Source organism: Panthera tigris, chromosome F3, assembly GCF_018350195.1.
Source record: "Panthera tigris isolate Pti1 chromosome F3, P.tigris_Pti1_mat1.1, whole genome shotgun sequence".
NCBI classification, from domain to species: domain Eukaryota; kingdom Metazoa; phylum Chordata; class Mammalia; order Carnivora; family Felidae; genus Panthera; species Panthera tigris.
The window spans coordinates 5,385,118-5,673,475 of NC_056678.1; the positions used below are offsets into that span (position 1 = coordinate 5,385,118).

General features: G+C 44.1%; 3 protein-coding genes, 2 long non-coding RNA genes and 1 other non-coding gene across 9 annotated transcripts; 3 read left to right on the forward strand and 3 right to left on the reverse strand.

Moving 5' to 3' along the window:
• Positions 1–15,255: 15,255 nt before the first annotated feature.
• On the reverse strand, positions 15,256–145,754 carry EFCAB2 (EF-hand calcium binding domain 2). 2 transcript variants are annotated; one of them, XM_042975601.1, is made up of 7 exons: positions 145,635–145,754; positions 83,201–83,285; positions 41,747–41,819; positions 21,795–21,874; positions 20,597–20,639; positions 20,432–20,498; positions 15,256–15,859 (listed from the first exon to the last, which is right to left on the reverse strand). In XM_042975601.1, exons 1-7 carry the CDS (start codon positions 145,663–145,665, stop codon positions 15,744–15,746), a joined length of 495 nt encoding a protein of 164 aa, XP_042831535.1. In that variant the 5' UTR covers positions 145,666–145,754; the 3' UTR covers positions 15,256–15,743. The 2 variants fall into 2 exon arrangements, with proteins under 2 accessions (XP_042831535.1, XP_042831536.1); XM_042975602.1 differs by lacking the exon at positions 41,747–41,819 and having other exon boundaries at positions 83,206–83,285.
• TRNAR-UCG lies at positions 21,498–21,582 on the forward strand. Its single transcript is given in 2 exon segments — positions 21,498–21,534; positions 21,546–21,582. It is a non-coding gene; the product is annotated as a tRNA-Arg (tRNA).
• On the forward strand, positions 29,594–67,355 carry LOC122235749. 2 transcript variants are annotated; one of them, XR_006213781.1, is made up of 5 exons: positions 29,594–29,669; positions 39,785–39,836; positions 43,608–43,804; positions 44,504–44,630; positions 67,141–67,355. It is a non-coding gene; the product is annotated as an uncharacterized LOC122235749 (long non-coding RNA). The 2 variants fall into 2 exon arrangements; XR_006213780.1 differs by lacking the exon at positions 67,141–67,355 and adding an exon at positions 48,217–49,017.
• Positions 145,755–218,326: 72,572 nt separating the features above from the next.
• LOC122236033 lies at positions 218,327–226,273 on the reverse strand. Its single transcript, XR_006214243.1, has 3 exons — positions 225,340–226,273; positions 221,639–221,773; positions 218,327–218,424 (listed from the first exon to the last, which is right to left on the reverse strand). It is a non-coding gene; the product is annotated as an uncharacterized LOC122236033 (long non-coding RNA).
• An 89-nt stretch (positions 226,274–226,362) lies between these two features.
• On the forward strand, positions 226,363–236,548 carry HNRNPU (heterogeneous nuclear ribonucleoprotein U). Of its 2 annotated transcripts, none has more exons than XM_042977056.1 (14): positions 226,363–227,293; positions 228,169–228,280; positions 228,366–228,439; positions 230,499–230,638; positions 231,225–231,324; positions 231,709–231,821; positions 232,162–232,425; positions 232,708–232,827; positions 233,252–233,380; positions 233,473–233,641; positions 233,889–234,143; positions 234,644–234,828; positions 235,192–235,263; positions 235,689–236,548. In XM_042977056.1, exons 1-14 carry the CDS (start codon positions 226,603–226,605, stop codon positions 235,740–235,742), a joined length of 2,478 nt encoding a protein of 825 aa, XP_042832990.1. In that variant the 5' UTR covers positions 226,363–226,602; the 3' UTR covers positions 235,743–236,548. The 2 variants fall into 2 exon arrangements, with proteins under 2 accessions (XP_042832990.1, XP_042832991.1); XM_042977057.1 differs by having other exon boundaries at positions 226,363–227,236.
• An 8,991-nt stretch (positions 236,549–245,539) lies between these two features.
• On the reverse strand, positions 245,540–253,215 carry LOC102969426 (cytochrome c oxidase assembly protein COX20, mitochondrial). The gene is made up of 4 exons (XM_042977058.1): positions 253,144–253,215; positions 246,613–246,727; positions 246,454–246,517; positions 245,540–245,786 (listed from the first exon to the last, which is right to left on the reverse strand). Exons 1-4 carry the CDS (start codon positions 253,183–253,185, stop codon positions 245,609–245,611), a joined length of 399 nt encoding a protein of 132 aa, XP_042832992.1. The 5' UTR covers positions 253,186–253,215; the 3' UTR covers positions 245,540–245,608.
• Positions 253,216–288,358: the final 35,143 nt, after the last annotated feature.

Consider the following 288,358-nt stretch of genomic DNA (forward strand, 5'->3'; position numbering starts at 1 on the left):
GCACATGCTCTCTCAAAATAAATAAAATAAACCGTAAAATAAATAAATAGATCACCCAAAGAGGTGATCAGTGCCTTGCAAAGGCAGCTCCAGAATAATGTAAGCTTGGCTGTTCTCCAGCTGTTAGTTCTTCTGGTCACCCTCCCCATCAAAACACCCCTCTCATTTCCAATGTCCCCCAAAAGACTGAGTCAGTTGGTCATTGTCCCTGGTTCTGCATATTCAGTCTCCTGCCTCTCCTGCCCTTTACCCTGTCCTATCCCCGAACCACCCTCCCTCTTTTTTTTTAATTTTTAAAATTTAAAAAATTTTTTAAATTTATTTTTGAAACAGAGAGACACAGTGAGCAGGGGAGGGACAGAGAGACAGGGAGACACAGAATCCGAAGCAGGCTCCAGGCTCTGGGCTGTCAGCCCAGAGCCTGACGCGGGGCTCAAACTCACAGACCGCGAGATCATGACCTGAGCCAAAGTCGGACGCTCAACCAACTGAGCCACCCAGGCGCACCCCGCCCCCCACATTCCCTCTTAAGTCCATGTTTATAGAATTCAGACAGGGATGTGCTTCTTTCATTACCTTCTTTCCGGCTTCCAGAAGCAGCCCCTTGTCCTCGTCCCACTTTTTCTTCCACGGATCCAGCTCTGGCACAGCTTGCTGCGAGCTGAGTCCTGTTCAGAGACCTCCTGACTCGGGCCCCACCCCCTGAACTACAGGGAACGACACCCACGAGCCCCCTCACATTCTAGACAGAGTGCAAGAATAGCAATTCCAGCTCTCTCCAAGTGCCCACCGGGTCCTTCCCCTGCAGGGAAGGTGAATCTGACCGGCCACACAAGGGGAAAGGTGTTGAGCTTGGCTCTTATCACCTTTTACCCCTGTTTTAAAAAGTCTGTATGGGGCCTGCCTCTCCTATATTTTTGTTAGCGTTGTTGTACCAACAAGCGGGAAATCAAGACAAGTAATAAATCCTCTTGCCACTGGGATTTAAAAGTCAGTTACTGCGGCGCCTGGGTGGCTCAGTCAGTTAAGCGTCCACCTTCAGCTCAGGTCACAATCTCGTGGTTTGTGAGTTCGAGCCCCGCGTTGGGCTCTGTGCTGTCAGAGTGGAGCCTGCTTCGGATCTTCTGTCCCCCTCTCTCTCTGCCCCTGTCCTGCTCGTGCACTCTCTCTCTCTCAGAAATAAATAAACTTAAAAAAACTATTAAAAATAAATAAAAATAAAAAAATAGAAGTCAGTTACTATATTGATTATAACGATGTGTTCAGAGGTTCTACATACACGGCCTCCCAGAGAATCCTGTCTGGATTTGAGAAATCAGAGGCCCACGCTTGGGCCTCACGTCCCAGTGGCGTTCTCCGATCCAGCTTCTAGCGTCAGGAGATTAACTAAGCTGCTCACAAACCATCCTGAAGGTTCTCTGATCCCCATTTCACCAGAGGGTTTGTGTCTGTGCACTACTGTGTAGAACCACGATGGAAAGCAGGTATCTGGACCCACAAATCTCTAACACCAACCAAACCTTTCTTGCGCTTCTTTCTGCCTAATCACACAGCACAAGGAAAGACCCAGTGTTGGCCCCGATCTCAGGTCACCAAGGATGGACAACACATCATTAAAAACCAAATACTGTATGAAACGAGCCTAAAACATCTCATCCCCCGTACCCAGGAAGCTCTCAGAAGCCAACCTGAAGAGACTCCCACTAAGCAAAGATGGGGTACTGGAGCATCAGTACGAGTAACGACGACGGATGGAAACATACCAAACACACGGAAGTTTCTGACAATGCTAAAAAGCAAACAAAAACTCATTGGTCACCATTAGAGAACGCAAGGATAGAAGCGGATTCACCATTTTGCAACCCCTCGTGTACGGATAAACTTAGCGCTCAACGCCAACAGCACTGACGTCCAGACGGACAACCAGGTATCACACATTCCCCAATGAAAGGACACAACGCTTATAAAGTCATCTTGCACCACCCAGAAAATCAAACCCAAATTTGATCAAGCCTAGATCCAACTGCCAAATTATGGGTCAGAGAGGACAGAGGGACACGCTCATATCTCATGGGGATGCGGCCAGCGAAATCCAGCCCGTGGGAAAGTCTATCGGACAAACGACGCCGTTTCTTCAATAATTATGTGTCAGGGCGGGGCGGGGGGAAGAAAGGTTGGAGACAAAAATCATATGTTAAAGGGAACTTAAAAAAAAAATCAACTAATCGCACACACTACAACCAATCATATTGGACTTCTAACTCAAACTGTGTTTTTTTTAAAGCCTCTCATTACATTTATGGGAAAATTGATCATCTGAACATTGGCCGGATATAGGGTAACATTAAGCAATTATTATTTTCATCATATTATGGTTATGTTTTTCAATAAGAATCTTTATCTTTATTTTTTTAATGTTTATTTTTGAGAGCGAGCGAGAGAGGGAGACACAGAATCCCAAGCAGGCTCCAGGCTCCGAGCTATCAGCCCAGAGCCTGACACGGGGCTCAAACTCACGGACTGGAGATCATGACCCGAGCAGACTGAGCCACCCAGGCGCCCCAGAATCTTTGTCTTTTAAATATGCTGAAAATATCATGGATGAGATGAAATGGTGTCTTGGAGTTGTCTGAGAATAACGAGGGAGAGGTGTACCTGAAGACAGATGGGATGGGACCTGAGTTGACAGCCGCTGAGGAAGGAGGTGTGTGTGTGTGGGGGGGGGGGGGTTCACTGTACTTTGCCCGCTAACTCTTCATAATAAAGCATTTTACAAAAACATATATATTGTAGTCCGGCAGAATAACTTATAGAGTTATTACTGTGCTATTCTTATTCTTATTATTCTTCCTGCTGTTGAAAGAGAAAAACTTAAAAAGTAATTCCGTCTCTCCTCCTCACCACCCACCCCTTCATGGGGGGCACGCTGGGCTTTGAGTCCCAGAGAACCGGGGCTTCCTTTGCAAACAGGGCAGAAGCAAAATGCCTTTGCTTTCAAAAGCCTTCCCACAAACAAGCAAAGAGCTGAAGTGTCCGGTGAGAGCAGGTGGGGTCCCTGGGCCTGGGCAGTGGGAAGGCAGGGGAGCCACACCTGTGGCCCCCCGCAGAGAAGGGCCTGCTTCTAACATCAGGGGTGAGTGGGGTGGGGTCTCTGCTCCCGGCTGGTGGGAAAACTAGTAAACCGAGAGCTCTTCGTAACATGATCGGACAGGAGGGGCTTGGGGGCAGACTCGATTTAGAAAAACAAAGTCATGGGGCGCCTGGGTGGCTCAGTCGGTTGAGCAGCCAACTTCGTCTCAGGTCATGATCTCACGGTTTGTGAGTTCAAGCCCCACGTTGGGCTCCGTGCTGTGAGCCCGGAGCCTGCTTCAGATTCTGTCTCCTTCTCTCTCTACCCCTCCCCTGCACATGCTCTCTCTCTCTCTCTCTCTCTCTCAAAAGTAAATAAACATTTAAAAAAATTATTAGCATTTTGGGCATGTTTTCAGTTTTCTAGATTGAGCCCCTATACGTTCTAACAAAGCCCCCGACAGGGCTAGGTAGGCCCTGATTAATCTTGACTCCCTTCCACTCTGGGCTGAAGATCATGAGAGTTTAAAAGAAATTGGGAAGTCATGGGCATCGTGACAGGTCCCTTGCAATGTGGTCAGAGGGGATATTCTTGGATTGCACACGCAAGTAAAAAGTTTGGAGCTGTCTCCAACACCTGCAGTGTTTTCTAAGCCGGGGGGGGGGTCCAAATTGTCTCTGGGAATCTGAAAGGCCATTGACGAGAAAGAACTGGGTGAGGGTCTAGACAGACAGAGGCCCTCACTGGTACTTGGTGACTGGGGACACAGCAGGATCCGGGATCTTCCCGCTACCATGTTTCCTACCCATCGCCCTCTTTAGGTGATCCCACCCAATGCCACGGCTTTGACTGTCACCAGAACACTGACCATTCCACTCCCAGCTCCTGCCGTGGGCTCTGGGCTTGGACAGCCAACCCGGGTGTTTAGTTGGCTTCTCCGTGTTGCCATTGTCCCCCACCACACTCTCCATTCCTCGCCATCTGTCTCCTTCTCCATTCACATCTAATCCTTCAGGAAATCCTTTTGGTTCACGTTCCACATGGATGGATGCCAACCACTTCTCACCCCATCTGCCACTGTCACCCTGGTCTGAGAGGCCATACTCCATGCAACAGGCCACTGATCGGTTCTACGCCATTCCGTGGCTTCTCTTCGCATTTAGCAAATAACCGAAGTCCCTTCCCAGCCTACACAGCCCTTCGTGTTCTGGACCTGCCTACCTCCCCATCCCCAACTCCTGCTTCCCTCTCTTCGCCCAGGCTACCACGGCCTCAGCGGTCTCCTTGCTGCTTCTCCAGGCCGCCAAACCCTGGGAACGTGCTGTCCTCTCTGCGGGGAATGCTCTTCCCTGATGCTCCCTCATTTCTTTCAGGTCACTGTTCCAATGTCACCTCCTTGGAGAAGACATCCCGTATCACCCTGGCTGGAATGGTGTCCCAACACTCTCTTAATTACCCTTATCTTGCTTCTTCTCCACGGGGCTTTTCCCCGTGTGACATATACATCTATTGACTCATTGCTGTCTCCGCAACGAGAAGCCAAGTTCCGAAAGGGCAGGGACTTGGTTTTGTTCACCGGGGCAGTTCCAAGCACAGAGTGGCACTAAATAAATGTTTGTTGAATGAAGTTAAAACATGTATGCCCTTTTTTCATAAAATTCGTGAGGTCACTCGTTGAGGAAAATAGCCTTCCTTATGCCCGGAAACCCTACAAGCATCTGAACTCAACTTCATCATATAGTTCTAAAAGATCTACTATATAAGAAAACATTTGTATTCGTCACTCAACAGATGTTTACTGAGCACTTTGTAGTGACAGATACCGCTTATCAAGTCCTGCGCGGGCACCCCTTAATGCTCAGAGCAACCCTACAAGATAGATGTGAAGACCGCCATTTTATAGCTGTGCAACCGAGGTAGAGACATATCAAATGACCTCTCTCAGGTCACGTATTCTGCACCTGGCACAGGTGACATCCCCAAAGCAGATCCATTCTTTCTCCCAAGCCATGCTGTATAGCTATTTTAGCATGTGCTTCAAGCCATCTCTTTCCAGAACATTCTCCCCCACCCAGTACTGGCAGCAACACCACTAACAGGGGCACAGAAACCTCTTGTGGTTCATCCTGTCACTTCCTCTATGAAGCCCTCTGTGAGTCCCCCAGGCAGAGCTGGCTGCTTTCTGCTTGGATCCCCAAACACCTTGCTATCGCTGCTAAACACCTACTGCGTGGTGTAATGGCTTGTCGTGACATCTCTCCCATAAGACTGAGCTCTGTCGAAGGCAAGGACTGGGTCTCATTCATTTCGGCATCACTGGTGCCCAGAATGGAGTCTGGCATGTACTGGGGATTCAGTCGATGTTGACCGCGCGAGCAAACGAACTGCACCGGGAAACGCGTTTACATCTCAAGAACTCGCTCTGACTTTGGTGATCACTCTTCACTTCTTATTTGCATGTTTATTCCCCAGGCTCCTATTTGTTTCCTTGGGTATTTGTGACACTTCCGGCCAACTGTTCTGTGTGACGGTGGCTCGTTCTCACTCATCACCTCCTCCACGCGATGAGCGTCTAGAGGGAAAGCGTACCTCTGGAATCTGGACTCTGCCTTGGGCTCTATTTCGCAGCAGGCAGCAGGATTGTCGTTTCTGTCTGACAGGAAACAGTCTGTGAGGGCTCCGATTTGGTGCCTCCTGGAGCTAATCCAACGGAATCCTCCAATATACATTGTCCCGGGCCTTTAGAGAGTTCAAGTAATCAATGGAATGCAAATACTTAAAAAATCAAGAGATGCCATTTTTTGCCTATCAAATTGGCAAAGTTAAAAAAGCTGAGGGTTTCTCTAGAATAGCTTGAAAACACATTATTAACAATAGGCTTATAAATAAGTCCCCAGCTCTTTAAAAAGTTGACTCAACCAGGGGCGCCTGGGTGGCTCAGTCGGCTAAGCATCCAACTTCGGCTCAGGTCATGATCCCATAGTTCGTGGATTCGAGCCCCGCGTCGGGCTCTGTGCTGACATCTCAGAGCCTGGAGCCTGCTTCAGATTCTCTGTCTCCTTCTCTCTCTCTGTCTCTCTCTGTCTCTCTCTCTCTCTCTCTGCCCCTTCCCCCACTGGTACTCTGTCTCTAAAATAAAGAAACATCAAAAAATAAAAAATAAAGGGGCGCCTGGGTGGCTCAGTCGGTTGAGCTTCCGACTTCAGCTCAGGTCATGATCTCACAGTTTGTGAGTTCAAGCCCCGCATTGGGCTCTGTGCTGACAGCTCAGAGCCCGGAGCCTGCTTCAGAGTCTGTGTCTCCCTCTCTCTCTGACCCTCCCCTGTTCATGCTCTGTCTCTCTCTGTCCCAAAGATAAATAAACATTAAAAAGAATTTTTTAAAATAAATAAATAATTGATTGATTAATTTGAAAAATAAAAAATAAAAAAATAAAGTTGACTCAACCATTCCGCTTCTAGGAATGTATTCTAAGCAAATAATTAAGATTTAACTACCCGGATATTCATAACAATTTATCGTGATAGAGCAAAACTGAAAATTATCTAAATGACCAGGAATAAGAAACTAGTTAAATACATTACAATAGATCCCAACAATGACATACTACTCAATGATTAAATTTCTATTTTAGGTAAATACACACTAACAGCAAAATTGTTCATGGTGTATTAAAGTGCAGATTACAGGGGCGCCTGGGTGGCTCAGTCGGTTAAGTGTCCGACTTTGGCTCAGGTCATGATCTCACGGTCTGTGGATACTATGAGCACCTCTGCCTTCCTGTGAATCCCCTTTCACTTCGGTGAAGCAGCCTTGTTTCTGTCCTCACAGTCTAGGACCCTGACCAATCGACTCCATAGTGACGTTCTGAAGATGTTACATAAAGATACATAGTCTTGGGCTTTCTCTTCTTTTTTGCGTACTCGTATTTTCCGATTTCTTTTTACTAGCCATGCACTGCTTTGGAAATACTCGGACAACTTTCAGAGCATTTTACGTTTTACTTTGTTTACCCTTTCCTCTGGAGATTCTCAAAATTAGAATTAGCTCTGACCATGCACAATATGGATGGACACTAGCATGGTCACGGGGTCCACATGTCAGGAGTCACGTGTCAGGAAGGAAGGCAGGTGTCCTAAGGGTAGCACGGGGGTGCCTTGGCCCCCATACACACTCTCACCCTTTACTAAGCACGTGGGTGCCCAGTCAAGTGGGGGATTCACAGATGTTATCTGGTTTTAACAAAACTAGCCTCCTTAAACTGATAAGAGGCTTAAAAAGTTTCCCACAAAGTGACCGGGAATTGAATACAGCACTGGCACTGCAAGCGGAAGGGAAGCGAGCGTCAAGAAAATGGCGGAGCTCTTGGTCAGCTGACTTACGAGGTCTCCTCCGATTTCGTGAAGAGTAACTAAAAAATACTGGAAATTACCAAGAAGACTAGTTGGCAAATCGAGTCATCTTTACTCTCCCTAACAATGAACTCTGCCCCTGTGAACATCATGCCTTGAACTGGTAACTGGGTTCCGAATGGAGTCACCACAGCGGGCAAGATATTTAAAACCTAAGCATTCAGAACACACACACACACACACACACACACACACACACACACAAAATCCTGACTTTTTTTTTAGCCATACTGAAGTCAGGTAATACTCGATCCATACTTCCATAAATTTCATAAACATAGTCATAAATGGCTCAAAGTGGCTTTCAAGATTTCTTACTGAGTAGCTAAAGACTAACAAGGAAGTACCCGGATCTATCTGCCACTCTGCACAGCCGCTCATATAAAACTGTGTCTGGATCTTCACAGAGGGCTATTTTATCTTACCTCCTTCTCCAAAGAACTAGAATTGGCCTCAAATGTTCCACCGCATCAATTTTTTAAATAACAATAAAACATTGTTTCCTCAAGTGAATTAGAGAGCTTTCTCCAGTAAGTGAGGTGAATAATTTATGCCACTTTAAAAGCACTGTGACTGAGAGCAATTTTGCAAAAAAGGAGAAAGATCCAGCAATCCCACTTCTGGGTATTTACCCGGATTCATTCATGGCAGCATGATTTACAGTAGCCAAGATGTGAAAGCGACCCAAACACCCACCAATGGACGAATGGATACACAAAATGTGGTCAGTATCTACGATGGAGTATTATTCGGCCTTTAAAAGAAAGGAAATCCTCACCCCTGCGACAACGTGGATGAACCTTGAGGACACTATGCCAAGTGAAACATCCCAGTCACAAAAAGACAAATACAGTACAATTTGACTTACACGCAGTATTTAACTCACAGTAGTCAACCTCACAGAAACAAAGTAGAATGGTATTCATGGCGGGGGGGGGGGGGGAGAGGGGAGTTGTTTCATGGGTACAGCATTTCAGATGTGCAAGATGAAAAAGTTCTGAAGATCTAATTCACAAGAACATAAATATACTCACTATTGAACTGTACATTTGACAACGGTTAAGATGGCAAATTTTATACTGTTTTTTTATTTTACTGCAGTTTTTTTTAAAAAAAAAGATAAAGCACTGCCTAAAACCTCCAATTCGGGGCGCCTGAGGGGCTCAGGCGGTTAAGCATCCGGCTCCTAATTTCAGCTCAGGTCATGGTCTCATGGCTCGTGGGTTTGAGCCCCGAGTTATAGGCTCCGAGCTGTCATCACGGAGCCTGCTTGGGATTCTCTGTCTCCCTCTCTCTCCGCCCCTCCCTCACTCCCGTGCATGTGCGCTCTCTCTCAAAAATAAATACATAAAACGTTTTTAAAAACCCTCCTGATTTCTCGATCTACACTTAAGAGCTTGTAATCAATAGCACCAAGATAGCAAACCTCCTGATCTCCTTCTACCAGTAGTACCTGAGATGGATCACTGCCTTTAGCCCCCAGATTAAATACATTATCACCTATGACTTTCCCACCCTCTCTGATTGTCCCTACCCAGGCAGCTGGCCTCTCTTCCCCCCTCTCCCCTCTCTGATCCCTTCCTTCCCCCTTCCTCTCCCCCTTCTCCCCTTCTCCCTCCCCACCTCTCCCGTCCTCCTTCTCCCTTCTCCTATTTTCCTCCTTCCCTTCCTCCCTCCCTGGCTGGTTTCCTATAAATAAGATTTGTGTCACACCTCACACCCCTTAAAGAATTTTCTTTCGTTATCTCATTTGATTTTCCCACCAGCCCCATAAGGTAGGGGTTCTTTCCACCTTACCAATTAAGACGCAGAGACTCAGCAGTATTGAACGTCTGCACCCGCTGCCTAATCAGTCAGAGGCAGAGCCCCCTCCAAGCCCCACCCCTGCACCACAGCACGCCCAGATTCCGTTCTCGGGCTCTGGAGTGGGGCTCGGGAGCCCGAATGTCTACCGGGCACCCCTCCCAGGTGTCCCGATGCAGGAGATCGCGGACCACACTTATGGAAACACGAAGCTACCGCGCCCGGCACGAGGTGGGGCTCGCGTGACCAGCAGGCCGTCTGCTTGTTAACGTGCCCAGAGGACACAAGGCAGTGACGCTCATCTTCCACGAGGAAGTGGCTGTATGGGCGAGGCGTGCGCTTCCCCGGAAGCCGGAAGGGAGAAAGATCTACACGGACTCGGCCCCCCCCCCCCCCCCCCCCCCCCCCCCCCCCCCCCCCCCCCCCGCCACGGAAAAGAATCCTCCAGGCACTTGGATGCCTGGGAAGCCAGGGGAAGCAGAATCAGGCTCTTTCTTTGTGGTTCACACCGGAGGCCGAGGGCCACGGGGGTGAGAGAGGTGCCTGCGGACGAAGACAACCCTCCCCTTTGTAAACAGGCCACACTGATGCCACAACTAGAAGACGAAACCGGCTTTCTGGGTTGCGCTCTACGGGGGCCTCCGAAAAACAACGTCTGTGCTAAAGATAAATGGACCGCATTCCCCAGGGCCAACTCTTGTGACTACCCAAGGGACCGAATCTCCTCGAGACGGGGTGGGAAGTCGGCCGCCAGTCAGAACTTCCGAAGGAATTCCAGAAGGGGGTCCCCGGCCCCGAGGGAGCTTCCGGGAGGGAGCGCGCCTCCCCAGGAGGACAACGTGGCACCGTCTGCTCATGAACAGCATCGGGGCGAACTCACCAAACTGTGCTTCTGTGGCACCGGGGTCGCCCGGGGCCACAGGCTCCTGGAAGAGAAGGCTGAGCTGCCCGCGCGCTCCGGACAAGTCCCTGCCTGGGCCCCCGCGCTGGGCACCAGGACACGCTTGAACGCGACACGCTGGTGCGGGCCGCTGCCGCCGAATGATGTGGCCCTGGGTGCGCTTCCTCCTTACAGGGCATTTCACGCCCCTGCCACGCCGCGGCGCGGCCACAGCCTGTCGCCATCGCGGGCAGCCTGGGGGTTGACGCTCTCGGGGCCACCGCCCCCCCTCCCTCACGCGGCCCCGCCCTGGCCCACGGGCACGAGGCTCGTCCTCCTCTCCGGGTGGTGATTCTCACACGCACCGCAAAGCGAGCGCCACATCCGTTCCCCACTCGGGTGTTGCCCCGGCCGTTAGCACGCCTCGGTGGTTATCGTTTCCAAAACCTTCCAGCAGGAAGGATTCCTCACCATCATTTTTATGTGCTATTGTTTTTAGGTTTATTTTGAAAGAGCGCGAGAGAGAGTGCACGTGTGAGCAGGTGAGGAGCAGAGAGAAAGGGAGAGAGAGAATCCCAAGCAGGCTCGGCACTGGCGGGGCAGAGCCCGACGTGGGGCTCGATCTCGCGAACCGTGAGATCGTGACCTGAGCCGGGATCAAGAGCCAGACGCTTAACGGACGGAGCCACCAGGCGCCCCTGATGCGCTATTTGTGAACAGGATGACCACATTTCGATGGTCTCAACTGGCATGCTGCTAAGAGAGGGCTCTAGTGGCAGTTATGTCCATACAACAGGGACCGGTGGGAACCCCCCGGGGTGAACCAGGACAGATGGCCACCCTCCCGTCGAAGACACGGTTGGAAGAGGTCACGTGACATAAAACACGAACAAGTAACAGCTCATCGTAGAAAGCCCCGAGGTTTTCGGGTTATTTGTTACCACAACACAACGTGGCGAACACTGACGAATACAACCCTCAGAGCTGTGTAGCCTTGTTACCACCGCTGTGAAATGGGGGTAACGCAACAGTACCCCTTATCCGCGGGGGATGCGCGGGTCAGGGGAGCTGATAGGTGGAGGGCACGGTGAATAGTGCACAGATGTTAGCTGGAATAACGCGGAGAGCAGACGAACGCCCTAAGAACGCACTGGAGTTCAATGTCAAGCAGACTGGATTACGACTGGGAAGCAAGCCAGTCCCCCCTCCCTCCGGCCACACTCGTGCTGCCCTGTAGAGGTTCGGGGGCCCTGCCCCTCTGCCGCAGTCTGTTAGCCGCTCCCGTATCTGTGCCGAACACGTGGACTCCACAGACCATCCCCATGCCTGCTTTCCTGCGGAGTCCCCCACTGCCTTGCCCTTTGGTTCCTTCCATCTCGGATGACAGGACCTTAACCCTGAGTCAGCCGAGCAACCCACCATTTCTGCTCCTGAGCCCGGGTCACTGAACACAATCCTCCAGGATTTCCTGAAAATCCTCACCTGGGCTCTCTGTCAATGCAAGCTCCTAACCTACTACCTTCCTCTCCATTCAAGAATGAAACAGGCCTTCCTGGGTGGCTCCGGCGGTTAAGCATCCAACTTCCGCTCAGGTCATGATCTCGCGGTTGGTGAGTTCGAGCCCCACGTAGGGCTCCGTGCTGACAGCTCGGACAGGAGCCTGGAGCCTGCTGCGGATTCTCTCTACCCGTCATGAGCCCCTTGGAGCTCATGCTCTCTCTCTCAAAAATAAAATAAATATTAAAAAAAAAAAAGTAAGAATTAAACAGAGGCCATTGGGTAGGAACTGTCTATGCCGGTTCCTTGTTCCAACCCACCCCAAAACAATCTTTTTTTTTTTTTTTTTCTTGCTCTGGAACCTGGATCCGCCTACTTCCTTAGGGTCTTTGACTTCTCTCCTATCCTCAGCCCTTTGAGTACACACACGCCTGCATGTGTCCCCTCTTCCGAAAATAACTCCCTCAACCTGCTCTCCTTCTCCTGCCCCGTCCTCACGATCCACCTTCTCACAGCCCTCTGGTCCCCAACCCACCCGACGCTGCCCCTGTCACTTCGCCAAATCTGCTCCCGCAGAGGCCACCCGCGAACGCTGTTGCTACCACTGGTACACATTTTTCCATCTTTATTTAATCTTTTTGTCAGTTTATTTTTTATTTTGAGAGAGAGAGAACCAGCAGGGAGGGGCGGGGGGCGGGGGACAGAGGATCTGAAGCAGGCTCTGTGCTGACAGCAGAGAGCCCAATGCGGGGCTCAAACTCACGAACTGTGAGGTCCTGACCCGGGCCGAAGTCAGAGCTTAACCGACTGAGCCGCGCAGGCGCCCCTGCATTCTCCATCTTTAACTTCCCTGCCCTCACTACAGCCTTGAGATCCTTGCGATCCTCTCCCACTTGGCTTCCTGACGCTTCTCTCCTGCTTTCCCCCCTCAGGCTTCTCCTGCCCAGTCTCTCGTGGGCCCCTCCTCCCCTGCCCTCCCTTAAGTGCTGACCTTCCCCTTGGGCTTTGACCCTCTTCCCTTCCGAAATCCAAGTCTCTTGCCAGATTTTCCTCTTACTGATCCAACTGGTTGTTGGATGTACTCGCTCCTCAAGCCCTAGACGTCCACCGCCAAACTCGCCATTTTGCCCACCAACCCTGACTTGCTTCCTGGATTTCCTAGCTGAATTCGTGGCTCTACGATCTGCCCGCTGTCCAAGTCAGAAACCTGGGACTCCGGCCAGACTATTCCCAACCTATGTCCTTCCACCAGCCACGTCGTTTACCAGCTGGTCTCTCTGCTTCTTTCTAGTCTCGACTCCCCCGGATCTATTTTCCATGCTATTTACAAATGCTCTTTCTCGATGATCATCAGAAAAAGTCGAAATTCTAACACTAAAACCCTAACTGCACGCCTAACCCGATATCCTTAAGGATACAGCCCCCGTCTACCGCCCCAACTTCATCTCTCATCATGTTCCCCCAAATCCACGCCAAACACACTACACCACCTTAAGTTCCCAGATTGCTTCATGTTTCATGACACCCCCAGGGTTTTTGCACTCACTGGTCCCCTCTGGAAATACCCCGTGTCCTGCCACCAGCTCAGTAAACCACTTGTCTTTACCGTAGGTGTTACCTACTCTGGGACGCCTTCTCTGCTCACCAGACCCTCTCCTCTCCCGGAAACTCACCCACCAGGCTGAGTGAGCTACCCCTCTTTTACATTTCCATAGCCCCCTGAATGTGCCCCAGCCTGAAATGTGGTTGTTGACTGACTTGCAGATCTCCTCCACTAAACAGGGACCTCGATCGGTTGGGGACCTCGATTAGTTAGGGACCTCAATCAGTTGGGGACCTCGATCGGTTAGAGACCTCGATCAGTTAGGGACTTCAATCAGTTGGGGACCTCGATCCGTTGGGGACCTCGATCGGTTGGGGACCTCGATTAGTTAGGGACAGCGCCACCTTGCCCCTCTAGTTCCTAACACACCAAGAATACTCAGTAAATGTTTCATGAATGAATGGACAAATAGTGACAGTTTCTTGGGTAGCAGCCCCTCTCTTGCATGCCTAAGAGGAAGAATCAATCATAAGCAACATCAAATGTTTATGTGTGTGTGTGTGTGTATACACACACGTAGGGGTGAAGCATCTTTAAATAGAGATCACTGTGGGGGGCGCCTGAGTGGCTCAGTCTGTTGAGCATCCGACTTTGGCTCAGGTCATGATCTCATGGTTCGTGGGTTCAAACTCTGTCAGTGCAGAGCCCGCTTTGGATCCTCTGTCTCCCTCTCTCTCCGCCCCTCCCCCGCTCGCACTCTCTCTCAAAAATAGATAAGAAACATTAATTAAAAAATAAAAAATAGGGGCGCCTGGGCGGCTTGGTCAGTTAAGCATCTGACTTCAGCTCAGGTCATGATCTCGGTTTGAGCCCCGCATCAGGCTCTATGTGGACAGCTCAGAGCCTGGAACCTGCTTCGGATTCTGTGTCTCCCTTTCTCTCTGCCTCTCTCTCTCTCTCTCTCTCTCTCTCTCTCTCTCAAAAATAAACATTAAAAAAACAAAAATTTGCATGGATGGAACTAGAGGGTATTATGCTAAGCGAAATTAGAGAAAAACAAATACCATATGACTTCACTCATTTGAGGACTTTAAGAGACAAAACAGATGAACATAAGGGAAGGGAAGCAAAAATAATATAAAAACAGGGAGGGGGACAAAACATAAGAGACTCTTAAATATGGAGAACAAACTGAGGGTTACTGGAGGGGTTGTGGGAGGGGGGCTGGGCTAAATGGGTCAGGGGCACTAAGGAATCTACTCCTGAAATCACTGTTGCACTACATGCTAACTAATTTGGATGTAAATTTAAAAAATTATAAACATTTTTAAAATCATAATAAACATGTTTTAAATAATAATAAAAATTTTAAAAATAAAAAAATAAAAAAATACAGAGAGATCCCTGTGTGTGTAATGCATGCACATGAAAGGCTAGACAGGTCATGGGAGACTATTCATTTTCCTTAACCTTATTTCCCCCTTTGCTTGTAAGTTCCTGGGCCTTTCTCCATCATGATTCCTTGTGTTCAGATAACTTTATTCTGCTCTTTCAACAGCTATACCTCCTGCACACCACAGAATTTCTCAATATTCTCACTCAGTAGTCAGGACAATACTCTCACGGCAGCTATTATGAACAGGTAAGAACTCTAAAGACAGAAGAGAATTGCCACTTCCTCGCATTATCAATTTCCATTCAGTCTTCTTTTTTTAATTTTTTTTTAACATTTATTCATTTTTGAGAGACAGAGAAAGCATGAGCAGGGGAGGGGGAGAGAGAGAGACAGAGTGAGAGTGGGGAGGGGCAGAAAGCGAGGGAGACACAGAATCCGAAGCAGGCTCCAGGCTTCGAGCTGTCCGCACAGAGCCCGACACGGGGCTTGAACCTGCGAGCCTCAAAATCATGACCTGAGCCGAAGTGGGACGTTTAACCGACTGAGCCACCCAAGCGCCCCTCCATTCAGTTTTCTCCTCTCTACATTCAATTACCTCAACTCCTTTAGCTGGGTTAATATCACCTCAAATGAGACTTATAATCGACACTCATAAGCAATTAATTGTCAATATTTATTTCAATCACGCCCCTTCCACGTTCAGATGCCGAAGCATTAGTCGTTTGTGGCTTTCCCCATGCTACTACTCATTTTCAGTTTGTGCTCATTCTGCCCCATTCCAAGATCCTTCTATGCCAAACCTGGGGTCATTCTGGTCATTCTTCATTTTTTCAGCTTAATTAATTTGAAGGTCACCTGAGTTTTATTGCGGGAAATTAACAACAATCCACGGATAATGTTAAAACGTTTTAAGAACAAGCTTTAAGATAATTAGCAATTTGCCATTCCATAAGGCTAGACCACACCAAATAAATCTGTGTTTTACAGCGTAATGATCATCTTTAAAGAACAAAGTGTCTTGAAATAGTTGTTACTGGGCATTAATTAGCGTATACAGGAATTATAAGATAAAACGCGAAATTCACAAGGACAAGCCATTTTTAAAATCAGCCTCTCAGTTAGAAATTAAGTCTTCAAGGCACTTAACTTTCATCTATCACCATCATTGCTATATAGTCCTTGTAATGAACTGAATTCGATTCTGGATCAATTGCAGCAGACAACATTTCTTCCATTTCCTCCTGAGAGAAAGGCTCACCTGGGAAGGACAAGAAGGGAAATTCATCATTTACGATCCTCTGATCTTTTGCTTTCTCTTTCCGCCGACGAGCTTAATTGCCACGGAGCCCCCCAGGTCCCCGCCGTGTCGCTGGTTCCTCTCCCTGGGGCCCCGGAGCCAGCACATCATGACCGTCCAGACACTCAAAGAGCAGGCAGTTGTACCCCTGGCCGACTTGGGACTTAGTCTGCCTTGCAGACATCATAGCTCAAGCGACCTATAACATCGATCACTCCAGCCAGAACAGCAGGAGAACATTAAGACCCCCCTGAATAAGGTTGCTTATTTATTTAAATTAAAACTATTGGAATTGCCTTCACCCGAAGGCTCACTTTTCTAGGGAGTCTAATCATTATATTGAGCAAGGCTGTGACGAAGGGATTAAACGGTCGCGATGCAAAGTTGCTGAAGAGCCGCTGACAGAGACGTGAAGTCTCTGAATACTCCCTGACCAGCTCGGCCAGCTTCGTGATGCCAGCTGAACCCACGGACAGATGCCACTCATCCTCCGGGTCAAAACGGTCCTCTCTGTTATAGTCTGGCCCAGCGTTGCTGTCATACGAAACCAAAAGTTGCACAGAGAATCTGTGGATTTTGCTGGATCCAGGTAACAGCTGAGGGTCATCTTGGACCCTGATGCCACCAAGATGAGAAGCAAACTCAGGAGGAACGCCGGAAAGGTTGCCAACTACTTAAGAAAGAACTTTGTCCTGATATTAAGCAAAAATACAGAAACATCCAAATCGCCACTTTCCCCCCAAAAGACGCTTCTCTGAGCCGGTGAGTTACTAAGGCCTGTGGATCACTTATCTTCCGAGTTTTTCACCTGCCACGACACACGATGTTTTCCAGGTCGGAATTCAGCTAAAACCACAGAAATCACTCAAGTGGGGATCGTGAGGACAATGATAACAGACTATCGAACAAGGGCAATGTGTCGAGTTCTCGAAACCGTACTTACATCCTGAGAAAAGACAGAACGCTTATACAGCCTAACATCTTTCTTACACCTGATTAAATGGAAACTCCACTGCCAACGAACTCCGATGGGCACCGTGGAGGTCCTGCACAGAGCACTGGTAACAACCACGTGTTGAGACGCACGAAGTTAACCTCCCAAGCGCCTCACAAGACGAAAGGATGGCTGCCCCACTTACAGAAGAGGAACCGGCACACAGAGACGCGAGGCCACCGCCCCGGCCAATGAGTGGCAGAGCTGGGATCTGGATGCCGTAGTCCAGCTCAAGGCCCATGACCTCGAGGGCTACACTCGACCGCTCAGAACACGACGCTGTTCACAGTACAATCCAGAAGGCAGTCACACCGCTTCCGTGGGCAAGGAAGGAGGTACACAGTGTTTGATTAAGGATAAGAACGGAATAGCTTAATGATTAAAAGCACAATCTTGTGGGGGCGCCTGGGTGGCTCAGTTGGTTAAGCGTCTGACTCTTGATTTCAGTTCAGGTCATGATCTCATGTGAGATCATGCCCTGCATCAGGCTCTATGCTGACAGCGTGCAGCCTGCTTAGGATTCTCTCTCTCTCTCTCTCTCTCTCTCTCTCTCTCTCTCTCTGTCTCTCAATGAATAAATAAACATTTTTTTTTTAAAGCACAATCTTGGGAGGCAGACTACCTGGGTTCAAATGCTTAGCTGTCTCATTAACTTTAAGATCCTGGGCGAATCACTTAAGCTCTCTGTGTCTCAGTTTTCCTCCCTGCGAAATGGAGAAGATAATCACGGCAGCCATCTAATGCGGTTGTTATGAGGACTCAACATGTTATCATCTAACTAACACTTAGAACATTCTGGCACACAGGTGGCAACATGTATTTGTTGAAACAAAGTTTTGGAGACCTTCCCTGCTGCTAAATACTGTCTGACACCATCACATGCCTGGACGTCTTTCAGGAATTTGGTTCGCTGTGGCTTATCATGTGTTTCATATGACATCCCGGGCAGCCAGAATGCAGCTTCCCAACCTAATAGTCTGTGGATGTTGTGAAACATCCCCTTATCTCTGTGTCTGAGGCAGTCTGCTTCTGATATCTCGGTGTCAGTCAACAGCATTCCCGTGACACCCATCATCCGAGTCAAGGCCCTGTTACTCCTGCCTCAGCTCCCACCTTTGTTCCCTACGTGCTGTTACTCATCGAGACCCACGGATCCTGCTGTAAACAGGCCTACTGTACCTCTCTCTCTTTTTTTTTTCAGTTTATTTATTTTTGAGAGAGAGAGAGAGAGAGAGAGAGTGCCCGTGAGTGGGGGAGGGGCATAGAGACGACACAGAAGATCCGAAGCAGGCTCTGTGATGACAGCACAGAACCCAACGCGGGGCTCGAACTCAAGAACCGTGAGATCATGACCTGAGCAGAAGTCGGACTCTTAACCGACTGAGCCACCTGGGGGGCCCCCTGTACCCATCTTTCCTTTCCATTCCGCCTGCTGGCTCCAGACTAACCTCGCTAGGGCACCTTCCCAAAGCCGCAGTAGCCTCCTGACCGGTCTCTTACTCGTCCAACAAACTGCCAGCACCAGACTGGTCTTCCAACAATCCCTCCTGCCCCGTAAGGACCATCTGGTCAACACCCCGCGATGCTCCTGTGGTGCCCACAGGGTGAGTCCTGAGCCCTGAGCCCAGGCCTCAACAGGCTAGCCCACAGATCTACCCAGGCTTGTCTCCTGCTGTTGGCCAGCAAGGCCCCCAGGCGCTCTCCCCTCACAGTCTCCATGATACGGAGATATTACGCTCACTTCCGCCTCCCCACCTCTGTTCACACTATGATGTCAGTACCTATCTCTCTCCATCGGGCCCCTTCACGAATCCTTCTTTCATCTGCTCATTCATTTATTTTTTATTTTTTTTTAATGTTTATTTATTATGGAGAGACAGAGAGACACAGAGCATGAGCAGGGGAGGGGTAGAGAGAGGGGGAGACACAGAATCCGAAGCGGCCTCCAGGCTCCGAGCTGTCGGCACAGAGCCCGACTCAGGGCTCGAACTCACCAACCGTGAGATCATGACCCGAGCCCAAATCAGTTGCTTAACCCACTGAGCCACCCAGGCGCCCCTGCTCATTCCTTTAATAATTCAACCCACATTTGTTGAGACTTACTGTGGTGGGGGGGGGGTGGAGGGGGCTGTAATGCATAAGACTTTACTCTTGCTTTCAGGGCACCTGGGTGGCTCAGTCTGTTGAGCATCTGACCTTGGCTCAGATCTCCCAGTTTGTGAGTTTGAGCCCCGAGTCGGGCTCTGTGCTGACGGCTCAGGGCCTGGAACCTGCTTCAGATTCCGTGGCTGCCTCTCTCCCTGCCTCTCCCCCGCTCATGCTCTGTCTCTCTCTCTCTCTCTCTAAGATAGATAAACATTTAAAAAAATTCTTTTTGAAGATATTTGTTACAGTGTCACAAGAGTGCTTGGTGGCAGCCGTGACAGCCAAGTCATTCTTGTCCTCGTTGCCCGTAGCCTCACCTCGTGGTGGGTCAGGTCAGCATGGCCCAACCAGCTGTGCCGGTGGACAATCTTGGTCTCCAGTCCTCACAGTCACTTGCACTTTTGGTTCTGTCTCTAGTGATGGCAACTGTGCATCATGCGGGACCCAACCCACAAACCAGCGAACGGAACAAAGGAGACAGAACCCTAACCTCATATGGGAGGAAGGAACGTGACCCAGATGGGCACGGTTTCAGGAGACTGACCATCAGGCCACAGAAGTCCAAGGAAGACGAACTTACACATCCGCCTGAGCAGAGAGTGCCTCAAGAAAACAGTGTTATGGATAACCGGGCATGTGTAGGTCAAGGTCAAAGCAAATACAGAACGCCGCCAGCATAAAGAACTGGAAGTTTCCGTGTGAATTCTGTTCAATTGAGTCTGTATTATCTATAAGTTCATCAACTAAAAAGCTCTTTGAAAAGGAATTTTACCATAACCTAATTCAAATCTTCAATCTAGTCACAGGCACTGATTTATAGTGGTTGATAGTTCATGTTTTCCAAGGGCATAGCTTTTATTCTGAAAATACTTTAAGTGAATAGAGTGCCTTCAATTTGTAGAAGTTTCATTATACGTTACAAAATCCTATACAGCAACTATCACTCTCCCCTTAACCCACCCTTCGTCCTCTTATCCCCACAAAACAGAACCCATTCCAAAACCAAAATAACAGGAGTAGTCAATAACTCTTTGAACCAGAATGATTGATTTAAAAGCATCTCCTACGGGCGCCTGGATGACTCAGTCAGTTGAGCATCCGACTTTGGCTCAGGTCGTGATCTCGCAGTTCGTGGGTTCAAGCCCCGCGTCGGGCTCTGTGCTGACAGCTCAGAGCTTGGAGCCTGCTTCGGATTCTGGGTCTCCCTCTCTCTCTGCCCCTCCCCTGCTCACACATTCTCTCTCTCTCTCTCTCTCTCTCTCTCTCTCTCAAAAATAAACATTAAAAAAATTTTAATAATAAAAGCATCCCCTAGAATTTTTCCATAATTGTTGTTAAATTATTCATCACTTAAATAAGTCACAGTTTAAAAAGAAGTAATAAATCACTCTTACCTTCTTCAGTCATATATTTGATCAGTTCTTCCTTCAAAAGAAACCCACGTTTAGATGGATCTAATACCTAAAAGAAAAGGTGGATATTGTATGTTTGGTTTGGTGAATAAATTCGATATGATGAATTTTTCACATAAATACATATAAAACCTGGAGCTTACACACCTCAAACGCTCGAAGAAGGATATCCTCTGGAATTGGTCTGTATCTAATTATGCAGTAAAGGGAGCAAATGTCACAGTATTTAGCTCAGTCTCTACACAATAAACGATCACATAGAACAAAATAAAAGCTGCTCATATACAAGGAAAATAGTACTTCCCTCACTGGAACAGTTTTGGATTTCGAGATATGAAAGTCGAAAGCGCTTCACACCCAAAGAAAATATTTAGTTCAAAATCACGTGATGTTATCTATTCATCTTTTTCATCATGATAAAAATCCACTTCTCGGGAAATAAACTTTCTACAGTAAACCAACTGTGGTCAGCTAATGCTACACGGTCTTTAGAAGAGTAATTAGGGTTAAGTCTCAGTGATGATTCAAAACAGAAGATAATAAATCTGTTGTTGGTTTATGCTTTTGGTAGCCTTTTGCCTCTGTAATTACACTTTGCTTATCAGATTAGCACAAACATCGTTGATATTTCTAAGCATATGCCAAATGGCCGTTCAGAATGCAGTGACTGGGGTGCCTGGATGGATCAAGTGTCCACTCAAGTGTCCACTCAAGTGGAGTCAAGTGTCCAGCTCTTGGTTTCGGCTCAGGTCATGATCTCACGGTTTGTGAGTTCGAGGCCTGCATCGGGCTCCATGCTGTCAGTGCCGAGCCTGCTTGGGATTCAATCTCCCTCCCTCTCTCTCTGGTCCTCCCCTACTTGTCTCTCTCTCTCTCTCTCTCTCTCTCTCTCTCCCCTCCCCCCCCCCACCTTTTTCTTTCTCTCTCTCTCAAAATAAATAAATTAACTTAAAAAAAATAATTAAAAAAAAATTATAGTGAAAAGTCAGAAGGAAGCTATCCCAGGATAAACACTGGTTGGTTGAATAAAATATACAAAATGAGGGGCGCCTGGGTGGCTCAGTCGGTTGAGCGTCCGACTTCGGCTCAGGTCATGATCGTACAGTTCGTGGGTTCGAGCCCCACCTCGGGCTCTGTGTTGACCTCTTGCTCAGAGCCTGGAGCCTGCTTCAGATTCTGTGTCTCTTTCCCTCTCTGCCCCTCCCCCGCTCACGCTTTGTCTCTGTTTCTCAAAAATAAATATAAAAAAAAATTTTTTTAAAGAATATACAAAGTGAAAAAGCCAAGTGTTTTTCAATTAAGATAATTCTAATCACTACCTCCACAACTGCATGTACCTTCTTACCTTCTTTCCAGGAGTACTTCAGTCATCACTGGAAGAAATTTTTCAAATCGAATGTATCCAGTGGGTTCTTCTTCCTCTACCTAAACATTCCATAATGAATAGCCATGTAAAAAAGAAAAGAAAAGAAAAAATAATAGCCATGTATTACTTCAGCAAGTGTACTGAGCAACTCCTTTTCCAAGCACTGTGCCAAGTGCTAGGGATTTGATAATGAGCATACTTGGGTATGGTCCCTGCTCGTAGAGCTTACATTCATTAGTGGAGACCCATATTAATCAAAAAACAACAGAGCTGAGTGTCTAATTATAAACATAATGAAGTGAAGGAGAATGGGTCTATTAGAGCATAGAGCAAAGGGCAGTTGTAGGTCAGATCAGGAAAGGCACTCACGAGGAAATCACACTGGAGCGGACTTATAAAGGGTGAGTAGAAGGTACTTAGACAAAGCCAGCAGAGACGAGACTCCACGTAGAGGAAACGGGATGCACTAAGACCCCGTGGAAGCCAGGAGGCTGAAGGGGGCGGTGCTCGGGAGCAAGATGGAGGAGCAAGAGGGAGAGACAGGAACCGGAGCTTGCTGGGTCTTACCGTCCATGAAAGTGCCTCTGGTTGTCATCCTAAGACCAACGGGAGATCCCCGAAGGCCTCGTAGGTGTGTGTGTGTGTGTAAATGATCACACCGGTTGGGGGCAAGGCGGCTTCTGCCGTGGGCTCAGCAGCTGTGACAGAGCTTGGACTAGAGTGGTGGCCATGACAAAGAAGTGGATGGTCTCAAGAAAGATTTAAGAAGTAAAAGCAATAGGGCAGAGCTGCGTCTATTATGCGCAGAGATGAGAACCAAGAGAGGAGTCAAGGACTCTGACTTGCAGAGACGGGATGCAGTGATGCTCTCCCCTGTGATGAGGAACACCGGAGAAGGGCCCCGATTAGGGGACCAATCATGTCTCAAGGACCAGAGTACATATCAAATCACCATAATATTTACTAAATGCCCACATGGTCAATGGCACTCTGTTATACCACTGCTAAATAAAACACTACACCCGAGGAAGAGAAATTTGGGTACCTGGCACTGTTAAATGAGAATGAGAGACTCCCACCCATAGGTTCAACGTCAACGGTGTGGCCGAACAAAACACTATTGATCTTAACTCTCATGTCAGGCTATTTACGAGGAGCTGTAAATTTTCCACTCCTTTTCAAAAGTCCTATGAAAAGGCTCATAGATCCCAATTCAACACAGGACCTTTTAACAGATTCATTCTTTGAACAAAAAATAAGAAATCTATAGGTTGCTGCTAAGTGGAACACACTGTGGTCCCGATGACAACTATTTTTTAATGTTTATACTAGAAGCTCAGAGGCTCACCTGGTATGAGCGCAGCCCTCGGACTCCACTATCAACAGAAAACGTCACCCATCTCATGACACAATGATACTCCGGACTCTCTGAGCCCGTCAACACGTGAACAATTGTCTCAGCAGCTGCCTCTCGGTACAAGGCGAGATTTTGCAAACTAATGTTCATCTGGCTCCGATGTGCTTGAGTAGCACTGTGACTCCCCACCCCGGGAGCCTCTTAAAAATCAAATGTCGATCTCATGAGACTACCTTTGGAGGGATAATTTTTAAATTAAAATGGCGAGTTTCTATGCTGATCACTTTACCAATTTGCTCCAGAAGCCGGGGCGATCAATGGCTTGCCTCCCTCTCTCCGCATCCCCCACAAATAAGTCACCGTAGAGCAAACAGTCTCGACCTTGAAAGATCAAAACTCCTCTGTATTTTATGAGCATCCTCATCAATCTACAAATGGTCCGTAGGCTCTCCAAAGCTCAGCTCTATAGCTCACCCTGTCCACCACGTGAGAATTCACAACACATAGCATGTGCCCCGTAAGGCTCTCCTGGCTCCCACACGATTTCCCTGATCCCCCTGGGGGCTCGCAACGCTGGGGCGAAAACTGCAATCATTCTGGTCCGATCTATCTGTGAGAGCCAAAACTGCACAAAAACAGCAAGTTAAAGCAGATCTCCAGCAAACCAGGATGGCAGGAGATGCATACATTTTTTCTTTTAAGACGGATAATGAATAAACAGAGGACTTATGGTTACAAAGTAAGAAGAAAAATAAAGAAGTCCGCCTTCAACTTGGGCAGAATGTGAAAATCTTTCTATGACCCAACACTGTCCTCTAGAGGCCACATCTCATCCATTCTTTTGTACACAAAGATGCAGGAGCAATGGCATAAAAACGATGCAATTAAATAATTCTTTTTTTTTAATGTTTTATTTATTTTTGAGAGAGAGAGACAGAGCAGAAGCAAGGGAGGGGTGAAGAGAGGGGGAGACACAGAATCCGAAGTGGGCTCCAGGCTCCGAGCTGCCAGCACAGAGCCCAACGCGGGGCTCGAACCCACGAACAGGGGGATCATGACCTGAGCTGAAGTCAGACGCTCAACTGACTGAGCCACTTGGGTGCCCCAATTATATGATAATTCTAAATGAATAGTATTAATAAACTGTTTTGGACTAAAAACTATTTTGTATTAGAGAAGGGTTTTTAGCATTTAAAACAACTTTTTTATTTTAGAATAGTTTTAGATTTAGAGCAAAGCTGTGAAGATAGTACACGGTTCCCATATACCCCCACCCATTTTCCCCTATTGTTAATCCTTCCATTTCCATGGCACAATGCTAGTTGGCTCATTGTCACAATTAATGAAGTGATATTAATACATCAGTATTCAGTAAACTCTATGCTTTATTTGGATTCCATTCATTTTTCTATAAGTCATTTTTATTTGTTTTTAATTTTTTAAATGTGTACTTATTTTTGAGAGAGAGAGAGAGAGAGAGAGAGAGAGCATGAGTGGGGGAGGGGCAAAGAGAGACGGGGATGGGGCTCGAACTCACGAACCGTGAGATCATGACCTGAGCCAAAGTTGGATGCTCAACCGACGGAGCCACCCCAGGTGCCCCTAAAAGTCATTTTGAAAATATGGTATATTTTTCTATCATAAAGAAGAAACCAGAAGAGAAGGGAGGAATCTGGAAATACGAACGGGGAGAGGGAAGGCTAAGATGTGGTTCTGTTATTTCTGGTGTAGGACAAGCTAGTTAATGTTATGAGGCCACAAGTAAGATAGGACAAAAATACTATGTTCTAGAAATGTTATGCGATAATGGCTCAATGGTTATTTAGACCCACATACTAAAACGCCATTAAGATTTAATAGAAATAGCGGTGCTTGGGTGGCTCAGTTGGTTAAGCATCCAACTTCGGCTCAGGTCATGATCTCACAGTTTGTGTTTCAAGCCCTGCATCAGACTCTGTGCTGACAGCTCAGAGCCCGGAGCCTGCTTTAGATTCTGTGTCTCCCTCTCTCTCTGCCCCTCCCCTGCTCATGCTCTGTCTGTCTCTCTCTCTGAAAAATAAATAAAAACATTAAAAAAAAGATTTAATAGAAATATATCAAATATCGAATTATATACGTGTGGGGGGAGGTGTAGAAGGAGGATATATCCACAGATATAGAGACAGAGAGAATTACTTGTGGGTTGAGTTGTGTCCTCCCCAAATTCCTATGTTGGAGTCCTAATGCCCATACCTCAGAATGTGATTTATGTGGAGAGAGGGTATTTACAGAGGTGATCAAGTTAAAATGACCGGTGTCCTTATAAAAAGGGGAAATTTAAACAGAAAAACATGCACACAGGGAGAATGCCATGTGAACCTGAAGACCGCTATCTCCAAGCCACAGAGAAAGGCCTGGAATAGATCCTTCCCTCACAGACCAAAAGGAAACAACCCAGCCCATGCCTTGACTTTGTACGTCTAGCCCGCAGGACTGTCAGATAATAAATTCCTGTTGTCTAAGTTTGTGGTACTCTATCACAGTAACCCTACCAAACACACACACACACACACACACACACACACACACACACACACACACTCTAAGTATGCATGATACATTGTAACCCAAAGACTTTGAATCCCTATCAAGCTTAAGTTCCTATACTTACCAACTGGAAATTAACAAAGCAGGTATTCGAAATTCAGAACTGATTTTACAGAGCTGATACGGAGAAAATAACACAGCCCAGACCTACTTTCTCCAAGAGAAAACTCAATTAACTGACTTATGGGGCCCCCAGTTGGCTCAGGCAGTGAAGCATCCGACTTTGGTTCAGGTCATGATCTCACAGTCCTTGAGTTCCAGCCCTGCTTGGGGCTCTGTGCTGACAGCTCAGAGCCTGGAGCCTGCTTCGGATTCTGTGTCTCCCTCTCTCTCTGCCCCTCCCCTGCTCATGCTCTGTCTCTCTCTGTCTCAGAAATAAATAAACATAAAAAAATTTAAATCAATTACCTGACTTATAATGAAGTGAACTCAAGAAAGACTCCCATGTTAGAGCAGACGTGTTGGGAAAAACTAGGAATTCATTGCCATTTCTTCATTCAACCAAAGTCATACTGGGAAAACACTTCTCTTTGTATTGGGAAGTTTCTTTAAAAAAATAGATGTTGCCTTTCTCACGGAAAAATATCAACATATTCACCATGTTAGACCAAGGATAGTTTAAAATATTCTGACCAACACACCCCTTCACGTCCTCGCCTGTAACAGGGCAAGTGGCCGGTTTATCTCACACAGTTGCTGTGAAGTTTACATGAGATATGAGGTGTTCTGTGAACTGTGAACCTCTCTTTTTTTAAAATTTAATTAAATTAATTTATTTATTGAGTCGGGGGGTCAGAGAGAGAGGGGGAGAGAGAGAATCCCAAGCAGGCTCTGCAAGGTCAGTGCAGAGCCCAATGCGGGGCTCGAACCCACGAACCAGGAGATCGTGACCTGAGCCGAAACCAAGACTCGGACGCCCAACCGACTGAGCCACCCAGGTGCCCCAACCGTGAGTCTCTTGTTATGAGTATGATGATTTCTATCAAGAGGGCACGCACATCTGGTTCTGTATCGTGCAATGACATCTTCTAAAAGAATCCATGTCTGGTGCTGAAATCTCAAGCACCCCCTCCCGGCCCCACCAAACAGACCTAACTTGTTCATACGGGAGTCTGGTCCTGCCTTCCACCTGTAGATGCCACAGGGTGTGTGGTGAGAACGTACTCCATTGCTAGGCATACCTAGTGCCTTGTGCCCGGCCCCGGCCCCCGCCTAGAGGACAGGGCGTGCGTTCCCCCTCTGCTGTCTCCCTCTGTGCCTCTGTGGGCTGACTGGCAGGACAGGGGGAGAGTAACAGCCAGCCACCAAACACGTCCCTCCTCTTCAAAAGACAAAAAGAAAGCAAACAAACACATCATGTTACCGCCGACAGGGATGAGGCAAAGTCCGGTACAATCTGGTTTGTTTCAGCTACGAGGAGGGCTAATGTACGGAAAAGGAGGTCACAACCGGCAAGCGGCCTGGGCAGCATTTGTGAATGAAGACGTAATAAACCCCTTTGTAGGAAGATCCCCCCACTACCACCACACCTGCAGACACCCCAGTCTCTCTGCACCCTCTCCCCGGCATGAAGAAGTCTCAGTAAATATGGATGGTGTGGGATTTTTATAAACATCGCCATGTATCTCAGTCTCGAAGAATGAGGCAAATACGGTTTCTCACTCCACTTTGGCCAAAGTCAATTGTCTTCATGTATTTCGCTCCTGCAGAAAGCCGGACACAGGGAGGTGAAGTGCCCACCTTGTCCATAATTCGGTCAGGTGCTTTGATGGGACCACAGCCCAGAGTTCTCTGCCCCCGGAGTGAAATCATCTTTATTCCCACAGTGAAATCATCAGGCCATCCCTTTTCTCATTAAAGCATTATTTATTTTAATGCTGAACTCACTGAGTAGGTGCAATAAAACACACAGTGAAAATTCATTTCTCCCCAGTGACACAACACTCAGTCAATAAATTGAACGATTTCATGCTTCACAAAAGCAAGATAATATCAGTAGTTAATATGGTTTATAAAGCACCTACATTTCACCTAGTTCCAGGTCACCAAAGAAGATATATGTACCATTTTTTAACTCTTTGTGGTTAAAAAATAAAAACAAAAACCATGATTTATTTCAAGTTAGGCTCCAAATATCACATATCCAAATTCTGATACAAATCATGACTCAAAGCAAAAAAAGAAAAAAGTACAATTTAGAAAGTATTTCTCTACCTTGGATGGAATATTTTATTAACAAAAATTCATTGGCATTTGCCAAAAAAAAATCTTTACGAATGAAAAATCTTAAAGCCACCTACTTTAGGGGCTCCTGGGTGGCTCAGTCGGTTGAGCGTTCGACTTCGGCTCAGGTCATGATCTCACGGCTCACGAGTTTGAGTCTCATGTCTCACTCTGTGCTGACAGCGCAGAGCCTGGAGCCTGCTTCAGATTCTTTGTCTCCCTCTCTCTTTGCCCTTCCCCTGCTCATTCTCTGTCTCTGTCTCTCTCTCAAAAACAAACATTTAAAAAAATATAATAAAAAGCCACCTACTTAAGAAAATTTATTTACTCCAAAACAGTCCAGAGACTATTGTACAAAAATCAGGATATGTGTTTGGGTTATAAATTATTTATTAAGGTAAGTATCCAAAAAAAGTTGGAATGAACCAACCATCAGAGATGCTAAGAATCGTCAGGTAGCTAAGCCAGATCATTATGTTCCCTTCCAACTGAGTGTTTCTAGAACTTGAGGTTATGCAGGCATCAGTGGCTATCAATTTCCCCATTTTATCCTCTTGTAGGGGGGGAGGTGTGAAGGGGTTCCAGCTAAACTAACAGTACTACAAGAATACAGTCATGTTAAAAACAGGCATACGAAAATAATATGGAAGGAAGTGCACTACGATATTACAATGATTATATTACGGTGATGGATTATTGGAAAGGATTTTTCTCCATTTCTTTAAAAATTTTCTACAATGTATTACTTATTTTATCACAATAAACATTGAAATAAAAACTTTTATTAGTCTCTTGTTATGGTTGGTTTATATAAAATTATGAAATTATTTATTTATATTACATATTTGTGTAAGAGACGGAAAACGACACTTACTGACCGATTTCTCTGGGTTTTGTTTCCTGCTATTGACCGCTGCTTTCATACTATTTACTGTTGTTCTTCTAGCTACAGATAAGTGATAATCTCAGTGTATTCTTTGTGCAACACAATCCTCTCAACACCCCACTCCCCTCCCCCACTGCCATTTACCTATTTTCATTCAGAAATCATGGCTGGTAGCCATTTCTAGATAATCTCCGAAGTACCTCTCGGTCTACAAATCTTTACCTCCGGCATCTAACATTAGCACAAATTAGAGCAGATCTACTTCCTTCTCCCACCTCCTCCAATGCCAAGGTGTTGAGGAAAAACAACAGATAACAATATTTCACGTCACCAGCTACTTCAAAATCAGAACATAATTATTCCCACCCGTTCCCAATCTCTGACACAGTTGGATTCCAAACGATGTGACATCTCAGGGCTCATCTGGAAACGAGAATGATGTAGTTAAGGTCCAGGCTGATGGAAATCCCCACTGGAATTTTTGTGGATTATGCAGATTTTACTCTACTAACGAGACAGCCATTTCTGAAGTTTCAAAGAAAATATTTCTGAGGATACTTAACCAATTAAAAATAATGAGAAACCGTGATTTGGGACCTCTGGGGCTTGTGGTACGTCTGGTACGGTAAGGTATTTTTCGGCCAAGATGAAAAATGCAGGAAATGACTCAGTAGAATCATTACATTGTTGTAACTGGTTACTAGGGAATATTTGACACATTGACATCATAAAGGCTTCTCACCACTATTAATTTAACATTAAATCACTGACCACAGAAAATGCACTGAACATTCATTTATGGGTGAGTTTCTTCATTTAGCAAAATGAAGAGGACTGAGTACAATCTCGAATATTTTAATGCCTATGTATTTACATTTTCGATGTTCACAAATTTAAATGGTTTGAAACTATCCCGAGCCCAATTAGGATGGGGTTTCTTCAGTTGTCTTGTGTCTCTGTATGCCTGACACCCGGCACGTAGTAAATGCTTGATAATTATTTGTCGAATGAACGATGACCCGTTCACAGGAGTTTTTAATTACTTTTACTTCCCGTAAACTTGGAATTTTTGAGCACATGAATCAGACCTATAGTAAGTATCTCTGCGGTGCTTTGTAAGCCTAATTTCCACAATTGCTACTATTCTGATAATAGGTCTTACAAGTAGAGTCTAGAAAGTATTAGAGGCAGAAGAGAAGGTGTCAGAAACACAATTATAACCAGACTATTGCTCAGGCCCACAGCAAACAGGAGAGCAGTTTCTTGAACCAGTACATGTCGGGCTTTGTTCTACATGCTAAGGATGCAATGGTGTACGAGGCATAAGCTTTGCGCCTTCAAGCAGTTTCTATCACAAAAGCGAGAGACAGACACATAAATAGAGAACTTCAGATCGTGTCGAATACTACTGACAAAACACAAAGGCTTGTATCATCAAGTCAGATTCACCAGAATCTGAGGTCTTACCTAGTATCAAACTTCCAAGGACAGAGATTCACAAGGCACAGGTAAAACATGGGGCAGTTCAGGATGGCAGCATCATCTGCGAGATGCTTTCTTTCTTGCCACATTAGGACTCACTCTGGTCCAGATCTAAAACATAAGGTCTCTAAGTGCTGTGGGTACTTGGAAGAAGAGCACCCCAGAGCAGGGGTGAGAGCAAGAACAAAGACCTTGAATAGAAGCATGTAGGACATAGTCGAAAACAGCAAGGAAGCCAGCATGTGACCAAGGGCAATGGCAGGAAGTGACAGACCTGATCCCTTAGGGCCTTGTAAGCTGTGCTAAGAAAAGTACTTTGGACTTTTTTCCTAAGTGACTTGGGGACCTCAGAAGAGGGGTTCTGAGCAGAGGAGTGGAGCACTCTGACTGACCTAACCTTGTTAACATCATCCTTCTTGACTGTAGTGTGAAGAGTAGACAGCAGGGGACCAAGCGCGGGAGCAGAGAGTTCAAAGGCCGCCATGGTTCTTCAGGGAGATTGGGACAGTGGCTTGGACCAAGGTGATGGGTATAGAAGTGGTAAGAAGGGGTCAGTGTATCATCTGAAGGCAGAATTTGTTGGTACAGTGTAAGGTGGATCTTTGTAAAGTCTAATTTCAAAAAAAAAAAAAAAACTTTAAAGTCTAATTTCACAATCTCTGTTTTCTACCTTGTGAGTTTCGTCCAGCTGCATTTATTATAATTGCTAATATCCTTATCTTGTGCCTTCTATGCACCCTGATTTTTCTATGCTTCTTTTTTAGTTATTTTCCACATTCTTTGGACTGACTGAAACGCCCTTGAATTCGTTTATCCTCTTTATCAATTTGGAAGTGATACGTTCAACTTCTATTCTTTTTGTAGTTACCTTTAATATTTAAACACGCTTCCTTAATACAATCTAAAGTGTGTATTATATCATACATGCTATAATTGCTCAGTGTTCTAATTCTCACATTTAGCAAACCTCTTTTTCAAAGATTATTTAAGGATATCTCATTTAGATTTATTTTCATTTTCTCTGGATTATTACTGCTGCTTTCTGCTGAATGACTAATCAAATATCAGTGGAAGTCTGGGTTAAGAAGGCAGAGTGCACACACGCATGTAACTTCAGTCCCTCTCGAACCTCGTTAAAATTGCAGTAAAGGAATATATTTTTTAAACAATCACAAACCTTAGACAGGTAGACTAGGAGAGCATACAACAGCAATAAAATTTTGGAAGCTGGAAAGCAGATGGACGAGTAACAATGACCTAACAGACCCAGAAAACTGAACTCCAGCAGTAGGCCAAGAATTCTCAAAGAGCGGAGTTAAGGCAGAAGATTTTGGTATGAGAATCCTGGGCTCACCTCTCATCCCATGGATACAAATTGGTAACACCCACGTCAGTTGTATATAATCCAGAAAATGACTCAAACACTGGCAGCACAGATTCTCCACAGCTAAATGTAGAAAAAAGGCTACATCAAAGAAGGGAGGAAGGGGCAGAGATACAACTGGGAGCCTAACAGACATGCAGGACTGTCCGAGACTGTCCAGGGGAGGGAGGGATGCTAGAGACACAGAGAGGGAAGAGGAGAAGACCCCATGCCACGTACCCAGGCACAAGGGACTCACACAGGGAAGACAACCCCTCCCCCATCCCCACCCCCACCCCCCAACAATATCTGGCTTTGAAAGCCAGAGAGACCTAACTTCGAAAGTTCTTACAATCAGTGGGGCTTAATACCTGGAACTTTAAAAATCAGCAGGCTTGGCTCTAGGAGAGCCAGAGGGCAAGAGAAAGCTGGGTCTTCCCCCTTAAGGAGACACCACAACAAACAGCCCCTCTGACATACACCATAGAAGCAGCAGTTTGAAAAACACAGGGGTACACGGGAGGGAGATTTTTTTTTTTAATTCCAGTACAGTCGACATACAATGTTATATTAGTTTCAGGTGTACAATATAGCGATTCAACAGTTCTATATATCACTCAGTGCTCATCATGATAAATGTACTCTTAATCTCCATTACCTATTTCACCCATTCCCCCCCCCCCCCCACCTCCTCTCTGGTAACCACCTCTTTGTTCTCTACAGTTAAGACTCTTTTTTGGTCTGTCTCTTTTTTTCTTTGTTCTTCTGTTTTGTTTCTTAAATTCCACATCAGAGTGAAATCATGTGGTATTTATTTGTATTTCTCCGATTGACCTATTTCACTTAGCATTATATTCTCTAGATACATCCATGTTGTTGCAAATGGCAAGATTACATTCTTTCTATGGCTGAGTAGTATTCCATTATATACATACCACAGCTTCTTTATCCATTTATCTATCGATGGACACTTGGGTTGTTGCCATAATTTGGCTATTGTTAAGTAATGCTGCAATAAACATAGAGGTGCATATGCCTTTTTGAATAAATGTTTTCATATTCTTTGGCTAAATACCCAGTAGTGGAATTAATGGATCATATGGTAGTTTTATTTTTAATTTTTTGAGGAACCTCCGTACTGTTCTCCCCTGTGATTGCACCAGCTTGCATTCCCACCAACAGTGAACGAGGGTTTCTTCTCCACATCCTCACCAAACTTGTTGTTTCTTTTGTTTTTGATTTTAGCTATCCTGACATGTGTGAGGTGATATCTCATTGTTTGGATTTGCATTTCCTTGATAGTAATACAATAATCCAGTTTAAAAATGGGCAGCAGACATGAACAGACATTTTTCCAAAGAAGACATCCAGAAGGCCAACAGACACATCAAAGAAATGAAAATGGGATGTTCTCAAAATATCTGTTAAATCCATCTGCCCCGATGTGTCATTCAAAGTCACTGTCTCCTTATTGATTTCTGTTTGGATGATCTGTCCATTGATGTAAACAGTGCATTAAAGTCCCCTACTATTGTTGTATTACCATTGATTAGTTCCTTTCTGTTAGTAGCTGCTTTATGTATTTGGGTGCTTCCATGTTGGTGCCTAAATATTTACAATTGTTAGACCTTCTTGTTGGATTGTCTCCTTTATGATTATATGGTGTCCTTCTTTGTCCCTTGTTACAGTCTTTGTTTTAAAGTCGATTTTGTCCTTTATATAACTATTGCTACCTTGGCTTTCTTTTCACTTCCATTTGCGTGATAAATGTTTTTCCCTTTCCTTTAAATCTGCAGGTGTCTTTAGGTCTGAAATGGGTCACTTGTAGACAGCATATAGATGAGTCATGTTTTTTTACCCATTCCTTCACCCTATGTCTTTTGATTGGGGCATTTAGTCCATTTACGTTCAAAGTAATTATTGATAGGTATGTATTTATTGCCATTTTGTTACTTGTTTTCCGGTTGTTTTTGTAGTTCGTCTCTGTTCCTTTCTTCTCTCATGGTTTGCTGGCTTTCTTTAGTGATATACTTAGATTTCTTTCTCTTTATTTTTTGCATATCTATTACAGGTTTTTGATTTGTGGTTGCCATTAGTATTATATATAGCAGTCTATATTAAGTTGATGGTCACTTAAGTTTGAACCCATTCTTCACTCTTCTCCCCCCACTCCACATTTTATGCATATGGTGTCATACCTTACATCTTTTATTTTGTGAATCGCTTGACTGACTTTTACAGATACATTTAATGTTACTGCTTTTGTGCTTCCTACCTTTCTTATTCCTACTTATGGTCTTCCCTTTCCACTCAAAAAGTCCCTTTTAAATTTCTTATCAGGCTGACTTAATGGATATGAATTTCTTTAACTTTTGTTTGTCTGGGAAACTCTTAATCTCTTCTTCTATTCTGAATGAGAGCATTGCTGAATAGAGTAGTCTTGGCTGCAGAATTTTTTTTCTTTCAGCACTTTGGATATATCATGACACTCCCTTCTGGCCTGCAAAGTTTCTGCTGAAAAATCAGCTAATAACCTTATGAGGTTTCCCCTGTATGTTACTGCATTCTTTTCTCTTGCTGCTTTTAAATTTTTATCTTGATCACTACTTTTTGCCATCTTAATTACTATGTATTTTGGTATGGACATCTTTGGGTTGACTTTGTTGGGGGTTCTCTGTGGTTCCTGGATCTGGATTTCTCTTTCCTTCTCTAGATTCAGGAAGTTTTCAGCTATTATTTCTTCAAATAAATTTTCTATTCCTTTTTCTCTCTCTCCTCCTTCTGGGATCCCTATAATGTCAATGTTACTACACTTGATGGTGTCACTGAGTTCACTTAGTCTATTTTCATTTTGCATTTGTCCTTCTCTCTCCTGTTCAGCTTGATTGCTGTCCATTACTCTGTCCTACAGGTCACAGATCCATTCTTCTGTTTTCTCTAGTCTACTATCTATTCTCTCTTGTGGGTGTATTTTTCATTTCATTCATTGAGTTATTCGTCCCTGATTGGTTCTTTTTTATGTTTTCTATCTCTTCCTTGAGGGTCTCACTGAGGTCCTCCACTCTTTCTTCAAGTTCAGTGAGTATCGTTATGATTTTTATTTTTTTATTTTATTTTATTCAATTTGATTCGATTCGATTTTATTTTATTTATTTAGAGAGAGAGAGAGCATGTGCAAGCAGGGGAGGGGCAGAGAGAAGGAGAAAGAGAGAATCCCAAGCAGTGGGATTCACACACTAACAGTGTGGAGCCTGATGCAGGGCGCAAACTCATGACCTGAGCCAAAACCAAGAGTCAGATGCGTAAGTGACTGAGCCACCCAGGCACCCCCTGATTGGGCAAATCCTTTTAATATTAAGATAATCATTGTTTATTGTGTTTGTTTGTTTTTTTGTGTGGTTCATGCTTTTTATGTCTTATCTAAGAAATGTTTGGCTAACCCAATATCACAGGGTTTTCTCTCTTCTTCTAGCAATGTATAGTTTTAGCTCATCTATTCAGGTCTATGATCCACTTCAAGTTAACCTTTGTATGGAGTAAAAAGAGTGACAAACTTTGTGTTCTTTCTATTCAGATACCCATTTGCTCCTGCACTATTTATTGAAGTGATCATCCTTTCTTCATGGAATTACTTTGGCACCTTTGTCAGAGATGTATAGTTCTATTTCTGGATCCTCTGGTTTGTCCCATTGGTCTATATGTCTTTCAGTCCACAAATATCACACTGTCATGATTACTGTAGTTTTGCAGTGAATCTTGCAATCAGGTAGTGAAAGTCCACCCACCCTTGCCCTACACTTTCAAAATTATTTTGTTTATTCTAGGTCCTTTGCTTTTCCATTCAAATTTCAGAATCAACTTATAAATGTCTTTAAAAACAAAAGCCTGCTATGATTTTGAACACATACTGAATTCATCAAAGAACTGCCATCTTAACGATGTTGTTTTGCAATCCATGAACATGTATATGTATCCTTTTAAATCTTAGTTAATTTCTCTTTATAGTGTTTGCTGTTTTTAGTGTATAAGTCTTGCCTATATTTTGTTAGATGTATTGACTCTTCTATTCTAATGCTTTTTTAAATGGAGTTGTTTACTTGATTTCATTTTTCTTACCATTGATTTCTAATTATACAATTATGGGAATGCAAGCTGGTGTAGCCTCTCTGGAAAACAGTATGGAGCTTCCTAAAAAAATTAAAAATAGAACTACCCTACGACCCAGCAATTGCACTACTACGCATTTATCCACAGGATACAGGTGTGCTGTTTCGAAGGGACACATGCACCCCCATGTTTATAGCAGCACTATCGACAACAGCCAAAGTATGTAAAGAGCCCAAATGTCCATCGATGGATGAATGGATAAGGAAGAGGTGGTATATATATATAATGGAGTATTACTCGGCAATCAAAAAGAATGAAATCTTGCCATTTGCAACTACGTGGATGGAACTGGAGGGTATTAAGCTAAGTGAAATTAGTCAGAGAAAGGCAAATATCATATGACTTCACTCATATGAGGACTTTAAGAGACAAAATAGATGAACATAAGGGAAGGGAAACAAAAATAATATAAAAACAGGGAGGGGGATAAAACATAAGAGACTCTTAAATATGGAAAACAGAGAGAGGGTTACTGGAGGGGTTGTGGGAGGGGGGAATGGGCTAAATGGGTAAGGGGCATTAAGGAATCTACTCCTGAAATCATTGTTGCACTATATGCTAACTAATTTGGATGTAAATTTAAAAAAAATAAAATAAAATAAATAAAGAAGACATCTGGAAAAAAAAAGAAATACAATTAATTTTTCATGTTGACCATGTAGCTTATGATCTGGCTAAAGTCACACATTCTAGTGGCTTTTTGGTGACTCTCTTAGGATTTTCTCCATGAAAAATCATGTTGTCTGACATAGAAATAGTTTCACTTCTATTATTTTTATAATAATATTAAATATACTATATTAAATATTATAAAAATATATAAATATAGAAAATAATATAAATATAAAATAGTCTTTTATTATTTCTTCTTACCTTGTTGCACTAGCTAGGACTTCAAGTACAATGATGAATAGGAGTGATAAACACAGGCATCCATGCCTTGTTCACGATTTTAGGTAGAAAACACTGAGTGTCATCTTAGCCTTGAGTTTTCACAGCTGCCCTTGGCCAGATTGACAAGTTTCCTTTTATTCTTAGTTTGCTGAGTATTGTTATCTTCAGTGGGTATTGAATTTTTTCAAATGCTTTTTATATATTTATTGAAATGATCATATGATTTATCGACTTTGTTCTCTTAACGTAGTAGATTACATTGATTCATGTTAAGCCAACCTTAAATTCCTGAGATAAACTCCACCTGCTCATGATGTATTATCCTTTATACGATATTGTTGAAATTGACTTGGTAAAATCATAGTAAGGGCTTTTTACATCTATGTTAACAAGATCTGTAGTTTTCCTTTTTTTTTGTAATACAATTGTCTGGTTTGAATATCACAGTAATACTAGCCTGGAAAGTGTTACCTCCTGTAATGTTTTCAGAAAGAATTTTGAGTAGAATTGGTACTATTTCTTCCATAAATGTTTGAAAAAAAATTCACTAGAGAAGCCATCTGAACTTCTAGTTTTCTTTATGGGAAAGTTTTTAATTATAAATTTAATTTTCATAACTGATAGGGGGCTACCCAAATTCTCCGCTTTTTCTTGGGTCAGTGTTGGTCATTTGTGTCTCTTGGAGAGCATGTCAATTTCATCTAAGTTGCTGCATTTAGTGGCATAAGGCTGTCTCTTATTAACGTTTTCAAATGCCTGAAGGATAATGAAAAACCCTTCTTTAATCTAGATGTTGGTAATTTGTCTTGATTGTCTGAGCTACAAGTTTATCAGTTTTATTTGAAAAGACTAGTATTTTGCGTTCAGGGATTTTCTCTGTCCATTTTCTAGTACACGGATTTCTGCTCTTCACAATTTTTCTCCTTCTCTATATATTGGGTTTATGTTGCTCTTCTTTTCCTAGCTTCCTAAGATGAGAATTTAGATCGTTAATTTTAGGTCTTTTTACTTTTCCAATGTGAACATTTAGAGTTGTAAACTGGCCTCCAAGCACTACTTTCCCTGAATCCCACAACGTTTGACGTGTTGCATTTTCATCAACGTTCAGGGCAAAATGCTTTCTCACTCCCCTTGTGATTTCTTCTTTGATTCATGAATCGTTTTAGAAGTATGTTGCTTCATTTCAAATATTTGAGGACTTCCTAGTTATCTTATTCTCAATTGATCTCTGGCTTCATTCCATTTTTTAAATCAGAGAACATATCCTGTATGATTTCGATTTTTTAAAATGTACTGAGGTTTGTTTTATGGTCCAGCACTTAATACATCCTATTGAACATTCCATGGCCACTTGGAAAGAACATGTATTGTAGGTGTAGTGTCCTATAAATATCAGTTAGGCCAGAGTGGTTAATGGTGGTGTTGAGATTATCTCCATCTTTGCTGATATTTTATGTAGTTGCTCTATCAATTACTTGAGAAGCTTGTTAAAATCTCCATCTATGGAACACAGACATTTATGATTTTTAATACCTTCCTGACGAATTGACCTTTTAGAAAAAATCACTGTACAGTGTAATAATCTTATCAACATAGGTGTTATTTTCCAAACATCTCGTAGTTCTCCCTTCTAATTACTTTAAATTCTCCACAATTCCACTGGAGTTTGAACTTTGAAGGCTGTAGACCTCTCCACGCCCTTCCCGCTGGTATTGAGAGGCCACCATGTCCCCCCCAACCCCCACCCCCGGCCCCAGCTCTCACACAGAAGAGCCTGGAAGCCTCTAACTCCATAGTAAAGGAAGAATGGTTTAATAACCTGTATGTCAATAAAATTTATATTAACCCTTCTTACGGCTGTTGGGTTTTGTGATATTCCAAGCGGGTACAGATTATTTGGGGCAAGTTGCTAATTGTAGAATATGAAGTAGAGGGATCAATGCTGAGTGATTTTTAAATGATCTATTTCAAGAGAGACATTAGCTCTCCTATCGCTCCTCAGGAAGTGAGGGGCTGAGAGTATGTATCTACACTGAAATTTAAGTAAATGGCAGCTAGAGAACTGAACATAGATTTTGATGCGGGTTTTTGTTTGTTTTTGAGAGAGAGAGGAAGGGAGGGAGGGAGGGACAAGCGGGGGGAGGGGAAGAGTGAGAGGGAGAACCCCACGCAGGCTCCACGCCTAGCATGCAGCCTAATGCAGGGCTCGATCTGAAGACCATGAGATCATGACCTGAGCCAAAGTCAAGAGGCAGATGCTTAACCAACTGAGCCACCCAGGTGCCCTTCGATGTGTAGAATTTTAGAGCATTGTCACATGATTGTATTTTTTTACATTATTGCATTTTAAAGCAAATGAAGCAGATATAGTTTAGTTTCTGAAACCATTACAGAGCATTTATCAATACAACATTCATCCATCCTTATTCACCTACTATTTGGAGCTTTGTTTTTTTTTTTTTAACGTATTTGATACCTACAAATATCTATGTGCTTTTTTTTCCCCCTCAGTTATTTGGGAAACTTCAAAAAGGGTAGTCACACCCAAAGCTTCTTAAGCATCTTGCTATAATTTAATCTGAACAAACTGTTGCGCACAAATACAGAAAAACATATGTAGGGCTTAGATAGCATATTGCTATAATTCTTAAGCTTCTTAAGCATCTTGCTATAATTTAATCTGAACAAACTGTTGCGCACAAATACAGAAAAACATATGTAGGGCTTAGATCGCACAGTGATCCCTCTTGGTCCAACTGTTCGAAACGTGTAATTTTCAAAGGCTGTGTCAATGTACCTAAGCAAAGGACAAATACAAAAGAAAATGCTGGGGCCTGAGCATCTACTGTGATTAACTGTGAAACCCACGGGGTCATTTCGGTAGAGAGCCACCTACAGAGCAAGCCAACCCAAATATACACTGAGTGCCCACCAGGGAACAGCTGATTCCTTGCAGCGATCAGAATGAATCCTCATAAAGACACTTGGCTATTGTTGCGTTCTTTTCGCAGATGTGGGACCAGGCTTGGAAAGAGGACGCTGCTCAGCCAAGGCCACACAGCTGTAAGTGGTAGCTCTGGGGTTTGCAAGTAGACTTCCTGACACTATTCGTGGTGTCTGTTCCACTTTGCCAGAAAAACTTACAGATCAAGAGTTGGCAAACTTTCCCTGGAAAGGGCCCGACAGTAAATATTTTAAGCTCTGCAAACCATATGGTCTCTGTCGCGAGGACTGAACCTCCACTCTTGCAGTGAGAAAACAGCCACAGACAATATGTAAATAAACGAGTTTAGCTGTGTCCCGATAAAACTTCATTTACAATAAGAGGAGGTGGGCTGGATTTGGCCCAGGGGTTGGGATTGGCGGACCCCCGCTACAGATTGAAACGTACAAACCAACCATCAAGGAATCAGGCTCTAAAGGTTCCGCTTTTCTATCTTTCCAGGGCCATTTTTCATTACCGCTGTGCTTACTCTACTGAATTGTACGCAATCATTACGATTTCACTGTAAATTCATCCTCCAGTCCCTCTCTGCTCCACAATGCCAACTTTCCTTTCCCTAGCACAGATTCTCGCTTTGTCGATAAACACTGTCAAGCAGCGATCAACACCTTATTTTTAAAAATGAGGACCCACTTGGGAAAAATAAGTTGTTTTTTTTTTCCTCTGAGTAAAAATAGTTTCACCGGGTCCCCAAATGGAAAACCAGCGTAAAGATTTTGTGCTGTACTGAATATTTTTAAATGCTAATGAAAAACTGGTACTGCCCTTTAGTTACCAAGATGCCAAGAGGTGGGTATCAGAGTTACCTTCCTGATCTTCCGTTCCTTAACTTTATATAGTGCGTTAGGATTCAAATGCGTTATTTCATTTGTCTTTGAAGTACCGATTATCATGGACAAACTGAAAGGGATGCGCCCGGGGCCGGTGCTGTGCTGGGCACATGAAATAAGGAAATCAACAAAATCATGCTTCCTTGCCTGTCTCCTGTTTCCTCCTACCTGGAGACCCACACACCCACAAAAGCAGTTCTGGAAAGGTTCTTCTCGTGGTGGGGGCCCAGGGAGCTCGGTTCCCCGCAGGCCCCTGCTTTGTTGGACTGAAAGCTGCATGTGGAAGTTAGAGCAGATCCTTTGCTGGAAAACCAAACAGGGCAGGAAGCTCTCTGGTCTTGGGCCACTCACCACTGCTTTACGGGATAACTCTCTCCAGGGACTCATCTACACGGTTGCAAATAACCATTTTTCAAATTCTTAGACTCTTTGGTCAATGTCAAGTTAGTTCTTATTATTGTGTTTACTACTTGCTCGGAAAGTTGGTTTTATTTCCCCCAAATAAATATAAATTTCTTCCAGTCTCTGTTTCCACTTCTATCCCCTCTGAAGTGACATTATTCAGTATATTTACCTTTCCAGTGCCAATATCCTCTCTGCATATAGTCAGTCCCCTGTGTCTGTCTGCTGGCCTTTCTTCAACTAAGTTTAAAGAGTATAAATAAGGGGTGCCTGGGGGGCTCAGTTGGTTAAGCATCTGACTTCGGCTCAGGTCATGATCTCCCAGTTTGTGGGTTTGAGCCTCGAGTCAGGCTCTGCGCTGACGGCTCGGAGCCTGGAGCCTGCTTCAGATTCTGTGTGTGTCTCTCTCTCTGCCCCTGCCCGCTTGTGCATGTGCACTCTCTCTCTCTCCGTCTCAAAAATAAATAAATAAACATTAAAAAAAAAAGTGTATAAACAATATAAAGTGGGCTCCTCACTTGAGCCATCATGTTACTCAGTCAAAGCCATTTGTTCCAGATCTGCTATTAATTTGTTCAGACCCTGTTGGCTGGCTGATCCGTAAAGCTGCCCGAATGTTTCCACCAAGCACCCTCATTAGTTTAGAACACGCTTAGCTGCAGGGAAGGGTTTTTAGGCACCAGGAATGGACGAAGCAGGGAGCCCGTGGCACGCAGCCTTGCCCCAGGTCTGCTTACCTCCGCGATCAGGTCATGGAGCTCTCCTTCGCTCGGGCAGCACCCTAGCGACCTGATAATTGTTCCGATCTCTCTGCGGAAAAAGTGGTCAACAGTTTTAGAACATAAACTTTGGAAAGCAAGCGCTGTGCTTCTCCAAACAAGGTCAGGGCAGATGTAGCACCGAGGTCACTCAATTAAGTTCTACCTCGTGAGGACAGCAGATACTTTTCCGGGGGAAGGAAAAGGCAGACAAATGAACCAAAGGGAGAAGAAAGAAGTGTTTGCGTGGATTAGCCCGAGCCCAAATCAGAACATTCTAGAAAATGAAAACAGGGGAGGGGGCAAGAAAAAGAAGTGTCAGGCACTCACTAGCTGATTTTAAGTTAATTAGCTGTTTCAAACCTCAGTTTCTGCATCTGTAAAATGGGGACAATAATATCTCGCTCAGAGGTTTGTGTTAAAGTCCACATTAGTGGCAAAATACTGAAAAGCGTGGCCCCTAGTGTCAGATTGTCAGGGTTCAGATCTGAGCTCTATCACGTGCTAGGCTGCACAGGTTAATCTCTGGGTTTAGAAGCCTACCTGGTGGTTAAAACCTAGTGACTTCGTGCAAATACTTAGAAAGGGGCGGGGAACACCCTAAGAGTAAAATAATACGAACTATCATAATATAAAGCATAGTTCTTGCTTTATACTATGCAAGATTTATTGAATGGCATACACTCAATAAATATTAGTTATGTCCCTGCCCTCCCCATAATGATGTAATTCAATTCAGCAAATAACCTAAGAAAAGTATAAATTCTATTCGGTACTCCCTAGATGTGAAGAGAAGGGGATTTAGAATAGATTATTAAAGATTTCCACTTAAAATTATTAAAATTAAAGATGCAATATTTGAATGTTAACTTAATTTCACAAATATGCACTTGAATAGAATTTTTAAATATTTATTTATTTATTTTGAGAAAGAGAGTGAGAGAGGGAGAGCGTGAGCAAGGAGAGGGACAGAGGCAGGGAGAGACAATCCCAAGCAGGCTCCGAGCTGTCAGCACAGAGCCTGATGTGGGGCTCAATCCCAGGACACTGGGATCATGACCTGAGCCCAAATCAAGAGTCAGATGCTTAACCAACTGAGCCACCTAGGCACCCCACTTGACTAGAATATTTAATTTTTTTTACCATTCTGGGTAATAATGGTGTTATACTTACTCCCTATTTTACTGAGAAAACTTTTTTTTTTAAGTTTATTTATTTATTTAGAGAGAGAGGGAGGGAGGGAGAGAGGGAGGGGCAGAGAATCCCAAGCAGGCTCCACTGTCAGTGGAGAGCCCCATGCGGTCATTAGATCATGACCTGAGCCAAAACCACGAGTTGGATGTTTAACCGACTGAGTCCCCCAGACGCCCTGTGAAAACATTAAAAAAATTTTTTTTAATGTTTTTATTTATTTTTGAGATGGAGAGAGACAGAACATGAGCAGGGGAGGGGCAGAGAGAGAAGGAAACCCAGAATCTGAAGCAGGCTCCAGGCTCTGAGCTGTCAGCACAGAGCCTGACGTGGGGCTTGAACTCACGGACCGTGAGGTCGTGACCTGAGCTGAAGTCGGACGCTCAACTGACTGAGCCACCCTGGCACCCCTGAGAAAACAGTTTAAATTAGAATGTTAGGCTTCTTCACTTACAGAGGCTGCGGGATGAGCAGCGAGGGAAAATCAAAAGTCTTTAACTGCGGAAGACGGGATTCTTAATTTTCATTTACTGATTTTCCTTTGTAACAAACACGGCCCACTATACACGCCACGTCTTCCTGTGGACTACGTTTCACACCGGCCGGAGTACCTCAGTCTGTAAACTTCTGCATTGCTTTTCCCGCCCAGGTCCCTCGTGAAGGCAGGATCTAAACATGATGGTGTGCATAGAAACTGAAGCATTTTACAAGACTATACTTTCGAGAAGTCCCTAAAGATGTGCCGTGAATCTGGCTAACACCGAACTAGTAAACATATCGTTGTAACATCAGACTGGCTGCTGTATACATTAGACCAAAGAGAGGCAGGGACAAAAACATGATTTGGTAAGTATTCACAGATTTAGCCCTTCCATAACCTTCCGGGCCTTTTGCTATGTGCATCAGGAAACCGAAACTCCAGGGGCGCCTGGGTGGCTCAGTTGGTTGAGCATCTGACTTCAGCTCAGGTCATGATCTCGTGGTTTGTGAGTTCGAGCCCCGCGTCGGGCTCTGTGCTGACAGCTCAGAGCCTGAAGCCTACTTCAGAATCTGTCTCCCTCTCTCTCTGCCCTTCCCCCACTTATGCTCTGTCTCTGAAATAAACATTAAAAAAAAAATTAAAAATACATAAATAAATAAAACATTAAAAAGAAAGAAAAGAAAAGAAAACTGAAGACACTCCAGAATCAGAGGGACCTGAAGAAAAGCTGGTTACCCTACACCAGAGGCAGGGGTGGGGGTAGGGGGTGGAGAGGGGACCTGGAACCGCCTGCGGGCAGGCGTGTAGGACAGCGGCCCTTTCGTCCGTCTGGCTACTGAGCACTGCGCAGGTGGCTAGCCCAAACAAAAACAGGCTGTAAGTGTAAAATACAGATTTCAAAAACTGAGCACACACACACAAAAAAATGTAAAATATCTCATCGATCATTTTTAAATTGACACATGTTGAAATGACAATATTTTAGACATATTGGGTTGACTAACAATTACTAAAATTAATTTCACCTGTTTCTCTTTTGCCTTTTGTTTCCTTGTGGCTACTAGAACATTTTAAATTATCAGTCCAATACTCCCTATTTCTGGAAACGGCTAGGAAGAGCCATCATCACGAGTCAGACATTGAGAGGTACACAGAAAGAGAGAGAGAATCACCTTGCGCCGTGTCAGCAAGGTAATTGTTCTCCCTCGTGCCTCTCTGAGAAACGTTAACCAGGTGTTTGTTTGTTTTTTAATTTTTTAATTTATTTTTTGAGTCTGTCTGCAGAGAGCCCGAGCGGGGCTCGAACTCACGAACCGTGAGACCATGACCTGAGCCAAAATCAAGAGTCAGACGCTTAACCGAGTGAGCCCCCCCAGGTGCCCCTGAACCAGGTTGCAACGAGCCCTTGGTCGCTACCAGCCCCCACGACACAGGAAGGGCTATTAGGTGGCGGGCCGGGCGGCATCCAGCCCCAGACACGACGCACAGGAGGGCCTGAGCGGGAGGAAGGTGTGGGCCGGAGACACAGCTCTGGCAGCGAAGCCGTGGGCTCTGACGGGAGTGTGCTGGCAGGAAGACACCAGCCAGGGGTCCAGGAGGAACTCTCTAGAGGGCCCGCGCTGACCCAGCGGTACGAGGAAGAGGCCCGCGTTAGCCACGGAGGAGAGGAGCCAGAGGGGAGGCGCGAACTCCGCACAGGGCCGCGTCCAGGGAGCTGAGGAAAGACGTGGGGAAAGCGAGCCTCATCTCAGTGTCCCATGCTGCGGAGAGCATGGGTTGAGGGAAGGAAGATCAGTTGTGATATTTGAGGAGGGAAGGCGCCGTCGAAATCAGACTGCACGGCGTCCAGGAGGATGGGTCCGGGGAGCGAAGGGGAGGAAGTGATGTCTGGGGAGGGGGGCAGAGGCGTGGGGCCAGGGAAGATTCTGTAAGAAACGTAAGACCGGAGGGAGGTGGGCACTCACGAACGCGGATGGGCAGGGGCCAGCGCGGAGAGGGATGGAGAGACCAGGGCTCGCGAGGGGGTGCTCCTGGGGAGGTGGGAGCACTCAGGGGGCACACGGCTGGCCCGGGGCCTGCCACCCGCAGGCTCCGTGTCAGAAGGGCAGGTCCTTCCTTCCCGCCTGGAAAGGTCTTCTCTACCCCTCTGGCTCCCCTTTGAAGAACCGATCACCATGTCTCCTCCTCTGAGTGAATCCAGCCAGGACGACCCACTTTGCCCACGGAAAACAGCTCGTCTGATGCCCTCCAGCCATGCAGGCGCTACTTTTCTCCAGCCCTGAAGCACGGAGCCTGACTCCGCTAAGGGGAAAGGGCAAAGCTTCTCGGGCCGATGAGTCCACAGCGGCCTGAAGAACAATACAACTCAAGAACTCACCCCGAAGCCCTACAAACTGGCCCGCGAGCTGTGGGCAGCGGCGAATTCACCGAGCATTCGTGCTCCTTTGCTGCCGTCAACCAGTCAGACCTGCCGTTTCCTGTCCTGGATTCTGGGCCCCTGAACCTTCCATCCTGCCTGCTCTATTAATCCCTAACCCTGAGCAACTCCCCGGTTTCCTTCCTCTACTCCGGCAAAGCACTGCGGGAAGAAAAGACCTAACACAAAGATCACGGGCTGCTGCAGATTCACGCCGCCCAACATCCAGCGTCCCGCATGCCGCCTAACCCCCTTGCTTTCGCTTCCTGCTGCTTCCCTAGCAAACTGCCCCCCAAACAGCTATTCTGAATCATCTCCAGCCTCACGCTCAAAACCACAGGTATGCCCAATCTCAGCGGAAGACCCCACAGGCCTGTCACCTGCGTCCCCCCCCATGCGAACCGGGCACTGCTGACCCGCCAACTGCCCGCTCGGCCAGCCCAGGCCGCACAGCTACGCGCCGCAGCCTGGGTAGAGGCAGCTCACGGCTCTGAAGGCGGCAGAGTCCAAGGCTCTGTCAGACTCCGGGCCTGGTGAGAACCCTGCTTCCGGCTTGTGGATGACCGCCTTTCTCCGTATCCTCCCATGGCCGACAGCGAGCGAGCTCTGGGTCTCCCTCTTCTTTCAAGGGCCCCAATCCATCGCGGGGACCCCACCCCCGTGACCTCATCTAGACTTAATCACTTCCCAAAGGCCCACCACCTCCAAACACCATCACGTGGCGGGGGGGGGGGGGCAAGGCTCCATCATATGAATTCGGGAGGGACACACATCCGATGGTGGGCGCCCCCACTACAGGCCTGGCCCCTATACCGCCTTCCAAGTGTGTACAAGCCTCCCCTCCTCTCCCTCTCAGCCTCCGAGGAACTCAAAGTGCCCTTCCTTAATAAAGCTCACCCCTCTCCATTTTCCTGAGTTCCAGGCTGGGCTCCTTTTTTCCCCCCAGCAAGTATACACATTATTCAGTGCTCATCTCGGTGTGCGTAGTCTTAACCCCCTCGGTCTCGGCTCTTTTTCTGGACACACTTGCCTCCCGCTCAACATCTTCATTCAGCCCTTTACTAGTGGCTTCCTCTTTTGCCCTGAGATATTCACGTAACTTCCCTCTCTTAAGACACTTCTAACAGGTGCCTTACCGCCTCCAACTACTCTCCCTCCGCTTCCTTTGCTAGCACAGCCCTTGTTCTAAGTCGCTCATCTTGGGGGCGCCTGGGTGGCTCAGTGGGTTAAGCATCTGACTCTGTTTTCGGCTCAGGTCGCGATCTCACGGTTTGTGAGCTGGAGCCCCGCGTCGGGTTCTGCACTGACAGCATGGAGCCTGCTTGGGATTCTCTCTCCCTCCCTCCCTCCCTCTGCTTCTCCCTTGCTCTCCCGCACACTCTCTCTCTCTGTCTCTTTTAAAATATATAAATAAACCTTACAATGAATGAATCAGTCATCTTGTAGCTGTCAGGACACCACCCACCATTCACTGTGGACCTGCCGGCCTAGCTCTTGGCCACATGCTCAGTCTGTCCTGTCTTAGCCTCTCCACCCCTCTCTTCCTCCCACGGTCCCTCAACTGCCCCCTGCCTGGACCCCTGGTTGCAGGATGACCTCACTGTTCAAAGTGTTACAGGGGCCTAAGAGAAGAAACCCACCACTCGGATCTGGGCAGAGAGAAGCCTGCCACTTGGATCTGGACAGAGAAAGGCCCACGGCTCAATCGGGGACAGGAGAGAGCCCCGCCGCTCGGATCTGGACAGGAGAGAGGCCCGCCGCTCAGATCTGGCCGGAGAGAGGCCCACCGGTCATCACAGCACCGGCACCTGCAGGGAGAGAGGGACAGAAAGCCCGTGCAGGGCGGCAGCAGTGGGGGACCGGAGTGGCAGGCAAGGGGAACACAGGGTTAAGGCGGCCGCTCTGGAGAGGCACGCGCAGCTTCTGGCCAGAAGCTGAATTCAGTGCAGCCACCGGTCCCGCGGTCCCCACGGACGCCTTGACCCCCCGCGACAGTCCCATGGGGTGTGCGCCTTGTCCTCTCCATTTCACAGACCAGGAGATGATCCCGAGATGTTCAATAACTTACCAGGGCCACAAATAGCTGCGCATTCTAGCCGCCCCCCACCCCCCCAGAGCAGGGGGCCGGGGCTGCGGGCCCAACCAGGGGGCAGGACAGCGACACAGGAGACTGACCGGCCTTCCGGATGGGAGCCGTCACCTCCTCTGGGACTTGGAGAAGGAGACCCCGCAGCCCACTCCCTCCCCTCCACCACCTGCGGGCTGCAAGGGGAGTGGTAACCGCGCACAGGGTTTCACCAGCGGGCCGGGCTCTGTTGTCAACTGCTCTAAATCCTCTTACCCGCTTCCTCCCCACGGCAGCCCTGCGAGGACGACCCACCAAAACCAGGCCACAGAAAGATTGGGTAACTTCCCCAGCACCCTGGGAAGTAGTGGCTGGGATCCCGACACACACAGGCTGGAATCCACACGCCTCAGCCCGGCACACCGCCACCTCTCATAAACCTGATCCAGTATGTCACGAGACGGAGGGAACCTGGGGACTGTGACAAGGCGCCTCCAAAGAAGAGTGGAGGTTCCATCCCACGGGAACCTTGAAGACAGATCCAGGGCGCCAAACAGACGACCCAAGGGACAGAGTTGGCCCTCAGATAAGGTTTTGCTCAGCGCAGTGTTGGTTCATAACATCCATGTCTTCAGGAGTGCCCCAGACTGTGTCCCTCGCACATGCACATCACAGGCCTGGTCCCTTGGGAACCAGGGTCTATCACTCCTGGAAAATAGCAATTTTGTACGGTAGGAATTTACCTGCAAGAAGCGGGGGAATGAGCCAGTGACCTCTGAAAGTTTTCTCCCCAGGGGCTCTGATTCTAAGATTATACTTACACACACACACACACACACACACACACACACCGGTGGCTTATGTAAGTGAATATTCTTGCTCTTAGAAGATACACACTGGAGGATTTCAGGGGAAAGGTCACAGCGTCTACAGCTCACTCTCAAATAGTCCAGCAAAATAAAATAATAAAACGTATAAATACGTAGATCGTGTAAATGTAGTGTGTGTGTGCATCATAAAAGAGAGGGAACACGGGCAAAAGCAAATGCGCCAGAATGTTAATAATTGGTGCATCTAGGGGACCGTACACAAGAATTCCTTCCATGCGCCACTCTTACTATTTGTCTAGACGTGTTAAGTTTTTTAAATAGAAAGTGTTCTTGAAAGAAAATAATAACAAGAGGTGGGTGCCTGGCTGGCTCAGTCGGAGCATTCCACTCTTGATCTTGGGTCGTGAGTTCGAGCCCCACGTCGGGCATGGAGATTAGTAAAAAGTAAACTTAAAAAGGAAACACAAGATAAGGACCTTTCATTCTCAGGCAGGAAAACCAAAGTAGTAAGAAATAACAACAGAAATCCTGCCTCATATAAACTATCTGCAAAACAATTTACTTTTTTGTGTTATACTATATTTATCATGTTTGGCTTAAAAAGTTGATTATTGGGACGCCTGGGCGGCTCCGTCGGTTAAGCGTCCAACTCTTGATCTTGGCTCAGGTCACGATCTCACGTTCATGAGATCAAGCCCCATGTCAGGTTCTGTGCTGACAGCGCAGAGCCTGCTTGGGATTCTCTCTCTTTCTGCTCTTCCCCTGCTTGCGTTCTTTCCTCTCTCTCTCTCTCAAAATAAATAAATAATTTTTTAAAAAGTTGATCACTAACGATGTCTTAGTTTACAGGAAAATACATTAGTGACAACATTCTTCAATTTCACAACAAAATCAGTTACAATATTCTTAACTCAGTACTTAAGCATTTAAAAAAAAAACCTGGGGGCACCTGCCTGGCTCACTTCATAGAGCATGTGACTCGTGATCTCAGGGTTGAGTTCAAGCCCCATGCTGGGTGTACAGATTACTTTAAAATGGAAAACCCGATAGACTCCACCAAAAGTCTACTAGAACTGATACATGAATTCAGCAAGGTCTCAGGATACAAAATCAATGTACAGAAATCAGTTGCATTCTTATACACTCATAATGAAGCAACAGAAAGACAAATAAAGAAACTGATCCCATTCACAATTGCACCAAGAAGCATAAAATACCTAGGAATAAATCTAACCAAAGATGTAACAGATCTGTATGCTGAAAACCATAGAAAGCTTATGAAGGAAATTGAAGAAGATACAAAGAAATGGCAAAACATTCCATGCTCATTGATTGGAAGAAGAGATCTTGTTAAAATGTCAATACTACCCAAAGCTATCTACACATTCAACGCAATCCCAATCAATTGCACCAGCATTCTTCTCGAAGCTAGAACAAGCAATCCTAAAATTCCTATGGAACCACAAAAGACCCCAAAGTAATAATATTGAAGAAGAAAACCAAAGCGGGAGGTATCACAATCCCAGACTTTAGCCTCTACTACAAAGCTGTCATCATCAAGACAGCATGGTATTGGCACAAAAACAGACACATAGACCAAGGGAATAGAATAGAGACTCCAGAATTGGACCCACAAAAGTATGGCCAACTAATCTCTGACAAAGCAGGAAAGAATATCCAATAGAAAAAAGACAGTCTCGTTAACAAATGGTGCTGGGAGAACTGGACAGCAACATGCAGAAGGATGAAACTAGACCACTTTCTTATGCCGTTCACAAAAATAAACTCAAAATGGATAAAGGACCTCAATGTGAGACAGGAAACCATCAAAACCCTAGAGGAGAAAGCAGGGAAAAACCTCTCTGTCCTCAGCCGCAGCAATTTCTTACATGACACATCTCCAAAGGCAAGGGAATTAAAAGCAAAAATGAACTATTGGGACCTCATGAAGATAAAAAGCTTCTGCACTGCAAAGGAAACAAGCAACAAAACTAAAAGGCAACCAACGGAATGGGAAAAGATATTTGCAAATGACATATCAGACAAAGGGCTAGTATCCAAAATCTATAAAGAACTCATCAAACTCCACACCCGAAAAACAAATAATCCAGTGAAGAAATGGGCAGAAAACATGAACAGACACTTCTCTAAAGAAGACATCCAGATGGCCAACAGGCACATGAAAAGATGCTCAACGTCACTCCTCATCAGGGAAATACAAATCAAAACCACACTCAGATACCACCTCACACCAGTCAGGGTGGCTAAAATGAACAAATCAGGAGACTACAGATGCTGGCGAGGATGCAGAGAAACGGGAGCCCTCTTGCACTGCTGGTGGGAATGCAAGCTGGTGCAACCACTCTGGAAAACAGTGTGGAGGTTCCTCAAAAAATTAAAAATAGACCTACCCTATGACCCAGCAGTAGCACTGCTAGGAATTTACCCAAGGGATACAGGAGTACCGATGCATAGGGGCACTTGTACCCCAATGTTTATAGCAGCACTTTCAACAACAGCCAAAGTATGGAAAGAGCCTAAATGTCCATCAGCTGATGAATGGGTAAAGAAATTGTGGTTTATATACACAATGGAATACTATGTGGCGATGAGAAAGAATGAAATATGGCCTTTTGTAGCAACGTGGATGGAACTGGAGAGTGTTATGCTAAGTGAAATAAGTCCTACAGAGAAAGACAGATACCGTATGTTTTCACTCTTATGTGGATCCTGAGAAACTTAACAGAAACCCATGGGGGAGGGGAAGGAAAAAAAAAAAAAGAGGTTAGAGAGGGAGGGAACCAAACCATAAGACACTCTTAAAAACTGAGAACAAACTGAGGGTTGATGGGGGGTGGGAGGGAGGGGAGGGTGGGTGATGGGTAGTGAGGAGGACACCTTTTGGGATGAGCACTGGGTGTTGTATGGAAACCAATTTGACAATAAACTTCATATATTGAAAAAAAAAACAACTGAGAACAAGCTGAGGGTTGATGGGGGTGGGAGGGAGGGGAGGGTGGGTGATGGGTATTGAGGAGGGCACCTGTTGGGATGAGCACTGGGTGTTGTATGGAAACCAATTTGACAATAAATTTCATATTAAAAAAATCAAATCAAATCAAAATCAAAATCAAATCAAAAACTTGGCAGCACTGGATAGATCTAAGACATTGTGTTTCACGAAGCACAAGTTGCCAAGAGGCTGGCTATCGGTCTACTGTTCCTTGCAGGTAAAAGTACCTGAAGAAGACGGAGCCCCCCAGTGAGGAAGGCAGCACCGTGAACTGCTCCTTGTGGGCACAGGACCAGAGCAGTTTCTCTGCAGGACTCTTCACCGAGCACAGGGCTCAGGCTCGCTACAGATGGGACAGCACCTGCCAGCCACAGTCAGATCCACTCTGGCCCAAGAAGGCAGCTCCCTGCACGGGCGCCCCTCCAGCCTGGATCAGCAGGGGGAAGGCAGAGGGTGTTTAAGTACTACTAACCCTTTCTCCTCCGATGTGTTCTTTCTTCAAATGACAATGCATTAGGTGAATTTATTTCAAGAGGCCTCCCGCGTTCCCTGAGAGGAGAGGGGAGGGGAGAGAGGTGGGGAGGAGAGGAGCAGGAAATAGAGAGGCAAAGATGCCTCTTGTTCTAACTCGTCCCGGAATACAAGGCCAGAGGCACAGAAGACCGGACGATCCCGAGAGCTCTGCTTACTTAACGATTCTGCTGCCAATAACACGGGACTGCAGCCAAAGCAGTCAGGTGGGCTTCCAGAACCCCAGATGCCCGGGAGGAGGCTGGGGTCCTGGCCATCAAGGAGGAAACCATGTAACTCACAGTTCAGCCTCAGGAGCAGAGAGGCTCCTAAAAGTGAGTGAAGAAAAACGGGGGAAAAAAAGAGAGAAGGGCAAAAAAGAGCAGAGGCCAGAGAAACATCAGGCCATGAATTTCTGAGAAAGAGACAGAGGTCTAGAAAGGAGGAGAACCGAAAAAGAAAGAGCAAGAAAACACTGAAGGAGATGAGATTATAGCTTTTGGAGACAAGGAACAGAAATTCCCAAGCTTAATGGCGAAAATGAAAGACAGAAGTTCAGAAAGAAGAAATGACAAAGATACCAGACAACTGGAAAGTTGAGCAAAACTGTGAAATAAAGTGGTACAGTTACATACAACATTAAGGCTGATCAACCCACTTTACTTGCACGAACCGGGACTGTGAATCAAGCAAAACGATTGAGAATTATTGTAAAGTATCTTTTAAGACTACTCGTAACATTAGTCGATCGTTAAAGTCTTTTACGGTTATTAAAGTACCTTTTAAAGCAACTATTTAGGAACTTACTGAAGTCAATGTAGTAAAATAAAACTAAAATCGTTTTGTTTTTTGTTTTTTCTTTAATTTTTTTTAACCTTTATTTATTTTTGAGACAGATAGAGACAGAGCATGAATGGGGAGGGGCAGAGAGAGAGGGAGACAGAGAATCGGAAGCAGGCTCCAGGCTCTGAGCCGTCAGCCCAGAGCCCGACGCGGGGCTCAAACTCACTGACCGCGAGATCGTGACCTGAGCTGGAGTCGGACGCTTAACCGACTGAGCCACCCAGGCGCCCCTAAAATCGTTTTTGAATTTTAATAATCTCTTCCAAAGTCTTTTTGTCAGGCTTTTAGAAGAGAGTCCAGAGAAACGGCGCAAACGCATGTGCGTACAATGGGGAGTGTGCTGTTTTCAACTGGTTCCTCAAGAGGGAAAAGCCCTGACTGGAAGCATCTGCATTTCCACGGTGTCAACACAGCCATCTGGGCCAATTTTGAGCTGCCAGAGTGAAGTCACCGGGGGGAGGAGGTGGGAAGAGATGTTCCCGGTGTCCCCAGCACATCACCGCACGGCACCCCAGCACACGTACACGAGACAGATTTGCAACAACGTGGATGGAACTAGAGTGCATTATGCTGGGCGAAATAAGTCAATCAGAGAAAGAAAGATATCATAGGATTTCACTCACATGTGGAATTTAAGAAACACAACAGATGAACATAGGGCAAGGGCAGGAAAAAATAAGATAAAAACAGACAGGGAGGCAAACCATCCGAGACTCCTAAATACAGAGAACAAACTGGGAGATGCTGGAGGGGAGGTGGGTGGGGGGATGGGCCTTAAGGAGGGCACTTGTTGGGATGAGCACTGGGTGTTGTATGTGAGCCATCAATCACTGGGTTCTACTCCTGAAACCAATACTACACCGTATGCTAACTAACTTGAAATGGGAAAAAAAAAAAAAGCGTAAGTAAGAGTCAAATGTGATGGTACTGCAATTAGGAAGTGGCCACTTTTGAGTCTTTATTACCTTTTCGTTGTTAATAAGCACCTTCATTTTCGCATTTTATAAGAACAGCCTGGAAAAGTACACAGGGCTTCACAAGTCTGGGTGACGCCCTCATGCAGGGGCCGTGCTAATCTCTGCGCCTTTCCAAACTGGGTGTCAGTGCCACCCCAGGGAGCACCTTTGTTTTTTTCAATATAATTTCCTTGTAAGTTTGTGTAATTGACTTGTTCCAAAATGAGTGTGTAGCAGCCCTTGCAGGGTTCCTGGAAACCTAACCATCATCTCTGTGAGTCAGCACTGGACCCGATGTTTCTAGACAGGTTCATCCTCTGAACGAACGAGGGCCCCCTCACTGAGTGTTCGACCGTGTTTCTGAAACAGAAATTCGGTATGTTTATTGTAAAAAAAAAAAAAAAATCTGTTTTTCCTTTGGAAAATGTTTTTCTTTCTTTTAAATCAATTTCGTGGGGTTTTCCTTTTTCTTAATCGAGGACCCCTGACTTTTGGCAGCATTTTCCAAGAAAATGAAAATCAACATTCACATAAAGTCTTTAAAAATCTGCAGGGCCATTTCATCCGCTTTGGCAGAGGAGACATTGCTGTGTGTGTCGATAAGAAGTAGGAACCAACTCCAGAAGCCTTTATGGTTAAATACTACGAATTTGTTTCTGTACTTGCACTATATATAATGCGTAGACGTGGGGACAAAATCGTTTCAGAACATACGAGTCACAGGAACGTTGCCCAAAAGTGGCACCGTTTAGGTTATACACAGCCTGTGTGACCAGGGCCTGGCTGGTCCTGGCAGGCGTCCAGTGGGTGCAGTACCACGTTCCTGACACAAGGTGGAGCCAGTGCCACGGAGCTAGGCCCTTGGCGAGTCTTCCGCGTAAGGGCAGGCTAAGGTCAAAATCGTTCAAAGTGAAGACCCCGTTCGGGACAATTGACACAATGCTAAGGGACAAAAGATAAGCAAAATATTTTACCTCCTGTACGGAATAGCGGATATTCGGCGACGTATAAGAGAATGCGGAAAGCGATTCAAAAATTTCTAAGAAGGAACAGAGCGGGATTCGAAAATGATTTCCATTTACTTCGTAAATATTTGCCAAACACGACTGTGTGCCAGGGACTGTTCTCGGTAGAACAGCCGGTAGAAGGAAGACCCTGCCCTCGCACTGGGCGTCTTTCACAGATTGATCTTCTTTTGCAAAGCCGTGAAATGAAACCGAAATAATGGCTAAACCTCCTTATTCAGCACAACTGCTCTATTAAAAAAAAAAAAAAAAAAAAAGGCTTACTTTTCCAGAGGCCCCTCTAGTCAAGTGAGGATCGTTTTCCCACTGCTAAAATGTGCTTTCCAAAAACCTCTGGGCTCTAACCGGTTACAGTATTATTTCTCGTATAGTCCTATGTGCTAGAGGTTCCAGCCCCCAAGTGAAGGACTCGGGGTCCCCTGTGTATCACAGAAAAAAACCTCTACCAAATATTGGACGGTCTAGATAATAAATGACTCAACGGCACCTCTGTTTTTACCGTGGGTGCTGTGGTTACTGTCATGAACCAGATAGACAAGGATCACCACCTCTGTCATTATTATCCTCAGTGCATTAGCCGGCTGGGGTGGCCATAACAGAACACCACGCCTGGGGGGCTTAAGCACCCCCCAGGTGTTTTATTTGCTCACAGCTCTAGAGGCAGGAAGCCCAGGATCAAGACGGCGGCACGGCGGGTTTCTTCTGAGGCCTCTCTCCCCGGCTTGTGGACGGCCACCTTCTCCCCGTGTCCTCACACTGTCTTCTTGCGTGCGTGCATCCCTCGTGTCTCGGTGGGCCCAAATTTCTTCTTCTGACTCGGTCAGATTTGGGCCTGCCCTCATGCACTCATTTTATCTCCTTCACCTCTTTAGAGAGGTGATTATCTCCAAATAAGGTTACATTCTGAGATGCTGGGCATCGAGGATGTGACTTCTGGCTGGGGGGACTCATCTTGGCCCCTGACAATAACGATAACGACTATTACGCTCCAACCACCCTTTTCTGGCCGCCATCTCTTGCCGGGACCACGGCCGTCGCCCTCATCTAGCCACCGCCTCTGCTCTCACCAGCCACCTCCATCCACTCTCTCAGCAACCAGAACAATCTTTTAAAAATGAAAATTAGGGGCACCTGGGTGGCTGAGTCGGTTAAGCGTCCGACTCTGGCTCAGGTCACGATCTCACCGTTCATGAGTTCGAGCCCCGCATCGGGCTCTGTGCGGACAGTTCAGAGCCCGGCGCCTGCTTCGGATTCTGTCTCCTCTCTCTCTGCCCCTCCTCCACTCATGCTCTACCTCTCTCTCTCTCTCTCTCTCTCTCAAAAATAAACATTAAAAATTTTTAATAAATAAATAAAGATGAAAATTATACCACGCAGTTCTCCTGCTTAAAATCCCCAGGAGCTTCCCACTGCACTGATAATGCCTGTGAGGGCTCAGCATAATTGGGGCCTGGCCACCCCCTGACAGGTCTCACACCCTGGTCTCCAGCTGCCTGCCTCACAGCCACACCGTCCTCTGTTTTTCTCTAACACACTAGACCCCTGCCCCTTCGGAGGACCTTTTAATTTGCCCTCCCCCAGTTTTTCACATGGCTGGCTCCTTCGAATCTTAAATATCCTTTTTTTAATGTTTATTTTTATTTTTGAGAGAGACGGAGAAAGAGAGAGTAGGGGAGGAGCGGAGAGAGAGGGGGACAGAGGATCAGAAGCAGGCTCTGCACTGACAGCAGCAAGCCGGATGTGGGGCTCAAACTCATGAACAGTGAGATCACGACATGAGACAAAGTCGGATGCTCAACCGAGAGCCACCCAGAAGCCCCTCGAATCTTAAAGATCTTAACTCGAAAATGACCTCCAGAGAAATTTTCCCTGACAGAGATCTACACTGTTTCCGTTTCACCCCACCTCACTAACCCCTCATTTGCTAACACATCACCCTCTTTTACCTTCCCTAGAGCATTTCGTAACATCACCCTGTTTTATGTACTATATTTATAGCACTTTTTACTGAAATCTTGTTACTTATATATTCTGTCTCTTCCTCTAAAATGTAAGCTCCGTGTGGGCAGAGGCCCCTCCCTGCTACATCCCAATACCTCGAAGGATCTCACACATAACAAGGACTCAGTATATATCTGTTAAATAGTACATGAATTTGTAGAACACTTTACAGTTTGAAAAATACCTTTCAATCAAAGAGAACTTTCATATTTATTCATTCATCTAATTCTCCCACCAATCTATATTATGGGATTTTTTTTTTTAAGTTTACTTATTTGAGAGAGCATGCTCATGTCGGTGGGGGAAGAACAGAGAGAGATGGGAGAATCCCAAGCAGGCTCCACGCTATCAGTGCAGAGCCCAACACGGGGCTCAAATCCATGAACCATGAGATCGGGACCTGAGCAGATCAAGAGCTGGACGCCCAACCAACTGAGCCATCCGGGCACCCCTCAATCCATATTATAATCCCCATTTTAAAAATAAGGACTCACCCTACAGGAACGTAACTAGTATGGAGCAAAATTGGAAGCTGGTTCCATTCTCTGATTCCTGAGATTCTGTCTCTCAGGAGTCTCCGCAATAACATTTTCTTAGAACCAATCACGGTGGCTAATGCGATTTGAGGTGAAAAATAGTGGTAGAGAAAAAGACCCGGAAGTGGAACAGAACCACAGCGCCTTTTGCATATCTCTCATAGATGTTTTGGTTGTAACAAGGGCTTAATAAACCTTTATTAGATTAATTAACTAAAACATCTTCCACTGCTGTGAAAGATCTAAATGATCCCAAGATGAACACTGACCAAATGGTTGCTCGCCGTCCAAACAAAACAGACAAAAAGCTCACTGTCCTAGAGTTTCCTTTTTAAAAAATAACACTGAGACACCATTCGGCAAATGTGATGGTAATCATTTGTTACACGTCAATTCAATCAATGAATGTGAAAATTAGTGGGCAAAGTTTGAAGAGAAAGGATATTTTGAAGTCTCTCCCCCCCCAAGATATTTATGAGTTCCAAAGGGAAAAATAATAACTTCACGGTGGTAAACCTAGCAGACACTTCCTCAAGCAAGCGAACAAGGTGAGCATCACCAGCAATGACACGGCCACATCAAGTACCCGCTGCCGTGATGCTCTGAGAAGAATACAAAATCACTCCCTGGTATTCCTGCCAAAAAACGCATTACCTCGATCTGTGCGGGGGGGAGAAAGCGTCTGACAAGCCCAAACTGAGGAGCATTCTACAAAATCACTGAGCAGGACTTTTCAAAAGTAACAAGAAAGGCGGGGAAACTGTCACAGGTTGCAGGACTGAAGACACTAGACAACTAAGTGCAAGGATTGTGTGTCGGATCCTGGAAAAGTTATTTTAAAATAATAACATGCCTTTTTCTCTGTGGTTAAAAACTGGAGATTTCTTTTAAAAATCAGATGTTTTTAAAGAGGTACCACTTTCATACCTCGGAGATATTAGCCATTTGCAACGTAACATTTTCTCGGTCGTTTATCTCTTGATTTTTAAAATTTTTTTTTCTTGAAATTTTTTTCTGCTGTGGCTGAGCATGTCAATCTTTTCACTTTAGAATTCCAAGTTCATAAAGGAATTCACCTATACATTTTTTTAACACTTAAAAAGATCTTCCATTTTATGCTTGGATTTTTGTTGCATATAGACTTTATCTTGGTATACAACTTGAAGTACAGATCTAATTTCATACTGTTTCGAATGGCTATTATATAGTTGTTGAGTCTACCTTTTCCCCACCTATTGGAGAAGTCACCCGTATCATAAATGAACTCTCTGTATGAATATTTCCGGATTTCCTGTTCTATTTCATTGTCTGTTATGCCACACTCCACTCGTTGTAAAAGACTTGTAATGTTTTACTATCAAATAAAGCTAAACTCACCTCCATTCTTTTCTTTATCAGCAATTTCTTGGCTACTCTTGCTTATTTGTTTTCCATGTGAACATGAAATTCACTTGCATAGCTCCAGAAAAGTTCTATTGGTATTTCAACTGTGGCTGTGTTGAATTTGTAAGTTGAACTCACCTTTAGGAGTGCAAGTCTTCCTATCCAAAACACATGGTACGTCTTTCCATTTGTTCAAGTCTATTTTTAGATCTTTCAGGTTTTCCAAAGGTAGCATTTCTAATTTTTTTTTGTTATGTCTCTAAACTTCAGCTTTTTTGTTGCTCTTGTAGATGGGTCTTATCTTCCATGGTATCACCTAACTGGTCGTTGTATAGTTGAAGGCTCTGGAGTTTTGTGTATTGGTTTGATTTCCTACTGCTTTATTGGAGTTTTTTTTTTTCCCATAGTAGTTTTTCCACTGGTTCTCTCGGGTTTTCTAGATAGTTCATAATTTCTAGATATTTCATAATAAAGTTTAGCTTTATTTGATAGTAAAACATTACAAGTCCTTTACAATGAATGGAGTGTGGCATAACAGACAATGAAATAGAAGAGAAAATCCAGAAATATTCACAGAGAGTTCATTTATGATACGGGTGACTTCCCCAATAGGTGAGGAAAAGATAGACTCAAATAGAGACAGTTCTTCTCTCTTCTATCTTTCCCACCTTCTACCATTTCGTGTCCAATATTTATGTTTCCATTACAACTTGCCTAATTGCGCTGGCTAAAGCCTCTAATGTTAAATAATAATGGCAGATATGGATATTCTTGTTTTTGTTCCTGACTTAACAGAAATGTTGATTGTGCTCCCTCGTTAAGAAAGAAACTGGATTTTAGGCTGAGATACACAGATTTCATGTTACGATACACGGATTTCTGGATCGACTTTACTGAGTGTGATTTTAGGTGTCAACCTGATTGGGCTTAAGGGATGCCCATATAGCCGGCAAAATATTATTTCTGGGTTGTGTCTGTAAGGTTGTCTCCAAGAGATTAGCATTTGAATGGTAGACTGAGTACAGAAGATTGCCCTCACCAATGTAGGCGGACATCATCTAATCTGTCGGGAGCCTGAGTAGAAAGAGAAGGCAGAAAGGGCAGAAAAAGGGCCTATTTGCTATATTTCCTTGAACTGAGATATCCCTCTCTCCCGCCCTTGGACACTGGTGCTCTTGCTGCTTGGCCTTTGGACTCAGACGGAATCACATCACTGACCTTCCTGACTCTCTAACTTACATACAATAGTCACAGGACTTCCTGGTCTCCGTAATTACATGAGCCAATACCTGTAATGAATCTCCTCCCCGCCCCCACCCCGCTCTACACACAAATATAGATATACAGATATAGACGTAGGTATAGATGATACAGACATGTCCTGTTCTGTTTCTCTGCGGAACTCCGACATATTGAATCTTTAAAATTATGAGCATGCAGAATTCTGCCCAATGCCTCTTATGTGTCTGTAGAGATGATCCTGTGATATTTCCTCTCAGACCTATTAATATCATTAAATGTAGGGGTGCCTGGGTGGCTCAGTCGGTTAAGCGTCTGTCTCTTGGTTTCAGCTCGGGTCACGATCTCATGGTTCATGAGTTCAAGCCCCGCATCAGGCTGATGGTGCAGAACCTATTTGGGATTCTCTCTCTCTCCCTTTCTCTCTGCCCCTCCCATGCCTGCCTCTCTCTCTCTCTCTCTCTCAAAATAAATAAACTTTAAAAAATAATGAAATGTATGAATACACTTCCGAACATAATACTATTCTTTCACTCCTGGAATAAATCCCATTTTGCCTTATTGTGCATTTCATTGCTTAGCATTTCCCTTATACTCTTTGTATAGATATTCATAAGATTGTTCTCTAGGAATTTTTCATTAAGTTTTTGCTATCAGTATTATACTTACTTCAGAAAAAGAATTTGGAAGTTTTCCTTCTTTTCTTATTTTCTGGAAGAAATTAAGTACCATTGGTACAAAAGTGTTTTTCAGGTTGGATGGAATTCTCCCGTGAAAGCATGTGGATTGAAGCCTTTTGGTGAGAGAGCGCTTTGAAAACTTGCCTATTGATTCTACAGAAATTGGTATGTTTAGATTTTTTACCTTTACTGGGTGCCATTTTTTGTTAATTTGTTTTGCTTCACTTTTTTTTGTCCATTAACTTTTTGGAACGTGGCTTTTAGTAAATTCACAATGGTAAGCAGCCATTACCACTATCTAATCCTAGACCATTTCCCAGAGAGGATCCCATACCTGCCAGCGGTCCCTTCTCATTCCCTCTCCCCTCACCTCCTCGTGATCACTATCTACTACCCAAGTTGTCTTTCACTTGGCGTAATGTCTCCCGGGGAAACCCACATTGTCACATGTATCGGTACTTCATTCCTTGTTGTGGGTGAAGAATATTCCATTGTGTGGACCCACCACGTTTTGTTCATCCATTCATCGCTTGATGGACAGCTGAGTTTCTCCTTTTTGGCTATTAGGAGTAATGCTGCTGTTAACATTCATGTGCAAGCTTTTCTGTGAACGTGTTTTTTTCATTTCTCTTGGGTATATGCCTAGGGATGAAATGCCTGGGTCCTACGGTAACTGTGTTTACCTTCTTGGGGAACGACAAAAGTTCCCTGACGTGGCTGCACCATTTCACGTTCCCACCAGCAGAGTATGGGGGTTCTAATTTCTCCACATCCTCACTGACATTCGTTATTTTACATGAAGGGGAATTAATAGCCATCCTAGTGGATCTGAAGTAGTATTTCTTTACGGTTTTGATTTGTATTCCCCCTTAACAACGAATGATGTGTGGCATATTTTCACGTGCGTATTGGCCATTAAATATGTTCTTTGGAGAAATGTGTATTCGAATCCTTTACCCACTTTTTCATTGGGTTATTTGTATTTTTATTATTGAGTTGTAAGAGTTCTGTGCACATTCTGGATGCTGATACATGATTTGCACATATTTTCTCCCCTTCCGTGGCAGACTTTTTGTTTTCATTATGGTATCCATTGAAGCGCTAAAGTTTCTAATTTTGATTTAGTCCAATGTACTTATCTTCCTCCTTCTGTTGCTTTGCTTTGTGTGTCATATCTAAGAAGCCACCGCCCCATCCTGGGTCACAAAGACTTAACACCTATGTTTTCTTCTAGAGTTTTACAGTTTCAGGTCCTCAGTGTAGGTCTCTTATCTACTTTGAGTTATTTCTTATATATGGTACGTGGCAAGGGTCCAAACTTCACTTATTTGCATGGAAATATCCAGTTGTCCCAGCACCATTTGTTGCAAAGACTATTCTTTCTCCATTGGATTGACTTGCCAACTTTGCAGAAGATCAATTGACCATAAATGTAAAGATTCATTCCCCAACCCTCAACTCCATTCCACTGATGTACATGTGTAGCCTCACGCCATTATGTCAGTATCACAGGTCTTGATTACTGTAGCTTTGTGTAAATTTTGAAATTGGGAAGGGTGAGTTCAACTTTGTTCTTCTTTTTTGAGATTATCTGTGGCTATTCTAAGTCCCTTGCAATTCCATATAAACTTAAAAAAAAAATTTTAATGTTTATTTATTTTTGAGAGAGACAGAGACAGAATGTGAGTGGGTTAGGGAGAGAGAGAGAAAGAGAGAGAGAGAGAGACAGAATCTGAAGCAGGCTCCAGGCTCTGAGCTGTCAGCACAGAGCCTGATGCGGGGCTCGAACTCACGAACCACGAGATCATGACTTGAGCTGAAGTCATACGCTCAACCGATTGAGCCACCCAGGTGCCCCTATTTTTTTTATTTTATTTTTTAATGTTTATTTATTTTTGGGAGGCAATTCCATATAAACTTTAGGACCAGCTTGTTGATTACTGAAAAAAAAACGTGAAAGGCAGCTGGGATTTTGATAGGGATTATATTGAATCAGTTGATCGATTTGGGGAGTACTGCCAGCTTAACAATAGTTAAGTGTGTCCAAACCAGGTATACAAGTTCCAACAAACGATATTCTACTAGAAAGTTGCCCTTTACAGCTAGATTTTCAGATTTGCTTGCATAGAGTTGTACAAACGACTCTCATGATATCTTTAAATTTCCCATTTCGATTGTTATTTCAGCCCAGACATTTGTGCCTTTTTGTGCTTTCTCAAAACAAACAAACAAACAAAAAACTGCCAGGGACTTTTCTTATTTTAACCTTTTACAAAGAACCAGCCCTTCATTTTATTCATTAGTTCCTACCATTTCCCTTTTCCAGCCCCATCATGCTTTATCGTCACCAAGCCCTCCCTTCTGCTTTCTCTCATTTTGCACTTTTCCTCCAGCTTTTTGAGTCATATATTCTATCCATTTTCTTATGCTTTTATTTTCCTTGATCTAGGCATTCATGGTTGTACCTCATGATTCTTATTTGGTTGTACCTCATGGATTCTAATGTCATTTCCATTTTCCTATCTCATTTCCATTATAGTTACTTTCCAGACGTTTTTGATGTCATTGTCCTAAAATTTCCCCTTTGACCTAAGAGTTGTTACAGGCTCTTAACAATTTTTCCAGGTTGAGCCCCAGACTTGGATAGGGATGAGATTTTCCAGAAAAGGACCTACAGGGAAAAGAGGGATGGGGATGGACCTAAAAGGAGCTCAGAAGGAAGAATCGGAGGTGTTGGATAAAAACAATAGGTGAACTTGGGGAAAACAAGGGAAGAGACAACCAGTGACCTCAGGAGACACCGTTTGAATGGGAATGGGTTTGGGGATAGAAGTCAAATTACAAAGTGTACATGAAGAATGAACAGGATGAAGGTTATCAATGAAAGCAAACCCTTTTTCTCATTAAGATTCTTAGCTGTGAAGAGAAAGACAAGGATAGGGCATTAGCTGGGGGTTTATTGGGTAGAAATGTTTTTTGTTGTTCGCTATTTGTGTTTTGGTTTATAGGAAAGGCATCTTTAGAGTGGGATATTTTGGAATGACACTGAAGCCTTTCCATCCAACTCAAGGCACCCTTCCCCCAACCAAGGCGGCTAGCACATTCCACGTTCACTGCCTCAGGGAAAAGATTACTCAGCACAACATAGAGATCAGGGTGAATCCAAGGAAAGGTTACTTATCCAAAGGGCTCATTACTTGAGACTGTGTGGCTAGGCCCTCATTCTCTCCATGTCTGCTCCTGTGCTGGCCTCCATGTTTCTGCCTGGCATCAGGCTATGGGTTCCGGAGAGCCAAGGGTCTTGTGAGGTAGGAGAGCCCTCGAGGTCAGCTCTATGCTGCTCTTCTGTATGCAGTCCTGGGCTATCTGGGTTATGGGGCGGCTCTGTAAAGGCCACCACCACATACACACACACACACACACACAGACACACACACACACTGTTAGCCATTTTTCCCCCAAGCTCTAGTTAAGATTCCTGGGAGCCGGGTTTGGGAATTCCTTTTGCCCCATATCCTTGTTTGTACCTATTACTGAAAGAATGTATGCCACGTTCTTCAAGTTCCTGTTCAAGTCTTTGCTCATTTCACTGTGTGGGCTTTTTTTTTTTTTTTTTTTTTTTTTTTTTTTTTTTTTTAAGAAGCTCCCAGGTAATTCTAGGTCTAGCGCACCCAGAGCTAGAAACCACTGATCTAGTCCACATGTCAACCTATCTACCATCCTCAAGTTCTTTTTCTAAAAGCCCAAATCTGTTACCTCTCTGCATTTATGGACTTCTGCTGCCTACATAACAAAATCCAGGCTCCGTAGGGCACAATTAAGACCATTCACTGAATGGCCGAAATCCACCTTTATAATATTTATTTCCTAACAACTCCACAAACCAGTACCTCTGGTCATAGGACTGCTAATAGGACTGACACTGTAGGGGCACCTGGGTGGCTCAGTTGGTTGACTGTCCAACTTCAGCTCAGGTATGAGCTCACAATTTGTGAGTTCAAGCCCCACATAGGGCTCGCTGCTGTCAGAGCAGAGCCCGCTTTGGATCCTCTGTCTCCCTCTCTCTCTGCCCCTCCTCCGCTTGCGCTCTGTCAAAAAGAAAATAAAACATTTTAAAAAAGGAAAAATATTAGTGACACTGTATATGGACCAAAGACAATGCTGTACACATTGCAGAGTCCAAATGTTAAATACATTTTGTCTTCAGTAAATTTTTATTTTATTTATTTAAAAAAATTTTTTTAAGGTTTTATTTATTTTTGAGACAGAGAGAGACAGAGCATGAGCAGGGGAGGGGCAGAGAGAGAGGGAGACACAGAATCCGAAGCAGGCTCCAGGCTCCAGGCTCCGAGCTGTCAGCACAGAGCCCGACGCAGGGCTCGAACTCACGGACAGTGAGATCATGACCCGAGCCGAAGTTGGACGCTCAACCGACTGAGCCACCCAGGCGCCCCTTCAGTAAGTTCTTAAACATAGGAGAGACGAGAAATAGAAGCCCTTAGTTAGAAGGAAAAATACTTTTAGAGTTGGGAGAGCAAAGGAAAGATGGCCAAAATGAGCTCTCAGGGAAAGGCTGGAAACTATCACAAAACGCACTGGTACTTTTCAGGGGGAAAAAAAATAGACATTTGGGTATCACTTCTCAGTAATTCAGAAAATGAAACCGAAGAAGGCTACAGGTCAGGAGCTGGGGTAGCCACCGTGCCTTTAAATTAACCAGAAGCTGACTTGAATTACAGCACTTGCAGCCTGGCTCCTGGCCTGGTTTCATCACTGCATTATGCAGTGACACTTCCAAACGCTCGTTTCTGAGTCCTGCAAAGACACAAACAATGAATTCCCATGCTCCTTGGGACCCTGCTAATGTAACCCAATCTCCTTTCACAGCCACTTGAATAGCACCCGGCACAGTCCTGTCTCTCTCACCTCCCCCAGGGAAAGGACAGATTTAGACACCTCTTACTATCTCTACAGATGAAACGGATGAAGTTTCCACCACTCCCTCCATCCAGAATTTGTCGAACACGGAATCCCACCGCCACAACTGACCGTGGTGGACACCGAGTCACTGGCCCTGTGTACAATACGGAACCACTGGCTACTGATCGCCTCCTGCCCTTCTCGCTCCTCTCCCCTCCCCACTCAATCTGGGGCCATTTCAAACAACTCCCAGACTTTCTTACGCAACCACAGATGTATCTGATCGCCACAGCCTGCGATTTGCAGGGTAAGTCGCGAAGGAGGACATTTTTCACGTCACGCCTGACGGCGGTAGCAAAACAATGGGGGCTCTTCCTCTATTTCCCATCAGCCTCTTCAACCAACTTCAGCCTCGGACACAGCTCCCTAAGATACCTAGGCGCCCCAAATCCTTCCTTGGGTTCCTGTGGAGAAAGTTCCATAAGGCAACTCTGTGAGGATAACAGTCACCCCTACAACCAACTCCACCATCCAGGGGCTTAACACAACGCTTATGGAGGTGGCTTATACCAAAGCCAAAATGAGTTTTCTTGATCGAAGAACGGCTTTACCCCAAAGAATCGTTCAGGGACGCTGCTGCTTCCACCTTGTGGCTCCATCACCTTCAACGCATGGCTTCCAATGTCACTCTATTGCACACATCAAGCCAGAAGGAGAGAAAACACGAAGGGCCACGCACGGGAGGTTTTTAAAGATCAGGCAGAACTTCCGGTACATTCCACTGGCCGCAACCCAGCCAGGCGGTCTACCTAGACTGCACTTCCGAGCCTCCCGCCACCTTCCCAGTAGGGTGGGAAGTCTAGCTTAGCTGTGTGCTCAGGAAGGCAGGAATACAATTAGCCTGCCCGGTCTCTACCAGTCAAGCACCATGGCAGGAAATCGCTAGCATTACCAGGGAGGACTCCTGGCCTGGAATTGGGTTGAAATGGCCCAATTTTAGGTTTCTACCACCTCATCAGGGTTGGGGGGGAGCTCTACCGGATAGGGAGTAATCCATAGTCCCGGTGAGAGGTCCCTCATGTGTAGGGAGTGGCGCTTTGTGCCCCTAGACCCGCCTTGCGAGGCACGGCTGCCTTCACCAGAGACGGCTACACAACCAAATACGGCTACACAACCAAATACGGCATCTCTCCACAGGCCCCAACAGAAACGCTAGGACACTGTCTGTCATCAGAGCCCCGCTCCATCACTATTTTATTTTATTTTTCTCTTATCGTATTTTAGTTCCTATGTGAAGGAGAACAGGTTGAGGCTGCAGGACTATGAAGCTGGAAGCCACAGAGGGTACACACCCAGAGGCCCCAGGAAGTACACTCCCCAAGACCACCAATCCTCAGCCCCCAGCTCCTGATTTTTAAGGTGAACAAAATTCACACCTGATCTGGGGCTCCTGGGTGGCTCAGTCGGTTGAGCCTCCGACTTCGGCTCGCGTCATGATTTCCCGGTTCGTGAGTTCGAGTCCCGCGTTGGGCTCTGTGCTGTCAGCGCGGAGCCTGGAGCCTGCTTTGGGTCCTCTGTCCCCCACTCTCACTGCCCCTTCCCTGCTCACTCGTTCTCAAAAATAAACATTTAAAAAAAAATTGTAAGAAAAAAATCACATCTGATCTAGACAATACAATAAATACGACAGACAGATATCTATAATCCAGAGTCAACCAAAGTCAGCCTCCAAAGTTACCAAAGACAGGAAAAGGGTGTTCTTTATCACAACAGCAAATTAAGTGCCCTGGACAGGATAGTCCCAATCTAAGAGCTATACGTCTGTCACGTGGTATTCTATTAATCAACTCCCATCTATGAAGCCTGGGGTATGGTTTACTAGGACATCTAGGACCCCCCCCCCCACCTTTCTGATGCCATCCAATAGACTAAAACTTAGCACATGTGTGTACTTAGACTAAGAGTAAACTGGAAAGCTACGTCCATTCTGGACTCCTGAATGCTACTGACAGGCCACAAAAATCAACTTCATCACGGGCTTGGTCCCATCCCAAGGGAACTGTACCGTCCTATGAAAGTGCACAACCATTTGAGTGAAAAGGGGGGTAATAAGACAACATACATGCATAGCCTTGTATACGTACCATAGGATATTTCTGGAGTGATCCCAAGAAATTAGCTCTAATTGTCACTAATACTTTGGAGGGGTCCTGGACGGCTGGTGGAAGGGAGTTAGCCAGACTTTTCTCTGGACTGTTGTTCTCTTTGAATTTTGAGCCATGGAAATATATTATTTTAAAAATGTATCTTTCATCTCAATCCCCCTTCCTGATTACTCCCTTCACACCCTGTCACCAAGATCCACTATTCTCTCTCAAATCTTTCTTCCCCCTTAACATCTTTGAATCTTTGGCAAACTCCTCTTCAGTCACAGTGAGGGTGGCCTTCTTAGTCTGTTCTGGCTGCCAAAACAAAATGCCATCAACTGAGTGCTTATAAACAACAAACATTTATTTCTCATAGTTCTGGAGGCTGGCAAGTCCAAGGTCCTGGGGCAGGCAGACTTGGTGTGGTGAGAACCTGCTCCCTAGATAGCGTCTTTTTTGCTGTAAACTTACTTGGTAGAAGGGATGGGCTAGCTCCCTGGTCTCTTTCGTGAGCGTGTTAATCTCACCCACAAGGGCTCCACCCTGATGACCTAATATCTCTCAAAGGCCAACTCCCAATACTATCACACTGGGGGTTAGGATTTCAACATATGATATAGGGGGATTCAGACCATAGCCGTTTCTTTTTTTTTTTCCTATTTTTTTTTTTTAACATTTATTTATTTTTGAAAGACAGAGAAAGAGAGAGAGCACCAGTTGTGGAGGGGCAGAGAGAGAGGGAGACACAGAATCTGAAGCAGGCTCCAGGCTCCAGGCTCCGAGCTGTCAGCGCAGAGCCCGACGCAGGGCTCAAACCCACAAACCATGAGATCATGACCTGAGCTGAAGTCAGATGCTTAACCGACGGAGCCACCCAGGCGCCCCAGACCATAGCAACTTTTTATTCATCCCCCCGGGCCCTTGCCATTCTAATATCAGAATTTAATTATGCAGATTGAGACACCTTATCTCCCAACAAGAAAAAAAACAAAGTCTTCCTCTTCAGAAAAGGTAAGAAAGAAGATCTCGGGCTTCCAGGATTTACTTTTTGGCATTCCAGGAAAGGGCTACAGTCTTTGAACAATTCCACGTCAATAATTTTAGCCCTGACACAACAATAGCATCATATTATGAGCAACCCAAGTTTCCAAAATTAGGAGATACATTAAATTATGATACAGCTATACATCCCAAGGTGTTTGTCTTAAAGCCATTTTTAACAATGACGGTATAAACTTTTAAGATGTCATTCAAGTACAAAGTATTTGACTATAAGGCAAACATTTGAAACATGAAAGAACTGGGGCTCCTGGGTCGCTCAGTTGGTTAAGCGTCCAACTTCAGCTCAGGTCATGATCTTGTGACTCAAGAGTTCGAGCCCTGCATGGAGCTCTCTGCTGTCACCGCAGAGTCTGCTTCAGATCTTCTGTCTCCCCCCTGCCCCCCTCCCCGTGTCTGTCCCTCCCCACCTCATGCTCTCTCTCTCTCTAAACATTTTAAAAAATAAACATTAAAGAACTTGCAAAAATACCCAAGAGCCCTTTTTGCAAAAGAAACTGACAAGAGAACCCAGACCACAGAAATAAATCAAATATGAGAAGGGAAGGGAAATGGGGGTCAGCAGTAATTCCATTCAAATAGAGAAAAAATATACTAAAAAAATTAACACAAAACCAAGTATGAATATTGTACCTTGTCAGCGTAAGCATAATAATATGCCGCAGATAAATTGGGGAACTGAGGGTGAAAAAATGGAAGAAATTTTAAAAGTGCTAACGTCCACATTCTCCACAGGAGGGAGTCAACTGACACTCTGTATGTGAAATAAGTAGTTTTTTAAAAACACATATACCCTCTTAAGGTTTTCCTCATTATCTTCTCTGAAGTGAAAATAAATAATGTCTCTCCTGGCCAGCAAATATTTGAGAGTCCACAACTTCTTCAATTTAAGTTTATTTTTTTCCTTTCTTAATTCAAGTAAAATTAAATTAATACTTTTTGTTTTTTAAAAGCATGGTTATTATGATCTTATTTTTATAGGCTAGTCTCTTCCCTCATGTATTTAATAAATGTATGTATATTGGGCAACTGCTATGTGCCAAGCACAGTCCAAGGTGCTGAAATACATCAGTGAACAGAACAGACAGAGAAGGTCCTGCCCTCATGGAGATTAGATTCTAGATTATTTTCTTCCATACGTTTTCTTTTTCCTTTCTTCCCATTCCTCCTACTTCCTTTCTTATTAACTCCCCATTTATCCTATTATATGAATAAAAAGAGGTCTAGAGCTACATTTGTCTAACATTAACAACTGTTATTTGGGAGGTAAGGTTTGGGATGATTTTTAAATTTGTTTTAATTAAAAAAATTATTTTTCATGTTTACTTAATTTTTTTGAGAGAGAGAGAGAGAGGGAGAGAGAGAGAGAGAGAGAGCATGAGAGGGAGGAGGGGCAGAGAGAGAGACAGACACAGAATCCGAAGCAGGATCCAGGCTCTGAGCTGTCAGCTACAGAGCCCGAGGCAGGGCTCAGACCCACAAACCGTGAGATCATGACCTGAGCCGAAGTCAGGCACTTAACCGATTGAGCCACCCAGATGCCCCAATTTTTTATTTTTGGAATTTTTTTTTATGTTTACTTTTGACAGAGAGAGAGAGAGAGAGAGAGCACGAGCGCGAGAGGGCAGACAGAGAGGAAGACACAAAATCCAAAGCAGGCTCCAGGCTCCGAGCTGTCAGCACAGAGCCTGATGTGGGGCTCAAAGCCACAAACTGAGAGATCGTGATCTGAGACAAAGCCGGACGTTTAAACGACTGAGCCACTCAGGCACCCCTGGGATGAGATTTTAAAACTTCGAGTGATTATTTAATCGCAGTTCATCAAAAGGACTATTAGAAGCAAACCGAAATTTCACAAAGCAACCGGAAAGTGAGATGGTGAAAAGCCAAGGTATACACCACTCTTGAAACAAATATGCGTTTTTATTGTGAAATGCATTGTGAAATATTACAGAAAAAAGGACACACAAAAATATAACAGCCATGCATCCAATACCAAGATTTAACCTTTTGCCACATTTGCTTCCGATTTTTTCGCTAACAATAAAACACGGCAGGAACAGCTGAAGTCCCGCTCTCCATCCCTTCCGCCTCTGTCTTCAGATGCAACCACCATTCTGAGGATAATATTTCTCGTTCCCATGCACAGCATTGTATTCACACACCACAGATGCTGCTGTTCTTTTGTATATTTAACATTTACGTATGTTAGCAGGTTTGCTTCTTTTTGTAATTTTTGTGACGCAACATTCGTTGTTGAAATTGATCCAAGCTGTCCACGTGGTCTAGGTCATCACTCATTTCATTCACGTGTGTGGACTATGCAAGAACAGACCCAGTTTTTAAAATTATGGATCCAACAATCCCATTCCTCTTTAATACTGTGTTTTCCCATCGCACAAACACAGGCCCACTGACCTGCGCAGTTTCTCCAAAGCTCTTTGAGTCGTTTCAAGCTTTCTCAGATAATAATTGTTTAGGGAAACTGTCCCTGCAATCTCTCTGTATTGCTCACCCTTTTTACTACCCTTTTTACTACATGATTAAATGTATTGTGAAATCTTGTATCAACTTATCTTCAAAAATAGTATTAAATACAAAGAAGTAGAAATAATATTCACGGTACCTCCAATCTTCTTAGGAAAAGTTATCTCTAATCCATCACAAAAAGATTCTTATTACCTACTTCTTATTGAATTTTAGACAAGCTCTAATACACTCAAAGTTCCTGCCAACTGCTTAAGAAACTCAAGTCTCCTTATCAGTGAAACAGATGAACACTGGGTGTTGTGTGCCTCAGAGACTCATGCTGAGTTGGGATGGAAACGCCAAAAAGGAGACTCGGTGCATTAGCAAGAGGACACCCGGGGGGCCGCTGGACTACAAAAAGTTTGCCCAAAGACTACGAAAACAAGAAAATATTAGAAAAAAATCTCCTACAGAAGAAGCAGGAATAAAGTAAACACAGAATAGTCTCAAATACCAATAATGTCACTCTGCAAAGGCACAGAAACATAGGAATGGCACAGATGGGTGTGGTTGGGAAGCGGGACGACCAGCACTTTTATTCCAGGATTGGACCCTTGTCATCTTGGCACACCAAATTCTCCAGGATCAGACCACTCTGGAGTTGGTTAGAATGGAGTGTTAAAAACATATATAACTTGATCTGATCTTAAACACCTTTCAAAATTCATTCATGATTTTTCATTTGTTACTCTTAACACTCTCGGGGCTTAAGTGAAACAGGCATGAGGAAAATAAATAAAAAGAGGGTGGCACATAAAAAAAACAATGATAGTAATCAAAACCATGATACTGGCACAAAAACAAACACAGAGATCAATAGGACAGGATAGAGAGACAGGAATATACAATGGAGAAAAGACAGTCTTTTCAATAAATTCCATTCAGAAAACTAGACAGCTACATGCAAAAAAGATGAAACTGGGCCACTTTCTTACACTCTACACTAAAACAAACAAACAAAAAAAAAACAAAACAAAAAAAAAACACCTCAAAATGGATCTAAATGTAAGATCTGAAACCATAAAACTCCCAGAGGAAAACATGCAGTAATCTCTTGGACATTGCCCTTAACATTCTTCTAGATATGTCTCCTCTGGCAAGGAAAACAAAAGTTTATTCTTATTAACTACTGGGACTACACCAAAATAAGAAGCTTTTGAATGGTGAAGGAAACCATCAACAAAACAGAAAGGCAACATACCAAATGGGAGAAGATATTTGCAAATGATATATCCTATGAGGGATTAGTATCCAAAATACATAAAGAACTTATATAGCTCAACACCACAAAAAAAAAAAAAAAAAAAAAAAAAAAAAGATAATCCACTTAAAACAGGCAGAGGACCTGAATAGACACTTTTCCCAAAGACATCCAGATGGCCAACAGACACATGAAAAGGTGTCCAACATCACTTATCATCAGGGACATGCAAATCAAAACCACGATGAGATATCACCTCACACCTGTCATAATAGTTAGTCTCAAAATGACAAAACAATGACAAGTGTTGGCAAAGAAGTGGATAAAAGAGAACCCTCATGCACTGTTGGTAGGAATGTAAATTGGTGCAACCTCTGTGGAAAACAGTAATGGAGGTTCCTCAAAAAATTAAAAACAGAAATGCCATATGATCCAGCAATTTCACTACTGGGTATTTATCCAAAGAAAACAAAGATACTAATTCAAAAAGATATATGCATCTCCATATTTATTGCAGCATTACTTATAATAGCCAAGATACAGAAGCAGCCCAAGTGTCCATCAATGGATGAATGGATAGAGAAGATGTCACACACACACACACACACACACACACACACACACACACACACACACAGGAACATTTCTTAGCCATAAAAAAGAATGAAATCTTGCCATTTGCAACAACATGGATGGACCTGGAGGGTATTATGCCAAGTGAGGTGAGTCAGACAGAGAAAGATAAACACCATACGATTTCACTTACATGTGGAATCTAAAAAGCAAAACAAATGAACAACCAACAAAACACAAACAGATTCTTAAATGCAGAGAACAAACTGCTGGTTGCCAGAGGGAGGTGGGGAGGGAGGGTGGATAAAACAGGAAGGAGATTAAGACGTACAAAGAGATGAAAGGTATAGCACTGGGAATATAGTCAGTAATATTACAATAAAGTAAAAAAAAAAAAAAAATTCAATGATACAGCCAGCAACTGACTCTACTGACTTGTAGTATACCTTTATTCTGTTAGACTCAAAAATGAAAGAAAACTGATTACAAAAGAACTAGATTTGTTTGTGATTCAGATTTGAATGACATTCAAATTAAATTCATCAGCTACATGGAAAAATTAATTAGCTTCTTTACTTTAAAGGCATTCCTTGTGGGATGTTATTTTTTACTATACTAGCTTCATTCCGGCCAACTTAAATTTATTCTATGAAGACTACTCTGATGACTTTGTTTCCAAAAACCAAATCCATACTGGTGTGTAATTTACCTTTTTTTTTTTTTTTAATTTCTGAACACCAGAAAGTAAAAATAGTCAAAAGACAGATGGCATACAGTTCACACTCTATGGCTAGGATCTTTCATATATAAAAAAAATTTTCAATAAAAAAATGGGAAAGGACATGAACTGCCAGTTCAAGCAAAAGGAAATACAAACCACTTTTAGACATACAGAGAGAGGTCCATAATTAGAGAAATGAAAATTAACACTGAGTTTCTATCCTTTACGTATCACATTAGCGAAAATCCTAAAGTCTGATGATTAAACTTTGTCTAAGAGAGAGTAAGGAAACAGGCATACTCATAAAATAAAGTGAAAAAGGGGCACCTGAGTGGCTCAGTCAGTTAAGTGTCCGACCGGCTCAGGTCATGATCTCGCAGTTCATGAGCTTGAGCCCTGCGTCAGGCCCTGTGCTGACAGCTAGGAACCTGGAGCCTGCTTCGGATTCTGTCTCTCTCTCTCTGCCCCTCCCCTGCTATTACTCTGTCTCTCTCTCTCAAGAATAAACAAACATTAAAAAAAGTTTTAAAGAAAGTGAAAGAATACATTGTCAATATAGCAACAGCTAGCAAAAATATTCATGCACTTTAATATATTTTCAAGAATTTAACTAAAGAAAAATTCTCACTTTTGCAAAATAACATGCAAAGTAAGCTATTCTCCACAACATGGACTGTCATAACAAGAGTCTGAGGATGCCTGGCTGGCTCAGTCAGTGAAGTGTCCAACTCTTGATTTTGGCTCAGATCAGGATTTCACAATTCATGAGTTTGAGCCCTGCATCAGACTCCATGCTGACAGTGAGAAGCCTGCTTGGGATTCTCTCTCTCTCTCTGCTCCTCCCCTGATCATGTGCATGCACATATGCTGTCTCTCTCTCTCTCTCTCTGCGTCTCTCTCTCTCTCTCTCATTAAAAATAAATAAACACACTTAAAAAAAAAATAACAAGAGCCTGGAAACAACCCAAATAACCACTGATAGGAAATTAATTCAGTATATTATGGTTCATCCATACAACGAAATGAGGAAGCTCTTACGTACTAATAAGAATAATCACAAAGATATGATAAGTGAAAAAAGCAAAGTACAGAACAGTTTTAGTCTCTCACCACTTACATTAAAAATACACATCCTGCGACGCCGGGGGCTCAGTCGGTTAAGCTTCCGACTCTTGTTTGGCTCAAGTCATGATCTCATGGTTCATGGGTTCAAGCCCCACATTGAGCTCTGGGCTCTGTGCTGACAGCATGGAGCCTGTTTGGGATTCTCTCTCTCCCTCTCTCTTTGCCCCTCCCCCACTGGCTTGCTCTCTCTCTCTCAAAATAAGCAAACATTTAAAAAAAAAATACACATCCTATAACTCAACATCAAAAAAAACACAAACAAAAACAGTACGATTTAAAAATGGGCAAAGGGCTTAAATGGATATTTCTCCAGAGAAGAGGTACAAATAACCAATGAGCACAAGAAGATATGCTCAACATCATTAATCATTAGGAAAATGCAAATCCAAATCACAAGATACCACTTTAGACCCATTGTGATAAAAAGGAAAAACAGAATAACAAATGTTGGCAAGGACATAGAGAACTTGGAACCCTTGTGCTTTGCTGGTAGAAATGTAAAATGATGCAGCTGTTGTGGAAATCGGTGTGGTGGTTTCCTAAAATATTAAACATAGAATTACTACATCATCTAGCAACTCTCCTGCTGGGTGTTCATCCAAAAGAACTGAAAGCAGGGACTTGAACAAATATTTGTTCAGCGATGTTCATAGCAACATTGAGCAAAAAAGCCAAAAGGTGGAAACAACCCAAATGTCTATGAACAGAGGAATGGATAACTAAAACGTGGTGTATATGCACAGGAGAGTATTATTCAGCCTTAAAAAGGTTATGAAATTTGGGGTGCCTGGGTGACTCAGTCGGTTGAGCATCCGACTTCAGCTCAGGTCATGATCTCGCAGTCTGTGGGTTCAAGCCCCACGTCGGGCTCTGTGCTGACAACTCAGAGCCTGGAGCCTGCTTCTGATTCTGTGTCTCCCTCTCTCTCTGCTCCTCCCCCTCTCATGCTCTGTCTCTCTCACTCTCAAAAAATGAATAAATGTTAAAAAAATGTTTAAATAAAAAAAAAACGTGATGAAATTCTGACACATGTCACAAGGATAAACCTCAAAGATGGTATGCCAGAAGAAATAAACCAGACACAAAAGGGCAAATGTTGTATGACTTTGCTTATATGGCATCCCAAGAACAGTCAAGCTCATAGAGACAGAAAGTAGACGAGTGGCCGCCGGGAGCTAGCGAGAGGGGGAGTGCGGAGTTATTGTTTCAAGGGGTACAGAGTTCCAGTTTGAGAAGATAAGGTTCTGGAGATGCATGGCAGGCATGTGAATGTACTTAAAGCCAATAAATTGTACTTAAAAATGGTTAAAATGTTAAATTTCATGTTATGTACACTTACCACATTAAAACACACACACACACACACACGTATTTGCATGGACTGACTCTGGAAAAAAACTTGTAACAATCTTGCTTTAATAAGAGGAACTGGGGCACCTGGGTGGCTCAGCGGGTTGAGCGTCTGGCTCTGGATTTCAGCTCAGGTCATGATCTCACGGTTGACTTCCAGCCCTTCCTCAGGCTCCGCACTGATGGTGCAGAGCCTGCTTGGGATTCTCTCTCTCTCTTCCTGTCTCTCTGTTGCTCACTCTCTCTCAAAATAGTTAAATAAACTTTAAAAATAAAATAAAACATGGGACACTTGGGTGGTTCAGTCGGCTGAGCATCTGACTTCGGCTCAGGTCACAATCTCACCGTTTGTGGTTTGGGCCCCGCGTCGGGCTCTGTGCTGATGGCTCGGAGCCTGGAGCCTGCTTCCGATTCTGTGTCTCCCTCTCTCTCTGCCCCTCCCCTGCTCACACTCTGTCTCACTCTCTCTCTCTCTCTCTCAAAAATAAATAAACATTAAAAAAACTTTTTTTAATAAAATAAAACAAAATAAATATAGCCGGAGTTAGAGGTAGAAAGACGTGCCTGTACTATTCTTTGTACCTTTTGAATTTTATCCCTTGTCTGTATCTCATCTACACAAAAATTTGGTTCTCAATCAGTCTTACTGATTGAAATCTGAACACAGAACAGGAAAATGTACTTAAGTCACAATGTATCACGCTCTATGTTTTATATGAGGCAAAATTAAAATGGTCCCAATTAATGATATTAAAAATCTGCCTCAATGGTTTTCAAGGTGCCAACTTTCAAAAACTAATCAGGAAAATGAACTTCAGAACTTAAAAACTCAACACACAATGCACAGAAATAAGTAAAACAATTCTTATGAGAGGTTTGTTATGTATAATCGCTAATCCAGAGCAAACAGAGGAAAAACTACTTTAAATTATTTACTTCAATAATACAAAGTATAATACTACTAATTATATTGTCCTAAAGTATAATACTACTACTAAAGTTACTACTAATAATATAATACTATTAATAATAGCTAGTTTGTTCTGAGCTAATATCGTTCTAAGAGCTTTAAAAAATGACCACTGACAACATTGGTTCTCAAATTTTTTGGTTTCAAAATGTGTTTTGCATTCTTAAAAATTATAGAGATCCCCAGAGAGCTTTTCCTTATATGAGTTATATTTATCTCTATTACCATATTAGAAATTAAACCTCAAAAAATTTAGGGGTGCCTGGGGAGCTCAGTCAGTTAGGCATCCAGCTCTTGATTTCAGCTCAGGTCGTGATCTCACGGTTCGTGAGATCAAGCCCCGCAACGGGCTCTGCACTGACAGCATGGAGCCTGCTTAGGATTCTCTCTCTCCCTCTCTCTCTGCCCCTCCCCTGCACATGCTCTCTCTCAAAATAAATAACTTAAAAAATATTTTAAATATTCACTTAAAAATCTTGTTTACTTTTTTGTTGTATTTTAATAATTTAAAAAAAATTTAATGTTTATTTATTTTTGAAAGAGAGAGGGAGACAGAGCGTGAGCAGGGGAGAGGCACAGAGAGAGGGAGACACAGCATCCGAAGCAGGCTCCAGACTCCGAGCTGTCAGCACAGAGCCCGACTCGGGGCTCGAACTCACGAACCGTGAGATCATGAGCTGAGCTGAATGAAGTCAGATGCTTAACCGACTGAGCCACCCAGGCGCCCTTAGAAATCTTTTTTAAATATTTTAAAATATTCATTTAGAAATAATGATAAATAAATCCATTGCAAGTGTATGTAATTTTATGAAAAATAAATGCATTTTCCAAACAAGAACAAACTGAGTTAGAAGAACGGCACCGTTTTCCATGTTTGCAAATCTCCCTGCTGTCGGGCTTCACAGAAGACAGCTGGATTCTCATATCTGGTTCTGCATTCAATCTGTTGCAATATCACACATCATGTAGCTTTTCAAAACCTCCAACATATACTTGTGAAAAATTGAGAATGAAAATAGCAAATACTGTCTTAAAGTTACTATAAAGATAGTTAAGACCTCCCAGACCCCTCAAAGGATCCTTCCTCTGAGGCCAAAGTGAATAGAGAGAATAAGTAAGTTCCTCAGTCACAGGGCTGGCAGTGGAGCCCCGGCAGTCTGATTCCGGACCTGGGGTTGCCCCTCGGACCGGGAGGAAAGCAGCAGAGGCCCATTTCATGATGTTTTACACGGCGGTACAATTTCAAATTCAATCTCTCAATTCGTGCAAAGCAGAGGTGAGGACAAAGGAGAGTAATTGCCCCAAAACTCATCCTAAGGGGGCCCAGGGCTGCCCTACCAAGGAAATGGCACCATACTTACACTGTAGGAGAGACACAGCTAAGTGTCCTGGGAGCCTCTCCAGCAACAGCTCTCTCCCGCCCAAACCGAGCCCTTAGCTACATCTCTGGACTCTCTGTCAGATGCTTCCCTACGCTATTCTTTACATAGCCTTCTGCCTTCAATTCTTCTCTCCCCCAGTTTTATTGAGGAACAATGGACAGATGTCACTGTGTAAGCGTAAGGCCTGCAGCATGACGGTCCGAGTTACGTACGTTGGGACACGGTGACCACGACAGGTCCAACCTACATCCGTCCTCTTATGCAGACGCAATAGAAAGAAAAGAACAGAAAAGGAAAGAAAAGGCCTCCTTGTGATGGGAACTCAGGATTGACGTTCCTCACCTCTTCCCTACAGACCACCCAGCAGCATTAGCTGTACTCATCCTGTGATACATCACACTCCGGTGCTCACCACGTAACTAGAGGTTTGCACCTCGCGACCAGCTTCCTCCAGCTCCCCTCCCTCATCCCCGTGTCCAAGAACCACTGGTCCAGTAACCAGTGTCCTGGTCTCCTTTCCTGAGTTTGTTTTTTTATTTGTTCGCATTTTAGATCCCACCTATACGTGAAATCACACGGTCTTTGTCTTTCCCTGACTTACCTCATGAGCATAATTCCCTCAGGATTCAATGATGCTGTCACCAACAGCAGGATTTCCTCATTTTTATGGCCGAATAATATTCTATTGTATATCTATACCGCAACTTCTTTATCCCTCCATCCATCGATGAACACTTAGGTTGTTTCCATGTCTTGTTGTGTTGTTTTTTTTTTTTAATTCTTTTTTTGTAATTGTTTAATGTTGGTTTTTTTTTAATTTTTTTTTACATTTGTTTACTTTTGAGAGACAGAGAAACAGAGCACACGTGGGGAGGGGCAGAGAGGGAAGGAGACAGAATCCAAAGCAGACCCAAGGCTCTGAGCTGCCAGCACAGAGCCCGACGCGGGGCTCGAACTCACAGACCGCGAGATCATGACCTGAGCCGAAGTCAGACGTTTAACCAACTCAGCCACCCAGGTGCCCCAATGTTGGGGTTTTTTTTATTTATTTATTTTGAGAGAGAGAGAGCACAGGGGAGGGGCAGAGAAAGAGGGGCAGAGACAGACAATCCCAAGCAGACTCCGTGCATCAGCACTGAGCCCAATGCAGGGCTCAAACTCACAAACCATGAGATCATGACCTGAGCCGAAATCAAGAGTCTGACACTTAAACGACTGAGCCACCCAGGCACCTCTTTTTTCAATTCTTAATTAAAATGTTGCAAACGAAGAGCAGCAAAGAGACTAGTTCGATCAGATATTAAAACATATATTAAATTTCCAGCAATTAGGACCGGATGGACCTAGTGGAAGACAGAAAGATAAAGCAGGAGATCAGAATACACAGCCCAAATCAGACCCAATTATAGAAAAGGCAGTATGTTGTAAAGTAGGTGTAACAATACAGGTTTAGCAATTTGGAAAAAAACCAAAAGTCTGTGTTTAGACTTCATTTTTAATCACATGCCAACCTAAATTCTAGCTAGATTAACCTTTTAAACAGAGAGCCCTCCGAGGTGAAAGGGAGGACAGCTCACGTTCATCACTGCGTTCCCAGAGCCTGGGCTGGGGCCGCTGCTCAGCTGCCCGAACAGAAGGAGCTAATTTGAGTTCCAGCTCGGCTGCTGGCCACTTGTGCCCTCCTGGGCGAGTCACTTAGCTTCTCTGTCCTATAAAGCGTGGATGGGAATGACAGGAACTGCAGAAGAACAGAAGGGGACGCCTGGGGGCTCAGTCAGTTGAGCATCTGACTCCGGCTCAGGTCATGATCTCGCGGTTTGTGGGTTCGAGCCCCGCATCAGGCTCTGTGCTGACAGCTCGGAGCCTGGAGCCTGCTTCGGATTCTGTGTCTCCCTCTCTCTGCCTCTTCCCCACTCATGCTCTGTCTCTCTCTCTCTCTCTCTCTCTCTCTCTCTCTCAAAAATAAATAAAAACATTAAAAAGAATGTAAAAAAAAGCAAATGAACAGAAGGAATAAAGATTAGAAAGCCACATTCATCCCCGTTGCTACTATTGGAATATGGTTAGCGTTAATGCTTCACTGTGTGAAACAATGTCCGTTTTCTCAGGAGCCTTCTTCATGTAATAAAGTAGACAATTTAGGTTGTAAAAATAGACACTCTCCCTCGGGGCCTCGGGAAAAATCTTAAATTTTGAATGACAAAAAGATAAACATCCCAGAAGCATGTTTGTTTCTCTTGAACGAGCCCTTGTACCAGAAAAAGGGCCCGCATCATTGCTCTACGAGATTTGGCAGATTTTCTTGAACAAACTGTTTACCTTCTTTTTGTCTCCAGAAACTAGAGATGCTGACTTTTTTTTTCAACGTTTATTCATTTTTTGAAAGACAGAGACAGAGGGTGAGCAGGGGAGGGGAGCAGAGTGTGAGCAGAGAGAGGGAGACACAGAATCCGAAGCAGGCTCCAGGCTCCGAGCTGTCAGCACAGAGCCCGACGCAGGGCTCGAACTCACAAACCGCGAGATCATGACCTGAGCCGAAGTCGGACGCTTAACCGACTGAGCCACCCAGGCGCCCCTACAGATGCCAACTCTTGCCACACAAATAAAAAGACTGAGATGAGGGAAGGTCCCCGAAGCCCCCCACACCCAACGACAGGTCACCTGTCAGACACAGGCCTCAAGCAAATGCTGGTTTCTCTTCTCTGCTCCCCTGGTCTTCCTCTGGCTCTCCCTGACCTCTCTAACACTACCTCTGTCCCCTGCCCCCTGGGGAACCTTCCAGCCTCAGCAAGAGGTCTGAGGGGAAGGCAAGAGCCATCCTTGGATTGAGTCGTTCATGCCACATGCTCCCCACCTCATCCCAAACCCTGTCACCGGCACAACTGCCCCACCGGATGTCTTCCTCCTATGATATACCCACCCTGAGGATAAAATGCCCCCCCCCAAGTGGCACCCGTGTGGCCCGCGCTGTGGCCAGAGCATCTGAAGCCCAGCACGTGAGCCACACACATCCTCGGCAACAGCTGAGCCAAGGCTCACACAAGGCCGACCGCACTGGTGGTTCTGGAACGGAATTCCCAACCTTATCTATCGCCTGCTTCAAGGCCCAGAAACACGGTGGAGGGAGAAAACTCAACTTTATAAAGTAATGAATAGCACCGCCCCTTCTCAGTCTCCTCTCCTACAGTCACACCTGTGCCTTCAGGGATGAAGACACTATACAATACACACAGTTACAATGTGTGGCCAACAAAATAAAATCGCATGCAGTGGTTCCGCCGGTGTGGCTCCTTTAAAGCACTGAGTCCCCTGACTAGCCCCTCTGTCACTTCCCACTGCTTCGCTGGCCTCTGTGTCCTCGCTTCTGAGTTTCGAGACTGTGATCCCCCCACATGTTCCTCGTTCGGCTTGGTCTCCTGGAAGGAAGGTCCGTGGCCTCTCTGGGATGTCCGTGGCCTGGATCCCACAGCCTCTGCTGTTCTCGTGGACAGTCTCTTCTGCCTTTTTGTTTTGCTTTGTTTCCTTTCTGGTCTCAAACTATTGTCTCCTGTCCTCCATTCCCGATCTAGCAGTATTCATGTCTCTCTCTCCTCTTTGTATGTTCTTCTGTGCGGGTTCTTTTTGTTACTTGACTTGGGGAGCGTATCACTGTTCAAGCATTGTTAATCTTTCTTTGTAATTTCTGGCTCGATCACACAAAACCTATTTATTTTTTTATTTAAAATTTTTTAATGTTTATTCATTTTTGAGAGACAGAGAGAGACAGAGCACGAGCGGAAAAGGGGCAGAGAGAGAGGGAGACACAGAATCCGAAGCAGGTGCCAGGCTCCGAGCTGTCAGCACAGAGCCTGACGTGGGGCTCGAACCCACGAACTGTGAGCTCATGACCTGAGCCGAAGTCGGACACTCAACCGACTGAGCCACCCAGGCGCCCCACAAAACCTACTTATTTTAAAAGCAAATTCCGTTCACTCGACTCAACCAATAGTTACCGAGCGCCAACTATGTGCCCAGCAATCATGCTACAGCAGGGGTCACCTCACTCACAGAATTTACAGTCCGGAGGTTGCAGCGGGCAATGTGGATATTCTTTTCACCAGGTTATAAAGAACAGGAAACAGTATTGATCCAAAGCACTAGCTAGTAGAGGGCTTCCACAGAGCACAGGGAAATAAACACTTTTAAACAGCAGAAGAAATCCAAGACCTGGAAAAAGACAAGACCCCTCTTCTATTTTAGGAGTTGTGTCCGTCATTTAGAATCAGAACAAAGAAGACACGTCCAAACCTCACATCCACCGTATTATTCGCCTCGTGGTCAAACACTTCAAAGGCGTCTTTGATTTTTTTGTGGAACTCTGCTACGGTTATGTCTGCAAAAGACAAAGTAAATAAAAATTGTTTTAATTACGCTCCCTTTGGATTCCGAACAGAAATTTCAGCCGCTCAGCTAGAACTTCTCAATAAGGAAGAGCACGCGCAACTCTCCTCATCTTAACGCACCAGTTAGCGTGCTTACCTCCCTCTAGAGGAGTCAGGGAACGAACGGACTCTCGTTTCCCGAGGCAGGAGACACACACGGTGTATTATCAGAGTACCTATGCCTCTCGAGTACACAGCCTCATGGGGTTTACACGTGTACAGGGTCATGGGGCCACCGCGATCGAGACACAGGAAGCTTCCAACACGGCGTATCTTCTGTCCCGAGTCGTCTGGGCAGAGAGTCCCAGCCGAAGAGGCAGAAGGAACCCAGCACTAGATACTGATTGTAGGTCACCGGCATGCCCACCTGCCCTGCTTTATCCTGTGCCTGAGGAGGGCGGAAGCCGGGGGCTGGGAAGGCCTGCAAAGGCCACATGTGATATTCTCTCAAAGAGCTTCCAAACGAGTTTTGAGACTAAGAATTATTTCTCTGGAACAATTAGGAAGTCATTTATTCGGTAAGTATTTATTGAGGCTCTACTATGTGCTGGACACGACTGTCAGTGCTAAGGTTACAGCTAGGAGCAGAATGGACAGAAGTCCCTACCTCATGGAGCTATGCGTACTGGAGGAGATACAGAAGCTCACACATACACTGTAGGTCAAATGGGCCTGGAAAACATAAAGCAGGGAAGGCCTATGAAGAGTGCTGGCTGTGTGGGTGGGGGAGGATGGGGGGTGTGGGGGGAAGGCCTCCTTAGTGATGAGGGGGAAGAGGCAGCCTTGTGAATATCCACAGGAGGAGTTTTTAGGCAAAGAGAACAGCAGAGGCAGAAGGGTAGGAAATAAGGTCAGAAGGTGTGCATTCTGGGATTTGGGGGCAGAAGACGGGTTCTATACCTGCATGCTGCTTTAAGGATTTTGTTTTTGGGGCGCCTGGGTGGCGCAGTCGGTTAAGCGTCCGACTTCAGCCAGGTCACGATCTCGCGGTCTGTGAGTTCGAGCCCCGCGTCAGGCTCTGGCCTGATGGCTCGGAGCCTGGAGCCTGTTTCCAATTCTGTGTGTCTCCCTCTCTCTCTGCCCCTCCCCCGTTCATGCTCTGTCTCTCTCTGTCCCAAAAATAAATAAAAAACGTTGAAAAAAAAAAAAATTTAAAAAAAAAAAAAAAAAAGGATTTTGTTTTTTACTTTAAATGAGATGATGAATCACTGGAGGGTTCTAAGCAGTGCTGTGACATAGCCTGGCTTATATTCACTTCAGCTACGATGTTAAGAATATACTGGAAAGGGGTGCCTGGGGCCCAGTCGGTTAAGCATCTGACTTCAGCTCAGGTCATGATCTCACAGTTTATAGGTTCAAGCCCCACATCAGGCTCTGTGCTGACAGCTCAGAGCCTGGAGCCTGCTTCGGATTCTGTGTCTCCTTCTCTCTGTGCCCCTCCCCTGCTCACACTCTGTCTCTCAAAAATAAATAAATGTTAAAAATAATAATAATAATAATAAATAATAATAAAAGAATATACTGGAAAAGGACACCTGGGTGGCTCAGTCGGTCAAGCGTCTGATTCTTGGTTTCAGCTCAGGTCATGATCTCACCGTTTGTAGGTTTGAGTCCTGCATTGGGCTATGTGCTGACAGTGCAGAACCTGCCTGGGATTCTCTCTGTCCCTCTCTCTCTGCCCTTCCCTGATCACGCTCTCTCTCAAAATAATTAATTTAAAAAAAAATTTTTTAATGTTTATTCATTTTTGAGAGACAGAGACAGAGCATGAGCGGGGGAGGGGCAGAGAGAGAAGGAGACACAGAATCCCAAGCAGGCTCCAGGCTCCGAGCTGTCAGCACAGAGCCCAACGCAGGGTTCAAGGTCACGAACCATGAGATCTTGACCTGAGCTGAAGTCGGACGCTTAACCAACTGAGCCACCCAGACTCCCCTTAAAGGATGTCCTGGAAAGGGACAAGGGTGGAAAGAGAGACTACTTAGGAGGTTATTGCAATATTCTAGAGGGAGACTGATGGTGGCAGGGATAAAAATGGAAGCAGTTGGAGACGGTGAGAAATGACGGGATTCTGGATATATTCTAAAGGGCACAGCAAACAAGACTTGCTGATAGGTTTGGTGTTAGGTGCAGAGAAAAAGATAAGAATTAAGGTTGACTCCAACGTGTCTGGCTGAGTGGAAGCCTAAAGGGGGAAAATGCAGTGAAGTCTCAAATTTTATTTTTTAGATACTAAGTAAAACTAGGACACCTAGAAAGGGAGAGATTGAGTTTATATAATTATTTTAATTATAAATAGAATACCATCAAATTATAGAAAATGGGGGGAAGGGGGGTTTTACTCATATTCCCTTTACCCTAACATAACCACGAATCACTTTGCTAGATTTTCATCCAATCTTTCTTCGCACACAACCTTTAGTATATTGTATTTCATATACTATCCTTTCGCTCAACGAAAACTTACTGAATACAACACTACGTACTAGGTTTGCGTCAGATGCCGTATCCACATTTATAACCAGCAAGGTATCCACCAAAGTTCAGAGGGGTTGCTCTCTCCCACACTCTTATTGCTAGTACTCCTTAGTTAAGAACCGTAACTCTTAATTCCTTCACTTAAATGCTATACCTTTCCAGGCTACAACATAACCTACCTAACCTTCCATTTTTAACAGTACCAAAGGAATATGCCACAACTTACTGATATTAATTTTTCTTTATTATAAAAAAACATGGCAGTGAGCCACATTTGCTAACTTCACAAGCAAAAAACAAAAAAAATGTCATCTGATTATTTAAATTTACTCTCCTTTGATCACAAGCGGCCTGCTGTGAACGATCGGTTCTTGCTGTCTGCTCACTCCTCTAGGATCTCCCGTTTTTTCTTGGCAATTTTTGTAGGTGCTCTTTAAATAATGAAGACTTACCTTGTGTCATAATTACTGCAAAAAAAATTCCAGGTCAGTTGTTTGCATTTGTTTTTCTAAAATAGAACGAGCTTCACATCCTTGCTGACCATCCATAGCATACCAGATTATTGGAAGAAAAAAGGATACGGAAGAAAGTTTAGATTAGGTAAAAATCACTTTGAATCCTACCATGTGGGGTTAGCTACTCTCTTGTTGTCCTCTAATCTAACTTTCACTCAACAATAAATTGTGAGCATCCTGCATTTCAAAAATATGTTTATTACATTATCATTTCTAGTGACTGCTTGGTATACCATTATAGAGATTTATCATAATTTATTTAACCAACCCTCTAAGTGTAGGCATTTCGGCTGTTTCCGATTTTCCATTGTTATAGTTATTCTTTGGTGAACGGTTTTGTCCATTTCATCTTTGTGAGTTTGTCTTATTATCTCACTGAAATACAGTGGGTTGCAACAGCTGAATTTGTGTGGGACATTGGGAAGGGTCTAATTAGTCATAATAATGTCTTGGGAAAGTCTCACTGGCTGTAACACTGCCAGTGCAGAAAACTGATGTCTGCTTTCTAAGTTTAAGGTCATGTTATTAATTTTTTTAAGTTCTTATTCAAATTCCAGTTAGTTAACGTACAGTGTAATATAGTTTCAGGCGTACAATTTAGTGATTCGGCACTTGCATACATCACCCCATGGTCATCACAACAGGTGATGACTTAATCCCCATCACTTATTTCACCCATCCCCCGCCCACTTCCTTCTGGGGACCATCAATTTGTTCTCTATAGCTAAGAGTCTGTTTCTTGGTTTGCCTCTCTTTTTTCTCCCTTTGCTCCTTTGTTTTGTTTCTTGAATTCCACATATGAATGAAATCATAGGGTATTTGTCTTTCTCTGACTTATTTCACTTAGCATAGAACTCTCTAGCTCCATCCATGTCATTGCAAATGGCAAGATTTCATTCTTTTTATGTCTGAGTAAATTCCATTGTATAGATATACCACATCTTCCTTATCCATTCCCCAGTCAATGGACACTTGGGCTGTTTCCATAATTTGGCTGTTATAGGTAATACTGCTATTAATCAGAGTACATGTATCCCTTTGAATTAGTATTTTTGTATTCTTCGGGTAAATATCTATCAGTGCGATTGCTGGATCGTAGCGCAGTTCTGGTTTTAACTTTCTGAGAAACCTCCATGTTTCCCACAGTGGTTGCACCAGTTTGCATTCCCATCAACAGTCCAGAGGGTTCCCCTTTCTCCACATCCTCTCCAACACCTGCTGTTTCTTGGGTTGTTGATTTTAGCCATTCTGACAGGTGTAAGGTGATACCTCATTGAACTTCTGGCTTGTATTTCCCTGGTGATGAGTGATGTGCAGCATCATTTCAAGTGCCTATTGGCCATCTGCGTGTCTTCTTCGGAGAAATGTCTGTTCATGTTTTTTGTCCATTTTTAATTGGATTATTCATTTTTTGAGTGTTGGATTTTATAAGTTCTTTATATTTTTGAGGTACTAACCCTTTATCAGCTATGTCATTTGCAAATATCTTCTCCCATTCCACAGGTTGCTTTTAGTTTTGTTGATTGTTTCTTTTGCTGTGCAGAAGCTTCTTCTCTTGACAATAGTTCATTTTTGCTTTTGTTTCCCTTGCCTTAAGAGGTGTATTTAGAAGAAGTTGCTATGGCCAATGTCAAAGAGGCTACTAAGTGTGTTCTCCTCTAAAATGTTTATGATTTCAGGTCTCCCATTTAGGTCTTTCATGCATTTTGAATTTATTTGTGTGTATGGTGTAAGAAGGTGGTCCAGTTTCATTCTTTTGCACGCTCCTTTCCAGTTTTCCCAACATTTGTTGAAGGAGACTGTCGTTTTCCCATTGGATATTCTCTTGCTTTATCGAAGATTAATTGACCATAAAGTTGTGGGGTTGTTTCTGGGTTTTCTACTCTGTTTCATGTGTCTGTTTCTGTCCCAGTACCATACTGTTTTGATGACTACAGCTTTGTAATACAGCTTGAAGTTTGGATTTGTGACGCCTCCAGCTTTGCTTTGCTTTTTCAAGGTTGGTCTGGCTATTTGGGGGCTTTTGTGGTTCCATAAAAAACCACATTGTAGCCATATTTGTTCTTCCATGAGCATGGAATGTCTCTCCATTCCTTTGCGTCCTCTTCAATTTCTTTCATCAATGTTTTGTAGTTTTTGGAGTCCGGGTCTCACCTCTTTGGTTAGGATTTATTCCTAGGTATCTTATTGGTTTTGGTGCAATTGTAAATGGGCCTCCTTTCTTCATTTCTCTTTCTGCTATTTCATTATTGGTTTATAGAAATGCCACTGATTTCCGTACATTGATTTTGTAGCCTGCAAATTTGCTGAATTCAGCTACCAGTTCCAGGAGTTTTTTCATGCAGTCTGTAGGGTTTTCTATATAGAGTATCATGTCATCTGCAAATAGTGAAAGTTTGACTTCTTTCTTGCTGATTTAGATGCCTTTTATTTCTTTTGTTGTCTGATCACAGTGGCTAGGTCTTCCAGCACTATGTTAAATAACAGCAGTGAAAGTAGACACCCCTGTCTTGTCCCTGACTCTAGAGGAAAAGTGCTCAGTTTTTCCCCATTGGGGATGATATTAGCTTTGAGTTTTTCATAGACAGCCTTTATGATGTTGAGTCATGTTCCTTCTAAACCTACTATTGAGTGTTTTTATCATGACATTAACTTTAAGGTCACTGAAAAATTATATTATCTTTTATTCTTAGGTAGTCACAGCAGATGAGTTTTCTTTTTCTACTTTAAAGTTTTGAAACTTATCCTCTGAGGAGCTTCCTGGTTGGTGCATATATGGAGGTCCTGGGAGAGAGGCCAATCCGGGGAGGGCACGGAAGCACCACACACTTGCCCTCATACCTCACCCTATGCCCCTCCTATCTGGCTGGTCCTGGGTTGGAAACTCGGGAGGAATATTGGAGGTTCAGTCCAACTCTTGACTGGAGTTGTGAATACTTCTTACAACGCGGACAATGTGCCCTTCTCCAGACTTTGCCTGATGAGCTCTGCAAGACAGAGAAGCCCCCACAGGCAGCCTATCTCAACGCCAGACAGACACTTCTATTGTGATATCTGGTCTTATAGTGTACTGCTGTCACATCCCTAAGCCAAGTATAAATGATTTTCGTACTATCCAAACATTCTTTGTTGGGGAATTATTCTAACTTTTAATCGATGTCTAAATAAAGGATATATGCACCCCAGTGTGTATGCAAGACAATACAATGGGTGTGAAGAAAACTTATAATAATTACAATGGGAAGGGGAGGGGAGGGGAGGGGAGAGGAGGGGAGGGGAGGGGAGGGCAGGGGAGGGGAGGGGAGGGGAGGAACTTATCCTTTGAAAGGACCAAGAAGGAGGGAGAAAATCACCTTGTTCTGGAGATTTGATGAATACTCAATCCAATTTTTTTCTACAATTTAAAAATACATTTTACGCTTTCATACATATGACATTTATTTTGACTTGATTCAAAGTGACAGACTAGCTTCTAACCTTAGTTTAGTAATTTCTAATTTTCTAAGCATTTGATTTATTTCCTCCTACTTCACAATGTGACCTAGTGTCCTATGTGATGGAGACTACCTCTATTGACTGTGTATTCTACTGACTCTATTCTGATGTGTATGTCTAGTCTTATGCAATTAGCATACTAATTTATTTATTGCCACTGTATTGGTCTTCTTTTTAGGAATGTTCATTGATATGTTCACCAGTTTATTCTTCCAGAAGAAATTTAGAAATTCAAATAAAGTTTAGAAAGGCCAAATAAATACCACTGGGAGTTGTCCTGCTATTGCAATGAAGCTACACAGTGAGAAAGAATGAAGATTTTTAAACATGTAGTTTTCACATCTAAGCGATATATATTAGTTATACATCCCTTTCCTATCTCTAAATTAAATACTGCACATTATAGTTTTCCTCCTATAAGTCATATACAATTCTCCAAGAAGACTATGCCTGAGTATTTTTATGGGTTTTGAAGATTTCAAGTGAGAATTTTTTTTTTTATTAATTTATTTATTTGGAGAGGGAGAGTGTGAGCAGGGGAGGGGAAGAGAGAGAGGGAGAGAGAGAATCCTAAGCAGACTCTGCACTGTCAGGCAGAGTCCCATGCAGGGGTTGATCCCAGGAACTGGAAGAAAATGACCTGAGCCGAAATCAAGAGTCGGATGCTTAACAGACTGAGCCACCCAGGCGCCCCACGCGGGAATCATTTTTTAAAACCCTGTAATTTTGGGGAGTTGAGGTAAATGTTGAGTGTCTTATTGCTGCTACTTATGTTATATGCATCTATTTCCTGAAACTTTTATTAATTATAATCGCTTTCCAGTTGGTTATATTTTCTGATCTTACATTTTGTCTCTTCTTTCTAAAATTTATACTTTTTAGTTCCTCTTCATGACTTATCGCACTAAGCAGCTACCAAAACAACTTCAGTGCATCAAGTGGTAGTGATGATTTTTGGTTTTTAAAAAATTATGTTTTTAAGTTTACTTATTTTTGAGAGAGAGAGAGACAGAGAGAGAGGGCACACGCGGGCACGTGCAAGTGGGGGAGGGGCAGAGAGGGAGGGAGACAGAGAATCCCAAGCAGGCTCTGTGCTGACAACAGACAGCCCCATGTGGGGCTTGAACCCACAAACGGTGAGATCATGACCTGAGCCGAAGTCAGATGTTTAACCGACTGAGCCACCCAGCCGCCCCGAAGCAATATTATTATTTAATAGATTCGAGCACTAGTCTTTGACCAGCAAAGTTCATGCTGACTTGTGTCCTGAAACAGGAGTTACCTACAGCTAAAGGCAGCATTCCTCAATTTCTCTAAGTTTACATATAAACAACAGGCACTGGGGCACCTGGGGGCTCAGTCAGTTAAGCGCCTGACCCTTGATTTCCACCCAGGTCACGATCTCATGGTTCGGAAGATCGAGCCCCGCATTAGGGTCGGCCCTGAGAGCGTGGAGCCTGCGTAGGATTCTGTCTCTCTCCCTCTCTCTCTGCCCCGGCCTCACTCACTCTCTCTCTCAAAATAAATAAACTGAAAAAAAAAGAAAAGGGGGTACTAACTTTAACACCTTCTTTTCAATATTTTCTAAATTTTCTGCAGCGCACTTTTTCACACCCATTCCTCAAGATGCTTCTCAATAAATGACTTCAGTGATCAATATTTCCGGGAACCTTTGAGTACTACAGTCTCCTCTTGGAAATACGTGATGCGTGTTACTATATTAAAGTCTTTAGGATGTTCTACAGCAAAGAAACCTGTTCACCTTAACGCAGTGTTTTCCAAAAGTACCTGATCACGTAATCTCCTTTCTCCAATCATCAGCTGTCGGGAATAATTAATGCCTGAATTGAACTCTGGGACTTCCCTAACTCAGGAATCCTCACCTACTGGCCACTGGCAACATGTGAACGGATAACGGTCACCAAAAATACTGATCCTCTCGTCCTTCGCTGTGTCCAGATGAGGCCGGCAGCTGAGCACATCTTTCTATTCCAGGGCTTCCCAAAGGAGGTTCAGGGGAGCACAGGAGCTGATGGCATGTCCCTTCCCACGGGTGGCAAGCACAACAAATGCCAGCAGACACCCACTGCCCCACATCACCAAGGAGGTGATCTACCACATGGGCTCTCATTTCAGAAACCATATACCAGGGGTGCCTGGGTGGCTCAGTCGGTTAAGCGTCTGACTTCGGCTCAGGTCGTGATCTCACCGTTTGTGGGTTCCAGCCCGGCGTCAGGCTCTGTGCTGACAGCTCGGAGCCTGGAGCCTGCTTTGGATTCTGGGTCTCCCTCTCTCTCTCTGCCCCTCCCCCGCTTGCACTCTCTCTCTCTCTCTCAAAAATAAACAAACATTTAAAAAAATTTAAAAAAAAAACTATATACCAAATACATCCCTGCCTACCATGGACAAAGCACAAGGAGTTGCTGGAGAAGTCCATGTTCCCGATGTCCAAGGACATCGTGTGCAACCCAATCTGTGATCCACTGGGACTGAGGGGATTCATGGGTCTAGGTAACAGTCCCAGATCCCTACCTTCCCATAAATCGTCTACTTCTGCCCCTCCGCAGCCGATGTGTCCTTTTAGCAGTCTGCTACATGGTTCTAACAACACATGCATGTTACAAAAATTATGTCTTCACCATTATTTTGAAATAATTGATACAAGCATGCTCAAATGGATTAAAAGCAATTTGCATTATTTAAAAAAATTGTCTAAATTATATCTGCCAATTAAAGGATACATTTTTAGATTATATAAATATAATTTCAACTGTTAGAATATTTTTTAATTTTTTTAACATTATTATTGAGAAACAGAGAAAGACAGAGCCTGAGCAGGGGAGGGGCAGAGAGAGGGGGAGACACAGAATCGGAAGCAGGCTCCAGGCTCTGAGCTGTCAGTACAGAGCCCGACGCGGGGCTCAAACCCACAATCCACAAGATCACGACCTGAGCCGAAGTTGGATGCTTAACCGACTGAGCCACCCAGGTGTCCCCAGCTGTTAGAATTTTTTAATGGTTGAGAAAGATGCTTTTACATTTTTTCTCATTGGTGGTAAACTATCAAAAATTGAAGCATAAAATCTGATATTCAAAAGTATTCTGGAGGGCAGGTGTCTGGCTGGCTCAGTTGGCATGGAGCTCTCAATCTCAGGGTCCTGAATTCAAGCCCCACTTTGGGTGTAGAGCTTACTTTAAAAAAAATAAAAATAAAGAAATAAAAAGTATTCTGGGAAGCAAGCTGAAGTTCTTCATTAAAATTTTTAAATATATAGGGCGTCTGGGTGGCTCAGTTGGTTGAGCATCCGACTTCGGCTCAGGTCATGATCTCCCGGTCTGTGAGTTCGAGCCCTGCGTCGGGCTCTGTACTAACAGCTCAGAGCCTGGAGCCTGCTTCCGATTCTGTGTCTCCCCCTCTCTCTGCCCCTCCACCACTCGTGCTCTGTCTCTCTCAAAAAGTAAATAAACATTTAAAAAAATTTTTTAATAGAATTTTTAAATATATTTGGAACATTTATATATATAAATTCATCATTTACAAATTTCCTAATACTCTGTGTTTCATTTTCTTATAAAAATAATACAGGAAAGGCAATGATTTTTTTTTCACTAGGCCCCATGCTCATCAGGCCTCAAATTTCCCCTAGCTGTTTACCCCAGTAGCCTATACAAATATTATATTCCATGCTCATGTTTGTAAGTGTTAAAGGCTGGGAATCACTCCCCTAAGGTAAATCACCTAAGTCCTTTGAGAGTGTGTCGCTCATTCTCCTGGTCAACTATCTCAGGGATTTAAGGAATATTAGCAATATTTTCTCGCCTTGCTGCTTACAGCCCCTTGCTCCTAGCCCGTCATGTTTTGTCCAACTCCTTTGATTAAGAAAAATGTCAAACATACAGAGAAGGTGCAAGCTTAGGGTGGGGGTGGGGGATGGGTGAAACAGGTGATGGGGATTCAGGAGGGCACTTATGATGAGCATCAGGTGATAGATCACTATGCTGTACACCTGAAACTAACATTACACTGTATTTTAACTAACTGGAATTAAAATAAAAACTTTAAAGGAAAGAAAAGCTGAGAGCTCAGCACCGTAAGCAACTCTATACCCGCCACGTGCGTTGAACGATGGCTAATATTTTTCCATGTGTGGCTTCCTCCTTCTGTCCCTGTCCCTAAATACATTGAGACATGACAGTACCTCATCCCCAAATGCTTCAGCATGCATTTCCTAAAAATAAGGACAACTCTCCCACATAACCCCCATGTAATTGTGACATTCTTAAAAAGGAGCAAGAATTCACTAAAATCATCTAACAGCTATTTCAATTTTCAGATCTCTCCAGCTGTATCATCATTGCCACTTAGTTTTTCCAACCCAAACTCTAGTCAAAGTTTGTGTGCTCCATTTGTTCTTATGTATTTATTTATTTTGGCCTCTTCTAAACTGAAACAGTCCCCCATCCTTCCTCAGTCTCCTCTCCCTCCCTCCATGAAACCAGCTTGGTGAAGAGACCAAGCATCGCAGTGTCTTACAAAGCGCCCTACATCCCGGCGTGGCCTGGGAGCGTCCTTGCTTCATCCTGTTAAAAACTCCTACTCCATTAAGTTTTTTGTTCCTTCAGGACATGTCACCTACTCCTCCTCCTTCTCGTTGCTGCCTTCTGTTGATTCTCTGATCACTGTCCTTCACTTTTTTGTTAGTTTTATTTATTTAAGTAATCTCTACACCCCATGTGGGCTTGAACCCACGACCCCAAGATCAAGAGTGGCATGCTCCCTCCGACTGAGCCAGCCAGGCGCCCCTGATCACTGTCTTTCCAATTTCACCCCCCAGCCAGTTCAGGGCCCCATATTCACAGTCCTATCTGATCGTCAACACCCTTTGATTGTACATAGGAAACACTTCTGAAATCTGTCTCTCCTCTTCCATTCCCACTGCCTCTGCTTAAGTGCAGACCCTCATCATTTCTGGCCTCCATTAATACAGGATTAATATTTGCTGTCTTTTTGCCTGCAGTCTCCTTTCCCCCTCTTCCCATTCCAACCTTCAAGCCACAGTCCTTGCTAGGATGATCTTTCTAAAATAAAAATTTGCTCACATGACTCTAAAATCTTTCAATGATTCCTGGGGTCTTAAAAAAAACAAACCATTCAGACTCCCTTAATCAAGCCCACGAAATCCTTTATGAACTGGGCCCCGCCTATCTCAAAAATGTCATTTTGTAACACTTTCCTGTACAGATCTCCCATCTCGGAAATCTTTGTGGTTTCCCAATCATTATGCTTTTCCATAGCACCATTGTGCTTGATAGTCCTTCTGTGTGGAACAGTCCTCTCCTTTTTCCTGGCTGACTCTACGCATCATTCAAGGCAGTTTAAGAATAACACACTTTTTGAAGGCTAACCTCATCCTCTTTTTCAGTTAGATGTAATTAGGTAGCATCGACGGGCATGTCTATCATATTATTACATCGAGTTCTATGGTAGTTATTTATTTATTTATTTATTTAGCTTATTTATTTGTTTCTTTTCCATACTTGTAAACACCTTCAGAATAACTTTGACAGTCAAACAACTTAAACATACTAGAAGCTCAATAAATGCTTCCTAAACAGTTAATAATTAGATAGGAGATAATTCATATCTCATATGGATATGGACATTCCAGAGTTTCCTTTTTTGGTGTTTTGTTGGGTATTATTAACAGAGTTGTATTTATTTCCTTCCTATAATGAAACTGGGTGATGCTTAGGGGTTTTCTACATTATAGAACAATTTGTGTCACAAGAGAATTGTCTGTTTGCTAAGAAACTGGCAAGGAAAGGATTAAGGTACTTAGGAAAATGAGAGACAGTAAAATGTAGTGGTTAACGAGTTCATTAACATATTAAAAGGATTACACATCATGACCAAATGGGATTTATTCCAGGAGTGCCAGACTGGTTCAACATATAAAAATCAATCAAAGTTATACACTACATCATTGCAGTAATTCCACTATTGGGTATTACCCAAAGAAAACAAAGACACTAATTCAACACAAGTTCCGTCAATAGATGATGGATAAAGATTATACACACACACACATACACACACATATATATGTATATATTTAATATATATCCACGTGATACATATATATATGCAGACACACACATAGTGGAATATTACTCAGCCATAAAAAAGGATAAGATCTTGCCATATGCAACAACATGGACGGACCTAGAAGGTATCATGCTAAGTGAAGTAAGTCAGACAGAGAAAGACAAATACCATGCGATTTCACTTATATGTGGACTCTAAAAAACAAAACAAAACAAACAAACAAAAAGTAGAATTAGACCTATAAATACAGAGAGCAAACTGATGGTTGCCGGGGGAGGAGAGGGATGGGTAAAATGGGTGAAGGGAAGTGGGAGACACAGGCTTCCAGGTGTGGAATAAATAAGTCACAGGAACAAAACGTACAGGACAGGAAATATACTCAATGGGAGTGTAATAGCATGGTGACAGATGGTAGCTACACTTGGAATGAGCATAGTATGATATGTGGACTTGCTGAATCACTATGTTGTACACCTGAAGCTAATGTAATATTTTGTGTCAACATACTCAAAAAAACTCCGAAAAACAAAAAACAAAGTTATACATCACATTAATAGAATAAGGGATAAAGGACTACGTAATTATTACAACTGAAACAGAAAACGCATTGGGTAAAATTCAACATCCTGTAACAATATCAATAATCAGAAAACTAAGAATAGAAGAAAAAGTCCTCAATGTGATGAAGGTCATGTATGAAAACCCAGAGCTAATATCATATTCAATGGTGAAAGACAAAGATTTTCCCCTAAGATCAGGAACAAAACAAGGATGCCCTCTTTTACCACCTGTATTCAACATAGGATTGGCTGTTCCAGCCAGAGGATCTAGGCAAGAAAAATAAAAGAGATGCAAATTAGAAAGGAAGAAGTAAAATTATCTGTTTGCTATGACATGATGACATGTAGAAAACCCTAAAATACCACAAATAAAACTGTCAGAAGCTAATAAAGGAAATCAACAATGGTCCAGGATACGAAATCAACACACAAAAATCAGTTGCATTTCTATCAATAACAATGAACAATCTGAAAAGAAAATTTTAAGAATAATTCCATTTACAGTAACATCAAAAAGAATAAAATACTTAAGAATATATTTAAGCAAAAACCTGTGTGCTAAAAACTACAAAACACTGATGAAAGAAATTAAAGACATAAATAAGTGGAAAGACGTCCCATGTTCATGGACTGGAAGACTTACTATTGTTGAGGTGATAATTCTACCTATTATAGCTTGGATTGTACCCTCCCCCCACCATTCGTATATTGAAGTCCTAACCCCCTAAACTCAGAATGTGATCTTGTTTGAAATACGGTTGTTACAACTGTAATGACTAACCTGATAAAGTCATATGGGAGTAGGGTGAGCCACTAATCCAGTATGACTAATGTCCTTATAAAAAGTGGAAATGTGGACAGATAGACAGATACACACAGAGCATAAACACCATTTGGAGATAAATACAGATATCAGAGTATTGCAGCAGGAGCCAAGGAATACCAAAACTGGCCAACAACCCACCATAAGATAAGAGAGAAGCATGATTCTCTTTCACAACCCTCAGAAGGAGTCAATCCTGCCAACATCTTGATGTCACACTTCTAGCCTCCAGAAACCGTTAGACAATACATTTCTGTTGTTGAAGTCATCCAGTTTATGGTATTTTGCTACAACAGCCCTAGCAAATTAGTATCAAAGCGATGTACACCTTTAATCTAATCCTTACCAAGATTCCACTGGTGTTTTTTTTGCAGAAACAGAAAACTCATCCTAAAATTCATGTGGAATCTCAAAGGGCCCAGAATAGCCAAAACAATCTTGAAAAAGAACAAACTTACAGGACTCATACTTCCCAAATTCAAAACTTATGACAAAGTTATCATAATCAAAACACTGTGGTACTGACATAGGGACAGACAGACCGATGGAATAAAATGGAAAGCACAGAAATAAACCCTCACACATGGTCAGCTGATTTTTGACAAGGGTGCCAAGGGCACTGAATGCAGAAAGGACAATCTTTTCAACAAATAGTACTGGGAAACCTAGCTATCCATGTACAAGAGTGAAGTTGGATCCTTATCTTGTACCATACACAAAAATTAAATCAAAAGGAATCAAAGACCTAAATATAAGAGCTCAGACTATAAAAACCTTTAGATGAAAACAGGGGAAAATCTTCATCTGTATTGGTTTGGCAATGATTACACGGATATGACCCCAAAGGCAGAGGAAACGACCAAAAAAATTCATAAACTGGACATCATTGAAGTTAAAACTTTTGTGAATCAAAGATGCTATCAAGAAAGTAAAAGACAACCCACAGAATGGGAGAAAATGTTCGCCAACCATATATCTGATAAGAGATTAACATCCATGGGGCACCTGGGTGGCTCAGTCAGTTAAGCATCCAACTTCGGCTCAGGTCACGATCTCGAGGTCCGTGAGTTCGAGCCCCACGTCGGGCTCTGGGCTGATGGCTCAGAGCCTGGAGCCTGCTTCCGGTTCTGTGTCTCCCTCTCTCTCTGCTCCCCCCCCCCCGTTCATGCTCTGTCTCTCTCTGTCTCAAAAATAAATAAACGTTAAAAAATTTTAAAAAAAAAGAGATTAACATCCAGACTGTATAAAGTACAACTAAACAACTAAAACAACCCAAGTTAAAAACATGCAAAAACGTTGAATAGACATTTCTCAAAAGAAGTTATACAAATGGCTCATAAGTGCATGAAAAGATGCTCACTAGATGAGCAAATCAAAACCACAATGAGATACCACTTCACACCCATTAGGATGACTATTATCATAAAAATGAAAAACAACAAGTATTGGTGGGGATGCGGAGCCCTTGTGTATAATTGGTGGAAATGTATACTCGTACAGCCAGTGTGGAAAATAGTACAGAAATTCCACACAAAATTAAAAATCAAATCACCACATGACCCAGCAATTATACTTCTGGGTACACATCCAAAATAACTGAAAGCAGAACTCAAGCAGATATTTCTATACCAATATTCATAGCAGTATTATTCACAATGGTTCAAAGGTAGAAACAACCCGAATGTCTGTTGACAGATGGATACATGAACAAAATGTGGGGGACACACACACACACACACACACACACACACACACACACAGTGGAATATTACTGAGCCTTGAAAAGGAAGAAAACACTGACATGCTACAAAAGAGATGAATCTTAAAGGCATTAAGCTAAATGAAAATAAGCCAGACAGAAGGACAAATAATGATTCTACTTCCATCAAGTACTCGGAATGGTCAGACTCATAGAGACAGAAAGTAGAATGGTGGTTGCCAGGAGCTGGGAAGAATGGGAAGTTATTGTCTAATGGGTAGTTTCTGTTTGGGATGATGAAAAGTTCAGAGGATAGACAGTGGTGATGGTTGCACGGCACCGTGAATGTAATTAATGCCATTGAACTGTACACTTGAAAATGGTTAAGGGGCATCTGGGTGGCTCAGTGGGTTAAGCATCTGACTCTTGATCCTGGCTCAGATCATGATCTCACGGTTCGTGAGATCAAGCCCTGCTCGATCCCTGCTTGGGATTCTCTCTCCCCCTCTCTCTGCCCTTCCCTCCCTCCCTCTCTCTCTCTCTCTCAAAGTAAATAAAAATTTAAAAATAGTTAAAATGGTTTAAAAGAAGTTATAAGAATGAAAGTTTAATTAAGCATTCTAGTAAAATTGTTCTAAAATTGACAGTGGTGATAGCTTGCACATACCCATGAATATACTAAAAACCACTGCATGTACACTTCAAAAAATGAACTGTATATGAATTATACACCAATAAAGCTGTTATAAGAAAAGGGGAGGGATGTTAAAATTCTTATACTCACAGAGAACATGATTATGTAAGTAAACATTTCCCTTATTCTAATGAGAAGTGTGTAAAAAAAAGTTATTGAAAAATTAGAAATAAAAATATGCCAATTGCTTAATGCAAATTTTCTTTCAGAAGAATCCAAAAAATACATTTTATGTGTAAAGCCAATCCATTTCATTTCTTCCTTTCCAATCTGTATACCTTTGATTTTTCTTTTCTTGTTGGGCTGTGAACAAAATGCCACAGAGTGGGTAACTTATAAACAAATACAGAAATGTATTTCTCACAGTTCCAGGGCAGGAAGTCTGAGATCACGTGGCCAGCATGGTCTGGTGACCAGGGCACTCCTCCAGATTATGGACTTCTCATTATAGCCTCACATGGTGGAAGGGGTTAGAGAGCAATAATCCCATTCAGTAGGCCTCCACCCTCATGACCCAGTCACTTACTAAAGGCCCACCATCTACGAATACCATCAGCTTTGGGGGTTGGGATATCAAATATGAGTTTTGGGGAGACCCAAACATTTAAACGGTACACTAGTACATACAGTACCACATTGAAGAGGAGTGGTGAGAGGGGACACTCTTCCCTTGTTCTTGATCTTAGTGGGAAAGCCCCAAGTTTCTCACCATTAACTACGATGTTAGCTGTAGATTTTGGCAAATATTCTTTATCAAGTGGAAGAAATTTCCCTCTATTTCTAGTTTACTCAGGGAATAGGTGTTGTATTTTCTCAAACACTCTTTCTGCATCTATTGATATGATCATGTGAATTTTCTTTTTTAGCCTATTGATGTGATGAATTACCTTACTTGCTTTTTGAATACTGAACTGGCTTTGCATACCTGGGTCATGGTGTATAATTCTCTTTGCACATCGTTGAATTTAATTTGCTAATACTTTGTTGAGGTTTCTGCATCTATGTTTACCAGAGGTGTTGGTCTGTAATTTTTTCTCTTATATGGTCTTTGTCTGGTTTTGGTCTTAGGATAATGCTGGCCTCATAGAATGACTTAGGAAGTATTCCCTCTGTTTCTATTCTCTGAAAGAGATTGGAGAGCACTGGTATAAATTCTTCCTTAAATGTTTGATAGAATTCATCTGGGTACTTTATGTTTTGGAAAGTTGTTGTTGATTCAGTTTCTTTAACAGATACAGACCCACTCAGATTGTCTGGTTTTTTTTCTTGGGTGAGTTTTGGCAGCTTAGGTCTTTCAGAGAATTAATCCATTTCATCTAAGTTATTAAATTTGTGGGCATTGAACTGTTTACATTATTCTTTTACTATCTTTTTAATTTCCATGGGATCTGTTGTGATGCCCCCTCTTTCATTTCTGATCTTTGTAATTTCTATTTTTTCTTTTGTAATTAGCCTGGCTAAAGACTTACTGATTTTATTAATCTTTTCAAAGAACAAGCTTTTGGTTTCATTGATTTGCTCTATTGATTTCCTATTTTTTTATTTCATTGATTTCTGCTTTAATTCTTATTATTTCTTTTCTTCTTCTTACTTTGGATTTAACATGCTATTCTTTTTCTAGTTTCCTAAGATAGAAACTTAAATGACTGACTTTAGATCTTTCTTCTTTTCTGATCTATGCATTCAATGCATTTCTAAGCGCTGCTTTCACTGCATCTCTAACAAGTGTGTATTCTGATACACTGTATATTTAGTTTCACTTATTGCAAACTATTTTAAAATTTCACTTTATATTGCTTCTTTGACCCATGTGTTATTTAGAAGTATGGAGGGTTGTTTTGTTTTGTTTAATTTGAGAGAGAGAGAGAGAGAGAGAGAGAGAGAGAGATGCATGTGTGCAGGGAAGGAGCAGACGGGGAGAAAATCTTAAGCAGGCTCCATACTCAGCATGGAGCTAGCTTGGGGCTCGATCCCACAACCCTGAGATCATGACCAATATCAAGAGTTGGACGCTCAACTGACTGAGCCACCCAGGAGCCCCAGAAGTATGTTTAATCTCCACATATTTGGGAATTTTCCAGTCATCTTCCTGGTACTGAGTTTTAGCTTAATTCCATTGTAGTATGAGAGTGGACACTTCTAGTCTTACATTTGTTAACGTTTGTTTTATGGCCCAGGATATGGTCTACCTTGATTCATGTTCCATGTGAGCTTCAGAAGAATGTGTATTCTGCTATTGTTAGATGAAATAGTATATAGCTATCAATTATATCCAGTTGCCGGATGATGTTTTTGAGTTCAATGAACCTCCTTACTTACTGATTTTCTGTCTGCTGGATCTGTCCATTTCAGATAGAGGGGTGCTGAGGGGTGATGACTAGTAGATTCATCTATTTCTCCTCACAGTTGTTGCCTCATGCATTTTGACACTCTGTTTTTTAGGCACATACATGTTAAGGATTATTATGTCTTCTTGGGAGAATTGACCCCTTTATCCTTAATGTGATATGCCTCTTTATCCCTGAGTATTTGCTTTCAAGTGTCCTCTGTCTGAAATTAACATAGCCACTCCCAATTTCTTTTGATTACCGTTAGCATGATGTATTTTTTTCCATCTGTTTACTTCTAATCTATATGTGTCTTTATATTTAAAGTGGGTTTCTTGCAGACAACATATAGTTGAGTCTTGTTTTTTGATCCTCTCTGACAATCTCTGTCTTTTAATTGGTACATTTAGACCACTTATGTTCAAAGTGATTACTGACACAGGAGTGCCTGGGAGGCTCAGTCAGTTAAGCAACCAACAGTTTCCGCTCAGACCATGATCTTGCAGTTTGCAGAATTGAGCCCTACGTAGGGCTTCCACTGACAGTGCAGAGCCTACTTGGGATTCTCTCTCCCTCTCTCTCTGCCCTTCCCCCCGTTTGTGTATGCTCTCTCTCTCAAAATAAATAAACTTTAAAAAAAATCCTTAAAAAAAGTGATTATTGATATAGTTGTGTTAATAAATACCATATCTGCTGTTTTCTATTTGTTGCCCTTATTCCTTGTTCTTATTTTTGTCTTCCACTCTTTCTCTGCTTTTTCTGGTTTTCACTGAGCATTTTATATGATTCCACGTTCTGTCCTTTCATAACATATACATTATACGTCTTTTTTAAAAATCTTTTTTTAAGTTTATTTATTTTGCAAGAGAGACAGAGAGAGACAGAGAGAATGAGTGGGGGAGGGGCAGAGCCCAACGCAGGGCTGGAACTCACAAACCATGAGCTCATGACCTGAGCCAAAGTCAGATGCTTAACTAAAGGAGCCAGCCAGGCACCCCTAAATCCTTTCTAGTAGTAGCCCTAGAGTATGCAATACACATTTACAACTAATCCAAGTCCACTTTCAAATACTATACCACTTCACATGTAATGTGAGTACCTTACAATAACAAAATAATCCTAATTCCTCCCTCCTACCCCTTACATCATTGCTGTCATTCATTTATATAAGCAAACATAAGCATACATGTGTATATGTACATAGACATATACATAAGCATACATAATCAAATACATTGTTGTTATTGTAATTTTGAACAAATTATATCTATTAAAATCAATTAAGAATAAGAAAAATGGGGGCGCCAGGGTGGCTTGGTCGGTTAAGCATCCGACTTCAGCTCAGGTCATGATCTCACGGTCCGTGGGTTCAAGCCCCGCGTCGGGCTCTGTGCTGACCACTCAGAGCCTGGGGCCTGTTTCAGATTCTGTGTTTCCCTCTCTCTGTGACCCTCCCCCGTTCATGCTCTGTCTCTCTCTGTCTGAAAAATAAATAAACGTTAAAAAAAAAAGAATAAGAAAAATGGAAGTTTTATTTTACCTACTTTTTTTTCTTCAGTGCTCTTCCTTTCATAGAGATCCCAGTTCCTGACCTATGTCATTTTCCTCCTCTTTAAAGAACTTTTTTAAAAATATTTATTTATTTTCGGGAAAGCGAGGGGGACAGAGGATCTGAAGCAGGCTCCGTGCTGACAGACTGACAGCAGGGAGCCTGATGTGGGGCTCCAACCCATGCACTGTAAGATCATGACCTGAGCCGAAGTCGGACCCTCAACTGACTGAGCTACCCAAGAACTTGGAACATTTCTTGCAAGGCAGATCAACCGAAAATAAATTCCTTCAATGTTTGTTTGTCTGAGAAAGTCTTTATTTCTCTTGCATTTATCTGGAGCATAATTTCTTAGGATAGAGAGTTCTAGGCTGGTGGGGGTTTTCTCTGAACACTTTAAATATTTCACTCAACTCTCATCTTGCCTGCATGGTTTCTGAGGAGAAGTTGTATGTAATTCTTATCTGTGTCCCTCTATAGTGAAGTGTTTGTTTGTTTGTTTGTTGACCTCCGGTTTCTTTCAGGATTTTTTTTTTTTTTTTTTTTTCTGTAGTTGGAAAATTATATGCCTAGGTGTAGTTTCTTGGCATTTGTCCCTGTCGGTGTTCCCCCGTTCCCTGGATCTGCGGTTTGGTGCCTGACATTATTTAGGGGAAATAGTCATGATTGTTTCAATTTTTTTTTTTTCTGTTCCTTTCCCTCTTTCTTCTTCTGAAATTCCCATTTTGTATATGTTACATCTTTTGTACTTGCCCCACTGTCCTTAGATATTCTGTTCTGTTTTTTTCTCAGTCGTTTTTTTTTTTTTTTTTAGTTTTTTAAGTTTTTGATATGTCCTCAAGCTTAGAGATTCTTCCTTCAGTCGTGTCTACTGATAAGCCCACTGAGGTCATTCTTCACTTCTACTACCGTTTTTGATCTCTAGCATTTCTTTGTGATTCTTACTTAGGATTTCCAGCTCTCTGCTTATATTGCCTATCCTTGCATGCCGTCTAGTTCATCCATGAGAGCCCTTAGGATATTAATCACAATTTCTTTCTTAATTCTCTATGATAATTCCAACATCCTGCCGCGTCTGGTTCTGATGTTTGCTCTGCCTCTTCAGGTTGTGTTCTTTTGCCTTTTGGTATGCATTGTAATTTTTTCTTTATAGCTGGGCATGATGTGCCAGGGAAAGGAAAAGGAAGGCCTTTATAATGCAATGGTGAGGTGTGGGAGCTGGGGACAGTGTTCTAGAAGTCCCGCGATTAGGTCTCAGTGAGCCCATGCCTTTGGACTATGAGTGTCCCAAGTGTTTCTCTGTCGTTTCCTCTCCCGTTAGGTGGGATGGTAGGACGAGATGGCCAGAGTGAGCTGGAGTTAGTTATTTCCCTCCCCCCAGGTCAGTTTAGGCTCTGATAACATCCCAGCAGGTTAGGTTCTCATTAACTCGTTTCTTCTTGTTAAAAACAGAGTGCTCTGGAGTATTTCAAAGATTTTTTTTTTTTTATATTTATTTGAGACAGAGAGAGCACATGAGCAGGGGAGGGGCAGAGAGAGGGGGACAGAGGATCTGAAGTGGGCTCTATCCCTACAGCAGAGAGCTCAACGCGAGGCTCAAACTCAGGAACCGTGAGATCATGACCTGAGCTAAAGTTGGGACACTTAACCGACTGAGCCACCCACGCGCCCCTCTCTGGAGTATTTCAAAATGGTTCCTTTTTCCCCTCCTCTTACTGAAAGCACAAGGGGATTTTTCTCTGACATTTACTACTGGAATCTGGTCAAGTTCCTGGAGGTAAAACTCATAAATGTGTGGGGTCCCCCGATGACTGGGTCCCCCTGGAGTTTTTAACTGTCACCCTTGTACTTCATAGATGACAGTCCACGTTTTCCTCTCCTGGCACCGGTTCCCACAGCTGTTTCTGTCTGTGAGTCTCTGCTCTGGAGTCTTGCACTGTGACTCCCTGTAGTCACCTGTCTTTACAATATTGGGGGCAGCAGCCTGTCCTGTGTCTTCTCCTCTCTTACCGATCCAAGAAGAGTTGGTAATTGTTCAAAGTGTTCAGCTTTTTGCCTGTTGTTAGGGCAGAATGGCCAAGCGGTCCATTCTATTATGGCAATATAGATACTGGCATTAAATCGAACACATCCCTGAAAAATAAACATTTTATTTGGCACATCTTAGCAGCTCAGTGGTAGATTTCCAGACACTTCCTACCCTAGCACGGGATTCCAATATGAAAATGTTGGAATAGCCAAAGGTTTCTCAACCCTGTCTATGATAATTCCCTTTCCCAATCTTAACTTTCTAAAACCAGATTACTTGACTAGTGACCAAAAACCTGTGTGGATTTCGTGGTAATTTCGTGGTAGAAATATTCTCAAAAGCCTTAGTACAGAAGAGATAGAGAAAAGTTTTCCAATACGCCACATGAGAAATATGTTGCCATTATTTCACACTCTTCTATCATCTGTTAATATACCTGTAGCCAAAAGACAGAAGCTCTGAAATAAAAACTGCTATATGATGGCTGAACAAGAGGTTCTTAGCTATCCTGCGCTTAACCAGTAAATTGACAGAAACAATCTCATCGGAATTCTTTACATGGATTTCTACTCTGCCTTTCCAATACTCAAAGAGAAAGTCACATACCGTACTGGAGACCATGTCTCCATCGTGCTCCTTACCACGTAGAATAGATTTTTGTGCCATAAGCTTCCACATCATAAGTTTAAGATGCAAACATATATATGGGGCCACATCTAATGTGCACAGATTAACGAATTAACCTGAATCCTTTACAAACTCTTCCAAAAATGAAGAGGAGGAAAAAACACTTCCAACTTACTGTGAGGTCAATATTGCCCTGACCCCCCCCCCCCAAAAAAAAAACAAAGACATCAGAAGAAAAGAAAACTACAGACCAAGATTCCTTATAAATGTAAACACAAAAAGCTTCAACACAATACTCGCACATACCAAACCCAGCCACATATTAAAGGGATTATACACTATGACTAAATGGGATTAACCCAGGAAGGCAAGATTGGTTCAGTACAGGAAAAAGGTTCCAGGCCAGGTAGTTAAGCCAACCAGCAAGTCAAAAGCAAACTAAAGCACTACCTTCCCCTTTTTGCCCTTTCCTGGTTAGCGTTTCTGTTTTTGTTTTTTAAGTATTCCTGGTTTAATTTAACTACATTTTTTTCATCATAAAAAGAAAAAGGCCTGATCGTGTATATTCTTGCCAAAATAGAAGACCAGGTCTCCTCATATTTGTCTGAAATACCATGACAACATGTCAGAAAGTTATATTAACCTATTAATATTTGCATGTTAACAACGTTTAATGAAAGCTTTAGAAAGTTCTATTGTTGTCAGAAAACGATATAAACTATTCAAATTAAAGGATAACAATATGTCTTTGCAATAATGGAGGTGAATGCTGGCAAATATATTTGAAAATTTACACTGCTCACAGCAACATTTCAAAATAACAATTAAAATGCATCTGATTTTTAAATATTTTGTGAAAAGATAATTTTTGTCTAGGAAAAAATCTCGAGGATTATTAGAATATAACAAATGAGGTACTTGAGGCATGATTCTATTTAAAGAAATACATTTTTTACCTAGAAGTAGAATGAAACACAATGTGATCAAATGTGTTACCACTAATTTTCACAGTATTTTGGTAATCAAAGTGCTTTTCTCTATATGTTTGTGTAAACGTAATTTATTATAGGTTGGTAATAACTGAGACCCATTATGTCTTCATTAGTTATTAACCCATAACAGATTAAGATTTTATACAAATTTTGAGAAACTTCATGAAGTGTTTGGCTGATGACAGAGTTGGGCCAGTAGAGAAAAAGATCAACTGAAAACCACAGAATCTAAACTGAAAGAGATTTTAATAGTCACTTAGCCCTTTCAACCAATGAAAGGGTCCCTCCTGAAAGAGTCTTATGTGGTCACGGACTGGGGTTTGGTCTATTGTTCTCTACTCTAAAGACTAATCACTTGTTTTTGTTTTTGTTAAGAAGCACTGCATTGACTATAACCACCATTAATGAAAATGTGTTTACTGAAGTCTTAACCAATTTTTAAAAATCCACACTCAGCCCCTCTTCACTAGGCACAGTCTTACTCAAACTGAACTCTTTGCCATGTTAATAGAAATAAAGCTGTAATTAACAAGTGTGCTCTGGAAAGGATCAATTTCTTGCCACAGAACATGTTTAAAGTACAAAACCTTAACACATGAGAAAATGATGGGTTGATAGCCCAAGTAATTCTGTCTATTTAATTCACGGTTACATCTAATTCAATATCAGAAGTGTTATCTCAAAAATTAAATACACCTAAAATGAATACGTAAGTTTTCAGCAAGGTATATGCAATTTTGCCAAGCTTGGGGGAAAATATTAGCAAAAACATATTAAATTTCACAGAAATGTCATGTTCAGCAGGTGTTCCAGAAAATGTTACTTTTTATAGAGTGCCCATTTAGCAAAAAATGGAATGACCATATGTGGAAATAAGCACTTTTATAAGATGGTCAGATGGTAAAATTATACCAGAAATACCAGTTAACAAGCACATGTTTATAAAAGAGCTATGCAATATATGCCTCATTTCAGACGATCTTATAAGTTTTAAAACATACTGTACACTGACTGAAAGCTTATTTTAATAAAATCAGAATTTCTTAAGACTATTTTTTGAGAGTGTTAAAAAACAGGAACACTTTTTGATTACTGTGTGCCCCCCATTTCCTGAGCATTCTTGGGGGGAGGTACTTACAAGATACAAATTCTTAGGTGTTCTTTTAAAAATTACATCCTTATATCGGATATATCCTCATATCCGGTTTTTTTGTCTTCCTTTTTTTTAAATATGAAATTTATTGTAAAATTGGTTTCCATATAACACCCAGTGCTCATCCCAACAGGTTCCCTCCTCAATGCCCATCACCCACTCTCCCCTTCCTCCCATCCCCCATCAACCCTCAGTTTGTTCTCAGTTTTGAAGAGTCTCTTATGTTTTGGCTCCCTCCCTCTCCAACTTTTTTTATCTTCCCTTCCCCTCCCCCATGGTCTTCGGTTAAGTTTCTCAGGATCCACATAAGAGTGAAAACATATGGTATCTGCCTTTCTCTGTATGACTTATTTCACTTAGCATAACACTCTCCAGTTCCATCCACGTTGCTACAAAAGGCCATATTTCATTCTTTCTCATTGCCACGTAGTATTCCATGTGTATATAAACCACAATTTCTTTATCCATTCATCAGTTAATGGACATTTAGGCTCTTTCCATAATTTGGCTATTGTTGAAAGCGCTGCTATAAACATTGGGGTACAAGTTGCCCCTATGCATTAGCACTCCACTCCACCAAAAGTCTGCTAGAACTGATACATGAATTTAGCAAAGTTGCAGGATACAAAATCAATGTACAGAAATCAGTTGCATTCTTATACACTCATAATGAAGCAACAGAAAGACAAATAAAGAAACTGATCCCATTCACAACTGCACCAAGAAGCATAAAATACCTAGGAATAAACCTAACCAAAGATGTAAAAGATCTGTATGCTGAAAACTATAGAAAGCTTATGAAGAAAATTGAAGAAGACATACAGAAATGGAAAAACATTCTGTGCTCATGGATTGGAAGAATAAATATTGTTAAAATGTCAATACTACCCAAAGCTATCTACACATTCAATGCAATCCCAATCAAAATTGCACCAGCATTCTTCTCGAAACTAGAACAAGCAATCCTAAAATTTGTATGGAACCACAAAAGACCCCGAATAGCCAAAGTAATTTTGAAGAAGACCAAAGTCTGGGATTGAGGCATCACAATCCCAGACTCTGTCTTCCTTTAAAAAATAATTAAAATAATGAACAGCAAAATTGTACTACAATGCTCTCTCAAAAAAGAAACCAAAAAACATGAGGAAAAGTTCTAGATCCTAAACATCCTTCTATTGAGAAGTAGCTATGAGACAGAATGCAAGGTAGGGACACAGTCTTTTACACATTAAAGGACACATTAAAGGAATTTGGATTTTATCCTAAGGGCAAGAGATATCAACTAAAGATTTATAAAGCAGAGAGCATCTAGCTAGATTTATAATCAAGGAGGATCACTCTTGCGGCCCTGAGGGTAACTCAGCTGGAGGCAGAGATGGTAAGGAGACTCAGTTCTCAACACTCTTGTATTCCCAAGCCTTTAGCATCAGAGCAGACACACAGTGCATACTTGGTGCCCAATAAAATCTGTTCTATGAATGATCAAATGATAGGAAAATAAACGAATAAACCACACAACACTCGGCAGTGTGAACACCCACGAAGCATGGCCCACAATGGCTCGGGGCGGGTTTCCAGCCTCATTCTCCCACAGCCCGGAACAGCAGACACACACCACTGTATTTAGCCAGATTTGAGAACTTACACACAGCAATTACACAATTCTTGGGGGGAAAGAAGGAAGACGATCATGGGGAAGGAACAGTAGTTCAGATCATGTCAGAGCAAGTCGGTTACTAACCGAAGGCCTGGAGTGAGAAGGGGGAAGGAGAAGTCGTTTGTTTCACTCATCGGTTCATTCATTCATTTACCCAGTGAGCAAATCTTTGTGGAGCGGCTACTATATGCTGGGCACTGTGCTCTGCGAGACATACGTAAATAATGTGGCCCACATCCTCTGGACTCACTGCTCAGATCCAAGCTTTGCCAGGCGGTGTGACTTAATCTCTTGTGTAAGTGACTTAATTTCTCTGTGCCTGAGTCTCCAATCTGTCAAATGAAGCTAATGACAGTTTACCTGTATCCCATAGGGCCACTGTGCACACTGAATATTATATGTAAAGTGCTTGGCACATAGCGTTTGGCAATAACTTAAAAACATAAGCTATTTTCATTATGTCACATTGGGAACTTGTAACTTGGAGATTGCCTTTACTCTGTATCCTAAAATATGAAAGATGGGCATATCCACTTCATCTCCAGGATGGGCGTGCGGAACAGGTCTGAACAAACGAATGCAATACTTGTACTGTGTGCCAGACACAAGGTTAAGTGTGACATCTGGGATGATTTCATTTAAAACCTAATGGTCTGGGGGAGGAGCCAAGATGGCGGAACAGCATGGAAGCTTTTTGTGTGTCTCACGTCCATGAAATACAGCCAGACCAACACTAAACCATCCTACACGCCTGACAACCGATTGGAAGATTAACACAACAATCTGCACAACCTGAACCACAGAATTCAGCAGGTACATGACATGAAGAGCTGAACTTGGGGAGCAAGAAGCCCTGAAAGGTAGGGAACCCATTTTGCGGGCGGAGACAGGATGGAGACTGGGGAGCGGGGGAGCATATGGGAAAAGCACCCCTCCCCAAAAGCAGCTGGAGAGAAAGTGGAAAATTGGAAACAGCCTCAGGGACTAAACTAAAAGGGGACAAAGGAGAAAGGAGAGGGTTTCAATTCCATTAAGACTGTAAACAAGGGGAGCGCAAAGGCTGCAGCTCCGCAGCTCGATACCTGGCGGTGCTCTGGTGGGAAAGGTGAATCCCCAAGAACAGAGTGGGGTCCGGGAGGTTCTCGGGCCACACGGGGAAAAGCAATTCCACTGCTGGTAGGACATTTGGTAGAGACTGTTGAAGCCACTTGGTCTCAGCAGACCCCGGAAGGCAGCCACATTCGCTGGTGCTGGGGCAAGGTTGTTGAGGGTGAAGCCTGGTGTCAGATGTGTGTTGCGATTTTCCATGGTCCCTGAAATGCTGACGGTACAGTCTCGCAAATTTTTTGGGGGGCGGGCTGGCACCCAGCTGCAGTCTCGGGGCACCAGCAACAGCAGGGTCCAGTGGGTGTTCCTGGGTGCAGCCGACACTCGGCCATTGCTCATTCGGCCACTGCTCAGTGAGACCCTCCTGCAGAGGGGCGGAGCAGGTCAAAGCCACAGTCCTTTGGAAGTAAGGGGCCGGGGAAAACAGCCGCATCTGAGACAAAACTTGGGAGAGAGGTACTGCCTGGGGCCTGGTCACGGAGAGAGAAAAAGCGGGGAGTGGAGGAGAGCTGAAGACCAAGGACCGGTGGGCAACTGCTGATCTGGGAGAACAGACTGGGTGGCCGGGCGGCGCCATTTTTCACCACTCCTGCGCATGTGCAGGCTCACGCGCACCTATGAGCACCACAACAATCCACCCCAGTAGGCTAGCAGCGCCATCTAGGGGAGAGCAGAGCTGTTACACTGAGCCCTACCCAACTGGGCCAACTTTGCTCTTCAAGAACACAAACCTCACCACCGGCTTAAGCTATGGACTATAAAGAGCTACATGGACTGACCTCTAGGGGAAAACAAAGCAATTTAAGTCCTACTTCAATCTGTTAGCAGGTTCATCTATTCAATTTTTTTTCTCTCTTTTTCCTTTTTCACTTTTACAATTCTTTTCTTTTTCTTGAATACAGAAAGAGAAAAAACTCATTTTTATTTTCAATTTTTATTAAAAATATCTCTTTAATTTTTATTACTATATTTTTTACTTTTGTGTAAATGTTTTCAAATTCTACTTTACTTCCATCATTTTATTTTAGTCTACTTCAGTGTACTCACCTTTCAAATTTTCAAAAAATTTCCTTTTTTTCTTTTTTTTTCTTTTTCATTTCTTTTCTTTTTCTTGAATGCAGAAAGAGAAAAACTTCATTTTCACTTTCAATTTCTTTTAAAAATATTTTTATTTAATTTTTATTGCTATATATTTTGCTTTTATGTAAATTTTTTCAAATTCTATCTTACTCCTATCATTTTATTTCAGTCTACTACAGTGCATTCACTTTTTCAAATTTTCAAACGATTTCTTTTTTTTGTCTTTTCCTTTCTTTTTTTATCTTTTTTCTTTTTCATTTCTTTTTTCGTAAAATGAAAAAATTCATATTTCTTTTTAATTTTTATTAAAAATATTTTTCTATAATTTTTTCCTACTATATTCTCTACTTTTGTGTATTTTAGTCTACTTTAGTGTATTTATTTTTTCAAATTCTCAAACGATTTCCTTTTTTTTTTCTCTCTCCCACCTTTTTTGTTTGTTTGTTTCTCTAATCTGTCAAACTACTTTCTACACCCTGATCAAAACACACCTAGGATCTAGTATCATCTATTTGATTTTTGTGTGGGTGTGTTTTTCATTTTAATATATTTTTAAAAATTTTTTTAATTTCAATTTTTCTACTTCATTAATTCCATTTCTCCCCTCAAAATGACAAAACAAAGGAATTCACCCCAAAAGAAAGAGCACAAAGAAACGACAGCCAGGGATTTAGCCAACACAGACACAAGCAAGATGTCTGAACCAGAATTTAGAATCATGATAATAAGAATACTAGCTGGAGTCAAAAATAGATTAGAATCCCTTTCTGCAGAGATAAAAGAAGTAAAAAACAGCCAGAATGAAATTAAAAATGCTATAACTGAGCTGCAATCATGGATGGATGCAGTGGCGGCAAGGATGGACAAGACAGAACAGAGAATCAGCGACATAGAGGACAAACTCATAGAGACTAATGAAGCAGAGAAAAAGAGGGAGATTAAGGCAAAAGAGCACGATTTAAGAATTAGAGAAATCAGTGACTCATTAAAAAGGAACAACATCAGAATCATATCTTTCAGTCCTCACTCTAAATGTCAATGGACTCAATGCTCCAATCAAAAGACACAGGGTAACAGAATGGATAAGAAAACAAGACCCATCTATATGCTGTTTACAAGAGGCCCACTTTAGACCTAAAGACACCTACAGATTGAAAATAAGAGGATGGAGAACCATCTATCATGCTAATGGTCAACAAAAGAAAGCCGGAGTAGCCATACTTATATCAGACAATCTAGACTTTAAAATAAAGACTGTATCAAGAGATGCAGAAGGGCATTATATCATTATCAAGGGGTCTATAGACCAAGAAGACCTAACAATTGTAAACATTTATGCGCCAAATGTGGCAGCACCCAAATATATAAATTGATTAACCACAAACATCAAGAAACTCATCGATAGTAATACCATAATAGTAGGAGACTTCAACACCCACTCACAGCAATGGACAGATCATCTAATCAAAAAATCAACAAGGAAACAATGGCTTTGAATGACACATTGGACCAGATGGACTTAACAGATATATTCAGAACATCTCATCCTAAAGCAGCAGGATATACATTCTTCTCCAGTGCACACGGAATGTTCTCCAGAATAGACCATATACTGGGACACAAATCAGCCCTAAGTAAGTACAAAAAGATCGGGATCATACCATGCATATTTTCAGACCACAATGCTATGAAACTCGAAATCAACCACAAGAAGAAAATTTGGAAAGGTAACAAATACTTGGGAGACTGAAGAACATCTTACTAAAGAATGAATGGGCTAACCAAGCAGTTAAAGAAGAAATTAAAAAGTATATGGAAGTCAATGAAAATGATAACACCACAACCCAAAACCTCTGGGACGCAGCAAAGGCGGTCATAAGAGGAAAGTATATAGCAATCCAGGCCTTCCTAAAGAAGGAAGAAAGATCTCAGATACACAACCTAACCTTACGCCTTAAGGAGCTGGAAAAAGAACAGCAAATAAAACCCAAAACCAGCAGAAGACAGGAAATAATAAAGATTAGAGCAGAAATTAATGCTATTGAAACCAAAAAAACACTAGAACAAATCAATGAAACCAGAAGCTGGTTCTTTGAAAGAATTAACAAAATTGATAAACCACTAGCCAGTTTGATCAAGAAGAAAAAGGACCCAAATAAGTAAAATCAAAAATGAGGAGAAATCACAACCAACACAACAGAAATAAAAACAATAAGAAGAGAATATTATGAGCAATTATATGCCAACAAAATGGGCAATCTGGAAGAAATGGACAAATTCCTAGAAACATCTGCAATACCAAAACTGAAACAGGAAGAAATAGAAAATTTGAACAGAACCATAACCAGTAAAGAAAATTGATCAGTAATAAAAAATCTCCCAAAAAACAAGCCCAGGGTCAGATGGCTTTCCAGGGGGAATTCTACCAAACATTTAAGAAAGAGTTAACACCTGTTCTCATGAAGCTGTTCCAAAAAAAATAGAAACAGAAGGAAAACTTCCAAACTCTTTCTATAAAGCCAGCACTACCTTGATTCCAAAACCAAAGACCCTACTAAAAAGGAAAACTATAGACCAACTTCCCTGATGAACATGGATGCAAAAATCCTCAACAAAATACTGGCCAACTGGATCCAACGATACATCAAAAAACATTATTCACCACGACCAAGTGGGATTTATACCTGGGATGCAGGGCTAGTTCAATATCCACAAAATAATCAATGTGATACATCAAATTAGTAAAAGAAAGGACAAGAACCACATGATCCTCTCAATAGATGCAGAGAAAGCATTTGACAAAATACAGCATCCTTTCTTGATAAAAACCCTCAAGAAAGTAGGGATAGAAGGATCATACCTCGAGATCATAAAAGCCATATTATGAAAGACCCAACGCTAATATCATCGTCAATGGGGAAAAACTGAGAGCTTTCCCCCCTAAGGTCAGGAACAAGACAGGGATGTCCACTCTTGCCACTGTTATTCAACATAATATTGGAAGTCTTAGCCTCAGCAATCAGACAACACAAATAAAACGGCCAAATTGGCCAGGAGGAGGTCAAACTTTCACTCTTTGCAGATGACATGATACTCTATATGGAAAACCCAAAAGATTCCACCAAAAAACTGGTATAACTGATTCATGAATTCAGCAAAGTTGCAGGATATAAAATCAATGCGCAGAAATTGGTTGCATTCCTATACACCAAAAATGAAGCAACATAAAGAGAAATCAAGGAATTGATCCCATTTACAGTTGCACCAAAAACCATAAAATACCTAGAAATAAATCTAATCAAAGAGGTGAAAAATCTATACACTGAAAACTATAGAAAGCTAATGAAAGAAACTGAAGACACAAAGAAATGGAAAAAGATTCCATGCTCCTGGATAGGAAGAACAAATACTGCTAAAATGTCGATACTACCCAAAGCAATCTACATATTCAATGTGATCCCTATCAAAGTAATACCAGCATTCTTCACAGAGCTAGAACAAATAATCCTAAAATTTGTATGGAACCAGAAAAGACCGCGAATAGCCAAAGCAATCTTGAAAAAGAAAACCATAGAGCAGGCATCACAATCCCAGACTTCAAGCTATACTACAAAGCTGTAACCATCAAGATAGTATGGTACTGGCACAAAAAACAGACACTCAGATCAAGGGAACAGAATAGAGAACGCAGAAATGGACCCACAAACTTATGGGCAACTAACCTTCGACAAAGCAGGAAAGAATATCCAATGGAATAAAGACAAGTCTCTTCAGCAAGTGGTGCTGGGAAAACTGGACAGCGACATGCAGAAGAATGAACCTGGACCACTTTCTTACACCATACACAAAAATAAACTCAAAGTGGATGAAAGACCTCAATGTAAGACAGGAAGCCATCAAAATCCTTGAGGAGAAAGCAGGCAAAAACTTCTTTGATCTTGCCTGCAGCAATTTCTTACTCAACACATCTCTGGAGGCAAGGGCAAAAATGAACTACTGGGACCTCATCAAAATAAAAAGCTTCTGCACAGCGAAGAAAACAATCAGCAAAACTAAAAGGCAACCGACAGAATGGGAGAAGATATTTGCAAATGACATTATCAGATAAAGGGTGATTAGTATCCAAAATCTACAAAGAACTTATCAAACTCAACACCCAAAAAACAAATAATCCAGTGATGAAATGGGCAAAAGACATGAATAGACACTTATCCAAAGACATCCAGATGGCCAACCGACTCATGAAAAAATGCTCAACATCACTCATCATCAGGGAAATACAATGAGATACCACCTCACGAACCTGTCAGAATGGCTAACATGAACAACTCAGGCAACAACAGATATTGGCGAGGATGCGGAGAAAGAGGATCTCTTTTGCATTGTTGGTGGGAATGCAAGCTGGTGCAGCCACTCTGGAAAACAGTATGGAGGTTCCTCAAAAAACTAAAAATAGAACTACCCTACGACCCAGCAATTGCACTACTAGGCATTTATCCAAGGGATACAGGTGTGCTGTTTCGAAGGGACACATGCACCCCCATGTTTATAGCAGCACTATCAACAATAGCCAAGGTATGGAAAGAGCCCAAATGTCCATCGATGGATGAATGGATAAAGAAAATGTGGTATATATGTACAATGGAGTATTGCTCGGCAATCAAAAAGAATGAAATCTTGCCATTTGCAACTACGTGGCTGGAACTGGAGGGTATTATGCTAAGTGAAATTAGTCATAGAAAGACAAAAATCATATGTCTTCACTCATATGAGGACTTTAAGAGACAAAACAGATAAACATAAGGGAAGGGAAACAAAAGTAATATAAAAACAGGGAGGGGGACAAAACAAAAGAGACTCACAAATATGAAGAACAAACTGAGGGTTGCTGGAGGGGTTGTGGGAGGGGGAGGGGCTAAATGGGTAAGGGGCACTAAGGAATCTACTGAAATCATTGCTTCACTATATACTAATTTGGATGTACATTTTTAAAAATAAAAAATAAATTTAAATCAAAAAAAAAAAAGAAAAAGCTAACGGTCTAAAGTCAGACAAAACTGATGGCATCCCCAAAGTCTTCCTAACTTTGGCAAATTACCAAATCTCCTTAAGTCTCAGTAGTCTCATCTGTAATGCTGGGATAATATGAACAACAACAACAATAATAATAGCAGCTACCTTACAAGGCTGCTGTGAGGATTAAAAGACACGATGTATGCAGTGACCCAGGCACATACACAGGTTCATTAGACATGAGTTACTATTACTATTTCTCGGAAAAAATCAGCAGGATTGGCTGTGAATATCCTCACCTAATAGATGACGTTGTTGAGGCTTAGAAAACTAAATAAGTGACTTGACAAATACCTAGGAAGTAGGATATTGAAGATTCAAGCACAAGTCTGGATGGCTTCAAAGATTCTATTCTTTTCACTACATCACACTGCTTTTCATTGCTTTTAAGAAATTGCCTAGATTATAGGGGCACCTGGGTGGCTCAGTTGGTTAAGCAACTGACTTCAACTCAGGTCATTATCTCATGGCTCATGAGTTTGAGCCCCACATGGGGCTCTGTGCTGACAGCTTCAGATTCTGTGTCTTCCTCTCTTCTGCCCCTCCTGCTCATGCTCTGTCTCTTTCTCTCTCTCCTTCCAAAATAAATACACATTAAAAAAAAAAGAAATTGCTTAGATTATAAATATTATCATATACTAGACTTAACATTTAAGATTGATATGTATATAATTTATAAAAAGCTTTGAATCTTTGAAATGTTTATATATATAAGTTTCATAATACTTGCATATAGTTGTAAAAAAGGCACAAAGAATTGTTTAATTTACGTTAAAAATATGGCACATAATAAAACAGGACTGGGGCATCCTAAGTTTTTGTTTCCTACTGAAGATAACTGCTCCAACTATGGCCAGTTTTATAGCCTATTTTCAATATGTTCCCATCACCGGGTCTTAAAAATTATAGGTCATGCAATGATACTTAAGAGTTCTACCCAGACATGAAGGTTTGCAAATGAATCTTACTACATTTCCGCTCACCCAGCTTCCAGAAACATTTTATAACGCAAATAAAAGATGCAAATAGACAAAATGCAATAAAAGTTTGATCCAAAACTTTAACAAACAGAATAAGTTGGTTTTCATTCTTCACAGACACAACTTAGTGGGGAACAAAACAATAAAAAGAAAAATAGCGTGAACAGAAAAAATAAAATGAAGGACATACAGCTTGAGTAGAAAGCATATAGAAAATGAGGGGAAGGACTACATAAAATATATCAAAGAGACAGCACTCTTTTCTCTTAGGAAAATGCAACCTTTTGGGAGGTTCTCAAATGATTATGATCCAAATCCAAAAGTCAAATTGAATCCTTGTGTCATTTTAAATTCTAGTATATCAAGATAAATTATATATTTGCCATTCCTTAAGCAAAAGAATTTGTTTCAAGAAATGCAAAGATACAAATTATTATAAAAACATTTCACGGATTGGGGCGCCTGGGTGGCTCAGTTAAGCGTAGAACTCTTCAGGTCGTGATCTTGTGGTTCATGAGATCGAGCTCTACATCGGGCTCTGTGCTGACAGTGCAGAGCCTGCTTGGGGTTCTCTTTCTCTCTCCCTCCCTCTATGCTCCTCCCCTACGCTCTCTCTCTAATAAATAAATATTTTAAAAAATTCATGAATGTAATGCATTATGCACTGTCCACGTCTTACCACTTCAACCTGTGAACTACCAAATCTATTTGTCTAGCTTTAAGCCTTTTCTCACCCAAGTGATGGGCCTATATTTCTACTACAAATCTCACTTCCTCAAACTCAAGCCTATCCAAAACCAAAGTCATTTTCCATCAGACCCTTCATCCATCTTCAGATGGAGGTTCCTCTGACTTCTAATTGCCTGTAGGCCACCTGCTCCCACCCCTGGTTCTGAAGCAGGCTGGTACGTTAAGAGTTTGTTGACTGATTACTCTGCCACTGGCCCATTATCTCTATTCCTTTAGATCCCTTTCTTCGACCCCAGGTCTTTATCATGTCAACTCAAAATCTGAGAAAGGACCATGCTTGCAAATAATATTCAGTAAGAATCTACTGAACGAAAGATGACGCTGGAGAAGACATAGGATAACGGGGTGGAAGCTGGATTCTTAAGGGTGAGGCAGTCATGAGGAAAATGAGAAGCAGCATTTCCTGACCTGACTGAAACCTGGCATTGAGTATAACTGTTTAAGAATTTTAGCAAGGAGAGAGAGGAAACTCACACAACTAAAAGACAAGCAAGATTATGAGAAAAAATGTATGGAGATTTGAGAATGCTTGTGGGCAAAAAGGAAGGAATCCGTCAAGACAGAAATCTAAAGATAAACGTTCTTATTGTTTGTACCTCCAACTTCATCCTTCCCATTGTTGCCAAAGTGGTGGGCAAAAATGCATGTCTGATGACATCACTTTCCAGCTAAAATCCTCCAGGAATCCCCCCATTACCTACAGGATAAAGTCACAGATCCTTAGGAATACTAGATCTCTAGGGTCTAATCAGTGACTCCTGCCTTGTTCTTGACACTGGCTGTGGTGATTCTCAAGGATGAGAGAACCACACGGGGTCAGTTGCAGGAGAAGCGGCCAAGAGCTTGTTAAGAAATATGCATCCAGGGGCGCCTGGATGGCTCAGTCGGTAGAGCGTCCGACTTTGGCTCAGGTCATGATCTCACAGCTCGTGAATTAGAGTCCTGCGTCAGGCTCTATGCTGACAGCTTGGAGCCTGGAGCCTGCTTCGGATTCTGTGTCTCCCTCTCTCTCTGCCCCTCCCCCGCTCATGCTCTGTCTCTCTCAAAAATAAACATTAAAAAAATTAAAAAAAAAAAAAAAAAAGAAATATGCACCCATAAACTCTGCCCCTGGAAGTTTAGATTCAGGATCCTGGATCAAGCCAGGAATCTGTATTTTTACAAAGTTCCACGGGGGATTTGATGCGCGGCCAAGTTTGGGAACCACTTCGTTAGTATAACAAGATCGCTTTAAGGAACACCAGGCTTTGCAGCCATAAAAAAGCCAAAATAAATCCCTGCTCTCTAAGATTTAGAGGCCAAGTGGACTTGTGCAAGTTAGTTAGCTTCCCTAAGGATCGAAGATATTTTTCTTTTCTCTAACGGGAATAACACCTTACTCACAGAACACCGTAAGTATTAAGTGAGAAAATACATATATAAGACTTAGACTATGTACATAAACACTCATAAATGTTAACTGTTATTAACTCTTTAACACCTACCTGCTCAAGCCACCTGCGTCTTCATCATTCCCCACCTTCGTTCATGCTCCCCTCTCTGCCTGGGACTCTCGCCTCATTTTTTCCCTGCTGACTTTAAACCTTGAAAATGCTGTTCTTGGTATTTCCTCCACCAAGCCTCTGTAGCTCCCCCACCTCCATCTTCCTTTTTCCATTCTCTAGGCTGGGCCAACCACTGTCTTGCATGATTCCTAGCCCCCTGTGCTTACTTCTCAGCATTCATGCAAGAGTATTTATTGAGCACCAACTGTGTACCAGACACTGAAGACACAGCAGAGAACAAAAAGATATGCTGACATTCTAATGGATAAGATAGTGATAAATAATCCTGATTGTGAGTAATTACACTACAACCAACTATTGGTGTCTGTTTTTCCCCGCCAAATACTAAATCCTTCAAAACTATATCAAATTCATCTGTACACCTCTGGCATTCAACAATGTCTGGCATAAAAGAGATATTATTAAATACTCTTAACAAGGAGAAGGGGGGGGCGCCTGGCTGGCTCAGTCAGTGGATCGCGTGACTCTTGATCATGGGGTCATAGGTTCAAACCCCATGTTTGGCATGGAGATTCCTTTTAAAAACTAAGTAAATAAAATAAGATAAAAACAAAAACAAAGAGAAGGAAGTCTTAGTTAATGAAGAAAAGTCCTGGAGAAGACAGAGTGGATGAGATTATGAATGCAAATGAGAAACTTAGCCTCAAACAAGAGAAGGAACAGCTCTTTTACCAAAATAACTAAAGGAAAGTAGGAAAGGAGAGTGTTGATGAAGATATGTTTAAAGGTAGAAGCAGTAAGTTGAGGGGGTTCAAGCCTGATGGCTACCATTTTTGAAATACAAAGCAGGATCATCTACTGAGCGTACGGAGGCTGATGTTGGACCAGACAGCTTTATGGCAGACAGCCCCCCATCCCCAAGCCAGCAGGGGGTTAAAGGAGACTTTCATGGATGCCTCTCCTTCCTCTTCTTCCTCCTCTTCACTTTCTTTCACTTTTTTTTCCCCCTCTTCCTCTTCTCCTTCCTCTCCTTTTCCTTCTTCATTTTTTTGGCACTTAGGATCCAAACACTCTTCCCATTTGGATAGAACCCCCATTGGGTATGTTGGCAGAATACAATGTCTGCTCTCTCACTAAGTAAGCCAAAAAGGATAGATCTTTCCCCTCCCAGTCTTCTGATGTAACAGACAAATGAACTAGGCTTAGCCAATCAAATGTTCTTGTACAGGATTTTTAATCTTAAGGAGGTAATACAAAAATGAGAGACAATTTTTAAATGATCTATGGGGCTGGTGGAAGCAGTAACAGCAAGAATTTGGTAGCAGTGGTCCAGGGGCAGCGGTCCTAGCAGGGGCATATTAACCAGACTGTCCTTATATCATCATAGCTGTGATAGGATGCTGACCCTCCTGGTTCTTGACTATTTGGAGAGCTCCCTGCTATCATCTAATAAATTCATTTTCTACTTACATTAGCTAGAATCAGTTTTGTTTGATAAACTGGGAGTGGGGAAGAGGCGAGAAGGATCAAGGAGTCTAGAGGTCTTGGTAAGATCTACCAGCAAGTGTTTTATAAGTAAGAAAGCAGAGTACCACTGAAATCTAGGAGATTGTGGTCAGTCAATGGGAAAAAAAAAGAGAGAGAGAGAGAGAGAGATGAGTGGTCTCCCTGGTCAGTTTTCTGTTCATCTCAAATTCCACCATCATCCTGGGTGAGTTCAGGGACCAGGCAGACCACTCACCCAACACACAAGTTTCATAATTCCTTGTTCTTTGCAACCTCAATGACCTTAACTTCCTTCCACTCATTTTCAACATCATGTTCTCCCGGCTAAATCTTACGAGCCGCTATGAAATCTGTACTTCAAATGACAGTGACGAACAGAGGGTGAGTAAGATGGGATAAATTTCAAAGGAAAAAGAACTTTTCTATAAGAATGAAAGAGCAGTCATTTGGAAGTAGAAGTGGGCTGATGTAACTTATCACAAGATAAAAGACATGGGAGAATGAATAACCATCAAGATGGTTAGCCATCAAGATGGCACCAAGAGGCGTGATGTTCGAAAAGGAAAGCCAGGGTTAATTAAGAAAACCAGATGAGAAAATGTTCTAGAAAGAGTATTTGGATAAAAGTTTATTTACATTAGAATAAGTCTGAAGTCCCAAAGCACTCCATGGAAAGTGACCAGAGGAAAATCCGTAGAAGGATGGGAAAAGACAGGTAAAGGTCAGAGCTATACGGAGAAAGGACTATAAGAAAAGATCATTGACCAAAGCTTTCCACATATGTAACAGAAGCTGAAGAAAATTCAGGTCTAAAAACAAAGGCAACAATCCCATGGAATATCTATCCACTCTTTTACCTCAGGCCTGGGCTCCCAAGTCTTCTTTCCTGAACATAGGTTCAAATCTATGTTCTCTGGTGAGCTCTTGAACAAGTTATCTCTTTAAGCTTCAGCTGGAGGTAACAACTCCTTTCAGGGTTGGATATAAATGAACAACATGTGAGTCTAACACAATGCTCAGGCACTAATAAATAGCCACTCAACTATGGAATTCCTACAGGCAGGGATGTGGCAAACCTTTCCCGTTCTACTGGGACCAATCATGTGACCAACAGAATAAGGCAGAAGTAATGGCATGTCACTTTTAATGGTAGGCTTTTGTCTTACTGTCTGTCTCTCTCTGTTCTTCTCGATCTCCAACTCGAATAATTAATAGATAATGGTAACAGATAACACAGAATTTTGGTACCTGAAAGTGAGATGCTACTAAAAAAAACCCCTAAATATTCGGGAGGGGCTTTGGAGTCAGGTAGTGCTGGCCTTTGAGTAGGCTGTTAGAGCTTAAAAGAAAGTGCAGAAATCACACTGGAAACCACAAAGGGGCCCCCTTTTATGAACCACAGAAAAATTCATATTAACGTGGAACACATGCCGAATGAACCTGGTGGTCTAGATAGAAGTACCTCTAGGAAAAGCATTGACGGTGCTCCCTGGTTCTTTCTGGCTGCACGTAGTAAAATGCAAGAGGAAAAAGATAACCCAAAGGAAAGCCTGTTAAGTAAAAAGCAGCCAGGAATTGCTAGTTGTGAAAATTCCCTGCCTCTCCAGATGGCAATAGATGCTAAGATAAGAAATGGCTTCTGGGCAAAGATCAAATTTGGGGCACTGCCAGGAAAACACAGTCTAAACATGAAACAGAATATGTGGCTATAAAATCCTTTGTTAGGACCTCCGAAAGATCAAACACAGTGTCTCAGGGCACCATTCAAACTAGCAAAAAAACATTTCAAGCGTTCGAGGGTGTGTCCCACAGATCATTGCGATCAACCAGTGGGGCTTCAAATGCAGCTTAATGTCTCTCAGCTCAGGAAGCTCAAGGTAGACAACGGCTTGTCTCAAGTAAAGTTGGGTATGGCTTTTGTCTAAAGGACAAGATTCACAGGAGACCCATGAAGATTCTAAGATTGTTATGTTTGCAATGCAATCAGTACAGTACAATACAGTACAAAATGAAAAAGTCTTTGGACTCCCCGAAATTCTGTTGGCCGGAAGCAGGCTTAGAAAAACACTTAGCTGAAAACATGTACTATTTCTCACAAAAGAGAGAGAATGGCAAAGAGGGTAGAACCAAGAGCCCACACGGTAGAGCTTAAAGCCCATCTAGAATCATCTGCAGACAGTAGAACCGAGTCCTAATCAAGGACCTTCCAACATTTGCCCAGCTGGATTTTATGCACCAGCGACTCCTGTGTGCCTCCTATTTTCCCTTCTAGTCCAAGGAGGCTATCCTTTACCTATTCCACCATTACATGTTGGGTGGTTAAGTGGAAAACAGCTTGTCTCTTTAGTTCACAGTCTACAGATGGAGAGAAACTACTCAAGAGGCTATACTTAAGTAGCCATAGCCAAGGAACCTCATCCACACCTAGGCTTGATTTAGATATGGCACTCTGGACTTTAATCTGATGCTGAAATGGGATGAGACTTCGGTGGGCCTTGGAAGAGAGTGAATGTACATGTGGGAAGGATCTGGATCATTGGGAGCCAAATGGAAGACTGTGCTAGCTAGTCTCCAAGATGGCTCCCAATGGCTCCAACCTCTTGGTATTCACACTGTTGCGTAGTCACCTTTAATGTTTTGTGTTAGTTTAGGTCACCAATAAAATACGGCACAAATAATGGTGTCACTTCTGAGATTAGGTTATACAAGATATTGCACCTTCTGTCTTGATCTCTATCTGTCTCTGTCTCTTGGATGATTCTGTCTGGCAGATGCTAGATGCCAGATTGTAAGGACACTCAGATGGCCTATGGAAAGTTCCATGTATCAAGAAATTGAGGCCTCTGGCCAACAACCATTAAGGAGCCGAGGCCTCCTGCCAACAGTCATGTCAGTGAGCTCCAGACTTGTAAGAAAATCTGAGCCAGAATCGCCCACTAAACCTACATCTGGAAATTGTATCAAATGATAAGTGTTCGGTCATTTAAGCTTCTAGGTTTGGGGGAAATCGGTTGCACAGTAACAGTTAACTCATACAAGGACTGTGTCAAACTCATTCCTTTTTTTCTGTAATCCTAGCTGTCTAACAAATTTTGCTAAATCAAATTCGTTTTCCTTTTTCTTCCTCTCTCGTCTGGATTTGTCACTTTCTCAATTTTACAAAGAATTCAAGGCTTGAAAAATTATTTTGGAAGTGGTATAAAACAACTTCTCCTCATTAAACAAAGACTTAATTGTGTTCCACTGCGATTGTTGTCTATACTTTTATGGAAACACGGTCCAACAGTGCTTCAAAGGGAGCTGGGTAGGTTTCTGACTTGTTATGGTTTGCTATTTTACTGTAAACAGCTTTTATAAACTTTACAGAAAGGTTTTCCTCCCTGAAAAAATTGTCAAGCCTAAAAAAACTGTGCAATCACAGACATGTCTATAAAAAGATGTCTGTCAACTACATGTTATGGCTTAGAAGAAAGCTTCTTAGGGTTTTCGGCTTCCCATCAGCTTTTCTTATCTCTGTTTTTGGTGTGGTTTGAAACACACAGTCACAAAATGTAAGAGGCCTTCTATGAAAACCAACTGATTTTCTTCTTGAATTAATCAGTCCAGAAAGTCAATTTTAATAACTTTCTTCACTTTCTGTACCATGAAAACCAGAAAAAAAAAATCTCCCTTTTTTTTCTACAAACCACATGAAAATGACTTGAAAGGTACTGAATGTGAAGAAGAAACATAGCTTCCTTATGAATATTTATTGATTTTAAATAAAACGTTTACATAATTTTCCAGAAATGTGGAACATTAAAAGTTTAAATGCTGATCAAACAGGACCTACCTCCTACTAGCCTATTTCTTTATCTGTTAAGTGAGAATAATACCTCCTAGAGTTGTTATGAAGATAAAAGGACATAAAAGGATTACCATAGGGGCACCTGGGTGGCTCTGTGCTGACAGCTCAGAGCCTGGAGCTTTCTTTGGATTCTGTGTCTCCCTCTCTCTCCCTGCCCCTCCCCCACTCGTGCTCTGTGTCTCTCGAAAATAAATAAATGTTTTTTAAAAAATTACAAATAGGCATTCTTGGGGTACCTGGGCGACCCAGTTGAGCTTCCAACTCTTGATTTTAGCTCAGGACACGATCTCATGGTTCGTGGGATCAAGCCCCATGTCGGGCTCTGTGCTGACAGCATGGAGCTTCCTTGGGATTCTCTCCCTCTCTCTCTCTCTCTGCTCCTCCCCTGCTCATGCTCTCTCACCCTCTCTCTGTCTCTCAAAATAAGTAAACTTAAAAAAAAATAAGCATTCTCACCACATGTACACACAGACACACACAGACACACACACATAAGGGGATGACTGTGTTCACTGACTAGAGAAAAATATGTATTTTTCTGTGTCTAAATATACACACACACACACACACACACACACACATACACATACACGCAAATCATCGTATCATTTTATTTGTCAATTATACCTCAATAAAGGTGGGCAGGGGTGAGGGGGAGTGGGCAAAACTTGTGAACAGATATCTCACCAAAGAAGATGGCAGATAAACATATGAAAAGATGTTCAACGTCGTATGTCATAAGGAACTGAAAATTAAAACAACAATGGGATGCCATCGCTCACCCATTACAACAGCTATACTCCACAAAACTGGCAAAACCAAATGCTGGCAAAGAAGTAGAGTGACAGGAAATGCCATCATTGCTAGTGACAGTGCAAAACGGTAGAACAGCCACTTTGGGAAATAGTTCGGCAGTTTCTTACAAAGGTCAACAGAGTCTTACCAGACGTGACCCATCAGTCACACTCCTTGATGCTTACCCAGATGAGTTGAAAACCTATATCCTCACAAAAACCTGCACCTGAATGTTTATAGAAGTTTTACTTATAATTACCAAAAACTGGAAGGAATCAAGAGGTCCTTCAGTGGGTAAATGGATAAACTGTGACCCATCCATACATTCTATTATTCAGTGATTTAAAAAAAAAAAAAAAAAAGGAAGAGCCTTCAAGTCATGAAAAGATGTGTAGAAACACTGCATGTTGCTAACAGCCAGTCTGAAAAGGCTACATACTGTAGGATTCCAATACTATGACATTCTGGAAAGTCAACACAATAGAGGCAGGCAAAGGATGTCAAAAGTTCAACTTGTCAGAGCCTGGAGCTGCTTCAGACCCTGTGTCTCCCTCTCTCTCTGTCCTTCCCCTGCTCGTGGTCTCTCTCTCAAAAATAAATAAACATTAAAAAAAATTTTAAATAAAAAACTTAAAAAAATGTTTAAATTTAAAACAAAAAATAAAAGAAATATAATTAAGTTGATATATCAATATAATATAAAATGCATTTTAGTTGGTGAAATTCAAGTTAGAGGTGAAATTCCAGTTATATCATTATATAATAATTCCTTTTTCTCTTTAATTCCATACTAGGCACTACTAACAAAAAGAAATAAAAGTCAACCAAATTAGTAACAAAGAAATAAAAGTTTCACTATTACAGATGACATGATACTATATATAGGAAACCCTAAAGACTCCACCAAAAAACTACTAGAACTAATAAATGAATTCAGTAAAGTCACAGGATATGAAATCAATATGCAGAAATCCATTGCATTTTATACTAATAATGAAGAAGCAGAAAAAGAAAGTAAGAAAACAATCCCATTTACAATTGTACCAAAACCTATAAGATACCTAGGAATAAACCAAGACCCGTTCTCTGAAAACTATAAAACACTGATGGAAGAAACTTAAGAGGACACAAAGAAATGGAGAGACATTCCATGCTCATGGATTAAAACAAAGACTGTTAAAATGAGTATACTACCCAAAGCAATCTACACATTGAATGCAATCCCTATCAAAATGCCAACAGCATTTTGCACAGAATTAGAACAAACAATCCTAAAATGTGTATGGAACCACAAAAGACCCGAAATAGCCGAAGCAATCTTGAAAAAGACAAACAAAACTGGAGATCTCACAATCCCAGTGATCCCAGAAGTTATACTACAAAGCTGTAGTAACCAAAACAGTACGGTACTGGCACAAAAACAGACACATAGATGGAAGGAATAAAATAGAGAGCTCAAAAATAAGCCCACAATTTTATGGTCAATTAATCTTTGATGAGGCAGGAGAGAATACACAATGGGGAAAGACAGTCTCTTCAACAAATGGTGTTGGGAAAACTGGACAGCTACATGCAAAAGAATGAAATTGGACCACCTTCTTATACCATACACAATAATCAATTCAAAATACATTAAGGACCTAACGTGAGACCTGAAACCATAAAAATCCTAGAAGAAAGCATAGGCAGTGATCTCTCTGACATTAGCTGTGGCAACATTTTTCTCGATAGGTCTCCTGAGGTAAGGAAAATAAAAGCAAAAATAAACTATTAGGACTACGTTAAAATAAAACAGCTTCTGCAGGGCGAAGGAAACAATCAACAAAACCAAAACACAACCTACTGAACGGAAGAAGATATTTGCAAATGATATACGTGAGAAAGGGTTAGCATCCAAACTATATATAGAACTGATACCACTCACCACCCAAAAACCAAATAATCCAATTGACTATGGGCAGAAGACATGAACAAACACATCTCTCTAAAGACAGGCAGATGGCTAACAGACACAAGAAAAGATGCTCAACATCACTCATCATTAGGGAAATGCAAGTCAAAACTACAATGAGATATCACAGCTGTCAGAATAGCTAAAATCAACAACACAAGAAACAACAGGTGTTGGTGAGGATGCGAAGAAAAAGGAAGCCTCTTGCACTGTGGGTGGGAATGCGAACTGCTTCAGCCGCTCTGGAAAACACTATGGCGTGTCTTCAAAAAGGTAAAAATAGAAACGCCCTATGACCCGGTAATCCCACTACTGGGTATTTACCCCAAAAATACAGAAACACTAATTCAGAGGGATACACGCACCCTTATGCTTACCGCACGCAGCACTATTTCCAATAGCCAAACTATGGAAGCAGCCCAAGTGTCCATCGACTGATGAATGGATGAGGAAGTGGTGTATATATATACAATGGAATATTATTCAGCCACAAATAAAGAATGAAATCTTGCCATTTGCAACACAGCTGGAGCTAGAGACTATAATGCTAAGCAGAATAAGTCAGAGAAAAACAAATACCCTCTGATCTCACTCGTATGTGGAATGTAAGAAACAAATGAGCAAAGGAAAAAACAAAAGAGAGACACAAACCAAGAAAGAGACTCTTTTTTTTCTAATATTTTTTAAACGCTTATTTATTTTTGAGATAGAGAGAGACAGAGCACAAATGGGGGAGGGTCAGAGAGAGAGGAAGACACAGAATCCAAAGCAGGCTCCAGACTCTGAGCTGTCGGCACAGAGCCCGACGTGGGGCTCAAACTCACAGACCGCGAGATCATGACCTGAGCCAAAGTCGAACGCTTAACCAACTAAGCCACCCAGGCGCCCCGAAACAGACTCTTAACTATGCAGAACACACTGATGGTTACCAGAGGGGTGGTGGGCGGGGAATGGGCTAAACAGAAGATGAGGATTAAGGAGTGCACTTACCACGAGGGGCACGAAGTAACGTATAGAATTGTTGAATCACCAGATTGCACACCTAACACTATCACACGGTGTGTTAACTATACCAGAATTAAAATTTAAAAATTAATTTTAAAAATTCCATGTTGGGGCGCCTGGGTGGCTCAGTCGGTTGAGCGTCCGACTTCGGCTCAGGTCATGATCTCGCGGTCTGTGAGTTCGAGCCCCGCGTCGGGCTCTGGGCCGACAGCTCAGAGCCTGGAGCCTGCTTCGGATTCTGTGTCTCCTTCTCTCTCTGCCCCTTCCCCACTCATGCTCTGTCTCTCTGTCAAAAATAAATAAACATTAAAAAAAAACAAAAAAACAAAAAATTCCATGTTAGGCACCACCAAAGCCAACATATCTGACATTATAGTTGTTTTGCAGCAATGGGAATGCTAAGGCTAAAAATTAGCTACCATACCAAGTTAAAGTCAAACCATAGAATGAAAAAGACAAAAAACAAAAAAGTCACATTTAATTTCAAAAGAAGAAACTAATGATAATAAATATAGGGGCTGTCATGACCAAAATAAAAGTCACATTATGTAAGGCTGTAGAGTGGAGAACTTTGTTTTGTTTCTAAGTGAGCTCTATGCTCAATGTGGGGCTTGAACTCCAGACCCCAAGATCAAGAGTCTCACTCTCCAATGACTGAGCCACCCAGGGACCTCTATGGAGGAGAATTTTAAACAAGTAGTACACCTGAGTTCTTTCCCAGACCTAAGATGTCTTTTAAAAATTTTTTTTAATGTTTATTTATTTTTGAGAGAGCGCGCACGCAAGCGGGGGAAGGGCAGAGAGAGAGGGAGACACAGAATCCAAAGCAGGCTCCAGGCTCTGATCTGTCAGCACAGAGCCTGACGCAGGGCTTGAACCCACGAACCATGAGATCGTGACCTGATCCGAAGTCAGACACTTAACCGACTGAGCCACCCAGGTGCTCCAGACCTAAGATGTCTTATACATATTTAAATATCTAACTAGCTGCTCCAAACCCCACCTACAGAAATTAAAATGAAATAATGAGTCCCAAGAGGAATCTTTACCATGAGAACTGTTTGAAACACACAGCAAAGAAGGTAAAGAAATGCCCTTAAGGTTAATTAACGAGAAGGTACAAATAACTTTATCGTTCTCTTCGTCTCAAGACTGCCAGTACCTATTCCAGAGATGAGCTTTTTAAAAAAACAAAAACAAAAACAAACCAAGAACCCAATTCGTCTTTTTTGTTTTTTTGTTTTTGAGGTGGGGAGGGTTAGTTCTCCATGAATTCTTATTTTACAATCAACTTGATCCAAAGATGCTGTAGCACTAAAATGCCTGGCTTAAAAATGAAATCCTGTATTCACTCATCATCTAGCTTTCATCTGTGCTTTCCTGCGTCAGGTGCTTATTGACCTACAAATACATTCCAGTTTAAAGGAAAAACAAACCAGCCACAGCAAACTGTAACAGCGGATGTGCTCAAACTCAGCAGAAGCGTATAGACAGGACTGTGGGACCACAAGGGTGGCATCCAGTCTAAGGCGGGGATTTAGGCAGAGACCAGGAGGAGTCAGAATCGAAATGGTGTTAATCCATCTGTAAGTAACCCTGTCCTCCAAGTCCCAACATCCAGTACAAAGGAATTAAAAATCTCTAGACTCTGGAACCACCATCGGCTGAGCATCCAACTTCAGTTCAGGTCATGATCTCGCGGTTTGTGGGTTCGAGCCCCGCGTGGGGCTCTGTGCTGACAGCTCGGAGCCTGGAGCCTACTTCAGAGTCTGTCTCCCTCTCCCTCTGCCCCTTCCCTGCTCATGCTCTCTTTCTCTCTCTGAGATAAACATTAAAAATAATTTTTTTCTTTTTAAATCTCTAGACTCTGAGACCTTCTCGGTCATTCGTTCTGTTGCCATGTAGTCTGAGACACCACCAACATCCTCTGCTCCCACCCTGCTCCAATCTGCCACAGTACAGCCAAGTGACCTTTTATTTCTTAATAATTTTTTTAATGTTTATTTTTGAGAGCGAGAGAGAGAGACAGAATGCGAGCAGGCGGTGAGGCAGAGAGAGAGGGAGACACAATCTGAAGCAAGCTCCAGGTTCTGAGCTGTTAGCCCAGAGCCCAACGTGGGGCTCCAACTCATGAACCACAAGATCATGATCCGAGTTGAAGGCAGACACTTAACCCACTGAGCCACCGAGGCACCCCAGCAAGTGACCTTTTAAGAACATAAACTAAGGGGTGCCTGGGTGGCTGGGTCGGTTAAGTGTCCGACTCTTGGCTTGGGCTCCAGTCATGATCTCACAGTTCGTGAGTTCAAGCCTGTGTCGGGCTCTGTGCCGACAGCTGGGAGCCTGCTTGGGATTCTCTCTCTCCCTCCTGCCCCTCCCTTGCTCACTCTCTCTCTCTCTCTCAAAATAAATAAACTTAAAAAATGAAATGAAATGAAATGAAATGAAATGAAATGAAATGAAATGAAATGAAATGCAATGAAATGAAATAAAAACATAAACGGTGTTCTCTCCCTGATTAAAAAGCTAAGATGGCTTCCTTTTCCTCTTGAAAAGAGTTCAGCATCCACCCCCCCTCCAGCCTGGTCATCAAATAGGCCCGGCCTCTGTCTACTCCACAAACCTCAGCTCCTACCGCTCTTTAACACTTGCTACACGGGCACTCATTCAATGCTCTAATAAGCCACTCGCTCTTCTTTATTGCCTCGGCCTTTCAAACTTACACTTCCTTCTGCTGAAAACTAGCGAGAGGGAATGCCACGCTCAAAGCCCCCGAAGGAAGAAAAAGTTAAGTGTCCCTCTTCTGAAACCCCGATCTTTGAACTACTTATCCCAAATGTAGCTAAATAATTCTGTAACTATGGTTCTCTCCTCTGCAGTAGTATCATCTCTAAGAGAGCAAGGCCCACATCTAACTGCTCCCCCAGGGGTGCCTGGGGGGGGGGGTGGCGGGGGGAGGCTCAGTGAGTTGAGCAAATCAGACTCTTGATTTCAGCTCAGGTCATGATCTCGTGGTTCATGTGATCAAGCCCTGCGTCAGTGTCTGAGCTGAAAGTGTGGAGCCTGCTTGAGATTCTCTCTCTCTCTCTCTCTCTCTCTCTCTCTCTCTCTCTGCCCCTCCCCTGCACTCTCTCTCTCTAAGTAAATAAATATACGTTAAAAGAAATTTTAAGCGTTCCCACAGTGTCGAGCACAGGGTGATGACTGAGAACACGTACAGAGCTCCTACTACGTGTGAAGCTCTCTACTACATGTTTTGCTACCATATGAGGTCGGCTCTGCTACACCCGTTTGACACGTGAAGAAAGTAGAACGGTGTGGTGCCTACGAAGCCACCCGGCTCTGAAGTGGCAAAGCTGAAATACGAATCCATAAGGATTTACTATAGACTTCCCGTTTTTACCAGCAAGCAACACAATTTCTTAAATGAAGCCCATCATGCGGTAACGATGTGTGCACGGGCCTACCGCTGTCATCGCGGGAACAACGGATACACCGTTCGTCGGGATGAAATGTCCAGGGCACGGAGGTGGTGCCAGACCCATGATCAGAAAAAGACCTGGCAAAACAAAACATCCTAGTCTGTCCTGTTACAGAGTTTAGCCTGTACTGATGCAAGGGGAAAACGCTAAAGGGCTTTAGGTAGAGAATTCATAACCAGATAACCAGATTCTCAGCACGGTAAATGAAAACGAATAAACCACATAAGGGGCTTCTGCAATAATCCGGTAGGTAGATACAGATAAATGTGTATGTGTCAAGAAACTGGGAGAATTTCTATCTTATGGCTTGTATTTGCCCTGCCACGTAAGAAGTGAAAGAGTTGGAGCGCCTGGGTGACTCAATCCATTAAGCGTCCAACTTCTGCTCAGGTCATGATCTCACGTTGGTGAGTTTGAGCCCCGCGTCGGGCTCTGCACTGACAGCTCGGAGCCTGCTTGGGATACTCTCTCTCTCTCAAAATAAATAAATAAACAGGAAAGGTGAGGAGAGGAAAGGGAAGGAAAGGAAAGGAATACAGAGTGAATAGGAGGGGAGGGGAGTAGAGAGATGAGATGATGCAGTCGTGCAGATGACCCAAGCCCTTTCTGAAGCAGTCACGGCCATGATGGACAAAGAAAGATGGAGGTGCTGCTCCAGAGGACAGACGAGTGGCCAGAGACTCAACGCAGTCCGTGATCTGGACCAGAACCTGCCCTAGAGGGGCCAATGCGAGAGCAGGCATTTTTGACAGCTGGGACGACTGACAAAATCGAGATGTGGACTGTAGAATTAGATGAACTCAAACTTCATAGAGATTTTACATAAGAGACGACTACCTTTGTTCCTAGAAAATATGACAAAATGTCGACATTAGTGAATTGGGGCAAAGGGAATGTGGGAAATCTCTGTACCATTCTTGTAGTTTTTCCTGTGAATTTGGAATTATTCCACAAGGTGTGAATTATTTCAAGAAATTGTTTTACAAAGTTATTTTTCCCATAAAATATTGAAGAAAATATTGCCCAAGAATGAAATATCTCAATGTGAGATTGTCAGAGGTGCCCCAATTCTAGAGTATGGCAGTCTCCTGTTTGGCCATGGAAGTGTAGCTGAGATCAAGGTCATCGAAATTGAGGCCATATTTGAGACAGCTTCCCTCTCATTTTTATATTGCGGTTGATACGTGATATATTGCGTAAATACATGAAATTTCATTGTATTTACGGATTTCACCTCAAGTCTTTGAATCTCTGGATTCCCTTTCACTTTTCTTTTGAAGTTTTTAGTATGTGTACTACTTTATATACCAGTGCGAATCCAGTAATCGGTTAGAGAGGCACATAGTGCCTCTTCCTCATTCCTAATGAAAAGAATTTCAAATCCCCATCTCTTTGACATCCTGTTAGACACACTACCTCTTTCCAACTTTATTATCTTGAGTCCTACTCAGAATATTTAATCTACGTGACAATAATTAAATTTCATACAAATTGCAATAATATTTCAGCTACTATGTCAAAGATGGTAACAATAATAAATGGTGGCACATCTCCTACCATCAACTGTGCTGGTATCCCTAAATCCCGTCTCTCTGATTTAAAGTCATCAGAGAGTACAACTCCAGTCTCCCGCGTGGAAGGAAGGGAAGTGATCACCTGGTCATTCCAGGGGACGGGAGATCCAACCACGTGCCGTGACTTCAATCCACACCTCCCATATTTAGCCTCACTGCACACACACGCCTTCAGCAATGGCTGCTGCTGTCAATCCCGAGCGTCCCCAGGGCAGTACGGCTCCCCTTGGTTTGTTTCTTTGGGGCTCCTTCCTCTACAGACTTGGGTCTCTTCCCTTTGGTTCTGCTAGGCTAGTTGCCACTCATCCATCCATTTAATAATTTCTTACATCCTCTCCTAGTATCTTTTTATTCTTTTCTCCTAACGTCTTTTTAGAAACCGCTATTATCTCCTCTCCCACTCTCTTTACCCTTGTAGGTCTATGCCTTTTTTGTAATTCCCTTCCTGTCGTGCTAGTGGGGTTTCAAGAATGGTAAAAATAAACATGTGTGCTCAATCACCATGGTGAAGTGGACGTAGCATTCTAGCTTGCTGTGAAGTTAGATTAAATATGTGTTTCCAGTCCCAGTGTTTCTGCAAATGTAATGGGGGTAGCTCTGGGCTATTTTCAGCATTTATTTTTAAAGGTTAGCAGAAAAATTCATTTACCCATAATGAGATCATGAAGGGTGACATTAAATTTCTTTACTCAATGTGTTACTCCTGGTTCATCCATTCATTAAACAAATATTTACAGTGACTGCTACTTCCTCCACCCTGTCCTAAATTCCAGGGATTCAGCAGTAAATGAAACAAGTCGCTTGACTTCATGGAGTTTCTGCTATAATACAACAGACAAACAAAAAGCAAATATGTATCTTACACTGATCATAAACTCTGGCCACTACGTGGTTAATAAAAAGGTTTTTGTTTTTTTTTTTATTAGAAGTTGAAAAAAGAATTAATGTAATTAGTATAAAAGGATCACAAGGTACTCCTAGAATTTAGAAATTAGATTACCCTCTGTTATTAACTAGTAAGATCCAACAGAGGTGAGATTCAAAGGGGGTAGAGGGTGGGGATCAAAGCTGGGTCAAAAGGTCCTTTTGGAAGAACACTGATTGCAGCATTATTTATAGCACAGAAAATTTGGAAACAATCTAAATATCCAACAGTCAGGGAAGGCTTAAATAAATATGTGCCATAAATAACGATGAATACAGCTATTTTAAATGATGTGTTTGAGAAACACTTAGGACATGGGAAAGTGCTTATTAAGAGTAAGTGAAGGAGCGCCTGGGTGGCTCAGTCAGTTAAGCATCTGACTTCAGCTCAGGTCATGATCTCACGGTTCATGAGTTCAAGCCCCGCGTCAGGCTCTGTGCTGACAGCTCGGAGCCTGGAGCCTGCTTCCGATTCTGTTTCCCTCTCTCTCTCTCTCTCTTTCTCTCTCTGCCCCTCCCCCGCTCATGCTCTGTCTCTCTCTGTCTCTCAAAAATAAATAAAAAAACAAACAAACAAAAAAGAGTAAGTGAAAAAGCCGGGGCTAAAACTATCTACAATATCAGCTATATGAAACCAACAAAATACAAATCTGCCAAGAAAAAAAAAACCTGGAAAGAAACACATCAGAATGACAAACTTGATTCTAGATCAGTGCTGTTTAACAGCATCCTCATCCCATGATAACTTGATAGAAATGCACATTCTCACACCCCTGGTGTGACCCACTGGTTCAGAAATCCTGGGCTGGGGGCTCAGCAATCCATGTTTTTACAAGGCTTCCAGGTGATTCTGATGTTCACTGAAGTTTGAGCACTACTCTAGATAATGAGATGGTGGGTGACTTTTATTTTCTTCCTTATTTAAATGTCCACTTGACTTCTCTATGTGAGGCATAGAGGCAGAAGACATTGGCCTTGGAGTCAGACTTGAATGGAGTCCTTGCTTCACCTCGTTTACATCACTAGTGACCTTGGTTACATTGCTTTTCCGACTTTTCACCACTTCAGATATTTCACTCCACTCTCCCCTGGCTTACATGGTTTCCGACAAAGTCCAGGGAAGGGGTTTGTTTTCCTCTAGCTTCTTTCAAGATTCTCTTGTCATCTTTGGTTTTCTGCAGTTTTAAACAGGGTACGCTTGGTGTTCTCTTAACTTCCTGGATCTGTTTTGGCATCTGTCATTCATTTGGGGAAAAGCTTCATTACTACTTCAAATATTTCTTCTGCTCTATCTTTTCCTTCTTTTCCTTCTGGTATTCCAATTATGTGTGTTTCACACCTTTTAAAATTGTCCCACAGTGCTTGGATGCTGGGTTGTTTGTTTTTTCATTCTTTTTTCTCTTTACAGTTCAGTTTGCGAAGTTTCTATTGACCTCATCTTCAAGTTCTATCGTTCTTTCCTCAGTCATGGCGAGTCTACTGATGAACCCATAAAAGATATTCTTCTGTTCTCTTGCATTGGATTTCTAACATTTCCTTTTGATTTTTTCTTAGCATTTCCATGTCTCTGCTTACACTGCCGCGTTGTTCTTGCATGTTGCTACTTTTTCCATTCGAGCCCTCAACACATTAATCACAGCCCTTTTTTAAATTCTCCATCTGATCATTCCAAAATATGCATCACAGATCTGAGTTTAGTTCTGACTCTTGCTTTATCTTCAGACTGTGTTTTTGCTTTTAGCATGCCTTGTAATTTTTTGTTGAAAGCCAGACGTGATCCATCAAGTAATAGGAACTAAGACAAACAAGAGGCTTTATGTCAATCTACCTAGGAATCGGGCTGTGTTTACTATTTGCTGCTGCTCCGGGTGCCAGATTCCTCTAAGGACTCCTCCTTCACCAGAGTGTTCACCACACACATCTTTCATCTGTGATCCACTATTATTGTGCTACAACTGTGTGATGTGGTGGGAAGGTGGAAGTGAAGAGAAGCATCTATCTCATAACTAGACTTCATTCTTTTAGTGGACCCGTCTATGGCTGTGACCTTCATGACTGTTTTTTGGCTTTTCCTGGCCCCCTCAGATCCACTGGTAAAGTCTCTTTCCCCTGGAGAGCAGGTCTTTGTTATGAGGAATGCACTGAGATTTCAAAATGTTTACTCTCCCCCCTCCCCTGCTGGAGCAACATGGGGTCTTTCTGGGCTCTTTACCAGATGACCCAGTAGGGTTCCTGGAAGCAAAACCCAAGGGAGAGGGATTGCCTAGGACCGCAGGATCTCAGGGAGTTTCCCACACTTATGGTGGTTCACGCAGCTTCCAGCAATTTGCCAAAATTACCAAGTGCTTCTTCCCATTTATAGTGACAGGACTGATCACTTCCAAGCTCTCATCCGTCGGAGCTGAAACTAGAAGTGTGTTTTACCGACCTAAGCCTCTGTTTCCTCATTTGTAGAAAGGATGCTAACAGAGGCATCTATCACATAGGTTTGTTGGAAGGATTAAATGACCGACCTGATGTAAAAACATTTAGCCCAGGGCCCACTTCAGAGTAAGTGCTCATTAGACTGGGAACTCTTTGAACTGAAGTTCCGAGAAATTAAGTGACACGCCCAAGTAAAATCTGGAAAAAAAAAAAAGCAGTATCCAAACTCAAGCCAGGTCTTTAGACTCCAAATTTATTGCTGCATTTAAAGAATAAATTACTTTATTACACTCTTCATATCTATAAGATCCATACTAGAGGTTTACAAAAGCATTGTCAAGTACAGGGTGTGGTAAACACATTTTCACAAATGGATAAGAATAATTTACAATTGGCATACAGAGTTTAAAGTATAAAAACAGTTCAGTGCATTTTAAAGCTTCTGTATAAATGACATTAAAATAATGAGACTTTTGGGGCTCCTGGGTGGCTCAGTCGGTTAAGTGTCCGACTTCGGCTCAGGTCATGATTTCACGGTTTGTGAGTTCAAGCCCCGCATCGGGCTCTGTGCTGACAGCTTGGAGCCTGGAGCCTGCTTTGGATTCTGTGCCTCCTTTTCTCTCTGCCCCTTCGATGCTCATGTTCTCTCTCAGTCTCTCAAAAATAAACATTAAAAATTAAAAAATAAATAAAAATAAAAAATAATGAGACTTTTAGGACGCCTGGGTGGCTCAGTTGGCTGAGCGTCCGACTTTGTCTCAGGTCACAATCTTGCAGTTTGTGAGTTCGAGCCCCACATCGGGCTCTGTGCTGACAGCTTGGAGCCTGGAGCCTGCTTCGGATTCTGTGTCTCCCTCTCTCTGCCCCTCACCTGCTCATGCTCTGTCTCTCCCTCTCTCTCAAAAATAAATAAACATTAAAAAAAAATAAATTAAATTAAAATTAAAAAATAAAATAAAATGAGACTTTGGGGGAGCCTGGGTCGTTCAGTCGGTCAAGTGTCTGACTTCAGTTCAGGTCATGATTTTGTGGTTTGTGAGTTTGAGCCCCGCATCAGACAGTGTGGGGCCTGCTTGGGATTCTCTCTCTCCCTCTCTCTCTCTCTCTGCCCTTTCCCCACTCGCACACGCACACTCTCTCTTTCAAAAATGGATAAACATTTAAAAAATAAAATAATGAGACTTCTAAAAATGAATGCCCCTAAAAATCTATCCAACCTGATCTCATCCTATGTTCCCCTGTAATCTTTACCCATTTATGCATATAATTTTTATATGTTGTTTTAAATGGCTAAAGCTCAATAAGTCAATACATAACAACTTACTTTACACCCCCCCATTTGTTGGACAAGTAGATCTTATGTGTATTTTCAAATTTATAAGTAACTTTAAAATCATTATTTGTTTACTTCTCACTTTTTTCCAGAATATATTTCTAAGGACAAATACCCAGGAGTATATTAAAGAATCAAAGCCTGTGGACATCATTTTTTTCTTTAACACGAACTTCCAAATTGCCTTCCCCCCAAAAAAGTACCATTTTTTTTTTTCATTTTGGATGTACTCAACATTTCCATTTGATCTATTTTAAATTGTGGTAAAACAAACATAAAAAATGAACCGTCTTAACCCCTCGTAAGTGTACAGTTCATAGTGCCAGGTACATTCATGTGGTTGTGCAACCAATCTCCAGAACACACTTCATCTAGCAAAACCTGAACCTCTCTTCCCATGGAATAACGACTTCCCTTTTCTCTAACCTCTGGCAACCACTGTTCAACTTGCTGTTCCTATGAATCGGACTACTCTAGGTACCTCATATAAGGAGAATACTACAGTACTTCTCTTTTTGTGACTGGCTAAATCCACTTAGAATATCTTCAAGGTTCATCCCTGTGGTGCCATGAAGTCAAAATGTGTCTCCTGTTTTAAGGATGAACAATATTTCATCATATGCATATACAGCATTCTGTGTATCCATTCACCCACTGATGGACGTTTGAGTCGCTTCCACCTTTCGGCTATTGTGAGTAATGCCGCTATGAACACGGGCATACAAATACCTGTTCGAGGTCCTGCTTTCAATTATCTTGGGTATAAACCCAGATGCAGAGGGGTGCCCGGGTGGCTCAGTCGGTAGAGTGTCTGACTTCGGCTGGGGTCATGATCTCGTGGTTCGTGAGTTCGAGCCCCACGTCGGGCTCTGCGATAATGGCACAGAACCTGCCTAGGATTCTCTCTCCCTCGCTCTCTGCCCCTCCCATGTGCACGCATGCGCGCGGCTCTCTCTCTCTCTCTCTCTCTCTCTCAGAAATAAACATTAAAAAACAATGTAAACCCAGAGGCAGAGTTGTTGGATCATATAATAATTCATATCTGAATTTTTGAGGAACTGCCAGACTATTTCCCACAGCAATGGTACCATTTTACATGCCCATCCATAGCTAAGAGCTACATATTTCCTAGAGGGTGTCCAGCACTTTCCTTCCTATGTATTCAGCATTTCTCTACTGTCAGGCATCATGGTGGGTGCTGGGGATACGAAGATGAGTAAGAAGACACTGTCCCCAACCTAATAACGTTATGAAATTGGTATAATTATTCCCACTTTACATTTGAGGAACCAGAGGCTCCTTCGGTCTAGCCTCTTGGCTAAGATCAGACAGAGCTTGGGGAAGCTGGAATTCAAAATTCAGGTCTTACTCCAAAGCTCACTTTTTCTACTACTCCATAGTATACCCTGTACTATCAACAGTTCCTTTTTTTTTTTTCTTAATGTTTGTTTATTTTTGAGACAATGCAACAGACAAAGTGCAAGCAGCGGAGGGGCAGACAGAGGGAGACACAGAATCGGAAGCAGGTTCCAGGCTCTGAGCTGTCAGCCAGAGCCCAATGCCGGGCTCGAACTCACAAACCGCGAGATCATGACCTGAGCCTAAGTTGGACACTTAACCGGCAGAGCCACTCAGGCGCCCCTCAACAGTTCCTTTCTTAAAAAGTAAGTCCAATTGTAGTTTGTTTTTTACGTTAGATTTCCAAATGTTGGGTTTTGAAAGGAACAGCACAATACAAGGAAAGAAACAAACAAAAACCTGTAAAACCTCTTCCATTTAGGAGTTGATAGTTGAAGTGAACTTTACCGAGCAATGCAAAGTAATGAGCAAGATTTTAGTACAAAAAATAGTATATCCTAAATTAAAAAAACCCAAAAAACATTTACTTATTTTTGAGACAGAAAGAGACAGAGCACGAGCAGGGGAGGGGCAGAGAGAGAGGGAGACACAGAATCCGAAGCAGGCTCCAGGCTCTGAGCTGTGAGCACAGAGCCCGACGTGGGGCTTGAACTCACCAGCTGTGAGATCATGACCTGAGCCGAAGTCGGACGCTTAACTGACTGAGCCACCCGTGAGCCCCACAAAAATAGTATATCCTAAAGCAAGCTTTTGAGTATCTGAGGCTTACTAAAAAAAACTGACATACCTTCCAAAGCTCCCTAGCCTGCCAAAAGTTAGAGAATTTTACTCCTAAGCACTTTGTTTCCTAGATACAATTCTAATTACAAACAGAAGTTCCTTGCAGTCCTATATAAAATTCTCTAGGAGACAGAAACAGTAAGGATTTAAAGATTCAAAGAATCAACAACTGCATTGGTTCTCTACTTAAACAAACAAAATAGAAAGAAAAGGGAAAAAATATTCTAGCTGAGAAAACTTGAGTGAAATAGCAGAACTTCAAAAACCGTTTTTGAGGGCACTTAGGTGGCTCAGTCAGTTGAGCATTCAACTTTTGATTTCTGCTCAGGTCATGATCCCAGGGTCCTGGGATCAAGCCCCACATTGGGCTCTGTGCTGAGCTTGCTTAAGACTCATCCTCTCTCTCCCTCCCTCCTTCGGCCTCTCTCTCTCTCCTCTCCCCCACCCTTCCGACTGCCCCTCTCCCTCACTCACTCTCTCTGCAAAAAAATTAATTAATTAATTAATTAATTAACAAATAGTAAAATTTTGCTATCCCATTTCAAACATTCTTTCAGTAAAACAAAATTAAGAAATTTCTAGAATTAACTTGATTCTAAAATTTAAATTCCTTTCTTTTTTAGCTAATATAACTATATACATATTTTGATCTAGGACGAAATATATTATGTTAAACCACAAAAATGCTACAACTGAATAGAACTTCAATGTCTATAGTCTTACAGAAAATGCTATAAATAAAACATAATTACCCATCATAGGCAATTTTTGTTACCAGTGTTGTCGGTACGTTTATCAAGATTAATCCCTACATGTTGAAGAGCTGGATACAACATAAATCTAGAAAATTAATCTTCCTTTATAATTAAAAAAAAAAAACCTCAATAGATTTTTAGGAAATAGCAAGTAGTGTTTTAGCTGAAACATAAATATCTTTAATTCAAATAATCTGAATTCAATAAGCACTGAGTTCCTACCATATGCTGAGCACTTTGCATGACACTGAGTTTAACAGAGCAGAAAACAGTCCCCTACCTCTCGAAGCTTACAGAGTAATGGATATATCCTCCAAAACTATCCTTTCTTCTGTGTGATTCCATGTTCATCAAGGAACTTCTGAAATATAAATTCACCCTCCCCGAAAGTTTAAGAGATCAGCTTTCTGGTTAAAGTATCAACCTACCCCTAATGAATTAATAATTCATGGAGCTGGAGGTGGGGGGAGGAGAAGAAAAATTAATTCGTCAGGGGCATCTGGTTGGCTCAGTTGGAAGAGCAGGAGACCCTTGATCTTGGGGTCATGAGTTCGAGCCCCACATTGGGTTGCAGAGATTACTTAAATAAACTTAAAAAAATTTTATTTTAAGTAATTCATTAGTTGTTGGCGTGAGTGAATCCCCAAAGGCTGATCAATTCCGACTAATTGGGGAGATGTAATTTCTCAACCTTCAGAGCTCAGAATCAAATACGGGACAGGAATCATGTCCCTACAAAGAAGATACGTATATACGGGGCACCTGGGTGGCTCAGTCAGTTAAGTGGCCAACTTGAGCTCAGGTCATGATCTCACGGTTTGTGAGTTTGAGCCCGCGTTGGGCTCTGTGCTAACAGCTTGGAGCCTGGAGCCTGCTTGGGATTCTGCGTCTCCCCCTCTCTCTGCCCCTCCCATGCTCATGCTCTGTCTCTCTCTGTCTCCCAATAATAAACAAACGTTAAAAAATTTAAAAAAAAAAAAAAAGATACTGCCAAATGAGTTGCTAGGTTACCCTCAGGCAATGGACCTTTATTTCATCAGGTCCTCTAAACTGCTATTACAGTTAACTCATAAAATTGTTAAGAATAAAAAATACTATGTAACACTGCTTCTCAAAGTTTACTATGCCTATGGGTCACCTACAGATCTGTTAAAATACAGACTGATTGAGCAGGTCAAGGGCAGAGACGAGAAACACACCTGGCATACAGGCCACTGAGCCCAGCTAACTGTTCTCTCCCCTTTGTGGATGTCTTCTCTCCTTTCTCATCTCACTTCTCTTGGGAGAAAAGATGCTTTTCCTCATATTTGCACCTTCCAAAATCCAAGCCGAATCAGAACACCTTCCAGAGGCATTAAATACATGCCAGCTCAATGAATGACATCCAGCTTTTGTCATTACTTCTGTAGCGATGAACAGAATTGTTTCTTCCTCTGAATTTATTCTACATAGAAAAGTATTTCTGAAAACTGAAATATCAGAAAAATCTATTTTTTTAAAAAGTCAAGAATTGTATTCGCAACACGATCCACTGCATTTTCTCATGCTCATTAATCTTAAAGATATATATACATATGTATATATATATGTGTGTATATATATATATATATATATACACACACACACATATCCATAGCTAACTTGCTCATTTATCCCCTAATGATTTTTCCATTTTTTTGTAAAAACATTTTGTTAGTTGTAACAAAACAACTAATTCATTTGGTTTCCTGGGGAAGTCTTAAAAGTAAAGGGGCCCCTGGTTGGCTCAGTACAAGGAGCATGGGACTCTTGATCTTGAGGTTGTGAGTTCCCAGCCCCACATCGGGTGTAGAGATTACTAAAATAAATAAATAAACAAACCTAAAAAAATAAAATATCTTAACATGAGTCTTAAAGTAATCATTGCCTTCGGCTGGATCTTTCACTTTTATTTTTTTTTTTTAATTTTTTTAACGTTTATTTATTTTTGAGACAGAGAGAGACAGAGCATGAACGGGGGAGGGTCAGAGAGAGGGAGACACAGAATCTGAAACAGGTTCCAGGCTCTGAGCCATCAGCACAGAGCCTGACACGGGGCTTGAACTCACGAACCACCAGATCATGACCTGAGCCGAAGTCGGACGCTTAACCGACTGAGCCACCCAGGCGCCCCTGGATCTTTCACTTTTAAAGGGGCACAGTAATATTAGAAGGCCATCTTAGGTACGGTAACATCTGTAATACCATCATTCCGACTCTTCAGGCTAGCGGTGCTATAAATAAATCAAATCCTATTCCTGTTATCACTAGGTAGACCTTTGGCACGGTTTCCCGTGTCTCTCCGCTGATTTTCTGTGATCACCCAAACGAGACTGGTTTCTTCACTTGTAAACGCACTCGGTCGCCGGCGGAGCCAGGGGACACGTGACGGGGTGTGTCAAGCACTCCAGAGGGGGAACAGGGCTGGAATACTTTTCATCTCTTAAGAGGTTCGCCTCTCCGGTCTCCCGGCTCTTGGCCGCGGCTGTGGCCCCGAGTGCGCCCGCTGGCGCGCACACAGGCTGTTATTTCTGAGCAACCGCGGAGGGTGCCCGAGGATCGGGGCGGCGCTGAGACAACGTCAAGGTCTTGCAGCTCAGCGCGGACGGTCTGGGCTCCGCCGGGGCGCCCGCCCCTCGAAGACCCGGGAGGGTTCCCCCCACCCCCCCCCCCCCACACCCCGCGCCGCGCAGTCGGGCTCGTCCGCCTTCTCTCCTCGAGGCTCTCCCTCCCAGGGCCGCGGGGCGCGTGTGCCCGGACTGGCCCCGACGGGCGGGGCGGGCGTTCAGGGGACTGGAGGCGCGGAGGGGGGCCCCCTGCGTCCCCCCCGCGTCCCCACTGAGGCTGCAAAATGGAGGCGGCGGGCGCGTTCCCGCCGGGCGGGGCTTCGGCGCGGCCCGAAAAGGCCGCCGGATCCGGGCGGCCGGAGCCCGTCGTCGCCCGGGCCGCCCCAGACGGCCGCAGCCCGGCAGCTGCCGGCGTGGCGTCCGCGGCAGCGAGGCCGGGGCGAGGCTGTGGAGGCGGGATGCCGGCGGCCGCGAACAAGGACGCCATTATCGCCCCGGCCTGGCGGAGCTGCGGCCGGGAGCTCGGCGGGGGGGAGAAGGGAGACGGGAGGGGGAGGGAGAGGGGAGCGGGAGGAGAAGGGAGGGGAGCGGGGGAGGGGACTGGGCGGGGCCGAGGCGCCGGCGGGGAGGCTGCGGGTGTCGCGGAAGGCGGCCTCCCCCGCGGGCGGGCCGGCGGCCCCCTCCCCTGTCGGCTCTCTCCCGGCGGAGGAGGCTCCGGTGGAGGGCGGCCCACCCCGCCGGGAGCGTCCCAGTGCGGGCCGGGATCGCGGCGGGCGGCTCTTACCTGGGCCTTCCCTTTCTTTATCGTCCGCCATCTTGTTGCGGAGCCGTCGCCCGGGAGATGCCTGGCGTCACCCTAGGTCGAGGCGTCCTTGCCCCCACCAGCCCCCGCGCGAGTCCAGACCCTGGGGGGGGGGAGGGCTCCGAGCGCGCGCCCCTCCCCCTCCCCCGCGCGCCCCTCTCCCCGCCCCCTGGGGACGAGGGAGGGAGGGAGCCCCGAGCCCTTCGCTCCCTGCTGACCCGTGTGGGGACCTCGCAGACGCGGCTCCCTCCCTCCAGTGTTTGCGCGACGTGGCGCCGCTCGGCCTTTTCCCTGCGGATGTTAACGGGCAGCCGGAGAGCTGGGGGCCGAGCCGTGGCCTCCCGGCTGCGGAGAGGCCGGGGCGCGGGGGGCAGCGGGCGCAAACTCGGCGCCGTGGGGGCTGCAGCTTCCGACCCCAAACGGGAGGGTGTCCCGGCCCCCCGAGTGGTGTCCGCCTTCCTCCTCGACGTGCACGTGAAAATGCCCTCGCTGGCGAAATGTGACGTGACCTCCAGTTAAGATCGCCACGGGAAAGTTTTCAGTGCCGCTGCTCTGAAACTTTGATGCCGTAGCCTGATGTTACATTTCTGTCTCCTTTTAAGGATAAGTTCATTATACGAGGACGTTTTCTTTTTAAAATGATTTTTGCATTATCTGGTTCAAATAGGAGATTTTTAAGCTAATCTTGGATGATTTTTAAGTGCGTGCTAATTGGAGTGACGTTATGTAAACCTGTATGAACTGTTCACAGTAAATGTTGAGGCTTTCAAAATACAAGGTGCTAGTATCTAATGATTTTCTTAACGTAGTTTTTATGCCCCTTTTATTCTGGTCCTATACTCTCTCAGTGAACCCTAAAGCAAACTAGGCTTAATTAAGATAAGTATTTGTTAAAGAAGACATTCATTTGGTGCCACGACCGGCATTCTCTTTGAAATTGATTAGAAACTATCGAATCATCACAAAATGGCTTCTATTAGAAGATAGGGACTTACATAAAATGGATACAGTTGTTTACAGTAAATTCTGAACACCCCAAAACATGGGGAAGTAACCATTAGCATTCACATATATGTAAATTTCATGATCGTTAGAGTCTAGTAGTTTGTTTTTAAAGACTCCCTCTCTCTATACAGATAGTGAAGGGCTTTGAAATAAACGTAGGAAAGAAAACCTCAGCTTTGATCTCCGGTTTCCTTTTCACTATGCCTTTTCACAGGCCGTTTGCAGTTTCTTTTTTCTGGAATGCCTTTCTCTCAAAATTCACCCTCCTGCAAATGCACATTTACCCCCCTCCCCGCCCCCCCCCCCCCCAGTTGTCCAGACGTTGAAGGTCACAAACTCCTTGCAGCTTCCTCTGTGGTCCAGGACTCATAGAGCCTCGTCCATTGATCTGCAATGACTTCGTATATTTACTTGTACTGCGAGCTCTCGAGGACAGGAAACACTTTATTGGTCCACATGTTGGTCCCCGGTGCCTAGAACAATTTGCCAATTTTTGTGACTGAAATAACATATATATTCAAAATTAAGACTGGAATTAGTCCTTTCAGTGACTCACTAAGAACCAAAGCTTTTGATTATTTAGAATAGTCCAAATCACATTAATCTCTACTTCCCTGAATTCCTACAGCATATTTAAGGCAATACGGTTTCTCTAAATTTGGATGAATAAAGAAGTAACATATTAATTAATATCTCTCTTCCAATTAATTAGGTTTGAAGACAGAGCCTGACCATATACATCTTTTATATACCCATAGTTTCTCTACCTCACCTAATTTGGGACACATACTAGGAGATCAAAACATACTTTTCAATTGACTAGCTGATTACACGTAAAAGTATCATTATTTTGGAAAACTCCACAAAGTGAAAAAAAAAAAAAAATGGTAATCCAAATGACAAAATAGAGGTCTACAATGCCAGTGAGTAATTATCTTCACGATGCTACTTGACTGTCCACTTTTCTTTGGTTGTGGAAAACTGACTTCTGATTTTATTACACTTTAAATTCTTTTAAAACGTTATTAACTTGCTTTGGACAATGGCAAACTACAACTGGTTTCCTGCCCCCCCCCCCCCGCCCCCAGAATATATTTTGTTTTTGAACTATGACTTTGAGTAACTTTGTGATAATACTGTATGTCGCTAGAGCATTCTTTCACTTAAGATTCTCATCGTGATTTTTCATGAGTTTTTCTGAAATTCCTAATTGGAAAACTATTTCTGGCCCCACTCAGATATTATACAATCTTAGGGCTAAATCAGACTATCAGACTGTTAAAAAGCAACGGCACAGTTCTAGACAATGACAGTTGATTAATTATTCAGTGGGGCCAGATGGGTATGTACAGGTTATGTCCCTTTGCATGTTTGAATTTATAGTGAGTTAAATCTGTTTACACAGGCGTTGATTCCATGCCAGTGAGGGACAAAGAAGATGTTTCTTCTGAACACAATTGACTCAGTTACCTGAGTTGTGTCTGAAATGGAAAGCGTAAGTGGTGTGAGTGATGCAAAATCATAGTCAAAACATCTTCACACTATGTCTCCTTTCCTATTCTGGGGATAATTGAAATCTTCTTGGACTAGGAATCATTAAGAAAGCAAAAACTGGATTTTCCTTGGGCACTGCCGTGGACTGACGCGATCCTAGGCAAGTCATTTATTTCATCTCTTTAAGTATTTTTTTTATTATTTCAGAGAAAGAGGGGAACAGAGGATTTAAAGCGAGCTGTATGCTGACTGCAGAGAGCTTGATGCGTGGCTCACACTCACAAACCATGAGATCATGATCTGAGCTGATGTCGGATGCTCAACCGACGGAGCCACCCAGGCGCCCCTCTTTTATCTCTTTAAAACTCCGTTAACTCAGAAAAGTAGAAATGGCAACGTCCAAACTCGCTATCTTGGAGTTTTCATGAGACCCAACAGATGTAACCAAAAGCTTTCCAAAGCTTAAGAACTTGCGAGGAAATCCACTTTCTTCGAGATAAACCCCCACTTCCGTGGGGGAAGGAACGCTTTGAGGTCAAACTCCCAACTTCTTTCCTGAGATTCAGCTTCCACTGGGAGAGTTTGCTTTTCCAGTGGGAGCTACTCAACAGGAGGGGGTCTGATGCAGGCCTCACACTCTTCACTAGAGTATATAGTGACTGCTCCCCGCATGCCGTCTGCAGTCTACATGATAGAGCTTAGCATCTTCCGTTTGTGGCCCCTTCCTGATTTCCACCCTGCCGTTTTTAAACCTTCCCAAGCAGAAGTGGCTTTAAGCATATCCAGATGCCTTGAACGCTAGACCCAGGAAATGACCGGGAGGCAGTTACTTCTCTGGGTTGTCTAATTCCCATTTCCTAAAGTTATTACCCTTCTGTGGATGGTTAACATCAAGAATGTTCTCCCTGGGCCACCTGGCTGGCTCAGTTGGTAGAGTGTGTGACTCTTGATCTTGGGATCATGAGTTCGAGCCCCACGTTGGGGTGTAGAGATTAGTGGAAGGAAGGGAGGAAGGGAGGGAAGGAGGGAGGGAAGGAAAGGAGGCAGGGAGGAAGGAAAGAAAGAAAGGACAGAAGAAAGCTCAGCCCCTTCAAGATACCTTCCCTACCTACCCCTGGTATCTCCAAATGAAAACCTTATCAGAATACAACAGAATAACGGTTTGGTTTCATTACAGTTACGGCAATAAAAATAACCCTACTGAATACTGTGTATACATTATCTCTTTTAATCCTTATGAGGCTGATACTGGCATCCCCGTTGTACAGATGAGAAAGCCACATCTTCACATTAATGGCCTGCTTCGGGTCTCAGTCGGTAAGAGGAATCTAGTTGTGATCCCAGAGCCCCTGTGCTATTCTGCTTCTTAATTAAATACGTATTACTGTTACATCCTGTTTAGTAACCTGAGCATTTGGAGAAGAATGTTAAGGGCAAATATTCTGGGCAGAATTAGTTACCTTCCTCCCCCACTTTTTTTTTTTTAATACCGCTTCAAAACATCAACCAAAGCAACTGACAGAGACTCTTGGGGACTCTAAGGGAACCAGATAATGGCATGCTTGCCTGGACAGACTTAAAAGTCTTAGTTTAGCTTTCAGAGGGCAGGAGATGAGGGAAAATTCGCTCTTCCCCACCCATGACTCCTCTTTTCTCCCCACCTTCCTGCAGATTGAGATTCAGGCCCCTGGAAAATGGAGGATTGCATTAAATTCTTGGCCCCGGACAAGACCGTTTTCAGTGCCAGAGCCCCTTCGGGCTTTTCAGGGAGACCCAGGGCAGGAAGCCGGGACTATAGCACTTGTGGGCAGCTTGAAAGTAAATGTTACGTGAAACTGCAATTCTTGAAGCATCTAGAAAAATCACACTCCTGGCCGTATTTTTCTCAAAAGCACATGTTTCTTTCTGTTTCACTTGAAAACACACATTGACACAGCAAGTCACTGTTTAATTCATTTCCTGCCCTAAGTAGCACTTTCCAGGGACTCTCAGCATGAAGTAACTTTTGGTGAGTCTCTGGTCTTTCTTCGTCGAAAATCAGACCTGAGAGGTGAAGGGGGAAGCTGACCCAGAGATTCGATAAATGTTTTATGATCGCTCATATAACCTCTCCCCAACCCCCACCCCCACAAAGTGTGAAAATAGAGAAAAAGTGTAGAATTGTGCTGGTGATCGACTTCGGAATGATTTTTTTAGTTCCAGCTTCAAAAATAAATCTTTGAAAATTAAGTTTCGTTTGTGTTAGCATTCGCATAAGGAGATAATGCTGAATAGAAGATTCAAGCAAATAGGAGATAAACGGACCCACTGCCCTTTAGCTACATGACTTTGGCCATGTTATTTCTTCTCTGGAACCTCAGTTTCCCCCACCTGAGGTTACGTGGAGGTTAGATGGACATAAGGAGATGGGTTGACCAGTTGGGACATGAAGCCACATATACCGCTCCCTTACTTCTGGCCTGATTTAATGTCTTTAGGCTGTGGCCATGTGACTCCTCAATGGCTCCAGGACCAGTTGTGAGATTATTTGGTTCACTTACTGTGTTCTAGGACCTATGCCAAGCAGTTCACGTGGACTATCTTGCTTCGCATCACAATATCCCTGAAAGATGGCTACTATATTAAAGATGACGACACCCACCAAGAGTGAAGATCCCCAAATGGTTTTTCTAAGAGGAAAAGTAGCTTTTCTACAGTTGAGCCCTAAAGGCTGTCCTGAGGTTCTGCCTCAGAATCTCACTCTGGATTTTTCATTTCTTCCCTCTGCTGTGTCCCAAGGACTGGCCTGCTCTCCTCCCTCTTGAAGGAGGCATCGTCCCCCCATGGGGTGAGGAGAGGTGTTGTGAAGGCGGCTGGAGCATCCCCATCTCTGTGATGCCACCTTCCTTGTTACCCTTCAATACAATCATGTAAACTGGGTTTGTTTTTAGTTTCAAGAATTTCACTGCTGACGTATGAGGAAAGAGATAGGATAATAAAATTAACAAATGGGGTTATTATACACATCCTGGAATCCTAGAAATTTTTTAGAGGCATGATTCCTGGTTCGTAAAGTTCTTGACTCTCTCTGAGACGGTAAGAGGGTGGTTCCTGGCCCATGTAGCGCTTCCTTCACTGTACCATTTCAATACCACCACGACCCTAATGAAATGTCCTTCCCAGAGTTTGCACAGATTAATGACAGTCCACATGGCTCTTACAGGACAAAAGAAAACTAGCCTAAGGGATAAATGCATAGTTCTAGATCTATGTATATGTGGATTTTTTTAATTGCTGTGTATAGTACTGATGAGGGACCATAAGGGAAGCTGAAGGCCAAGGACAAGCTAACGCATGCGCCCCCCCCCCCCCCCGCACCCCCACCCCACGTGGGATATCTGTGAGATTCCTCAGGCACTCCTGGCTGCCCAAGAACAAAGGAAAGGACAGAAAACAAATAGTTAAACAGAGTCTCCATCAGTTTACAAATATCTCATCGATAGCCTAATCTCCAGGAACTGCTTACTGTCTTACTGTTACTGCTTTGCCAGAGGGAAAAACAACCTTAGCTTGACAATAGCTAGGCCTCCAGTAATCTGTAAATCCTCTTTAGCATGTGGAAATCCCTTTAAGAAACTTCCTCTTGACTTTACCTCCCCCACCTCCACAGTATATAAGCAGTCACTGTGCACAACCCCAGGGCAGCTCCTCCTGCCCACGCTTTTTTTTGCACCAAAGACGTCTTGAAGAATTCTTTCTTGGCTGTGGGCTCTGAACCCCCACCAACACCCCAAAACCCCATCAGTATTATTATCTTGTATTAAAGACAATTACAATACCATTTGTAGCCTTAGAATTGGAAAACGTGGCTCCATGCTGTGCCTCCTGGTTGACTCTATAGGCCTGGCCTGTGATGATGGCCACTTAGTAAAATGCCTGCAAATAACAATCAGTTAAGACTCAATATTCTTGTGAATTGGAAGCTAACTCCTTGATACAATCCTACATTACCTAGTAACTCCCCCAGAACAGGGATTTGCAACCCCATCCCCACCAGAGAATATCACTAAGCAAAATGGTACAAACCTAAGAATCTCCAGCTTTGCTGGGGTTTTCTTTATACTCTCCTTTTTTCCTCCTTTCTATTTTCAAGGAAGTAAGGGAAGGGGCACCTGGGTGGCTCAGTCGGTTAAGCGTCCGACTTCAGCTCAGGTCATGATCTCGCGGTTCATGAGTTCGAGCCCCGCATCGGGCTCTGTGCTGAAGCTCGGAGCCTGGAGCCCACTTTGGAATCTATGACTCCTCTCTCTCTGCCCCTCCCCTGCTAATGCTCTGTCTCTGTCGCTCAAAAAATAAGTAAACGTTAAAAAAATAAAAAAGAAAGTAAGGGAAGGTGTGAGACTGAGAGTGAGTGGTGGCAGCTGGAGAGAGGTTAGGAAGGAAGTTATTTTTAGGAAGGCTTGGGTGGGAACGAAAACTGGGCGAGTGGAGGCAGGGGCAGTGCAGCCAGGGCACGGCTTGCTCGCCTGGAAAGGGTCGACCAGTTCCCTAGAACCTCCCATTTCTTCTCACATTCTCATAATCCTTCCTCACCAAGTCAGAAGAGGAAGTCAACCCCAATGCCTGGAGGGGAGATGGGGTGGGAGGAAGGCACTGTCTTGTGCATGTTACCCGCCCCCTCCGTTCTTACAGGAGGAAGATTCGCTCACTATAGAAAATATAGGTGTGCAGGACAGTCTGTTAGGCACCATAGGGATTTCACAAACATGACAGCTGATAGCTGCTCTCTCTTTGCTGAGATAGCTTTTGAGCTGGTCTTTTTTTTTTTTTTTTTTTTTTTTGGTTTGCGTTTTTTTGTTTGTTTGTCTTCTGTTTTTGTTTTTGTTTTGGTCCCACATTTCCTAAGTTAGTGACCCACAAAACAGCTTTCCCCTTCAAATGATGTATAGTGCACCCTATAACCTTACCATGTCTGTAGTGGTTTTTTATTTGTAACGTGTGACCAGTTCTCAGTTATCCAGAATACCATAGAAGTATGTCATTGGGGAGAGAGAGGAAAAAAAAGATGTCATTGGGTTAGACCAACGGTGTCCTTCTCTAGGAGGTAAGAGGTAGGTTATATCTCCACGTGAAGATCAAGAGATTGTGAATTTAACTTGACTAAATCTATTTACTAGATTGTTTTATTTCAGTGCCTTGAATGGGTCTTTAAGGCCTTTGAATCCATTGACCTTTAACCGAATATTAACTAGAAACTTAATACTAATCATAAATAGCTCTCTCACAGGGGAGAGAGCTTTGTGTTATATTTGTTCTATCTAATCATAAAACAATGCAAAAAAAAAAAAGGAAAAAACCAAGAATGTAATAAATACTTTTAAAATTAATGTCCACAAACATAGAACCCTCCCTGAATCCTAAGCAACTCTGTACAGAATGAAGGCTTATGTGTATCTCTTTTTAATGCCCTTCTCTTTTAAATGTGAGCGCCCAAAGGCTGGGACCCTGTCTTTCGTTATGTTAATTATTTTTTTTAAATGATCACTTGAACAATGAGCAGCACAGTGAGAGAACCAAAGGTCTATCATCCTGAATCTTCTTTCTCCTTTTCTCTGATGTTATTTAGAAATCTCTTCGGGGCGCCTGGGTGGCTCAGTCGGTTGAGCGTCCGACTTTGGCTCGGGTCGCGATCTCAAGGTCCATGAGTTCGAGCCCCGCGTCGGGCTCTGGGCTGATGGCTCAGAGCCTGGAGCCTGCTTCCGATTCTGTGTCTCCCTCTCTCTCTGCCCCTCCCCCATTCATGCTCTGTCTCTCCCTGTCTCAAAAATAAATAAACATTAAAAAAAAGAAGAAGAAAAAAAAAAAAGAAATCTCTACCGCTGGCGTTGCTGTGGAATATTTATTAGACCTCTGTGCCTCCACATCTTTAACGTGGGTATAACATCTTTACCACTTGATTGTACTTATGCTTTGAAATCTTAGGCTGATAACCATGATCTTTTCCTTTAAGAATCACTTATCTAGGGACAGCTGGGTGGCTCAGTCGGTTAAGCATCCGACTCTTGGTTTCAGCTCAGGTCATGATCTCATGGTTGGCAAGTTCCAATCTCACGGTCCGATCTCATGGTCAGCGTCGTCAGCCCGTCGTCGGGCTCTGAGCTGACAGCGTAGAGCCTGCTTGGAATTCTGTCTCCCTCTCTCCCCGCCCCTGCCCCACTCTCACGGGTTCACGATCTCTTTCCCTTTCCCTTTCTCTCTCAAAATAAACACTAAACATTTTTTTATTAAAAACAATCACTTATCTAGTAACAACACAGATGGAATTTAGGATCAGACGTTGATAATGTTAAAGGCAAATTTCATATCCAGTCCAGGGTCTACACATCTATATGCCATAGAAGTCTGTTTGTACTCTTGTCCGTCCAGCCTTGGGCTATCCTAGCAATGAAAGCTTCTTCAACGTCCATAGCAAAACCCTACTACTAAAATATAGTGGACAAAAATAGTATCAGCCACATATAATCCCAGTTTTAAATAGGACTAAGTAAACCTCAGTAGCATTCTTCATTTGTTTTCATTAATAGACTTTATTTTTTAGAGCAAAAAAAAATAAGCAAAAAGTAGAGTTCCCATGTACTGTACCTCTTTTCGGCTCGTCCGCCATTTCCCCCATTATTATTTTTGTTAATATGTATTTATTTTGACAGAGAGAGAGTGCACGAGAGCACAAGGGCAAGCAGGGGAGGGGCAGTGGGGAGAGAGAATCCCAAGCAGGCTCCACACTCATCATGGAGTCCGATTGGAGGTTCAAGCTCACGAACCATGAGATCATAACCTTAGCCAAGATCAAGACTCAGTCACTTAACCAGCTGAGCCAGCCAGGTGCCCCCATTTCCCTCATTATTAACATTTTCTATTCGTGTAATCCTATTCTTTTTATTTTATTATATTTTAAAAATTAGAGACGATGATTGCTTTGGCAAATAAGAACGTAAGGATTCTAGTGATCTAAAGCAATTGGCTTATTAACTGCTTGTTAGCTACCGACAGAGGAAGTACTTTCATACCATTTACACCCAGAAGAAAATCCTTTTATTTGGTAGAAATTCCCATATTTAAATAGCTAATCAGCTAGTTGGGGTATACTTTGCAAACAAACATGATGAGGAAAGCACTAAACTTGTAGCATTAAGGTATAGAGCAAGGTTCTATTCTTAACCCTCCCCTGGGCCAGTGGGCTTGGCCAAATCTCTTAACCTCTGTGGAACTGTGTTGGATTAGAGAAGCCAAAAGAGGCCTTTCAAATTCAATTTTTCATTAATTTATTAACCCCCTGTTCCCCAAATGAGTGGTAGACTATTTCAGGTGGCTCAAAATTTTTTTTTAATTTACATAGATGGGTTTTTAAAACGTGTACTTAAAATCTAGTGCCTCGGGGCACCTGGGTGGCTCTGTTGATTAAGCCTCCGACTCTTGATTTCAGCTCAGGTCATGATCCCCATGTCGTGAGATCGAGCCCTTCATTGGGCTCTGTGCTGACAATGCAGAGCCTGACTTTAGATTCTGTCTCTCCCTCCACCCATCCCGCCATGTCTACACTCCTTCTTTCTCAAAAATAAATATATAAACATTGGGGCACCTGGGTGGCTCAGTCAGTTGAGCATCCGACTTCGGCTCAGGTCATGATCTCGCGGTCTGTGAGTTCAAGCCCGCGTAGGGCTCTGTGCTGACAGCTTGGAACCTGGAGCCTGCTTCCGATTCTGTGTCTCCCTCTCTCTCTGCCCCCCACCCCCACTCATTCTGTGTCTCTCTCTTTCTGTCAAAAATAAATAAACATTTTAAAATATATACATATATATAAACATTAAAAAATAAAAGTAAGGGGCCCCTGGGTGGCTCAGTCAGTTGGGCGTCCGACTTCGGCTCGGGTCACGATCTCATGGTCCATGAGTTTGAGCCCTGCGTCGGGCCCTGTGCTGACAGCTCGGAGCCTGGAGCCTGCTTCTGATTCTGTGTCTCCCTCTCTCTCTCTGCTCCTCCCCCACTCATGCTCTGTCTCTCTCTGTCTCAAAAACAAATAAACATTTAAAAAATAAAAGTAACAAAATAAAATCTAGTACCTCAAACCCAAGATTTCAGAAATATTGCTTAAGATGAAACTACATTTTGAAAATTATTCAATGTATGTCAAGTTAAAGAAAATATGATCTACTTGTACAAGTAACAAGGATATGACAAAAACCAGACGTGAAAAGTAACTGAATAAAGTTTGGGAACGCTGGATTAATCAATGAACTAATCCATTCAAAAAACTGTGTCAAACACAGCCTTGTCCCTGAACTCTTCTTTTTAATTTGTATCCTCTAGATAATTTGGCTCAATTAATGAACAGGTAGCTCAGAACTAACAGGGGGAAAACAGTGCAATAAGAAAGGTACTATATTAGAGAAATGCCCCGGGGTGAGGGAGCACTGAACAGAGCAATTAAATGTAATTCCAAAACACCTCCAACATTTCTGGAAATTAGACAAAGTCTACAGGGCGAGTTTGTGAATAGAGAGAAGGACTGATTAAACCTATCTTCAAGTTTTTCAGGCCATAACCATTTCCTCGTATTATACGGCAAGTAATTTGGTGTATTAGCTACAAAGCCATCCTGGTGTTTGAGTTAAGGCATAGCTTTCTCAAGGAAAATGCTGTCATGGTCTAATGGCAGACAGCGCCGTCTCCCATGGCACCGACTGAACTGGTCTTCCCTTTGGAAGGAGAGGGGACATTTGACTCTCATTTTTTCATGGAGTTTTCTTTCCTCACATCAAGCATCCAAATCATGTGGCTCTTTCTTCAATCTACACGGGGAACATAGAAGTCCAAAAAGACTAATGCATGTTATTAATCTTTGTAACCCGCATACCTTTGCCCAATGTCTGAAACAAATACTTGCTGGTTAGTTACGAATCTAGGTAAGTTATGAATAAACCAAGATCTGCTTCTGCTAAGGGCACACTGAAGACACCAATCATTTCAGGGCCCCTGGGTGGCTCAGTCAGTTAAGCGTCTGACTCTTGATTTTGGCTCAGGTCATGATCTCATGGTCTTGAGATCGAGCCCCATGTCGGGCTCCATGCTAAGCTCGAGCCTGCTTGGGATCCTCTCTTCTCCTCTCTCTCTCCGCCCCTCCCCAGCTCGTGCACCCACGTACACTCTGTCTCAGAAATAAACAAGTTTATTTATTTTTGAGAGAGAGCACAAGAAGGGAAGGGGCAATGGGAGAGGGAGAGACAGAATCTGAAGCAGGCTTCAGGCTCTGAGCTGTCAGCACAGAGGCCGACGCGGGGCTCGAATTCATGAACTGTGAGATTGTGACCTGATCCGAAGTCAGATGCTTAACGGACTGAGCCACCCAGGAGCCCCAATAAACATTTTTTAAAGAAGATAGCATCATTTCAGGGTGCCTGGGCAGCTCAGTCGGTTGAGCATCCAACCTCGGCTCAGGTCACGATCTCACAGTTCATGTGTTGGAGCCCCACGTCGGGCTCTGTGCTGACAGCTCGGAGCCTGGAACCTGCTTCAGATTCTGTCTCTGTCTCTCTGCCCCTTCCCTGCTCACGCTCTCTCTCTCTCTCTCTCTCAAATATAAATAAACATTTAAAAAAATTAAAGAAGATAACAATCATTTCAAATTTTTTCATGTTTCTTTTTTTTTTTTTTTTTTTTTTTAGATTTTCCATGTCCTACGCATATATATCAGAACGCAGAGAATTTTTTTCTCCACCAGGAGTTACATGACAGTGCTGTAGCCCGTAGCCCCTTCAGAGAGCTGGCAGGAGGCATCTCATTTGAATAACTGTTTCTGTGGTGTGAAAATCTTGCCACTGAAGATATCTGCTATTTCAGGCAATGCCCTGTATTCCCAGTTTCATTCAATAGTGTGCTATTCAAGTTTGGATAGTCTTTATTGATGAGTGTTTATCGCTTCTTAGGCCAAAAAATGAAATCTTCTTTTTTTTTTCCTTTAGCTCTTGGGGAAAAAAAAAAATCCGTCCTTGATTGTAGTAATCGGCTTATCTTCGGTACTTAGTAATACCTATCTGCTCTGTTACTTTTTGTAAAATAATAACTAATATTGCAAGTCCTATGCGCTCCGCCTGAAATTACATATAGGACATTAACCCTCACAATGACCCTATGAGGTATACACTGTGATTATTCCCTCTTGACACTCTAAGGAACCGTGACCTGGAGAAGTGAGAGTCCTTACCCAAAGACCTAAAGTTGACCAAAGTGAGTTACGAACTCAGGTAGTCTGACTCCGAAACCTATAGTATTAGCCACTCTCCTATGTTTTTGTCCCCAGTTCTCCTTTTTTGCATCATGTTTTACAAATAAACCTCTTTCAGACTTCTTTTAAGGAAAACGGTTATTGTTCCTTAATTCACAAATCAATATTATGATATGTCCTTCTGTAAATTTTTTTACATTCTTTATATGGTACCCCCACAAAAAGACATCTCTCAAATGTATCTTTACGTTTGATTTTTTATGGTACAGGTTGCTCAATGTGACGTTCTATTTCAAGTTATAATACACACCCAGCTGGCATTCTCTTTTTGCCGTTCATGAAATAAGATTATGTGACTTAGGGACACATGGTTTGTGGCTTCTTCCCTAAATAATCAGGCACACAGCTGGGACACTCTAGCAACTAAAAGAAAATGAATTGCGTGCTCTAAACACTTCTCAAGTAGGGACTAAAGGAGAATTGAAGCAGGACGCCTGGGTGGCTCAGTTGGTTGAGCCTCTGACTTGGCTCAGGTCATGATCTCGCGATGCGTGAATTCCAGCCCGGCATCGGGCTCTGTGATGATAGCTCAGAGCCCGGAGTCTGCTTCAGATCCTCGGTCTCCCTCTCTCTCCCCTCCCCTGCTCATGTCCTCGCTCTGTCTCAACAATAAATATTTTTTTTAAATAAATTTTAAAATAAAAGGAAATAATAATAATAGTAAACGAGAACCAAAACTCCAGCCTTTTCCTGAAAGCCATTTGTGGTTCTGGGAAAGGAGTCCTTGGCACAGCAATTGGAATTTTTATCTGGCATGCCACCTCCCGGGGTTTCAAATGACAGTGACAGAGTATTAACCCAACTTTCTATGTCTGCCACTGTAAATTTGCTGGACAGAGAGGGAATCGTTTTGACCGTGGCTTCTGTGTCCCATCCTTTCTAGATATTGACCAGTCTGGCCACGTGTGCCCCTACCCTCTCTCCCTCTCTCTGTCTCCCTCTCTCTCTCTCTTCCCCTCCCCCACTCTCTCTCTCTCTCAAATTAAATAAACTTAAAAAAAAGATCTTATAGAAATGCATACTGTTGTAGCTCATCTCGTATGTGTTGTTAAGTACCAAAGCCTCAACATGAACAGGTTTGTAAATGACACAACTATAGAGAAATAAATGGGAACGTGTCATCTTCGTTTCCTTGCATAGGTGTATGTACGTGCACCTGTGCACGTGTGTGTATTTTCTGCTGTAGAGGAGGGATAGACCGAATCTGAAACGGAGGTGGACGATTTCAGACAAACGCATAATCAACTGATGCAAGGTCTCCTTTCCTGTTGAACCGCCGTCACTGTTTTCGGTGACTTGGTGGCATTAGATTGGATTTCTGCTCCTGCTATGTTTAGAATCTATTTTTAACGCGGCCAACTGATTTACTATGGAAGCATGTGAGTGCTGCTATTTTTAAATATATAATAGTTGTCCCTAGAACCCATCAAGCCCTGCCCATCAAGCCCTGCAGAAGACCATTGTGTGCCTACCCACCGCACTGCACGTGTTCCAGGATGCCAGACAACGATTAAAAGAAAAAAAATTAACTGAGTTCCTGCCGCATGACGGGCAACAGGTTGTGCGCTTTCAAATACTCAAAAACAAAAAACAAAAAACAAATCCTTGTGTTGCTAGAGACTTCTCGCCTTACCAAGCACATGGTTAACACCACGTGTCATTATAAAGCTGCGTACCGAGTAGGGTAAGCACGGGTATTAATGCCGATCAGTCCTGAGTTCCGGTCCTATCTTTGCCACTTGTTAGCTGTGGGAACCGGGGCAAATTCTCTAGCCTGAGTCTCAGCTTTTTCATTTGCAACATGAGAAAACACCACTTCCCTGCAGGCTGTTGTGAAGAAAAACCGGGTCGGTGGTGGTGTCTCGGGCACTTCCATAGCTTCTGGCACAAAACGGCAGCGCAGTAAAAGGTGGTTATCGTTCTTCTTTATTATTCTGTTTCTTCTTGTCCTAGAAGGGAAAAGGTCAAAGGGCTTGGTAGACACATCAGTTAAGTGATCTCTGGGCGGCTCAGTTGCAATCTGAGTGGCTGGGAGGTGCTACAGCAACCCCACTTGGCATTTTAACAACCCCCAGACCTTTCAGTTGGGGCCTTTGGCCCCTGGGAGTCCTCAGACGTCTGCTGGGAACCTCAGGAGTCCTGGTAACTGTTTAACAGAGTATTAGCTTTGAGCGGGTGTGTCCCAGCCTGCGTGGTCTCAGTACAGCTTATAAGGAAGCAGCGACATATACCTACACCTACAGGGGTAATCCTGGCCTCCTGCGTCTACACCCCGCTGGCGCTGGGTTAAAACCTCTTGGCAAAGATTTCAGAATCCCTGTCATGTCCTCTGGGAGATGGGGTGCTCTCTGGATCGAGCGCCCGTGGAGCTTTTCTGGGCGGTCTGAGGTCACACCCTGCGACCCTGAGTTCCCCCTCGAGGACAGCAGAGATAACAGCCTTGGTCTGCCTGCCTACTGCTGTTCAAGGGACTCCTTACGAGTGGCCTCCTGTGCGGTCTGCTAGTGGACTGGCCTGTTAGGAGACACTGACGTAGTCGCTCTAGTTTGAGGGAGGAATTAGGAGACCCCGGCTGCTGAGGTTAACCAGGAGGGAGGGAAGAGGTCTTACATGTACCAAGAACCTACCACGGTGCCAGGAACTTCACAAGGGAGATAATACCATTACACCAGGTAAACGAGGAAGAAGATTTTCCTTCTGCTCTGTTTGCTCAGCATTAAATCTCTATTAGTTTAAAAGCAAACTCTTTGGGGGCGCCTGGCTGGCTGAGTCGGTGGAACATGGGACTCTTGAGCTCCAGGTTGTGAGTTTGAGACCGACGTTGGGTGTAGGGATTACTTAAAAATAAAATCTTTGGGGCGCCAGGTGGCCTGGTTGGTTAAGCATGTGACTCCGGCTCAGAGCGTGATTTCAAGGTTGGCGGGTTCGAGCCCCGCGTCAGGCTCTGGGCCGACAGCTCGGAGCCCGGGGCCTGCTTCGGATTCTGTGTCTCCCTCTCTCTCTGCCCATCCCCCGCTCATGCTCTGTCTCTTTCTCTCTCTCTCTCAAAAATAAACAAATGTTAAAAATGTTTAATAGAAAAATAAAATCTTTAAAAAATAAAATAAAAATAAAAGTAGACTCTCTTATATGATGATTTCAAGAAACAAAGCATTTCCTTCTGGTCATCTGAACAAACCAAAAAAATGATGAGTCCTCTCACACTAAATATCCACTGTACTTACAAGAATACTTGCTGGATGTAATTTTGATTGTTTGGTCCTAGTGCTTTGCAGGTCTTTACGGACTTTCTCAAGCAGTTATTATATCCTTGGGTATTTATTCACTCCTTAAGCGCAAGGATTTGGATTTTCATTTTCCTGGCATTTGCCAAATCAGCTAATACGGGGCTCTGTCAGAGCGTCTGTATCACAGCAGTAGCTGAGGCAAAGAATATTTCCATGATGCTGGCTCATACCTAAAGATGGAAACATTTTCTAAACAAGTATTTTTGCATGAAATTTCACAAACCGAAGGGCTCTCGTTTTTTGTTATAAAGCTCTATGATCTAAGTCATCCTTGGAGATAGTTGATTTTTTTCGGATTTAATTTTTTTTTTAATTTTTAACATTTATTCATTTTTGAGAGACAGAGCATGAGCAGGCGGGGGGCAGAGAGAGAGGAGACACAGAATCCGAAGCAGGCTCCAGGCTCCGAGCTGTCAGCACAGAGCCCGACGCGGGGCTCGAACCCACAAACCGCAAGATCATGACCTGAGCCGAAGCCTGATGCTTAGCTGAGCCATCCAGGCACCCCAAGATATTATTTTTAAGTAACCTCTACACCCAATGTGGGGCTTAAACTCACAACCACAAGGCCAAGAATTGTATGCCCCACTGACTGAGCTAGCCAGACTCCCGGGGATGGTTTTAATCTCTCTCTGTTGTGCACAATTTTCTTTGTAAAACTCTTATTTTATTTGCCTCAAACAGGCAGTCAGGATTTATGCAAATTGTTGACTGTTCAGAGAATACAATCTTGTTAGCAAAAATCAAATATATAACCATAAAAATGTCTTCTATATAAAAGTTATACAGTTGTCCAAAATATTTTGAAAACACAGATCTTGATACTTCAACATCTAAATTGAGCATACTATCCTGTTCCTTATACTTTAAAAGTGTCCGTGTTTAGGGGCACCTGGGTGGCTCAGTCGGTTGAGCTTCAGACATCAGCCCAGGTCATGATCGATCTTGAGGTCCGTGAGTTCAAGCCCCGTGTCAGGCTCTGTGCTGACAGCTTAGAGCCCGGAAACTGCTTTGGATTCTGTGTCTCCCTCTCTGCTCCTCCCTCGCTCACACTCTGTCTGTCTGTCTTTCTCTCTCAAAAATAAACATTAAAAAAATTTTTTAAGCTGTCCGCATTTAAAAATTCGATGTTTTCAGTAAAGTTTTTGCAAATGGGTCAGGCATCTTTTTAGAGACAATTTATTGTTAATTGGAATGGCTGGGAGGCAGTGTTTAGAAGTTATAAAGTAAATCTATTTTAATGTGGTTCATTTAACTGGTTTAACTCATATACATTATCAGACTTTAATGGGACTTTTCAGGGAATTTAGTTTGGTTTCTTTGTTATCAAGCTTTGAGATTTTACAAAAAGAAGCTTTCAGTGAAAAGGATAAGGTTATTTAAAATTCTTTTTCCACTACTTACAAAGGATTAACTATTTTTTTGAATCAGTAATATATGCCTGCAGTACAAAATTCAAAAGGTACACAAAGACTGTATAATGAAAAGAAAGTCTCCCTCCTCCCTGCCTTCCACCAGCCTAAAATCCCTCTCTAGATATAGTTACCAGGTTTTTTTGTTTGTGTTCTTTTTCAAAGCCTCATGCAAATATTTGTATTATTTAATTAATGTCTTGTTACCTTCCTTTTAGAATAACCAGGGAAATGTCATGGCATATAATCCTTCCAAAATCCTATACAAAGTCCTTATTTTACATGCGAAACCCAGAGAAAATAAAATTTGCTTCTTCTCTCTGAGCCTTGGGAAGGTCTTCTACTGCATAGTAATACAGAAATAATAGTGGTTCAAACCTTGCCACAGATTAGGAGAGAAATAACCACATGACTGTATTGTATATTTTAACTAAGTAGGAAACCAGTTCACTGAAGTTAAAGATCATAGTAAAATTTTAAAAATTATTTGATAATCATTTTTGTCTATGCTGCTTAATTCTCTGATTTACAAATCCCTGAATCAAAGCTTTCCTGATAAAAAATTTTTTTTAATATTTATTTATTTGTGTGAGAGAGAGACAGACAGACAGACAGACGGAGCACGAGCAGGGAGGGGCAGAGAGAAAGGGAGACACAGATTCCAAAGCAGGCTTCAGACTCTGAGCTGTCATCACAGAGCCCGACGCAGGGCTCGAACTCACAAACCATGAGATCATGACCTGAGCCGAAGTAGGATGCTTAACCAACTGAGCTACCCACGCGCCCCCTTTTCCTGAATTTAGATAGGATTTGAAAAAAATCGGATTTCCCCTCCCTGGAAATCCTTCTCTTCCTATGATTTTTTTCACACACCACATTCAAAAGAGTAGTGCGTACTAGATGCTTTCAATATATTATATCTCATCCTCATAACAACCTTGCAAGTTTGGCTTTGTTTCCCTTTTTTGAGATGAGGCAACCGAGGCTCTGAGAACCGGCGCACCCTGCCAACGATTCATCGTAGTAAGCGCAAACCTGGGGCGCACACCTCGCTCTAACGACCCAAGTCATGGACCACAACATCGTTCGAAACACAGAATCTCCTGGTCTCTGAGTCTCCTTGCTTGACAGCATGGATCTCATTTCATCAAGGTATGTGCCAGAAACCTGAAGACACATTCGTAAACAAATTATCGTCGGGGAAACTAGGTGGAAATAGATTTAGGTAAAGTGATAATGGATACAATCACGGTAACCTTCAAAGGGTGGATTAGCGGCCAATGTATTCCTGGGAATATGTGCAATAGAGCTCTATCCTTGGCCCTGTTCTGATCAACATCTTATTAATGCTTGGGACGAGAGCGGCAACGGTAATATAATAGAACGTGTAAACACCTACTGAATAAATGAATGAATGAATATTTGTACTATGCTGATCATATCTTTAGCTGTCACAAAGTTTCAAGTCACAATAATTATATCAAACAGGTAATTTCAGATTAAATTTTTTTAATGTTTATTTTTGAAAGAGATAGAGATGAGCGGGGGAGGGGCAGAGAGAGGGAGACCCAGAATCAGAAGCGGGCTCCAGGCTCCGAGCTGTCAGCACAGAGACCGACATGGGGCTCGAACCCATGAACTTCAAGATCATGACCTGAGCTGAAATCGGATGCTTCACCGACTAAACCACCCAGGCGCCCTGGTAATTTAAGATTAAAGTATCATAACAGGGAAATATGATAGGTCAAGTCTCAAACAATAAAATTTGATATGGATGAATGTTAAATCCTAGACTCAGACTTTCATGATCAATTTTACAATGAGAGGATATGGGCACTAAGAAGTGTGGAAGGAAGGAAGAGAAGAGGAGAAGAGAGGAGAGGAGGCGAGGGGAGGGGAAAGGAGAAGAGAGGAGAGGAGGGGAGGGGAGAAGAGAAGGAAGGAAGGAAGGAAGGAAGGAAGGAAGGAAGGAAGGAAAAGGAAGGAAGGAAGGAAGTTTGGCTTGTACTTTCATGGCTAAAACTATCAAAATGAGGCTAATCATATGATTCAGCTTGTGAAGGAAATTAATAGACAATTAGGGAACAATGTAAGGGAGGGTATTTCTTGTGTTTGCCCTACAGTAGTCAAACTCCATCTGGAATAGGTTTCAAACTCTGGGTCCCTCACGTTAACAGGAACAGTAGGGATCTGAAAAGAATCCATAGGAAGGTGACCAGGGTGCTGAGAAGAATTAAGCCCGTGACACATGAAGAATAGTGATGGAACCAGGGATTTTAGGCCAGAGACAAATAATGCGGGGAAGTCAAGTTTGAGAACCTGAACAGTGTATGGGAAAGAAATCAGATTTACAGGCTAATGCTGGACCACAGAGTCACGATGTGAAGAATCCTTCTGAAGCTTGAATCACAGATTATCACTTACACACATTATCTGAGTGAGAACATAACATAGAGTTATTGATCTGGAACCTAACCTAGTGGTTTTCAGGGTATAGACTCAAGCCCAGCAGCACCAGCATTGTCCACAATCCTTCCAGAAATAGAAAGCTTTTGGACCCCTTCCCAGATCTACGGAATCAGAAACTGCGGAGGTGGGGCCCCACGTTCTGTGGTTCAACAAGCCCTCCAGGTGATTCTGACCGCATGCCACAAGGTGACAACCATCACAGGTCATCAGATGTGGCTGTTTGGCCGAAACCCTTGACTACGGTTATGTTTGAAAACCTTCCTTCTCCTCTGTGTGATTCCTATTCACCTGTCCTTTGAACAGATCTCATCAGTAATCCAATTCATTCTGGGCAATGGATATTTGTTAGGGTTTTTGGCTACACGGTTTCCAATTAGGATTGATCTCCCATTTTGTAAGTGGTAAGGGAAGACCAGGGATTCCACTACAGATGCCGAAGCATCCAGATACCCCCTCTTCCAAAACTCTGAGAGCAGGAAGTGGATGTGTGAACCAAGATGGCAAATTAGTTGCCCCCGCCCAGAACTCTGAATCTTGAGCAAGTGACGCGAAGGTAGAGAGATGGTGGAGAACCATCCATTGAGCAAGGTCTAGGGACAGAAGGTGGCAGGAACGTCTGATGCTGGTGGTAGGCCTCCCATCCAACAGGATCCTATGGGTGACTTTGGTTATGGGTGCTTCTGCCTAGCTTCCTGATACTTCTATCCTTTTTCTGAGCCTGGTTCTCTGGCTTACCTAGAGATTCTATAATCCATCCTATATCCTTTTAATGCAGTACTTTTTAAAAAAATTTTTAATGTTTATTTATTTTTGAGAGAGAGAGACAGCGTGAGCAGGAGAAGGGCAGAGAGAGAGAGAGGGAGACCCAGAATCCGAAGGAGGCTCCAGGATCCGAGCTGTCAGCACAGAGCCCGACACGGGGCTTGAACCCACGAACCGCGAGATCATGACCTGAGCCGAAGTTGGACGCTTAACCAACTGAGCCACCCAGGTGCCCCTAACGCAATACTTTTTTTCATAAGGTGGGCACAGTTCATTTCTGTGGCTTGCAACCAAGAACCCGAAGGGTATGTACCTACTCATTCCCAACACGTTCCATAGTCAGGGAGGCCCTTGGGTTGTTTTCTCTGCTTTAGACAATGACAAAAATAGGCAATCAATGCTGGCCAACACAAGCAAGAGCAGAAAAAATGGTTGAAGCTAGTGGCTGGACTTTGGAGTTTTTATGCCCCATGACAGGGTGTCTTTAGGAGAGATGCCAACATTGCTTGATTTTGTAGGAACTTTTATTAAATTACCAACGGCTATACCACCCTAATATGAAATCTCGCCAAAGAAACTGAACCTGAATCTAATGAAGCTTCTAGAGCTAGCGTTCATTGACAGGAAATGGGGGGGGGAGGAGGGAGAGAGCAGGAGAGGCAATGGGACAAGGAGTTAAATGCCAGGAGAAGGAAGCCAACAGGCAAATCCCAAATGTGGGACGTTGTACCAGACGGACTAGACCAGCGTCTTCCATCTGTCAATGGCATTGAAAAAAGAGTCACGGAGGAAGGAAGGAGATCACTCTTAACCGAAAGAAACTGAAGAGCTATAACCCCCAGATGTAATGTGTGCATCTTGCTTGGAGTTTGGTTCAAGCAAACCAATTGGGACATAGGAAGTCTTCTTATAAGTACCTCTAAGTACACTTACGATAAAAATATAAAAAAGTTTCCAGTCAGGTCATGATCTCATGGTTGGTGAGTTTGAGGCCCACATCAGGCTCTGAGCTGACAGCGCAGAGCCTGCTTGGGATTCTCTCTCTCTCTCTCTCTCTCTCTCTCTCTCTCTCTCCCCCTCTCTCTCTGCCCCTCCCCCACTCATGCTCGCTCTCTCTCTCTCAGAATAAATAAATAAATAAACTAAAAAAATTGAAAAAAAAAGAATATGTGTATTAATGAACCAACCATAGGTGCATTAAGATAGGAAGAGAGCCAGACTACATCTCTTTTTTAAAAAATTTACCATCTTAACCTTTAAGTGTGCAGTTCAGTAGTGTTATGTTCGCATTATTGTGCAACAGATCTCCCGAACTTCTGCACCTTGTAGAAATGAAACTCTATAATCATGAAACAACTGCTCTTCTCCACCCCCCCTGACCCCCGCCCCCCCACCGTCTCCCCCTCCAGCCCCTGGAAACCACCATTCCACTTTCTGTTCCCATGGGTGTGACTACTTTTGACACCTCATACGAGTGGAGTCATAGAGTACTTGTCATTGTGTGACTGGCTTATTTCACTTAGCATGATGTCTCAAGGTTTATCCATGTTATAGCATGTGACGGGATTTCCCTCCTTTTTAAGGCTAAGTAATATCCCCTACGTTGAGGCTAAATCCCCTACATTACAGGCTAAATAATATGCTAATTTCGTGTGTTCATCCATTAGTGGACATTTGGGTTGCTTCCGCCTCTTGGCCGTTGCGAATAATGCTGCTATGAACATGGGGTGGAAATACTTCTTTGAGACCCTGCTTTTGAGGCTTGTGGATATATACCTAGAAGTGGGATTCCTGGATATGGTCATTTTATTTGTAATTTTTCAAAGAACCGTTGTATTGTCTTTCATGCTGGTTGCACCAGTTCACAACCCCACCAACACTGCACAGGGATCCAATTTTCCATATCCCCCAACGCTTACAATTTTCTAATTTTTTGATGGTAGCCATTACAGTGAGTAGAGTTGGTATCTCATTGTGGTTTTGACTTACAACTCTCTGACGATTAGTGGTGTTGACCACCTTCTCATGTACTTGTTGGCTAGTTGTATATCACCTTTGCAGAAATGTCTATTCAAGCCTATTGCCCATTTTTTATTTATTTTGACAGAGAGCGCGAGCACGCAAGCAGGGAAGGGGGCAGAGAGAGGGAGAGAGAGAATCGCAAGTAGGTTACTCGCTGGCAGCGCAGAGCCCGACAAGGGGCTCAATCTCACAAACTGTGAGATCGTGACCTGAATGAGACAAAATCAAGAGTGGGACGCTTAACTGGCTGAGCCACCCAGGCACCCTGCCATTGCCCATTTTTAAATCGAATTACTCGATTTTTTTTTGTGGTTGAGTTGTAGGAGTCCTTCATATATTCTGAATATTAGCCCCTTATCTGATATATGACTTGCAAGTATTTTCTCCCATTCGGTAGGCTGCCTTTTTCACCCCATTGATTTTGTCCTCTGATGCACAGAAATTTTTAAGTCTGATGTCATCTAATTTGTTAATTTGTGCTATTGTTGGCCTCTGCTTGTGTCATCCAAGAAATCATTGCCAAACCTAGTGTCTTCAAGTTTTCCCAAATGCCTTCGTCGAGTTTAGTTTGGGGGTCTTTATTCCATTTTTATTTAATTACTGTATGGAGAATGAGATAAGATTCCAAGTTCATTCATTCCTCGATGGACACCCAAAGTTTCCCAACACCAGTTGTTGAAGAGAATGTCCTTTCCCCATTTGACCATATATGTAAGCATTTATTTCTGGGCTCTATGTTCTATTCCGTTGGCCTCTATGTTTGTCCTTAGGCCAGTACCGCACTGTTTTGAAGTGTACTATGTAGCTTTGTAATATGTTTTGAAATGAGGAAGTTGAGTCCTCAAAAATTTTGTTCTTCTCTTTCAAAATTGTTTGGACTATTCAGAGTCCCTTGGGATTCCATACAAATTTTAGGATTTTCTCTATTTCTGGGAAAAAAAGTCATTGAGATTTTGAGTGGGATTTGCATTGAATCTCTAGATTTCTTTGGGTAATACTGACATCTTAACACTGTGATACTCCTAAATATTTTAATCTTTTTGAGGCTACTGTAAATAGATTGTTTTCCATTTCCTTTTTTGATTGTTCATTGTTAGTGTATAGAAACATCCCATTAAAAAAATAATACGAATATACTGGGGCACCTGAGTGTGTAAGTTGGTGAAGGGTCCAACTCTTGATAGTGGCTCAGGTCATGATCTCACAGTTCATGGGACCAAGCCCCAAGTTGGGTTCCGTGTGCTGTGTGCTGACAGCATGGAGCCTGCTTGGGATTCTCTCTCTCTCTCTCTCTCTCTCTCTCTCTCTCTCTCTCTCTCTCTCTCTGCCCCCCCCCCCCGACACTTGCTCTCTTTTCTTTCTCTCTCTCAAAATAAATAAACTTAAAAAAAATAGTAATATGCCCTTCTGTTCAGGAATTCTCATATTCCTAAGATTTTGGGTTTTTTGCCGATGCTTCTGAGGAATTATTTTATGGGCTTCCCAGGCATCTGAAATAAGCGAAGGATGTTGTGAAAATCAGAATGTCAGTAACATATGTGTTTGCCTGAAAGGCTGAGCAAGCTTGGGAGCACCTGTCTGATGTGGCCCAACTTGTCTCTTTACCTGCAATTAGAAAGACCCGTAAGACAGTTGACATTTTGGAAAGTAACTTGTTTGCACAGCCCCAAGAACAGAGAGGCATTGACGGTCCCTTGAGGATTATTCAGCTCCAGATATTTGAAAGGAAGTGTTAACCTTATATCAGCTAGGACTCTTTCAGTTGTGCTTGACAGAAAACCCTTCATAAACAGCCTCAAGCAGAAGAGAGGACACACATAACTCAAATGTCTATAGGTAGTGCTGGATTTTGGCTTTGCTTGATCCAGGAGTTGAAATAATGTTACCGCACTCCAGTACCAGCCTCAGACCAGAGCAAGAGGGCCCCTACTTTGCCCTCCGTGCCGAAGGGCCTGGATGTCCTAAATCTGGAAAAGGAAAAAAAAAATCGCACTCAGTCTCTCAAGGAAGTTTTCAGACTTTGGTAAATGCTGAGTGGAAGGGAACCACCGGACAGGGAGGCAGTCCCGTCCTCAGTACAGAAACCCCCTAAGCTGAGTGAGACATGGGGAAGAGAAGAGTCCGGCCCCTGGCCCTGGGAAACCAGACAAAACGCTTCTGGTGCTTTACGCTGGCTGCCCCAAGTGTAGGTGTCTAGACCTGTGCATGTCCACACGTGGCTATTGAACATTTCAAATGCAGCCATTCCAAACTGAGGTGTGAGCAGAAAATACACCCTGGAATCTGAATACAGATACAAAGGAACCGTGTAAAATACCTCGTTAATACACGTTTACATTGATTACATGCCGAGATGTAATATTCCACGTAATATTTTCACCTGTTTCTTTTCACTTTTTATAACGGGGCTGCTAAATTTTGGTTAATCACCTGCGTGGTTTGTGCTATATTCCCATTGGATGGCTCTGACTCAAAGCGAACCGACCTCCCCAGAAAACGCCAGGCCCTCCCTCCACTCTGCTCCGGCAGCTTCTGGAAGCCCTTAGAACTACTTGGAATATTACGGTGTGGGGTGGAGGGAGGGAACCCGCCTGCCCCAGCTTCCTGGGGCGTTGATGGGTCAGTTCCCTTCCTGGGAGTCTGCCCAGTGCTACCTGGAGTCCTGGTCTTGCCTGGCCTGGCCGGCACCCTTCCCCTGGTGGCAAATGCCGCATCACTGATGGGGCATCTCTAGAACTTCCGTTAGGTTTATGGGGGCAATCCCAGGGATGAGCGTGCTCAGAATGACACTATCCCATTGCCCATGGGGTCATACGGTGGAGGAAGAGCTCTCTGTGAGGGAACAGCCATGGCGCCTGGAGAGGCAGAATGGAATCACAGGGCTGTAGAGAGACCTTCGCAAGATCAGAGCTTCTTTTTTTTTTAATACATTTTTTTTTCAATGTTTATTTATTTTTGAGAGACAGAGAGAGACGGAGCACGAGCAGGGCAGGGGCAGAGAGAGAGGGAGACGCAGAATCCAAAGCCGGCTCCAGGCTCCGAGCCGTCAGCACAGAGCCCGACGCGGGGCTCGAACCCGCGATCCATGAGATCATAACCTGAGCCAAAGTTGGACACTTGACTGAGCCACCCAGGTGCCCCCCAAATTCCGAGCTTCTGAGTGACACTGTCTTTTTCTTTCTCTTCGGCCACCGTGTTTTCGGAATATGAGAACTAGGCCAAACACACCTGGGATATCCGGCGCTTCCGTCAAGGCCGCTCAAGCTCCGTGCAGCATAGGCCAGTGCGCACGTACGGGGGCCACACGCGGCAGACGCGGCTGCTTCCCTACGTCCAGTCTGCACCGCAGTGCTCGTTTTTTCATCCCATTGGTTGATATGCTACTTACACTACTTTTCCCGGTGTTCCCTTTCCGACCCGTCGGCCGACGAAGAAGCTGACCTTGTTCCTCTGTGCGTAGGTCCCTTCTCTAGCATTCTGGGCACAGCGGACACGCGATTACCCTTGACCATCAGTGGACTCTCTTCCCACCAGACTCCTCTGGAAATTGAGGTCTCTGTGCGTGACTCAGGCCAATCCTCTCCTCACTTCCAGGCCGCCTCTAGCCACGAGCTCACCGTAAGCACTGTCACCGGCTTGTGAAAGGCGCAAGGCAACATACGATCACGAATAAAGCAACGTTCTGTGTCGGATTAAGAACCAAACGAAACCAAAACCAACTTTCAACAGTCTCTGTAGAGGGGCGCCTGGGTGGCTCAGTCGGTTGGGCGTCCAACTTCGGCTCAGGTCAGGATCTCACTGTCCGTGAGTTTGAGCCCCGTGTCGGGCTCTGTGCTGACAGCTCGGAGCCTGGAGCCTGCTTTGGACTCTGTGTCTCCCTCTCTTTCTCTGCCTTCCCCTGCTCTCGCTTTGTCTCTCAAACATGAGTAAATGTTAAAGAAAAACAATTTTTCTTTAAAATTTTTTTTAATGTTTATTCATGTTTGAGAGACAGAGCGTGAGCGGGGAAGGGGCAGAGAGAGAGGGAGACGCAGACTCCGAAGCAGGCTCCAGGCTCCGAGCTGCCAGCACAGAGCCCGACGCGGGGCCTGAACTCACCAACTGCTAGATCCTGACCTGAGCTGAAGTTGGATGCTCAACCGACTGAGCCACCCAGGCGCCCCAAGAAAAAATTTTAATAAATAGATAAATAAACAAATAAACATTAAAGCAAAAAAATTTTTTTAAGTTAAAAAAACCCAAAACATCCTGGTAAACAAGCCAGGTTTACCCGGAAGTACATGGATTCCAAACCCCTGTCCTGCAGCCCCGGGGTGGCTGGTTGACCCGCCCTCCGTGACTGTCTGAGAGCTACCCTTGCCTTTGTGGGACGGGGCTCGGATCTCCTTCCGAAATGCGTTTCTGGCCACCCGTGCTGGGCCCTCCCATGACTACCACCCACAGGCCTCTGCTGTGTCCCTGCACCAAGCGGTCAGCCTCCCGATGGGCCCCTGCCCTTCGTCATGCTCCACCCGAATGCGCCTTCCCACTCCTGGCTGTCATCTTCCTAAGTCACAGCCATGATTGAGTCACCCCCCTGCTCCAAAGTATTTACCAGTGCTGTGTGGTCTAGAGATGAAGTCCAAGAGACGAGAGCTCAATGAAGCACTTTGTACTCTGACATCAGTATAACCTTCTAGCTTCCCGTCTGGTGATATTGCAGCCCCCAGCCTGCCTGCCTCCGCCCTCTCCCCCCCCCCCCCAGATCTGCAGCCGAAAGGAATTCCTAAACGCTTTAAAATCTTGTGGCTTCTGCTCCTAGTGTCCCCTTCACCTGAAAAGCCCTCTTCCTCGCATTAGATAATAAGGAACCTTTGTGCAACATTCCGGCAAAAACTCATTTGAGACCTTTGTGTCAGTGATGGACAGCTGTAGCCAGTCTCCTGGGTTTTAATTCGCCGCTTATTTTGCTGTGTAATTATGAGCAATTTATTTAACTTCTACAGGTTCCTCCTTTTTTAAAAGGAGATAATAATAGCGTCTTATCTGCCAGGCTTGTTTTGGGAACTAAAGAAGCCCACTTATTTAAAACCCTTGGAACATTGCCAGACACACGGCGCTCACTAAATGAGGGTCAGCTTTTACTTATGAAATGGCCCAGGGTCTCTGAAGTTAGGACTCAGGTCTCCTGACTCGAAAGCTTACAGTCAGTGGATTTTGCCGTCACGCGTTGCTTTTCCACTGTCATGCATTGCTTTTCTACCTAGCACAAAACCCTACTCATTCTTCAGAGACCCAGCTTAAGCGTCTCTCTCATTTCTATGTGACCCTAACACACAACCAATGTAGGGGCACCTGGGTGGTCTGACTCTTGATTTCGACTCAGGTCATGATCTCGAGGTTCATGAGTTCAACCCCTGCATCAGGCTCCGCGCTGGCAGTGCAGAGCCTGCTTGGGGTTCTCTCTTTCCCTTCCTCTCTGCCCCTCCCCTGCGTGCTCTCTCTCTCAAAATAAATAAACAAAAACTTAAGACACCACCAGTTGACCTCTGCATCGAGCACGCGTTCTATTGCATTATAGTTGGCTATGCGCTTTCCCTGCTAGATAGGAGTAACGTCAGGCCAGCAAACGGATCTTTCTTACTCTGGCATCCCAGCACCTTCCACTGTGTTTGGCACAAGACAGACATTCCATACTCGGTTGTTTAATACAAATTGAAATCGTCATTAGACACCGTGAGGGCTACACGAGGGATGAAAAATATGCGACAGACATTGTATAATAATAAAACTTCACTGACCCAACAGTCGGACCAGAAAACACCTTGGTGAATTGGTCTTCCTGCTTCGAGGCATAAAAACCTGATGTCGCAGGTCGCCTTTCGTATGGCTCTTACCCCGCTCACGAGTACCATACATACAAATAGACTTTATATCGGTTTTCAAAGACAGATGGCCCTTTCGCCAGCAAGAAAAGACTAACAATATACTAGTGCCCTGAAGATGTCTACTTTTAGATGAAATATAATGAAGAAAGTGTTCGTCCCTACAGCCTTTTGGGACACATCTATTCTTTTGCCTTCTTTCCCTTATCCTGGAGGGTTTGAATGACCTGCCTTTTAAGGTTTAAATATAGATGCTCAGACTGGACTTTGAAATATTTCAAGAATACAGCATTACAGGAATCCCAGATTCTATAAAATTCTGCATTTTCATCCCTGCAAACAGCATGACTTTTGTCATTCCTTCAAAAGCAGTAACACTGATTTTTGGGTTTCCTTTTCTTTTTTCTTTTCCTTTCCTTTTCTTTCTTTGCTTACCTTTCATCAACCAATTAATCTTTGAATGAAAAGGAAACTTCAGGGGCGCCTGGGTGGCTCAGTCGGTTGAGCGTCTGACTTCGGCTCAGGTCATGATCTCACGGTCCGTGAGTTCAAGCCCCGTGCTAGGCTTTGTGCCGACAGCTCAGAGCCTGGAGCCTGCTTCGGATTCTGAGCCTCTCTCTCTCTCTCTGCCCTTCCCCCACACGCGCACGCTCTCTCTCTCAAAAACGAATAACCATTAAAAAATTAAAAAAAAAAAAAGAAAACTTCAAGTAGTGCAGAAAGGTTGCTTCTGGAATCTGTTGATCGTAAGCACGTGCAGTGCAGACTCATGGTCCAGGGAACACAAACTGACCCACCAGGAATATCCGGCGAAGACGAGCTTCCTCCTCACTGATGAGGACATCTTCAAAACGGGTTGTTGGCTCGCTTTCTTAACGACGTGACACGCTGTCGGATGACTATTGATTCTGTTTAACCTCTCTGTCTTCGGTTGCATCAGACCAAAGGGAGAGAACGGTGGGTGGTCCGTGTGATGCTGCTTCTGTCTTACCCGTACTCTTCTTCTAAAATGTGGGCGATCTTTACGCACGTTGCCTTGCTTTGTGTCATATAGCTCTGCAAGCTTGGCCATGACTGATTGTGCGGCGGCTCTCGCCAAAGCCAGTGAGCTATAAAGGGAGAATACAGGACCAGGAGGTGGCCTGGCAAAAGAATCTCACCCAACAGGAGTCACCCAGGTGAACGTGATCAGCCAACCTAATCAGATCCTTTCTCTTGGGGAATTTGTTATGTAAACTGGAGAGAAGGCATTAGAAAGTGAGTCCAAGGAGGGCACCTGGGTGACTCAGTTGGTTGAGCGTCTGACTCTTGATTTTGGCTCAGGTCACGATCCCAGGGTCACGGGCTACGAGCTGAGTGTGCAGCCTGCTTAAGAGCATCTCCCTCTGCCCCTCTCCTCCCCTCATGCAAGCTCCCTCTCTAAAAGAAAAAAAAAAGAATCTAAGAAAATGGTTTGGTAGTTATGGACATGTCGCCAAAGCAGGGTGCAAAAGGCCTTCGTTCCTGAGGAGAGAATGAGGTGACCAGGCCATCAGAGCTGTCACTGTTTTCTGGCAGGCCTGGCTTGGGGTTACTGCTTCCTACGAAGCCTGGATTTTCTGCTGTTGACACATTTTCTTGTTTCTCTACTTTCCCGGTATCCTTATATATTTAAAAATATCTTTTAATATTATAAGTATGATATGTGAGCACTGAACGAACCTCAAGCGATAACGAAACGCGTGTTGGTGTAAGTGAAAACCCATGCGTCCCCCAGTTCTAATACCCCAAATATAATCACAGTTAAAAGTGTCATTGTAATATTCTTGCATATTTATTTTAATATAGTATTATCTCTAACTTGCTTTCTTTATTCAGCAATAAAGCATGGATATTTCTCCACATTAAAAAAAAAAAACAAAAAAAAACAAAAAACAGGGGCACCTGGGTGGCTCAGTTGATTAAGCATCCGACCTCAGCTCAGGTCATGATCTCGCGGTCCGTGAGTTCGAGCCCCGCGTCGGGCTCTCTGCCGATAGCTCAGAACTCGGAGCCTGCTTCGGATTCTGTGTCTCCCTCTCTCTCTGCCCCTCCCCCTCTTGTGCTCTGTCTCTCAAAAGTGAATAAGTGTTAAAGAAAAAATTAAAAAAAAAAAAAAAACAGAGTGGGGGGTACCTGGCTGGCTCAGTCATAGAGCATACGACTCTTGATCTTGAGGTTGTGAGTTCAAGTCCCATGTGTAGTTTGGAGTTTACATTAAAAAAATTTTTTAAATATATAGAAAGATATATCTATATATTTATATTTACAGAGAGAAATTTTATTCTTTGCAACAACTGCATAGTACTCCACAGTGTGGACATATTACATTTCATTTAATCATCTGATACCAGTGGATGTGGGGGCTGTTCCAAATTTTCAAAATAACCATGAACAATACAAAGGTCACCCTCGTTCCTCACATGATTATGTATTTATGCAAATATTCTTATACAAAAAATTCCTAAAAGTAGAATTGGGAGGATCAAAGGGAATATGCACTTAAAATTTTAAGTAGTTGGCTCAGTCGGTTAAGGGTCCGACTTCAGCTCTGGTCATGATCTCATGATTGGTGAGTTCGAGCCCCGCGGCGGGCTCTGTTTGGACAGTTCAGAGCCTGGAGCCTGCTTCGGATTCTGTGTCTCCCTCTCTCTCTGCCCTTCCCCCGCTCACACACACTCTCTCTCTCTCCCTCTCAAAAATAATGAGAGATAATTCTTTAATAATTTAATACTTAATAATTAATAACTTAAATAATTAAATAATTGTTTAATATAAAAATAATATATAATTATTTAAAATAATTAAGTAATTTAAATTTTAATAATTTAATAATTTTTTAATAATAATTTTAAAAAATGTGTCAGATGCAAGTGCCCATAGGGAAACAAGGTGCGGGTTAAACGGAAGGTTTTCTTCACTCAGTAACCTTTCTTGAGAATCTATAAGGCACCTGCCATGTGGTAGGGACTCAAAGACCATTAAGACACGGTTCCCTGCCGCAGAAACATTACAGATCTACAAAAGTGTGAAAATAGGATAGAGCAACTTACCAAGCCTGAGGGGCCTGGGGTAGATTTCACAGGGATGACCTCTGAATGGAGGCTTAAAAGATACGGAGACATTTTCTGGGTGAAAAAAGAAAGGGAGGGCAATGTAGGTGAAGGGGCAGGAGAGGTCAAAGAAGCCGGCGAGTCTAGGGAATGTGCCAAACGGCGATGCTTGGCCTAATGCTTTGTGAGGTGATGACGATGGGGGTCTGCAGCGTTCCTCTTGATGACCACCTTTTACGAGCCATGCGTCTCAAACTGGGTCCTTTCCTTCTGTCCCGACAGGGCAGGGAGCCCCTGGCTGCGTGTGGCTATTGGGACTTGGAATGAGGTAAGTGTGATCAAGAAGTGAATATTTAACTTTATTTCATGTTAGGTAACATAAATTTAAAAACACTCAATTCAGTTGTTGGAAAAATAATAACTTTTTTAATGTTTATTTTTTTATTTTTGAGGGAGAGAGGGTGCATGTGAGCAGGGGAGGGGCAGGGAGAGAGGGAGACACAGAATCCGAAGCAGGCTCCAGGCTGAGCTGTCAGCACAGAGCCCGACGCGAGGCTCGAACCCACGAACCGTGAGATCATGACCTGAGCGGAGTTGGACGCCTAACCTTGACTGGGCCACCCAGGTGCCCCTGCACCAAGTATTTCTGATGAAAATTTGGCGTTTGCATTGAGATGTGCTGGAAGGGCAAAATATACACTGGATTTCAAAGACTTAGTACAAAAAGAATGTGAACTATCTTATGGATAATTTTGATATGAATTACATATTCAGATAATAATATTTTAAACATGTCAGAGAAGTGAAATCCAGGGGCACCTGGCTGGCTCAGTGGGTGGAGAATGTGACTTGGGTTTTTTGTTTTGTTTTGTTTTTTCAAATGTCTTAAATGTTTATTTATTTTTGAGACGGAGGCAGAGTGCGAGTGGGGGAGGGGCAGAGAGAGAGGGAGACACAGAATCTGAAACAGGCCCCAGGCTCTGAGCTGTCAGCACAGAGCCCGACGCGGGGCTCGAACCCACAAATCGTGAGATCATGACCTGAGCCGAAGTCGGACGCTTAACCGACTGAGCCACCCATGCGCCCCAATGTGAGTTGGTTTTTTAATTTTTAGTTTTTTAGAAAAAGAGAGAGCAAGTGGACAGGGGAGAGGGGTAAAGGGAGAGAGAGATTGAGAGAGAGAGAGAGAGAGAGAGGAGAATCCCAAGCAGGATCCACACTTAGCTTGGAAGCCAACCCGGGTCTCAATCCCAAGAACCATGGGATCCTGACCTGAACTGAAATCAAGAGCCAGACGCTCAACCGACTGAGCCACCCACGCACCCCGAGAATGTGACTCTTGATCTCGGGGTTGTAAGTTTGAACCCCACATTGGGGGTAGAGCTTACTTTAAAAATTAAATTTTTTTTTAATTAAAAACAAATGAAGGAAAAGTGAAATTTACTATGAAAGTGAATTTCACCTGATTCTCTTTCCCTTTTTAAATGCAGCTACTAAGAAATTAAACATCACGTGTAGAGCTTACAGTACATTTCTATTGCCGTTGCTGGTCTAGAACCCCATCACCTCATGCCTGGATCTCTGCAGTAGCTTCCTTCCTGTTCTTTCTGCTTTCCTTCTGTTTAACGCATCCTCCACACTGTCACTAGATTGTAAAACACAAATGTTATCAGAACAGAATGCCACATCACTCCTCGTGTCTCAGGACGTCCACTCCCTCCTTTCTCCTCAGCCAGCCTTCCCGGGTCTCCCCCACTCTCTCTGGCTCTCCCTTCCAATCCAGCTGAGACTTTTCTTCTCCCTGGCCCCAAACGCAGCTCTATCTTCCAATTTTTATAAGAGAAATCCAAAATCTGCATAACATATTCTGATCTGTAAAATGTTGACAACTGGGACAGAAACTGCCTACCCAATGCATCCCCCCTTTTTCTTTATAACAGAACCCTGCTTTAACCCAGGCGGCAAGCTTCCCAGATAAAAGAACACATTTTCCAATCTCCTTTGCACATCGGGTGGATAATGAGATAAAAGGGGAATTCGTATGGGGATGTCCAGGTGATCCCCTGGGACAGCTGAGCTGGGAAGTGCCCCTCTTCCCTCCCTGCTTCCTCCTTCCTGACAGAATGCAAATGGCTGGAGCCCCAGCAGCCACTTTGTGTCCTAACACAGTAATGAGGATGGAAGCCCTGTGTTAGGAAGAATAGAGCAGAATGATAGGTACCTAGCTTCCTGCTTCCTCTGGAGTTACCACTTTGAATTTGCTATCTCTAGTTTTTCTTTTCCCTTTTTTTTTTTTTTTTTTAAGTTTATTTATTTATTTTGAGACAGAGGGAGAGCTGGGCAAGGGCAGAGACAGAATGAGGGAGAGAGAGAATCCCAAGCAGGCTCTGCACCCTCAGAGCAGAGCCCAATGCAGGGCTCGAACTCATGAGATCATGAACTGAGCCGAAATCAAGGGTCAGACGCTTAACCGACTGAGCCACCTAGGGGCCACAGTTTTTCTTTTTCATGGAAGAGAAACCTTTATTCTATTTAAACCACTAATTTGGGTTTTCTGTTCATACATGGCCAAACCTGTTTTGGCAACTACTCCTTTTTTGCTTAAAAGCATTGTCCAGACCCAAAGAATCCAAACAAAACTACAAAACATGCCCATGGCTCATTTAAAAGTGCCTGGGCCTCAATTCCCCCACTGGAAAAATCAGTTCACTTAAATAAATGATCTTTGAGGCCATTTCCAGGCCTAAATGAGATTATCTCATTTAACTCTTACAACTGTCCCATGAGGTGATCCCCAGTTTCTTTGAGAAAATTGAGAAAGTAGGTAACTTACACACCACTTAGCAAGCACCGCAGCAAGCTTCAAAATCAGTCGAATTCTTTGGACGCTCTGAGGATCGAATGAAAATCATGAACGTGAAAATATTTGGAAAAGTTAGCAATTGCATACAAAGGCTTTCCATAACAAAGGTCACTAGAAGCTAAAATGAAAACAAAGTTTCTGAGTAGATGATGTGTGTTACACAAATACAGAAGTGATATTGACGAGTTGCTTTGTGTCAGGGACATTGCCAAGGGCTGTTTATCCATGGTCCATTAAGAATCAAACAATGGCCTATGTGCTGGGACACAGGAGATGAATAAGAACAGGTATATTGTAGAAATGAATCCACCCTATTTGGGGAACATAAATTAATGTTAGCCTCAGCAGCCAACAACATCCTGATGTCTTTCTGGATGCTCCTACATTCACCATCCTACCTTCTTTATTCACGGGCGAAGTATTTGCCCTAATCAATATCCCTTCGTGACTGGTTCATTAAATCATTGCCCCTGTTTGTTTGTTTGGTTGGTTTTTTTTCAGTACTGGAAGAAGATAACCTTGGCAGAATACTAGGAGAAAAATGACAAAACATGAACTTCTGTGATCTTAGTTCCACATGGCAGGTTGAGAAAAAGTTTAATAGATTATTGAATGTATTTCAGCAATTCGTATCTTGATTGGGGCACTTGGGGTTGACTTAGTGGTAAGTACGCAGAAAACTAAGGAAATGAAACAGTGAGGCAATCGTTAACACTAGGAAAAACAAAAAACTGTACAGGAAAGAAAATTTAATTGGCTGCAAACTGTATACAGTCAGAATGATGTAAAGGGAAAAATTGATTTAGCATAAATTATGACGTGAATATATTGGGAAGACTGAGGGAAGGGGATGGAGCAAGGGCTGGGAATCGTCTCTCATACAAAAAAAAAAAAACAAATAAATTCAAATAACCAAAAGAAACAGGTATAGGACTCAAATATGGTTACCTCTGGGGGGAGGAACGGGGGGTTGCAAGAGGTAGGGCATGAGATTACTATTTCCATGGTAAGCCTAATAGCACTTTTGACTCTTTAAAGTAATGTAGAAAATCAAATTTAAAAATCATTGTAACTTATGGAGACAATCCCCTGGCTTTTCCAATCGCCTAAAATGTCAAGTCGCCTTCTTCAGCCTGACCATAAGGTCTCTCCACAATCTGTCTCCACCCTCCCTTATCTTACCTTATCTCTAAATTTCTTTCCATCTGGCACTCTTGATTGCAGTCAAGCACTATTCACTTGGTCTTCCTCGACGCCCTGACCCCCTCGAAAACATCATTCACCCAGCCTGGGATGCTCTCTCTCCTATCTGATCTAAAATCTTACCAATGGATGGAACAAAGGAGTACAGGTATGAAGGTTATCCCCTGAGAACAACATTAAGAAGCACAAAAATGTAATGGATGAGTTCAGTCATCGGTAGATTAAGGGTTGATGAGCTGAGGATAAATGTGTTAACAGAAGGGGGACGATCTTTGTGGGTCTATAAAAAGTAAATTACCGAGTCATTCAATGTAAAGTCATTAAGCGCCTATCATGTACCAAGTGTCCTGGGAGTATGTAACAGTAAGTGGTATTGTTAAATACCAAGAATTCAGAGGGACGGAGGTATTACCATTAGTCTAGAGGGCTAAAACTTTCTAGAAAAGCGGGGTCAATGTACAACCACAAATGTCTCTTCTACTTAACAGACATAGTCTCCATAGAGAGGGGACGCTACAGGCTTGATGATATTAACACAATGGTTTACCTAAGATCCATCTTGTGTTAAACTCTGGACTAGGTGCTTTGTATTTGTTTTCTAAACCATACAACAACCTGATGGGATTCCTTTTATTATTTCCAACTTTCAAAGGAACGAATGGAAGCTTATAAATATTAAGGTCTCGCAGCCAGTGTTAAAGGTGAGATGTGAATTCTGGCCCAGCTTTCGTGCCCATTCCTTTTAAACATATTTTTTTAAGTTTATTTATTTAATTTGAGAGAGAGAGAGAGTAAGAGAGAGAGCGAGTGAGCCAGTGGGGAAGGGCAGACAGAGAGGGAGAGAGAGAGAATCCCAAGCAGGTTCCTTGATGTCAGCACAGGGCCGGATGTGGGGCTTGAACTCATGAACTCCGAGATCATGACCTGAGCTGGAATCAAGAGTCGGATGCTCAACCGACTGAGCCCCTGGCCCAGCACCCCTTTGGTGCCCGTTCTTGTTCCACTATACCCCCCAACCTCCCCAGCCAACTAAACTATGCATACCAAGCAACTTTCTGATTTGACTTCACATGTAGGAAAAAAATGCTATAGTTAGTTAATAAAACCTTACTTTGCTAGGCAATTATAATAATAATAAAAGGGGCACCTGGGTGGCTCAGATGGTTAAGCGACAGACTTTGGCTCAAGTCACGATCTCACGGTTCGTGGGTTCAAGCCCCGCATCGGGCTCTGTGCTGACAGCTCGGATTCTGTGTCTCCCCACCCCCCCTCAGAAATAAACATTAAAATTTTTTAAAATAATAATAAAAATATTAGGTCTGACAAATATTGAATCTTTGTTTTGTGCCAGGCACTGTGCTGAGCATCTACATGCACAAAGAAGGAATCATCATCTCCATTCTAGAGAAAAAAAAACGAAGACATTCAGAATGTAAATCATTTGGTTCGAGGCACATCACTCGGAAGCAAGCTTGTGATCTTAATCATTTTATGCATTGCCATCTAACAAACACTGCCGTGCACAGACTCTTTTCATTTAAACAATATTTAGTGAGCACCCCCTCCATGGTCTGGGGCTTGCTGGCGGAATATCCATGAAAGTATAAGACCTCGTCTCTGTCTTGAAAATATTTACAATTTCAACGTAGAGGCAAGACACTACACAGTGAAACGGTAAGTAGCAATTGAGGTTCGTAGAGAATTAAGTCGTAAATGGATCAGCGTGACCAATAAACGATTTCAGAGAAGGCGAGCCCCCTGAGAGCCAAGGCAGAGAGGAGGTGAAGGACGAACGGAACCCAGCCAGAGAGAGAGAACATTCTGGTGCAGGAATGGGCATGGTGTCCTGGGGGACAGGAACCAGCTGGCCCCGTGGACGATCATCGTGCGACGCAAGAGGATCCACGGGCCCCTTCCTCCAGAGGCTCCCCTCTAGGGTCCAGGAGAACCCTTCTCGGGGCTGCTGCTTCCGTTCTCCTTCCAATTCGGCGTCAACCAAGGAAGTGCCAACAAGGTAGCGTGAGCTTCTGAGTCTTCGCCTCATGATCTCCTCGGTACCTCCCGGGGAGGCAGGCACCTGGGGCCTGTTAGCCACCGGACGGCGGGAAAACGACTCCTTCATCACCACGGCCCGGCGCCCGGGAGACGGACTGCCTGTTGCGCATGCTCAGTAGGTGTTTGCCAAACCAGGAAGGCAGGACCCGGGGCGGACAGCCGTCGGTGCAGCGGAGGGGCCACCGGTGCGAGAAGGGCAGACAGGTCTGGCCCCTGCCCCTTGCTAGGCGTGTGGTCTGGCGCACTTGCTTTGCAACTTCCTCTCCGCGAAATCTCGGCAGCATCACCCTCCAAGGGTTATTGCCGTAAATATTAAATGAATTAATAGACGTGAAGCGCTTCGAACGGGACTGGCGTCTATCGAGAGCTGTTCAGGCTGCTGTATTCATAGCATGGGCTCCACAGCCAGACAGAGCCGTCTGAGGCGTGTCGGTGCTGCTCAGCAAGTGAGTGGGCCCTCTGGACCTCAGCCTTCCCATTCGCAAAATGGGTATCACAGTGCCCCTCTGACCCAGTTAGCGTGAGGATTGCATGAGGTAAATGCATGCAAAGCACCCAGCAGAAGCCCGCGGCCCACCTCAGGAAACATGCAACCCAGTGCTAATAGGAAGGCAGTACCGTTCTCCTGGCTTAGTCACCGGATCTTTCCTCTGGCCCTGCCACTGCGGCTGGCAGGTGGCTAGCACATTTCTGGATTAGGCAAGACTTTATTTCTGGAGCTGGTGTAGTTCTGCCACGATCGGTTCCTCCTCGGCTTCCTTCTAGGGTGATTTCTATTTTAACATAAATCGCAAACCCCTTATTATGCAATTTTCAAACAGATATAAAACCAGAGAGAATAACACAGGCAACCCCCACGTACCCATCACCCAACCTCAATCATCATCAACGCAAGGCCCGTCTCACCCCGTCTGTATCTCACCGACTTTCTCCGCCTCAACGAGATTATTTTGACACAAATTTCAGGTATCGTATACTTTCATCCAGAAACACTTTAGTAACGGATCTCTAAAATACAGAATTCTTTTTAGTCTTTTAGTCTCTTAACATAACTTCAGTCATAGTACCATACCTCAGATTTTTAGCGATGAGTCCTTAGTATCATCCAAAAGCCAGCCCGCCTAAGAACGTCTTTGGTTATCTCACGTGTTACTTTTGTACAGCTTTTTTTTTTTCTTTTTAAGTCAAGATCCAACAAGGTCCAGATATTGCATTTAACTGATGACTTTCCAATCTAGAGGTCTCTCGCTTCCTTCGTTCCCCCTCAAATCAATTTATTATTGCAGAAACAGAATAATTTGTCCTGCACGGTGTCTCATATTCTACATTTTGCTGATCGCTTTCCCCCAGTGGCATTTAATATGTTCCTTTGACCTCTGGAACATCTTGTTGTGGCAGAAGCAAGGGAGCTGTCAAAGATTTCTGGGGTTGCGTCAGAAGGACACGGGGGCACTGGCCAAAGGTGGGATATTTTGAGAATCCAAGAAATAAGTAAATAAATACTGCAACAGAGTGGCATCCATCAAGTGTGATAATATCCACAGGTTCCTAGTAATGCTCCAAAAACGGACTCACTGGTCGCCTTCCAAGGATGTTAAGGAAACAATCATTTGTTCTGAAAATAAATGAGTAAAAATAAAGAAGCAAGCATTTATTCTGCCTTTCTTGCAAGGATTGCATCTCAGGGTCATCAAATAATCAAGGAGAAGAGATCCTGCTAATAAATGAAGAAGGAATGATGCAATGAAAATGTCGTCAACCGCAAATGAATTGCAACCACAAATGAATAGAGCATTTAGAAAACGATCATCACGGGCCTGCTGAAACCATAGGTGAACAGCTGGGGTGGGGGTGGGGTGTGGTGGGGACTTTACAATGAAGCATCAAGTCGATAGTATCTGTCAACAGATACTGTCATCACCAAAAGAGAAGCCACCGGGTATCATGTGTCCTTGATGCGACACAGTACGAAATGATCAGCCTGTGACGTATTTACGTCAAAAAATCGAAACTGAATCTGATCAAGCCTTTGTATGTAATCGCGAGTTTGAAGGTAGTTTGTCCTTTTCGTATTTAGTCTTTTTTTTTTTTTTTTTCCAAATTAACATTGCGTCTTTTTTCTCTAAAATGAGTAACAAAAAATCATCAGGCGTGTGTCAAACTTCCTGAAGGTGGGTGCGGTAAACCGTAAGTGAATGCAGGGTAAATGCAGGCCCCACAATCGTAAAACCATTACATTCCCAAGCTTAGAACCGCCCTGCGCATGACCAGTGAAAATTGCTGAGCCGACGGGGCTCTAGCCTTCTGGACGCGCACGGACTGTCTTCTTTTGCTCGAATCTCTGACATGAACTTCCATTCACACAGGCTACGCCTTCACAATATACTCTTACTGTGTTCAAGAAAATGGTGTTAGGCAGGCGGCCGGGCGCCTGACAGCAGGATCGCCCGGCAAGAATCCCTGCGGCGGGGAGAGAAGGGGAGTCCAGGCCCCGCACGCACCTGGGGCGGGTTTCCGCGGTGGCAGGCGGTGTGGGCCGGTGTCGGATGCGGGCGTGGACGTGGGTGTGTGGGGTGGGTGCAGATGTGGATGTGCGTGTGGGTGGGTGGGGCGCGGGTGGGAGCAGGTGTGGGTGTGGGTGGGTGGGACGCGGGGGGAAGCAGGTGTGGACATGGGCGTGGACGCGGGTGTCCGTGGTGTGTGCATGTGTGGGCACAGGTGTGCAGCGGGAGCTGCCCGCGGAGCGGTAGGTGGTGGGCTGGTGCCCCTCCCCCCGCGTGCTGCTGTTGCGTTTCCTTGACCTTGTTCATCCATATTTATAAGCCTAGATCCAGAAGTCCGGGCGCCAGAGGCTTCCTCCCTCCCATGGTCCAGTATCGACATCTGTATTCCTAAGAGCGTGCAGGTTCGCGTATCCTTTTAACAGACGACTTAACTACATATATTTGGAAAACCGCAATTCTCAAATGTTAGCAGCCGGCTGGCAGTTCCGGACATATTGCACATTTAATTGGAGGTATTTGGTACTCCATTTCCCACTTAAGAACACTGATACTTCTCTTTGTTATTTATTTCAAAGATCACACGAAAACACTTAAATTAGAAGGAATTAAATTATAATGCACAAATGATCCCGACGTTCCTACACTAGAGACACTATAAAAAAGTATAGACAGGTTGGGGTGGGGGCGCTGTTTGGCGCAGTGGGTTAGGCATCCGACTCTTGATCGTGATCTTGGCTCAGGTTGGTGAGTTCAAGCCCCGAAACCAGCTCTGCACTGACGGCCCAGAGCCTGCTTGATAGTCTCCTTTCTGACTGCGGCTTTCCCACTCGTGCATGTGCATGCGCACGCGCGCTGTCTCTCTCCCTCTCTCTCTCTCTCTCTCTCTCAAAATAAACTTAAAAATATTTGTTTAAGTATAGAAAGATGTAAAGTCCACTGATTCTTTAATTTACTTTCATTTTCAAATGCACACAATAAATCGCCAAATAATATTTTACAAATAATTTTGGAAAAAATTTACTTGATCCCAAAGGGTTCAAGTCACGTCTTTTCCTGCTCTCCTAAATTCTGCCACAAGCTAATAAATCGGTAAGATCCAAGATGCATCCTGGCATTTATCTTGGTTCTCTTTGCCATTTCATGGAAATATGGTGAATGTAATTTCCTCTTTAATGGTAGTAGTCAGTCTAGGTTCTGTGAATTCATCTTTCTTCCTTCTTTCTTCTTCTTCCTCTCTTCCTCCTCTTCCTCCTTCTCCTCCTTTTTTCTTTTCTTTTTCTTGGAGGTAGCATGAGATACACAACGGGGCTGAGTCTGAGCATGTTTGACCAGTATGGGTTGAATCCTAAGGGCAGTTCTCTTGCCCGGGATGAGAAGTAAAGAATTAGTTCCCTGTTTTACCATCAGCTCAGGGCAGAGTAATTATTCGAGGCCTGACATTTAATACACCAGCGATCACAGATATTGCCACTGTGAAAGCTTTTCCAACAAAGCAGGAAACAAAAAAACCTTACAGCAGTGTCTAATTTGCATTCGCAAAAGTGGGGGAGCTGTGAGGTGAAAATAAACACAGCCCTGTGGGACGCTATCGAGTGTCTCTTTAACACAAGGGGGGGAAAAACCCAGCAAAGCAAAGAGAACCATATATATTATAAGGGGCTTACGCAGTGCGAGGTACATCCAAATGCAAAGGAGAAGTCAGCTGTGAAGAGTTGTTTAAGATATGTTACTTTACCCAACCCTGGGGAACCCAACCTCCTGGGAATACCATCTACGCTACGATCTCTAGGCAAAGAAGAAACTGGGATGGAAGCAAAGGGAAGATAAATCCTTCTGTAGGTTGTATCTGCCTACTTTTTTCTTCTGCTAAGATGCCTTACCCCTTATCTCTCTTTTATAAAACAGTAGAATAGCATTTGGGGCAGGGGAAGGGGAAATATGATCATTAGGTAAAGCGGCTGTCGTTTTCATCCCTTGTCTTTTACCACTTTGTTAGTGATGCTTACACCAAAATAGTATTAATTACTTCAACCCACTCCTTATCTTGTCATTGAATTTGTTTTGACAACCGCAAGGAGATATTCCCGGGGCTCTGCGTCCAACGAACACCATATTGTTAAAATGTCAAATGTATATTTCACAAGAGACTGTTGCTAAGGAATTTTGTTTCAAAGGGAAAAATGGGCATTGGTCAAGGATCAGCCTTGTCGCAACATCGGGATGCTGGATATGGTTTCCCCTTCCTCCGGTACATCAGGAAGGCTGGCGACTGCTCAGGACCGCGGCCATCCCCTCTCCTTCTTTGCTTCCAATGCTCTAGAGCACCTGCTAGGGCTTCAGGGTGTGCTCTGACGGTGTTTGCTAAAGAGGTGAAAGGTTCATAACTCAACTCATTTTTTGTTATAAGCGGTGGCACCGGTGAGAAATTATGGAGTACAAAAGAACACATCGAAAATGTCAGCTCTGCTAAGGTCGTGGGAGGAGAGGAAGGACCTACCTGAAAAAAATAAAACTTGCCCTGAAAAATAAATAGAAAGGGAGCCCAAACCTGAAGTGGAGAAACGAGATCCCGCGCCTGATTGAATGTGGCATCCTTGTCCACAATGAGCTGGTGATCTTAATGGAACACAGGAAGTTAATGTATTATGCGTTAGTTTAAAAAATATAATAATGATGATGAGCTTAGAGTCCCTTAAAATAATTTGCTTTTCTGTCCGACTTCGGCTCAGGTCATGATCTCATGGTTTGTGAGTTCGAGCCCCGTGCCGGGCTCTGTGCTGACAGCTCAGAGCCTGGAGCCTGCTTCGGAGTCTGTGTCTCCCTCGCTCTGCCCCTCTCCCGCTTGTGCTCTCTTTCTCTCTCTCTCTCTCTCTCTCAAAAATAAATAAACATTAAAAAAGTAATAATTTGCTTTTAATTACACATAAGTAAACACTAATTGTGCTGAGTTAATTTTGTAATAAGTCTTCATCTCTAGCGGTACAGGACATTATTCTGTACCTGATGATTAACCAGAAAATTATTCTTATTTGTGACTAGAGCCTGACATACTGCGATATGCAGGCTATGTTGAATTCTTTGACATGCAAATAAGTCATCAACTTTTAGAGCCGGAAGGAATCTTGTAAATCTCACGCTCCAGCATCTTCAATTTAACCGAGAGGGAATTGAGACCCAGAGGGGAATTAGGATATTCACCAAAAAAACAGAAGGTGATCAGAAGGCTCTAGCCAGAGATCCAGCTCCTGTCCTAGTCCTGGGCCCAGAGCCTACATTCATTACCTTTTTCTTTTTTCTTTTCTTTCCTTTTCCTTTTTTTTTGAGTGATCTGTACACCCAGCATGGGGCTTGAACTTACAACCGCGAGATCAAGAGTCACATGCTCTACCGACCCAGCCAGCCAGGTGCCCCTAATTATCCCATATTTATCTCACTGGGGTTCCCCCCCTCCCTTTTCAAAACCTTTAAAATAAAAATTTTAGGGAATTTCTGAATAATAACAATAATGAACAGCTATAGAATGTCCTGGGATTCATAGAAGCATTTTAGACATGACATGCGCAGTCGTGGTTCCTGACATAGAAGAGATTTCACTTTTTGAGACCAATATCTAAAGGAAGAAACACACAAAAGGGACTATGTCCACCTTGTTCGAATCAAGACTGTTGTAATCACGTGCACCGACATAAAAAGATCAAAATCTTCAGTAAAATCAAGATGTCGCTAACGGGTGTAGATCAGTCATTTTCAAACGTTTATTCTTAGAATATTCCCCGGGGCGCTAAAACAGATAGAACTGGACCCGCCAGGCTTGACGTTGTAAAAAGAGAGTTCTCGCAACTCCGCCTCCTCTGGAGGCATACTGGAGCCTCTGTGGCACTGTTGGAAAAATCGGCCATTTAAAGAACTTTCTAGAAATGGTCAGGATTCCACCCAGACCGAGGTGACGGGGTGAGTTGTAGGCAGGCTGTTTCGTCGACTGGTTGACTCACTGCGGCGTGACAGGTAAGCTAACGCCACTCTGTGATGACAAGTTTAAATACACTCAGCTTCCCTTTTGTTCAAGTTCTGCTGATCTTTGCGGCAGGGTTTTAAACCGCAAGGTGCACGAGCATCACTGGGGGAGCGCGCTGCGAGGGTGGCTCGCCAGCTTCCGTCCCCAGCGTCCCCTTCGGTGGTTCTGGGATGCAGTCGTCAATCTACACCTTCCAGCAAGCACTTCAGGTGAACCGCGGACCCCTCTTTGAGAAACACTGCTTGGGAGCGTCTGACAAAATGCCTTACGTGTGGCACTTGCGCGGGATCCCTGTTCTCCCGAATTTACTTTAATTTTCGCCGTGTTTATTTAAAAGGCGCTTTGTGTATTCAGGTCCTAATGATTACGCGAACTATCACTGATTCACAAATCCGACGATGTGTGCTAAGTTGGGGTGGATGTAAGGGCTTTTGACCGAAATGAGATATGCGGGGCCTTGTGGGAAATACTCTTTGCAAGCAGGAACTCTAGTAACTAACACTTGTTTTCTTTTTCCCACTAGTAAAGAAAAAATAGAAGGAATCTTCCTTCATGTATTAGAAGTTTTCTCTCTGAAACCAACAGTAAACATCATACCCATAACCTCTACAGACATTCATTCAAAAATCTGAAACACGGGTACCTGTGTGGCTCAGTCGGTTGAGTGTCCCACGCTTGGTTTGGGCTCAGGTCAGGATCCCAGGATCATGGGATCGAGCCCTGGGCTGGCTCCTCACTGAGGGTGGAGACTGCTTAAGATTCTCTCTCTCTCTCTGCCTCTCTCCCCCACTTGCTTCCTTTCTCTCTCTAAAATAAAAAAAAAAAAAAATTAGGAGAGTCTGGGTGGCTCAGTCGGTTAAGCATCTGACTCTTGATTTGGGGTCAGGTCATGATCTCATGGGTTCAAGTCTCGAGTCTGGCTCTGAGCGGACAATGTGGAGCTTGCTTGGGATTCTCGCTCTGTTCCCCTCTCTCTGCCCCTCCCCCTCCCTCCCTCTCTCTCTCTTTCTCTGTCTCTCTCACGAGCGCACGCATGCACGCTCTCTCTCAAAATACATAAACTTGAAAAAATAAAATCAGAAAATTTTAAACATCTGAAACAACCGTGTAAAATGTGTAGCCTCTCACCGTATTATTCAATGTTGTTCTGGTAGTTTTTAACCAAAGAGACAATGAAAAACTGAGTTTAATTATTGGAAACCAAGAGATGAAATTATCCTTTTCTCTCTCTCTTTTTCAGGTCCTCTATCTGTGTAGTCAGAAACTCTATGGCAATCAACCGAAATGGTGTTGGAAAGAATAAGAGAAATTCATTAAGTGACTGGTTCTAAAATCAATATTAAAAAATAGCTTTTCTATAACCCAGATACAAAATATAATGAGAAAACATCCAATTTCAAAGAGCAACCAAAGAGTGTAAAGGGTCTAGTCATAAACAAAATTAGAAATGTAAGGAACCTTTACACAAAAACCTGAGAGTCTTTCCTGGAGCACACAAAGGGAGACTGGAATAAATGCAGAGGCATGTCCTGTCCCCAGAAGAAGAGATGTAATATTAAAACTCTGTCAATTCTTCCCAAATTGATGTACACATTAACTCAGTTTCAACAAAAAAATCCAAAAGAATTTCACGAGAAATCAGCCAAGTGATTCCAAAATTAATCTGGAAGAGTAAATACATGACAATATCTGCACGCAATAATTACATTTAGCGAATGTCTCTTTCTTTTTTTTTTTAATTTTTTTTTTAACGTTTATTTATTTTTGAGACAGAGACAGAGCATGAATGGGGGAGGGTCAGAGAGACAGGGAGACACAGAATCCGAAACAGGCTCCAGGCTCTGAGCTGTCAGCACAGAGCCCGACGCGGGGCTTGAACTCACGAACCGCGAGATCACGACCTGAGCCGAAGTCGGACGCTTAACCGACTGAGCCACCCAGACACCCCTAGTGAATGTCTCTTTTAAGGAACTTTGACCTTTACTCCTTTTCTAACTTTGTGGAGGAAGACGGTCTCCATTGAATTTTCATTCCGTGGCTGGGAAACTGAGACCCAGAAAGACCAACGGGTAAAAGGCCATCTCCCCCGAGCCCTCCTCCTGTGAGTGCCATGCTTGCATCAACGTGACCCGTGCTGTCTCTAGTGCTAGAACTCTCCGTCCAGTCCCCTTCACGTTTTCTTTTCATTTCACCAAATTATTGATTCTGAGCCTGAATCTCCCCTGGAAAGAATAAAGCCAAGCACCCAAGCACCATTACCCATTTCCTTCTGATGACGCACAGCTCTGATCCCCGTTTCTTTGGTGGTTGTTACTTAGGTCCCAGTCTCTGTTGTTTCTGGGTCCCTCGGGTTGCAGCCTTCTCTTATTTTTTAAGTCTATATATTTATTTTGAGAGAGAACGAGCTCGCACGCGTAGGAGGGGCAGAGAGAGAGGGAGAGAGAGAGAATCCCAAGCAGGCTCTGTGCTCTCAGTGCAGAGCCCGATGCAGGGCTTGAACCCACAAACCGTCAGATCATGACCTGAGCCCAAATCAAGAGTTGGACGCTTAACCAACTGGGCCACCAGGCACCCCTGCAGCCTGCTCTTACAATCCTCTGCAAACCCACCACTGTTCTTAGAACCTGTCGTGTTGTCCTTAATCCAGAGGAAAAGTCAACTTTCCCATTAGCAATGATTCGCGTGAGAATTCTGTGCGCTTCACTCGTATGTGGTCACTGGAACTCCCCCCCTGTTTCAGTCACCGTGAAAACCTAGCTCAGTGAAATATCCAAGTTTCTCTTTATCCCCAAAGAACTTGGTAATCGCCAAGAAAAGTGGTGTAGCTTCACACAATAAAGTTTGAAATAACGCTGCATTGCCGAAAGCACTAAATATTCCCGGTGGATTTAAACTGTGTCAATTTGTATATATTTTAATAATAATAACAATAATAAGGGTGCCTGGGTGGCACAATCAGTTAAGGGTCCGACTCTTGATTTCGACTCGGGTCATGATCTCACGGTCTGTGGGTTCGAGCCCTGCATGGGGCTCTGTGCTGACAGTGCGGAGCCTGCTTGGGACTCTCTCTCACCCTCTCTCTCTCTCTCTCCCCCCACTCATGCTCGTGCTCTCTCTCTCTCTCTCTCTCTCTCTCTCTCAAAATAAATAAACATTAAAGAATTACAAAATAAGGGGCACCTGGGTGGCTCAGCACGTTGAGCGACCAACTGTTGGTTTCGGCTCAGGTCATGATCTCACAGTTTGTGGGTTCGAGCCCTGCATCCCCGCTTGGGATTCTCTTTCTCTCCCTTTCTCTCTGCCCCTCCCCTGCTTGTGCTCTCTCTCAAAGTAAATAAATAAATTTTTTTTTAATTACAAAATAATAATGTTTAAGGACTCACTGTGTCCCAGCCCTTGCTGTGGAAGCTTTTTACCTGCATTAACTCCTGTTCTCAGCAACCCCCTCAGTCCCAAGCCGAAGTCAGATGCTCAACCTCCCAGGCGCCCCACCTTAGAGGTATTAAAGGACAAATATAAAAACTTGCCAGGCTTCTTTTTCCGTCCTAGAGAATGATCATTGCAAATAATTCACAGGGGAGGCCTCTGAGCCCCCTGCATGCAACTGGTTGCTTTTTGAAGTCTTTCTGCCTAGCCGTCGATGGAAATGCACACAGAAAAGGCTGCCGTGACCCTCTGCCCTAGCAATCAACCTAGCCATTTTTCCGTTTTCCGTGTATTAAGTGACATGTGCCTTGTATATGATTGTTGCTCAATAATACCTTCCTGCACGGACGGAAGGATGAACGGACAAACCTCATTCTTCATGGAGCTTTCCTGATCTGGGCAAAAGGTCGGTCATCAGAATATACAAGAGGGGTGGTCTCTGAGTGCAAAGGAGCTGACGTAACTTGGTGACGGCAACGGGAAGCGTGGCCTCGGAAATGCCGATCATATTAAGAAAGAGTAAGGACAGCGCCTGGGTGGTTCGGTCGGTTGGGTGTCTTCCCTAGGCTCAGGTTACGATCTCTCGGTTTGTGGGTTCGGGCCCCGGGTCAGGCTCTGTGCTGACAGCTTTGTGTCTCCCTCTCTCTCTCTGCCCCTCCTCTGCTCACGCCCTGTCTCTGTCTCTGTCTCTCTCCTTCTGGTCTTTGGTTGACCCTGTTCCTTCCATTTGCCTCTCTCTCCTGCTTCACCCCTGCTCAGCTCAGCCGTGGTAATAAAGCTCTTGTCCTTCTGGATTTGCTGTGCTATTCCCGACTGATTGTTTCTGATTGCTCCCTGCACTTTTGGTGTCCCAAAGTTTATTTCATTCATAGCAGCATAAAGTAATTCCTAAGGGACTCATATTATAACTTGACAACTTGTACCACGTGTCAGCAAAATGAAGCCCCTCACGGTAATCTTTCATAGTATCTTTCCTTGGAAGACTTTGTTTAAAAAGTGCGTCGTAGGGGCGCCTGGGTGGCTCAGTCAGGTGAGTGTCCGACTCTTGATTTCAGCTCAGGTCATGATCTCAGGGTTCCTGAGTTCGAGCTCCACATCGGGCTCTGCGCTGACAGCACGATGCCTTGCTTGGGATTCTGTCTCTCTCTCTGCCGCTCTTGTGTGTGCACGCCCCCTCTCTCTTAAAATAAACAAATAAACTAAAAAAAATTACAAGCGCATCGTAAAATGGCAATGGGAAGACAGTCATCCTTTCCTGACATGACACGTGGGTGTTGTTTCCTTCACTTTCCTTGGGAATGTGTTAAATGCCACTGAATTGTACACTTTAAAATAGTGGATTTTATGTTAGGTGAATTTCACCTCAAAAGCAAGTAATTCCATTAACGTAAAATCCCCTGTTTTAATCGTCTTAAAGTGTGTAATGCAGTGTTTTTTCATTTAAATAATTTTTTCATAGTTATTTATTTCTTTTTTAAGAGAGAGAGCAAGCTGGGGAGGGGCAAAGAGAGAGGGAGAGAGAGAGAATCCCAAGCAGGCTCTGTGCCGTCAGCACAAAGCCCAACGCAGGGCTCGAAATCACAAACCCTGAGATCGTGACCTGAGCCCAAACCAAGAGTCGGACACTCAACCGACTGAGCCCCCCCCAGGCACCCTGCAATTTGGTGTTTTTTAAAGCGTATTCACAATGTTGTGCAATCATCACCACAATCTAACTTCAGAACAACCTCCTCACCTCCCCTCAAACCCTCATACCCGTTAAAAGTCATTATTCCCTGGGTGCCTGGGTGGCTCTGTAGTTGAGCGTAGGACTTTGGCTCAGGTCATCGTCTCACAGTTCGTGAGTCCAAGCCCCGCGCTGGGCTCCTTGCTGGCGGTGTGGAGCCTGCTAGGGATTCCCTGTCTCCCTCCCTCTGCCCCTCCTCCGCCTCAAAATAAGTAAATAAACTTTAAAAAAGTGGTTATTCCCCATCCTCCCACCCATAGCCCGTGGCAACCACCAATCTATGCTTCATCTATGGATTTGCCTCTTCTGAACATTTCATATAAATGGCATCACAACAGGCCACAGCCTTTTCTATCTGGCTTTTTTCACTTTGCATCATGTTTGCAAGCTTCATCCATGTTGTGGCCTGTGTCAGCACTTCCTTTTTTTCTTTTTCATGGAAAGGCTTTTATTCATTCATTCAAGCACTGTTCTTTATTTTTAAAGATTTTGGGGGCCGGCTGGGGGGCTCAGTTGGTTGAGTGTCCAACTTCAGCTTGGGTCATGATCTGGCGGTCTGTGGATTCGAGCCCCGCGTCGGGCTCTGTGCTGACAGCTCAGAGCCTGGAGCCTGCTTCGGATTCTGCGTCTCCCTCTCTCTCTCCCTCTCTGCCCCTCCCCTGCTCACACTCTCTCTCTAAAACAAATAAACACTAAAAAAGTAAAAAAAAATCGTTTTAAGTTTACCCATTTTTTTGTTGGGGGGAGAGAGGAAAGGAGCAGAGAGAGAAGGAGAGACAGAATCCAAGCAGGCCCTGTGCAGACCCAAGTGCCTGACACGGGGCTTGAACCCACGAACCGTGTGATGGTGATTTGTGCCGAAACCAAGAGTCAGTCGCTTAACCGACTGAGCCACCTACGTGCCCTCCGTTCAAGCACTGTTCTAAGTGATGAGGTCCCTACATTTCATTGAGCTTAGATTTTGTGGGAAAGACAGACAAGAAACAAAGAAGAAACAACATCAGATGGCACTGAGGCCATGCAGAGAGCTGACACTGAATGTCCGGAGAGAAGGGACTACACGACTTGTTACACTGAGCGGCCGAGAAAGCCAGCTCTGAGGAGAGAGCATTTAAGATGAGATCCACGTGATAAAATGGAGCCAGTCAAAGACCAGAAGAGAAAGTATTTCAAGCAGAAGAAACACTACAGTATAGATGAACTTGGAATGTTTTAAGTACAGAAAAAAAAGAAGTGGGCAGGGGAATGAATGCATATCGGAGAATAGGTCTGAGAGGCGGGTAGGAGCCAGATCATCCAGTGCATGGTAAACTCGGATGAGGAGTTTGGATTTCATTCTAAGTGTGACGAGAAAGCGCCGGAAGAGTCATAATAACATGATTTGCCTTTGGGGAGCGGATTGTAGAAGAGCAAGGTGCTCCATTCTTTTTTATGGCTGAATAACATTCCTCTGAATGGATATACCACATTTGGTTTCCCCATTCACCTCTTGAGTTGACGCTTGAGTTGTTTCGAATCTCTGGCTGTTAGGAATAATGCTGCTACGAACATTCATGAGCGGGCTCTGTGTGAACACACATCTTCAGTTCTCTTTAATAACATACCTAGGAGTTGAATTACTGGGTCACGTGGCGACTCTAGGTTCAGACATTTGAGGAAATGCCGGACCATTTCCGCAGCAGCTGTACCATTCTGCATTCCCACAAGGAGTGTTTGAAGTTTCTGATTTCTCCCTGTCATCCACCTGTTCCCATGTTTATTTTCATTACAACCATCTTAGCGGCTTCAAAGTGGTACCTCGAAGGAGAGAAGATTTATTCTCTTACTACATTCTAGCATTCCGTCGGCGCCCTTCAGAACACTTACCACCTTCGGTTATCATTTGGACAGCTGTTTACTTCGCTTTGCCGAGCACCATTGCTGGCACACGGTAGGAGCTCCGTAAATATTTAACTCAACGAACAAATCAGTCGGGAGAGTAATGAGACACGGAAATCAAGCAATGTGGTTGCCAGTCGGGAAGCAGGACGAAATACAGGAGATAGAGCGGGTGTAGGCGCTGACACAGAAAAAGCAAGGGGTGGGTATAGAGTCAGCAGGCAACTCACATGAATCCTGAGTTAAGTCTGAGACGCAAGCTCAACCCTAGTGGAACAAAACCAGGCAAAATATGTCTTTAGTCTTAGAAAATGCTCAGACCCTTTAACTTACTAGTTCTATTTTTAGAAATTTATCCTGAGAAAATAATTGGGTATGTAGCAACATTTATGTATGAGGGTCTTTATTATGGCATTTTTTAAAAAGATTCTCTTTTTATTTTTTAAATGTTTATCTATTTTGGAGAGAGAGAGAGAGAGAGAGAGAGAGATAGCACGAGCAGGAAAGGGGCAGAGAGAGAGGGAGACAGAGGATCCAAAGCAGGCTCCTTGCTGTCAGCACAGAACCACATGTGGGGCTCGAACCCACAAATTGTGAGATCCTGACCTGAAATGAAGTTGGACGCTTAATTGACTGAGCCACACAAACACCCCAAAAAAGATTTTATTTTTTTTTTTTTTTAATTTTTTTTTTTTCAACGTTTTTTATTTTATTTTTGGGACAGAGAGAGACAGAGCATGAACGGGGGAGGGGCAGAGAGAGAGGGAGACACAGGATCGGAAACAGGCTCCAGGCTCCGAGCCATCAGCCCAGAGCCTGACGCGGGGCTCGAACTCACGGACCGCGAGATCGTGACCTGGCTGAAGTCGGACGCTTAACCGACTGCGCCACCCAGGCGCCCCAAAGATTTTATTTTTAAGTAATCTCTACACCTATGGGAATGCAAGCTGGTGCAGCCACTCTGGAAAACAGTATGGAGGTTCCTCAAAAAACTAAAAACAGAACTACCCTACAACCCAGCAATTGCACTACTCGGCATCTATCCACAGGGGTGCTGTTTCAAAGGGACACAGGCACCCCCATGTTTATAGCAGCACTATCCACAAGAGCCAAAGTATGGAAAGAGCCCAAATGTCCATCGATGGATGAATGGATAAAGAAGATGTGGTATATATATATAATGGAGTATTACTCGGCAATCAAAAAGAATGAAATCTTGCCATTTGCAACTACGTGGATGGAAATGGAGGGTATTATGCTAAGTGAAATTAGTCAGAGAAAGACAAAAATCCTATGACTTCACTCATATGAGGACTTTAAGAGACAAAACAGATGAACATAAGGGAAGGGAAACAAAAAGAATATAAAAACAGGGAGGGGGACAAAACCGAAGCGACTCATAAATATGGAGAACAAACAGAGGGTTGCTGGAGGGGTTGTGGGAGGGGGGATGGGCTAAATGGGTAAGGGGCACTAAGGAATCTACTCCTGAAATCATTGCTGCACTATATGCTAACTAATTTGGATGTAAATTTAAAAAGATAAAAAATTAAATAAAAAAAAAAAAGTAATCTCTACACCTAATGTGGGGCTCGAACTTACAACCCTGAGATCAAGAGTCATGTGCTCTACCAACTGAGCCAGCCACTCCCCCCTAATGTGGCTTTTTTTTTTTTCCTTTTTTTACGATTATCAGAAAGTTGAATGGGCCACCTGGGTGACTCAGTTGGTTGAGATCCAACTCTTGATTTCAGCTCAGGTCACAATCTCACCAGTCTTGAGATCAAGTCTTCCATCGGGCTCGGTGCTGACAGTGCAGAGCCTGCTTGGGATTCTCTCTCTCCCTCTCTCTGCCCCTGTCCCATTCTCTCTCACTCTCTCAAAATAAATAAATACACTTTAAAAAGAAACGAGAGGGGCATTTGGGTGGCTCAGTCAGTTAAGCATCTGACTTCAGCTCAGGTCATGATCTCACGGTTTGTGAGTTTGAGCCCCACATTGGGCTCCACGCTGACAACGTGGAGCCTGCTTGGGATTCTCTCCCTCTCTCTCTGCCCCTCCCCCACTCGTGCTTTCTCTCTTTCTCTCAAAATAATTAAATAAACTTAAAAAAATATATAGCTAAAAACACCATAAATGCCCCCTCGATAGGAAATGGTTACATAAACCCTCCACATGGTAAAATGCTATGCTACCATTGCCAATGAGAATACAAAAGCGAGGATATGAATTGTTCAGAAGCACTGATAGAAAACATATTTTAAGTGGTGCCTGGGTGGCTCAGTCAAGCGTCTGACTTCGGCTCAGGTCATGATCTCACAGTTTGTGAGTTCGAGCCCCCTGTCAGGCTCTGTGCTGACAGCTTGGAGCCTGGAGCCTGCTTCGGATTCTGTGTCTCCTTCTCTTTCTGCCCCTCCCCAAATTGTGCTCTGTCTCCCAAAGAATAAATAAATGTAAAAAAAAAAAAATTAAAAAGAAAAATATTTTAAAAGACTGGGTCAGGGTCACAGCCCTTGATCTGAAGGAATGTTCTTAGGAAAAGTTGAAAGGAAATTAAGACAAATTATGATTCTCAGGTCAGAAGCTAAACAGACACAGGTTAATAGGAAATAATCTTTTTTTTTAAGTTTATTTATTTCTTTTGAGAGAGAGAGAGCGGGGGAGGGGCAGAGAGGGAGGGAGAGAAAGAGAGAATCCAAACCAGGCTTCCCACCGTCAGCACAGAGCCTGATGCGGGGCTCCAACTCACAAACCGTAAGATCATGACCTGAGCCAAAATCAAGAGTCGGATGCTTAACTGACCGAGTCGCCCAGGCACCCCAAAAATAATCTATTTTTTTGACATTTTTAGCCAACATTGAAACTGGAAGTCCAAACGGGCGTGACCTCACTCATCATTCGACGGATGCCTCCGGAGCACCCACCATGTATCAGGGGCCAGTAGGTGCTGGGAACACACAACCGTACGTGTGCGAAGACACAGGTGCTAAAGTCGGGCGAGGGAGACAAAAACGAAGTTATTGCTAGTGACTGGTTAATTACCAGTACACAAAGTACTGCGACCAGGGATATAACAGACTTGCCCAGACATTGGGGACAGGGAAGCAACATTTAAACTGAAATCTAGAGAGGCGCCTGGGTGGCTCAGTCGGTTCAGCGTCCAACCCCGGCTCAGGTCCTGATCTCACAGCTCGTGGGTTTGAGCCCCGCATCGGGCTCTGCGCTGCCAGCTGGGAGCCTGGAGCCTGCTTCAAATTCTGTGTCTTCCTCTCTCTCTGCCCCTCCCCTGCTCACGCTCTGTCTCTCTCTCCTTCAAAAATAAACAAACATTTAAAGGAATAAAAAAAAATAAGATGGTTACAACAAGTATTAGCTATTAGTTCTCTCTTTTTTTTCAAGTTTATTTATTTATTTTGAGAGAGAGAGAGAGAGCACGCAAGCGGGGAGGGGGCAGAGAGAGAGCGAGAGAGAGAATCCCAAGCAGCCTCCGTGCTGTCAGTGCAGATCCCAACGTGGGGCTCAAACCCATGAACCTGGAGATCATGACCTGAGCCAAAATCAAGAGTCGATGCTCAACCGACCGAACCATCCAGGCGCCCCTTCTAGCTTTTGATTCCGAAAAAAGCAAGTATTTCCCCTCGAGGAACATTCAAAAGGGCAGTTGCACAGAACCAAATGGCTTTTCAGATCAAGAAAAGACTTGCAGATAACCCTGCAAACGAAGGTTCCAACGGTCTCCTTTCACAGGCTTCGGGAGCAAACGACCTCTTCTCTCTCCTTTGGCCTCGCGACCTGACCGACGCATGTCCTGTCCCAGCCAAAGCCTGATGCGGTTTGTCTTGTGAGATGAAAAGCCATGTCCTTGGCCCATTTCTTTAGTATCTCCTGGGTCTTCATATCTGTCTTCTTACTAACCTTTTAGGTCACCAAATGCTTACCAGTGGTAAATGGCTGAATAAAAAAAGCTTTTTGAGATTTTCTGATGGAGTCTGGGTTTCCCCATAGGCCAGTGGTTTTCTTTTCTTTTCTTTTTTAATTTTTTAATGTTTATTTATTTTTGAGAGGGAGAGAGAGAGAGAGACAGAGTGCCAGCAGGGAAGGCAGAGAGAGAGAGGGAGACACAGAATGGAAGCAGGCTCCAGGCTCTGAGCTGTCAGCACAGAGCCCGATGTGGGGCTCGAACCCACGAACCGCGAGATCATGACCTGAGCCGAAGTCAGACGCTTAACCGACTGGGCCACCCAGGCACCCCATCTCTCCCTCCCCTCTTAAAAATATCCTCTTCGTGGACCTAGAGGGCATTATGGTAAGTGAAACAAGTTAGACAGAGGAGGTCATATATCATACGGTCTCATGTGTTTGTGGAATCTAAAAACAAAACAAATCAGAAACAGACTCATAAATACAGAGAGAAACTAGTGGTTTCCAGAAAGGGGGGGGGGCTGGGTGAAATAGGTGAAGTGGGTTAAGAGGTGCAAACTTTCAGTTATAAAACAAACAGGTCAAGGGATACGAAGGACAGCACAGGGAAGATAGCCGATAATATTGGAATAACTTTGTGTGGTGACAGTAACTGTAATAAAATCAGTGGTGGCCATGGGTAGGGGGGAGGGAGGAGCGAATACGCAGGGCACAGAGGACGCTTTCGGCGTTGAGGGCACTGAAAACACTCTGTATGACACTATGACAGTGGAGACGTGTCGTTATGCATTTGTTCAAACTCACTGTACAACACCAAGCGTGAACCCTAATGTTCGCTAGGGACTTTAGGTGATACTGATGTGATATTGATGTGTCCCTGTAGGTTCATCAGTGGTAACAAATGCCCCATCCTGTGGGGGACGTTGATAGTGAGTGACGCTGTGCCTGTGTGGAGGCAGGGAACATACAGGAACTCTCTACCTGCGGCTGAAGTTTTTGTGAACCCCAAACTGCTCTAAAAACTAAAGTTGAGGGCACCTGGGAGGCTCGGTCGGTAAGCGTCAGACTCTTGATTTCGGCTCAGGTCATGCTGCCAGGGTCCCGCATTGGGCTCCGCACTGAGTGTGGAGCCTGCTTGAGATTCTCTCTCTCCCTCTCTCTGCCTCCCCCCACCCTACTTGTGCATACTTCTCTCTCTCTCTCAAAATAAAATAAAATAATTTTTTTTGATTTTAATTAAAAAAAATAAAGTTCATCTTTAAAAAACTAATTGGAAATGGGGCACCTGGGTGGCTCAGTTCGTTGAGCGTCCACCTCTGGCTCAGGTCATGATCTCGGGGTTCGTGGGTTCGAGCCCCAGTGGGGCTCACTGCTGTCAGTGCAGAACCCGCTTCGAATCCTCTGTCCCCCTCTCTCTGCCCCTCCCCCGCTTGTGAAAAATAAATAAAATATTTTTTGGAAAAGCTAATTGGAAAAACAAAAAAAGACATGTGAATTTTCCATAACTCTGACACGTTATTTGAGACAAGAAGGCATTAAAACTCACAGCCAAGATTTATAATTAAATCTATCTTTCACTATAGATTGTTAGAAAGGCAATATTCCAGGGTCAAGGCCTCCGGGGAACAGCAGTCCCCGTGTCACGGCTGATGGAACTCTTTCTGCAGGACGCTGACAGGCCTTAACGCGAAGAAAAGCGTTTGAGGAAAGCCTGGGTTAAAGAAAGTAAAGCGTTTTTGGGTTTGGTTTTTGCTATTTTTCCTTTCATGAAGAGCCCCTTGGGGCTACTGTTCGTTGTGAATCCCTAAGAGGGTTTACTGTAGCTGTGTTTCCCAAACTTCTGTGACCCCAGGACCTTTTCCTTTTTTTTTTTTTTTTTTTTTTTTTTTATGTTTATCTATTCTTGAGAGAGACAGAGAGAGAGAGAGCACCAGCAGGGGAGACACAGAGAGAGAGGGAGACAGAATCCGAGGCAGGCTCCAGGCTCCAAGCTGTCAGCACAGAGCCTGACGCGGGGCTTGAACCCACCAACTGTGAGATCATGACCTGAGCGGAAGCCAGGCACTTAACCCACTGAACCACCTAGGCGTCCCCCCCCTCCAGGACCCTTTCCTTAAGGAGCTTCTGAAGGGACTATTTTGGACACTAACGCAGAAGGCCCGGGAGAGGCACTCAGGCTGGTTAACAGCGTGGTCTCCCAGGCTGGGGCTTTGCCTCTGGCCCCCGGCCCCTGATTCGCGTCCCCCACCGCCTGCTTTCTTGTTTGGGCTGCGGTTCTCACTGCCTCCAGGACTACCATCCCCACTCCCCCGGAACTCAGAGTGCCGGGGAGCTCACCGCGTCCCCAACAGAGGGACAGCCCGGTTCTCAGCAGTGGGGCCCAGAGACCCTCCCCCCATGGACTCCTGCCCCCCCCCCCCCGGCCGCAGCCTGCCATACCTACCTTGCCAGCCCTGAGCCAGGCTCTCGCCGCCTCTGAACCAGACGGGCGTTGGATTCCATTCCCGGCCCATCACGGGGGAAATTCAAGTCCCTCTGACCGCGCTGGGACATGCTCCAAGTCAGCGCCCCCACAGGCCTCCTCCTGGCCTTCCCCCGACCCCGACCCCTTGCCTACAGCCCAGGGGAGCTTCTGTGTTTTTGTGAGTGGGTTCGCCTGTGCTATTCTGAGCCTTTCTCTCCCGGCTGCCAGCAAAGCAGGTGTCTCTCATGGAACACGCGAGCTGCCAGGATCCACGCCGCCTCCCGCGTTGGGCTCGGCGGCTGCCAGAACCGAGGTTTTGCTTCTCTGCCCCTCGTTCCCCGTCGCGTGAAAAGACGAAGCAATCTGCCAGCTCCACAACTTTGTCTCCACGGGGGAGGAAGGCGTCCTCATCTTTGTCTCCTTAAAATCTCAAGCGGAGTCTCCACCCAACTCCCTTGGCTGTATCCCCCCAAAAGGCGCAGTGGTAGTTGCACGCGGCCGCCGGCAGTGTTTTCGCTTCAGCAGACACGTGGGCACCGCGCGGGCCCGGCCCCGTGCTGGGTGCTTCGGCTGGAGGATGAATGAGGCAGTTGGCACCCCAGGCTGAAATCAAGGGGAAAAGCAACTTCAGGGGAGTGAGGAGGGGCCCGGAGCTCCAGGGAGAGAGTCCCCCCCCCCCCCCCCCCCGGCCCCCGGTCAGCTCAGAGCCCGACGCGGGGCTGGAACCCACAAACTGGGGGACCATGACCTGAGCTGAAGTCCGACGCTTAACCAACTGAGCCCCCCAGGCGCCCCTGCAACTTGCTTTGAACAGCACACATAATCATCTTGAGACGTTAACCAATTTATGAAGGTCACGTTGGATACTTTAAACTTATTTTTTGAGATTTTATTTTTTTTTTTCATGTTTGTTTATTTTCAGAGAGAGAGAGAGCAGGAGCAAGGGAGGGGCGGGGGGGGGGGGGAGGAGGAAGAAGATCCAAAGCGGGCTTTGTGCTGACAGCAGTGAGACTGATGTGGGGCTTGAACTCACCAACTGTGAGATCATAACCTGAGCCCAAGTTGGACACCCAGGCAACTGAGCCACTCTGGGGTCCCTTCTTTTTTTAAGCTTTTAAATTGGCATCTAAAAGGCTAGTTGTGGGGGGCACCTGGGTGGTTAAATCATCTGACTCTTGATTTTGGCTCTGGTCATGATCTCCCAGTTCATGAGTTCAGGCCCCATGTCTGACTCTGGGCTGACTACGGAGCTTGCTTGGGATTCTCTCTCTCTCTCCCTCTCTCTCTGCCCCCACCCCTGCTCACGATCCAAATAAATAAACAAACTTAAAAAATAAAAGGCTGGTTGGTTATTTGATTACACTCTAAGTTCATGCACTTAAACTTACTAAGAATTTAATTTTTGCAACTTTATAGCTATGATGGTTTCATCACTTTGAGGAATGCTTTTTAAAGATTTTATTATTTTTAAGTAAACTCTGCACCCAGCGTGGGGCTTAAACTCACCATCTCGAAATCGAGTCACATGCTTTTCCAACTGAGCCAGCCAGGCACCCCTGAAGGGCTTTTAACTATTTTAAAATTATATTTGGGGGTATCTGATCTCAAAACAATGTGCCAATAAAGGTAGCAAATCTTCTTAGATAAAACACAGATGAAGGAAGATTTTTTTTTTTTTTAATGTTTATTTTTGAGAGAGACAGAGACAGAATGCGAGGGGATCAGGGGCAGAGAGAGAGGGAGACACAGAATCCAAAGCAGGCTCCAGGCTCCGAGCTGTCAACACAGAGCCTGATGCAGGGCTTGAACTCACGAGCTGTGAGATCAGGACCTGAGCCGAAGTTGGACGCTCAACCTACTGAGCCGCTCAGGTGCCCCATAGATGAATGATGATTTTTAAGGATTATGGTTAGAAGGATGACTGCCTTTGCTGAAGTGTCCATTTTGGCAGAAGTAGTGAGACAGGAAAATCCACCAAGGGACCAAATGATGGTAAATCACATTTGATTGGCACCTGAGAGTCTGCAAGGCACTTTTGCATATATTGTTCTGTTTGGTTCTGAGAGTGATCTTTCAAAGTGTAGGTGGGGAGATTGCTGTTCAAACACGGCACAGACAACACAGGTACTCATCCCTGTTGCCTGCTGACACTCTCCTAAATGACGTAAAAATAAACCCGTGGGGCCGGGGAGAAGAAAAGAGAACGTAACGGTGGATGAGAGGTAATCATACATTTTGTGAATAGGGAAATCAGATGAAGCGTGGTGACTCACATAAAAAGGGAGAAGCAATAGAAAACCCAGAAATAAACCCACAATTATATGGTCAATTAATCTTCGACAAAGGAGGATGAATATCCAATGGGAAAAAGACAATCTCTTCAACAAATGGTGTCAGGAAAACTGGACAGCCACCTGCAAAAGAAGGAAACTGGACCACTTTCTTACCCATACGCAAAAATAAACGCAAAATGGATTAAAGACCTAAATGTAGGACCCTGAACTATAAAAATCGCTCAAGAGAGCACAGACAGTAAGGTCTCTGACATCGGCTGTAATAACGTTTCTCTAGATAGGTATCCTGAGGCAAGGGAAATAAAAGCAAAATAAACTAGTGGGACTATATCAAAATAAAAAGTTTATACGCACTGAAGAAAATAATCAACAAAACTAAAAGGCAATCTACTAAATGGGAGAAGATATTTGCAAATGCCCTATCAGATAAAGGGTTAGTATCCAAAATATATAAAGAACTGATACAACTCAATATCCCCAGTACAAATAATTCAATTAAAAATGGACAGAAGAGGGGCGCCTGGGTGGTTCATTCTGCTTAGCATCGGACTTCAGCTCAGGTCATGATCTCACGGTTCATGAGTTCAAGCCCCGCGGCAGGCTCTGCGTTGACAGATCAGAGCCTGGAGCCTGCTTCGGATTCTGTGTGTGTCTCTCTCTGCCCCTCCCCTGCTCATGCTCTGTCTCTCTCTCAAAAATAAATAAAGATTTTTTTAAAAATTGTTTTTTAAATGGACAGAAGATGGGGCACCTGGCTGGGCTCAGCTGCTAGAGTGTATGACTCTTGATCTCGGGGTTGTCGGTTCAAGCCCCATATTGGGTATAGAGGTTACTTAAAAATAAAATCTTTAGGGGCCCTTAAGTGGCTCAGTCGGTTAAGTGTCCAACTCTTCTTTTTTGACTCAGCTTGCAATCTCACCGTTTGTGAAACCGAGCCGCACATAAGGCTCTGGGCTGACATCTTGAGGCCTGCTTGGGATTCTCTCTCTCCTTCTTTCTACCCCTCCCCCACTCATGCTTACCCCGTCTCTGTCTCTGTCTCTGTCTCTGTCTCTCTCTCGCAAAATAAATTTAAAAAAAACCTTAAAAACAGTAAAATCTTTAAAAAAAAAAATGGGCAGAAGACACGAACAGACATCTCTCCCAAGAAGACATCCAGATGGCCAACCGACACATGAAAAGATACTCAACATCACTCATCATCAGGGAAATGTAAATCAAAACCACAATGAGATACCACCTCGCACCTGTCAGAATGGCTAAAATCAAAAACACAGCGACAACAAGTGTTGGCGAGGATGTGGAGAAAGGGGAGCCTTCTTGCACTGCCAGCGGGAATGCAAACTGGTGCCCCCACTCTGGAAAACAGTATGGAGTTTCCCCCCAAAATTAATGTAGAGATACTGTATAATCCAATAATCCCACCTCTGGTATTTACCCCCCCCCCCAAAATCGCAAACACGAAATCAAAAGGATACATGCACCCTGAAATTTAGAGCAGGTTTGTTTACAATAGCCAAACTATGGTAGCAGCCCAAGTGTCCAGCAAGTGATGAATGGATAAAGATGTGGTACAAATCGACAAGGGAGTATCATTTGGCCGTAAAAAATGAAATCTTGCCATTTACAAGGGCATGGATAGAGCTGGAGAGTGTTGTGCTAAGCGAAATAAGTCAAAGACAAATACCCTATGATCTCACTCATATGTTAAATTTAAGAAACAAAATAAAAAGCAAAGGAAAAAGAGAGAGAGAGAGAGAGAGAGAGAGAGAAACCAAAATCAGACTCTTAACGGCAGAGAACAAACTGCTGGTTACCAGAGGGGAGGTGGATCGTGGGATGGGGGGGATGAGGGGATGGGGATTAAAGAGTATACTTAACCGTGATGAGAATTAAAAACAAATAAAATGATTTTTTTTTTTTAATTTTTTAAAGGGAAAAGCACCAGGGGCGCCTGGGTGGCGCAGTCGGTTAAGCGTCCGACTTCAGCCAGGTCACGATCTCGCGGTCTGTGAGTTCGAGCCCCGCGTCAGGCTCTGGGCTGATGGCTCGGAGCCTGGAGCCTGCTTCGGATTCTGTGTCTCCCTCTCTCTCTGCCCCTCCCCCGTTCATGCTCTGTCTCTCTCTCTGTCCCAAAAATAAATAAAAAACGTTGAAAAAAAAAATTTTAAAAAATAAAATAAAAAATAAAAAATAAAAAAGGGAAAAGCACCAGATCAGAGGAGGGTCTGACGGGCTCTGCAGACCCAGGGAAGCCTCGCAGCTGGGATAAATCGGCACCTGCTGCCTGGGCCTGGCTGGGCCTGGCCTCAGCCCATCCTCAGGCAGAAGGATGACTCTCTTGGGAGAAACCGTTGGGCTAAAACACTGAAATGCCGACCAGAAGAGGTGGCCTTGTCGCCCTGGCCCTGTGTGATGGGTTTAACCATGCAGGAAGATCTTTTTGGGGGCCTTCGCAATCCCGTTGGGGAGTGTGGCAGTAAGAAGCGGTCCTGACATGAGACGCCGAAGGAGTGGGCAAGGGAGAGATTAGAAAGGGGACGTAATGGTCGCGGGTCAATTGCTCAACAGTGGACAGTACTCGGTGGGTAGTAACGATAAGGCGAAAAAAAGGCAGTGTTGGCTTAACCAAGATTTCGATATGACAATGTTTGGCTGATGGACAAGGTAGAAATGGGAAGGAGGGCTGAGAGAAGAATACGATACCTCCCATCTTCCAAAAAGAGCGAGTCAGATTGTGACACGTCTGAGACGGATAGCCGTATCAGCCAAGTAATCCTCCTGGAGTTACGAGCAGGGAGGAGACGTTGCTAAAAGAAAGGAGGCAGGCAGCTCTCGGCAGAGAGATGCTGAATGAGGAGGTGGGTTGGGAAGTGTTCTGGTTCCCACTGTCGGGTAACAAATTGCCCGGAACTTGGCGGCTTCCAACAGTAACCGCCCCTGTGTGCATTGGCTCTCCCTGGCTCCGGGCTCAGGATTTCAGGAGGGGCTCTGCTGGGCAGTTTGGGACGCAGGGCTCTCCGGCTGGTGCTCAGATTCAAGGATGTGGAGTGGGGCGGGAGCAACAGGGGCCCAGCCTGGCCTCTCTCCCTGTCTCCCTCTCTCTTTCTCTTCCTCTCCCTCTTTCTCTCTCTCTCTCTCCCCCCATGCAGTCTCAGGGCTTCTCTAGGGGATCCCTCCAGGTAGCCTAATGGGAGCTCTTTCCATATGGCAGCTCAGGGTTCCAGAGGTGAGTATCCCACGGGAACAAGATGTCACGTGGCATCTGTGAGAGCTAATTTTCCGTGTCAGTTTCGTTGGCTCGCAGAATGTCCGGGGATATGTGGTTAAATGTCGTCTGTGTGCGCGTCTGTTAGGGGGTTTCTGGAAGAGATCAGCATTTGATTCAGTAGACTGAGCAAAGTAGAGCAGCCTTCCCTACGCAGGTGGGTATCACCCAGTCCTTTGGATGTCTGAATAGAACGAAAAGACTGAGGAAGAGCGGACTTGCTCTCTGTCTGACCACGTGAGCTGAGACATCCATCTTCCGCCCTTGGAGCTCCTGGCTCTCAGGTCTTTGAACTGCAACTACATCCCACGGGCCTTCTTCCGTCTCCAGTTTGCAGAGGACAGATGTGGGACTTCTCAGCCTCCATCACTGGGGGAGCCAATACCTTATAATAAATCAATGTCTCTGTCTGTCTGTGTGCCTGTCTTTCTGTCTCTATCCTACTGATCTATCTCTCTGGAGAACCCTGATCAATACATACTCCTCTGTCACTCTGGTTAGGGGGGAGGAAACATAGACCCTCCCCAATCCCTCCTACCCATTCCCAAGGTGTCAAGGTCTCAGAAGAACACTGCGGGATGGGAGACACTGTTGTGACCATCTGTATAAAAAACAATCTGCTCTTTTTTTGCGATGAGCCTTGTAGCATTATTTGACCATTGAACAATGTGTGCGTGTTATTTTCACAAATGCAAGTTATGCATTCAGGATATTCATCTCCTTCTTTAAGCAGGTGAGGGAAATGTCTCAGAGAGGTGCAAATAATGCTTGAGAGAGGGCTTAGGATTGGAAACAGATCCTTTGCTCTTAGCTCGGTGCTCTTTACTGCTGACCAGATGACCAAGGAGAGTCACTGTCATTTATATTAATGACCACAGTCTAGTTCAATTATAGTAGTTAACAAGTGGGCTGGCCAGCAACCTCAGCGTTTTCAGCCTTGCCTGTTAGTTAGCCTGAATATTAATGCAAACTTTGAACGCAGATAATCAGATCTCAGCTAAGCGAGATCAAAGCAAAGACATTGACACTCACATGATGCTTCAGGCGCCTGAGAATTAAATTTGGTTTTCCAGATAGTAGACCCCGGAACTGAAGTTCCTCTTAGGGTCCCCCAGGGTGACTCTGCGTTAGGCTGGGAATCTTCAGTACCCACGTAACCCTCACACACACAATTGCCAGACGAAAACAAAAAACAAAAGCCTTTTATTTAATTTTTTTAACGTCTGTTTGGTTTTTTGAGGTGGGGGGAGGGGCCGAAAAAGAGGCAGACAGAGGATCCGAAGCAGGCTCCGTGCTGACAGTGGCGGGCCCGATGTGGGGCTTGAACCCCTGAACCGTGAGATCACGCCCTGAGCCGAAGTTGGATGCTTAACCCACCGAGCCCCCAGGCACCCCCCAAAGTCTTTTCAATAAGCCTCTGCCTAGATTAGTCATGCTATCCTTGTCCATTCTCCAAGTATCTACCTGCACATACCACCAAATTTCCCAGGAGAGGACATTGACCTTGGACCTGTGACTGCTCCGGGCATGAGCTGTCCATCCCCAAATCCACTGCCACTGCTGGGCATCGCACTCTGCTCCTGACTCACTCCTGAGGAGCAGCGCTGCTCCCAGACCACAGCCAAGGACTGGGGCATCACTCCCGGGTGGCCGAGTCCACTGGTCAGGTCTGAGCCTGGTCCATGAAGAATGTCATTAAAAAAAAGAGAGAGAGAGAGAGAGAGAGAGAGAGAGAGAGCTGTGAACGGAAGCTGGGAGGAGTGGGAGGGCCCCCAAAATTACATAGTGGAAATGTTAGAAGCATCACTGAAAATGATCTTTATGAGTTTCTGATTGGAAAGATAATGCATCTGGGATTCAAGCTGTGTGGGGTGAGTGGGATTTAAGTGACTACATATAGCAAAGAGTAGAGTAATACCCAAAACTGCTTTTAAAGAAAACAGGGCACAGGGGAGGGGGAAGCAAGCCAGAGAGAAACACAGTATCTCAGAAATTCCACCGCAAATATAAGGGCTGAGGATAGGCTGCAAAAGAGTCAGCCAAAAGCATCAGGAAGAAGGGAAAGAAAGCAGGGTTCTTATGGCAGCGTAGGCAAGCTGAGTCAGTGATGAGGTCGCCGTGACAGGCGAAAATGATAACCAAAGAACGTGGGGTAGGTGTGTGAGGCTCCGACAAAAAGTCATGATTCCTCCTCTAGAGACCACATTAGGTCTGTGGGGTAGAGACCAGCCTGGAGGCTGGAAAATAGAAATATAATCCTCAGACAGAAGGACCTTAATGGGGGCTTTGACCAGCACATAAGGGGGAGTTTGTTAGAAGCCCAAGTGTGTGGGCCGCCTGGGTGGCTCAGTTGGTTGAGCGTCTGACTTCGGCTCACTTCATGATCTCATGGTTCGTGGGTTTGAGCCCCGTGTTGGGCTCTGTGCTGACAGCTCAGAGCCTGGGACCTGCTTCAGATTCTGTGTCTCCCTCTCTCTCTGCCCCTTCCCTGCTCACTCTCCGTCTCTCTCTGTCTCTCAAAAAATAAAATAAAACGTTAAAAAACTGTAAAAAAAGAAGAAGTCCGAGTGTGTGCAAGGCTGAGCATCAGGGGGTAACGTCCTTACTGTTTTCTATGGGCTGAATTGTGTCCCACCCCAACCCCCAAATTCATGTTGAAATCCAAAGCCCCAGTACCTCAAAATTTGACTGTATTTGGATATAGGGACTTTAAGGAGGTGATTCCATTAAAATAAGTCCATTAGGGTGTGCCTTATCCAATCCAAACGGTGTCCTTATAAGAAGAGAAAGTTTGGCCACACGGACAGACACCAAAAAGATGCGTGTACAGATAAAAGCCATGTGAGGACACAACGAGAAGGTGGCTGTCTGCCAGCCAAGGAGAGAGGCCTCAGAAGAAACCAATCCTACAGGCACCTTGAATTTGGACTTCCAGCCTCCAGAAGTGTGAGAAAATACATTTCCGTTGTTTAGGCCACTGCAGTCTGTGCTCTTTTGTTATGGCAGCTGGTGCGAACTAATACAAAGTTTTATAAACGTTTGCATTTTGGGATCTGAAGTTTCCTCTGGCTGTGGTGAAATTTAATTGTGCGTTTATCTGAGTTGGTTGGCTGAACCACAGGGGATATGTAGGAAAAAACCACAATGCTGGGGAAACCTTGGGGGGCAGGTTGAGACTGAGGACTTTGGTTGTTCTGGGTGACCTTCCTTCTCACATGTGGACCGTGAGGAAGTACCTCAGACTCCTGCCCACAGAGGTGTGAGAGGGCACCATCACACATTTCTTTCTCATCCGCATTTTGAGGTTGGGTCCCCCGGGGAGCTTTCAAATGCATAGGTTGGTCCACATGTTTAACGAGGCTTGTTAAAATAAAGGATGAAAATAATATACTGCCTGGCAAATTTGTTTACTTTTCCCAAGCATGTAAAGAGAGTTCTCCATGCCACTAAAGCGCTAATTAAAAAATAAAACCCACCGTGCTTGGAGAGCCATAATATAAACTACACACTCAGAGGTCTTGGTTGGGATACAGAATTTGTGGGCTGACTGGCCTTTGTGCCTTCTTTCTTTCTTTTTTTCTTTCTTTCTTCCTTTTTTTTTTTAAACATTTATTTATTTTTGAGAGAGAGACAGAGACAGAGAGACAGAGACAGAGTGCAAGTGGGGGAGGGGCAGAGAGAGAGGGAGACACAGGATCCGAAGCAGGCTCCAGGTCCAAGCTGTCCGCAAAAAGTCCAACGCGGGGCTTGAACTCACAAAATGTGAGATCATGACCTGAGCCGAAGTTGGACGCTTAACCGACTGAGCCACCCAGGTGCCCCATGTGCGTTCTTTCATTCCCAGGAAGCAGTTTTTTAAAGTCTGAAAACAACAAGAAAAAAAAAAATTAAACCACCAAGTATATAATAAAGCAAGATGGTAAAATGACTATAAATACAATATCCCAAGGAGCCAGAACAGTGAAAATTTCAGTAGGGAAACATGTCCTTAGGGATTTAAAAAGGGTCATCCAAAGCACTTGGAATATCTCTCCAAAGACCTCAGATTTTATTGGACAGGCATGACGAGGCCTCAAAAGCACCAAAAGGTAATTGCATTGGTGGTTGAGAAAGTTAACTCTGAAAGCCAGAAATCGGGGAGGGGGGGGCGCAGATTGGGGACCAGGAGTAGAGAAGGCAGTTAGGAGTTTCTATCATTCAAGAGAGAGATCAATGGGCCCAAGAATGAGGGCAACGAATTGGGAAGCATATGGATTATTCCAGAGGTACTCAAAGGTTAGGCAGAAGGAATAGAGGAGTCACTGAAATGTGTGAGGCTAGGAAGAGAGAGCTAAGACGAAGTCAAGTTTTCCAGCTTACGTGGTGTATTAGTTTCCTATTGCTGCTGTAACAAAGATCACAAATCTGGTATCTCAAACAGCACACATGTATTCGTTTACAGTCCTGGAGGTCAGAAGCCTGTCCTGGGTCCCACTGGACCGAAATCAAGGTGTTGCGGGCCCGCTTTTCTTTCCGGAGGCTCTGAGGAAGAATCTATTTCCTTGCCTTGTCCAGCTTCTGGAGGATGCCAAGTTCCCTTGACTCATGGCCACCTTGCCCCGTGTCCACATCTAGCAACGGCAGAGTCTTTCTCCCTTCCCATCTCCTACCCTTCCGTTGTCACATCTCTCTCTGACCACAGCCGGGAAAAGTTTTCTGCTTTTTAAGGGCTCATGTGATTAGAGTGAGCCCACCTGGACCATCGGCTTAACATTCTCATCTCAGAGTCTGTAACCTTAGTCACATCTGCAAAGCTCCTTTTGCCAATTAAAGCAACATGTTGGCGGGCTCTAGGAATTAGGGCGTGGATGTGTTAGACGTTATTCTGCTTATCACAGGTATCAAAGAACAGAGTTTTTCAAATCCATTAGGGGATTGTGAAATCTACTTAATAGGGAAGTACCGGTATTTTCCTTTCAAGGGGAACAGAAACTAATAGAGGATAATGCAGGTGCTCAGAGAAGTGAATTTGCAAAATTTCGATTTAGTTTTTTTATGTGTGAGCATACTCGATGGTGCTGTAAGATGTATTTCTCACTGAAGGTCATGGGCAAAAGTGTTTGAAAGCCATTGACTTAGAGAAGAGGCTGATGACAGTGTCGAGCAAAACAGAACATAGCGCTAACAGCTAACATTTGCGGAATGTGCCCGTTTTAAAAGCTTAACACTCATGAACTCACATAATCTTTCCAACTGCCCAGTACCATTACCGCCATGTTGTGAATGAGGAAATGGACAGAAATCGAGTGTCTTGGCTGAAGTCACACAGGTAGAACGTGGGAGAGCTGGGATTTAATGCCAGACATGCTAATATAGTATATATTATATATAGCATAAACCATTATTACTACTGGCTCCCAGCTCCCAAGACTGTATACTTAATACCACTCTGCAGGGCCCAGAAGCATATAGGGCCTGAGGAGGAAGGCAGTCTTGCTTCTCTGGTTCCTTCTGCTACTCTGAGAACCTTTGCCCCATGCATACTATCCTATTTAAAATAGGAAAGGCCATGACGCCTGGGTGGCTCAGTCTGTTAAGCGGCCGACTTTGGCTCAGGTCATGATCTCATGGTTCGTGAGCTCGAGCCCGGCATCGGGCTCGCTCCTGTCAGCACAGAACCTGCTTCCGATCTTCTGTCCTCCTCCCCCTGGCCCTCCCCCATTTGCATGCTGTCTGTCTCAAAATAAGTAAATAAACTTTTAAAAAAGTAAATAAAAGGAAAGGCCAATAACTGCAGAGCAGAAAATAAAACTTCTCATGTAGCCTTAGGTATGAGTGTGTGGTGGGAGAAGAAAGAGAAGTTTCTCTCAATTCAAAGTCTACACTGAGCTTCCCTCGACAGGCTGAAAGCCTAAATTTCAAGCTAGGCTTTGGAGTGTAAGTATAACATACACTACTGAGACTAATATGTTTGAAATTAACATTAATATTGGTTCTTGAACAATGAGGATAAATAGACCACTACTACTAATAAAGATCAATAAATAGTCTTAGAATAGACACATGCAATGTGTCAGACATCGTAAATACACAGACACAAACTATATTTATTTTTTTAATGTTTATTTATTTATTTATTTCGAGACAGCGAGAGAGAGCGCGCGCATGTGGGCGAGTGAGGAACAGAGAGAGAGGAAGAGAGAGAATCCTAAGCATCCCGACCTGGGGCTCGAACCTGTGAACCGTGAGATCATGACCTGAGCTGAAATCAAGAGTCGGACACTCTACCGACGGAGCCACCCAGGTACCCCAAACTATATGTTATTTCATCGGTAACTAGTTTACTTATTACCATGCAATCAAATAAAAATTAAATGATTACCCACCATTCTCTTTGCTGTGGAAATAGGAAAAAAGAGAGCTGATCCTTTCCCTTGGAGAAAGGATAAGAAATAAAAGATATTAAATGCTTGTGTTTTTGTTTTTTTCATCAACTTTCCTCAAAGCCAGTAACTTAGCAAAACGCTTAGGAAACCTTATTTCTCCATCCGTGAAATGGAGGCAATCCTACCTACCCCAGAGTTGGGAAGATTTGGTGAGGTGACACACATGAAATTGTTGTGGAAACCAGGGGGTAGTAAGATGTGCATTAACTATACTTGGGATTTTATTCACTTGTCAAATGTTGATATAATACTTAGTACAAGCCTCGCATTGTTTGAAGTGCTTTGCGAGTATTCGTGGGTCAAACGCTCATAACAACTTGATGACTAAGTACCTCGGTATTCTCATTTTACAGATGAGGGAAACCGAGGCACAGAAAGGTCAGGAGACTTGCCTCAGTTCACAAAGGTAGTAAGTACAGGGGATGGACTCTACTGCTCACAGCCTGGCTCGGGTCGGGGTTCGTAAAAGCTCTTCTGTGTGGCACCCATTGGGAAGACGGTGTTTAGATGGGAACTCACCCCCTGTGTCCAAGACATCAGATGTATGGAAGTCAAGTGAGATCTCAAAACCATGATCTAAAGGTCATCACCTCTCTACTTCTTTCCACGGTGTCTACCTTGGAAAGCCAAGCTCCTCGGAAGACTGCTCCCGCTGGTGACAAACGCCGTTTGACACGGGCCTTGAAAACGGAATGTTCGTTATCACCCTGATTAGCCTCATACTTTGATATTTCCTTCTCTACAATGCTGCCTAATGTTTTATTATACCATCTCTTCTTATCGAGCTCCTCACATTCTAAAAAGACTGAACTTTATTCCGTGGAAAATAAAGAAAAGCTACTGGGAAACCCGACCATCGTTCAGACCATAGACAGTGGACAAATGGTGTGTGGTTCCTTTTTGAGGTGCGATGTGTCCTCCCGGCTCCCAAGGGTGCCCAGAAGGTTTTGTGACAGGTGGTGAGGGTGGGGGTGGGGGAGGTCTTGGGGTCGTAGGGAGGATAGCTCAACCTATCTGCTAAGCTGGCCTTATCAGAGTCAAGTGCAACCCTTTTCCAGGACTTGGACTTTGTCGAAGGCCTCGAAAATTTGCTTAGACACGTGGGAATGACTAGCTGGTCAAGCAAGGATAAGAAAATTAAGGAAATTGTGTTGGGCCTGACAACGGAAAGTCTGGAAGGGATGACTGTTAACATGAAGGAAAGAGAAAGGAAGAGAAAGAACAAGATGGGAGATATTGTTTGGGAAGCATTTTGTGATGGGGAAAGTCCTACTTAAACACTAGGTTATTGCCAATGTCCTATTTTTGATTTAGCAAATGAAGGTTGGACACATATTATGTGCTGTTGGCTTGGGATATAAAGATGAAGAAGACCTAGATAAAACATATTTACATACGAAGGGTAACTGGGTGTGAAAGTTGAGTGTATTTTTTAGACTATTCCGTAAGTCCAAGAGAGCACCTTTGTATGTTACCCATAGTAAGCACTCTATGAATATTTACTGAATTAAAGTATTAGAGTTGAATAAAGGCCAGGTTCAAAATAGTTAACTACAGGGGCGCCTGGCTGGCTCAGTCAGTAGAGCATGTGACTCTTGATCTCAGAGTTGTGAGTTCGAGCCCCACGTTGGGTGTGGAGCCTACTAAAAAACAAAAAAAGAAAAAAAAAAGAAAAAAAAAGTTACACATTCATTCAACAAAATTTCTTATTGTAATAGAATATACATAACGTAAAATTGACCATTTAACCATTTTATGTACGTTTCAGTGATATTCACGTCGTTGTATGCCTATCCCCCATCCATCTCCAAAAGTTTTTCATCATCCCAAACAGAAACCCTGTACCCATTAAACAATACCCCCCCACACACATCCCCTTGTCAACACATTTGTATCTATTCCTTCATTCCACCAATGTTTATTGAGCACCTATGATTCAGATTCAGCCCAGTTCTCATTGTGGGAGGTCTGGGTTACAGAAGGAACAAGACAGACAAGATATAGTGCAAGAAGGGAGACTAGCAAGCCAATGGGTAGAAAGCTAACATTGGCTGGATGCTCCCGACACAGTGGGCACTTTGCATGGACAACATTCCTTAGAGGTAGGTTTACCGTAGTGACAGTTCGTGTTTGGAAAGGGAAGTGTGGGCTGGTGGGGGGGGGGGACAGTAAACTCCGTCGGGAGGACAGAACTTGGTCAGGGCATCAGGATTATGTTGAGCTCTGAAGCAGAGAGGGGGTTAGCCAGGCCAAGAGTGGGAAGGACACAGAGGCAGGCCCTGGGATCACAAGGGTCCTCAGAGCCAAAGACACTCAGGGAAACCAGGGAAAAGACTGGGGAGGCTGCTGGAGCCACCCCCTCCCCTCCGGGGGGCCCGGGCAGAATTTCGTGCTCTATCTCCAAGGCGGTGGGAAGCCGCCAAGAGCTTTCAGCAGGGCCTTAAAAAGATCAATCGCTCCCTCGAATTGTTAATGAGTGATTCACTTCTCTGCAAGCTCTTTATTATCATGCTGATGGTAAGTGCAGCTGACTTCGAACCACCCCTGGTAGAAAAATCGCCAGTATTTACAATGTAAAATCTTCGTTTGAAGTTCTGTCCTGGGAGTTCACATTTAAGTAAACGGTGTGGCCTGACCCAAGGGCTGATGGAGGAAGAAACTGGAAATTTGTCCCAGCGTGCAGCCCATCAGACCTCTCTCAGAGCGCGAAGAAATCCTAGCCCTGCGCAGAAAGATAGGAGGCGTGAGTGAAACCTCACTGGCCGCCCCCTCTCTGAATGTGTTTGTTCCTGTCTTCCCTGGGGGGGGGGGGGGGGACAGTGGAGGAAGGTGGGAGGGCCAGGGAGGTAAATTTCCTCAGTTGCCTCTGGACAAACGCAAATGAAGATTCTGTTGACAAAGTGCTTCATCAACGTGCCTAGGCAATATTATCAATCATAATTGTGGGTCAGGTTCATCTGTCATTGGACTGCTGGGCTGCTGGAGTATTTCTGTGATAAAGGTCGTTTTCAGAAGTTCCGTTTCTGGAGGGGAAGACAGGGAGACAGTGAGCACTGGAGAGCGGAACCCCCTTCTACATCTCACTTGTGCTGCTTTTGTGACCGAGTGCCTCACCGTGGATCACTGAGCCATCCCAGGCGAGGGTGTGAGAGTGGCCGTCCCCGTTACCAAGAGAAACCTGTCCCATTTGATGGGCTGTCAATAGCTTTATCTACACACTTGGAAGCACTGAGCTTAAAAAAAAAAAAAATGTTTTTAATGCTTATTTATTCTTGAGAGACAGAGAGAGACAGAGCTCGAGGGGGGGAAGGGCAGAGAGAGAGGGAGACACAGAATCCAATGCAGGCTCCAGGCTCTGAGCTGTCAGCACAGAGCCCAATGCGGGCCTGGAACTCACAAGCCCAGCTGTGAGATCATGACCTGAGTTGAAGTCTGACGCTCAACCAACTGGGCCACCCAGGTGCCCCATTGCACTATTTTTTAATGTCTCATCAGTTTTAAGGTGTTTTTTTTTTTTATTATTATTATTATTATGCACAATGACAATGCTTCTGCGGAAGCAATGTAAGGCACCCACTTATGTTTTTTCTTTAGCAAGAGTTGGTCATGAACCTTGTGCACAGGTAAGCATTCAAGAGTCAAGAATCTCTCCAGACCTTTTGTTTAAATGTGACTTCGTTTAGGGGTGCTTGGGTGGCTCAGTCTGTCAAGCGTCCGACTTTGGCTCAGGTCATGATCTTGCGGGTCATGGGTTCCAGCCCCATGTCAGTCTCTGTGATGACAGCTCAGAGCCTGGAGCCTGCTTCAGATTCTGTGTCTTGCTCTCTCTCTGACACCTCCCCCACCCCCACTAGCACTCTATGTCTCAAAAATAAATGAACATTAAAAAAATGTTCTTTAATGTGACTGCTGCCCCAGGAGGAAGATAAACTGCTCGAAGTCTTGACTCCCAATCAAAAGAGGTGTAGCAGCACCTGGGTGGCTCAGTTGGTTAGGCGTCTGACTTTTGATTTTGGCTCAGAGCATGATCTCACGGTTTGTGAGATCGAGTCCTACATTGGGCTCTGTGCTTACAGCTGGGAGCCTGCTTAGGATTCTCTCTCTCCCTCTCTCTCTCTGCCTCTCCGCTGCTCATGTGCTATGTCTCTCTCTCAAAATGTATACAAATAAAAACATAATTTAAAAAAAAGACAGACATAGCGTATCAACCCAATCATAGCTCTCTCTTTTTCCCAAAGCTATCAAACTTAATTATAAATTCTTTCAATAAACACTATGTCACCACTCAATTTCAGATTGAGATAGGTAAACAAAAACTTTCCCCCTCTTTTTCCCCCAAAAGCCTGTTTGATAAATAATAACTATACAGATACCATACATTTGTATGGCATGTAAGTTTTTTTTTTTTAAATGTCTATTTATTTTTGAGAGAGAGACAGAGCGTGAGCAGGGGAGAGGCAGAGAGAGAGGGAGACACAGAATCCGATGCAGGCTCCAGGCTCCGAGCTGCCAGCAGTGAGCCGACGTGGGGCTCACACGACAAACCACGAGATCATGACCCAAGCTGAAGTCAGACACCTAACCAACTGAGCCACCCAGGCGCCCCTGTATAGCACTTTATAGTGTAGCATTTTTGCATATGTAATTCCTACCCCTCAGGGGGAAACAGCACGTGATCATTTTACAGGTTCAGAGACTAAAGAGAGAAGGAGAAACTTTGCCTGAGGTCACCTGCCTGGTAAGGGACAGAGCCATTTGTGGAGCTCTGTGGATCTACAAAGGCTCACTTATTCCACACATCACCTGTCCTGAATGCTTACCTCTCAGGCTAGACTAAGAATGTAAATGAACCTAGACATACAGCAGTGCCGCCTTGAGAAGGTCAGTCAGTGGGTGACAGACATAGAAACAGAATATAAAACCAGGAGGCAGGAACGGCATTGGAGATTTTGGAAGCTCGCAGGAGGCATATCCAACATAGTCAAGGACAAGGGAGGCTGGGGTGGGGGGTAATCTGGAAGGTCTTCTTGGAGGAGGTGACACCCAAACTGAATCTTAAAACAGAGGAGAATAAGCAAGGCGCAGCCTCAGACAAGCTTAGACTCACTAGGAGGATGACAGGTGATACACGAGAAGTCATTCAGACATGGTGCAGCTGGGCAATGACTCAGGGAGACGACTGGTAAGTTGGCATATTCTCATACGTATGTCCTGTCCGTCTGTCTCTCTCCCCATGTGGTCCTATAACAAAGGCCACTCTGGTTTTTTGTTTGTTTTTTTTTAACGTTTGTTTATTTATTTTGGGAGAGAGAGAGACAAAGAGCAAGCAGGGTACAGACAGAGTAAGAGGGAGAGAGAGAATCCCAAGCAGGAGCCACCCCGTCAGCATGGAGCCGGACGTGGGGCTCAAACCCATGAACTGCGAGATGGTGACCAGAGCCGAAACCAAGAGTCAGATGCTTAACCGACTGAGCCCCCCGGGCGCCCCTACAGGGCCCACCCTGGACAGCTGAGGTCCACCAGTCGAGACTGCCGTGTTTCTTTCCATAGATCACCCCCCTTGGGTTACAGATGTCCCTTTGTGCTCCTATCCGAACGCTCCTTGCAGTCAGCCTCCCCCTGTCCAGATGGTATAAACATGTAGAGGGAAAGGGAGCGAGTTCCCAGGCCTTACGTGTTGCTAAGGTTTGCTTTGATTCTGTGACTTGATTCATACATCTTGTGGTCTGTATGCGGCCACTTTGCTGGAGGGGGGGTGGGTAAGGAGCTAGCTGAGGGCTGACTGCCTTCATACACGCTTGTCGGAAACGTCCAAAAAAACTGGGCGCTGAGCAGCCATTTTCCTTTAGTAAAGACGGTGCCCACTCCCACGAAATCTTTCATCTCTTCTCTGGTTAGAAAATTAACCCAAATGATTAATTTGCCAAGCCTGGGTGGTCATGTCAGAGTCCAAAGGAACATCACTGGGGTGCCTCTAAAGTGACGCATCTGGGGGCGCCTGGGCGGCTCAGTCGGTTGAGCGTCTAACTCTTGATTTGAGCTCAGGTTATGATCTCATGGTTCGTGGGATCAAGCCCTGAGTCGGGCTCTGCGCTGGCAGCACGGAGCCTGCTTGGGATTTTCTCTCTCCTTCTCTTTCTGCCCCTCCCCTCACCCCACCCCACCCCCGCCCCAATAAGTGAATAAACTTAAAGTGACACATCTGACCTGGGTCAGGTGGCCTTCATGCCTTCTCACCTGGTTCACTCCAAATAGCCTCCTAACTGGTCTTCTGGTCTTTGACACCTCCGTGACCCTCTAGCCCTGGGCTTACAAACAGGTGGCCAAAGACAGGAATTGTTCTTGTTTTCTGGCCTGCATGGCCTTGGCCACCTGTAAAATTCAGGAGATGTCACATACAAGTGATGATTCCCTGCAGGCCATAGGCGGCTGCCCTATTCAGCTGGGGCCTTTGCTCCAGGTCTCTGAAACCGGCATCCCTCCCGGGGTGGCCCTGACGGGAGACTGTCACTTGCCCCATACAGTCATGACTACGGTGTTTCTCACACCTGGACCGCTTCATTCAGTGACGTTTCCTGCCTAGAACCTACTCGCGTGGGAGTTTTCAACACTCTTCTGCTTACGTATCTTTCTAAAATTTGGACCTGATGGTGCCACTTTTCAGCTTAAAATTCTTTAGTGCCCGCCCTCCCCATGTCTTGGTCAGTGGAGGAAGCCCCAGTATCTTAGCTCAGCTGGATTCTTTTTAATCTGCCTCTTTGTCCCCTCTCAGTATTCTCCACCCTTCCATCTACCCTTGCTTCCCAAGCCTTATTCCTACCCCAGCCGTACTGAATTCCAGCCATGGGATTGATTCACATGCATTCTGTGCATTCAAAGGCTGTTCCTACTGCTCGAATGCCTTTCCCTCTCAGCCCTACACGCTTTTGAAGACTCGGCTCCCGCGTCTTTCCCTTAAGCAACTCCTTGCTCCACATCCCAAACCGAAGACACCCCTCCATCATCGCACACATTACCCTTGCAATGGAATCATTGGCGTGTCTCTTCCTCCTGTGATGATACACCATCAAATCTTGCTGCCAGCCAGCATGTGAGTTTTGACTTTGGAACTCTAATGCATCCTCTTGGTGCAGCAGAGGGAGCTTGGCCATGGGAGGCAGGCTAGTTGCTACCTCAGCTTTGCCATTTATCAACTTTGGCCAACTTCCTCAACCCCTCTGATTCTCAGTTATCGCCATCTATACATGGAGATAATAATTCCTACCTTGTGACATTATGAGGATTAGAAATATGTTGTATAAAATGCCTAGCACAGAGGCTGATCCCTAGCAGGCACTCAATCCCTGCCAATTCATACCCCCAGTAAATGAATCGGGACAAACACAGCAGACTTAAGAAACAGCCCATCTAAAGTGCGCCTGGGTAGGGGTGCCTGGGTGGCTCAATGGGTTGAGCATCCGGCTTCGGCTCAGGTCATGATCTTGCGGGTCACGAGTTCCAGCCCTACGTTGGGCTCTGTGCTGACAGCTCAGAGCCTGGAGCCTGCTTCAGATTCTGTCTCTCTCTCAAAACTAAATAATCATTAAGAAAAAAATGTAAAGTGTACCTGGGTGGAATAAAGTAAAAGCAGAAGGGGCAAAGGAAAGAGTATATATACATGGTGTGCAGGCAATTAGGACAGTGCTGGGGGCACTCTCAGTTTGACTTTTGCCCTCCGAAAGCCCGGACAGCGTTCAGTGAAGGACTTAATTATCAGCTGGCAGAAGTCTGCAAATGTTAGCTCTGTATCTAGAATAAAGGGGATGCTAGAAGATTATCCTAGCTAATTACTGTTTACTGTCAAATGTCATACAACTGGCTTCTTAAGTCTGTATGTGAGGTTTGCTCTGGTTTTGTTTTCCCATGTGTGAACGTCGGTGGGTGGACAAGCGTGTCTCCAGACCTACCCCGTGGGAACCCTGCCGAAGGGAGCTCAGCAGAGGGTCAAGGTGGTCGGCTCCACGCGGGTTAGGGCACCGTAGCATGCTGCTCATAGCCGGTCCTTTCTCTCCAAACTGCGAGCTCCTGGAGGCCTGAGCCTGTGTCCTTCATGTCTGTTTTCCCTGCACATAGCATAATACTGCTCCACAGCAGGCGATCGATAAATATTTGTTAAGTAGATAAATGGGTCCGTTGGGCGTTGACTCTCTCAGTTTTCTATATTTGCCGTTCTTTGCCTCCGCCTCTTCTAGATATTTGCTCTGGTGTTACCTTCTTTCTTAGGCTTTCCTGACCCCACCCCCATTTATAGCTGAAAAACTCACCCCCACATCAGCATACCCTCTGGCTCTCCTGATTTGCATTTCCCCCTAGTACTTGTTCCCACCTCTATTTGATATATTGCCTGACTCTCCCTGAGAGAGGGACGGCATAGTATCTCATAGTAGCTCACCGCTGTATCCCCAGTACGCCACGCAGGGCCTGCCTTAGACAAGGTGCTCCAAAATGTTTGCTGAGTGAACTCTGTGACAAACTACGGTGCTTAGGTATGTGCCTTTGCATCAACCTAAAAATGGAAGCTATATATTCTGGGCACCCTAACGTGGTAATAGATCGGCTACCCATACACAATAGGCTAATCGCTTTTTGCTGCTGAGAATTCACTTGTCCCGACTTCCACTCAGTATCCTAACTAGTCTCTAGGATTTCAGAAAGGGGGAGTTTCAAGAGTCTTACAGGTCCCCCAGTGATTTAGGGGAAGTGACTTGTACTTTTCCTGGTCTCTGCAGAACAGGACAATCATGGTCCTGATGATCCATGGCATTAGAAGGGTAGAAAACAAAAACGATAAGTAACGCTAAGTCACTATTTGCACTTGCAAGCAGTAAAATATGGAATTGCAGATTTCACCTGTTTGTAGACAGGACAAACAGTAACGGATGGCTCTGACCATCCGCAAAAACTGTTTTTCTTTCAAATGTTATCTAAGAAGTCCCAGTGTAAGGAAGGAGCATGGGAGGGGGGTGGCGGGGAAGGGGGCCCTCAGCCTCCCGGGCTGTAAAATGGGTGGACTGAAGACAATCTCCAGCCTCCATCAAGCTCTAAAAGTCAATGGAGGTAAAGCTAAAACTTTTCGTGCCCATCTACTCTTATATTTCATGTTTATTATTACAACTGACTTAACATACCAAGAACAATTGTTATAAATTGACATTTAGACCTACAAACTTTACTTTCAGAGTTTAGTTTTTTTTCTAATTAAGTGGAAATTGTTTTCCTATGACAAATATTTAAAAATGTAAGAGTATCTAAGGACACTTATAAACTTAAAGGACCATTGTAATGACTACATTTAACTTTGATTCCTGAAGAGACTAATTATCCAGTTGGTGGACACGGAAGCCCCCTGGAGCTCTCTTCCCGTTTTTGAACACAGGCAAAGGACTTGAAAAGCTCAAATTCCAGTCTGTGAGTTGTTTATAAGCTCCAAGGACATTATAAGCAGAGGCTAAATGAGTTTTTGGCACGGTTTGGAAGTTCCTATTTTGGGTACCTTCCACCTCCACCGGCTTTAAGCTGAGAATTACCAGTACTGTGCATAGTCCGTTAATTGCAATTCAGATCATTTCACAAGTGTTAATATTTCATCTTGATAACGACTGCGTGGTAAAACACATGCTCCTTAAAAGCTATGGAGGAGAAACTTTAAAAATGAAATTTATTAATCAGTTAAATCACACTAGCCTATGGGGGAGTGTTCGCAGTGTTCCAATTTTAAATGAACATTGGGGCAGCGTTACTGTGCCAGCCAAACACCAAACAGTGGGGGTAACTGACCTCCTCCGAGATCGTGGACCACTGGCCAGTCACTGTGCAGATCTTCTGGGGTTTAAGATGTTCCTCCCATCACAAATCCAAATTCTGGCACCCCTATCCAAAACCGCAAGAACATAACACACCTTTTATTTCGCAAAGAGGAAGATGAAGCTTCTAAAATACACCAGAATAACAGAATTGTCTTCGGGAGGGATAGTCTCGTTTTCTTTTTCTTGTTTTTTATTTTTCATGAGCCTTGATAATTAACCTACGAGTTTCAGCACGATCAGGAGTATTTGTACGGGATGAGGAATAGAATCGTTGTGCATGATCTAGCTGGGTCTCATCCTCATTGTTGGCTGCTGGGACGTCATAACTGGATGACCAGGTCCTGAGTTGGACGGAATTAATTTTGCAGAGGTCTGTGTGTTTGGGGAGGTAGAGCCGACTCAGAAACGCCATTCTGAGGCTTATTTAACTTCTCAGGCTCCGAGCACCGGGCGAACAGCTGCCCCGGGGAGGCTGGCAGCATGGAGTGGAGGCTCCCGCTCCCGAAGCCAGCCCTGCACCCGGGCTTGGGGAAGAGACAATAGAGATGCTCTGTCCTCGCCCTTCCTCAATTTAAAACCTAGGGCGCCAGGCAGGGCTTGGAAAAATTAAACCAAACACTAAGCGGAAGAAAGCCCCCCGCGTCCGATAACTGCCGATTCGTGTGGTACAAACCGACACGGAAATGAGATTGAAGGAGTTTCGAACAAATAGCTGGGGAGACAGATACGAAGGCAGATCTAAGATGGAAGAAAAGGTGGAGGGCTCCACTGAACAGGCCAGGTCGAGGCCTGCGAGCCCGTGCGCGCACACAGCCTCCGGGCCGGGAAGGCCAAGAGCGGGACGAGTACCGCCGGCAGAGGACTAGAAAAGCCAGCGGAGGCTGCAGAGGATCGGTTTAACCGAAAGGCGGTTTCCTCTTCCTCCATTTGCTCGGCCCCAATTGGAAGCGCACTGCGCGGCCTGCGCCGCGCTCTCGGCGGGTTCGGCGTGGGGGCGGGGAGGCAGGCACGGGCGGGGCGGGGCGGGGCGCGGGCGCGCTCCGGCTCTCCTCCTGCGCGGCGCTCCCGGCGGCGCAGGGGGCGGGGCGCCTATATTACGTGCGCGGCGCCGCCCCTGCGAGAGGACGTTGCGTGCTCGCTCGCGCCAGGCGAGTCTCCGCGTCTCCCTCGCGAACTCGGTGAAAGGAATTGGCGCCGTTCGACACCAGGCGGGTCCGCTCTGCAGCACGAACCCACCTCCAGCCGCAGCCGCAGCCGCCGCCCGGGCCGAGGAGCAGCCGCAGCAGCCGCCACCAGTGGCCGAGTGAGCGGAGCCGAGTTTGAGCCAGCGCCTAGCGGTGAATCGGGGCCCTCACCATGAGTTCCTCGCCTGTTAATGTAAAAAAGCTGAAGGTCTCGGAGCTGAAAGAGGAGCTCAAGAAGCGGCGCCTTTCCGACAAGGGTCTCAAGGCCGAGCTCATGGAGCGACTCCAGGCCGCGCTGGACGACGAGGAGGCCGGCGGCCGCCCCGCCATGGAGCCCGGGAACGGCAGCCTAGACCTGGGCGGGGATTCCGCCGGGCGCTCGGGAGCAGGCCTCGAGCAGGAGGCCGCGGCCGGCGGCGACGAGGAGGAGGAGGAGGAGGAAGAGGAGGAGGAAGGGATCGCCGCGCTGGATGGCGACCAGATGGAGCTAGGGGAGGAGAACGGGGCCGCGGGGGCGGCCGACTCGGGCCCGATGGAGGAGGAGGAGGCCGCCTCGGAAGACGAGAACGGCGACGATCAGGGCTTCCAGGAAGGGGAAGATGAGCTCGGCGACGAGGAGGAAGGCGCGGGCGACGAGAACGGGCACGGGGAGCAGCAGCCTCAACCGCCGGCGACGCCGCAGCAACAGCCCCCACAGCAGCGCGGGGCCGCCAAGGAGGCCGCGGGGAAGAGCAGCGGCCCCACCTCGCTGTTCGCGGTGACGGTGGCGCCGCCCGGGGCGAGGCAGGGCCAGCAGCAGGCGGGAGGTAAGAAGAAGGCGGAAGGCGGCGGAGGCGGCGGTCGCCCCGGGGCTCCGGCGGCGGGTGAGTGCTGCGTTGTACGTTGCGCGCGGCGGGAGGCCCGCGCGGGGTGGGGACCGTGCCCCAGGCCTGCCGGAGCCCCGCCGGGGGGAGGGAGCCCCGGGCGGGGGCCGCCGCGGGGGTAGCGGGGAGGGGGGGAGGGGGCGCGGGGAATCCCGCCCGGCCGCGAGGTCTCGGGCTCGGGGCGTGCGACGGTGGCGGCGGCGCCTCCATTATGTGGCTGGCGAGCCGGGGGTGGGGGGTGGGGGGGGGGAAGCTGCAGCTGCCGCTGGAGGGGGGAGGAGCGGCGGGCGGGAGCCCCGCCGGCCCGCGGTGGCGCCGCCGCGCTGCGTGCGCGCGGTGCGGGCACATGTCTCGGGGGGAGGGGAGAGGCCCGAGGGCCCGGGGCGGGCGCGCTTTGGCGGCGCTGGGCCGCGGTATTGTGCAAGGAGCGCAGGGTCTCGGCGTGACGTCACTTCCGGCGGGAGGGGCCGGGCGGGGAGAGCGGGGCGGAAGATCAGTACAATGCGGCCGCGGGGAACGCGGGCCCGGGTGGGGGAGGGGAGGGGAGGGCGCGCGGGCCGGGCCGGCCCCTCCCCCCTTCCTGAACTCTCTTTGGGATACACGTGGGCTCGGGGCCTGTGCCGCGCTAGCCTGCAGGAGCTTTCTCGAATCTTCGCGTAGAGTGGCAAAATTAGCGATGGTTTTGGACTGCGTCACTAACTGCAGCCCGGTTCCGAGCGGATTGTTCTTTGGGTTCGCGTTGGATTCGTCGATTGAAAACCCTCCCGGAAAAGAACGGGAAAGTCGAGCTTTTTGCGTCTTTGAACAGGAAGGGGGTTTTTCTTTTCCGCCGTGATGCGGCTTGGCCCCTTACGCGGGGGTGTTGTGTGTTATAGGAGACGGCAAAACAGAGCAGAAAGGCGGAGATAAAAAGAGAGGTGTGAAAAGACCTCGAGAAGATCATGGCCGTGGATATTTTGAGTACATTGAAGAGAACAAGTATAGCAGGTAGAGGATGCCCATCTAGTTCTACTCGTTACCCGTTCGGTCTTGGGTAGGACAAGCTGAATCAGGAGACAATTCTGTCTTTCAGAGCCAAATCTCCCCAGCCACCTGTTGAAGAGGAAGATGAGCACTTCGATGACACAGTGGTTTGTCTTGATACTTGTAAGTGAAGCGGTTTCTCCCGTCTACTCCCCTAGTTTCTCAGTGTGGCGGTTTGGGTCCGAGAGAGTGTTAGAAAACAACGCAGTGCACCGAACGTAAACGCATAAAACTTAGCCTAAACCGTTTCTGTTAAAAGGAAGGTGGTGATGGCTTGTATTCAGATTTCGGTAGCTAAATGTTTAGTACAGCATCGGTTGTGTCGTATTGATAATTTTCCAGGCTTCGGCAATTTGGTTATTTTTTTTTATATGACTCGAAAGTTTTCATTTGTAGGAATGTAAAATTAATGCCAGTTTTTTAAATTTTAGTTAGTTAATGGAAACTTGTAAGACTATCTGTAACTTGTCCTTGCAGGCTCCTACGATAATTTCCCTTTTTGGGGTAGAATTCTAGCAAGGGAGCTCTTTGGGCTAGTGAAATATGTAATGAATGGCTTTTCCCATTAGCACGCAAGTGTATTCCCTATTCTAAAAGATTGTAATATTACTTTTTCAATAACTGCTCTTTTGTTCTCAATTCCAGTTCAGTAGCTGCTGCTTTAACATAAGTTGATTTCTTCCAAAGACCTGGGGCAGCAGCAGTGGGCTATCACGGGGCTACTAGCTTTCTTCAGCAGCGAATGGTGTCAATGGCAGCGCTGTAAATACTGCTCCTTTACCCAAGTTGGGTTGCAATTGAGTATGAGGAGGATTGCAGACCTCTAGATGGGCCTTGGCTGTCACGTGTGTGACTTTATTTTTTAACAACAACGTTTTGTTGATTTAACATTTGATCAGAATGCACAATTCTTTCACTTGGATAGAAAGAACAAAAGGTAGAAACAATTGCTTGAAAAGTAAGCGGTAAGGTGTGAACCTGCCCTGTAGATCCAGGCAGTTAAAGTGTAGATTCCCGGGTTTTCCAATACGAATTTAATTTTAATCAGGTTTGTGAGGATGTAAACATTAACCCTGGATTTCTTACTAAATGTCCTTTACAGGTAGTTGAGCTAAGGGAGTCTTTTAAAAGAGAAAACACACACGGAAAAGTAGTTTTCTTTGAAAGTTTTAAATACAGTTTGGTTGCTTAAATACAAACTGGGCGGGCATGGGTAGGATAGTGAAGCAGTGATTCAAGAAGTAACGCTACTATCAGAGTAGGCTTTTAATTCATTACTGAGGAATATCAGCTCCTTAATTTGCTACTTACATTGGGTACAAACACAGTTTGAGCCAAAAATTCTACCAGCGATCAGGAATCTTTTGAGAGCAAAGCTTATTTAAGGAGAATTCCAAACTAGTTTTAATTTCTTTCATCAATAAAAACTGTTGAAGAAAACAGTTTTTTAACTTCAGCTCTCATGGGGGGAACACCAAGAAGGTGCATACAAAATGAGCCAGTGACCCAAAGGTAGCTAAGTTAAAGACCTTTTGGATTTGAGTAATCCGGGAAGTGGATAATCCCCCATTGTTATTGACTAACCGGCAAGCCTGGGGAAAAGGGACCTTAAAATGCTGTAATATGAACAGTGTTAGACAACCAAGTTTGCACTTTGTAGGGTTGAGGCTGCCTTCACAAGTTTTAGAAAGAATTTAGGATCTAGAGCCCCTGGTGTTTTAAAATTACAAAGTGCAGGATCAACGGCTCATATTCCTGTATTTTAAAATATCATGGCCTACCTTCAGTTTTATTGTGGCACGGGTAAATTCTCCCTGGTTCTGGCATACTTCACTTTGATTTCCTGCTATCCTCTACTGCTTGCCTCTAAATCAAGGTAAAGAGCAGAGCAGGTATGTATCCATGTCCCATTGTCTTGATTATTTTATATACTTAAAATACACGTTAAACCTGGCTGTTTTAGTTTTGGAGGCTGTTTACGCTTTAGTTGGTAATTTGGTGAGTGACTTGGTGTGGGGGTGGGGCTTAAACGGAAGGTCAGAACAGCAGCATGGTTTGTAGAAGAGGTGTCGGTGAAGCATTAGGAAATACGCAAGAATGTAATCACCAGGTTTTGCCTACGTAGCAGCTGTATTCACGTTGGATGTCAAAAGAAATAATATGGTATTTGATATAATTACAGATAATTGTGATCTACATTTTAAAATATCAAGAGACCGCCTCAGTGCTTCTTCCCTTACTATGGAGAGTTTTGCTTTTCTTTGGGCCGGAGGAAGGGCATCTTATGGTGTGTCCAAAGGCAAAGTCTGTTTTGAGATGAAGGTAAATGCAGTTTTGTGACTTTTCGGTTTTTTGTTTTTTTTTTTAAACAAGTGAATTTCCAGTTGCTGGACGCTATTCAGTGTCAGTGGGGCTTCTTTCTTTGGAAGTTTCTGTGGACTGGAAGAGGGGCTTGGAAGACCTTTGTTTTATAACCGTTAACCATATTTGTTACAATCAGAATTTGTTATTGAGCTAGTCTGTTTTTCTTTAGGGTGCTCCTTTTTTATCAGGCACTTGAAAAGCCCACCAAGGGTTTAAAAATAACTGCTGGGTTTCTCGTTTTGTCCCAGAGCAAAGCATGTTGAGCGTATACTTTCATCGGGTTTTGAGTCAGGAATATGTAATTTTTAAACATTATCTGTTCTTTTAAATGTGATCCAACCAAGTACTTAACTTGAACCTTTTCAATTCCAAGTTACAAGTTCTGTCAATTTGTAAAGTTCTTATGGGGGAGGGGGGAGATGACAGGGTAGAATGAGTGTCTTTGTATTAGTAGCCAGAGAAGACTTAGCCCATGGCCCAGATGAAATGAAGCTAGAGTTCAAGGGTTTATCTTCATTGTAATCATTTATGATTTGACTTTCAGGTTACAGAGAAGATCCCAGTAAGGCATTTATATACAAAAGATATTGACATACATGAAGTTCGGATTGGCTGGTCACTAACCACAAGTGGAATGTTGCTTGGTAAAGTTTCCATTAGAGTACTGTCCTCATGAGTGTTCAGGGTCTGATTTCAGTAGTGAGACTAGAAGTATTCTAATTCTGTCTTGTTTGTTCTTAATCTGTTAGTATTTTAGAGATGAATGCTATTAGCATGTATAGTAGGATGGTTACTTGTTTTATGACCAGTGGTTAGGAAAAACATTATCCTGTGGTCTGCAGTTTTTCAAATAGTTATATAAGCCTTGTAGCTCTCATTACTTGTCTATGTTTTAGATACAGCATGAGTGGAAGAATGTTAGGTTAGGTACTCATTCATATTGTTGTCCTCTATCCTGAATGTTAAAATATGTGGGTCATGGGACTGTTTTGAACAATCGATTTCACAAAAGTTCTTTATTTTCTTAGGTGAAGAAGAATTCTCTTATGGGTATTCTCTTAAAGGAATAAAAACCTGCAACTGTGAGACTGAAGATTATGGAGAGAAATTTGATGAAAATGATGTGATAACATGTTTTGCTGTAAGTCAACTAAGTATCTATATATAAGTGAGCAATTACTAGCTGGGGATTTTTTTTTAAAAAGGTTTATCAACATTGGCCTTCATTACTAACCCATTTTGACTAAAAAGTACTTAACGTGAACTGGACCTGAAAAATCTAGTGTATTTTACTGAAGGCAGTATTGTTTCTGCTTCTAGATGTGTGTGTCTCATTGTTTATAACTATTCTAAAGTTCCTAACGTTTAACCTAAATCTGTTTTCCAGAGGGTAAGCTTCACTCAACTTGAATTTTGAGGGTTTTTTAAAGCAAGTTTAAAGGAAGCAGGTTAAAATCTTAATTTTTTTCCCAATTTAACAGAACTTTGAAAGCGATGAAGTAGAACTCTCCTATGCAAAGAACGGGCAAGATCTTGGCATTGCCTTCAAAATCAGTAAGGAAATTCTTGCTGGAAGGCCACTCTTCCCGCATGTTCTCTGCCACAACTGTGCAGTTGAATTTAATTTTGGTCAGAAGGAAAAGCCATATTTTCCAATACCAGAAGATTATACTTTTATCCAGAATGTCCCCTTAGAGGATCGAGTTAGAGGACCAAAGGGGCCTGAAGAGAAGAAAGATTGTGAAGTAAGTGGATTTTTTTAAAAGCATTTGAAGGTTACTTTTGTTTGGCAAGAATGACATTCAGAAGATCTGGATGATTGTTCTGTTTCATTTACTTTGTGGCACGGCTGTTGGCATCAGCTGTAGCTGTGTTTTTTGATGTAGAATATTAAGTTTTCCAAAAATTCCCTTGTTTTAGGGCAATGAAAATTTACAAATTGAAACTGGGTTTTTGTGCACTCCACAAAATAACTTCAGGAATTTTTAGATGGCTCTACTAAGTGAAACATTTTTTTTCCATGGTAGGTTGTTATGATGATTGGCTTGCCCGGAGCTGGGAAAACCACCTGGGTTACTAAACATGCGGCAGAAAATCCTGGTAAATACAACATTCTCGGAACAAACACCATAATGGATAAAATGATGGTAAGAAAAATATTGAGGGTGTGATCTCAGCACTTTAAAAAGACCAGAAGGCATTCAAACTTTTTTGCCTGTTGTCTTTATCCATTTTGCGTTGGTGTTTTAGAGATAGGAGCTTGGGTAAAGTTCCGTTGGTTACTTAAACTATAGAAGGATGTAAACTACTTCTGTCTGGAAGGTAAAGTGCCTTCCAGGGGCGACGCTTTATTTTTCCTAGGAAACTTTTTGAACTTTCGACATTTAGTAGCTGAACTAGAAGAGCAGAGGATCTTGCTTACGTGATAAAACAACCTTTTTTGTAGCGATGATAAGGAAAGGCAGTATTTAAACTTTGCAATGTCTGGTTTCCATGTAGATCTAAGCTGATATTAAAAAAAAATTGAGCTTTATTCACAAGTTCAAAGGAACTGTTGAACTTTTAAAACAGGTGGCAGGTTTTAAGAAACAGATGGCTGATACTGGAAAACTGAACACGCTGTTGCAGAGGGCTCCACAGTGTCTCGGAAAGTTTATTGAGATCGCTGCCCGTAAGAAGCGAAATTTCATTCTGGATCAGGTGAGCTGCAGCCTTGAGGTTATAAACAAAAGGAACTGATGATTGGGTTTGGCGTGGAGCTAACATTTGGGTTTATGAACTTTGTTTTAAAGACCAACGTGTCTGCTGCTGCCCAGAGGAGAAAAATGTGCCTGTTTGCAGGCTTCCAGCGAAAAGCTGTCGTAGTTTGCCCAAAAGATGAAGACTATAAGCAAAGAACACAGAAGAAAGCTGAAGTAGAGGGGAAAGACCTACCAGAACACGCTGTCCTCAAAATGAAAGGTATGAATTTAATTCTATTAACGTTAAATCTGCCGAGATCTGTACCTGCAAACTCACGTGAACGTTTGCCAGTGATGCCGGTTCCTGAGTTACCTTCGCTCTTTGTTAAGGGAGTGTGTGGGGGGGGGTTTATTTCTCTCTTTAGGGAAACGCTCGTACACTGAGCAGATGGCATAGCGTGGTTTGAAAGGATGAAAGCAGGCTTTAGGACTGTGGTCTGGGGCTAATCTGACCCTATTCCTTGTAGGAAACTTCACGCTGCCGGAGGTGGCCGAGTGCTTTGATGAAATCACCTATGTTGAGCTGCAGAAGGAGGAAGCCCAAAAACTTCTGGAGCAGTATAAGGAGGAGAGCAAAAAGGCCCTGCCGCCGGAAAAGAAACAGAACACCGGTTCCAAGAAGAGCAATAAAAATAAGAGTGGCAAGAACCAGTTCAACAGAGGCGGCGGCCACAGAGGACGTGGCGGGTTCAACATGCGCGGCGGGAGTTTCAGAGGAGGAGGCGAGTTTGCTTTTGAGTTTCACTTGGTTGGAGGTTGGAATGAGCGATGACCATCTTCTAAGTTTGGGGGCTGGGTGGTGGTCAACTGAATTTAATGCAGGACAGTTGACCTCCCTGGACTCTGCTGCCCTAGTAACTAGCTTCAAATGCCGTGATGTGATCCTAAGCACGCCTTGTTAGGTGTTAAACATTGTTGTGTCTTTTTCTTTAAACGTTATTTTGAGAGAGCGTGTGTGATCGCGGCAGGGGCAGAGGGGGGGAAAGAGAATCCTAAGGAGGCTCCGCGCTGTCGGCACAGAGCCTGACGCAGGGCTCGATCCCACAGACCTTGTGGTCAGGGGCTGAGCCAAAATCGAGAGTCGGATGCCTACCCGACCGAGCCAGACGGCCCTGTTGGTTTTAGAAGTTACTTTTCTCTACAGTAGAGGGCCAGTCCGCAAGAGTAGGGTCCTGTGGAAAGGAAGTGCAAGGTTGCTAAAGCCAACGTGTCTTGTCTGCAGCTCCTGGGAATCGCGGTGGTTACAACAGGAGGGGCAACATGCCGCAGCGAGGCGGCGGCGGTGGCGGCAGCGGCGGCATCGGCTACCCGTACCCTCGCGGCCCCGTGTTCCCCAGCCGAGGCGGTTACTCGAACAGAGGGAACTACAGCAGAGGCGGGATGCCCAACAGAGGGAACTACAACCAGGTAACGCGCCCCCGGCCCTGATGATTCGGATAACGGAGTCGGGAAAGTTGTAAAGTCTTGTCACAGCCTCAATTAGGCCATTAGGTCTGAGTGCGGTGGCGCAAGAACACCAGGGATGGTAGAACGAGGGCCGCCTAAGTTTGGTGTTCAGGTGCATGAACCCGCAACACGTCCAAGGATGTCTTAAATGAATAAATTAAACACCGAGAGCAAACAGCACAGGGTGCCCAGGGTTGAGTTGCTAGAGGCGAGGCCTGTCCTGTGCTGCTGGCTCCTGTGTACAGCACAGACCTGTGCTCTGGAGTTTGAGTTTTCAAGGATTTTTTTTTTTTCTCCCTGCCTCCCCCCCCCCCCCCCCACCAGAACTTCAGAGGACGAGGAAACAATCGTGGCTACAAAAACCAATCTCAGGGCTACAACCAGTGGCAGCAGGGTGTAAGTAACTTCTTATGTGCTACGTACATTCATTGTGCCTTAAGTTCATCGTAAGAGTCAGTCTTGAAACCCTTGCGCAGGGATTGGAGCGGTTTTATAATCGTTACAGGGCGAGGTTTGAATATAGGTGGAGATGGCTGTAACTTACTGTTTTAATAAAGTAATATTCTTTAATACGTACGGTTCTTTTTATTGTTAGCTTTAATTGTATAAACTAACCAAGTCATGATGTGTTTTCTTTTGTAATGTGTTTATTGATAATAATGGGATATTAATACTAACTAAATCTGGTTTGATAGAAATCAGAGGTATGACAGGTGTAAATTTGTTTCCAGCAATTACTCTGAATTAGATTGTCATTTCCTAAAAGCAGTTTGAGTGGCTTATTGATGTTTTTTCTTTAAAAAAAAAATTTTCTCTTACAGCAATTCTGGGGTCAGAAGCCATGGAGTCAGCATTATCACCAAGGATATTATTGAATACCCAAATAAAACGAACTGATACATATTTCTCCAAAACCTTCACAAGAAGTCGACTGTTTTCTTTAGTAGGCTAACTTTTTAAACATTCCACAAGAGGAAGTGCCTGCGGGTTCCTTTTTTAGAAGCTTTGTGGGTTGATTTTTTTTCTTTTCTTTTTTGTACATTTTTAATTGCAGTTTTAAAGTGAATCGTAAGAGAACCTCAGCATTGTGCACGATAAGAGAATGTGTCAGTATTTCAGGGTTCTACATTTTATCTGTAAAATGTGACTTTTTTTTTTTTTTTATCACAACAAAAGTAAAATGTTGCTTTGTACCTGGTGTCTTTTATTAAGAATTTACTCCCCCCATTTCTCACAGAGATAACAGTCGGGAGTCATTGTCACAATATAATAGAAATGTTAGCAACCAGATTCATGGGAGGACCGCGCAGTCCTCATGAATCACCTGAGACTCTGTACTGCTCCTAGAACACTCCATCCTCTCTGTAGTTTGCCGAGCGGCGGAGGGGGAAGCTTCCATCGTAGTTCCTGACCATAACTGGGAAGTCTTTTTCTTTGTTTTTTTTTTTTTAAATAACAACGGAATTGGCCTAATGGGGAACGAAGAGAAAACTTGGAACCAAGAGAGAGAAGATGGAGTGTACGTAGAAGGGCTGTTCAAAATGTAAAACTTTGGTTGCATTATTTGTGGAGGCTCAAACTTGTGAAGGTTCAATACCATAATTTTTCCATTTGTTCTGCATTTTGATTCTGAAAAGAAAGCTGGCTTTGCCCATTTCTTATTAAAAAAACTTGTTGTAAATCCAGTTGTCTAATGGGATCTATATGAAGTTAGCTATGTCTGTATGCCCTTCTCCCACAAAATACTGTATCACTAGTGTGCTTGTAGTACTTTACTCCACCATCTTTGTAAGCTAATGAAATTGTGAGTCACCCATTTATATCTTAATTTTTAATCATGTCAGTTCTTGAATGGGTATCTCCTTAGCCTGCTGATTTCTTTTTCTTTCTAAAGAAAGTGGGTGGAGAAATTAATTTAGACGTTTGTTTGCAATAAAAAGAATTCATTTTACTCTCGTTTTGGGATTCTCGCCATCAAGGTTCAAAATCCCTTTATAAAACTCCCAAGAGGAGGAAATTTAAGTGTGTGCTTTCTGGACAGCTTATTCTGTACTCCGTACTTCGAACATTTAGGTTTTAAAAACTTAAATGTATACTGACAATTGAGTTTTAATTACGAAGTAAAGTTGAATCCTTCCTTCCCCTCCCCCCCCAGACGACTTAACATTTAACGAGGGGAAAAGGTGTACTGGCTGGGAGAAGTTAACACTCAGTTTACCATCTTTACGAAATGCTAACGGCTGTCCTCGAGAGAATATCTTAATACGCATATATCTGATACGTGAGACTCTGGGAACAGATGCTTTTAGAAGCCATCGTACAAGCCAGTCCTTGATTTCACGACTACACAACGCTGCTAACTTAACTGTAGCTATGTGACCGCATTAGATCCCCTAATTGTAATTCTATTGGGTTTGCACAGAACACTTAATCTTCTAAAGGACCCTCACTGATGTGAAGTGAGGAATCAGGAGTCAAACTGTAGAACTAAAACTTGACTTCAGTCTAGCGTTTTGTTGGTGTTTTAGGTTGCTTCTGGTAAGTTGAGGTTTGTCTGTATTTTCTTCTGTTTGCTTAGATTTTTGTTTTAGCCATCTTCAATCAGATTTTTCACTTCTTCATACTCCTAGGAATTCTGCCACAAGCGGAGCGGGAGTGGAGTTTTAGCTGGTGGTGTAGGTTTAAGTTGATACATTTTGGGAGCGGAGGCTAATCCTGGAATTCCGGTGAGAATACTTAACGGGACAAGGTAGCGTCTCAAGGGTTTTTGTTTTTTTAGCAGTTAGCTTTAGTGCTGGCAACCACTGGCATTAACTGTTATATCAGTACACATTGTAATTACGAGGATTGCATAGTAGACCTACCCAGGGGAAAAATTTGTTTTCAGCTTTGTTGCTAATCAGTGTTCTGGGTACGTTTGAAACATCTTGGATCTTACCTTCTAGTTGAAAACTGCTTCCCGAGGAGTTCATACTCTAACGTGAATCGTGGTGGGGGAGTAATGGCCAAATAATACTGTTGGGTAGACTGTTCTCCCTTGGGTAGTCCAGAGAAGTTTGGGAAGACCAGTGGAATAGATAAAAACACTGTCCAGGAATATGTTAAAATTTCCAGCAGCAGTCTCCTCAAGATTAGAACTAAATATGCCTGGAAAGGAATAATCTTCGTGTTTAAGGAACTGGGAAGGAGGAGCGTATCAGATAGCAAGCAAAAGGGAGAAAAAGAAGAAACGCCATTTGGCAGAGTAGGGTCTGTAAACGAGAAACTTGGCTTCCTGCTTGCCCCTCCTGTAGCCCGTCCCTCTGTGGCGAGCAAAACCGAAGAAACAAAAGACCTAGTTGGGAACAAATGTCTCCGCTCCACCGGTGAGATTGCTGTTGGTTTAGTGGTACTTCCCCTAGAAAGTTTTGCAGGTGGTCCTGTCCTCCTGAGTGAGGTGTTGGATCAGATTGGTGAGCTCCAGCGGTGTGAGAAGTGCAGGAATAGGTTAATCAGGAAAGATGGCAAATCACTGTAAGAAATGAAGTAACAGCTCCTGTCCTTTAGAGCATTTGCTTTGCTGCTGGTGGGTTCTGTCTTGTGGCTCCATTTGGCCTTTGACGTGGAGGTCTCTGGCTTGGACCTAGGAGGTCAGGACTAACTTGTGGCCCCTTCCTGGCCAGACAGTAAGATGAAATCTTAGAATGCAGCACGAGTGAAGTCCATCTGACCAAAGGAAGCCTCATTAAATCCACAAAACCAGAAGCTCACACTTGGCCAGGGTAGATTCTGTCTGAAAATGACCATGTCCTGAGCACTGACAGGGTATTAAAGCTTCCTAAAGACTACTTGCGTTGACAAAGTACTTAAAATTTTTCCAGGAGAAGTAATACTTAAGTATGTTTTCCACCTTCGGGAGAATTTACATTCATGGAGATGTGTTCTGCATCCAATGCTTGCCTCAGTTGTGGGAATCAATGTGTTTTTCTGTGCGCTTAATATAAATTGGCTGTTTGTCCTTAGGACCGTTTTCATAATAGGTCCCGTCGCACAAATAAAAACGAAGTATTCCCATACCTTTTTAAGCTTGGGATAGACTTCAGTCACCTACAAAAAACTGATTATAGGTCTGTAGGAATATATCTGGTACTTTTGAAAAAGCCAAAACCAGAATAAGCTACCAAGGAAGGCATAAACTTGTCTTTCATAGCCCAAGTCTTAGTGTCTGGTAATGTAACCTTAAAAACCGTTTCCACGACTCCCTTTGTACGCGTAAGTATAAAGTGTCTTTTTTAAAAGTGGGTGGATGTAGCAGAGAATAATTGGCCACTCCCACCCCCCCGAATATTCCTTGAACTACTCTGGAAAGAGGAGTACAGCATTCTTTTCTAAAGCCGTGTGTACCTAAGTATTTAAAATGGTTTGAGTCTAAACTTTGTCGTCCTTTGTTTCTGGGGCTCTGAGAAATGGTGTAACGTTTCAGTAATGGTAGAGAGCAAAGATACGTAGCGTTAAGGGCCTTGGCAATAGGTCACGAAGGTTACGCCCGGGGCGGGGCGTTAAAGGGGACGGTAAATTGGTATTTAGACTAACTGCGTTAGCTGTCTAAATAGTTTTAGTCCCCTTCAACCGGTCTCTTCGAACTCGAATGGTTAATTTCATAAACTTACCTAAAACCATAATGCCCTTCTGCTACGCGGAGCCTTCTGTTTGGATTTAGGTTTGAATTTTCGACCCTTTTCTTCAAGTCTGCAGTAAAACACTCGGGGGTCGTATGTGTAGCCAGGTTAGTGGTTGAGTTTTTCTTGAGGTTCCTCTGAGGCCCAGTGTATTTTATACCCTGGTGCCAGCACTGCAGGTACGTGATAGACAAATACTAAAAATACTTTATGGTGGCTAGCTTGTGTTGAAGCGAGTGACCTTAGCCTTCCTCCTCTTTTTTACTCACCTTGCTATCTAAGGTAAACCCTTCAGAATTGTGATGGAAGTGACCTAAAGGCGTGCTGATTGACACAGTGTATATCTCTTGAGTGCGTTGGGGTAGACAAAAAGAAAAACCAGGATCCCCAAGTCCCTTAATATCCCGAAGTTTAAATCCTGTATATGTGACATTGAATAGTTGAAATCACCTACTTAATAGCCAATTGTTGTTTCTGCTAAAAATGTACGCTACTTTATTTGGTGGTTATACTTAGTCGATTTCAACGTGCATGCGGCTGGAGACCCCATACGAGCACTTAAGATCCGTAGGAGAAGGCCAACAGCATGCGCGTACATTAAGTGACAGACGTCACATCCTAACCAGTTGACTAAAATTACAGGCGATTGAGTACGTCTGATTAGTTGGTCCAAGGAACTTAATTTAGTCTGTAAGGCTCAGTAGATTGTAAATACTATAGTCCTAATGTCAACCGGAGTTATTTTAAAAATGTTAACAGCTCTGTATTTTGTGAAGTTAGGTTGTGCCGTCCACGTGGAAAGCGGAATAACTACAATTTCTTGGCATTGCGTAGCTCCTGGGGCATTCAGTTGTGATTGTAGAGCAGTTACTTGTAGGGGAACAGATCATCGATAGGCGCTACTTGGTTAGGGAGGTTATTGGGACAAGGACCTTAACTGTGTGTTTCAGTTTGTACTTAACTTTAATTATTGCCTAGGAATATTACAATTTTTTCTCCCTTTTCGTGCCAGGATTCAACGTATACTTGCATCTTGACAAGGAACAGGGGGGGTTTTGGTTTTAAAGCTGGATGGGTGGGTATGAGAAACTACATTCTATAGTTGAAAGCGAGGTGGTAACGACAGTCTAGGTAAATAGAGAAATGTCTTGGGGCAGATTCGCTTCGTTTTGGCTGCACCGCCAGTGGCGTTGCCATCCCAGTGGCGGAGCACGTTCTCTGGAGCATGCGCAGCTCCGACTGCATAGGCCAGGGAGCCAACGTGTCTAAATAAACACTGAACTGTTGTTTATGGCATGCTCTTCCCTGCCAGTCCTTTAACAGTCCAGGCGCTCACCGGAAGTAAAATCCGCTTTGTGCAGTGAAATTTTCTGCACTTGCCAAGCACCTGAGAAGCATACTCAACACGTTAGGGTCAACGAAAAAAAAATTAAAAGGCCAAGAACAGCGAGATGGCCAGTATGGTTGGCCAACCTGTGACGGAAACGTTTTGAAGTATTAAGGCTTACAGACAGGTGAGGGAAAATTCAGAAGAAGGTACTTCAGAAGAAGGAGCGGGGCTTTTACTAGAATGGCAATTAGCAATTTTTTTAGGTAGCTAGTAATAGAAGGTGTCCTTACATTTCAGTGGTCTAGTTGAAGGGAGTGGGAGCGTCATGGTCAAGTACAACGAAAGGTTCCAGCTTTATGTATCTTTTTTTTTTTTAAGTAATAAAGCAAACAAACAAAAATATATGCTGATTGAAATTTCATCTCCTTTTCCTTAGTCTGTCCATGTGAATGTCCTGTGTGGAAGAGTAAAAGGGCCCAACTAAATGTGTTCCAGTGATTCCAATAGGTATTCCAAATTCATTGCTGCTTGTACATTTCATACTTGTTCTTTGGGCTTCCAGGATCACCTTAATTAGAACTCTCTTATTTAAAAGTAGGGGATTGGGAGACATTGGTAACCCTGATTGGCTAGATTCTATAAACTGGAAAACCAGGTTTTCTCCTCTGTCCTTTGCACCCCCAAGTATGAAGTATCGGTGTGCCCGCAAGTGGTGGTCCTTGCATGGGATTAAGACTGCGTATGCAAATAGAGCCGAGCCCTTAAAAGGTTAGATCCTTAGTCTAATGGTTCAAATTCCTTCTGTTGTAACTTTTTGGAAGACACTCTTTTTAATTCTCCTCACTTGTAGAGATTATGGAAAATGCTTTAATGCAGAAAACTGTCCAGGATACCTGTGTCCATGTTTTCCCCAGATCTTTCTGCATCTGTGCTAAATGCGTACATGCTTACTCTTTATTAGTTTATAAACATTTGGAAAATAGGTTGAGATCCTTTTGGATAATGAGATGGGACTCCATATCAAAATGGAAAAATCAACTAGGAAGTAAATTTAAATTGTGAAGACAGAAGGAATAAAAAGGCTCAGTGTGAGCTCTGCTTGTGCCAGTCCAGAGCATGTAATTTCTCACCGCCCTGAAGTCCTTTAAAGGCTTGATAAGAAGCTTAGAGGGAAATGTATTGGGTAATACAGTATAGCGTTGAGACGTAGCTATCAGGATTTGCTCAATGAGCTAGAGCTCTGCGGTGTCACTTAAAATCTGATGGCTTCTGAAAGAGCAGACTGCTTGCTCTGTTTCAGACTAAAGAGTAAAAATCCGATTTTGTTCACTTGAGGAAGAAAACCATTACAAGAAAAAGGTTTGTTTCAGAAATAAGCTTTGAATTCAGATAGCAAAGCATAGCTTTCATTTCATAGGACTTGTCCTCACAGTCCAAAGGGAAGAAACATTTCCGTGGAAACTGCTCCATTAAGAAACCCCGTGTATACAGGTTGTTGACTTTGGTTTCCTAAGGGGAGGTCCTACCATAAGTTTATGGCATATGGAACTTAACGGATGTTATTCCTAGGAAAGTGGAACAGATACCATTTGTTCACAAAAATGAACAACCGAAGGCTTTTTACATTAGTGCCTGCTCGTGTAAATGTAGTCACTGCTGGTTTTGTCAAGATAGAAATACTTGGAAAAAAACCTTTGTTCTAGAAAATGAAGAGTAAGGCAAGCATAGCTGTTGAAGACTCCTACTTGAAGTAGGAGTTACAAGCTTCAACGTTACAAGCTTCAACGTGTAATACCTTGAGGAAGACCTTTGTAATAAGCTTTGTCCCTAAAGCTTCGTATTTTAAGAGAAAAAAGGTGGAGCTTCCTGCATAAAATCGGCCGCGTGAGACGCCAGCATTGGGGTATTGGTATATTCTGTTGTCCTCATTGGATGACCACTGGACCATATTTTAAGATGCTTCCAAAAACTATTATTATAGAGGACCATTAAAAATCAGAAGTTTAGCACTCGCTTTATTTTTTTCTACTCATTAAGACTTTCTGTTTACCCAAACTGTAGTACGTATATTAACATGACTCTCAAAGGGGTGCCTTGACCCCCATCCGCTACAGATTTTTATCTAGGATTCCAACCCCATTTGATCCCTAGCTCTTTGCTGAAAAGTGCATAAACAGGAGTCCTGAATTTATTATATAGACCTCCTCGCATTATATAATCGAAGCAAAGGGAAACCAGCGATGGAGTAGAGGTACGTAGACTAAAAAGATGCTTGCAAATCAAATAATGGTACTAGGAATAGTTAAAATTTTTTGTTGCTAAACTTGGTCATTATAAATCACAAGTCCAAAGAAAAGCTTCTAGTTAATGTTAAATTCCCTGAGGTCCTTTTACTGTGATGGAAAAGCCAAGTAGTCGAGGGAGGGGTGAGGGAAGGGGGAAATGCATAGAGCACCAGACAGATTTAACGAAGCATTATAGATAAGCCACAAAGCGTTTTTAAAACTACTAATGGCCGCAATTCTATTTTAATCAGCTATTTAGCTGGTATCTACTGCTAGATCACCTAGTGTGAAGTTTTGGAATTAATGGAACAGTGAAAGCCGCGATTCACCTGGAGGTTCCCGAGGTCACGGAAGGTAGGTTGCCCTTCCAGTCCCCTGGCGAGGGGGGGCGGGGGGGGGGGGAGCGGGGACCTGGAGCACCGTTTAACGGACACGTGGGGACTGGCGTTACCAGGCACAGGGGTTGGGAACGTAAAGAGAAGAGCTGACCGGAGTTGCCGACGAGGGACTTGGGCTCTGCCTGTGGCCAGAGTGGGAGAGCTTAAGCAGAGGCCTGAGTTCAGGTCTCCGCGGCCGGAGGTGCGCTGGAGACAGGCTTCGCACAGCGCTCACCTGGTGGGAGCCTGAGGTTGGATGGCGGAGCGTGAGCGGACGGGGTTGGAGACTAGCGGTGGGACCTAGAGGTCTGTCGGGAGGCCTCAGGGAAGGTGTCCCGGAGCCACGGGGGAGGGGCCTGGAGTGTGTCCTAGTCCAGCAAGGAGTGTGATCCCTAACCTCCGTAACTGAGGAAGGAAATAGAAGGCGTTATCATGTAAACTTACTAAACGATATTTTCAGAGTCAATCCAAGTAAGTATGTCACAACTTTGTTTTTACCCAGGTCTTCAGTTTATGCAGTTACTCTGCTGTGAAAGTGAACTAACCTTGTAACTGGTGAAGGCCTTGGAAATTTTTGCCAGCTGAGAGGTTTCTCTCACTCAGGGTAAGATGTAATCATAGAATGGGAGGGCAAGGTGGGAACTGAGTTAACTGAATCCGATTGCCCGATTTTATACATCGCCTCCGTTTGTAAACCGAAGCTGAGAACAGGAGTGGCCTGTGCACACAGCTTATTAAAGGTCCGGTTGGATCAGTACTCCTCGGTGCCCCCCCACCCCCACCCCCCATGCAGATACAGTGCTGCCTCTTAAAACGTGAGTGACTGGTCACTTTGAATAACAGACTGGATTCAGCTTTTGAGTTGTGTCTGTAGTGGACAGATGTTCGTAAACTGCATTTTCCAACAACCTTTCCTCATTAGTGTTCAAATACCGCCTTGGGCGGCCCCTAGATGATGAGAATATTCTTAGGAGGTGTGGCATTTGGGAGACCACATAGCCCGTGCGCCCTGCCCCTGGTGAGGACGGCCACGGGAAAGGTGGGCGTAGGAGGGAAGGGTGCTCCCTTGTGTGACCTGAACGGAGCATGCGCTCCCCACTTACCTTTGAAAAGTGGGACACCCCAGAATAAAGTTTCAGCATATCTTGACCTTGTTCTGTTTCTCTGGCTCACCACCATAATCCAGTTCTAGGACCATTAATAACCAGAATCCTGTCTGCTGGTCTGTGTTCAGACTTACCGTTTCTTAACCAGGAAGGGACCCCCTAGCTTGTGTTTTGTCAAATTATTTAAGAGATTTTCCTGGAAAGTCCTGTTGGCTATTTATCGAGCCAAAAAATAAATAATTCCATTGCTTCCATTCCAAAAGGGAGTTTTTTTCCCCTGAATGAATAAATGCTGTAGACTTGGTTGGTTGGGTGCCTTGTTTTTGTTTCTGTTTTGCCTTTTTACATGACAGCTGGTTGAATTGTAAATGACTTATTCATATTAATGTAATAATATGTGTGTGATCCTGTAGTTTTTTGTTTGTACCAAACAAGTTCTGAAAATGTTTGTGCATGCCCTGCGTATATTTAAATTCCATTTAAAAGAAACTGCATACTTCCAGAAAAATTAGAGCACTTAAAAACAATCTTCACTTTTGGAGAGATCCTACCTGTTCTAAGAAATCGAAGAATATGGTCAGGTGGTGAGTGCGTTTTTAAAATAGTAATCCGCAAAGTCCTACGGTCCATTAATGTTTTAAGGCTTACAGTAGCACCTAACTTTAGAAACCAGGAAGTATTTCCTCATTTTTAACAGGATACAGTAATGCAGTTGTTACTTGTTTTTAAGGCAAGTTTTCTGACCCAACTGGGAGAGATTCTGTTTCTCGAAATGCCATTACTTACACTCTTACTACAAGGAAACTTTTCTGAGCATGTGAGGCCACTCAGTTTGACGAGCCCACTATCTGCTACGCTGGCCGCAGTCCAAGAGTGAGAATAAGTGTGTGTTCACACAAGTGTAGGAAAAAGAGACTACAACTAACACACGCTTTATTTACTTGATTGAAAGTCACGGCACGTACAAGGTGTACTAGCGTGGACCTCAGTGAGTTGTAGCTGGGTTTTCTGTGCTCGAGGTCACCCCACTGCCGCCGTTGCCGTTGGCTGGTTTTCTTTGAGGATCAAGGTGGGTACTTTCATATAAAATCTTATTTTTAATTCCTTCTCTGGCCATTCTTTCCTGGATTCTTAGCTTTGCATAATTATACCTACAGTGGAACCTTGTAAGAAAAGAACAGGAGTTAAGTCTTTCTTCATAGAAAGTTCTTCTAGAGACAAGTGTGATGTCTGTAGTAACAAAATTCAAGAGGCCTTACAGATGACTATTCCAAGACTGAAAATACCACCATTCTAATTTGGAGTACTGTTTGTGGGGGGTAGTTTGATGTCAAGAATACCTATGAGCACATTATTATTAAGGTATGCTTTACATAAAATGAGGACTTTCATGACCTTTAGCTTAGTTTTACTTGTAGAACCTCATATGTATGATGTACTCTGGGTCCTCTGGGTCCTCTGGGTCTGGCTCCCCCCGCCCCCCTTAAGAAAACCCATCATCAGATTCATGCATGTGTTGTGCCAGTAGTTGTGAACACACTCTTAAAGTAGCATTTTCAGCTGTGATGCCATAAGCCGGAAGTGAGCGTGTAGAAGGTTGAGGCCTTCCCTAAAGTACAAGTCCTAACTCGGTGTTGACGGAATGTCCTGCATTCGTCCGTTCATCTGACGAATGGTATAAAATGCGTCTACATACGCACATTTAAAAGATATAAAGGCACAGGGGTGGGGGGAGTCTTCTAGTGGGAGGTGGCTCAGAAAAGAGCATGTGCTTGAACTGGAGAGACCTATCACCATCCTGGATATTCTGGAATTACTTAGTACACATACCAGCATCCTAATGTCACCAAGATAAATCCTCCTACTCCAACATCACACGATCTTCTAATCCTACCTGTCAAAAAGCATAACATGACCATCGTAATTAAACATTACATACTAGTCCCTCTAGGAAATGTTCACCACACGTAGAGAAAAACAGATACTCACTAGTTAACAAAAAATGTCCAAGGCCAGCCACAACAGATCCTAATGAACCATATAATACTGAATCTCGTGCACAGGGGATGTTCTCGACATCCAAAATTCCTAGGAGCTTAAAGGTCTAGGATAAAATAGAAAAGAACCTGGATTGAACAAAATATTTTATTTCTGGGTGGTTTGGCAAAGATTAGAAACTCTAGGCTATGTGCTGTGTGACAACCGTGAACCCACTTACCATCTTTGGTCATCGGGCTTTGGCCCACAGTCTGAATCTCTAAATGTGGGAAACCTGGAGAATCTGATCAGAAAACCCCATTACAACAGGACAACTTAAACATCTAAACGAATTAAAGTATGGTGTTAATACCACAATTTGCCGGTTGACTGATTTGGGAATAAGAGCATCCGTCACTCTGATCATTGATCGTTTAAACATCAATGAAATTATCTGGTGGGAATCTGGTGATCACTGAAATTAAGCAACACTTTGCTTCCCATACCTCGGGAAGCACAGAATGGTAAAAGTAAATACTCAGCCGCGCTTGCTTATGAGACTATAGTGCCGTTTGTTTTAAAGTCAACAAGGACTTCGGATTTTATTGGTATCAGGTGAACATCAGTTTTGTTCATGAAAGTATTTCACGTGAAGATAAACGTGCACTATTTCTTGGTCTGTTTCCTTGCCTGTGATAAGAAATTGTGCTGGACTGTATTTGAGTCTTTGTTGATAGCACACGGCACTGAGGGGCGGGGGAGGCGTCATGGGGAAAGCCGTGGAAACGTGCAGGTGGGTTTCTCTGTCAGCTCTGCCACCGACTTCTACAGCCTGTGGGATATATGTGTATTCTTTAATGTCTGTGGCCCTCCATCTATAATGAAAGGCATCAGGCTAGGAGAGGATTTAAGTTCCTTCGGGTGCTAAGATGAACCTTGCCTTCTTTTTCTACAGTCTGCATGGATGTATGGACTTGCTCTTCCTGATTAAAAAACCTACTGCTCAGCTTAGCCTCACGTGCTTAGTGTGAATATCCAATGGAACTCGATTTTCGGGGTTCGGGGAAGGCAGGACACAATTTTTTTTTTTAAAGTCACACTTGCTTCACTCTGGCATGCCTACGTAAGAAGGACTTAGAAAACAATGAGACGGTTTCCTAAAACATGAGTAAATGCAAGTTTTCGGTAACAGACTTTGAAAAAAGGAAGCAGACTTGTCCATATAAAGGTTTCAGTCATGGGGGTGCCTGGGTGGCTCAGTCAGTTAAGTGTCCCGACCTTGGCTCAGGTCTGATTGAGTCTGAGCCCCACATCAGGCTGTCTGCTGTCAGCCCCGCAGCTGTCACTGCCGAGCCCACTTCAGATCCTTTGTCCCCGGCTCTCTGCCCCTCCCCCACTCGCGTTCTCTCTCAAAAATAAACATTTAAAAAAATAAAGGTTTCAGTTATGGGGCACCTGGGGTGGCTCAGCTAAGTGTCTGACCCCTGATTTCGGCGCAGGTCGTGATCCCAGGGTCACGGATGGAGCCCCGCATCCAGCCCTGCACGGACAGCACAGCCTGCTTGCGATTCTCTCCTCCCCCAATGTGTGTGTGCACACGCACGCCCTCTTAGTAAATATTTTAAAACGTTTCAATGAATAATTTGTGAACAGCATGGTGTGAGGCAGGATTCTGTAGGAGGAGGGAAAAGATCCGGAAGGAATGGGAAAAGGGCAGTAAATGGCAAATCAGATTAAAGGTTGAATTATGAAGATACTCTTGTTTGTATTTCCTCCTGTGTTTGCTGCTTTGGCTCAAGCTGCTGCCAGGCAAGAAGTGTGATTTGGTTAACAATAAAGCTGAAATTATGTATCTTCTTGATTATCCCATTTTCTTCTCTCTCCCTGTTCCCCCATTCCAGACACACACCCCTAATGCTGCTTGGTGGATACATGTTGCTGACTTAATTGTAAAAGCTCTTCAGTACAAACTTAATACGTCCCTGTGTTTTCAAGGAGGTTGATTCTGTTTCTAGCAGTTCATTTGATTTAGGAAAACTCCGCTTGTCCCCCATCAGCTCAAAAAGCCAAGGGGGACAGAACAGGCATGGCAGGTAGGGAGGGTATGCGCTGCTCTGCAGACAGGGCTCCCCACTGCAGTCCAGGGCTAATGCCCTCGTCTTCAGACCAGCCCGTTTACCTAGGGGAAGACCAGAAGGGGTGGTTTGTGCCCATTTTCTCAGGTCTGCCACAGGGTAGGAAGTCACTATGGCTTGCACGTTTGGGCAGAGACATCCTAAGAATAAAAGGAACGATCGGGTTGGCCACACATCACTCTATGAATGGCTTTTTTCATGTGGATTCCCTTCCGTGCCCGAGTCCTACCGGGCAGGATCTGCAGACGAAACGTTTCTGGGGGTACTTGGGCAAATTGCTACCAACCCCAGTTCTTTATAAAGTAAAATACCTTTGCAAATGTATGAAATAGCACTAAGTCAGCTAGGAAATTTACCTTTTTTCAGTTTAGAGGTTTTCAAATCTGCCTTCAGATTCTGGGATGGGCCGTGGAGATCTAGGTTTAGAAAGTTTCAGGGTCCCCCCCCCCCCCTTCTATGAATCTTACCAGATCAGGGACAGCTTTTAGATACTGTTAAGAAAAGTAAATGTTAAAAAGGGAGGTGATTCAAAATAGTCTTATTTTAAAAGACCCCTTAAAAGAAGTTACATCTACTTCATAAAATGGAATCTTCTAGAAAACCAACATGTGGCTACAGGCCAAGGATGCTGCTGCCAAACATTCCACACTACATTTATCAGCACCACATCCAACAAAACTGGTTTGTGCTAAAGTTAAGAAACCAACACTGGTCTAATTAAACAACAGTAATTTAGAGCTGGGGTGGGAGTTGTCCTTCCAGGCCCTTTACATCCCTTGTCACAACCTCTCAATGTGAGGAGACCTCTGAGCCTGGCTGTGACCTGCTGCAGAGAGGTCAGAGAGGACGTGGAAGTAAGTCTGCCTGACCTCCAAAGCTTGTCCTTCCCACATCCTTAACCCTTTCTTTTGTTTTCATAAATGAAATCGGGGGACGTTTTCCAAAGGTCACACATCTCGGGAGTAAGTACTAAGTACAGATCGGCAGTTTGTACCAAAACTGGGTGAGAGTGCACAGACTTCTTTTAAGAGCCCAATCTTCCCTTCACTGGTAGAGAATTCTCAGCTTCCCAGTAAAGCTGGAGTTTAGACTGATTACTTAAAAGCAAGTATAGGAAAATTAATGAAAAACCAGTCTTAAGCACATAGAACACTTTTAGAAAGTACACTGAATTGTAAGGCTCAGAAATGTAAATTAAAGGGCTCAAGCCGTAAGTCCCTTTGGAGTACTATTTATGTTAAGATTTTTTTAAAAAACACTCTTCTGCCCAACGTGGGGTTCGAACTCACGACCCCAAGATTAAGTGTTTACATGCTCTACTGACTGAATCAGCCAGGTGCCCCATAAAAATTTTAAGCTTAGATTTGGAAAAGCAGCTTTTCCAGCTCACCTTAATGGAATTAGGGATGCTCAAAAGATTTCTAAGCCAGCATGCCAGTTTAATAATTTATAGGAAATAGACTGAACTATAGAGGCACCCCATTTCCCACTGCATCAAGGGCCGGTACATACTTTCCTCCCGATGCGCCGGATGAAATGGGTGCCTTCCTATTTCAAACCAGTCCTAACTGCAGTGGGTTCCTCCTGACCACTCAAAAATGGTGCAAATGTGGTTACCCCTTCATTTGCACCATTATTTTTCCTCTCCGGGCTAAAAACAAAACCCCTCCTCTCTTGGCACCCCTCTCCCCAACAAGCCGCCTAAGGTACAATCCCATTTTTCTGCTCCCTCTCACTGCAAAGCTAAAGTTAACCTCCCCTCCTTTTAACTCACTTCAAAGAGCATTTATCCCTACGCTGCACTGCAGAAGCCTGCGTGAGACACCATAAAACCCGCCGTACTCCCATCAGCACACCTGGCACGGGCCACCGTTTGTTTTCAAAACGCTTTCCTTGGCTTCAGATGGGAGGGACAGCGCCTCCTGGTTTTCTACCTTGCTGGCCATTCCTGGCAGTTCTGCTGTTCCCTCCTCCGATGACCTCTCGCACTGACTGCCCTTTGGCGCTCCCAAATGTAGGCTTTCAATTAAATGCCATTTGCATGATGGCGACTCCCCATATTTGTAAATCACACCTAACCTCTCCCAAGCTTTCATTTCCCCAGTTCATCTGTCTAGCGATGCCTTGTGTATGTCAGAGAAGCACCTTGAAATTGATACTTCCAAATTAGAATTACTTTTCAGGCATCACTCCTCCACCAATTTGCGGACCAAAAACCTAGGCACCATCATCCTTGAATCCTTCATCAAACCCATGTCCAATGTGTTGGCAAGTCTGGGACATGCCTGAACCAAACACATCCTGAACTGAATTCACCTCCGCTGCTCCTACCAGGCTACCATCATCCCTCATGGTATCTTCACAGACCATCGTCCTTTTAAATCCCCCATGCCTTCCTTACTACTGTCGTGAAGGCCCCCACTCTCTCTCATCCTCTGGTCTAGGTACACCGACCCAGATGGTTCTTCCTTAGCACACACTGCCTTTCTTCTGGATCTTTGCGTGGTTGAGTCAGTAGCTGAAATTCTGGTTTCCCTTTTGTCTGAGTCCTGCAGCACAATGGAAGTTCCACAAGGAACATTTTGCCTGTTTTGATCAAGGCTGTGTCTTTGGCACCAAGTGCCTAATACTCAGTAGGTACTCTGTAAATACTTTTTGAATGGGTTGATAAATTCAGAATTTGCCTACAGTGCTTTCCTGGTAGGCCAGTACCAAATTTTGTATTTTAAAGTTTCCTGGAGAGCAAAGAATGGGGGCAGAAAGTTTTTAAGGGTTAGTTCTATCAGCTTGATTAACTCCCATTTTTATCTTAGGTTTGCTGATGCTAATAATCCCTAGATTACACTGGAATGATCACTGAATAATTCTTTAAAAAGAACTGCAAGCTTCCTTTTCTGACACCACCCTGGGCTACTAATTCAGTCATAGCTTATGCTACATAAATTTTGTAATCTCTTTGTATGAGCTTTGATAGGTACTAGTGTTTTATGAGTAAGCTTTCCCCCCCCCTCCCAACCTTGCCACATAAATCTGGTGGTGTTCAGTTTAGCGGCTTGTACCTAAGCCTTCTTTTCACCAACTACAGTATTTTGTTTTACTAATGATGGACCAATTAAATAGGTCAATAGTTTTTTTTTTTCATTAAATTTTTAAATTTTCAATGGCTAAACCATACTTTGCACCCTTAAATGATAGCAGTCATCTGTCAAAGGTAACAAACAGAGGGATAAAAGCCCTATTTAAGATGCCAGTGCTTACAGTTATGGTGCCTCTTGAAATAAACAACTTTTAAATTGGGGTACATTTGGTTACATGACGTATACTCCAAATAGTATATGAGGCATTAAAAAAAAAAAAAGGCACTAATAGTGTAGAAACTGACAAATATGTTTTGATATTCAACATGGAAATATCCAACATTTGTTCATATTAACCATCTGATGACTTGAGCCAAATTTAAAGGAAAAATCCCCAGAGAAGCAGTAACTGAGGTAGCAAAATTTCCAAGCTGAGCAGAGACTATCCTAAAACTGTAGATTAGGACCGTTCTGGCACACAGTAGTTCTTGCGTATTTGTTCATTATTGATCCAAAGTGAGCATCTCTACAAGCTCTCTATTGAAAAAAATGTTTTCTTCCATTTTCTGAACATCCGTTATTCGGTCAGCACCGAGGATATATAAATTGGGTTCCCTGAAGGAGCCCAAGAGGAAGACGACATAAATGATGCACATCCAGTATCATGAGTGCGGGAATGATGTAGCTAAGTGGAAGGTGCCGGGTCTGCTTTGGGGAGTCAGGAGGCCCTTTAGGAGAAACCGCCCTCCTTTTCCAAGCCCCCTGTGTCTAGAGCCTCGGGTAGCTTTGGTGCAATTGGAAGGGAGAGGAATCACACAGGCTGCACGGTTAGGGGCTACGTGAGGGCTTTGTACTACAGGCCACGGAATTCGGCTTTTATCCTGGGAGCAACGCGCCATGCAGTTTGCAGGTGAGCGCACGCAAACGGGGAAAACCTCAGTCTTCACCCGCCCTCCGCCTGCTGTGCGCAGCAGTTCCCCGGAATCTAACCAAGTTTCCCTTCCTCGGCACTCCGGGGTCCCCGTGTGTCGTGCTCAGGACACAATCTGCAAGGCCAGGCACCGGTGCTCGGGGAGCGCGCAAACGCTCTTCACCGCGACCAGCACATGGCGGTGCAGGGCCCCCGGCCGGCTACGCTCTCCTTCAGTGCCGCCAGCCCGTGTCACGGTCACTGCCGGTGCCGCTCGGTCCCCTCCGCCCCCGAGTCCCGGACACTTTCGTCAGGACGCTGCGGCTAGAAATGTCGGGGCGGGGACGGTAACTCTCCGGAACCCGCGTCCCGGCGGGTGGCCTCCCCCCACCGCCGGCCCCCGGCCCGCGCGCCCCTTTACCTTCCCCTTGGCGGGCTCGCCGGGCTCCGGCGCGGCGGCCATGGCCTCCGGAGGGCGCCTGCGCCCCGCCCCGCCCCGCCCGCGCCGCGAGCGGAAGCCCCCTCCCCCGCCAGCCCCGCCCCCGCGCGCCGGCCGCCATTTTAGGGCAGGTTTCTGCCGTCTCCGCAGTGGCCGCGCAGGGCCGCCGCCTGGGTTGGGGGGCCGTCTCCTTTGTTCAAACGGGCGGGTGACGCCTTCTCCACAAGGGGGTCTCCGCAGTCCGGGGGGCCGGGGCCGTGAGAGAAGGAGGGCTCGTGAAACAGCCCTGCACTGGGATCCTCGGCGGGGCGGGGGCAAAACAAAACCCTGGCGCCTCGAGGCTGCGCCGCTTCCCGCCCCAGCCCCCTCCTTCCGCCCCGACCGCCATTTCTAACCGTCGGCCGCCGGGCGCGCGCGCGCGTGCCTGGGTGCCGGGCGCGCGCGCGCGCGAGGCGGGTCCGCGGCGCGGAGAGCGGGCGCGCCGCCGCCGCTTTGTCCTGCGCGCGGGCCCCGCGGCCGGGTCGGCGGCCCAGCCCGCCCCCAGCCCTGGCCCACCGGCCCGGAAGTCGGCCCGCGCTCGCTCGCGGCCCGCGGTCCCTGAGTGTCCTTTGTCCTTCCGGCCCTAGGACAAGCCCTGGCTGCCGCGTGCAGCTCCACCCAGCGCCGGCGGCCGTGTAGCCCCCAGCGCCGGCCCCCTGCACTCCGCCGTCCCACGCCCGCCCCGCCGCCTCCCCTATTAGTTCCACGACTTAATGGCTTTAAAAGAGCGCCGCCCGCCTCGCCCGAAGGAGACTGGGGACAAAATGGAGGGAGCGGTCGTGGGCGGACGTGCGTCAGGGCGCCCGGGCCGAGCGCGGCGGAAGAGGCCGGGCGGTGCCCCCTTCCCGGGCCTCCCGTCCGCCCGCTGGCGACTGCCCCGCCGGGGCCGCGCGCCTCCCGCCCGGTGCCCTTGCAAGTGCGCTCCTGGGCACGCGTGTACGCGGCGGGCAGGCGGCGGTCCCTGTCGCCCCGTTCCGGCTTCTGACCTCGTCCCCACCGTCGCCCGACCCCTTTCTGCAGTCCCCGTGCCACGCGCGGTGGATGGGGACAGCTCTGCGTGCCACCCGAGCTCTGGGTGGACTCGGACAGTTACACCGCCTACTGCTGTAGTAGGTGTTGGGCAGTGGGAGAACAGCCCCGCACCCCTGCATCCCGCCACGTGGGGGTTCTCTCCTGCAACCGTCGAGCTGATTGTGCTTTGAACTCTTGGTCTGGAAGGTCCTGTTTCGGGGTAGTAATATTCCATAAACGAGGAAGGAATTCTTTTGAAGTAATTCCTAGTATTGTTGAAAACGAAGGAGAACTGGAAAAGTACCAGGTGAAACACATAAGCGCTGCTATTTTATTTTTACTGTGACTTGGAAAATTGTAAACTTATTATGTAAAAACTGTAAACTCATGGTCTTTGGAAAGCGTTATTGTTTCTTTATACTAAAAATGGCATTTTCACAAAAATTGCGTAATACCTGCATGTTGTATTATCCTCTCCAATACAATATGCCCCCCCCCCAAGTTTACAGGGTAAGACTGAAAAGTAAACATTTTTTCCATTCTCACCCCTCCTTTATCCCCTAAGGTGAACTCACGGGTTTGATGTGTCAGTTTCCAAACTGTCCTTTTTTTCTCCTTTTTTCCTTTACTAAAACATGGGAATTTAGCATAAAAAGCGGAAGTCTCTCCGTGCCCTACCTGCCCACCCTACACGCCTACTTGTATGTACGTATATGATACACAGATCTAATTACTCACTATGTAATTTGCATTCAATAGTTTACTTTCTGCCATTTAACACTAAGTTGGAAACTTTTTCATGTAAGTACCTATAGATTTTCTCATTCGTTTTAAAGGCTGCTCATCAATCCTTTCATCAAACCTCATTTTCCTTCTGAGTGACAGAAAATTTGTTTCTGTTTTTGTTTATTCACTAATCCAAAAAAAAGTGCTTCAGTGCATCTTTATACTTATATTTTTGTGCACATGTTCAAGTATTTTAGTCGGATGGATTTCTGGAAGTGGCTTGGTTGGAAGGGGTGTGACATTAAAAAATTGAGGGGCGCGCCTGGGTGCCTCAGTCTGTTAAGTGTCCGACTTTGGCTCAGGTCATGATCTGGAGGTTCTGGGTTTGAGGGGGGGGGGTGGAGCTCTGTGCTGACAGCTCAGAGCCTGGAGCCTGCTTCAGATTCTGGGTCTCCCTCTCGCTCTGCCCCTCCCCTACTTGCGCTCTGTCTCTGTCTCTCAAAAATGAATAAAGGTTAAAAAAAAAAAAACTGACCACCTGGGGCGCCTGGATGGGGCGGTTGGTTAAACGTCTGACTCTTGGTTTTGGTTGAGGTCGCGATCACATGGTTCCTGAGTTCGAGGCCAGCCTCTGGCTCTGCACTGACCCTGTGGAGCCTGCTTGTGATTCTCTCTCTTTGTCCCTCCCCCACTTGCACCGTCTGTCTCTCTCAAAATAAATAACGAAACTTAAAAAAATTGAATACCTACTGCTAAAGTGTCCTCCAGAAATACTAGCAGTTTTCATTCCCAGTAACAATGTGTTGGAGAGCCTGTTTCCTCACAACCTTTTTAACACTACATGTTATGGATTAAAATTTCTGCTGATGTGATGGGTGAAAAGTGGGGTCTTCCTGCTTAAACTTACTGCTTAAACTTAGAGCATTCTTTCAAATGTTTGTTGGTTATTCTTTTTCCAAGAACTTTGTATATAGGTTTTGCACATTAAAAATTGTGTTTGTATATGTGATTTTCTTACTAGTTTATAGCAGTTCCTTAAAACGTTGGCTTTTAATTCATAATAAAGTTATTTCCACTTCACTTCTTAATTTTGTTTCTGGACACTTCATTTCTTTTAACTTTTTTTAAAAAAATGGAGTGTAATCTGCCAATATTTTCTTTTATGGCTTTTGATCTTGCGTCTTGCTTACATAAGCCTTGACTCCCATAATTAAAAAATACTCCCATAATTTTGAAAATAATCTTCATGTGCTCCCTTCTCATTAATAATTTTGATCATTTATACATTATTTCTTAAAAGACAAGCTTTTGGCATTAGTAACCACTTTTTTTAATCTATCTTATTTTTTATTTTGCATTTTTTCTGTTTACCTGGTATCTATTTTTTAAATTTTATTTTAGAGGGAGAGAGAGAGAGAGAGAGGGAGAGAGAGAGAGAGAGAGAGAGAGAGAGAGAGAGAGAGAGAGAATGAGTGGGGGAGGGGCAGAGGGAGAGAGAAAGGGGGGGAGAGAGAGAGAGAGACTTTAGGCTCCGAGCTGACCGTGCTCAATGAAGACTGAGCGTGTCTGTGAAGGGCTCAATTCCACAACCCTGGGATCATGAACTGAGCTGAAATCAAGAGTCAGACGCTCAATCGACAGCCACCCATGTGCCCCTGTTGTTTTTAACACAAAATTTTTTTTCCCCAGCTTTTTGAATTGACTCCCTTAGTTCACTTTTGGTTTCTAATGAATATATTTAAGGCTATAAAATTTTCTCTGAGAATCATTTTATCCCATGGTATGTCATAGATTTTGAGAGGTAATGTTCTTACTACATTTTTTTTCTTAAATTTTTAATAGTTTCAGCTTTAATTTCTTTACAAGTAAATAAGTGTGGATATAATTTTGGAATTCTCTTTTAGTTTTTTGGTTTTGTTTTGTTTTACACTGTGTCACGTGTATTTCTACTTTTTGTGATTTATCCATTTGTGTGTGTGTGTTAGCTAAGAGATTATTTTGTGCATGTTCCATAGGCATTTGAAAACAGTGTGTGTTCCTATATTAGTACCATGTTAAGGTTATTAGTTATAATAGTATAATATATATATTATAAATATAGGGATATATAAATATAAACTCAGTAACATAAAATTAAGCTTATTATCATTCAACCATATTTTTGTATGGCAAGGGTTTTTTCATTCCAAGTAAGACTCTGACTCTAGTTAGCTTAAACAAGAAAGAAATGTACTGGAGAGGCCCCTGGATGGCTCAGTGGGTTAAGTGTCCAACTTTGGCTCAGGTCATGATCCCATGGTCGGTGAGTTCGAGCCCCGCATCGGGCTCTGTGCTGATGGCTCAGAGCCTGGAGCCTGCTTCACATTCTGTGTCTCCCTCCCTCTCTGCTCCTCCCCCGCTCAAAAATAAATAAACATTAAGAAAAAAGTGTACTGGGAAGGTGTGGAGAAAGTCACTGAATGGATAAAAAGTTGAGCCAGGTGTTGAAAACGATGGCATCCAGGACAGTTCCGAGGGTCTCAGTGACAAGAAATAAAGGAGCGACTCTCAGGATAACAGTGACAACAAGGAATCACGATGCCAGATCTGTTCAGTCTCCTTCCCACCGTGGTGCTTTGCTTTGCCAACCATGCTGGCTGTTGCAAGTCTCCGTGTTTGTCTGGCAGTGGATGCAGGGTTCCTAAATGAGGTGGTAGGTTAGCGCAGTGGGCAGAGCGGGACCAGAAAAACTCTTCTCTACCTCTTCCCTTGCTCCTGGTGGTTGTAAACCCTCTGGCACGCTGCCCAGAGTGTCTGCTTTCATTTTCTCATCTGGGAGAGAGCATCCAGGATCAGGAACCCCATCCTAGACAGCTGCGGTTATCTGCAGGCTGGTGGGAAGGAAATGGGAATATCGTTGTAGGGGGTTAGCAGGGCTGTGCTAGCGAAGGTTTGAGGTTTCCTCTTAGGCTTCTGTGGGGTTTATTTTATTTTATTTTGTTTTATTTTGTTTTATTTTATTTTATTTTATATTTTATTATTTTATTTTTTTGAGTGTGGGGTTGTTTTTAAATCAGGTATACTGGGTTTAATAATCAATCCGATCCCAGCTCCTCTGTATCATCTGGAAATGCCTACTGTCCTGGTCCTCTACTGGTGCATTCTCCTGTCTTTCCAGCAGAAATGCCGATTTATTTTTATATTCTTTTCATCATTTCAATAGGTTTTAAGGAAGGGAGCGGTAAAAAGTTGTGTTGTCAGACCTTTATAATCAGAAGTCTGAATTTTCCTCCTCTTCTTTCCTATTTGTGTGTCTGTGCATGTGAGTATGTGTGCATATGTGCACACGAGTGTGTGCAAGCCTTAATGGAGTCAGAAAGAAAAGCAGCTGTTTTCTGCCCTAATTTACTCGGGGTGTCTGTTCTGTATCCCACAGACAGTGGCCTTTATCTCTTTTGGCTCGTTATTCTGATAGTTTACCTTCATATTTCTTTTTGAATTAAAAAAATTTTTTTAATGTTTATTTTTGAGAGAGAGACAGAGAGACAGAGCATGAGCAGGGGAGGGGCAGAGAGAGAGGGAGACACAGAATCCGAGGCGGGCTCCAAGCTCCGAGCTGTCAGCACAGAGCCCGACACAGGGTTTGAACTCATGAACCGTGAGATCATGACCTGAGCTGAAGTCGGACGCTCAACTGACTGAGCCACCCAGGTGCCCCTTACCTTCATATTTCTAAATAAAAGACTTATTCTTTTATTTCTTGATTTTTCACTTTTAGGCATTGTCTACTGATAGTGACAACTTAGCTCTGTTTTCTACTCCTTCCCCCCCTCCTCTCAACATGGGGCATCACATTTTGCAGTGTTAAACCCGCACTCTGTGTGGACATTGCCACGACAACGTAAATGTTTATAGCTAAGCCACGCAGAGTCATAGGATTCCATTTCTTTTCTTGTAGAACTTTTTTTTGGGCAGGGGGAGGGATTTAGTAATTGCTGTATTTGTGCGTTTGCTTAATTTTGTTGGAGCTAGGTCTTACTGGCTCTTTTTTTTTTGCATAAGAAATTATCTGAATTATACCATATAATTCTCATTTGGTTCTTGGGACCAATTGATAGTATACGTGCATTTCTTAATGACTCTTGAGACCCAATCATGGGCACCTCTTGCCAAATCTGTTCAGTGACTTCATGCTGGTAGCTTAATTTGGCTATTTTGAGAGCATCTGGGTGCCTCAATCAATTCAGTCCCCTCTTGATTTCGGCTCAGGTCCTGATTCCAGGGTTGTGAGATCGAGCCCCTAGTCAGGCTCTGTGCTCACAGCAGAGCCTGCTTGGGATTCTCTCTCTCCCTCTCTTTCTCTCTGCCCCTCCACTGCTCTCTCTCTCTCTCTTAAAAAAAAAAAAAAAGGCAATAGTGGGAGTATTTCTGCCATTGAAATCAACAAATGCTACACATCAGGGCTTTTTCTTTCTTTTTTCTCTTCAGAGAGGTGGTTTGCCAATATACTACTGAATGCACCTATCACTAACATTTCTCTCAAAATTCTCCAGTAGAGTTATCAAATTCCCACAGTAGAGTCAAACACATTGTATTACCTGCCTGCCAGGTTTTTCTTTGAAGACCTCTCTCCTGGAGATTTTCTCTCTGTGGTCCAGTCCAGAATGGCTGCTTTCTAGGACGGATTCCCAGCCATCCTCCTGGAGACTCTCACCACCTCTCGCCTGTGCTGGGTCACCTGCTTCGTCATTCCTCATCTTCCTCTTTCTTGGCTTCTTCGCTCATTTTGGAGGATGGCATCCTCTAGGCACTTCCTGGGAAAAGGCTGCGTAGAAGATAAACATTTTGGGGTCACCGTGCCCCCGGATGTGTTTTTCTCCTGTCAACTTTTTTTATTAAAAAAAATTTTTTTTAACGTTTTATTTATTTTTGAGACAGGGAGAAACAGAGCATGAACAGGGGAGGGCCAGAGAGAGGGAGACACAGAATCTGAAACAGGCTCCAGGCTCTGAGCTGTCAGCACAGAGCCAGACGCGGGGCTGGAACTCATGAACCATGAGATCATGACCTGAGCCAAAGTCGGCCGCTTAACTGACTGAGCCACCCAGGTGCCCCTCTCCTGTCAACTTTGATTGATATTTTGATCCAATTGCATTTCTAGAATGATTCTCCCACTAGAATTATTATCCTTCCTCGAGATAAATCAATCTCCCACGTCATCGTAATGCCGTTATCGCACCTAAGGAAACTGAGCAATAATTCCGTGATTCATCTAGCATGTAGTGCATATTCAAAGTTCCCTGGTTGTTCAGAGAAGTTTTTCCAATTGCCCACGCTTTTGGTTTTTGTTTTCAAACAAGGATCCGGTACTGCATTTGACTGTTACATCTCATTAGTCTTTGTCAAGGACGGTCTCCCCATCTTATTTTTTCTGATAACACTGAATGTTTGGAAACTAAGCCAGTTGTTTTGCAGAACGTCCCACATTCTGGATTGTTTCGTGGTATCATTAACTTGTCTACTTACTATCACCTTTATTTTCTGTAAACTGGAAGTTAAGTCCAGGACTGCGCTCTCCAGTATGGTAGGCGTTGCACAACTAATGCTAATGCAAGTGAGAAACTGAATTTTAATTTAAGTTAAAATAATTTGAATCTAAAACTCATGCTCCATTTCATTGTTGGAAAAATGTTAAGTGTGCTTGGAAAAACTTAGGTATGCAAATCTCCTTTTTCAGTGGTAAATTTGATGAAATCTAAATACAGATCAAGCATTTCCAATGAAAACTCATCATCTGAATTGAAATGTGCTTTAAAAATTTTTTTTAAATGTTTTTTTATTTATTTTTGAGACAGAGAGAGACAGAGCATGAACAGGGGAGGGGCAGGGAGAGAGGGAGACGCAGAATCTGAAGCAGGCTCCAGGCTCTGAGCCATCAGCCCAGAGCCTGACGTGGGGCTCGAACTCACGGACTGCGAGATCATGACCTGAGCTGAAGTCGGATGCTTAACCCACTGAGCCACCCAGGCGCCCCGAAATGTGCTTTAAGTGTAAAAATGCACACTGGATTTTGAAGACTCACTATAAAAAAAGAAGGTAAAATATGAACACTAACTTTTTCTATTGATTACATGTTGAAATACTAATATTTCCTATATAGATATGGGCTAAATTAAGTATTTAAATAAATTTCACCTGTGGGCTTTTTGGTTTCGTTTTTGCTTTAGATAGAACATGAATACAGAAAATTTATATTCCCATTGACACGCGTGGTCTAATAGCTTGATTAAATCCAAGTTAAACATTTTTAGTAAGAATATTTCTAGATGATGTGTATTTCAGATTGTAACCCATCCGGGGGCTCCTATGTCAGTGGTCCCACTACAGCGATGCTAACTTTGGTCCCTCGGTTAACGTGGAGACCAGGAACTCTCCATCGTAAAGATAGGCTTCCCTTTTTGCGTTTAAAAGTCTACGCAAATCTCCCCCAAATCCGTTCACCTAACGGTGTTGCCTTTTTTTTTTTTGGATGATTTTGCCTTGAACTGATGATTACATTGGGGTTGTCAACTGGTGGTTTCCATATTTTGCCAATCCATCTAGGTTTGTTTGCTGGAGCTCCTCCTCCCCTCTTCATAGATCTATTTGGATATGATTTTCCTCATGTATGTGTTTAATGCGTTACAATTACATATAGACATTCTTTGTATGCTCAGTACGCTTCTGTGCACATTCCCTGCCCCAGACCTGTAATCAACCATTTCTTCAAAGAAGTCTTGTACCTTTAGTGGGGATTCAATTGCTTCTTAAAGCCACTAGGGAGGACGATTATTTAAGTATAGGGAAAATACTGATGCCGTCTTCTTCAAGATCCTTAACTAACGCTTTGTACAAGAAACCATTAGTTTCTTCACTGCACGTTTAAAACTGCATCTTGGATGGCCTTAGGTTTCGTATTTGCAAAGTGAGGCTAAAATTCCTTCCTGTGCTCCCTCTCGTCAGCGCATGCCAGGAAGTCCAACTGTCCCAGGCCCGAGACGTCAGCCTCTGCTCCTTCTGGCATTCTCTTTCCCTCCAATGTCCTCCCCACCCCGTTTTTTTTTTTTTAATTTCAGTTGTGTTATTATAGCTCCCCAGTTTATTTTGCAAACAGTCTTTCCTGATATATCTCCATATGAATTGGGAGATTAGTTACTTTAAAGCACACAGAAATCACCCATATTTTCCTATACATTTATTAAACACTGCTGAAAGGTTATTAACCTAACATGTTAATATTCAAGCACTTCAACCTAATATAATTCCTTTCTCAACCTTTACAATGGTTTTTGTCCCACCTAAGCCAATATACATTTACATTTGGTGTGTGTGTGCCTATGAAAACAGACACATTCCTCAAACTGACCATAAGATAAGCCAGCATGTGGTGTCCTTCTTTCTGGGTATATTAAAATTTCACAGGTGCAGTGGTTTAAATGGGAACAAATAAGTCGATTTCCTTATGAGATAAACTAAGCATACAAAATCTACAAAGTATTAAAGGTGCTAACGATTAACCCCATAAATCTTTCTCTCTTTCCTGTCCTTTTATTTTTATTTATTTATTTTTTAACGATGATTTACTTTTGAGAAAGAGAGAGACAGAGTGTGAGCAGGGGAGGGACAGAGAGAGAGAGAGGGAGACACAGAAATCCGAAGCAGGCTCCAGGCTCTGAGCTGTCAGCACAGAGCCCGACGCGGGGCTCGAACCCACGAACTGTGAGATCATGACCTGAGCTGAAGCTGGAGGCTCCTGTGCATGGGGCCATTCTTATTCAATAAAAGGCCCTGAGATAGAAAGATGAAAAGTGAAAAGAACACATTTTTTCTTTATCAAATTATCTACATAAACTTCCTGAAGAAGTAGAGGAGATCATTTGTGACTGTGAGTTCCAAGGTTGATCTGGCCTTGATTATAAGCTGTTTACTTCATTTATGTTCCACTTTGTGGGTCTACCATTTTGTTTGGCCCCCTATCTTTGTAACTGGGGCGAAGTGGGAGGTTCAACTGGTCTGAGAACACTTAATGTACTCCATAAACTGTCTGAATCAAAGATTTTAATTTATTTTTCTGCCGAACACAACTGATTTCCATCTACAACTTTTTTTTTTTTTTTTAAGGTAAGAAACACTAAGTCAACTGGAGAAGCATATGTGGCCTTGAGCTATGGGACATTACTTCCCTTTAACACCGCTACTGAGAAATGTTGAACCTCACTTTGGTGTAGTCAGTGTTGGTCTTCGACAGTGAATGGATACACCGCCAGGTACACATCCTCAAAGTTGGAGTCATTCCTGTAATAGGGATCTTCAATAATATATTGTTTTTGTGGATCAGGGCTCCCAAGTAGTTCAGTTTTAGCTTGGGGGTCTTTAAGTTGATTACTTTTTTCTTTTTTGTGTGTGTTATTTCTTTAAAGATTTTTAAAATGTTTATTTATTTTTGACAGAAAGAGACACAGAGCATGAGCGAGTGGGGGAGAGGCAGAGAGAGAGGGACACACAGAATCCGAAGCAGGCTCCAGGCTCCGAGCTGTCAGCACAGAGCCTTATGTGGGGTTCGAACTTGGGAACCGTGAGATCATGACCTGAGCTGAAGTGGGACGCTTAACCGGCTGAGCCACCCAGGCGCCCCATAAGTTGATTACTTTTTTCTATTCAAATCTTTCAGAGTGCTCCTTACATCCATCGTTGGTACATAATCAAACGAGGCAAAGTCTTCTTTGGCAACTTCCCTATTTCATGTGGACTTTGTCGCACATATCCTCCAATTACCTGAAATGTTTTCGTCAGTCATGGGTTCTCTGAAAACTGCTTTTGCAGTGAGTGGCTGGCAAGGGTTCCCCGCTCCGCTGTCTTCCCACAGGCAGACTCCCTGACGTGGTGTTCAATTTTGGTCATGTCCCAGTCTCCATGGCAAGCTCAACACCACGTTCCAAGGAACTTCCCAGGCCACCTGAACTTGGATAAGCCCTTCCCTTCCTGAGCAGTGATATCAAATTTTGATTAAAAAAAATTTTTTTTGTTTATTTATTTTTGAGAGAAAGAGAGAGAGAGAGAGAGAGCACAAGCAGGGGAGGAGCAGAGAGAGGGAGAGACAGAATCCGAAGCAGCCTCCAGGCTCCGAGCTGTCAGCACAGAGCCCGACGCGTGGGGCTCGAACCCACGAACTGGAAGATCATGACCTGAGCCGCTTAAGCAATTGAGCCACCAGGCGCCCCTGAAATGTTGATATTTTACAAAATATCCGTGTGTAACAGATTGAAAATGTAAAAACCAAAACAGAACTGGTTCATCATCAATAATTTGAGAAGGACTGCTTCTGCTAGACTGGTACTTTGTGCACATAAATTTCCTGGGAGTATTGTTAAAATGCAGATTTAATTCAAGGTCTGTTGTGGGGCTCAAGATTCTGCATTTCTAGCAAGCTCCAGCCAATGCTGATACTGCTAATGTTGGGACCACGCTTTGAATAGTAAGTAAAATAGATTTAACTTTGACTCGCATATAAAAGGGGGCATGTAAAAGTGCGAATTCTCACATATAAAAGCGAGAATAATCATAGCAGTATGCCAAGAACAATGTAAATGTAAACAATTAAGTGTCTGGAATGGGAGAATGGGTAAATTAATTGTGGCGAAGTCAGCAATAACATATATATCATCAGTGCAAATGAACTAGATTAACATCAATGTGGATGACTTTTACAATAATTTTAATATTTTTTACATAATTTGAAACAAAATGTAAACCACGCAAAGATATGTAAAGTGTTTATATAAAGCTTAAAATTATACAAAACAACACTATGCATGTAGCAATGCATATAAAGTAGTAAAAACATAAAGGTCCACCTAGAAATAATAATACCAAATTCAGGAAAATATTTCTTCTTGTGGGGAGGGAGAGGTATGTGACTGAGGACAGGCAACCAGGAAGATTCTATTCTACTTTAATTTAAAAAAAAAAATTTTTTTTAACGTTTATTTATTTTTGAGACAGAGAGAGCATGAACGGGGGAGGGTCAGAGAGAGGGAGACACAGAATCTGAAACAGACTCCAGGCTCCGAGCTATCAGCACAGAGCCCGACGCGGGGCTCGAACTCACGGACTGTGAGATCATGACCTGAGCCGAAGTCAGCCACTTAACCTACTGAGCCACCCAGGCGCCCCCCCCACTTTAATTTTTTTTTTTAGCATTTATTCATTTTTGAGAGACCAAGAGAGACAGAGTATGAGGGGGGGAGGGGTAGAGGGAGGGGGAAACACAGAATATGAAGCAGGCTCCAGGCTCTGAGCTGTCAGCTCTGTCTCACAAACCACGAGATCATGACCTGAACCGAAGTCAGACACTTAACTGACTGAGCCAGCCAGGCTTGTTGTATTTTATGCTTTTCAGTGGCTTTAAATATTTCATAATTGGATTTAAAAAGCAATTCAAATTCATTCAATGTATGTTTACCCGACTTAAAAAAATTCCACGAAGGAAATCTCCAGTATATTCTTTCCTTTTCAAAGGTCTTGCAGGGTAAGGTCACAGAGGTCTGAAAGAGGAAAAAGGGGTGGTTTTGAGAACTTTTGCTTTTTTTCTCCCTTCAGATTTGTTTAAGGCCAGTTAGAGTCCAACTCGGGTACAGAGCGCCTAATCGTCCCGCCAGCTGTTAGTAAAGAATTCCTGCCCCATGACTTCCATGAACATAGTTAATCCGGCACCAGTTACATCCTGTTACTCAGGAGCCGACCACCCTCCTTCAGGCCACCACCACCTCCTGCCTAGGTGACGGGGCAGCCCCTGCTTGGTCTTTCTGCTTCCGCTCTTGACCTTCACATGGTCTTTGCCTCATGACACCCAGAGTTACTCTTTCCAAACAAATCAGAAAAGTCATTTACCTGCTCCCAACCATGACTGGCTGGCTCACCACAGTATCTAGAAAGGAGTCCACAGTCCTTAGCATGACCTCCTTGGCCTCCATGAGCTGGTCTGTCCTACCACTCTGACCTCATGTACTGCTCTCCCCTCTTGACCCTACACTCTGGGGCCCCGGCCTCCATGTTGTTTATCCGATGCACAGACTCATTCTTTGTTTTTTTTAATTATTTATTTATTTTGTGTGAGAGAGAGAGCGGGGGAAGGGCAGAGGGAGAGGAGAGAGAGAATCCCAAGCAAGCTCAGATGTGTCGGCACAGATCCAAAAGCGGGGCTCGAACCCATGACACCATGACCTGAGCCAAAATCAAGAGTCCGATGCTCAACTGACTAAGCCACCCAGGTGCCCCAGACTCATTCGTATTTCAAGGCTTGGAGTGCCCTTGCCCTGCCTGGATTTTCTCTCGGGTCTCTCCTTCCCACCATCCTGGTTGCTGCTCAAATGCACCTCCTTAAAGAGGCTTCCTCTGACCCTGCCATCTAAGGGGGTCCTCCTCACGTTGCTCTTGTCCCCTTGAGCCACTTTATTGTTCTTCTTAGCCTTGATTGTCACCAGACACTGCACTAGATCTCGGTTTATTGTCTGCCCCTCGTTAGGCTTGACCATAAGCTCTTGGAGAGCAGGGACTTAACTATTTCGTTCTCTGCTTTATCTCCAGGGCCTGGAGCAGTGCCTGGCACATAGTAAGTAGTCTGTAAATCTTTGTGGAATAAACAGATGAATGAATCAGTGCATGAGAAAGCCAGGGACTTTTGATAACCTGATGTGGCCGAGCTGGCCACATTTAATCTACTAATTGGCAATAACTCAGGAACAATCTTGACATATTTTATTACCAGTTTAGAAACCACTAGGTACTTGATCAAACATATTCGTCATTGATTATTCTTGGATCTTATGAAGTTATTAAGTAGCCCCTTTTCCCAGCATGCAGTTCAACATGTTTGTATTATTTATTAAAAAATTTTTTTGAATGTTTATTTATTTTTGAGAGAGAGAGACAGAGACAGAGACAGAGCGCGAGTGGGTGAGGGGCAGAGAGAGACGGAGACACAGAATCCGAAGCAAGCTCCAGGGGGTGCAGGCTCTGAGCTATCAGCACAGAGCCCGATGCAGGGCTCGAACCTGCAAACAGTGAGATCACGACCTGAGCCGAAGTCGGGTGCCCAACCGATCTGGGGCTTCCCAGGTGCCCTGAACAAGTTTATATTAATAAGCAGGCTTTCTACATTCTCAGGAAAGAATGACCGTTTTAGTCCTCACCATGTTCTACGCACTTCGCATGTATTATGATTTCATTTATTATCCCATGTCATTGTCCACCCCGGCAACTCTTGGAGCCAAATGTTATCGTTTTGTAAAGAAGGAATCTATGTTCAGAGAGGTTAGCTGTTTGCCCAGAGTCGCAAAGGTCCCATGATCCATATAGTCTCATGATCTACGTCAAGTCGTCTATTGCATGCTCATGTGACAGTCATTAAATGCATCAATGAATGTTAGTGCCGCGAGGACTTCTGGATCCAGTTGGAGATTGACTTGGGGACTTGTCCACGCACCTCCTTAACAGGCGAGCCAGTCTAGAAGCTCACGGCCCCCTTCCACATGGCCTCTCTCTGTTCCGAGTACGTACGGCTCTGCCTGACAGTTATTTGCAGACTCCATTTGTGAACTCATCTCCTTGCTAAAATTGATTTGTTATCCTCAAATAAGTCCCTGGGTCATTCACAGCCAGACACACAGCGTGGTGAAAATTTTGAGTTGCCCAATGCGCACGTTCCCAACCGAGGTAGAACACGGTGGCATTCTGCCTGCTTTCATTAGCTTGAATATTATAAATGTCCCTTTCGTGGTCACTTTAATGCCATGCTTTTTGGCATTGCTCTGTTTTTCGTGGGTGATTTGCTCTTTAAAGTGGCCCCCGAGTGTAGTGCTGGGGTCCTGGCAACGCTCCTGAGCACAAGAAGGCCGTGAAGTACTTTACGAGAGAAATACGTGTTAGATACGCTTTGCTCAGGCATGAGTTACAGTGATGTCGCCCCTAAGTTCAATGTTAACGAATCAACAATGTATATTAAATAAGGTGTCTTTAAACAGAAACACACATAAAACAAGGTTATGATTTGACTGCTTGACAAAAATGTTGTCCTCGGAGGCTCACAGGAACCTAACCCTGCTTTTTCCCCTGCGAATTCAGTAACTCTGTTCGCAGTGACTTTACAGGACATTCACTTTATGGTGAATAACGAGATCGACTGTATTTTTGTAACACGCCATACAGTTGCATCCGGTCACAGAGGCCAGTGAGAAGGAGTGATGAGAAAAAACAAAAACAAAAACAAAAAACCATCCCGAAGGGAATTACTTAGCTATAACTTAAAGGATCACGGTACTTTGTTGCTGGTAAAACAGTAGTTAAATCTCTGTGCTTTGGTGATTGATCTGTCTAGAATGGGGACGTCATGAGAATGTGAAAACGGTATTCTTGCTGTCTGTTCCCGATTGCATGCTGTAATTTGAGGATTCTTATTTCTGACCTTGTCTAAGCGCAGCCGAACATTCTCGTTGTTAAAATGGGAGATAATTGTAGTTCGATGGAAGGAGCACTCAGTTTGGAGTGAGAAATTCTGGGGATGAGTCAAAACTCAGATGCCTACTGGCTGTGCAACCTTAAGCACATTTGTGAACTTTTCTGGGTCTCAGTTTCCTAATCTGTAAAAAGAAAGACAATACATAGGCAATATTAGCTAACTCACACATTTCAGGTGTTCCAAGGGCTTTTCATTAACCCTCACAACCCTGTGAGGGAGGCATTAATACCTCCTTCTACAGGGGAGGAAATTGAAGCCCAGAAGTGACTGGCTCAGGATCACACAGCTAGAGAGAGTGGAGCTTAGTCTATGAGCCCAAGACACTGGCCTTAACCACGGTTCCTGCCTCGGTGGCCCTCACCGCCTGCCATCTCAAACAATGCTGGGGGCCAGGTGGCATACGCTTATGCATATAATACACAATCAAATGTAAGATATTACTATTTTTCGCTAGGGTTAGCATTTCGAACGTTAGTATTTCAAAAGGGAAATTACCTTAAATAATTAAATTAAATTAAATTAAATTTAATTTAATTTAATTTAATTTAATTACCTTAAGGTAATGTGGTTTTCAAAAAGTTTGTTGGAGTCATTCGGTATGCTTTTATTCTTCCAGGGACCAGCTTTTGATGGGGGAGGTGGGGGTCAAGACTCATTTCTAATTTTATTTTTTTTTATAAATTTTTTTAAATATTTATTTATTTTTGAGAGAGAGAGAGAGAGAGACAGAGCACAAGCAGGGCAGGGGCAGAGAGAGACAGAGACACAGAATCCGAAGCAGGCTCCAGGCTCTGAGCTGTCTGCACAGAGCCCGACGCGGGGCCCGAACTCACAAACCGTGAGATCATGACCTGAGCGGAAGTCGGACACTTAACCGACTGAGCCACCCAGGCGCCCCAAGACTCGCTTCTAATTTTAAATTGCAAGTGAAGTGAAAAAAAGAGGATTTGAAGTGGACGTTTTCTTTAGAGCAACGCTTTGGTGAACTTATCTTTTGCATTTAGAGTAGGATTTTTATGTTCGCATTTGAGGGGGATTTTTCAAAGGCACGAGATGTGAAGTGCTAAGTCTGGGAACTGTTCTTGGTGGCGGCAATAAAAACTAACTGCATTGGGAAAAGGAAGACGGAAGGAGAGGACAGCAATGCGGCACACGATTCAGGAGACACTGACCTTCTGGGCAAAGTAACAGATCAGCCCTCAGAAGCGCCATCCCTCCCTCCAAAAAAAAAAGGAAAAAAGAAAAGCTTGTCACTAAAGCTGAAACTAAAATGTTCTCCGGTGGGTTTCACTCATTCATTGGCTTAAGGATGTTTTTTGATCACCTGCTAGGTGCCTGGCTCTCCTCTGGGTCAAGAGGATGCTACCAGCTATGGAGCACGACTCAGGGCTTGAACTCACAAACCATGAGATCATGACCTGAGCTGCAATCAAGAGTCGGACGCAACCGACTGAGCCACCCAGGTGCTCCCAAAGGCTACTTTTTATTATGGAAAAAATACAACCTTTTTCTTCCCCAAGCTTTCTTTTTTTTAAAAATTTTTTTTAACGTTTTATTTATTTTTGAGACAGAGAGAGACAGAGCATGAACAGCGGAGGGGCAGAGAGAGAGGGAGACACAGAATCGGAAGCAGGCTCCAGGCTCCAGGCTCTGAGCCATCAGCCCAGAGCCCGACGCGGGGCTCGAACTCACGGACCGCGAGATCGTGACCTGAGCTGAAGTCGGACGCTTAACCGACTGAGCCACCCAGGCGCCCCTTCCCCAAGTTTTCATTTAAATTCTAGTTAGCTAAGGGGCAGTGCAGAGCCTGCTTGGGATTCTCTCTCCCCCTGTCTCTCTGCCCTTCCCCCACTTGAGCGCGCACACGCTCTCTCTTTCAAAATAAATAAAATAAAATAAAATTCTACTTAGTTAACATGTATGGCAAAACTAGTGATTCATCACTTGCATATAACACCCAGTGCTCATCCCAACAAGTGTCCTCCTTAATGCCCATCCCCCATCTAGCCCATCCCCCACCCACCTCCCTCCATCAACCCTCAGTTGTTCTCTGTCTTTAAGAGTCTCTTGTGATTTGCTTCCTTCTCTCTTTTTCCTTCCCCATGTCCATCTGTTTTGTTTCTCAATTTCCGCAGATGAGTGAAATCATAGGGTATTTGCCTTTCTGCGATTATTTCGCTTACCATAATACATCCTAGCTCCATCCACGTCATTGCACATGGCAAGATTTCGTTCTTTTTTATGGTTGGGTAATATTCCAGTGTGTGTGTGTGTGTGTGTGTGTGTACCCCACGTCTTCTTTATCTATTCACCAGTCAATGGACATTTGGGCTCTCTCCATAGTTTGGCTGTTGGTGATAATGCTGCTATAAAAACATTGGAGCGCACGTGCCCCTTCGAATCTGTATTTTTGTATCCTTTGGGCAAACACCTAGCAAATGGTGGGTCATAGGGTGGTTCTATTTTTTTTAACTCTTTGAGGAACCTCCATACGGGGCAAATAAAAACTTTGTGGTGGGAAGTTTCAAACACACACCTAGGTAGAGAGAAGGGCGAGGTGAACCTCCCCGCGCTCAGCGCCCAGCTCCCGCAATTAACAGCTCGCGCCCAGGTAGCCCCACCCGCTGCCTCCCACCCCAGCCCAGGATTACGGTGAAGGAAACACCAGATGTCGTGTCATTTATCCCCGAATACTCAGTCCGTCTGTCAAAACTATAAGAACTCTCAACGACCATTTTCACATCTTTGCCTTGGCCATCCGACAACATCGAACTTGTGGTTTATTCCTCCCTCAACTTTTTTTTTTTTTGAATTGGGGTATAGAGGACACACAATTACATTAGTCTCAGGTGTACCTCAGGGTTTCAGCAAGTCTGTGTGGTGTGGTGTGCGTGTCGCGGGTGCGGCTACCATCTGCCCCCCCCTCCCCCCACTATTATAATTCCATTGACCCTAAACTTTGATGGCACTGTTCTCTCTCCCTCTTCTTGGTTGCTCTCTGGCCTCCTCTTCTGAGATATTCTGGGTTGACCTTTCTCCCCTCCCACCCCTCACTTTCCCTGGGGCTTTTCCCTTGGCCGCTGATGTCACTTCCCACATGGCCCAGCCAGCCAGGCCCTCCGGAGGCTGCACTCGCTCTCGGTGGCCCCTTTTCTTCTGAGCCCCAGGCCCTGTCTCCAGCTCCCTGCCTGCTCCCTTCCCAGGGACTTCACTTCAACTTGACCGCTTTGGAACCAAGCTCATCATTCTTCCCTCCAGACCTCCTCCCCTGTGGCCTTCTCCCTCCCGAAAAGGCACCACACCCATGCAGGTGCTCAGTCCATAATCCCAGGGACCCTCTCTTGCCTGCCCCCCTTCTCCCCCCCCCCCATAGCCAATCATCAAAAAGCCCTGTAGATTTCCTCATCCAATAAATCTAATATCTCCTCGCCTTCCTGATTTCCAGCAGGGTTACTACCACCATCTGGCTGGATTCCGGATGCCTGTAGTTTCCGAACTGGTTTCCCGCTTCCACTCCAGCTTCCACCCCATTTGCCCCGGTGCAACTGAATATCCTACCTCGTAATCCACAATGAAGGGGCTGTACATTGTTTTTAGGACAAAGACCAAGATCCTTGACAGGGCTCAGCTGTCCTCACCGCCTGGCCCCTGGCCCTCTGGCCTCAACCTGTGTGGATCCCCAGCTCTCTAGTTACTGCCAAGGTTTCACAAGTATTTTCAGTGGTTTAGTGAAAAAATCTTGATTGAGTAGGTAAGTATAAAAGAAATTTTAATTGTTAAGCTTACTCTGTAGACTCATCCTGCCTCTCTCTTGGATAAAATTATGACTATGTCCCAAAGCTTTTTTGGTTCCTGTGTCTGTCACCTGAATAAGTCCTTTCAGAAAATTTAAAGTCTCATTAAGAATTCTGTTGAAACTCCAAATCTGGGGCTCCTGGGTGGCTCAGTCGGTTGGGCGTCTGACTTCCTTCAGCTCAGCTCATGATCTCACGGTCTCTGAGTTCAAGCCCCGCGTCGGGCTCTGTGCTGACAGCTCAGAGCCTGGAGCCTGCTTCAGATTCTGTGTCTCCCTCTCTGTCCCTTTCCTCTGCTACTGCTCTCGCTCTCTCTCTAAAAAAAAAAAAAAAAAAGAAAAAGAAAGAAAGAAAAAGAAAAAAGAAACTCCAAATGTATTTAATTCCAAAATGTCCCCGCTTCCCAAGCTTGGGCCTAATTCTGGCTTGGAAATTAGTAGCAGTTTCTGATGCCTGCAGGGCAGGGTGAAGGGGACAGAGCAGCGTTTCCGATGGTGGACAGGGGTGTAGTCTGCAGTGTGGACCCCCTGACCCCACCACTGGGTGGTCCGGATTCTAAGTGGTGCTCTTAGAGGAATTCCTTCCATGACGCCAGGCAGGGGCCCACCATGGGGTCCACATATGGTCCCTGGAAACATCTCCCTTTGCTCGGCCATCAGTGGAAATATAGCTCATTTCCAGGTGATTCTCTTTGCTCTGCCTGCAGACAGGCTGTTCTGCCATGGCTTCTCCCCTTTCACATGCCTGCCGTCAGTCATGACCCCCAACTCCCGAGTGCCCTTGGGGCTTTCGGAGCCCCTCTGGGGACCCTCATCCCTTCCCGCGGACCTGGCCTGGATCTCCCCCTTTACCAGTCCAGTGTAGACGGTCTGGTCCAGTCGCTTTCTCAATCGAGACAGCAGGTAACTTGGAACCTGTTGTTCACCATTTGGCCTTTGGGGCCCTTGCTGAAACGGACATTGAAGAGTCACCTGCCTTAACCATCCAGACACGACGACGGATGTTTTATCTAGGAACCCTTTAAAGAACTCTTTAAAACATTCCCGGTCCAAGTGACTGCATCAACTTATGAGTAATATACAGTCTGTTGAAATGAAATACACTTTTCTACAATTGGAATTATACTCTAAAAAACAGTTTAGTTTGGCTTTGATTTCCATTAGTCCCAATTAATGAGATTCAATGTACACTATGTCTGTGGCATAGATTTAAATTCTAGATAAAATTGAAAATGTTTTACCTTGGAAGATTTCAAATATACCCCCCAGTTGAGCGAATAACATAATGGGCTCTTAAGTAGCCTTTATCTGCTTGAACCATCAACCTCTGGTCCATTTGACTTCATATGTATCATCGTACCCTGCTTTTTTTGCTAGAACATTTAAAAAAATTTTTAACATTTATTTATTGTTGAGAGAGAGAGACAGAGCATGAGTGGGGGAAGGGGCAGAGAGAGAGGGAGACACAGAATCGGAAGCAGGCTCCAGGCTCTGAGCCATCAGCACAGAGCCCGATGCGGGGCTTGAACTCACAGACTGTGAGATCATAACCTGAGCCCAAGTCAGACACTCAACCGACTGAGCCACCCAGGCGCCCCTCTGTTGCGTCATTTTTTTTTAGATGTTTATTTTTTGAGAGAGAGAGAGACAGAGAGAGGGAGACACAGAATCTGAGAAGCAGGCTCCAGGCTCTGAGATGTCAGCACAGAGCCTGACGTGGGGCTCGAACTCATGAGCTATGAGATCATGACCTGAGCCAAAGTCAGATGCTTAATCGACGGAGCCACCCAGGGGCCCCTGTTGTGTCATTTAGCCCGCTCTGCTGTCCTTCTGTTTCCTGTAAACTGGCAGGCAGCTCCAGAGGCTTGATTAGATCCAGGTTTGCAGGTGAGAATACTTGACCATCCTTCGTGCCACATGCTCCCTATTTCTCACGTTCAAAGATTTGGGTCAAGCAGTTGATGCGTCGGCCTGATCCCTCCATTGAAAGTTCCCCTGAGCTGATGGTTTTGGTCCCTACTGATGACTGTGGCCAAGACGCATTACTTCATTAGTGGCTACCATTTGCTTCTGGATTTATGAACTGGGCTTCTCAAAGAAGAACTTTCCTTCATCAACTGTGTGGTTAGCTTGACATTAGAGCTGACTAGAAAGGCAGGGCAAATACTTAGACTCTTCCTTCATTTGGCAACTTTCAGAAGAATGTGTTGGTACCTTGATAATCTCCAAAAACAAGCAATGCGGGCTTTTTTTTTTTTTTTTTGGTGGTGGTGGTTGTGGGGAGGGGCAGGGCGATTAGTGTCATGGATGTTTGGATTTTTGTAATTTTTTTTTTTTTGAGAGAAAGAGAGAGAGTGTGAGTGGGGGAAGGGCAGAGAAAGAGGCAGAATCTCAAGCAAGCTCCACGCTATGAGCACAGAGCCCATGTGGGACTCGAACTCACAAAATAGCGAGATCACGACCTGAGCCGAAATCAGGAGTCAGACGCTTAACCAACTGAGCCGCCCCTATAATTTTATTGTTTTTAATCCACTGTGGTCATTATTCTTTCTGACATTCAAATTGTCCCAATTTTGGCCTTATCAAGTCGAGTCCTGTATCTTTGAAAAGATCCCGGAGGTCCTCAATAGTTTCCTTTCTTTCTGACACAAAAGATATCCCTGGAACGTCTTGTGTATTTTCTGCCTTGGACCCAGACTCGCCATTTCTCCAAAGAGCCATTTCATTAAAAAAAAAAAATTTTTTTTAAGTGGGTAAAGTATTTGGAAACCAAGACCTGGTTGCTAGGTGACCTCACTGTTCCCAGGATGCCATTGCTTTCAGGCTCTTTCCATGAGCAGAGGTAGAAAGAAAAGTTTCATTAAGTCATGAACTTATGCTGATATTTAAATTAGGATATTTACAATCTGGGCCTCAGGCATGCTCCTTGCCTTTAGGTGTCTTTGCTTCTTGGCCTTTTCCGTAGACAGTTACTGTCTACTAAATAATAGTACATATTAATCAGTTACAGATTTTTTTACTCAGCTTTTCTGGATTTTATATTCCTTTTTTAAAAAAAATTTTTTTAACGTTTATTCATTTTTTGAGAGACAGAGAGAGACAGAGCGTGAGCGGGGAAGGGGCGTAGAGAGAGGGAGACACAGAATCCGAAGCAGGCTCCAGGCTCTGAACCGACAGCACAGAGCCCGAGAGCCCGATGCGGGGCTCAAACTCATGAACCGTGAGATCATGACCTGAGCTGAAGTCGGACGCTCAACTGACTGAGCCACCCAGGCGCCCCTGGGTTTTACATTCTTACCTCTTTTCTTTTACGCTGCAAATCTTGGTTCCTAAGATGTTACCGTGACGATTTGCTCCTTCTGCGCGTGTACCTATTTCTCTCTCTGTCGTCTTTTGCCCGTAGGGTGTACCCCACAGGGGTGTGCAGTCAGTACTACGATTTAGTCTTTATCTGTTTGGATACAGCACCAATTGGATGCACAGGTAGATTTGTTTCAGTTGGTCAGACGTTCTGGAAAATTTTAAATGTCTCTGCCCTTTGTTTATTTTATGATGAGATTCTTACCAGGAGATCTGCTTGAGCAAGTACCCTGAGTACATGCATCCAGGAGGGAAGGGGCCTCTCCACTGCACCTGTGGTCTTCTCTCACCCCTAGAATGCTGGTGCAGGTGCTCAGACACACCTTTACACAGGCCGTCTGTGCTGGGCTCCCTGCCAGGCCATGGCAGGTGACCATCTCTATCACCAAACAAGGGAGATATATATGTTTTTATTTGGCGGGGGGAGGGGCACAGGAAGAGAGAGAATCTTAAGCAGGCTCCACACCCAGCACACATCCCGATGTGGGTCTCGATCCCACGACCCTTGGAACATGACCTGGGCAGAAATCAAGAGTCAGACCGTCAACTGACTGAGTCACCTAGGTGCCCATACAAAGGAGATATTTTTAAAAAATCTTTTTTTTTTAGTGTTTATTTTTGGGAGAGAGCAAGGAGATGGAGGAGGGGCAGAGAGAGAAGGAGACGCAGAATCCAAAGCAGGCTCCAGGCTCCGAGCTGTCAGCACAGAGCCCGACGCGGGGCTTGAACTCATGAGCCCTGAGGTCATGACCTGAGCTGAAGTCGGACGCTTAACGGACTGAGTCACCCAGGTGACTCCAAAGGGAGATATTTTTTTATTACTACTTTTCAGGTGATGAAACTGATTCTCAAAGAGGGCAAGTAACTGTCCGAGTCTGACTACTAGTAAGTGGAAAATCCAGAATTCAATCATGAGTGTGTCTTATCTAAAACCCTGTATCTTTTTCCATTGTGCCATGTTACCTCTCAGAAACAACTCTGTAATGTGTGTGTTATTTCTTTTTTTCCAAATGCTCTTTATTTATTTTGAGAGCCATAGAGCACAAGCCAGGGCAGGGGCGGAGAGAGAGGGAGAGAGAGAATCCCAAGCAGGCTCTGCTCTGTCAGTGTGGGGCCTGACGCAGGGCTTGATCCCACAACCATGAGATCATGACCTGAGTCGAAGTTGTGTGCTTAACTGATTGGGTGACCCCGGTGCCCCAAGTTTATTTTATTTATTTTGAGACAGAGAGAGAGAGAGAGAGAGAGAGAGAGAGAGGGAGAGAGAATGCAGGGGAGGAGCAGAGAAAGAAGGAGAATCCCAAGCAGGCTCTGACTCAGGGCTCAAACTCCCAAACCAGGAGATCATGACCTGAGCCGAAACCAAGAGTCAAACACTGAGCCGACTGAGCCCCCCAGGTGCCCCATGTGTGTGATATTTCCGTCTAGAATTTGTTCTGCCCCAGTGCAGGAGAGAGTGAGCGTGTTTATTTTCTACTGCTTAAGACAACATCTGGCATGTTCCTAGCAGCTTTCTTGGTAATGGCCCAAACTGGAAAGGACCCAAGTGCTCATCGGTGGCAGAACGAGAAGGAGTCACTGCTAACCTGACAACGTGGGTGAATCCCAGAAATAGAAAGAAGGTTGAGCGGAAAAAGCCAGACCTGAAAATGTATACACTGTAGGTTACCATCTGTGTAAAGTTCAAAACCAGACAAATCTACGGTCTCCATGTCGGGGGGCGGGGGCCGCGTCAGCGAATGGGAGGGGGCAGCAGCGCGGGGTGCCTCCTGCTCTATTTTTTGATCTGGTGTTGGTTACAGGGGAATGTTTGCTTTGTGAAAAGATAAATATTACATCAATATTATTATCCTTACCATCCTTATGTAATGGAAAAAGAAACCGAGGCTTGGGGAGGTTAGATGTTTTGCCCAAGGTCACGTAAAAGTGGCTCAGCCGGTTGGGGCGCGCCTGGGTGGCTCAGTCGGTTAAGCCTCTGACTTCAGCTCGGGTCACGATCTCACAGTCCGTGAGTTCGAGCCCCACGTCGGGCTCTGGGCTGACAGCTCAGAGCCTGGAGCCTGCTTCAGATTCTGTGTCTCCCTCTCTCTCTGCCCCTCCCCTGCTCGTGCTCTGTCTCTCTCTGTCTCAAAAATAAATAAAAACATTAAAAAATTTTTTAAAAAAGTGGCTCAGCCGGGACTCTAACTTGGTTCTCTGTGAGCTCAGAGTCCATTTCTTAACCATGGCATGTGCCTCAGAAGAGGGGGCACCGGAGGAAGTGTCAGAGTGTAGGAGGGGACACTGGGGGAGTGAGGCTGGCAGGGCCGGAAGGAAGCCTAGAGGTTGGGACACTGTGGGGTACCCAGGAGCCCAGAACAAAGTGTATGCTTGAGTCTCCTGGGAATGTCCTACAGCGACAGAGGCTGGATCTGGGCTCTGGGTTGAGGCATGGGGTCCCTAAATGGCACCAGGGAGCAGGGACAAGCCTCGGTGTCTGCCCACCTGCCTTTCCCTGCCCTCAGCCAGCATCCCACCTCTCCCGCTAAGACACCGCAGGAAGGGGAAGGGTGTGTGCCCCCAGGTGTCTCGGATGAACGAAGCCACCCAATCTCACATCTCAAAAACTAACCAGAATGCCTGACTCCAGTGCATTGTGACAAACGTATATGCACGCCGACCCACGTGCACTTGCATGACACCCTCGGGATGGCTGGAGACGTCCGGCCAAATGACAGAGTAAAAATTAGGCTGCTACAGGTTAAGGTTTGCTGTTGTATTGTCTGTTGCAGCCTTGTAGAAAAATTACAAGACTCGGGGCGCCTGGGTGGCTCAGCTGGTTGAGCGTCTGGCTCTCTCTCTCCTCTCTCTGCTCCTCCCTCACTCACAGGTGCGTGCTCGCTCTCCCTCTCTCTCAAATAAATAAATAAATAGTTTTAAAAAATTTACAAAACTCAAAGCATCTTTTTTCTTGGCCTATGAACAATTCAGAAGCTTTCTATTTCCTTAGCAACACAAAGCACCCGAGACCCAGGATTTATTAAGAGATCACCTGTTCACCCCCTAGAGGAAAGATAAGCAGCTGTTTGCAGGAGCCACTGTTCCCCGCCGAAGATGTAGGCCCGTCAAGCTTACGAATAAAATTCTGTGTCCAGCAGCCCTTTCCACACTGCGCATCAGGCAGGACGGTTCTTGGGTTCACAGTCCCACTTTTGCTCCCCATCTCCGCTCTAAAGCCTTGACCCTGCAAACACCGTCTCTCACTCTTCAGGGGCCCTCAAAGGCCGGCCGGCTGCTCGTGGCAGTCCCCCCAGAGCAGCGTGCCTGACATGTTTGATGGAGCCCTGGAGAGTTTCTGTCCTCGCCACGGGTGTGCTCTCATCTGTATAAAAGACGGATCTGACAATGTCACCCTTCATCCTCCACGTGTTAGGTCCTAATGTTTTGTTATGATGGCTCATGAGGTTTCGTTATAATAACATTAAATAAATTAAAACTTACTTTAAAGGGGGAGAAAGCTACAGCATTTTCAGTATCTACACTGTATTTACACATTGGATCTAACTTTGCAAAATAAAATTTGCCGGTTCTGACACTTACGTAGATCGTGATCAGAGGACAATGGGATAATGGCTTGCTTTGTCCTAATGCTCACGGGGCATTACAGAAACGTGGGAAGTCCCTCTTTACCGGATCAAGCGCAGAGGCTGTGGGCAACGGACAGCACACCCTAGTGGCCAACCCAAGTAATTACCATTACCTTATCAACTGGAAAGGTGAAGTGTAAAAACAAAGCTGTAAAAACCCTCCGTGTGCTTCTACTGCTGTGAGAAGATTCCACAAATTTCTGCCAGCCAATTTCTTTTTTTATTTTAGCTTTTTTTTTGTTGCAAAAATGAACACAGATACAGAAAAATCACACACAACAAACGTAGAGCTTAATAAATCACAAGGTATATGTTAGTATTTAATACTCAGATTAATACACAAAATTGAGGTGTGAAATTAATATTGAATTTTATATTGACATACTATTATATTTATATTTAATGTATTAATATTTAATTATAATGCATATATTAATGAATCATCATAGCACCCTCGTAACTACTGCCCAGATCAAGAAATAAAATTTTGCCAGCCACTGAGTAGAGCTCCCCCCCCCCCCCCACCATGTGCCCCATACTGACCATATTCTTCCTCCCAAGTAACCAGTAAGCTGATCACTTGCCTGTGTTTCCTATAGTCCTTTCACCCAGGTAAATACCCTGGGATTCTATAGTTGTCCTTTTAAGGTTTTTCTTCTTCTTATATAGAGAGAGCGCATGAGAAGGGGAGAGGGGCAGAGGGAGAGAGAGAATCTCTCCACACTCAGTGCAGAGCCCAAGACAGGGCTCGGTCCCACGACCCTGGGATCATGACCTGAGCCAAAATCAGAGTTGGATGCTGAACCGACTGATGCTGGACCTAGGAGCCCCCATTTAAAATTTTTGATACTATTTTAAGTTTCCCCTTGATCCCTTTCTCAGCCTTATACTTTATCCATTGAAAAACCTGAATCCTTTGGCTTGCGAAATTCTCTGTAGTCTGGATGTTGCCCAATGACGTACTCTTGGTACAGGTCAGCATGTTCTGGATTTCCTACCACCTGGCGGTTGGATGAAGCTGAGGTGTGGTGAGACCCAGGTTAACCCTGTTGGCGAAATCATAAGTGGTGATGTGATCTTGAATCAGGAGGCATAAAACCGTCCAATTCCCTTTTGTTATGTTAGCAGCCATTGCTGCTTAATGCCTAAATCCATTAATTCATTGGGAGTGTAGAGTGGTAACACTCTAATTTCATCACTTCTCTTTCATTTATTAGTTGTAACACTTTCATATGGAAATGCTGCCCTTCATCTACCTTTTGGTTTCCCAGCGGTACAATTCATGTGGAAAGGTAGGAAAAGTGCTGCATTCTTTCCAGTTATGTACCGGTTTTTCAAGCATCCCCCAAATGTGATGATATTTATTTATTTATTTTAAAGTAAGCTCTATGCCCATCATGGATCTCATGACCCCAAGATCAAGAGTCACATGCTTTACTGATGGAGCCAGCCAGGCACCCAGGTTTAAAAAAAAAAAAAAAAAAAAAAAAAAAAAATATATATATATATATATATATATATATATAATTAAAGGGGCACCTGGGTGGCTCAGTTGGTTAGGCTTCCGACTTTGGTTCAGGTCACTATCTTGTGGTTTGTGAGTTCGAGCTCTGCATGGGGCTCTGTGCTGACAGCTCAGAGCCTGGAGCCTGCTTTGGATTCTGTGTCTCCCTCTCTCTCTGCCCCTACCTGGCGCTTGTGCTCTGTCTCTCTCTCTCTCTTTCTCAAAAATAAATAAACATTAAATTTTTTAAAAATAAAAAGTATATAATTATGAACCTATGGATTTAAATTTCAATCCCTTGGAATTACTGAAGCAGAAATGACTCCACCTTTGGCAAGTGGATGCCTCTTACCATTGGCTCCTGAATCCTTTTTACAGTATCTAGTCGTCTAAGACAGCTTTGCTGCCATCTGATATGATTAAGTGTTGTCACAGGGTCAATGTATACATTTCCTGCCTCAAACCAGGAATCAGTCATTTCTTCAAGAAGCCTGGGTTTCTGTTAGTGGGAAATGGTATTTCAGAATAATAATCAGCACCAAAGATGCTCATTGCTACTGTTGTTGGTTGCTGTTTTCTTTCTGAGCCTTTTCAGTGGAGGTTGTATATAATAATATAATATAATATAATATAATATAATATAATATAATATATAAAATATAAATATAGCATAATATGGTATAGTATAATATAATAATACAGTATAATATAATATAGTATAGTATAATTTGGTATAGTATAATATGGTATAATATAATATGGTATAATATAATATAATATATAGTATAATATGGCACAGTATAATATAATATAGCATAATATAGTATAATATAATATGATACGATATGATATGATATAATATAATATAAAATACACAAATACTCCATCTATTCATACGGATACTTCAAATTCAGGACCACAAGATTTTTGCTTAACTGCTTCTATCTTACAGCTGTGTACCCCTTCTTCCAAAATTGAGTAGAGGGTTCTCAAAAACAAAATGGATAAGAGACTATCCCATACTTACTCATTTGCTTTTTTCTTAATACTCCTACAACAGTCTCACAAACACTGCCAATATGACTACTAAAAAGGTTTTTTTAAAAAACCCTTTTCTGCATGCTCCATCACCTTGTTCTTGCCCTATTAGAAAAACAAAAACAAAAAAAACAAAAAAACGTTGTCAGAGCGTGTGGCCACATTGCAAATTATACTCACTCTCTTTTAACTCTCAGTCTTAATTCCATATGTATATATACACATATGTGTAGATAGTGTTCACACAGTTCACAAAACGCCTTTTCATTTAGGCTGTTCAGAGAATTCAGTAGGCATTATGATTTTTTTCTATTTTACAGATGAGAAAGTGGGGCCCAGAGTGGCTGGGTATCTTGTAGGTCAGAAGACCTAAGGAACAGGCTAAATGGCACACATTCTGGATCATACTCTCATTTTTGTTGCCTGTGTCGTGGGTCATTTCTATCTTCCATGAACAAGAAGATGTACACATGTGTGCATGTGCACACACCCCCTCTCCTTGTCGCTAACTCTGTGAAATGGTTCTTAAAATTTTATTCCATTTTCTTCAGGGGTAAGCTGAGAATCCGCCATTATAGGAGGTTCATGATGTTATTGCAAATCTTACCACCAGGTGTCGCCCTAGTATACCTGCGCAGGTTTCCTATATTGGTGAATTCCAAGGATTGATACTTCAGCTACTTTTACTTTTATTTTTTATTTATTTTATTTTTTTAAATTTACATCTGAGTTAGCATATAGTGCAATAATGATTTCAGGAATAGAATCCAGCGATTCATCACTTACATATGACACTGAGTGCTCATCCCAAATGCCCTTAATGGCCCTTGCCCATTAAGCCCATCCCCTCCCCCCAACCCCTCCAGCAACCCTCTGTTTGTCCTCTATATTTAAGAGTCTCCTATGTTTTGGCCCCCTCCCTGTTTCTATACTATTTTTGCTTCCCTTCCCTTATGTTCATCTGTTTTGTATCTTAAATTCCACATGTGAGTGAAGTCATATGATATATGTCTTTCTCTGATGATAATTCAGCTAACTTTAAGTAAATCCATCATGCAACTTGAAACAGCCAAAGAGAGTAATGAGGATTAAAGAGGTGAAGAGGGTGGTGTTGTACAAGAAGACCAATGGAGGGGCGTCTGGGTGGCTCAGTCGGTTGGGTGTCCAACTTCAGCTCAGGTCATGATCTCACGGTTCATGAGTTCAAGCCCCGCATCGGGCTCTGTGCTGACAGCACGGAGCCTGGAGCCTGCTTTGGATTCTGTATCTCTGTCTCTCTCTGCTCCTCCCCTGCTCACGCTCTGTCTCTCTCTCAAAAATAAGATAAACATTTAAAAAATTAAAAAAAAAAAAAAGAAGTCCAATGGAATGAGAAACGTGGGAAGAGGGGATTTTTTTTCCACTTTGCAATTGGCTTTACAAGGCAGAATACTTAACCTTCGTTGCTATATGTAATTCTTTAAAAATTTTTTTTTAATGTTTATTTATTTTTGAAAGACAGAGACACAGACAGAGTGTGAGTGGGGGAGGAATCCAGAAACCGTGGGACCTTTTTAGAAAAATAATTGGGGCACCTGGGTGGCTCAGGCGGTTGAGCGTCTGACTTCGGCTCAGGTCATGATCTCACCGCTCCTGAGTTTGAGCCCCACGTCGGGCTCTGTGCGGACAGCTCAGAGCCTGGAACCTGCTTCTGATTCCGTGTCTCCCTCTCTCTCTGCCCCTAACCCACTCGCATTCAGTCTCCGTCTCTCTCAAAAATAAATAAACATTTAAAAAAATTAAAGAAAAATAAAGAAAAAGAATGGTTATGAACTGAATGTTTGTGACTCCCCCCAGAATTCACATGTGGAAGCCCTAATCCCTAGTGATGGCGCCTCTGGGAGGTAAGATTTAGATTAGGTGACAAGAGTGAGGCCCTTAGGATGAAGCTAATGTCGTTATAAAAAAAGGGAGAGACACAAGGCATCCTCTCTGTCTCTTTCTCATCCTCCCTCTCTCCCACCAGGAACTGGATCAGTTAGCACCTCGATCTTGGGCTTCTCCACCTGTAAGAAACAAATTTCTATTGTGTAAACCACCCAGTCTGTGTGGTATTTTGTTATATCAGCCTGAGCCCTTGAGACAAGAGTCCATATTTTCCCCATTGTGATTTGCGAATAATGTAGATATAAAATTTCTAAGGCCCTTTACGTGCTTGCTCTTGTCGCACTAAATCCTTGAGTTTAATTCAGAGCAAAGAGTGCTGGGATGGAGGGTGGGGGAAGGGTGGCATGGGTGTTAACGAAACGTACAGCAGCGTCTGCTCTCGAGAAGCTTACAGTCTTCTTGTAAGCATACCCCATGAGAGGTAGGCTTACCCTTGCGAAACCAAAGCATACAAGGCAATTTGGGATCCAAGACCAAAATGACTTCAGATCATAAAGGCTATGCTGTGGGTTGTGTTCCACAGAAAGCCGACTCTGAGACAGTGTTTGATGTGTGGAGTATTTATTAAGGATTGCCCTTGGGATCAGCATCTATGGAAGGGAGGGCTCAGAAGCAGGACTGGGCAGAAGAAGAAGTCAAGCTGAGATCCAGACCCAGTGACAGCTTTGGCCGACCCCATGGGGATCCAGGACTAGAAAGGCCACCACCTTCAGAGATGTCTCGATCTCTGTCTCAATACTCCGCCATATGTCAGCAGTCAATGTGGGTGACCCCAGAAGAGGAGTAAATATTTGAAAGCGAATGTAAAAATGTTAAAACTAAATCCGAATGACATGCTTGAGTATCACAGCCTGCCAAGACAGATGAGTGATCACACTGACCAGTGTCTGGTTTATGGGTGCCATCAACATAAATGACAAGGAAGTAGGTTATTTGGCTTTCCAAAGGTCAAGATGACACCGAAGCCAGTTAGCAGATTTGGGCCAGATTCTGGAACCAAAGCCCAACTTGTGTTCATCTCTGACCTTTTGACGTAAAAATCCCATTTGGAGGCATCTACTCTAACCGTAGTGACAGATGTCGTCTCTGTCCAGCATCCATCCTTGTGGGCAACAACATTCCTTCCTTCTCCTTTTCAACCATGTGGTTCTGGTGAAAGCTGACAGTCAGAGTGCCCACCCCCTGGACACAGTGGTTGGTTCAAAGTGGATGTGACCATATATACCCCTGCCAGGGAATCCGAGACCTTTCCAGGGATTTTTATGGACTGGGGTAAAGATCAAGTATTTTCTTTCCTCTGGGGTTCATGATTTGGGATGACTTATATCCAGAGCTACCCCACAGCACATCTCTGACTCATATAGGATAATTCTAGAGCACAGGAGAGAATGAGAGCAAGCCCAGAGAGAAACAGGCAGGATAGAGTGCCTTGTTAGAGCCCTTGGGACCATCTGTCATCCCTGGGGCAGCTCGACTTCTGTCCATTATGTAAGCAAATGTGTTCTACTTTTTTGCTTCAGCTACTTTGAGTTGGGCTCCTGTGACTTGCCACACAGATACTCGTTAAGATACTAAGGGAATTATCAGGGACGCACACAAAGGATGTTCATGATAGCAGTATATATAATCTTGCAAAAGAAAAAGAAGACCTGATAAGAGAAATGGTTAAAGTATGGTTTATCCATTGATAGAACGTTATGTAATCTTTAAAAAAAAAAATTTTTTTTTTAAGGGAGCCTGAGTGGCTCAGTCGGTTAAGCGTCTGACTCTTGGTTTCAGCTCAAGTCGTGATCTCACGGTTTCGTGAGTACAAGTCCCGCATTAGGTTCTATGCTGACAGTGCAGAACCTGATTGAGATTCTCTCTCCTTCTCTCTCTGCCCCTCCCACACTCATGCTGTCTTTGTCTCTCTCAAAATAAATAAATAAACTTAAAAAAATTTTTAATTGTTTTTTTAAATATTCAATGACATGGAAATGCTTATGATGTGAAGTTAAAGGAAGGTATAAAACCAAAACAATAAATGCTTCATGATTCTAACTTATGTGTATGGATACACACATGTTTGAAAGTGGAATATTCCTGGTGACCGGTATTATATTTTTACACTTTTGTGTCTTCTCATAATTTTTTATTTTTTTTTTCCAGGTTTATTGAGAAATAATTGACCTACGTCAGTCTATAAATTCAAGGCAAGGGGCACGATGGTTTGATTTACATGTATTGTGGACTAATCACAACAGGTTTCGTTAACATCCATCCTCTCAGGGAGATCTCATGGGTCTGCAGCTTCTGGCTCCTCCCCCTGGGAGGTCTTGTCTTTCTCTTCATCCCTACATCCCGCTCGCACAGCTCCCACCCCCACGACCGCAGCCTCTGGTGGTCTCTGGGGGGAACTGTGATGTCCTCCAAGTTCAACTCATTGTCCCAGCTACTCAAGTGCTGTGGGGCTCTGCCACAGAGAGCCTCCTAGTCCAAGATGAAATCTCCCCAGGGAAGGGGGTGCTGTTCCCCACAAGGATGGATGCTGGACAGAGACGACGTCTGTCACTACGGTTAGAGTAGACGCCTCCAAATGGGATTTCTACGTCAAAAGGTCAGAGATGCACACAAGTTGGGCTTTGGTTCCGGAATCTGGCCCAAATCTGCTAACTGGCTTCGGTGTCGTCTTGACCTTTGGAAAGCCGAATAGCCTACTTCCTTGTCATTTATGTTGATGGCACTCATAAACCGGACACTGGTCAGTGTGATCACTCATCTGTCTTGGCAGCCTAGAAATGTCCGTGATACTCAACCATGTCATTTGGATTTAGTATTAACATCTCCACATTTCCTTTCAAATATAGACCACTATCTTTTTTTTCCATTTCAACTTTTTATTTAAATTCCAGTTAGTTAACATACAGGGCAGTACTGGTCTCCGGAGTAGAATTCAGTGTTTCATCACTTACATGCAACACCCAGTGCTCATCCCAACAAGTGCCCTCCTCAGTGCCCATCTCCCACCTAGCCCATCCCCCACCCACCTCCCTCCAGCAACCCTCAGTTTGTTCTTTACCTTTAAGTGTCTCTTGTGGTTTGTTTCCCTCTCTCTTTTTTCTCCCCCTCATATGTTCATCTGTTTTGTTTTTTAAATTCCACATATGAGTGAAGTCATAAAGTATTTGTCTTTCTCTGACTGACTTATTCCACTCAGCATAATACATTCTAGTTCCATCTACATAGTTGCAAATGGCAAGATTTCATTCTTTTTGATGGCTAAGTAATATTCCTCTAACTAAGTAACTATATATATATATATATATATATATATATATATATATGCCACATCTTCTTTATCCATTCATCAGTTGGTGGACATTTGGGCTCTTTCCATAGTTTGGCTATTGGCGAAATACTATAAACATTGGGGTGCATGTACCACTTCAAATCTATATTTTTGTGTTCTTTGGGTAAATACCTAGTAGTGAAATTGCTGGATTGTAGGATAGTTCTATTTTTAGCTTCTTGAGGAACTTCCATACTGTTTTCCAGAGCGGCTGCACCAGTTTGCATTCCCACCAGCAATGCAAGAGGGTTCCCATTTCTCCACATCCTCACCAACACCTGTTGTTTCTTGGGTTGTTCATTTTAGCCATTCTGACAGGTGTGAGGTGGTATCTCATCTTGATTTTGATTTGTATTTCCCGGATGATGAGTGATGTTGAGCATCTTTTCATGTGTCTGTTGGCCATCTGGATGTCTTCTTTGGAGAAATGCCTATTCATGTCTTCTGCCCATTTCTTAACTAGATCATTTGTTTTTTGGGTGTTCAGTTTGATAAGTTCTTTACAGATTTTGGATACTAAGCCTTTATCCGATATGTCATTTGCAAGTATCTCCTCCCATTCTTCAGGCAGCCCTTTAGATTTGTTGATTGTTTCCTTCACTGTGCAGACGCTTTTATCTTGATGAGGTCCCAATACTTTATTTTTGTTTTTGTTTCCCTTGGACATCAAATATTGGTCACATTCTTGATGTCACTTGCACTGAGGATCTCCTTATACCCTTTGTGTTGGGATTCTATCAGTAGGTGGAGTATACATGTGACACAGAGGCTGCTCCCCAGCTAAGGTCAGGAGCCTGGGAGGGACAAGAGCCCAAAGGGCCTCAGCTGACCGTGGGTGTTGGGCTCAACCCATCTCTGTTCAAGAGATCAAGAGCCAATGACTTGAGAGGTGGAGGAAGGCTCTTGCTGAGTGGGGAGAATATCAAGTTTTACCCGATCTTTTATTTATGTATGTATATATGTCTGTATGTATGTAAGCAATCTCTACACCCAACGTGGGGCTCAAACTCAGAACTCCGAGATCAAGAGCCGCATCCTCTACTGACTGAGCCAGCCAAGCGCCCCAAGTTTTACCCATTCTTCTAAGATGATGATTTAACATGTTTGCACCAGTTGAATTTGTGTGCCCTGAGGCAAGTCCCCAGTGTCCCTCCCCAGCTATGACACTGAACAGGGCCGGGTGCACACAGAACTGGTGGCACCAGACCCTACACCCTGTCCTTTAACATGTCTCCCACTGAGAAGCCAGGGAGAAAGAGGGAGTCACAGTATTAAATCTTCTCATCCAGGAGCATGATCTCTGCCTCCATGT

Bases quoted from the DNA above. Each gene is read 5' to 3' on its own strand.
- EFCAB2 (XM_042975601.1), bottom strand. From the start codon at position 145,665: ATGGCGGACGATAAAGAAAGGGAAGGCCCAG. The intron at 20,499-20,596 runs GTGTGTAAGCTC...CTTTTCTTTTAG, and splicing joins TCCTTCTTCGAGCGTTTGAG to GTATTAGATCCATCTAAACG. The intron at 15,860-20,431 runs GTAAGAGTGATT...TGTCCTTCCCAG, and splicing joins CAAATATATGACTGAAGAAG to GTGAGCCTTTCTCTCAGGAG.
- HNRNPU (XM_042977056.1), top strand. From the start codon at position 226,603: ATGAGTTCCTCGCCTGTTAATGTAAAAAAGCTGAAGGTCTCGGAGCTG. The intron at 227,294-228,168 runs GTGAGTGCTGCG...TGTGTGTTATAG, and splicing joins CCCCGGGGCTCCGGCGGCGG to GAGACGGCAAAACAGAGCAG. The intron at 232,426-232,707 runs GTAAGTGGATTT...TTTCCATGGTAG, and splicing joins AAGAGAAGAAAGATTGTGAA to GTTGTTATGATGATTGGCTT.
- LOC102969426 (XM_042977058.1), bottom strand. From the start codon at position 253,185: ATGGCCGCCGCGCCGGAGCCCGGCGAGCCCGCCAAGGGGAAG. The intron at 246,518-246,612 runs GTGAGTATCTGT...GCTTTTTGACAG, and splicing joins TGGACATTTTTTGTTAACTA to GTAGGATTAGAAGATCGTGT. The intron at 245,787-246,453 runs GTATGTGTACTA...TTTTCTTACAAG, and splicing joins TTGGTGACATTAGGATGCTG to GTTCCACTGTAGGTATAATT.